The sequence below is a fragment of the Schistocerca piceifrons genome, chromosome 4 (assembly GCF_021461385.2).
Source record: "Schistocerca piceifrons isolate TAMUIC-IGC-003096 chromosome 4, iqSchPice1.1, whole genome shotgun sequence".
NCBI classification, from domain to species: domain Eukaryota; kingdom Metazoa; phylum Arthropoda; class Insecta; order Orthoptera; family Acrididae; genus Schistocerca; species Schistocerca piceifrons.
The window spans coordinates 765,196,680-765,485,037 of NC_060141.1; the positions used below are offsets into that span (position 1 = coordinate 765,196,680).

General features: G+C 44.5%; 1 protein-coding gene and 1 pseudogene across 1 annotated transcript; one reads left to right on the forward strand and one right to left on the reverse strand.

Annotated features, from left to right (window-relative positions):
- Positions 1 to 95,044: 95,044 nt before the first annotated feature.
- On the reverse strand, positions 95,045 to 216,709 carry LOC124796159 (serine/threonine-protein phosphatase 6 regulatory ankyrin repeat subunit C-like). The gene is made up of 5 exons (XM_047260250.1): positions 216,428 to 216,709; positions 215,868 to 216,364; positions 202,881 to 203,399; positions 124,318 to 125,166; positions 95,045 to 95,588 (listed from the first exon to the last, which is right to left on the reverse strand). The coding sequence occupies exons 1-5, from the start codon at positions 216,707 to 216,709 to the stop codon at positions 95,045 to 95,047; spliced, it is 2,691 nt and encodes an 896-aa protein (XP_047116206.1).
- On the forward strand, positions 181,155 to 181,272 carry LOC124796485 (annotated as a pseudogene).
- Positions 216,710 to 288,358: the final 71,649 nt, after the last annotated feature.

Here is a 288,358-nt window from a genome sequence, read left to right on the forward strand (position 1 = left end):
GTCACCTTATGTTTCACCACTTGTGAGTCAGAATCTTACAACGAACCTTTCACTGAATGGGAATTTCTTTCTGCTCTATCTTCTTCTCATGATACGGCCCCTGGCCCAGATTCCATTCATAACCAGCTGCTTCAACATCTCAGTGCTCCACAACGGCACCATCTTCTTCGGGTGTTTAACCGTATCTGGCTCCAGGGTGACTTCCCTTCTCAGTGGAGGGATAGCATTGTGGTTCCTGTCCTTAAGCCTGGTCAGAACCCCCTATCTGTTGACAGCTATCGGCCGATTAGTTTGACCAATGTTGGTTGTAAGTTACTTGAACGGCTGGTAGCCCGTCGGCTCACTTGGGTCCTCGAATCTCGGGATCTATTGTCCCCTTACCAGTGTGGCTTTCGAGAGGGACGATCTCCAATCGATCATTTGCTTCGCTTGGAATCCGCAGTTCGGCAGGCTTTTTCCCAGCGCCGCCATTTGGTTGCAGTGTTTTTTGACCTTCGCAAGGCCTATGACACGGCCTGGCGCCATCACATCTTACTAACCCTTCATCAGTGGGGTCTTCGGGGCCCACTCCCGATTTTTATCCGCCAGTTCCTGATCCATCGGTCGTTCAGAGTTCGAGTTGGTACTGCTTTTAGTTCTCCACGGACCCAGGAGACGGGCATCCCACAGGGTTCTGTCTTGAGTGTCCTTCTTTTCCTCATTGCTATCGATGGACTTGTGGCCTCTGTCGGTCCCTTGGTTGCCCCTGCCCTGTATGTGGATGATTTCTGCATTTGGGTTAGTTCCTCCTCGATGCCATCTGCAGAACGGCAGCTCCGGGTGGCTATACGGCGTGCCTCTGCATGGACCCTCTCACACGGGTTTCAATTCTCTCCTTTAAAATCGCGGGTGGTCCACTTCTGTCGCCGTACTACGGTCCACCCTGATCCAGAGCTCTATCTCGCTGCACAAAGATTGCCTGTGGTTCCACAGTTTCGTTTCCTAGGTCTTCTTTTCGACAACAAGCTCACTTGGCTGCCCCATATCAGACTCCTGAAGGTAGGTTGTTTCCGTAAACTCAATGTCCTTCGCTTCCTTGCCCACTCCTCCTGGGGTGCGGACCGTTCCCTCCTCCTCCGTCTTTATCGTGCTCTAGTTCTGTCACGTTTGGACTATGGTTGTCAAGTTTATGGTTCAGCTGCTCCTTCCACGCTGCACGTGCTGGATCCAGTCCACCATCGTGGTATCCGTTTGGCCACCGGTGCCTTCCCTACTAGCCCTGTTGATAGTCTCCTGGTTGAAGCTGGGATCCCCCCCCTTTCTGTTCGGCGGTCCCAGCTTCTGGTGTCTTATGCCCTTACTATCCGTTCTTCTCCCGCTCATCCTTCCTATTCTATCCTATTCCCAGACCATGGACGTCGCCCGCCTGACTCCCGCCCTCGGGCGGGTTTACCGGTTGGGCTGCGCCTTGCGTCTCTTAACCGTGATTTTCGGCTTCCTTCTTTGTCCTGTCTTCCTCGCTCCCTCCCCTCCACCCCTCCTTGGTTAGTTCCTCGGCCTCGAATTCGGATGGATCTCCGCCGCGGTCCGAAAGATTCCATCCCCCCGGTGGTGTTCCGTTCCTTTTTCCGCCAAATTTTATGGGAGTTTCGGGATGCTGTTGTTTTTTACACTGATGGCTCTAAATCTGCAGATCATGCTGGGTATGCCTTCACGTCCTCTGTTGGAACGGAAAATCATCTGCTGCCACCTACATGTGGGGTGTTTACTGCGGAATTGATGGCAATTTCCCGGGCCCTTACCTTTATTAAACAATCCCAACACAACCGCGTTTTGTTATGTACGGACTCGATGAGTGGCCTTCTTGCTATTGACCGGTGTTTTTCGCGCCATCCCTTGGTCTCTGCCATCCATGACCATCTCGCTGATCTTCACCGTGCTGCTTGTTCCATTGACTTCTTATGGGTCCCGGGCCATGTTGGTATCCCGGGTAATGAGCTCGCTGATCGTTTGGCTGGGGGAGCAGTTACTTACCCCCCGTTTTCCGTAACCCCTCCTGCAGCGGATTTACGGCTTCACATCAAATCCCACTTTGCACAGTCATGGGCCAATTCTTGGGAGGCTACTCCACTGTCTAATAAACTTCGTGCCATTAAGGTGAATACAGGCCCATGGCGTTCTTCCTTTAGCCTCTCCCGCAAGGACTCGACCACACTGTGTCGTCTCCGCATTGGCCATACCAGGCTGACCCATGGTTTCCTTTTGCGTGATGAGCCACCCCCGCTATGTGGTTGTGGAGCCTTCCAGTCAGTGGCCCACATTTTGGTTGAATGCCCCCTTCTTTTGGCTCTGCGTGCTAAGTACAGACTCCCCCACACTTTACCTTTGATGTTGGCTGACGATTCCCGGATGGTCTCTCTGGTTCTAGGTTTCCTCCGGGAGAGTGGTTTTTATTCTCAGTTTTAAAGTTTTTAATCTCCCTCTGGTGTTGGGGCAGGGCGGTGAGTGTTTGGGTGTCTCCACTGTAGGCAGTGTTCAGAGATTCCCGATTCACCTCCCTGACTGGAATCCTCTTTTCTTTCCCTTTTACTCTGTTTTTACCCCTTCTTTTTCAGGCTTGGTTAGTTTTTCTATTCCCGTACGTACTTTCTGCATTATAGCAGTTGTACCTTTTAAGTCACAGGTGGTCTTGCCTATGCTGCTTCAGCATAGTGTTGGGTTCGTTCTCTTGCCAACTTCCCTCATTTGTTTTTACTAATGACAACGTGACTGCCCTTTTCCGTTTCCCCTTTATCCGTTTTATTTTCTGACTATACTGAGATGTCCCGTTAGCAGAATGGAGTCTATTTGAAACAAGGGACTGATGACCTTGCTGTTTGGTCCCTTTAACCTCAAACAACCAACCAACCATCGATAAATCGTAGCCGGAATGCCAACATGCAAAACAAAAACGCTACGAACGCTTGCACCAACCTAATATTAGCCTCACAAAACACAATATAACTTCCTGCCAACCTGGATTCCGTTACCAGGACTTTCAACCGCGAGCAGTTACGTAACAATGATCCTCCAATAGAGGATGAAGGTCAGCAGTCGGACAATATAATATAATGAACTCAAAAAAACCTCGTGATTCTGTAACCTCCCTCTCGCAGTCACTATTAATATACAGCCATCGCAGTTTCCAACGGGTAATTGCAGGTTGCCTATAGGCTTACAGGGGCAACAAAAATGTGATTTTCAATATTTCGTGTAATTTTTGACCGAATTTAAAAATTTCAGATGATATCATGATCTCGTTAAGATGTGAAATATTACGTCAAAAATTTAACAGAAATAAGACGAGTATTACACTTAGAAACTGTGTGTTTATCTCGAGGCAGTGTAACTAATGGCGCGCAAGTATCTGGACTGAATCGTCCAGTGTTTCATAACCAGAGCATTTAGCTACTTCCAACAAACTTTACACACAATTTCAAACCTTGCCTAAACTTTTTCTCGCTTACATATTTAAAGTAAAATGTTTAACGCATTAACTCATCTGTAAACTCAGGCGATTGAAGTTCGATTCTTTAAAGAATCATGTTTTTACTGGTATTTTACTGAGCCTCAGCTGAAAGTTTTCTTTACGGCGATCGGACATGGGTAAACGGTGATTAACACAGCGAACACGCTTCATACAGACCCTGTTACCTAAAAAAAAACTTTTCTCTTTTCTTTACGAATATTGAAGCCAGCAGTAAGTCTCCAGTTCTTCAATGTAAGCAAAAGACTAATTGAAACGATAACTATTCATACCGTTTACCTCGTTTATTGACTTCGTAACACACTTCCTAAGGATGGCTAGAACCTACCATGTTCATATCAGCAGTTAAATTCAGTTCCACTTTCATACTGAAATTTGGATTTGCTTATTGCTTTTCCAAATAAAATTACCACGCTGTAAAAGTTCATGGCAATCTTAATAATTATTCAGGTATAGCCCGCCAAAGAATGCTACTGCTTCAGAATGAGGATACTGATTTGTCCAAGTCTCCATGATTAAACCGAATGATCATTTCTAGTTGCCGTAACACTGGGCGGAAAACTTCCAAGCTCTGTACAAGGTGTCTCGAAAGGTACGCTAGAAGTTCAGTGTATTAAAACACCAAAACTAATTAAGATAGCCACACCAAGTTTGGTTTATGTGACAAACTCATGAAGTTTTGTCTGTGTGTGCGATCCAGTTTGTCATGAGTGAAGCATAATAACAGCGGCTCAAGAAAAGGCTGTGTGTAGAATGGTTTATTCAAACCAATTCGGACAGGCAAGTTCAAATGAATTTCCAAAAACGTTGTTGGAAGCACTATCCTTGCGGACGTCGATACGCCGATGGCACAGATATTTTGTGCAGACAGGAAGCGTTGATGTGAAGCATCATGCTGAACGACGTGGAACAAATGAAGCCGACAAAGGACGGATGCGGTGGGGTTTTCATCGTTCACTGCAGATGTCTCTTCGGAAATCCGGAGGGCGTTGCAGGAGCTATATCCGATCGCGCATCGTGTGCTCTGGAAACGTTTGCAGATGTACCCATACCGACTGCAATTGCTGCACACATTCAAACCAAACTACAAGTCATAACGTACGAAATTCGCGGCGAACGTTCTTCGCCGTTTAGGGGTGGATGAAAAGTTTCTAAACAATCTAGCATTTTTCGACGAAGCAACATTCCACGTGTGTGGCAAGGTAAGGAAACACAATTATCGAATCTGGGTCAGAACCAATCAGCATATTATAACGGAAGAGATACGTGACAGCTCAAAACTGAATGGGCGGTATTGTTTGATGGTTGATCGCATTAAGGGACCATTTTTTTTTTTTTTTGGTCAGGCAAAACAATTCTTCATATGTTGAAGTAGTTAGCGTTACCAAAGCTGGTTGACCACTAAGACATAGTTCTCCTCCAATAAGACGATGCACCATCACAATGGGCTCAGAATGTACGAGATGGTCTACAGTCTGCTCATCATACACTCCTGGAAATTGAAATAAGAACACCGTTAATTCATTGTCCCAGGAAGGGGAAACTTTATTGACACATTCCTGGGGTCAGATACATCACATGATCACACTGACAGAACCACAGGCACATAGACACAGGCAACAGAGCATGCACAATGTCGGCACTAGTACAGTGTATATCCACCTTTCGCAGCAATGCAGGCTGCTATTCTCCCATGGAGACGATCGTAGAGATGCTGGATGTAGTCCTGTGGAACGGCTTGCCATGCCATTTCCACCTGGCGCCTCAGTTGGACCAGCGTTCGTGCTGGACGTGCAGACCGCGTGAGACGACGCTTCATCCAGTCCCAAACATGCTCAATGGGGGACAGATCCGGAGATCTTGCTGGCCAGGGTAGTTGACTTACACCTTCTAGAGCACGTTGGGTGGCACGGGATACATGCGGACGTGCATTGTCCTGTTGGAACAGCAAGTTCCCTTGCCGGTCTAGGAATGGTAGAACGATGGGTTCGATGACGGTTTGGATGTACCGTGCACTATTCAGTGTCCCCTCGACGATCACCAGTGGTGTACGGCCAGTGTAGGAGATCGCTCCCCACACCATGATGCCGGGTGTTGGCCCTGTGTGCCTCGGTCGTATGCAGTCCTGATTGTGGCGCTCACCTGCACGGCGCCAAACACGCATACGACCATCATTGGCACCAAGGCAGAAGCGACTCTCATCGCTGAAGACGACACGTCTCCATTCGTCCCTCCATTCACGCCTGTCGCGACACTACTGGAGGCGGGCTGCACGATGTTGGGGCGTGAGCGGAAGACGGCCTAACGGTGTGCGGGACCGTAGCCCAGCTTCATGGAGACGGTTGCGAATGGTCCTCGCCGATACCCCAGGAGCAACAGTGTCCCTAATTTGCTGGGAAGTGGCGGTGCGGTCCCCTACGGCACTGCGTAGGATCCTACGGTCTTGGCGTGCATCCGTGCGTCGCTGCGGTCCGGTCCCAGGTCGACGGGCACGTGCACCTTCCGCCGACCACTGGCGACAACATCGATGTACTGTGGAGACCTCACGCCCCACGTGTTGAGCAATTCGGCGGTACGTCCACACGGCCTCCCGCATGCCCACTATATGCCCTCGCTCAAAGTCCGTCAACTGCACGTACGGTTCACGTCCACGCTGTCGCGGCATGCTACCAGTGTTAAAGACTGCGATGGAGCTCCGTATGCCACGGCAAACTGGCTGACACTGACGGCTGCGGTGCACAAATGCTGCGCAGCTAGCGCCATTCGACGGCCAACACCGCGGTTCCTGGTGTGTCCGCTGTGCCGTGCGTGTGATCATTGCTTGTACAGCCCTCTCGCAGTGTCCGGAGCAAGTATGGTGGGTCTGACACACCGGTGTCAATGTGTTCTTTTTTCCATTTCCAGGAGTGTAAGTATAATTGTGAACGCAAACGCGATGACTGGACAGCTGGTGTTGTTATGTTCTTGGAAGTATGTCTTAGTTATGTATTAGATATCTTATTACTAAGTTACGTTAAATGAAACTTTAAGGTATTCTTATGTATTGACAGCTATCAACGTTTTCCTTAATGACGTTTTAGTTTTGTACTTTTTGTTTCAAAAAATGGTTCAAATGGCTCTAAGCACTACGGGACTTAACATCTGTCATCAGTCCCCTAGACTTAGAACTACTTAAACCTAACTAACCTAAGGACATCACACACATCCATGCCCGAGGCAGGATTCGAACCTGCGACCGTAGCAGCAGCGCAGTTCTGAAGCGCCTAGAACCGCTCGGCCACAGCTTCCGGCGGATTAGGAAACGAGATGGTGAAAGTAGTGTAGTTTTGCTATTTGTGCAGAAAAATAACTTCTGAGGCCCAACGTAGAGGATATAAAATGTATACTGGCATTTAACATCAAATACAGACTGAAAAATAAGGAAGTCTTCTCTGAAATATTTGTCTAGAGTGTAACCATCTACGGATCATAAACAGTTTAAACAACAGAAGCTTTTGAAATGTTCAATAATACAGTTATTTAGGTTTTATTTTTAGGCTACCAGTTTCGACAATACATTATCTTCAGGCCTATACAATGAAGGTTATAACAATGAGTTTTCCGCAGTTACATGATTAAGAAGTGATATATTCAGATATATGATGTGTACGATCTTTTACTATGCCAATTTTGGAACCAGTGTGGACTCTCATTAGAATTAACATTTCGTGGTATGTACTTCTTACCTCCTGGTTTTTGCGTGTTTGACACAGTTGCGATACAAATTCTCACCGAGTATAACGGAGTACGTACCGTAGTAGATTGCTAATCTGGTACAGTTCATTGATCGCTGGTTACAATCTCGCGCTGTAGATCCTTTTTTCTTTCGTTCAGTTCGAAGTAACTATCTCGAAATTGTAAAATTAATCATCTTTTTTTATGAATAACGTACGTCTTCTTGTTTCTAATTTTATATTGCACACGAAATTCGTGTTTTCATTTCAAATATAAATTTTTAACCATCGATATTTTATGAAAGATTGTTAATAATGGTTGCTTAAATTAAGAAAACATAACAATTTAATTTTTAGGACAAAAATAAAGAACCAGACACTTCTACCACAGTAGTAGTCTCACACAAAGCAGAGTGGTAAGTGTCGTAGAACCGCGAAAACAATTACTTTCACAGCATCGAGCACACCAAACAAATGCCACATTTTTACATTTTCCGCTGTACCACAACAAAATTAACCCAACAGAACTGAGCTGAAACAGAGTTAACGGATTTGTCGCGAGAAATAACAAGACTGTTAAGCTTCCAGACGTACTGGAACTAACGCACGCAGCTTTTCACATGTCACTGTAGAACACTGGTGGGATATACAGCAACATGTCGCAAAAGAAGAGGAATAGAACGGCACTTCATAAAAGAAGAGGAAGAAATGCAGCGCCTGGTTGGCTTAGTGGATTCCGTTGTTGGGGGTTGGGTTGGGTTGACTTGGTGGAAGAGACCAAGCAGCGAGATCAGCGGTCTCATCAGATTAGGGAAGCATGGGGTAGGAAGTCGGCCGGGTCCTTTCAAAGGAACCGTCCCGGCATTTGCCTGAAGCGATTTAGGGAAATCACGGAAAACCTAAGTCAGGATGGCCGGACGCAGGATTGAACCGACATCCTCCCGAATGCGAGCCCAGTGTGCTAACCACTGCGCCATTCCGTTGTTGATCGACTCGTTCTCAACGTAGCAGATTACAGTTCGAGAACTGAAATGTATTTCTCGGATTCGGACAGTGAAGGAGCTAAGAGCTCACCAGACGACTGTACCTTCAGTGGCTTCAGTATTCAACAGTACGGTGATACCACTGCAGTATGCTCTTGCATCACACATTCGAAGCTCGCTCAGAAAAATATATGTAATTTATGTTAGGTGAGAACGAGAGCATTTTATGGCTCTGAGCACTATGGGACTTAACTTCTAAGGTCATCAGTCCCCTAGAACTTAGAACTACTTAATCCTAACTAACCTAAGGACATCACACACATCCATGGCCGAGGCAGGATTCGAACCAGCGACCGTAGCGGTCACGCGGTTCCAGACTGTAGCGCCTTTAACCGCTTGGCCACACCGGCCGGCGAGAGCATTTTATGCTGTCTGTCTGGTCACCTAAGAAGCGTGCGGTAGTGCTGGAGTTTCGCCGAATATTATTTCATTCTCTTCAGAAAGTAAATGACATTCGAAGCTATCTCTTCTTACGTCTGAAGTGCAACGTCTCACACCATTGCAGGTTAGTTGGACCACTTGGCCGGCCAGTGCTGTCCTCGTCGAATGCTACGGGGAAGCTGTTGTCCCGCATTATCGCTCAGTCTATGTGCATGTAACACAGCGTAAAACGTATCCATCCTTATGATCGTACTAGATTGTACTGGGCACAAACTTGGCTTCCGCCCCACGTAAAACGATATCCAGTGAGATTCAAGCGAACGTGGAAGAATACATGGTGTAATGTTTACATCAGGTTTCAAAAAATGGTTCAAATGGCTCTGAGCACTATGGGACTCAACATCTTAGGTCATAAGTCCCCTAGAACTTAGAACTACTTAAACCTAACCAACCGAAAGACATCACACACATCCATGCCCGAGGCAGGATTCGAATCTGCGACCGTAGCAGTCGCGCGGTTCCGGACTGCGCGCCTAGAACCGCTAGACCACCGCGGCCGGCACATCAGGTTTATTCTTATGATGATCCCAGTGTAGATGTGGTGTTTCCGTACCGCTGGATTAGCAAGGGTGGTCCAGTTCCATGGTCTGCTAGGTCGCCTGAGGTTACACCAAAAGACTTATTTCTAAGGTGGGAGGGGGGGGGGGGGTATGTCAAGAGCAGATTTTACCAAACAGCTGTCAACCACATCGGTGATTTAAATAACCGAATCGTTGCTGCCATTGGCACAGTTGATGGGGCTATATTGCGCTGAGTATGGATAGATCTTGAAAATGGACTGGATGTCGTGTGTGCCATCAAAGACGCACAAGTTGAAAATGATTGAATGGCATAAAAGTTTGGTGGGAGACTGTGTTACATAAGCAAAACATGGGTTGAATATACAGGGTGATTCAAAAAGAATACCACAACTTTAGGAATTTAAAACTCTGCAACGACAAAAGGCAGAGCTAAGCACTATCTGTCGGCGAATTAAGGGAGCTATAAAGTTTCATTTAGTTGTACATTTGTTCGCTTGAGGCGCTGTTGACTAGGCGTCAGCGTCAGTTGATGCTAAGATGGCGACCGCTCAACAGAAAGCTTTTTGTGTTATTGAGTACGGCAGAAGTGAATCGACGACAGTTGTTCAGCGTGCATTTCGAACAAAGTATGGTGTTAAACCTCCTGATAGGTGGTGTATTAAACGTTGGTATAAACAGTTTACGGAGAATGGGTGTTTGTGCAAAGGGAAAAGTTCTGGACGGCCGAGAACGAGTGATGAAAATGTAGCACGCATCCAGCAAGCATTTGTTCGCAGCCCAGGAAAATCGAGTCGCAGAGCTAGCAGAGAGCTGCAAATTCCACAATCAACTGTATGGAGAGTCCTACGAAAAAGGTTAGTTATGAAACCTGAACGTCAACTACCTGATGCGATGGATCGGCCGCTAAGCAGCCCGTGACATAGCACTTCATCACTGGCCTCCAAGAAGCCCCGATTTTACCCATTGCGATTTTTTCTTATGGGGGTATGTTAAGGATATGGTGTTTCGGCCACCTCTCCCAGCCACCATTGCTGATTTGAAACGAGAAATAACAGCAGCTATCCAAACTGTTACGCCTGATATGCTACAGAGAGTGCGGAACGAGTTGGAGTATCGGGTTGATATTGCTCGAGTGTCTGGAGGGGGCCATATTGAACATCTCTGAACTTGTTTTTGAGTGAAAAAAAAACCTTTTTAAATACTCTTTGTAATGATGTGTAACGGAAGGTTATATTATGTTTCTTTCATTAAATACACATATTTAAAGTTGTGGTATTCTTTTTGAATCACCCTGTATTAATTAGTTTGGATGCTAAAACAGATAAAAGTAGCGCCGCATCTTTTGAGATGCCCTGTATTTTGTCAAGATCGGCAAACTCTCTACTTTTCTACGAGCATTCCACGGGAAACCTGGCCAACTGCCCTTGACTCACATGGCGCGTAAGCAGTAGCGCTCGGGCATTGTTGAACGAAACAGTTTGACAATGCCTCGTATCGAAAAGGGCGCGCTCGGCACCAAGAGTTCTAGAGAACTAGTGATGCGTATGGGGTACGGCTGTATACTACAGTACTCCTAGCCCGCCCGGTAAGCTGTGCGGTCTAAGGCACGGCTTTCAGGGCGGGAAGGAGCGCCTGGTGAACCGGCCAGTCTGTGGATGGTTTGTAGGCGGTTTTTCATCTGCCTCGGCGAATGCGGGCTGCTTCCTCTTATTCCGCCCCGGTTACAGTATGTCGGCGATTGCTGCGAAAACAAGTTCTCCACGTACGCGTACACCACCATTACTCTACCACGCAAACATAGGGGTTACACTTGTCTGGTGTGAGACGTTCCCTGGTGTGGGGGGGGGGGGGTCCACCGGGGGCCGAACCGCACAATAACACTGAGTTCGATGTGGGGCGGTTGTAACCTCCCCCTCACTTATCGACCTTAATGACAGTGAAAAATTAAACCGCGTGTACCTAATGGAAACTTGGGAAAAGCAATCGTCACCGAAGTTAATCTGTCGGTAAAGAGGGAGGAAAGGGTTACATCTATATGAAAGGAAAAATGCAAATGAAACTGGTGGAAATTAATTTTGAAAAGGGGTAAAGTTAATAAAGAAAGTAAATGTGCGGCCGTTACGTTAACAATTAACTAGCGGTAATTAGATATTTGAGATTTGGGGGAAATTACGGTCGCCAGTCCTAAGGACAATTACTATAGTAACTGAAAAAGAAAGTTATTACACATCTAATTAGCACTAGAAGCGTGGCAACTGAAGGTTGACACGTGTAGTGTGAAAACTGAAAGTTTGTCAGAAGTAATAAATCTCGCTACACTCTGACATAATTTAGCAAAAGAATTAATAAAACCGGAAAATCGAAAGTTAATTTAGTGACTGAAGTTAATAGTGAGCTTTCTTTCTGAAGCACATCGAAATTCTTTAAAATACGGTTAGTCTTGGACTACCTCAACAATCATTTCAAAAGCAACTTGACTCTACGCAATTTAGAAATAAGAGATTTAACTTTGAACTTGAATTAAATGATTCTGAACAATTAACAATAGTAAAATTTTGTACGTGCCAAGCTGAGCTGCAGTCACAGGTAAGCTAAAATATGCTAACAAAACTCGCACTCTTAATTTGTGCTCGTGTAATCTAAATATTGTAGCCAGCTATGAATATTTTAACTGAACTTTGAAATTAAAGCAGTGAAATTGAATTATATTATTTTAATGCTGGCGTTTGAATTTCAACGACACTCAGGTTCATTTCGGAAAAGGAAGGGACCCTGCTTGGCAATGCAATTGGGACAATGAGCAACAAAGGTACATGCTAAGTGGCTGTAATCTTGTGATGCAACAATTTTAAAAGTTTGAAAAGCTGAGGTCTGCCATACAGTTCTAAAACTTTACGTGCTTCCAGTCTTCCTTGTTGGTTGATTGAAGGTTTGAAGCTGTCGATCGAGGATGTGGCGACAGTCACTCATTGTCGGCCGTCGCTGTTGCAGAAGCTGGATGTTGGCGCGCCTTCTTCTCGACACGGTCACCAGACGAAACGGGCTCTTGATGTGCGCCAGCTAATGCTTCCCGTCCGCGACACCATGTCAGAAACTATCATCGCAAGTCGAGCGCAATTACATGCTGCCAAACCCCGAAAGCGCGGCAACTCGCGGGAGCGTCACACAACACACCTGCTCCACTCGCTACTCCCGCCAGACTCCTTCTGCCCTGCCCGCGCTCCACGCGGCCGAGTTAACACTACCAAAGATCCTACACACTTTGATTCTTCACACGACCCATCGATGTAATCGTTCGATAGCAGTTTTCCCTAGGCAAGACCCAGCGTAAAAATACAAATAATATTTACGAAACAAACCAATTATACATCGACATAAGTGCATATATATATATATATATATATATATATATATATATATATATATATATATATACAAACAGTAAAACAATTACAATATATAAAGAGACAGAAATGTCATATCTTGAGGTAACAAAACAAGGAAAAAAATAATAGTACAATAGATGGAAATAGGAGGATATGCATTTCCGGCGTTACACGGTGGAGGGGTGAAGTGGACTGCGGTAGTCGTCGTGGGGTTGTGGACCACTGCGGCTGCGGCGGGGTCGGAGCCTCTCCGTCGTTTCTAGGTCCCCGGTTAACATACATACATACAGTATTGCTAACGGTGGAATCTCATACTTTTTCATTAAGAGGATATAACTTTCATTAGTAAGCATCCAATAGAAATATGGACGCATCTCTGAAGTGTAATCCTTCATTATTATGGGACACACACAAACAAACACGCTCATACACAGTAATGGCAGCTACATAAGCTATCAAATCTTTGAAAGTAGATAGGTTTTCAAATCTATCTTAGCTTTTCGACCTGACGATAGCCGAAACTTTGAAACGTTTCGCAAAGAAAACAAACCCTGCTGTCGTTCGATAAACATTTGGCCAATGGCAAGGGCTTTCTACCTCTCAATTCTGCTCAGTCGAGTAATTTTTTCCTGAGTTCGTAATGTGAACGGTGAGAAATGCAAGCTATCACGCGTAAACAGTACTAATGACGACTGTTCCGTATATATAGCAAGATGCTTTTTCATCCAACAGATGCGGCTCGAGATTGTGTTATCGAGGTTGTCGGTTGTCTGCCAGGTGAGGTGGTTTATCAGCTGCCTTGCCCTCCCCTGGCACGTTATCGCAGGGTTCACTGCGCTGGACATGTGGGTGAATGTCTAAAGATAGCGGCAGCGGCAAGCGGGGCAGGTAAGTCCCCACCGGCTGGCCTTGACACGGATGAGTGGCGGAGCCGCGGAAACCAAACAAAACACGGCGGCAGCACCTCCAGCAGGTAGCAGGCAGGGCGCACAGTGTGTTCCGACGAGCGGCTGCCGGGATGCTGCGAGGTGCATCGCCGCTCGCAACACAGGCTGTTCCGCGAGTCGGCAGCCCCTACTGTTAAGTGGCCTGTTCAAAAAAAGAGCCAGGCCTCCCTAGTTCTGAGTCGTTAAAATTCGGTTCACTTCGGTTCAATCGTGTTTTAGCGTCCGGCCGCTGCCAACCTCAGTGATGTAATACTGAACTGTGCGTAGCCGTTGTAAAGTGACTGGTGAGCTTCGCTACGTTCCTTAGTGAAGTTTTACACTGCATTATGAGTGACGAAGAGGTTCCTGGCCCATCGCGGGCAACGCCAAATACTCCATCCACTCCTCAGAGAAGAGCAAAGGGTAGCACACCACGGAGTCGAGAAAGAAAAATAATTAGTAATATCGCTAAATGCTGCGAAGAAGAGAGCAAAAATAAAAAATTTCTCCACCCTCTTTCGCAGTCAATAACACGAACAGTTGCTTATACAGGAGTGAGCGTCAGTTCCGTGAAAAGAATGCGTAGATTTTTCTAAAGACAACCTAGGAAAATCACCAGAAACTCCCGGCAAAAAAAAGGTAAATTTCAGTTCAAATTTTTCAGTTCGACATTGCTTTGAATCTGCCTTACCGTTTGTCTGAATTACTGTAGTCGTTTTGTTTGTATTGTTGGTTGGTTGGTTTTGGGGAAGGAGACCAGACAGCGTGGTCATCGGTCTCATCGGATTGGGGAAGGAAGTCGGCCGTGCCCTTTCAGAGGAACCATCCCGACATTTGCCTGGAGTGATTTAGGGAAATCACGGAAAACCTAAATCAGGATGGCCGGACGCGGGATTGAACCGTCGTCCTCCCGAATGCGAGTCCAGTGTCTTACCACTGCGCCACCTCGCTCGGTGTTGTTTGTATGGTGTGAAAGAATTTCTTGTCCTCCAATAGGCATATAAAATTGAGTCTAAAGCTGTAAATTAGTCATATCAACGCAATTCGCTGTGTAGCTGTACCGAAGGTGACAAGCACGAATCCTGTTGCACCGGCCGGCCGAAGTGGCCGTGCGGTTCGAGGTGCTGCAGTCTGGAACCGCGGGAACGCTACGGTCGTAGGTTCGAATCCTGCCTCGGGCATGGATGTGTGTGATGTCCTTAGGTTAGTTAGGTTTAACTAGTTCTAAGTTCTAGGGGACTAACGACCTCAGAAGTTGAGTCCCATAGTGCTCAGAGCCATTTTTTGTTGCACCGCAATTTTTTTTTAATATTAATAGCAAGGACTGTTATAATCATTTTTACTCATTCAGTTAAATCTGACTGCATACTATGACACCAGGGACCATAACCTACTACACTATCAGTACTCTATAAGTGTTTTAAAAAAGTAGATTCTTCACCTGGAAACGTCTCCTTGTTACTTCTAACTACACATTCTTACAGTCTGACTATCTAACCCTTTTTTTGATTCTCTCTTATTTAGGTCAAGATCTACTGGAAAAATCCAGTTGGATAATTTCGACAGGACTGTCGTAAAACAAACAATCGAAGATTTTTATATGGTACAGAAGATTGCTCCCAAACTTCGTCCTGTACAATAGACGATATCATTATTAACAGTGCCGAAACGGACAGTAGCGACGAACATGAAGCACACACAGAAGAGGAGTACAATGAAAGTGATTCTGAGTGATGTATTTGAGGGTACATTTATTGCCACAATGTAAGCTTTTTTTACTAGTTCTGTATAATGCCAAATTGTCCAAGAGAATTGTTACGAAATTAGTAGCAATAGGCAGTATCATTCAATATGAAACTTTAGATTTCACTTCATAACAGCCAACCGTCGAAATTGCAACATTGGGTTTTGCACATAAATAATTTCACGTATCCTGCAATCTTTTACTATGCCGCTGTCCGCTTTCGCGCTAGTATATGCGCAACATTAACAGTTGCTGCTGCGGCTAATAGATGGCATTGTGTATACCGCTTGGATCACAACTTTTATGTGGACGCCAGAATGTTGCCAGCACTGCGTAACGTTAGCGCGACTTATTACCCCGCCAGTATGCTGTGTGCCGGTGGGCGGAGCTTACCTCCTCTATACCCTGCGCCTCCCCTCAGAATTAGCTCTTCTCTTTGTAAACAAGCAGTACGTGGCCTGTTCAAAAATTCCGGTACATTCGTAATTTCTGGCCGTTGGTGTGCTGGAGCGAAAAGCGGTTGGCATCCCTGAACACACCTGAGTTTAATGTGTAACTGCCGGAAGTTTCATTGTTGTATGTCTGTTAGTTAGTGTTGAGTGCTGTAGTGAGTAGAACGTTGTGTCGCACAGTTTGCGAATTCGAGATGGCAGAGTTAGAGGAGCAACGCGCCTGCATAAGATTTTTATAGATGCACACCAAACGACGTGTACGGTGATGAGTGCTCAAGTCGAACCCGGTGTTACGAATCGTTCATGAGGTTTAAAAATGGCCGGACGGAAGTTAAAGATGACCCTCGTCCAGGACGCCCATCGACGTCTACTGACAACGCTCATGTCAGGAACGTCAACGAAATAGTGCGTGCCAATCGGTGACTGACTGTCCGAGAGATTGCCGAGGAATGTAACATTTAAGTTGGATCGTGTTATGAAATCCTGACACAGCATCTTCGAAAAGATCGTGTTGCCGCCAAGTTCGTACCACGGCTCACGAGTCATTACCAGAAAGGGTTCAAAATGGTTCAAATGGCTCTGAGCACTATGGGACTCAACTGCTGAGGTCATTAGTCCCCTAGAACTTAGAACTAGTTAAACCTAAGGGCATCACACACATCCATGCCCGAGGCAGGATTCGAACCTGCGACCGCAGCGGTCTCGCGGTTCCAGACTGCAGCGCCAGAACCGCGCGGCCACTTCGGCCGGCCATACCAGAAAGGGCTTCGCCTCACAACCTGTGAAGAATTTTGGATCGTGCAAATGAGAACGAGATGTTCTTTAAGAGAATCGTAACTGATGAGGAGACGTCGGTCTACGGTTACGATTTTTAGACCAAGGTCTTCACAATGGGTCGGAAAAGGTTTTCCAATACCAACGAAAACTGGTCAGTTCATGTCAAATGCCAAAGCCATGCTCACAGGGTTATTCGACTTTGAAGGATTAGTCCGTCATGAACTCCTGCCACAAGTACAAACTGTTAATCGATGGTTCTATCAGGACGTGTTGCGGCGCCTGCGGGAAAATGTGAGAGCCAAATGTCTGAAATGTGGCGAGACAATTTATGGTCACGATAACGCACCCGCACATGCATTGTTCGTGCGTGAGTATTGCACAAAAAAAGGAAATCACTGTGCTGCATCTTCCTCCGTACTCTCCAGACCTGGCCCCTGCGAACGGTTTTTTTTATTTACAAAGTTGAAAACCCTGTTGAAAGGACGAAGATTTGCAACGACAGGCGGGAAAAATGAAAATTCGCAGACGGCGCTTCGCCAGATCCAGCGAGAGGCGTACCACGGTGGGAGCGGTGTCTCAATTGTCTAAAAGAGTATTTCGAAAGAGACTATACACAATAAGTATAAGGTAAGCGTAGAAAAATTTTGTGGATAAAGTTTCGGAATTTTCTGGACAGACCTCATACGAGCAGCCACAGGCAAGTACCCATCCCCGCTCTTCTCCAAGTAGACAACTGACTCTCGACTGTTTCCAAACTCGTAAGAAGTTAAAGAAGTAGACCGACTCGCGACTCGCACGTCCCATTGGATATTTTGGGCTTACGAAGCTCCCATAACTGTGATTCTTTATATTCTGAACTATTTCGTCGAGTACTTCCCCTTTACTTCTGCCGGCAACTTGTCTTAGTATATCATTACTTGACTTCTGTTCATTTATATTTCTGTCACTTTTAGTCTTCTGTCGCTTGTGTTTATAGTTGTGTTGTTCAACTTGTTTGATGGAGCTCTCCTCGCCAATCTCTCCTATCTCCGAATATCTAATGCAACCTACATCCTTCTAAATCTGCTTACTGTATTCGCCTCTTGATCTCTTTTTAAGATTTTTATTCCCCACAATTCCCTCCAGTACTAAATTGGTGACTCCGAATGTTTCCTATTATCTGATCCCTCCTTTTAGTCACGTTGTTTCATAAAGCGCTCGTCTCCCGAATTCTCTTCAGTTCCCCCTCATTAGTTACATGATCTACTTATCTAATCTTCAGCATTCTTCTATAGTACCACATTTCAAAAACTACTATTCTCTTTTTGTCTAGACTGTTGATCATCCACGTTTTACTTCCATACGTGTCTACACTCCAGATACCTTTAGAAAAGACTTTCTAACACTTAAATCTACGCCGGCCGAAGTGGCCGTGCGGTTAAAGGCGCTGCAGTCTGGAACCGCAAGACCGCTACGGTCGCAGGTTCGAATCCTGCCTCGGGCATGGATGTTTGTGATGTCCTTAGGTTAGTTAGGTTTAACTAGTTCTAAGTTCTAGGGGACTAATGACCTCAGCAGTTGAGTCCCATAGTGCTCAGAGCCATTTGAACCATTTGAACTTAAATCTACACTGGAGAGTGAAAGAAACTGGTACACCTGCCCAACACCGAGTAGAGCCCCGGCGAACACGCAAAAGTGCCGCAACACGACGTGGCATGAGCTCGACTAATGTCTAAAGTAGTGCTGGAGGGGACTGACACCATGAATCCTGCAGGGCTGTCCATAAATCCGTAAGAGTACGAGGGGGTGGAGATCTCTTCTGAACAGCACGTTGCAAGACGTTCCAGATATGCTCAAGAATGTTCATGTCTGGGGAGTTTGGTGTCCAGCGGAAGTGTTTAAAGTCAGAATAGTGTTCCTGGAGCTACACTGTAGCATTTCTGGACTTATTGGACTTATGGGGTGTCCCATTGCCCTGCTGGAATTGCCCAAGTCCGTCGGAATGTCCAATGGACATGAATAGACGCAGGTGATCAGTAGGGCCCGAATTTATAACTACCTAGAAAACAGTGAAATATGCAAGCATTTATGACCTAAAACTTACATAAATACGACCTTAAAAATTAAAATATGACTTAATAGAAGTTTATTTAAGGCATTCTTGTTTGCTTATTTAATTTTTTATTCACCATAAAGTAATACAAAATTCACTTCTCAAAATATTGTAAGCATAGTTCTTTCATTCTGTAGGGTTTGTGGTTAACTTGCTCCTATTTTTGAATGTCTGAATGTTTTATTTTCTAAACACAAAGTACAGTGAAAAGTTCATCTATCGAAACAGTAAAACAATGTTTTTATTTCTACATAGTATTTAAAGCGTTTCATATTATTTAATACCGAATGTCAATCTTCAGTATCTCCAAAGTTGCACTGGATCACAAGGTGCATTTTCAGGTTTTCCATTGTCAAAGATCTACGGTTGCCGCTGAGGATAGTTTTGTACCTGGAAAATCTTCTCCCCACTTCACAAGACGTCACTGGAGCGTATTTGAAGGCAGCCAGTTCACTGGAGTTCAGCTTTGTTCCAGTATCTTCAAGTGTTGCGGCATTCCCTGAAAGACTGTCACTAATATTGCACAGTGTAGAATAGCCAGGATTCCGTTGGAGAACACTTTGCAATTTGGTTTTCACTTTGTCAGCCACATGACCACGAACACGACCCAACTCACTCTGCACATGTTGCACAATACTCAGGTCCTCACATAGTTAAGTGCCAACAGCTTCCAGTCGTTTTATGGCTTTTGATATCACTGAAAAATTGGCGTTGATGTATGCTAAGTTTCGAGACAATGTATCTGTAAAAACGTCTTTCACAATTTTGATAGCACTTGATTCATCGCTATCAAGCTCACAGAAGATTGTTTTTATTTGTGTGTAGTTAGTGGAGTAATACTCAGCAGCATTAAGCCAAGAACCCCATCGTGTAAGAACAGATTTAGGTGGGAGAGGCGTTGAAGGTGCTTGTTCCTCGAATTCCTGCACCTGTAGCAGAGCCTTCATATAGATTTTCTTGCCACAGGAAATTAATTTGTCCACGTCAGGGTAATTTGATTGAACCTCTTCGGCAACTCTGTGCAACGCAAGTGGCGTACACCATACTGGGGTAGAGAATCTGAAGCCCTTTGGCTGCTTTAGCCATACATGAAGCACCATCTGCTACAAGCAGAAAAACGTCTCTTTTCACACCATCCAGCCACAGTAACTTCAGAGAGTTGTCAAACAAAATAGCAGTCGTCGAAGTCTATCAAGAGCTTCACACGTTAGTAGGAACATATCTCCAGGGCCATCAACTTTTAGAACACCAACAACAACATTTGCAATATATCGCTCACTAGTATCCGTAGTTTCATCTATCGACAGCTAGATCTTTTGCTGAGCAATAGTAATTCGTATTTTGTTGAGCACATCATTGTAGCATACGGATAAATAGTTCTTTCTCTGTGTAGATTCATCTGGAACTGGATGTGTTGTGTACTTCTCCAAGAACCGTCTGAAGCATGGATTCTTCAGCTTTTCCAATGGGATATTGCAGGACACTATCATCTCACACAAATCTTTGCAGAATGATTGCATGGTTGACGATTGACTTGTCTGTTCAAATAACAGCGTTTTCCTGCTGTTATTTTCAACACTTCGTTGCACACAGCTGCTGTGTTCAGCGGTATTACAGTGTTGTTGCACATTAAAGTGCTTTTCTGCACTAAATTTAACTTCACACAGTTTACAAAATAATATTTTCCCATCAGTACTAAAGAACTTCTCTCCAAATTCTCGGATATATCCTCGCGACTTCACGCTGTCGGAGCACTTTGCTTTAGGCATGTTGAACAAGGCAAAGGCTGTATTCAAACTGGTTACTGAGAACACCTGTGCGACTGCGGGGATTTTTACGGCAGAAGCCGCCTTTGTTGGCTCTGAGAGCATATTGTCGACTCTGCACAACAATGTTTTATGTTGGCGAAACGACTGTTGTGGTACGCCGATTTTCTGCTACAGTCCTGAAATGGTTCAAATGGCTCTGAGCACTATGGGACTTAACATCTGTGGTCATCAGTCCCCTAGAACTTAGAACTACTTAAACCTAACTAACCTAAGGACATCACACACATCCATGCCCGAGGCAGGATTCGAACCTGCGGCCGTAGCAGTCGCGCGGTTCCGGACTGAGCGCCTAGAACCGCGAGACCACCCCGGTCGGCGCTACAGTCCTGAGAAATAAAGCTGTGTACTAATTTATCTGTTTACCTTTCATAATAGCATGTTAAATGTTGTCTCGTGAGCAACATATTCATTTTCTTTTTCGTGTGTCCCGTAAGATACGAGAAAAACGGTATATGCATTTTTGGCAAAAGTTGACGGAAATATGACCTATTATATTAAAACTTAACCGCAATATGACCTATCACTAAAATTTGTTGAAATATGATTTCATATGCACAATCAAAATACATTTGTCGACACTAAAATGCGTAGATTTGCGTTTAAATTGTTCTAAAATTCACTCTATAGTTCAGAAAAAAATATGACTTGTCATTAAAATCCGGGCCCTAGTGATCAGACAGGATGCTTATGTACGTGTCACCTGTCAGAGTCGTATGTAGACGTATCAGGGGTCCCATATCAATCCAACTACACATGCCCCACACCATTACAGAGCCTCCACCAGCTTGAACAGTCCCCTGCTCACATGTAGGGTCAATGGATTCATGAGGTTGTCTCCATATCCGTACACCTCCAACGCCTCGATACAATTTGAAACGAGACTCGACCAGGCAACATTTTTCCGGTCATCAACAGTCCAATGTCGGTGTTGACGGGCCCAGGCGAGGCGTAAAGCTTAGCGTCATGAAGTAATCGAGGGCGCACGAGTGGGCCTTCAGCTCCCAAACCCCTTTTCGATTACGTTTCATTGAATGGTTCGCACTCTGACACTTGTTAATGGCCCAGCACTGAAATCGGCAGCAATTTGCGGAAGCGTTGCACTTCTGTCGCCTTGAACGATTCTCTTCAGTCGTCTTTGGTTCCGTTCTTGCAGGATATTTTATCGGCCGCAGCGATCTCGGAGATTTGATGTTTTACCGGATTTCTAATGTTCACGGTACACTGGTGAAATGGTCGTACAGGAAAATACTCACTTCATCGCTGCCTCGGAGACGCTGCCTCCTATAGCTCGTGTGCCGACTGTAGCACTATGTTCAAACTCACTTAAATCTTGATAACCTGACGTTGTAGCAGCAGTAAGCGATATAACAACTGCGCCAGACAGTATATATATTACTAACATTCGCCAAATATAAATTATTAACATTCGGCAAATACGTTGCCATTTAGAGGGCACTGTACCCTGAAAAACTCTACAGACGCTTAAAGCGTAATGTTAGAAGTTTCAGAAATTCAATAGTTTAGATGCAGCAGAAATATTATAACATCAACAATGAGGATGCGATTCAATCATTGACTGAGCTACACTATTCACATAAAATTGGAAAACCCACTATATCTGGGATAATTCGTCAAGAATGCAAAGTTACCTGGATGAAATTGTCATTGTGATGCTAACACGAGATGAAGAAACGTGGATTAAAATATCTCAGGCATTTGAATAGTACGCAATGTTTCCTTATTGCACCGGAACTCCCGATGATAAACATGTTAGGATACAAAATCCATAACTTTAAAGTTCCTTATACTTCGTTTACAAAAATTTTTTCCTCTGGCGCTTCCGGCGCTATTTGACTCTGGCTATCGCTTTATCTAGCTAGACATTCGCGTTTATGGAAAAAGACAGTAACGCAAGAATTTTCAGATACTCCGTTCTACAAAAAAACTCAGTGGAAAATCTGTGGACGTATCGAAACAAAGACCTATAGCAGAAAATCGCGAGAATCGCTTCCTTACGTGAGTGTAGGTGATGAAGCACTTGGACTGGTGAAAAACTTGATGAAACCCGAGACGGAACGCAGCTGACGTATGAAAAAATTATACTTCCCTAAAGGCTAACTTTAGTACGCAAAAAAGTTCAGAATAACTTATGGTATAGCGTGTAGTAAGTGGACAATACTACATCGCCCATTAAAAGCGATTACAGTACTTCGCAACTATGTTCGAATGATAGATGTAGCCGGCCGGAGTGCCCGAGGGGTTCTAGGCGCTACAGTCTGGAACCGAGCGACCGCTACGGTCGCAGGTTCGACTCCTGCCTCGAGCATGGATGCGTGTGATGTCCTTAGGTTAGTTAGGTTTAAGTAGTTGTAAGTTCTAGGGGACTGATGACCTCAGCAGTTAAGTCCCATAGTGCTCAGAGCCATTTGAACCATTTTGAGAGATGTGTTTGAATACGAAAACATCTCACAAGTATAAATGGACAATCTACTTCAACAGCGAATAACGTTCTGGCTAAAGTTAACAACTATTTTGCTTACATAGATCGACCTGAAAATGCAGATCGTAAGACATGAAGGAAAGTGTACTTGTTTACAGAAAAAAGTTTTTCTTATCCGTGTTTTTCCATTGTTCTTAGTCATTTCCCTCACAGAAGATCAAAACCAATTCTTCCGAGGCTCACCGTCTCAAAATTTTGTTTTTATGCATTTCCGATCCTGTATTTCAAAATACTTTTTTTTTCAATTTGTCGATTAGTAGTTCAGTGTCAGTACTCTCGGCTTCAGTTCTACTCATTTTTCGCGACGCCCAGTAATGAAAAATAACACAAATACATAGAAAATTCGTCTGGTCATCACGGAAACACGCTATCAATTGAACAGCCCAAGGGCGCCACCTATCTTTCTAATAGCGCGTCAGTAAGCGTGTGTATGAGTCTTAGACTTTTTTTCCGCGAATGCTCGTGTCAGAATCAAACATGTACATGAAGATACATTTTACACAGTTACGATTAAATTACTTTTGACCAAAACTTGGCCGCTTCCAGTGCATTTTCTGCTGCTTGTTGAAGATCACCTTTTGTACAGGAGACTGGGCACAATCAACACCGAATCACGTGCCGAACTGTCTGTTCTTCTTCACAGTCACACCGAATATCATTTGGATCAGTGTATCCCCACCTTGCCAAGTTAACGTTTGATCTTCCAACTCCGGATCTCAGTCTCTTCAGGGATTTCCAAGTTGTCCATTCCCGTCCTGGCCTGGAGGTAAGTCTTCAACAACTCTTTTCCAACCAGGGCGAAGGTAGGTCGTAGCCCTCCATAGTTGCAACCTAGCTTTTTCAGCAGTGGTTCTAAGTTCCTTTGATGTCCTAAGGAAACTCTGCCTTAACTTCAGTCTTTGCGAATGCGGTTCATGCCCATATAGGGGACGGTAATTTCCCGTTCCACTGCCTTTCTTTCCTTGTTCGCAGCTATCTCTCTTCGAACAGGTGGTGGTGCTATTCCTGCGAGGTGTAAAGCCATTCGACTGGAGTGGATTTCAAGCAGCCTGTTATAATTCTGCAGGTTTCGTTGAACGCTACATCCACCTGTTTGGCATGAGTTGAATTACACCAAAGAGGACAGGTAAACTGCCGCAGAATAGCACAGGGCCATTGCAGATGTTAGGATTGTTTCAGGTTGACTACCCCACTGTGATCCGGCCAGTTTCCTGGTGGAAACTTTAGACTTTCATTCCATGTAGTACTTTTTGAAAGTGAGAGATCTGTCAAGACCCTCGACCACACCATTTTCAACTTGCGAGTGGTTTCCTTGTTTCTCAAATGAAAAGCACACACTTGGGTCTTTGAAGGATTTGGTTTAAGCTGGTTTGTGTTGTAGTATCTGGATAGATCTTCAAGGGCATTCGTGACGTTGTTCTCCACTGATTCAAAATCTGTGCTCTGGGTCGCTAGAGCGAGGTCGTCAGCATATAAGAAGCCCCCGGTGTTTGGGGCTATAGGTTGGCCGTTCGTGTATATATTACACGGAATTGGAGACAAAACACTTCCTTGCGGGAGGCCATTCTTCTGTAGTCTCCACCGACTACGTTGTCCTTGAAAGTCGACGAAGAACTTGCGATTCTGCAGAAGGGAGGCGATGAGTCTGGTTAGACCTAAATCTTTTGTCAGACTCTAGACCTTGACTAGTAGTAGCTGGTGATTGACCGTATCATACGCCGCTGATAAGTCGACAATTGCCACTCCTGTCACCTTCCGAGCTTCAAAGCCATCCTCTATAAACTGTGTGCTGCGTTAACGTGCGCTCATATGAACGCTTGTAAGTAGCACGTTATATTTGCGAACGTTCAATTCGAAAACGCGCCTCAGATTTCTGTCATCTTAAATAAGCCTAAGACGCCCGTTACATTGCGTAACTCAGCTGAGAGTCATTCTTAGCTTGCTGGAGCGCGAATGTAGGGCTCATTTGATCTCGCTCTCCCTCTCTCTCTCTCTCTCTCTCTCTCTCTCTCTCTCCCCAAAATCGATGACGCGAGTCCATAGCCACGGGGACAAATAGTTAGGAGCGGTCTTTGGTGTTTCAGTCGCCTGAGTTTAAGATCGGCGCGTAACCACATGGCTTGCTATACATAAGCTGCAATGTCAAAAAATAAATAAATAAATAAAAACCGTTTTTGGGACATGGAATAGTACTACCGACGAAACTTCCTGGCAGATTAAAACCGTGTGCCCGACCGAGACTCGAACTCGGGACCTTTGCCTTTCGCGGGCAAGTGCTCTACCAACTGAGCTACCAAAGCACGACTCACGGCCGGTACTCACAGCTGTACTTCTGCCAGTACCTCGTCTCCTACCTTCCAAACTTTACAGAAGCTCTCCTGCGAACCATGCAGAACTGCCTATCAGCGCACACTCCGCTGCAGAGTGAAAATCTCATTCTGGAAACATCCCCCAGGCTGTGGCTAAGCCATGTCTCCGCAATATCCTTTCTTTCAGGAGTGCTAGTTCTTGCAAGGTTCGCAGGAGAGCTTCTGTAAAGTTTGGAAGGTAGGAGACGAGGTACTGGCAGAAGTAAAGCTGTGAGTAGCGGGCGTCAGTCGTGCTTCGGTAGCTCAGTTGGTAGAGCACTTGCCTGCGAGAGGCAAAGGTCCCGAGTTCGAGTCTCGGTCGGGCGCACAGTTTTAATCTGCCAGGAAGTTTCATATCAGCGCACACTCCGCTGCAGAGTGAAAATCTCATTCTGAGTACTACCGACGTTTTTGTGCCAAAACCACTCACTGTTCCTTTAATGCAGAACTGGTCATTAAAACAAAATGAAGGTGGCCTGCAACAAACGTCAAACTGGCATGAAATGGACTATATGCCAGCACAAAGCAGGTAAGAGTGACGTCATATACATGCTCTATATAATGAAAGATTACGCAGATTTCTTTTCCAGAAATCACATTTGGATGCTTATTTGCGAGGTTTTGTGCTCTGATGATTTTTAATGTTTATTTTTGAATTTAGAGGATTTCTTGCCAATTGTTTTCTGGTCTGTGAGAGTTTCTTAGTAGCCATATTTTCTGTCTTTATCACAGGTATCACTCCATCATCTGTTTTTCTTTTCCTTGGTGGTGTGAATCGTTTTAGGTTGCTTGATATACTTTGTGTTAAAGTTACTCCATTCATATTATATGTGTGAAGATAAATTTGCAAGGAAGTTACCTGACTTTAGGATCAGTTTTTGGTGTGTGATGTGTTCAGTTTGGGTTTTTGGACGGACATATTTTTACTAGAAAGAGGTGATGATCCGAGTCTACAATTTAGTTTTTGGACTTTAACATTCACGATTTTTCTTTGGTTCTGCTTGGTGGTCGCCACATAATCAGTTTGAAATTCTCCTTGGTGTTGGTTTGAAGATAACCACGTTCTTTTACTCTCAGACAGCGCCGGTGAGTGAGTTGACATTACTTTTAGATGACATATTTGGCAAGAGTCCCTTAATCTTTCTCCATTTCTATTTGTCTTTTATGTGCTGGATATATTCTACTATTCTCCAAAATTCGTTATTTTTTTAATTTGTGCACTGAGGTTCAAAAATGGCTCTGAGCACTATGGCACTTAACATCTGAGGTCATCAGTCCCCTAGAACTTAGAACTATTTAAACCTAACTAACCTAAGGACATCACACACATCCATGCCCGAGGCAGGATTCGAACCTGCGACCGTAGCGGTCGCACGGTTCCAGACTGAAGCGCCTAGACCCGCTCGGCTACAACGGCCGGCTGTGCACTGAGGTCACCCAGCAACAGTTGACGCTATTTATTTTCGCTCGGCATTTAAAAAGACAAATCTGATATAATGTTTTACCTACAATATTTTCTTAAAATTTTGTACATGGCTGGAGCAGCAACCGTAGGATAAAATGTTCTTGTAGAAATAGTGAACCGCCAATCAGTTGCAAAGTGGGTTCATTGAAACCCCTTTACCATGGTTTCAAGTTTTATAAAAACGGCTTCTTCAGAAGGAAATATTGACAGCCTAAAGAAGTTAACAGTAAAAAATATGTGCAATTATGTCTCGTTACGAATACAAAAAATGGCTCTGAGCACTATGGGACTTAACATCTGAGGTCATCAGTCCCCTAGAACTTAGAACTACTTAAACCTAACTAACCTATGGACAGCACACACATCCATGCCCGAGGCAGGATTCGAACCTGCGACCGTAGCGTTACGAATACAAAAAAAATTATTTGTACTTACTGGACTATATGTTGAGGCAGAGGTACTTCAAAATAGAGCCTAAAGCTGTCAGTCAAATATAAAATTTCACCTCCATAATAATTAAAACATGGATAACATCGCTGTTTTCATTTGGTATTTTCACTCTCTTGCCAGAAGCTTTCCTTAGCCCAAGCGTTGCGTACGTGACGCTAGTGCACTAGCTGTACGTTGGTGTGGGAATACCAAATGAAAACAATCATGTTTTGCATGTTTTATTATGTAGGTGAAATGTTATATTTGACGCTTTTCGGCTGTTTGGCTATATTTTAACGTTCCTCTGTCACAACATGCAATCTAGTAAGCCACAATAATTTTTTGTATTCGTAACGAACACTGTTAGCTTGTCAGTATTTCCTTCTGAAGAAGACGTTTTTATAAACGTTGAAAGCATGTTAAAGGGGTTTTAATAAATCTTCCATTTTGCAACTGACTGGCTGTTTTTCTACAAGACGTAATACAATATTGTTATAGGTATGTCCTGAACTACTATATTCTTTACATATATTCTTCTAAAATTATACAATACTACAAACAGTCATGAGCCATTGTACGGCTGAGTCGGAGAGTCTACGTCCTTCAGTTCACCCTCATAGCCATGCTCTTGAAACACAAGTAAATGGTCAATTGATTGGACTCTACCGTGGCCACATTCAGGGCTGTCTGGTAGTCCTCGTCTGTCCATCTGTTACTTACTTTTACCAACAATCTGACTGACACAGTTCAAAACTGTCCACAATTTCCTGGCGAGGTTGAATCTATCGATCTTCTTGCAGACGTCGTTCACCAAATTTCGGTTCTTATGTCCACTTACAGCCCATACTTCTTTGCAAACTGTTTTAGAGTCCAAGCCTTGCCTCTCTTCGCCGATTTTCCACAAAGGTGACCTAGATGTAAGTCTGTTTGTAGGTACTAGGTCATGGTGTGTAGGGAGTTCTAGATAAACTAGCATTTTTCTGTGTGTTCTTGTGGCTAACTGTGATGGCTTAATTTGAGGTGGGCTCTATGTCTGCTAGGAGGGAGGGCCAGGCACATGTGGTAGCGCAGTCTTCCAGAGACCATCCGCGTTGCCTTCTTCAGTTGGGCGTGTGCATTTCTCATCTAGACTGGCTAACAGTATTCAGCCACGCTGAAGACAAGCGCTACTGTTCGTGTCCTCAATGTGCCCACGTAGTTCCATTGTTCCCGACAAGATGGCATTACTGGATTTTAGTTTCTGTTTTGCATCTTGCAAATGTCAGCTATGCGTTAAAGTGCGATCTAATTTGATTCCCAAGTATTTGGGCTTATTTTCATGTCTGATGCGATAGCAATTCATAGAGAGTTATACACCACTGGCTATTAAAATTGCTACACCACGAAGATAACGTGCAACAGACGCGAAATTTAATCGACAGGAAGAAAATGCTGTGATATGCAAATGATTAGCTTTTCAGAGCATTAACACAAGGTTGGCGCCGGTGGCGACACCAACAACCTGCTGGCATGAGGAAAGTTTCCAACCGATTTCTCATACACAAACAGCAGTTGACCGGCGTTGCCTGCTGAAACATTGTAATGCTTCGTGTAAGGAGGAGAAATGCGTACCATGACGTTTCCGCATGGCTGTAACGGATCCTGCAGCCACGTCTCGATCCCTGAGTCAACAGATGGGGACGTTTGCAAGACAACAACCATCTGCACGAACAGTTCGACGACGTTTGCAGCAGCATGGACTATCAGCTCGGAGACCATGGCTACGGTTACCCTTGACGCTGCATCACAGACAGGAGCGCCTGCGATGGTGTACTCGACAACGAACCTGAGTGCACGAATGGCAAAACGTCATTTTTTCGGAAGAATCCAAGTTCTGTTTACAACATCACGATGGTCGCATCCGTGTTTGGCCACATCGCGGTGAACGCACATTGAAAGCGTGTATTCGTCATCGCCATACTGGCATATCACCCGGCGGGATGGTATGGGGTGCCATTTGTTATACGTGTCGGTCGCGTCTTCTTCGCATTGACGGCACTTTGAACAGTGGACGTTACATTTCAGATATGTTACGACCCGTGGCTCTACCCTTCATTCGATCCCTGCGAAACCCTACTTTTCAGCAGGATAATGCACGAGCGCATGTTATAGGTCCTGTACGGGTCTTTCTGGATACAGAAAACGTTCGACTGTTGCCCTGCCCAGCACATTCTCCAGATCTCTCACCAACTAAAAAAGTGTGGTCAATGGTGGCCGAGCAACTGGCTCGTCAGAATACGCCATTCACTACTCTTGATGAACTGTGGTATCGTATTGAAGCTGCATGGGCAGCTGTACCTGTAGACGCTATCCGAGCTCTGTTTGACTCAATACCCAGGCCTATTAAGGCCGTTATTAAGGCCAGAGTTGGTTGTTCTGGGTACTGATTTCTCACGCTCTATGCACCCAAATGCGTAAAAATGTAATCACATGTCAGTTCTAGTATAATATATTTGTCCAATGAATACCCGTTTATCATCTGCATTTCTTCTTGGTCTAGCAATTTTAATGGCCAGTAGTGTAGTGTATTTCTTACTGCTTCGAGAGATTATCTACTTTTTGTTGCCGCAATTGTGCTGTGAGAACATGTGGATTGATTAATGTACATACTTTGTTTGAGCGAAAAGAGTGAAATTTAGCACTGAAATTATTCTTGATCACAGACACTGTATCTCACTGGAGTTGGATGTCATTGGCACACCTTTATCCATTCAATAATTTCCTAATTTAAAATGGTTTGTGTTTGTAATTGAAGACTTCGAACCGTACATCTGTTTATTTGACAATGAATGTGGCCCCTATGTGAGGGATGTTGCAACTACCCTCCTCCAACCCCTTCCGTACTTTCTATTAGTATTATGTAATAGACGGTCCGGTCACATTAATGTGAACACCGCCTATATTCGACGTCATGTGGCAACACGAATAGTAGAGGGTGTATGAAACGTGTTCGGAGGAGACAGAAAACAGAGCATTCGTCGTCATAATGCGGAAACAGAGCGATTTATCTGACGTCCGAAGGGGCACGATCATCGGCTGTCGGGCTAAGGGTGGAAGCATTTTCGAAACGGCTAAGTTTGCAAACTGTTGACGTGCCGCCGTCGTTAAAAGTACACCGAGTTTGGTAAAATGGTGTTATCCGAAACCGGCACCGAGATAGCTGTGGTGCACCACGGGCCATGGGTGACAGGGGTGGACAATGGCTGTGGAGACGCGTACGGGCGAGTAGGTGTGCGTCTGAAACTTCTTGGCAGATTGAAACTGTGTGCCGGACCGAGACTCGAACTCGGGACCTTTGCCTTTCGCGGGCAAGTGCTCTACCAACTGAGCTACCGAAGCACGACTCACGACCCGTCCTCACAGCTTTACTTCCGCCAGTACCTCGTCTCCTACCTTCCAAACTACACTCCTGGAAATGTAAAAAAGAACACATTGACACCGGTGTGTCAGACCCACCATACTTGCTCCGGACACTGCGAGAGGGCTGTACAAGCAATGATCACACGCACGGCACAGCGGACACACCAGGAACCGCGGTGTTGGCCGTCGAATGGCGCTAGCTGCGCAGCATTTGTGCACCGCCACCGTCAGTGTCAGCCAGTTTGCCGTGGCATACGGAGCTCCATCGCAGTCTTTAACACTGGTAGCATGCCGCGACAGCGTGGACGTGAGCCGTATGTGCAGTTGACGGACTTTGAGCGAGGGTGTATAGTGGGCATGCGGGAGGCCGGGTGGACGTACCGCCGAATTGCTCAACACGTGGGGCGTGAGGCCTCCACAGTACATCGATGTTGTCGCCAGTGGTCGGCGGAAGGTGCACGTGCCCGTCGACCTGGGACCGGACCGCAGCGACGCACGGATGCACGCCAAGACCGTAGGATCCTACGCAGTGCCGTAGGGGACCGCACCGCCACTTCCCAGCAAATTCGGGACACTGTTGCTCCTGGGGTATCGGCGAGGACCATTCGCAACCGTCTCCATGAAGCTGGGCTACGGTCCCGCACACCGTTAGGCCGTCTTCCGCTCACGCCCCAACATCGTGCAGCCCGCCTCCAGTGGTGTCGCGACAGGCGTGAATGGAGGGACGAATGGAGACGTGTCGTCTTCAGCGATGAGAGTCGCTTCTGCCTTGGTGCCAGTGATGGTCGTATGCGTGTTTGGCGCCGTGCAGGTGAGCGCCACAATCAGGACTGCATACGACCGAGGCACACAGGGCCAACACCCGGCATCATGGTGTGGGGAGCGATCTCCTACACTGGCCGTACACCACTGGTGATCGTCGAGGGGACACTGAATAGTGTACGGTACATCCAAACCGTCATCGAAGCCATCGTTCTACCATTCCTAGACCGGCAAGGGAACTTGCTGTTCCAACAGGACAATGCACGTCCGCATGTATCCCGTGTCACCCAACGTGCTCTAGAAGGTGTAAGTCAACTACCCTGGCCAGCAAGATCTCCGGATCTGTCCCCCATTGAGCATGTTTGGGACTGGATGAAGCGTCGTCTCACGCGGTCTGCACGTCCAGCACGAACGCTGGTCCAACTGAGGCGCCAGGTGGAAATGGCATGGCAAGCCGTTCCACAGGACTACATCCAGCATCTCTACGATCGTCTCCATGGGAGAATAGCAGCCTGCATTGCTGCGAAAGGTGGATATACACTGTACTAGTGCCGACATTGTGCATGCTCTGTTGCCTGTGTCTATGTGCCTGTGGTTCTGTCAGTGTGATCATGTGATGTATCTGACCCCAGGAATGTGTCAATAAAGTTTCCCCTTCCTGGGACAATGAATTCACGGTGTTCTTATTTCAATTTCCAGGAGTGTATACAGAAGCTCTCCTGCAAACCTTGCAGGACTAGCACTCCTGAAAGAAACGATATTGCGGAGACATGGCTTAGCCACAGTCTGGGCGATGTTTTCAGAATGAGATTTTCACTCTGCAGCGGAGATTGCGCTGATATGGAATTTCCTGGCAGATTAAAACTGTGTGCCGGACCGAGAGTCGAACTCGGGACCTTTGCCTTTCGCGCGCAATTGCTCTACCATCTGCAGGGTGAAAATCAAACTCTGGAAACATCCCCCAGGCTGTGGCTAAGCCATGTCTCCGCAGTATTCCTTGTTTTGGGATCGCTAGTCCTGCAATATTCGCAGGAGAGCTTCTGTAAAGTTTGGAAGGTAGGAGACGAGGTAATGGCAGAAGTAAAGCTGTGAGGAAGGGGCGTGAGTCATGCCTGGGTAGCTCAGATGGTAGAGCACTTGCCCGCGAAAGGCAAAGGTCCCGAGTTCGAGTCTCGGTCAGGCATACAGTTTTAATCAGCGCACACTCCGCTGCAGTGTGAAAGTCTCATTCTAGATATGCGTCTGTTGAGTGAGTGACCGCCCCGATGAACCAGGGGTCTCCTCAGCGGCGGTTCAGCGCACTCGCCTGCGTATGGGCCTTTGCAGCAGGTGTCTGGTTCAGGCACCCATGCTGACTGCTGATAATGGCGACGAAGGTCGGAATTTGCCCGCCAGTACCCCAGCTGGACGTCCACTGAGCGGTGACAGGCGTCCTTCTCTGATGAACCAGGTTGTATGCTCCATCTGATAGATGACCGTTGGATCGTCGTAAAGGTCCTGGCCGAAGGATGGAGCGTTATGATTTGGGGGATGTTTTCTTGGCATTCCCAGGGTGATCTCATGATTCCGGCGCAATGGATGAACGCAAGTATGCATCTGTACTTGGGCACCATGTCCTTTTCTACACTCATGCTCATATATTAAGGATAATGCTGATACATGGTGAAACAACTCTCTGGTGGGCGGTTTGCGGCTTTAAATCATCTCGGGGTATGACAATGGGTATCCGGACATTTGCCACGCCGGACATTTGCCACGATTTTACCTGCTCCGAGGGTTGGGTCCCTCGTCTCCCCCTCCTCCTCTCCCGCCCACCCAGTTTGCTTTCGAAGTTCCTAACGTGACTATGAGTTTGGACGTTATTACAACGAGCAAGGGCAGGCCTCCAGCTCATTAGAAAGGTTATGCGTATCTTAAACAGAGGGAATCTAAAGAAGGTGTTGTTACATGGATGTGCTTACACCGAAAAGCGGATCATTGCAAGGGAAAGCTGCTTTCGAGGAACGTATTAGAACATCTCTGTGGACCACCTGGCGACGCGGCTCTGAAAGTGAGAAAGCAAATGGAAAGGGCGAAGGTCTCGAGAAGAAACTACACAGTTATCGGAGATATACGCGGATGAAATGGGAAATCTACATAATGAAGTTTATGACTTTGTTACAGTGATGCCTAATTCAAAATCTGTGAAGAGATCCACGCGTCGTCGATGGAGTCAAGCGCGGGGGAACCAACAACTGCCTAAGAACTCTTACATCTACATCTACATGATTACTCTGCAATTCACATTTAAGTGCTTGGCAGAGGGTTCATCGAACCACAATCATACTATCTCCCTACCATTCCACTTCCGAACAGCGCACGGGAAAAACGAACACCTAAACCTTTCTGTTCGAGCTCTGATTTCTCTTATTTTATTTTGATGATCATTCCTACCTATGTAGGTTGGGCTCAACAAAATATTTTCGCATTCGGAAGAGAAAGTTGGTGACTGAAATTTCGTAAATAGAACTCGCCGCGACGAAAAACGTCTTTGCTTTAATGACTTCCATTCCAAATCGCGTATCATATCTGCCACACTCTCTCCCCTATTACGTGATAACACAAAACGAGCTGCCCTTTTTTGCACCCTTTCGATGTCCTCCGTCAATCCCACGTGGTAAGGATCCCACACCGCGCAGCAATATTCTAACAGAGGACGAACGAGTGTAGTGTAAGCTGTCTCTTTAGTGGACTTGTTGCATCTTCTAAGTGTCCTGCCAATGAAACGCAATCTTTGGCTCACCTTCCCCACAATATTATCTATGTGGTCTCTCCCAACTGAAGTTGTTCGTAATTTTTACACCCAGGTACGTAGTTGAATTGACAGCCTTGAGAATTGTACTATTTATCGAGTAATCGAATTCCAACGAATTTCTTTTGGAACTCATGTGGATCACCTCACACTTTTCGTTATTTAGCGTCAACCGCCACCTGCCACACAATACAGCAATCTTTTCTAAATCGCTTTGCAACTGATACTGGTCTTCGGATGACCTTTTTTTTTTGTCATCAGTCTACTGACTGGTTTGATGCGGCCCGCCACAAATTCCTTTCCTGTGCTAACCTCTTCATCTCAGAGTAGCACTTGCAACCTACGTCCTCAATTATTTGCTTGACGTATTCCAATCTCTGTCTTCCTCTACAGTTTTTGCCCTCTACAGCTCCCTCTAGTACCATGGAAGTCATTCCCTCATGTCTTAGCAGATGTCCTATCATCCTGTCCCTTCTCCTTATCAGTGTTTTCCACATATTCCTTTCCTCTCCGATTCTGCGTAGAACCTCCTCATTCCTTACCTTATCAGTCCACCTAATTTTCAACATTCGTCTATAGCACCACATCTCAAATGCTTCGATTCTCTTCTGTTTCGGTTTTCCCACAGTCCATGTTTCACTACCATACAATGCTGTACTTCAGACGTACATCCTCAGAAATTTCTTCCTCAAATTAAGGCCGGTATTTGATATTAGTAGACTTCTCTTGGCCAGAAATGCCTTTTTTGCCATAGCGAGTCTGCTTTTGATGTCCTCCTTGCTCCGTCCGTCATTAGTTATTTTACTGCCTAGGTAGCAGAATTCCTTAACTTCATTGACTTCGTGACCATCAATCCTGCTGTTAAGTTTCTCGCTGTTCTCATTTCTACTACTTTTCATTACATTCGTCTTTCTCCGATTCACTTTCAAACCATACTGTGTACTCATCAGACTGTTCATTCCGTTCAGCAGATCATTTAATTCTTCTTCACTTTCACTCAGGATAACAATGTCATCAGCGAATCGTATCACTGATATTCTTTCACCTTACATTTTAATTCCACTCCTGAACCTTTCTTTTATTTCCATCATTGCTTCCTCGATGTACAAATTGAAGAGTAGGAACGAAAGGCTACAGCCTTGTCTTACACCCTTCTTAATACGAGCACTCCGTTCTTGATCGTCCATTCTTATTATTCCCTCATGCTTGTTGTACATATTGTATATGACCCGCCTCTCCCTGCCGGCCGCGGTGGTCTCGCGGTTCTAGGCGCGCAGTCCGGAACCGCGCGGTTGCTACGGTTGCAGGTTCGAATCCTGCCTCGGGCATGGATGTGTGTGATGTCCTTAGGTTAGTCAGGTTTAAGTAGTTCTAAGTTCTAGGGGACTGATGACCACAGCTGTTAAGTCCCATAGTGCTCAGAGCCATTTTGAACAGTCTCTCCCTATAGCTTACCCCTACTTTTTTCAGAATCTCGAACAGCTTGCACCATTTTATATTGTCGAACGCTTTTTCCGGGTCGACAAATCCTATGAAAGTGTCTTGATTTTTCTTTAGCCTTGCTTCCATTATTAGCCGTAACGTCAGAATTGCCTCTCTCGTCCCTTTACTTTTCCTAAAGCCAAACTGATCGCCACCTAGCGCGTTCTCAATTTTCTTTTCCATTCTTCTGTATATTATTCTTGTAAGCAGCTTCGATACATGAGCTGTTAAGCTGATTGTGCGATAATTCTCGCACTTGTCAGCTCTTGCCATCTTCGGAATTGTGTGGATGATGCTTTTCCGAAAGTCAGATGGTATATCGCCAGACTCATATATTCTACACACCAACGTGAATAGTCGTTTTGTTGCCATTTCCCCCAATGATTTTAGAAATTCTGATGGAATGTTATCTATCCCTTCTGCCTTATTTGACCGTAAGTCCTCCAAAGCTCTTTTAAATTCCGATTCTAATACTGGATCCCCTATCTCTTCTAAATCGACTCCTGTTTCTTCTTCTATCACATCAGACAAATCTTCACCCTCATAGAGGCTTTCAATGTATTCTTTCCACCTATCTGCTCTCTCCTCTGCATTTAACAGTGGAATTCCCGTTGCACTCTTAACCGTTGCTTTTAGTGTCACCAAAGGTTGTTTTGACTTTCCTGTATGCTGAGTCTGTCCTTCCGACAATCATATCTTTTTCGATGTCTTCACATTTTTCCTGCAGCCATTTCGTCTTAGCTTCCCTGCACTTCCTATTTATTTCATTCCTCAGCGACTTGTATTTCTGTATTCCTGATTTTCCCGGAACATGTTTGTACTTCCTCCTTTCATCAATCAACTGAAGTATTTCTTCTGTTACTCATGGTTTCTTCGCAGCTACCTTCTTTGTACCTATGTTTTCCTTCCCAACTTCTGTGATGGCCCTTTTTAGAGATGTCCATTCCTCTTTAACTGTACTGCCTACTGCGCTATTCCCTATTGCTGTATCTATAGCGTTAGAGAACTTCAAACATATCTCGTCATTCCTTAGTACTTCCGTATCCCACTTTTTTGCGTATTGATTCTTCCTGACTAATGTCTTGAACTTCAGCCTACTCTTCATCACTACTATATTGTGATCTGAGTCTATATCTGCTCCTGGGTACGCCTTACAATCCAGTATCTGATTTCGGAATCTCTGTCTGACCATGATGTAATCTAATTGAAATCTTCCCGTATCTCCCGGCCTTTTCCAAGTATACCTCCTCCTCTTGTGATTCTTGAACAGGGTATTCGCTATTACTAGCTGAAACTTGTTACAGAACTCAATTAGTCTTTCTCCTCTTTCATTCCTTGTCCCAAGCCCATATTCTCCTGTAACCTTTTCTTCTACTCCTTCCACTACAACTGCATTCCTGTCGCCCATGACTATTAGATTTTCGTCCCCCTTTACATACTGCATTACCCTTTCAATATCCTCATACACTTTCTCTATCTGTTCATCTTCAGCTTGCGACGTCGGCATGTATACCTGAACTATCGTTGTCGGTGTTGGTCTGCTGTCGATTCTGATTAGAACAACCCAGTCACTGAACTGTTCACAGTAACACACCCTCTGCCCTACCTTCCTATTCATAACGAATCCTACACCTGTTATACCATTTTCTGCTGCTGTTGATACTACCCTATACTCATCTGACCAGAAATCCTTGTCTTCCTTCCACTTCACTTCACTGGCCCCTACTATATCTAGATTGAGCCTTTGCATTTCCCTTTTCAGATTTTCTAGTTTCCCTACCACGTTCAAGCTTCTGACATTCAACGCCCCGACTCGTAGAACGTTATCCTTTCGCTGATTATTCAATCTTTTTCTCATGGTAACCTCCCCCTTGGCAGTACCCTCCCGGAGATCCGAATGGGGGACTACTCCGGAATCTTTTGCCAATGGTGAGATCATCATGACACTTCTTCAATTACAGGCCACATGTCCTGTGGATACACGTTACGTGTCTTTAATGCAGTGGTTTCCATTGCTTTCTGCACCCTTATGTTGTTGATAATTGCTGATTCTTCCGCCTTTAGGGGCAATTTCCCACCCCTAGGACAAGAGAGTGCCCTGAACCTCTATCCGCTCCTCGGCCCTCTTTGACAAGGCCGTTGGCAGAATGAGGCTGACTTCTTATGCCGGAAGTCTTCGGCCGCCAGTGCTGATAATTTAGGCAGTGGCGGGGATCGAACCCGGGACCGAAGACGTTTTGATTATGAATCAAAGACGCTACCCCTAGACCACGGATGACCTTACTAGACGGAAAATTGCAGGATCATCTGCGAACAAGCGAAGAGAACTGCTCAGATTGTCACCCAGGTCATTTATATAGATCAGGAACAGCAGAGGTACCAGGACGCTTCCCTGGGGAACACCTGATATCACTTCAGTTTTACTCGACGATTTGCCGTCCATTACTACGAACTGCGACCATCCTGACAAAAAATCACGAATCCAGTCGCACAACTGAGACGATATCCCATAGGCCCGCAGCTTGATTAGAAGTCGCTTGTGAGGAACAGTGTCTAAAGCTTTCCGGAAATATAGAAATACGGAATCAACTTGAGATCCCCTGTCGATAGCGGCCATTACTTCGTGCGAATAAAGAGCTAGCTGCGTTGCACAAGAACGATGTTTTCAGAAACCATGCTGATTACGTATCAATAGATCGTTCTCTTCGAGGTGATTCATAATGTTTGAATACATTATATGCTCCAAAACCCTACTGCAAACCGACGTCAATGATATAGGTCTGTAGTTCGATGGATTACTCCTACTACCCTTCTTAAACACTGGTGCGACCTGCGCAATTTTCCAATCTGTAGGTACAGATCTATCGGTGAGCGAGCGGTTGTATATGATTGATAAGTAGGGAGCTATTGTATCAGCGTAATCTGAAAGGAACCTAATCGGTATACAATCTGGACCTGAAGACTTTCTCGTATCAAGCGATTTGAGTTGCTTCGCAACCCCTGAGGTATCTACTTCTAAGAAACTCATGCTAGCAGCTGTTCGTGTTTCGAATTCTGGAATATTCCATTCGTCTTCCCTGGTGAAGGAATTTCGAAAAATTGCGTTCAATAACTCCGCTTTAGCGGCACAGTCGTCGGTAACAGTACCATCGGCACTGCGCAGCGAAGGTATTGACTGCGTCTTGCCGCTTGTGTACTTTACATACGACCAGAATTTCTTCGGATTTTCTACCAAATTTCGAGACAGAGTTTCGTTGTGGAACCTATTAAAGGCATCTCGCATTGAAGTCCGTGCCAAATTTCGCGCGTCTGTAAATTTTAGCCAATCTTCGGGATTTCGCGTTCTTCTGAACTTCGCATGCTTTTTCCGTTGCCTTCGCAACAGCGTTCGGACCTGTTTTGTGTACCATGGGGGTCAGTTCCATCTCTTACCAGTTTATGAGGTATGAATCTCTCAATTGCTGTTGCTACTATATTTTTGAATTTGAGCCACATCTCGTCTACATTTGCATAGTCAGTTCGGAAGGAATGGAAATTGTCTCTTAGGAAGGCTTCTAGTGACACTTTATCCGCTTTTTTATATAAAATTATTTTGCGTTTGTTTCTGGTGGATTTGAAAGAAACGGTATTGAGCCTAGCTACAACGACCTTGTGATCACTAATCCCTGTATCAGTCATCATGCTCTCTATTATCTCTGGATTGTTTGTGGCTAAGAGGTCAAGTGTGTTTTCGCAACCATTTACAATTCGCGTGGGTTCGTGGACTAACTGCTCGAAATAATTTTCGGAGAAAGCATTTAGGACAATCTCGGAAGATGTTTTCTGCCAACCACCGGTTTTGAACAAGTATTTTTGCCAACATATCGAGGGAAGGTTGAAGTCCCCACAACTATAACCGTATGAGTAGGGTATTTACTTGTTACGAGACTCAAATTTTCTCTGAACTGTTCAGCAACTCTACCATCGGAGTCTGTTGGTCGGTTGAAGGAGAAAATTATTAACTTAGTTCGGCTGTTAAGTATAACCTCCACCCATACCAATTCGCACGGAGTGTCTACTTCGACTTCACCACAAGATAAACCACTACTGACAGATACAAACACTCCACCACCAATTCTGCCGAATCTATCTTTCCTGAACACCGTCTGAGACTTCGCAAAAATTTCTGCAGAACTTATTTCAGGCTTTAGCCAGCTTTCTGCACCTATAACGATTTCAGCTTCTGTGCTTTCTATTAGCGCTTGAAGCTCAGGGACTTTCCCAGCACAACTACAACAATTTACAACTACAATTCCGACTGTTCCTTGATCCAAGCACGTCCTGTATTTGCCAAGAACCCTTTGAGATTGCAGCCCACCCCGTACTTTCCCGGGGCCTTCTAACCTAAAAAACCGCCCAGTCCACGCCACAAATTGATCTTCATGAAGATCTATTAAAAATGGGAGATGGCAGTAGTTTTCTTCTGGAAGACGATAGATTAGGGGAGAGAAGAAAAGAAAGTTTAAAAACATGTTCTCATTTTTTTATGGGTGGAACGTTTAAGAGCTGCAGCAAGCAGTTTACGCAGAACCACACCATGCACGTAGACTTAGGAGGCCCGATTAAAGAAACAAACATTCTTCCTACTGTATTCGCACTGCTCCCTAATAAGAAGAAAGACACATATGTTCGTCTGTTTCGTTTGATAAAACAGGCAGCCTCTGAGTGGTGTCCTAAACAAGTAAAGGTGGACTTTGAGGCAGCTGCAATATCGGCCATTCGTCAAGTTTTCCCCACAACTGAAATAAATGGATTCTATTTCCATATGAAGAAGAGTTTATGGAGAAGAACTCGAGTTCTCGGTCTAACTGAGGAGTACCGCCAGAGCGAGGATTTGAGACTTCACGTCAGCATGTGTGCAGCGCTGGCAGTCGTAAACCCGGAGGAAGTAAGCAATGGATGGATTGAGATTCATGCGGAAGCTCCTGATAACGGAAGGGTCTCTCAATTTTTTGACTACTTTGTGGATAACTGGCTAGAGAATGAGGATATCGCAATACAAATGTGGGACTGTTACGGGAAAAGGCACCGAACGACGAATGCTGTTGAAGGGTGTCACAACAAAATAAGTAGTATTATTGGAAACCCTCACCCTAGAATCAACTATTTGGTGGAGTGCTTGAAAAAGGAAGCAGAGCTCACAAACTGCATGTACATGAATTTGGAAATGAATCTTGAAGGTAAGAAGAGGAAGAAGAAGTACTTGAAGCTGAACGACAGGGTAGAGAGAATAGTAAAGAATTATGAAGAGACTGGCAACATTAGACCGTGCTTGAAAGCCATTGCCCATATTCAGAAACTGGACTAAAATACGTTAAAAATAATGTATTAAAAACTATGAAGACCACTGAGTCCTCGCAGATTATTGAGTTAAAATTATTAAAACACTGAAGCAGCATTATCGGAGCTAATATTAAGTTGTAATTGTAAATAGAGTGTACATTAGTTCAGCGTGTTTAGGCTGATTTTACACACGCCAGAATGGTAAATGGTCATCTATCATTTTGACGGTCCAAAGCCTGTGCAAAGTGTGATGGGAATCAGCCTTTAATGTCAAAATTAAAAAGTGTTTCAAGCCTCACAAAAGTATCCCTATTGTTGTCACGTTAAGATAACCCTTTTCTACCTTCCAATATTATGGCCATACTATTAAATAATTGTGAGTTCTAAAATAATTTTCTGAAGCTTCAGAGTCGCAATTATCACCTAAAATATCATGGTTTGTTAAACTGATAGTATACGCTTTTGTAAAGAAAATGGGAACTGAATCTTTGAATTGCACCTAAAATTGACATCCCAAAACTGATCTGATCCTAAGGTTGACAATTTTGGCACCTCAAATATTTTTTATTTAAGTTTAGCTGCAAACATTTATAGAAGATGTCAATCTACTTAAGTACATTTAGATATATTCCTTTAAAAATTAAAATTTCTTACTAAATTGTTGATTATCATAATACAGGCCAGTAAAAGCAAGGAGCTTACTACTGAAAATTAATTGTTAGTAAAGAACATCACAAACAAATGCATTAGACCTACTTTTCATATACATTAGAGACTTTTTGGAAAGATATTTGATCATTTCCTCTGTCACTGACAGTGTAATTTGAGTTGCTTTGCAACACCAGGGATATCTACTTCTAAATTATGTTTGCAGCTGTTCTCATTTCGAATTCTGGAATATTTACTTCGTCTTCTTTGGTGAAGGAATTTCGGAAAATGCATTTAGTAACTCCACTTTAGTGGCACTGTCATCAGTAACATTACCGTCGCTGTCGCGCAGTAAAGGTACTTACTGAGCTTTTCCGTTGGTATACTTACCATGGGACCAGAATCTCTCTGGATTTTCCGCCACATTTCCCGCACCAAACTTCGAGCCTCAGAAAAATTTCTCCAATCTTGGAGATTTTGCGTTCGTCTAAATTATACGTGCTTTTTGCGGTGCTCCTGCAGCAGCTTTCTGTCGTGTTTTGTGTACCATGGGGGAATCAGTTCCATCTCTTATTAATTTATTTGGTATGAATATCTCGAGTGCTATTGATACTATTTCTTTGAACTCAAGCAACATATGGTCTTCATTTACATAGTTTGGAAGGATTGGAGACTATCTCATCTGCTTTTATAAATAGATATATTTCGCGTTTAGTTTTGGTGAATTTCTTGGTTACGGAAGTGAGCCTCGCTACGACTTAGTGTTCACTAATCCTTGTATCCGTCGTGATGCTCAGGATTATTTGTGGCTAAGAGGTCAAGTATGTTTTCGTAACCATTTACAATTTGAATGGCCTCGTCAACTAACTGTTAAAAATAATTTTAAAAAAAGCATTTAGAACAATTACAGAAGTTGTTTTCTATTTACAGTAGGGTATGAAAATTTATTTTTGGAAACATTCGGAAGGTAGATTGAAGTCACTGCCATTATTGCATGAGTAGGGTACCTATTTGTGATGAGACTCAAGTTTTCTTTGAACTTTTCAGCAACTGTTTCATCTGAGACAGGGTGTCGGTAAAGGGAGCCAGTTAATAATTTATTCCGGTTGCCGAATATAACCTTGCCCATGCTAAGTCACAGGAACTATCTACTTCAGTGTCGATTGTGAGCTTGAACACACATTACATTATTTTTCCTTAAGTTGCCCTTCTTGGTTCTGTTGTAGTGCAAAAATTACAATTACGGCTTTTCCCTCCAGAACCTAGGATGCTTTCTCTGTGACCCTGTCAATACCAGAGCTAAACAATGTATAACAATAACGTACGTTACAAGCGTAGCATTCTGTATTACTTCATTTCCTTATTTCTAACATTTTAAAACTGTACGCTGACAGTAGATGACATGTCAACCATAGATGTTCTTATCTATATTTAGTGAACATGTTTTCAGTTATGTTTTGAACATTGTCCTGCTACACTTTATTAACTAATGTTTTTAGAGAGTAAATTAATATGGAGTATGTCGTTCTTCTTTTCAAACATTCATATACCCATTTATTCTTTCCTTATTGTCTTTTGGGTATGCAGTTGTAGTAATTAAAGTAGGCACAAATGCAGTGATCAAAAAGAAATGATTAGTGTACATTCGCATGCTCGTTACATCGTTCCTTTCTTGTTGCTACCATGGCGATGGACTGTTTCTATCGCAGTCAGTAAGCGTGAAAGGAAGCTACCGTACAGACAGAGGGATCTATATTTATACTTGGCAGAACTAATTACATACTGACAAAATCGTCGGTATTGCTTTCGTTTCCCAAAAGTTATAAATATTTCGATTTCGGAAAAGAAGCTCTGTATTTCACCAAGATGAAGAAGGTCCCTTACGTACTGGTCGTATCGAGTAAGATGTGGATACGGCGGTTTGAAAGCGGAGAGAAGAAGTACGAGGAAGGGCGTCCCTTACCTGAGGGATCGCTACTCAAGCTACCTGTCGAAGGGGCAAGTGTGGCAAATGTCCGGCGTGGCAAATGTCCGGCATTCATGACAATGCCGTGCATTTGACCTGCGGTCGTCGCACGGTGGCGCTGGCAGCAGTCCACATACGCAGAGGCGTGTTGGTGCATGTCACAGTACGGTGCAGCGAGTAAGTGTGCAAACGTTTTCAGACGTGCTAATGGTGACTGTGTGTTGAAAATGGCTCAAAGAACACATATTGATGACGTTATGAGGGGTAGAACACTAGGGCGACTGGAGGCTGGTCAAACAGCCTCCGCAGCATGGGCCCTTCGTGTGCCACAAAGTGTAATCTCAAGATTGTGGCACCGATTCCAGCAGACAGGAAACGTGTTCAAATGTGTGTGAAATCTTATGGGACTTAACTGCTAAGGTCATCAGTCCCTAAGCTTACACACTACTTAACCTAAATTATCCTAAGGACAAGCATACACACCCATGCCCGATGGAGGACTCGAACCTCCGCAGGGATTAGTCGCACAGTCCATGACTGCAGCGCCCCAGACCGCTCGGCTAGTTCCGCGCGGCCAGGAAACGTGTGCAGGCGCTACAGTACGGGACGTTCACAGTGTATAACACCACAAGAAGACCGATATCTCACCATCAATGCCCGCAGACGGCCACGGAGTACTGCAGGTAGCCTTGCTCGGGACCTGACAGCAGCCACTGGAACAGTTGTCTCCAGACACACAGTCCGCAGACGACTGAACAGACATGGTTTACTCGCCCGGAGACCTGCAAGGTGCATTCCACTGACCCCTGGTCATAGCAGAGCCCGTTAAGCCTGGTGTCAAGAACACAGTACATGGTCATTGAAACAGTGGTCCCAGGTTATGTTCACGGACGAGTCCAGGTATAGTCTGAACAATGATTCTCGCCGGGTTTTCATGTGGCGTGAACCAGGAACCAGATACCAACCCCTTAATGTCCTTGAAAGGGATCTGTCTGGAGGTCATGGTTTGATGGTGTGGGGTGGGATTATGATTGGTGCACGTACACCCCTGCATGTCTTTGACACAGGAACTGTAACAAGTCAGGTGTATCGGGACGTCATTTTGCACCAGTATGTCCGCCTTTTCAGGGGTTGCAGCGTGTCCCATCTTCCTTCTGATAGATGATAATGCACGGTCCCACCGAGCTACCATCGTGGAGGAGTACCTTGAAACAGAAGATATCAGGTGAATGGAGCGGCCTGCCTATTCTCCAGACCTAAACCCCATCAAGTACGTCTGGGATGCTCTTGGTAGACGTATCGCTGCACGTCTTCAAACCCCAGCGACACTTCAGGAGCTCCGACAGGCACTGGTGCAAGAATGGGAGGCTATACCCAGTAGCTGCTCGACCACCTGATCCAGAGTTGTGCGGCCTGTGTACGTGGGCATGGTGACCATATCCCATATTGATGTCGGGGTACATGCGCAGGAAACAGTGGCGTTTTGTAGCATGTGTGTTTCGGGACTGTTTTCTCAACTTATCACCAATACCGTGGACTTACAGATCTGTGTCGTGTGTGTTCCCTATGTGCCTATGCTATTAGCGCCAGTTTTGTGTAGTGCAACGTTGTGTGGCACCACATTCCGCAATTACCGTTAATTTATGAGCACGAGTGTACGTACAAATGGTTCAAATGGCTCTCAGCACTATGGGACTTTACTTCTAAGGTCATCAGTCCCCTAGAACTTAGAACTACTTAAACCTAACCAACCTAAGGACATCACACATATCCATGCCCGAGGCAGGATTCGAACCTGCGACCGTAGCGGTCGCGCGGTTCCAGACTGTAGCGCCTAGATCCGCTCGGCCACTCCGGCGGGCAGTGTACATACAGTTTGTTTTTCCTCACCGCAATGGCAACTACCAGCAGGACAATGCAACGCGTCACACGGCTCGCAGCGTGCGTGCGTATTTCGAAGAGCACAGGATGAGTTTATCGTACTCCCCTGGCCACCAAACTCGCCGGATTTAAGTTCAATAGAGAATCTGTGATACCGCCTCTATCGGGCTGTTCGCGCCTTGGATCCACAACCGAGGAACCTAGCTTACCTGGCCAGTGCTCTGGAGTCTGCATGGTTCCACATCTCTGTCGATACATCCTGGAACTTCACTGACTCTCTTCCTGAACCTCTCGCAGCAAAAGGTGGTTATTTACGATTTTGGGGGTGGTAACATTAATGAGACTGGACAGTGTAACAGCCTTAATCATGTTAATTGTGATTAAGCAAGAGTTTGGTGGTAATTGCGCTGCCCAGTAGGAAATGAGAGCTGAAACCTAGCTTACGGTCAGGACAAGAAAGCTGCTATCTGGTTGGCAGTTTAGTGGGACATGACGGGACAGGGGAGCGGAGAGAGTACTGGCGCTTAGCGACGGTAGCAGCATCAGTTTTTCGAACGTTGCTACGTGTGAGTACTTTTGAATCACTAGTTTAATAAATCATGACTGTGAAACAATAACACTTAAACAGTTAAACACTGCACCAGTTACGTATTTACACATGCTTACGATAGCGCATTTAGAGAATTTATTTTCACTGTCAAATGCAGATATTTACATTATTATGTGTGATGAGAATGCGAACACGCTGAGCTACCGTGCCGGTAGTCTCTGGACCTTTGACTTTCGCGGGCAAGTGCTCTACCATCTGAGCTACCCAAGCACGACTCACGCCCCGTCCTCACAGTTTTACTTCTGCCAGTACCTCGTCTCCTACCTTCCAGACATTACAGAAGCTCTCTTGCGAAACCTTGCAGGACTAGCACTCCCGAAAGAAAGGTTTGGAAGGTAGGAGACGAGGTACTGGCAGAAGTAAAACTGTGAGGACGGGGCGTGAGTCGTGCTTGGGTAGCTCAGATGGTAGAGCACTTGCCCGCGAAAGGCAAAGGTCCCGAGTTCGAGTCTCGGTCCGGCACACAGTTTTAATCTGTCAGAAAGTTTCATTATGTGTGATGTTTGGATGTGCGGAAAAACACTCATGCAAACTTCACACGTAATATTTACGTAGATATTTGCACTCGGCATTGAGAATAAATGCTCGAAACACGTTGTGCCAAGCGCGAAAAAATACGAAACTGGAGCAGTGTTTCATTACTTAAATCATCAGAAAAACATGTTGGCTGTGTTGTCTGGAACACACTGTTTGGAATTTTGAAGTTACCAGAAGTAAAACACAGGGAGGGAAAGTTTGTGTACAACTGTTAGAGAAACCACAAAGAACAATTATACGTTGAGACTTCAGAAAGCAAACTGCAGATGTAAGAAGTAAGGAACATGAGCGACTAACGTCCCGTCGGGTTACACAAGTCGCCCTACGCTGAGATCATTGCGCAACAGTAGTAGTGCATTCTCTGAAGAGAGTACGTGTTCGGATTTCCTGCACATGCAGTTCTGCCATAGTGAGGGTAGAAGTTGCAACGCATCGTGTGAGACTGGAAAAAATGCACCAAAGTCGAAATACGCTTGACAGTACACGATACTGTCGGTATGTAGACCAAACGCAAGCTCGCGCCCAGCTGTAGTGGAACGGTGTCAGTAATACGACCAAGGCCACACGTACGTAGTTGGTGGTAATCCACCAACAGTATCCACATCTTACACCATGCGATTCCACTTTCTTAGAGAAGTATCTGGCTTATTCCTTAGAGGCTTATATATAAAAATCCTGAAAGAATACAGAGTAGATAGGAAGACACTAACCATAATTCAACAACGCTAACAAACGCGACATCTGAAGTGTAGTTCTGTGGAGAGCTCTCAGAACAACTGGAAATCAGGAGTCAGGCAGGGCGACGGCCTCTCACCATTGCTGTTCAACATAGTACTGGACAAAATAGTGAAGGAATGGAAAAAGACACAGAAAGCAGTCCTGTTAGGAAAAGTAATAGTGAAGTGCCTAGCGTTCGCAGACGATTTAGCCATCGTTACGGTGCGAGAAACAGAGACAATAAGAGCCATAAAGGAACTACACGAAATCGCAGCCAAGACCGGACTTCAGATATCGCACGAGAAAACACAGTTCATGAGCACACAACAACACCCATCACTACACACAAAATATGGGACAATACACAGAACAGAAAATTTCAAGTACCTAGAAGAAATTATACAGATTCCAGGAAGAACTAAGGTATCTAAGGAAGAGAAACGAGCGAAACTAGACAAGGCCTACAAATTGACTTGGAATCACTACAATAAGAAAGCTATCTCACGAAAGGCCAAGCTGCGACACTACAAGACGGTGGTGCTACCAGAAGCACTATACGTAGCCGAGACCACAGTAGTACAAGGACAGACACGAATCAAACAGATAGAGAAGACGGGACGAAAAATACTCAGGAAAATATTCGGGACGACGCAAAAAGACAGGGTATGGATAAAGATGCCAGCTGAAGAACTATAAGAAGACACAGAGAAAATAACAGACCAAATCAGGAAACGGAGACTACAGTTTTACGGACACCTGACCTCGGCAGAATAGCACCTCATAGGACAATGAGACAGATCTTGGAATTGGTTAGCACAAGGAAAAACAACAAATCGGTGAATGAAGTAAGAAATGACATGGAACAACTCAACATCACACAGTAAACAATACAAAAAAACACTACTTAGGAACCTGATCAGATGAAACAAAATGCAAGAGACACCACACAACAAACAAACACAATGGATCGAACAGAAACGACAAGAACACTGCCAGAGGATGAAGGAACACTGGGCGAACAGGAAAAAGAGAAGCTGAAGAGGACACAGGGCGTAAGGTGGACCGAAGAACGGAAGCAGAAACACAGCACACGAATGAGGGAAGTTTGGGCAAAACGTAAAGAGTAGGGTGACCAGATGCAATTGTTTAAAAAGGAGGACAAACAACTTCAAACAGGAGGACAAAGGAAGAAAAAAGAGGACATATCAAATGGGTCAACTGCAGGTGAGGAGAACACCCGTCAGCTTTGGACAAGTCACGTGACTGCCGGGAATTACCGGTAAAACTAGTAGTTAATTGTTACTGGTGGTGATTCCCAGATCAATATATTTTTATCTTAAATTAAAAACATTGATTGTGGTGACAGCGTGGCATCAATTTATAGACATAACATACATACATTCCTTAACAATTATTGATACTTCTCGGATTAACCAATTTTTTGCGGAAGTTTAGGCTTACTTAACAGATAATTGGAAAATGATACACATGAAAATTCTTTTAAATCATATCGGACCTTCAACAGACCTTTCACTGATTCAAGGTTTAATCTGTTTTTCTCACCAGTCCATTGTGTGCTGATTAGAGAAAATACTCTTTCGGCATAAGCATTATGCCCTGAAATACTGAAAAATATTCAGCAAGTTTCAGCAACTCTGAGTGACAGTCAACTGACTTACTGTCACAAAAAAACTTTGCCCATTTTTTACTACAAGATAAAGTCCTAAATTCTGGATCACCATTATTCCTTTTTAGAAATTGCCTGAAATTGCAGAACTGATCAAAACATTTCAAAGGCCTTACATTTCTCCTGCAAACACACAAGGCTTTTCTCAACATCACTGTAGCAAAAATCATTTGTAAGTGACATCCATCTAAAACATGAGAAGTCCTCAAACTTTCAGAGCCATCGTTTCAAATATTCATGGCATGATTGATAAAGTAAAATAGCTTCCTCCATAAAAATTTGACTTCTTTCTCGAAGCCTTCCTCTGTTGCAATTTTCAGGATCTGCTTGACCTCAAGACAAATGAATTTTCCAGTTAATCGGTCTTCAAGCACCTTACACACTGACTACAAAATGTCCATGACATCAACCACAGAGTTGTCCTCCTTTCCTAATTTCAGAATGCTTGTACTGAACAAAGACATCAATGAATGCAAATACCATAAGCAAGCTTCACTCAACCTGTTCTCAAAAACTGAAACAAAACCTCTGGTGGTTTGCTTTCAGAGAGAAAGTAAGCTTTAAGAGCAGCATACATTTTCAGTACCCTTTCAATGGCCGGAAAAAGAGACAGCCACCTAGTATTCACATGAGACAGGACTTGCTTGTAATTAACTTCAACAAATTCACGGAAATATCGCAACGGTTCTGTTCTAACTGTGTAAATAGAAAAATAATTATGTATTTTTACAAAACAGACTCTAAATGAATAGAAAGACAATCAGCTCCATGCTGAATTGTATTGTGTGAAATGTGAGCTGGACATCCCACTCCAATTACACGCTCATTTTTCAGATATGTCTTTAATCTGCTGTGTATATTATTGCCTTCCTTGCGGTTAATACCACCAAAGTTTGTGTTTGTATTATCACCAGTAAATGACACACACTTATTAACAATACCCAAACGCTGTAAAGTTTCTGTAATGTACTCAGCAACTGTCTCAGATGTTTCATCTGGAGTAGATTTTAGCTCGATTACTTTTGTTTTTAAACCATCCTCTTTGTACTCAAAATATTGTATAACGATCGGAAACATTTTTATATTGCCATGGTTACTTCCATCAGTAGAGACACTAAAACAAGATATACCACTCAAATCTTCCATTGTTACAGTTGTAGTGACCTATTTCTGACAATCTATCCCTACAAGTGTACAGTGCTTCATAAACATTCCGTGAAGTGTTCATTAACGTGCAGTAATATAGTTATTCTTTGACTTAGCTTTAGTTAGCTATTCTGTGCTGTTCATGTCTACATGATTCATTCATGTGTGTAGTGTTAAGTTATTGCTAAATGTATGTGGGAATAAAGGAATTGCTTTCTGCAACACCCACATTTGGTGACACCCGACGAACTACGAAACATCCGCGTCGGCTTCAGCGTTTAACGAAGTTCCGCAACGCTCACGTTTGTAACTTCCGCGCCAGCCGCGTCGCGCACGTTTCAGCACGATAATGACCGATTCGCCAGTCTCAATTCAACCTGAAGCCAGCAGTGCAATTAACAGGGTGACGATAAAACCTCCACCATTCTGGCTACATAATCCTCTGTTGTGGTTTGCCCAGTTAGAAAGCCAGTTCGTCCTCGCACAAACATCGGCGGACGAAACTAAGTACAGCTATGTGGTTGCAGCACTTACAGAAGATCTAGCATCAGAAGTACAAGATATCCTAGCCGCACCACCGGATACCGACCGTTATGCATCCATTAAAAACGCATTAATAACGCGTTTTTCACAATCAGAGGCAAAACGGCTAGAGAAGCTACTGCGCACTGAAGAACTCGGAGATCGCACTCCATCACAACTCTTACGACGTTTGCTCACACTGGCAAGTAACACTGTAACTGATGATGTGCTGCGAAATATATGGTTGTCTCTGTTGCCGTCAGATACTCAAAAAGTTCTCACGGTATGTGCAGGCGATTTAAACTCACTGGCACAAACGGCCGACAGGTTAACTGAAATGTATCCCACATCCAGTGTCTCAACATTAACGCCACAACAAGAAAATTCGCCCACAGTGACGCTAGTCTCCCTACAATCACAACTGGCAGAGTTGACCGCACGGGTGGCTGCATTACAAACAACGCACAACCGCCAACGGCCACGCCGCCGACGGTCACGAACTCGCAGTCGATCACCATCACTACAGAACTTATGCTGGTACCACAAGACATTTGGTAATGATGCACGAAAGTGTACGCCACCTTGCAAGTGGAAACACGAAGCAGACACCGTAGCAGCGATAACTTCCAGTGCAAACACTCGCCGACTTTTTGTGACAGATCGCGAAACAAAACTACAGTTTCTTGTCGATACAGGCGCAGAAGTGTCCGTATATCCAGCAAACCGCCTGTCACGCCGGAGCTGCGACGACTGTTATCTATACGCCGCCAATGACTCCAAAATTAGAACATACGGTCGAGTAACTTTATTCCTTAACTTGGCGCTACGCCGTGTGTTTGAATGGCAATTTACAGTGGCAGATATATCACAGCCTATTATCGGAGCAGATTTTTTTGTCCTTCTACGACTTACTGCCAGATCTGCGACGCCAGCGACTGATAGATTTGACTACTAGTCTGCATACAACGGGAAAAGTCCATTGTATCACACCACTAGAGGTTCGCACAGTCACAGGCGACTCACCATGTATACGATTACTGAAAGGATACCCCGACATCACACAGCAATCGCCTACTCTCCCACCAGTCAAGCATACAACCGTCCACCACATTTTGACCACGCCAGGGCCACCAACTCACGCTCGGCCTAGACGTTTAACAGCCGAAAAGCTAAAAGTGGTAAAGCAGGAATTTCGCAGCATGCTGTCACAAGGAATCTGCAGAGTTTCTTGTAGTAGTTGGGCATCCCCAATTCACATCGTGCCTAAAAAGAAGAATGGGTGGCGCCCCTGCGGTGACTATCGCCAACTCAATGCAAGGACCATTCCAGACCAGTACCCAGTTCCACATATAGAAGACTTTTCTGCAAATGTTCACGGCAAGACTATATTTTCTACCATTGATCTAGTTCGAGCTTACTATCAGATCCCTATAGCTGCAGAAGACATTCCTAAAACAGCGGTGACAACACCATTCGGTCTATTTGAATTCACCCGAATGCCATTCGGACTATGTAATGCCGCCCAGACCTTCCGACGTTTTATGGATGAGGTTACAAGAGATTTAGATTTTTGTTACGTGTATATAGACGATTTATTGGTGATGTCTGCATCGGAAGAGGAGCACTTACAGCATTTGGCACAAGTGTTTGACCGCCTACGAACACATGGACTAGTAATTAATCCTTCCAAGTGTGTTTTTGGTGAGAAAGAGGTCCACTTTCTAGGATATTTGGTGAATGCACAGGGTATTCGACCGCCACATAGTAAAGTAGAGGCCATAAACAAATACCCCCGCCCTGTCGCAGTCAGAGAATTACGACGATTCATTGGAGTAGTGAATTTCTACCAACGCTTCATTCGCAATCGTGCACTGATAACTGCACCATTGAATGAACTACTTAAAGGCGCACCTAAACCTAACCACAGTGTGCATTGGACTATCGAGGCAGACACTGCGTTTCACGCTATAAAAAAAAGCTATAGCAGAGGCCGCGCAATTAGCATACCCGGTCGCGCATGCTCCACTCGCTCTCATGGTTGATGCTTCGTCCACTGCCATTGGTGTCGTACTTCAGCAACAAATTGATCAGTTATGGCAGCCCATTGCATTTTATAGTCATAAGTTGTCACCATCTCAGCCACGTTGGGCAACATATGACCGTGAGCTGTACGCAGCTTATGCGGCAGTAAAAAAATTCAGACACGCATTAGAAGGGCGACAGTTCACGATTTACACAGATCATAAACCGCTTACCTATGCCTTTAAGGTAAAGCCAGAGAAAGCATCGCCCAGGCAGCTGCGACACTTAGATTATATCAGCCAGTTCACGACCAGCATTGTGTATGTGGAAGGGAAGCTAAATGTTCCAGCTGAGGCACTTTCTCGCATAGAAGCAGTGTCCACAGTAGCAGATGACATTGCACAGGTGGAAGCAGTGACAAAGGCCACTGATTACGACGCCCTCGCGCATGCGCAACAATGTGATGGTGAGTTGCGTGATCTATTGCAACAAGAGAAAGCATTGAAGCTACAGCTCGTGACATTTCCTGAAGCAAGCATTGAGTTGTACTGTGACGTAGCAAGAGGAAAGATACGTCCATTTGTGCCACAGCAATTCAGAACACAGGCAATTGCATCAATGCACAATCTGCCACACCCAGGAGTAAGAGCCACACTCAGATCGGTCATACAAAAATTTGTATGGCCATGTATGCATACAGACTGTAAAACATTTGTGAAGCAATGCTTGGCGTGCCAGAGGTATAAAATCACACAGCACGTCAGGGCACCATTAGGCTCATTTCTTCCACCAAATCAGCGTTTTTACCATGTGCATGTTGACATCATCGGCCCACTCTCGACATCGGAAGGCTACAGTTATTGCCTCACGGTGATTGACAGATTTACTAGGTGGCCTGAGGCATTTCCAATGAAGGACATCACTGCAGAAACTATAGCTCAAACATTTTTTCGTGGTTGGATTGCCCGTTTGGGAGTTCCACTGAGAATTACAACTGATCAAGGACGACAATTTGAAGCCTACGTTTTCAAAGCATTGGCTACGTTATTAGGTATGAAACGCATACGCACCACGACATACCACCTCGCATCAAATGGCATGGTTGAGCGTCTTCATCGACATTTAAAGGCAGCACTGAGATGTCACGCAACACCGAATTGGACAGAGACACTACCTATCGTACTTTTGGGTCTACGAACGTCATTCAAAAGTGATCTGAAAGCAACAGTAGCAGAACTGGTGTATGGACAAACGTTACGCCTACCTGGAGAATTTCTGCACAGCATGGCAGATGATACAATCACAGCCTCAGAATTCGCCACAAGATTAAGAGAGCATATACGCCAATTGAGACCAACAATGCCCAGAAAGCAGTTTGGAAGACACTCGTTCGGTTTTGCGGAGCTAGATAAGTGCACGCATGTATTCTTACGCAATGATACTGTGCGTAAACCACTGCAGCCACCATATGACGGACCATATCTGGTAGTCAGTAGGGATACCAATACTTTCCGCATAATGATTAACGGTACACCCACCACAGTTGCAGTGGACCGTATCAAGCCTGCATTTCTGGACGCAACACACACCACAGCTACCACTGAACACAAACCAGAGAAGACAGGAGAAGCTACAAGATGTGTTCCTATACCCCATGAACACCACAACACTCAGCAAACATCAGTCACTGCAACACCAAGACCGACGTAGAGGACTTCTACACCACTCCCTGACACAACCACTTACGCACCGCCCGGTTTCAAGAAAGAAGTAGTTACAAGAGCTGGATGGCGTGTGAAATTCAGTCTGCGGTATCGTTAGCATTAAAGGGGGGAGTCATGTAGTGACCTATTTCTGACAATCGATCCCAACAATTGTACAGTGCTTCATAAACATTCCGTGATGTGTTAATTTACGTGCAGTGATATAGTTATTCTTTGACTTAGCTTTTGTTAGTTATTCCGTGCTGTTCATGTCTAGACAATTCATTCATGTGTGTAGTGTTAAGTTATTGCTAAATGTATGTGGGAATAAAGGAATTGCTATCTCCAACACCCACACAGTCAAGGCATGCGGAGCAATCACATTATTTACAATACTTTGAGTTTTTGTTCTGGCTGAGAAAATCTTTTTAGCAGCATCCGAGTCAAAATAAATTGCTTCATTTAATTTTGGCGTAGAATCAATTGAGCTGTAGCTGAAATGATGCCTAACATTATGTAAAGCTAATGCTCCTTCTTCAGCAAGAACTCTGTGGCTTATAGCAGTAATAGATTGTTGTTGCTGAAATAATGTCTCTATCCTAGACACCTAGACATTGAACTGGAAGCCTGAAGGTTTTTTTGTGCTTCTAAGTGACAATGTGATGTTCAAGATCTTGGCCACCTGTGCAAGAAATTTAACATTTCAGTGACAAAGCAACATGCATTTCGTTTTATAGCGTTCAGGCAGCCAATAAGTTTGCTTGTTTCTGCCAGGAATTTAAACTAGTTGTCAATTGTTACTGATGGTCAGTTGGTGATTAACTGAGCAATATAAAAAAAAACTAAAAACATTGATTATGGTGACAGTGTGGCGTCAATTGTTTCGTTATGTCAACAACACGGTATTGTTTACAAAGCGAAAAACGTAAAACCAATCACCTCCCTTCATTCGACGCACAGCTACCAACATCTACAATTCAAGCAGCAGATGACGACATATAAACTGCACTTTAACTTCAGAATACAAATAAATTCAATGACTATGAAACAATGAAATAAAACCATGACAGCTAATCTGTCGAGTTATTTATTACCTTCATTGGCCACTGAGACGTACGTTCCAGCTCCACATACCTTATATTCCACTTCAAATTCATTTCTCCCTTTCTTGAAAGCCGGATATTTGCAGGAGAGGACATCAGAAAATGTACACTTTCGTTTAGGCATAGCCAAATATTTTACGTAACTCACTCGGTTAAAAATTACACTCACAAATCACACTGCACTACAGGAAGCCAAGCCAATACAAAGCGAAGATACGAAACCAAAATTTTAAATAATCGATATTTGCATTCGCTTATAGGTCGATCAACGATAACATCGACGATCCTTGCGCCACCTACTAACACCACTTTCGTACGTGTTTATCACGAAGGCTGTGCCAATAGTTAAAGTATTTAAGTAAAGAGCAACAGAACGGGACAAGTTGTAAATTTAACTGTATTACGCTCAACTTTGCGAAAAAGCCGGACACTGTAAAAATCCCCCCGGACCCCGGACAAAGGGCTAAAAAGGAGGACATGTCCGGATTAATCCGGACGTCTGGTCACTCTAGTAAAGAGAAAACAACAGGGAAATGGACATGAAGTTTAGTCTAAATGCGCTCTTCAAGGGCATAACACATATATAAAACCGACAATCCTTGTTCAACGTCTTAAAAGACGTCTTAAAAAAATCAGGGACTCGACCCAAAAACACTATGATTAATCGGACAGACATTATCTGATAACGAAAGTTAAATTCACGGGTGAACTCTCTGATGCCATCATGGTCAAAGCTGGATTGCGCCAAGGCGACGGATTATCCCTACTATTATTCAACCTAGACCTGGACAAAGTAATGAAGGAATGGGAAAAAGAACTGAAAACTCAAGGATACTGGAAACGAACACTACTGCGAAGATGCCAGGACGAAGTAAAAATATCAAACCCAGCTTTCGCAGACAAAGGAGCGACAGCAACCAAACAAATATAGGTACTAAAAGAATGAGCAGAAAAAGTTGGGCTGCAAATCTCTTTCGAGAAGTCTGAATTTTTCTGCTCAAACCAAACATAACAAAATTAGACACAAAATACGACAAAATAAACAGAGTTGCACACTTCAAGTATTTATGTGAAGTCCTTAAACATACAGGAGGAGAAAAATCGCACAGAAGACTCGACTACAAAACATGAAGAGAGCGTTCGACAAGACACAGCACGTAAGTAATAAAAAATGCATGTCCATTCACACAGAAGTCAGACACTACAACACAGTAATCAAGCCTGAAAGACTGTATGCAAGTGAGACGCTAACACTCCATATGAAAAGTGGCATGGAAAGCATACTGAAGGAAGAAAGGAAAATCGTAGGGAAAATTCTCGGCCTAAAGCTGGTAGAAGAGGGACACAGATTACACTCTAGGAACACTACAGAGAAGAAGTCAAAAATAGCAGCAGATGTCAGAAAAGGAAGGTTGAAGTTCTATGGTTACACTATCAGGCTATGACCAAAACGACTCACCAAGAGAATTCTAATTTGTGTACAATCATCAGCGTCAAATCAATAATACCATGGATCGCACAAGCCAAACTGGACCTAGAAGTAGCAAAACTCGATCCAACAGAAACTGAAGACAGAAATGTATACAGGGACAAGATACACAAGTGGAATGTGAGGTCAGAGAATTTTCAAATGTGTGTGAAATCTTATGGGATTTAACTGCTGAGGTTATCAGTCCCTGAGCTTACACACTACTTAACCTAAATTATCCTAAGGACAGACAGATACACCCATGCCCGAGGGAGGACTCGAACCTCCGCCAGGACCAGCCGCACAGTCCATGACTGCAGCGCCTGAGACCGCTCGGCTAATCCCGCGCGGCTAGATCAGAGAATGAAGTCCCAAAGAAACCAGGGAGAAAGTGGACTGAAGATAGAGACTCCATGGAGAAAAAATGAGAGAATCGTGGAAGATCAGAAAGAACGCTCAAATGAGGCAGAATGCTTTGCGTTATCGTACAGGGTCTCGGCGCAGATAATATATATCCAACCCATCGCACAACCACCACCCTGGAGGAAAATAGGATCTAGCGTACCATTAAATACTCTGATATATGCTGATGACCAGATAAATCTACAGGGAACAGAAAATAACTTACAGAGAGCAGTATACAGATTGACCCAAAACATAATGAATTACAACTTAACTAAATCCGCAAATAAGGCAAAGAGGATGGCTTTCAAAGGAACGAATCCAGTCAGATGGAAAATAATAAATGAGAAAATTTTAGAGCAAGTATTACACTTAAGTTATCTAGGATGTGATATTAGTTTTAACTACGACAACAGCACTGAGAAGAACGTTAATAAATATTAACAGTCGGTAGAACTTTGGGAAGAAAAACACGAAAAGGACCACAAATGAAATTCTATAAAGTTATGGCTGCTCCTACTCTTGTATATGGTTCCCAATCATGGACAGTAATTAAAAAAAAAAAATCACTGATGCAAGTAGCAGAGATGAAGTTCATGAGATATGTTAGAGGCTATAATAAAATGGATAAAATAAGGAATGAAACAATAAGATCAGATTTAAATATCTTTTCTATTAATGACAAGATAGAAGACAATAGAATTAAACGGAAAGATCATGTAGACAGAATGACGGAAAGCAGAGTGCTAAAAAAGATAAAGAATTATCGGCCTACTTGGAAGAGAGACCTAGAATGACCTCATAAGAGATGGATGGTTGAATCGATGGATGATAGAGACCGGGACAGATCTAATGATGATGATTGTAATGAAAGAACTCCTGGGAGAGTGCAGGGGGTAGACACTTTCCAACGATGAGGACGTTCGCCCTGTGGTCCTCGAATGAATCCGTGACCAAGAAGCGGATTTCTGTCGTCGACGAACAGAGCGATTGGTAGAACGCTCCAGTCGTTGATCACAGACACTCGCTGACTGTTGAAAAATAGTGTTGTATGTCTGTATTACTTTCATGTGTAGCACAGCACTCAGTAAAAGTCACTTGGCCTGCCGTAATGATGTGTAACTGACTTCATGAAGTCCCCTCGTAACAATCTAGCGGAATTAAAGGAAAACTGTAATTCAAAACAGAAAGAGACCAGGTTGCAGCCTACCGCTGGTGCAAAGACTTTGGCTTGAAAATGGAACTGTAAAATATTGTTTATGGAAAGCATCACATTTACGACGTCAAGCCTATTATGAGGAAATAATTTAGTTAGCAAGATGAAAAAAATGAAAATCGTGAGTTGTAGCAGCGGGTGTTTCGATGCTGGGAAAAGAACTGTTTAGTGACGTTAGCAGCCCGGAGCCCTGATGACGCTTACGCTGATGCTAGAGGGGCGTTTTTTTAACGCAGCTTTTATGCGATAAATAACGCAAGAAATATGAACCCAGTGTTGTTGTGTATGACGCAGCTACACGGTAGGGAAATTAACGCACACTGTCGAAGGACAGCCACATCCTCAAGGTCGTACAGCAGACGGATGTGACTGGACCCATTTTCTTGCGTCAGGAGTCTCAAGTGGTAGCGGCTACGCATGCGTTGAATAAGGCCTCTTTCACATTATACGGTTCTGATCGTGCGGCGAAAAACCGCACGAGTTTCAACCGTGACTGTGTGGTTTTCACATTGCACGGTTTTTTGACCACTTGTAGATATCTATTGAATTTGTTCAATGTGCGTGTGAAGATGAACCGTAAAAGAAGTTTTGCTATGCGGTTGTTTCATCGTCGTTGCCGAGAAAGAGTTAAACATTGCCTTTTGTAGGTGGGCCCCATTAACCAGAGAAGAGAGGAAGTAGGTTTATTTTATACACACCATGAAGATTTGAGGAACGACGGCAATAAATTCTTTAACTATATCCAAATGTCTATTATCTTCTTTGACCAATTACATAGAGAACTTAAGGATGTGTTACAACGACAAAACATAATTCCGCAATTGCATACAACCTGTTCCAATGCTGGCTATCACTTTAAGGTAGGTTAATACACGAAAATCAATTCCATATATGGGTACTTATTAATTTGTTTTTACATTTCGAATCCACGCAAATCTTGAGGTAGAAAAGTCAGTATCAATATCAACAGTTGAATCTAGGTAGCAGGACTGACTGTATTGTCACCTTGTGGCGATAGGCTCTCAGCGAAAATGTTGTAGAACTGCGTTGTTGATGGTAAGCCTTCATGACTGCTAGTGGAAGGCGAGGAGTGTGGTGATGGCACTTTATTTCTTTGTTGCTAAGAACAGCGATCTTGAGAAGTTCGTAATTGTTGAGTCGGAAAAAAAGTCGTATTTGGGGTAACTGAACGAGGATGAATCAGAAACCCGTGGTAAGTGGACATGGAAGCTGCATTTTCCCTAGGTGAATAAGAATAAGCTTGAAACTGATTATGATAGGGCCTGCGATGTGTGTGATGGGTAAATGAAGGAGGTTGAGCTGTTAATTTCTTTTTCCTTTCGTATATATTCTCTGTAACTTTGAGAACTCCCATCTACAACAGCAGATAATCCTGTTCATCAAATTTTTCCAGATGAGGCTTGAGACTAAGTAAAAGTGACATTCTACACCCACACTCCGCAAGCCACCTGACGGTGTGTGGCGGAGGGTACCTTGAGTACTTCTATCGGTTCTCCCTTCTATTCCAGTCTCGTATTGTTCGTGGAAAGAAAGATTGTCGGTATGCCTCTGTGTGGGCTCTAATCTCTCTGATTTTATCCTCATGGTCTCTTCGCGAGATATACGTAGGAGGAAGCAATATACTGCTTGACTCCTCGGTGAAGGTATGTTCTCGAAACTTCAACAAAAGCTCATACCGAGATACTGAGCGTCTCTCTTGCAGAGTCTTCCACTGGAGTTTATCTATCATCTACGTAACGCTTTGGCGATTAGTAAATGATCCTGTAACGAAGCGCGCTGCTCTGCTCTTCGTTGGATCTTCTCTACCTCTTCTATCAACCCTATCTGGTACGGATCCCACACCGGTGAGCATTATTCGAGCAGTGGGCGAACAAGTGTACTGTAATCTACTCCTTTTGTTTTCGGACTGCATTTCCTTAGGATTCTTCCAATGAATCTCAGTCTGGCATTTGCTTTACCGACGATTAATTTTATATGGTCATTCCATTTTAAATCACTCCTAATGCCTACTCCCAGGTAATTTATGGAATTAACTGCTTCCAGTTGCTGACCTGCTATATTGTAGCTAAATGATAAAGGATCTTTCTCTCTATGTATTCGCAGTACATTACCTTGTCTACATTGAGACTCAATTGCCATTCCCTGCATCATGCGTCAATTCGTTGCAGATCCTCCTGCATTTCAGTACAATTTTCCATTGTTACAACCTCTCGATAAATTACATCATCCGCAAATAGCCTCGGTGAACTTCCCATGTTATACACATTTTGCTGCATCGTTTGTCTTGTTCTAGAGCCTTTAATATTTTCATTTCGATTTCATCAGGTTTTCTTTGTTTTGTGTTTGTATGACGGGCGCGTTTGGATGACAGTAGTGTGGCTGATGTATCAAATGGCTCAAAAAACATTCTCAATATTTTCAGCGCAGACCTGAGATTTTATATCTTCTTCCAGTCTGGCAGCGTGTTCCGATTGAAATCTTTTCTCTGTCTCTCGAGCATCATACAGTTTTTTGTAGAAACTGCAGCTGATCAGAATATGCATACTTTTACACTTTCTTTGATACTGAGCCACTTTTTTTGGTAGCTTCAATTTTTATGTTTGACTTTATAAAGGAGTCTCGTAGACTGGCCCACCTCCGTATTACCTTTTTGCCTGCAACAAAAGAAAACAATACTCTGAGGAAAAAAAAATAATTTTGTGTGCAAGAAAGCAAAACTGTAACAAAAAATTTCCTCTGTAAACTAAACGTTATAGGTTTCCTTTTCCTTTCCCTTCAGGTATCTGGCAAGCGGTTTTTTCCTTCACTGGCTTACATTTCCAGTACAGAAGTCTACAGAAAGTAAAGTAGTTAATGATGTATGCACAGGAATTTGGTCATCACTGAGGGAAGAACTTATACAAAAAGCGACCAAAGAGGTATGGGAATCAATTGCGGCTGCATCTGAACGTAATGCTTATTTCCCCCACTGCTTGGGAGCGGTGGATGGGAAACATACCATACTACCCCATTTAATAGCTGATCGATGAATTTTAAAGAATGCTTTTCTGTAGTTTTAATAGCTGTATTGAATTACAACTACAGATTCATTTGTGTCCACATAGGAAGTTATGGCAAAAACTCTGTCTCTTCAGTGTTCAGACAGTCCAGTTTACAGAAGTCTTTTGTACGTGACAGAGATGGATTTGTAGTTGGGCACACCACATCCATCACTGGTTTGGAAGACTTGCCCCCAAGATGCTAACATAAGAGGAGGACTGACAGCCAACGCCCTAAGGAATACGGTTTATACATATTTCACGACACATGCTCGAAACGAGTCATGGCAGTTGTCAAAAATATAAGCTTTATACTTATAGAATTTATAACGTTAAGTAAATGCTGTTTAAAACTTATTTATAACGCATGAAGTTTAGTGTTAAATAAATACTTACAAAACGCATTTTTATCTTCGGCTTCCATGACATCGAAATCTTCCTTCAGTGCAATTCAAACTTCCCGCCACGTCGTCTTTGTAGCAATACGATCTTTATACCCGTCCAGAGTTTTGCCCCGCAGACAAGGTCTTAATTCCACGAAGGTTGTCAAAACTTCAGCATCAGTTTCATCCATTCTTGGACTCTTTACTGTAAACAAGAATAAACACAAATAAATAACAAGACACTGCAACGAACTTGTCGGCGCCGTACGACTCAAAACCGTCCTGTGAGAAAGCATGTATTTAGTGATGTAGGCCACTGATGTCGAACTTGCTGTAAGGCGACGGTCGAGTGTAGTAACAAGACACGGCTGCAATAGGACACGGCAGCGACGTTTAACTGTCACCGTATAATGTGAAAGATTTCTACACACCTACAGCCATACGGTTTTTTGCCGGACGGTCAACACCGTATAAGTGAAAGAGTCCTAAGCCGAGTGGGCGGTTCCACGATTGTTGAGAGCTCTCCTACATTCACCTTAGTACACGTGGTTGGCCCGATACTCAACAGTGGAGTTGTTGGTAGTGAAATGCTTACAATGGAGGTTAAAAAGAACAAATTGTTATACGATGTTCGCGACGCAAATCATAAAAATCTTATAAGGAACAAGATGCATGGACAAGTGTATATGAAACAGTTATCGGAGATCGATGGGGAAATATGGAAGCAGAAGAAGGACATGAAATAGGTCAACCTTTGTAGTATTATTTATTTATAGTTCCTGAAATAGTACATAGCAATAACGATTTCATAAGCACATTAATGCTACCTAGATTCGTTAAATACTAAGTGGCTATCATGAAATGCATTTGACAAGAAACTAGTTGAATAATGAAAGCAATATAAACTGTTTTGAAATTGTTAGTTACCTTTCATTTTGTCCAGAAACTAATTCAGTTCCAGTATCTATATGTAGTCATTCTGCCACGGAAGTGAACCTTGCCATGAAGTATGCCGCAGAAATTTCTAGTACATTGATTCCCATTGGAATTCCCCTAGTTCTGGGAGTCGGTACACTTTATAAAAAAAGACGTTAGTGTGTCTATGAAGTCGATTCCATCCCGTTTTCTGACCAAGTTGTGTAACAAACAACACGTTTTGATTACAGAATTTGTAAACAGCATGAACGTTAAGAGGACAGTGAAAAATGCAACTCTAATTGCTTAGTGTTCTAAATGCACATTCGACAAATCTTCGGACTGTGATGAGCCGATTACGGAATTTTTTCTTCGTCTGTTAAAAGTTTTCTTCGATAAGGCAACATTACATTTTGACATAGAGCAAAACCTTCTTCAGCTAGAGAGATGGACGGAGTGAGTTTTGATTCATTTTTTTGGAAATTTGTGGTAAGGTCGTATGGGACCAAACTGCTGAGGTCATTGGTCCCTAAGCTTAAGCTATATTTAATTTAACTTAAACTAACTTACGCTAAGGACGACACACACACACACACACACACACACACACACACACACACACACATATATATATATATATATATATATATATATATATATATATATATATATACCCGAGGTAGGACTCGAACCTCCGACGGAGGCAGCCGCGCGGACCGTCACAAGACGCTCTGGACCGCGCGGCTACCTCGCGTGGCTTTGGATTCATTCTGAAGTTCAGATGGTTCAAATGGCTCTGAGCACTATGGGACTTAACTTCTGAGGTCATCAGTCCCCTAGAACTTAGAACTACTTAAACCTAACTAACCTAAGGGCATCACACATATCCATGCCCGAGGCAGGATTCGAAACTGCGACCGTAGCAGTCGCGCGGTTCCTGACTGTGGCGCCTAGAACCGCTCGGCCACACCAGCCGGCCATTCTGAAGTGGTTGTGGTAAATGTAAATTGGGGCTGCCTGAATGGATTATCTGCCCTATGTAACTACCTTATAGTACATTTAAATCACCATATCTTCCAAACGCACCGACGTCAATGTATGCGAAACAATAATCAGCATCCAATGTAGGTCTTATTACTATATACAATTACGTTTTGTTATTAAAAAGTCGCTTCCACTGTGTGACGGCTGAATTTTTATTTTTCAGCCGTTCTGGTATATTTATGCACTTTCCTTTCCGAGGTCGAGCTGCAGTTGCTAGACGTATTCACCCCCACTTGTTTTTTTTTCTGTTTCCGTCTTCTGGCAACCAATAACGAAATAATCGCTTTTGATATTATGCTCAGTTTTGTGGCTGAACTTGTCAGTTATCAACACGCGTACTCCAGTCTGCGTACAATGGACCGAGCTACAGTGGAAGCTACGTTAACAATACTAGGGCTGCCATATCTAGGTGGGACCTTGTCGGGACACACTGATATGGGGCTGTAGAAATGAAACAAAAATTTTATTTACTGTAATTACTTTTTATTTAGAAAACAATTACATGGAACTTGTGGCAGTAGTAGTTTTGGTAGCCACATTTTTCGAAAGGTTTCACCTTTTTTCAGCAAGTCTTTTTTGCCTTTTACATATTTATAAAACTCTTTGCAAGTCAGCTTGTAATTAAACTGCCACTGTAAGATTGATTCCACAGCCCCTGGTAGCAGTCGATTTCTTTCGTCAGTCCACTGGGCCGACATCAGCAAAAATACTCCTCCCACAACTGCGTTGTGTGCGCGTAAAGAAAACAAATACCCGCATCATTTTAGCAGTTGGCATTTGCGATCAGGTTTTCCGTTTCCATGAGAAAGTAAATCCCTTATTTTGCCTTGGTGATCGTTCCTCCCTATGTAGGACGGTGTCAACAAAACATTTTCACATTCGGAGGAGAAAGTTGGTGATTGGAATTTCGTGAGAAGATTCCGTCGCAACGAAAAACGCCTTTCTTTTAATGATGTCCAGCCCACATCCTGTATCATTTCTGTGACACTCTCTCCCATAATTCGCGATAATACAATACGTGCTGCCCTTCTTTGAAGTTTTTCGATGTACTCCGTCAGTCCTATCTCGTAAGGATCCCACACCGCGCAGCAGTATTCTAAAAGAGGACGGACATTTGTAGTGTAGGCAGTCTCCTTAGTAGGTCTGTTACATTTTCTAAGTGTCCTGCCAATAAAACGCAGCCTTTGGTTAGCCTTCGCCACAACATTTTCTATGTGTTCCGTCCAATTTAAGTTGTTCGTTACTGTAATACCTAGGTATTTAGTTGAATTGACGGCTTTTAGATGAGACTGATTTATCGTGTAACCGACGTTTAACGAGTTCCTTTTAGCTCTCATGTGGATGACCTCACACTTTTCGTTATTTAGGGTCAACTGCCACTTTTCGCACCATTCAGATATCTTTTCTAAATCGTTTTGCTGTTTGTTTTGGTCTTCTGCTGATTTTATTAGTCGATAAACGACAGCGTCATCTGCAAACAACCGAAGACAGCTGCTCAGATTGTATCCAAAATCGTTTGTATAGATATATAGATAAGGAACGCCAGAAATCACTTCTGTTTTACTCTATGACTTTCCGTCAATTACTACGAACTGTGACCTCTCTGACAGGAAATCACAAATCCAGTCACATAACTGAGACGGTATTCCATAAGCACGCAATTTCACTACGAGCCGCTTGTGTGGTACAGTGTTAAAAACCTTCCGGAAATCCAGAAACACGGAATCGATCTGAAATCCCTTGTCAATAGCACTCAACACTTCATGTGAATAGATAGTTGTGTTTCACTGGAACGGTGTTTTCTAAACCCATGTTGATTGTGTCAATAGACCGTTTCCTTCGAGGTAATTCATAATCTTCGAACACGATATACACTCCTGGAAATTGAAATAAGAACACCGTGAATTCATTGTCCCAGGAAGGGGAAACTTTATTGACACATTCCTGGGGTCAGATACATCACATGATCACACTGACAGAACCACAGGCACATAGACACAGGCAACAGAGCATGCACAATGTCGGCACTAATACAGTGTATATCCACCTTTCGCAGCAATGCAGGCTGCTATTCTCCCATGGAGACGATCGTAGAGATGCTGGATGTAGTCCTGTGGAACGGCTTGCCATGCCATTTCCACCTGGCGCCTCAGTTGGACCAGTGTTCGTGCTGGACGTGCAGACCGCGTGAGACGACGCTTCATCCAGTCCCAAACATGCTCAAGGGGGGACAGATCCGGAGATCTTGCTGGCCAGGGTAGTTGACTTACACCTTGTAGAGCACGTTGGGTGGCACGGGATACATGCGGACGTGCATTGTCCTGTTGGAACAGCAAGTTCCCTTGCCGGTCTAGGAATGGTAGAACGATGGCTTCGATGACGGTTTGGATGTACCGTGCACTATTCAGTGTCCCCTCGACGATCACCAGTGGTGTACGGCCAGTGTAGGAGATCGCTCCCCACACCATGATGCCGGGTGTTGGCCCTGTGTGCCTCGGTCGTATGCAGTCCTGATTGTGGCGCTCACCTGCACGGCGCCAAACACGCATACGACCATCATTGGCACCAAGGCAGAAGCGACTCTCATCGCTGAAGACGACACGTCTCCATTCGTCCCTCCATTCACGCCTGTCGCGACACCACTGGAGGCGGGCTGCACGATGTTGGGGCGTGAGCGGAAGACGGCCTAACGGTGTGCGGGACCGTAGCCCAGCTTCATGGAGACGGTTGCGAATGGTCCTCGCCGATACCCCAGGAGCAACAGTGTCCCTAATTTGCTGGGAAGTGGCGGTGCGGTCCCCTACGGCACTGCGTAGGATCCTACGGTCTTGGCGTGCATCCGTGCGTCGCTGCGGTCCGGTCCCAGGTCGACGGGCACGTGCACCTTCCGCCGACCACTGGCGACAACATCGATGTACTGTGGAGACAACACGCCCCACGTGTTGAGCAATTCGGCGGTACGTCCACCCGGCCTCCCGCATGCCCACTATACGCCCTCGCTCAAAGTCCGTCAACTGCACATACGGTTCACGTCCACGCTGTCGCGGCATGCTACCAGTGTTAAAGACTGCGATGGAGCTCCGTATGCCACGGCAAACTGGCTGACACTGACGGCGGCGGTGCACAAATGCTGCGCAGCTAGCGCCATTCGACGGCCAACACCGCGGTTCCTGGTGTGTCCGCTGTGCCGTGCGTGTGATCATTGCTTGTACAGCCCTCTCGCAGTGTCCGGAGCAAGTATGGTGGGTCTGACACACCGGTGTCAATGTGTTCTTTTTTCCATTTCCAGGAGTGTATGTTCTAAAATCCTGCTGCATATCGACGTTAACGATATGGGCCTGTAATTTAGTGAATTGCTCCTACTACCTTTCCTGACTATTGGTGTGACCTGTGCAACTTTCCAGTTTTTGGGTACGAATGTTCCGTCGAGCGAACGGTTGTATATGATTGTTAAGTATGGAGCTAATGCATCAACATACTCCCAAAGGAACCTAATTGGTATACAGTCTGAGCCAGAAGACTTGCTTTCATTAAGTGATTTAAGTTGCTTCACTACTCCGAGGATATTTACTTCTACGTTACTCATGTTGGCAGCTGTTCTCGATTCGTATTCTGGAATATTTACGTCGTCTTCTTTTGTGAAGGCATTTCGGAAGGCTGTGTTTAGTAACTCTGCTTTGGCAGCACTGTCTTCGATAGTATCTCCGTTGCTGTCGTGCAGAGAAGGCGTTGCTTGTTTCACATACGACCAGAATCTCTTTGGATTTTCTACCAGGTTTCGAGACAAAGTTTTATTGTGGAAACTGTTATAGGCATCTCGCATTGAAGTCCGCACCAAATTTCGAGCTTCTGTAAAAGATCGCCAATCTTGGGGATTTCATGCCTGTTTAAATTTGGCATGTTTGTTTCGTTGTTTCTGCAACAGTGTTCTAACCCGTTTTGTGTACCAAGGAGGATCAGCTCCGTCGTTTATTAGTTTATTTGGTATAAACCTCTCAATTGCTGCCGATACTATTTCTTTTAATTTAAGCCACATCTGGTCTACACTTATGTTATTAATTTGGAATGAGTGGAGATTGTCTCTCAGGAAGGCGTCAAGTGAATTTTTATCTGTTTTGTTTTTAATAAATGTATTTTTCGCTTATTTTTCGAGTATTTGGGGATTACAGTATTCAATCTCGCTACGACAACCCTGTCTTTACTAATCCCTAATTGGTTTTGATTTTTTTTTTTTGTCATCAGTCTCCTGACTGGTTTGATGCGGCCCGCCACGAATTCCTTTCCTGTGCTAACCTCTTCATCTCAGAGTAGCACTTGCAACCTACGTCCTCAATTATTTGCTTGACGTATTCCAATCTCTGTCTTCCTCTACAGTTTTTGCCCTCTACAGCTCCCTCTAGTACCATGGAAGTCATTCCCTCATGACTTAGCAGATGTCCTATCATCCTGTCCCTTCTCCTTATCAGTGTTTTCCACATATTCCTTTCCTCTCCGATTCTGCGTAGAACCTCCTCATTCCTTACCTTATCAGTCCACCTAATTTTCAACATTTGTCTATAGCACCACATCTCAAATGCTTCGATTCTCTTCTGTCCACGCCCGGGTTCCCGGGTTCGATTCCCGGCGGGGTCAGGGATTTTCTCTGCCTCGTGATGGCTGGGTGTTGTGTGATGTCCTTAGGTTAGTTAGGTTTAAGTAGTTCTAAGTTCTAGGGGACTGATGACCATATATGTTAAGTCCCATAGTGCTCAGAGCCATTTTCTCTTCTGTTCCGGGTTTCCCACAGTCCATGTTTCACTACCATACAATGCTGTACTCCAGACGTACATCCTCAGAAATTTCTTCCTCAAATTAAGGCCGGTATTTGATATTAGTAGACTTCTCTTGGCCAGAAATGCCTTTTTTGCCATAGCGAGTCTGCTTTTGATGTCCTCCTTGCTCCGTCCGTCATTGGTTATTTTACTGCCTAGGTAGCAGAATTCCTTAACTTCATTGACTTCGTGACCATCAATCCTGATGTTAAGTTTCTCGCTGTTCTCATTTCTACTACTTCTCATTACCTTCGTCTTTCTCCGATTTACTCTCAAACCGTACTGTGTACTCATTAGACTGTTCATTCCGTTCAGCAGATCATTTAATTCTTCTTCACTTTCACTCAGGATAACGATGGCATCAGCGAATCGCATCACTGATATCCTTTCACCTTGGATTTTAATTCCACTCCTGAACCTTTCTTTTAATTCCACTCCTGAATCTTTCTTTTATTTCCATCATTGCTTCCTCGATGTACAGATTGAAGTGTAGGGGCGAAAGGCTACAGCCTTGTCTTACACCCTTCTTAATACGAGCACTTCGTTCTTGATCGTCCACTCTTATTATTCCCTCTTGGTTGTTGTGCATATTGTATATGACCCGTCTCTCCCTATAGCTTACCCCTACTTTTTTCAGAATCTCGAACAGCTTGCACCATTTTATATTGTCGAACACTTTTTCCAGGTCGACAAATCCTATGAATGTGTCCTGATTTTTCTTTAGCCTTACTTCCATTATTAGCCGTAACGTCAGAATTGCCTCTCTCGTCCGTTTACTTTTCCTAAAGCCAAACTGATCGTCACCTAGCGCACTCTCAATTTTCTTTTCCATTCTTCTGTATATTATTCTTGTAAGCAGCTTCGATGCATGAGCTGTTAAGCTGATTGTGCGATAATTCTCGCACTTGTCGGCTCTTGCCGCCTTCGGAATTGTGTGGATGATGCTTTTCCGAAAGTCAGATGGTATATCGCCAGACTCATATATTCTGCACACCAACGTGAATAGTCGTTTTGTTGCCACTTCCCCCAATGATTTTAAAAATTCTGATGGAATGTTATCTATCCCTTCTGCCTTATTTGACCATAAGTCCTCAAAAAGCTCTTTCAAATTCCGATTCTAATACTGGATCCCCTATCTCTTCTAAATCGACTCTTGTTTCTTCTTCTATCACATCAGACAAATCTTCACCCTCATAGAGGCTTTCGATGTATTCTTTCCACCTATCTGCTCTCTCCTCTGCATTTAACAGTGGAATTCCCGTTGCACTCTTAATGTTACCACCGTTGCTTTTAGTGTCACCAAAGGTTGTTTTGACTTTCCTGTATGCTGAGTCTGTCCTTCCGACGATCATATCTTTTTCGATGTCTTCACATTTTTCCTGCAGCCATTTCGTCTTAGCTTCCCTGCACTTCCTATTTATTTCATTCCTCAGCGACTGGTATTTCTGTATTCCTGATTTTCCCGGAACATGTTTGTACTTCCTCCTTTCATCAATCAACTGAAGTATTTCTTCTGTTACCCATGGTTTCTTCGCAGCTACCTTCTTTGTACCTATGTTTTCCTTCCCAACTTCTGTGATGGCCCTTTTTAGAGATGTCCATTCCTCTTCAACTGTACTGCCTACTGCGCTATTCCTTATTGCTGTATCTATAGTGTTAGAGAACTTCAAACGTGTCTCGTCATTCCTTAGTACTTCCGTATCCCACTTCTTTGCGTATTGATACTCGTTATTAACTCAGGATTATTTGTTGCTAAAGGATCAAGTGTGTTTTCACAACCGTTTACTATTCGCATGGGCTCATGAACTAACTCGAAACAATTTTCAGAGAATGCGTTCAGCACAAATTCGGATGATATTTTATGCGTACCTCCGGAATTAAACATGTATTTTCGCCAACATATCGAGGGCAAATTAAAGTCACCACCAACTATTATCGTATCAGTAAGGTACGTGTTTGATATGAGACTCAAGTTTTCTTTGAACCTTTCAGGAACTGTATCATCTGAATTGGAAAGTCGGTAAAATGATCCAATTATTATTTTATTCTGGTTGCCAACAATGACCTCTGCCCATACTAACTCACAGGAAGTAGCTACTTCAATTTCGCGACAAGTTAAACTAGTTCTGACAGCAACAAGCACGCCACCCCCAACCGTGTTTAGCCTATCCTTTCGGAACGCAGTGATGTTCTTCGCAAAAATTTCGTCTGTCTTCCTTTCATTCAGACATCTTTGAGTGTCGATTAATCTAATTTCAACTATAGAGACTTCATTTTTCTCCATGCTTTTTGAATTTTTTGCAAACAGAGGCAAGTTTGACGGAAGAAACATGAAGTAAATTTTACTAATCTGACAACTGAAAAAATCTGAAATTATCTTAGGTCGCCTGTCATCGGTGTCAAAAACTTGTTTTAATGGAATCCAAAGCTTGAGAATTCTCTCAACTGCAGGCATTAACGACATGCGTCTTGTCTTTGAGTGAGGTAGAAGAGTCTCATGATTGAAATCAACGTATAAGCAGAACTCTTTCAACTTCTCAGACCTTACCGTGTATATTAAAAAGTAATCAGATATTTTCATGACGACTATTTCAATGTCAATAGTTTAAAAAAAAGACTCCGGCAGCGTTTTATTTAGGACTGTGGAGAATATGAGCGGGACATCCAATTCCTTCTACATTTTTCCCTAGTTCTTTAATTTGATAAAACACGTTCCGCTGGCCGCGTCGATGAAGCCCTCCGAAGTCGGTACTGATATTGTCTCCACAAAAAAGCGATTAATTTGCAGTTGTCTTGAAATGTCTAGACAAAACTTTGCCGTTGTCTCTGATGTTTCGTTGGTCAGCGAATCAAACTTCAACAAATTCTGCTGCATTCCGTTAATTTCAGTAAAGTATTGAAGAACTAAAGAAACATCTATTCAGCCTTGTCGTTCGATGCGTGTGTGCTCATGCCATAAAATGAAACTTCTTGCAGTTGTTTTATGCTGTTTAGACAGAGTATGGTAAATATATTTTTAACAATTGCTGTTGTTTTGCTCCTTCCTGTAGACTCCTTTGCGGATACCGGATACATTGTGGCAATGAGTTCCACAGTACAGTCAAGACAACTGAAAGATTAATGAGGCTTGACAACTTTGTAAGCTGCTGTTAGTTCTGCAGCAGCAACGAGCAGTTCATCGTGGCTACCTTCTTTAATCACGACTGCAGAAACAGGCTTTGGTGTCGATGCTACCGCGAATCTATTTATATGATTCTTCATACAAATGTGATGCCTCGCATCTGCCTTACCTCCGTGAGTTGCTGAGATGAAATAGCTACAAATCTCACACAACGCTTCCTGATCCGTACAACCTTTCTTGACTCAAGGCCACCCTTTTTTGTAATCATTCGAAAAGTGACAATTTCTCTTTCCGTCCTTACGCATTTTCGTAAGCTGTGATAAGAAGGGCCGGCTTCTGTGGCCGAGCGGTTCTAGGCGCTACAGTCCGGAACCCCGCTGCTGCTACGGTCGCAGGTTCGGATCCTGCCTCGGGCATGGATGTGCGTGATGTCCAGAGGTTAGTTAGGTTTAAGTAGTTCTAAGTCTAGGCGACCGATGACCTCAGATGTTAAGTCCCATAGTGCTTAGAGGCATGTGAACCATTTTTTTTTTGTGGTATGAAGAGTTAATTAGACAGCAAACAGTCGACAATAATACTTTAGTAATCGAAGTAGATGTCACTCTACACTTCACGCCCTCTATACACGCAGTAAATACTTCAAACATTAGTAACTTGCACTCGTTGTTTACAAAGAATCGTCTTATCAGATCGCTACTCAAATGGGAACTTCCTGATTCTTCCGCGTGGCACTGTTGAAATAGTTCCAGCCCCGTACTGCTGCAGAAGTCTGGTATTTTATCGAAAGATGGCGCCAGATCAAGAAGGTGGCTGCATCGTCAACGTATGACACGCAACATGCAACGCTATCTGTGAGAAGACCTCGTCACCATAAACTTGTTGACATAAGTAAAGTTGAGGCTGCATTTACATGTTGCGCTATTAGATGGAGTTACTTCCGTACTTGAGCAAAAGTCGTGAGTATACTTTGCAAACTCGGGACAAAATTGGGTCTTGTCGGGATGTCGTTACAAAAAGGTCCATACCAGTGATGGTCCCGATATATCGGGTTGCATGGCGACCCTAAAAAATACATCGTGCTGCAGGCGTGCTCCCAAACATGCGTCTTTTACCGCATAAAACATCGCGTTATTTAACGCATGGTGAAGCCAGGTGTTTGCGGCAAGTAAACTTTGCTGTGATTTCTGTAAAATCGTTGCGTTAAAAAACATCTGTGAAGCCTTAGCCTTCGTCGGCACACGCGACGTGGCTAGTAGCGTTGATGTCCACGCCGACTGAATGTCCCACGTCGCAAGTTACAGCGCCGCCGGCGAACTGTACGAAACGGCTGAAAGTTCTATTTGGTTTGCAAATAATACAGTTTGTTCACAAAAATGGACGCGCATAGAATTCCTGCGTTAGCTCTATCAAAATGAACATTTCCTTTCGTAACCATATGCTAGTCATATTCTTCTGTCAGTGGTATACAAGGGTCACTCCAAAAGAAATGCACACTATTTTTGTAAAAATACAGTTTTCATTCTGCATCTGTGAAAGTTTTCCAGTGTGTAGATACATCCTTCCCGCTTGTTTTCAAACTTAGTTCAACCTGTTCCCGTGAGTGGCACCGTCACAGCATGTCTTCAAGATGGGTGCTACACTTGACGTTCGTCAGAAGCAACGTGCTGTCATAGAATTCCTGTGCTGTGAAAACGAGACAGTGGGAAACAACCACAAGAGGTTGAAAAAGGTGTGTGGAGATGCTGCTGTCGATTGCAGTACAGTTAGTCGGTGGGCAAGCAGGTTACGTGATGAAAGCGGGCACGGCAATATAGAGGATTGTCCTCGCAGCGGCAGGCCTCGTACTGCACACACTCCAGACAGTGTGCAGAGAGTTAACGAATTGGTGACTGCTGACAGACGCATCACAGTGAACGAATTGTCACGCTACGTTGCGATAGGAGAAGGAATTGTTTGCAGAATACTGGAAGTGTTGGCGTTAAAAAAGGTTTGTGCCAGGTGGGTTCCCAGGATGTTGACAGTGGCTCAGAAAGAAACAAGAAAAACGGTATGCAGCGAACTTTTGGAACATTACGACAATGGTGCAGATGAATGTCTTGGAAGAATTGTGACAGGTAATGAAACCATCATTTTTCAACAGAGACGAGAGGCAATCAATGGGGTGGCATCACGCAAATTCACCAAAGAAAAGAAAAATTCAAAACCACACCTTCTGATGGAAAAGTTATGGCTACGGTTTTTTTTCGATTCCGAAGGGCTCCTGCTTGTGGACATCATACCAAGTGGAACCACCATAAATTCTGATGCATATGTGACGACACTGAAGAAACTTCAAGCTCGACTGAGTCGTGTTCGACGACATCGGCAAAAGCAGGATGTTTTGCTGTTGCACGACAATGCACGGCCATATGTCAGTCAAAAAACCACGGAAGCAATCACAAAACTGGGATGGACAACACTGAAAAACCCGCCTTACAGTCTTGACCTGGTTCCATGTGACTATCATCTCTTTGGAAACTGAAAGACTCTCTTCGTTGAACAAGGTTTGAAGATGATGACTCCCTTGTTCACTCTGCCAAACAGTTGCTCCAACAGGTTGGCCCAGAATTTTACCGTGCGGGTATACAGGCGCTGGTTCCAACATGGCGTAAGGCAGTTGAGAGGGATGGTAATTATGTGGAGAAATACAAATCTCCTTCATCATAACCAACATGGATTCCGCAAACAGAGATCATGTGAAACTCAGCTCGCCCTATTTGCCCAAGAAATTCACAGTGCCGTAGACACTGGCGAGCAGATTGATGCCGTATTCCTGGACTTCAGGAAGGCATTTGATACGGTTCCGCACTTACGTTTAGTGAGAAAAATACGAGCTTACGGAATATCGGACCAGGTTTGTGATTGGATTCAGGATTTCCTAGAAGAAAGAACACAACATGTCATTCTTAACGGTTCAAAATCTGCAGATGTAGAGGTAATTTCGGGAGTACCGCAGGGAAGCGTGATAGGACCTTTATTGTTTACAATATACATAAATGACTTAGTTGACAACATCGGTAGCTCCGTGAGGCTATTTGCAGATGACACGGTTGTCTACAAGAAAGTAGCAACATCAGAAGACTCGTACGTACTCCAGGAGGACCTGCAGAGGATTAATGCATGGTGCGACAGCTGGCAGCTTTCCCTAAACGTAGATAAATGTAATATAATGTGCATACATAGGGGCAGAAATCCATTCCAGTACGATTATGCCATAGGTGGTAAATCATTGGAAGCGGTAACGACCGTAAAATACTTAGGAGTTACTATCCGGAGCGATCTGAAGTGGAATGATCACATAAAACAAATAGTGGGAAAAGCAGGCGCCAGGTTGAGATTCATAGGAAGAATTCTAAGAAAATGTGACTCATCGACGAAAGAAGTAGCTTACAAAACGCTTGTTCGTCCGATTCTTGAGTATTGCTCATCAGTATGGGACCCTTACCAGGTTGGATTAATAGAAGAGATAGACATGATCCAGCGAAAAGCAGCGCGATTCGTCATGGGGACATTTAGTCAGCGCGAGAGCGTTACGGAGATGCTGAACAAGCTCCAGTGGCGGACACTTCAAGAAAGGCGTTACGCAATACGGAGAGGTTTATTATCGAAATTACGAGAGAGCACATTCCGGGAAGAGATGGGCAACATATTACTACCGCCCACATATATCTCGCGTAATGATCACAACGAAAAGATCCGAGAAATTAGAGCAAATACGGAGACTTACAAGCAGTCGTTCTTCCCACGCACAATTCGTGAATGGAACAGGGAAGGGGGGATCAGATAGTGGTACAATAAGTACCCTCCGCCACACACCGTAAGGTGGCTCGCGGAGTATAGATGTAGATGTAGATGTAGTAGAAATGAAAATATTGTTCCTAAAGGATGTATCTACACGCTGTAAAACTTCCAAACATGTAGAATAAAAGATGGATTAAAAAAATAGTGCATTTTTTTGGAGTGACCCTCGTAAATAAAAACACAGAGCATTTTGCAAAAAAAAAAAAAAAAAGTGGTTTTATTCATTTGCGGCGCTTTTCGCCTTATTTAAAGGCATCTTCAGACGGTCGAACTGTGGGTAAATAATCATCTCATCAAATGAGGAGTCAAACGTATAAAATTACAAAAAAATGGCTTTGAGCACTATGGGACTTAGCATCTGAGGTCATCAGTCCCCTAGAACTTAGAACTAGTTAAACCTAACTAACCTAAGGACATCACACACATCCATGCCCGAGGCAGGATTCGACCTGCGACCGTAACGGTCTTGCGGTTCCAGACTGCAGCGCCTAGAACCGCACGGCCACTTCGGCCGGCCTATAAAATTACACCCAGGCAAAAATGCGCCAAGTCCATGTATAAGGCTTAAATACGGACAAAGCCGACTGTCACAATTTATACCTGGTTACTGCCTGTCTGTACATTAATATCCGTGAACGTGTAATCAGACAAAAATGAACGGTACGTGTCCATCCAGGAAAGGCGTCAGCTTATAGAAGTTCACCAAATCAAACAAGCAGAGAGTGCACTTATATTTCCGTAACATCGAATGTTACAAAAATTATTTGTATTAATTTCATACGAAACTGCGAAGGTAGGTGGGGGGGTTACAGTAGGACACGAACTCGCATCCGATCTGTTGTCGGTCCCATAGCGCGGTGCCTCAAAAAACTACGCTCCGCTAAAATTCAGCTTCAATCGGCCTCGTTATCTGCACGTTAATCACCGAAATGCTATTGACATTTAATTAGATAATAAATCCTTACAAGAGCGACACGTTGTCGTTGATCTTAAATGAGCCGTTGCCTTAAAACAGTTTACTCTCATTACACCCGTCGTTTTATTACAACAAATCGTACCAGTAACGATTCGTTCTAGAGACATTCAACGCGCTGGTGCTTAGAAACAGCATATATTCACTGCGTGGAACGTATAATAATAAAACCCGTCGGATACATACGGCAGCTGAACACTACAGAGTATGGCGTCTTGCTTTCCGCCTGTGACGTAGGGAGCATTCTTGCTTGCTATTGGTTCTACTTTACGTGGCACGTTGCCGAAGTTACGCGAATGCGTGGTCTCTGTTCTTTCGGACACGTACGGAAGAACAGGCAGCAAGCATTCATGTAATTTGAGTGGCTTATCTGGGCAAAGAATCCACTATGTTCAGTGCGGATGCAGAAATACGTGCGACCTCCTGCGGGAATGTCAGGGAGCGAATATGGAGTATAATGGGCAGGGACTGCGTATAGGTGGCGCTCGGTGAGTGTGTGGGTTAGAGAGCCTATAAAACAAATGTCATTCGCCCATGTATGTATAGGCTTAATAAATATGTGAAGCAGATACCAGGAAAACAGTCACAAAAGCAATACGAAGAGAACGTAAACAACATGAAGACAAAAAAATTGCAGGTCATAGAAAATGATTTACAGAAAAACAATTCCCGAAATTTCTACAGAGTATTCAAACAAAAATTAACAAAGTACTCTCCTCCATCACTCCAGTTCAAAATGACCATGGGGAAATTGCTCATACCAACACCGAAAACTGTGAAATTCTTGCAAAATACTTTTCTAAATTACTGAATTGTGAAAAGCCTGCAGAAAAATTTGAGTTCCATCGTACACAACGAAACCCAGACTCAAAGCCACCAAGTTTACAAGAGATTAAAGAGATAATTCAGTCACTGAAAAATAACAAAGCATCAGGAGAAGACCAAATCATCGCAGAATTATGGAAAAATGCAGGAGAAAATCTTATTGCAAAACTCAAAGAAATTATACATGAAATCTGGAAAACCGAAAAAATCCCCACAGATTGGAGGACTGCAATCATACATCCTCTGTACAAAAAAGGATGTAAAACAGACCCCAACAACTATCGTGGAATCTCTTTATTGTCAATAACATACAAAATTCTGTCTAGAGCCCTACTAAACCGCGCAGAACCTCAGCTGGACTCAAAACTAGGCGAATACCAAGGTGGGTTCAGAAAAGGTCGATCTTGCGTAGAACAAATCCTTAACTTGAAAAACTCAATGAAATATTTACATAGTACTTCAAACAAAAGTTATGTCATCACGTTTGTCGACTTTAAAAAAGCATATGACAGTAATAAATCGAGAATCCCTTTTTGAAGTATTAGCAGAATTTGGACTAGATCAAAAGACAACAAACATCATAAAAGAAACACTCACGGAGACCAAATCCAAAGTAAAATTTATGGGAGAATTGAGCACAGAATTTGAAATAGACACAGGAGTACGACAAGGGGATGTACTGTCCCCAGTGCTCTTCAATTGTGCTCTTGAAAAAGTTGTTAGAGAATGGAAAAGAGCAGGTGCACCAGCACACAGACTGGGACCAAGACATAAGGGCATAGAATTACACTGTTTAGCATTTGCTGATGACATGGCACTGATCGCACAAGACATTACTGATGCACAGAAACAGCTAGAATTATTACAAGAACAGGCAGCTAAAATAGGATTACAAATTTCATTGAAAAAACAAAATTTATGACTGACGTGAAAGATGCACCTTCTGATCTCAAAATTGGTAATAACTACATCTCTCGAGTAAAAGAATTTAAATATTTAGGTGAATGGATTGCAGAAAATTGTAATGAAAAGAAATCTGTCAGATCAAGAGTCCAGAAAATGGAGACGGCGTTTCAGTTAACAAAAAACATTTACAACAAAAAGAGTCTCTCGTGGAACTGCAAAATACGACACTACACAACAGTAATTAGACCCGAATCTCTCTACGCATCTGAGACACTAAACCTTCAACACAGAACACTAAAAGAGGAATTAGAAGTGAAAGAACGTAAGATAATGAGGAAAATCCTAGGACCAAGAACTAAAGATGGGATACAATATCCAAAACCCAAAGCAGAAATATATAAAAATATCTCCAAAATAACAGACACAATGCGCATGAGAAGAATCCAATTCATGGGGCACTTAGAAAGAATGGACTCAAACAGGTTAACGCACAAAATCCATACTTTTTAAAGAACAAAACTACAAGAGCGAACTGGTACAAACAGACGGAAAAAGACCTGAGAGAATTAGGGTCTCCAAATCTACATGATAGAAATGAAATCAGAAAAATCACAAACACACGGGGTTTTGAGGAAAAAGAGAGAAAAACTAACCGACATACATGGTCTACGCAACGAAAGCTAGCCCATTCGTTGTTTATGAAGGAATACTGGGCGAAAAGTAAGGCCAACAAATGTTGATTACGCGTGGTCCTAAGTGATCCATCCGCGAAGAAGAAGAAGAATGTGAAGCAGTGTGTATGTCTGCCGAATTTCAACAGCTGTATTTTATGATGCTATAAAAACATTGACAACTGATTAATGAGAAAAAGAAGTTTCATTTAATGTGTCTCAGAGTACATGATGCTATTTCAGATTTTTCCGTGCGGGTATTTATCGCTGAAATTGGTAAAGTCTTGTCTCTTTCCGTCCCCACATAATGCATTTTAAGTGTGTGTCGATCTTATAATATTTTCTTACGCTAGCAAAACATGTCATTCTGTACACACTTTTAGGAACTCAATACCACAGAAAATCGGAAAAATATCAATACGTAGGTACTCTACTGAAACAGCAGAAAGTAATTCGAAGTAGGCAACTGAGTATCCACACGATAAATACAATTTACAGGAATGTGAGTAGCCAAGACTACAGAGACAAGTGCGAGTCGCCAGTCCGAAGTACGTAGACTTAGTGTTCCATATGCATGTTACAACACATCGTGTAGCATGAATTGTCACTCTAAAACCATTAAAAGTCTAGAAAATAACGTTTAAAAATACCTGGATTAAGCAGGATTCGAACTCACGACCTTTGGACTGCAAATTCAAAACTGTACTCCTGTGCTAGTATATCACACGACGTGATTACACTGTAGAGTTTGTATAGTGTCGTGGAAGGGATGTATCAGTAAAAATGTTATTCTGTAATTTTTTAATTTCGTTTTGTAGGCATTATAAGCACATAGAAAGAAATTGATTGTTCGATACACAAAGACACCAACCGAGCTTTCTAACAGTTTCTTCATTTCTTCGGAAAATGAGCATCATATATCCATGTTCACTTCGGTTTTTACACCCAACAGCGGAGCAACCTGGCAGGTCCTCTTGACTGTCCTTGATGATTTTGAATTTCAAATTATCAGTGACGCTCAGTAAATCACTTGAAATAAAAATTTTACCTCTAAAACTGCTGTGAAGTTCTAGAAGTATCGTCATAGATCCGATCAACAGAGTGACTGTAAGGTAATTTGCGTAAATAGAACCGACAGAGAGCATGCAAAAGTCCTTCGATATTACCGTATTAACAACCTGTACATAATTGTGCAATGGAATTGGCGTTCGAAGCGTTGAAGAGAACCAATGGTACAGAATCACACACAGTACTTATTTATACTCGTATCAAGTCGGCGTCAGTTTGGTAAAAACATGGCGTCCTCGGCTCTTAGCCAATCAGCGACGCTATCACTATTGGCCACTCTCTCTCTCTACGCAGGCCCTCTAGTGTGGGTAAGCCGTGAGACTTGCCGAGATAGTGTCGATGGCGCAGTGGTTAACTGTACCTGCCTAGTAAGCAGGAGTCCACGGGATCGAAGCCCAGTCCGGTATACATTTTTACTCGCCGCCGCTGATTCCGCGTAATGTCCCGATGCAGCTGAGAGCAGTGTTTCCTTTCCTTGTTCCCCTCTCCACCTTCAATTTACATATAATGTTGCCGAAATATTGCACAACTTCTTTTGTTTTGCACGTGATGAAATAACCTCTCAGCGAGAAACAGCAGGAAGTGACGTCACAAAACTCGTGGAGCGCCACGTCACCGTTAGCAAAGTCGTTCCTCGTGCCGACAGCTTTAGAACGTGGAGCCTACGGATGTAAACAGACTAGGGCGTATGGCGAGGCGAGGCGAGGCGAGGCGCTTCGGTGGCCAGTGGCCACAATGTGTGCGCGGACCCAGCTGGAGAGCGCATCGGCGGTCAAGGGCAGCATCGAATGGTCTGGGGGGTCAGTTAGCGGCACCAGCACGGCACAAAGGCAGCCCCACCTGGCTGGCTGGCCACTGGTCCCGCGCCCTATATTGCCGCAGTGGCCGCGTTGCCACACCGCGATCTGAGGCTTCCGACTCCCATACATCACAGACAATGCACGACCGCGGGGTCCGAGATTGCTGTTACACCGTGTACTAATCCGCTTGTGCTGGGATGTCGTTGCATTTCGTTTCACGTGAAGTATGTAACATCCACGAAATTAATTTTAGCTACAGTGCGACGAGAGGAAATTATGGAAATTATGTCTCCAACAGTTATAAACATTACCTACCTGATATATAGAAAAAGAGTGAAATAAAACAAAACGATGTTAAAATACGGACGCAACACGCAAATCAAACTGAGGTCTGTTAAGAAATTATTATTTGTTAATTATTACGTGAGAATAGAGTTCATTATTATTATTATAAATATCGGTGATTATTTATTTGTAACTTTATTTCCTCTCTCAATAAGCCTTATCTGTGTTAATTATTTCTTTCCGCTGCAAGGAGCGCAGCCATTGATGATAGCGTTCTGTATCGCATTTTTATCTGTATCAAAGGCTTGCTTGATGAAAATTAGTCTAAATAGTGCAAAATATGAAAGTAAAGTTTAATCGGCATTTATTCAAGTACTTATCCTGTTAAAAGGAAATTTGCTCTAACAATAGAAAGTCTGTCAATTGTCTACCGCCATCTTAACAATTATCTCAGCGACAAATTCCAATTACGCTACGCAACTCCGCAGACAAATGCCGAAGGTAATAAAAATGTGTAAAAATAAATGTCACCGTGGTCCCGAACCCATTTTAATGGAAATAATTCGAATCAGTTCGTTCTTTAAAAACAGTGCTCATAGCACGATACATATAACAAACTTTTTCTTGGTGATGTATGGAGCCGAAATTAATTACCCACGAGTTGCGAAGAATACTGTTTCAGGTAACATACGTCAGTGTTGTGCGCGGCTGATATTCGGTGGTTTTAATGATCATTTTGCTGCTTCCATAATAATCAGTAGTTGTATGTTGTATGAACTGTGATTTAGTGACACTTACACGACTTACAGACAACAGTTTAACACAACGTTAACTTGGATTTCTTTAGCAACTTGACCAAATCTTTACCCGGGAGTAAAAATTATTTTGTAATTACTCACTGTAATGAAATAACATTATCATTTTCATTTACAAATTAGTTAAATACCAAACGACTGAATAACACAGCGCACGCCAAAGTACAATCAAGTAGTACTGACGTGACAACTACTTTACCAGCGCATTTAACTTGGAGACTATTGTTTAGCCACGTGGTCCAACTAACCAGCAGTGATCTGAGCAGCTGCAGTTACGATGTAAAAAGAAATGAGCAGAGAAACAATGTAGCTTAGAACGAAATCTAAAATTTTAAAAATAGTAAAATAATGTTCGGGAAATGGCGAACAACACAGCATGCTTCTTAGAGGACCAGACGGAAGGCGTGACTTGCTCTCGTTCTGGACTATCATAGTACTGTTATTAGAAACAACGGTGATGGAAAATCTTAACTTACTACAGTGTAGTACTTCTACGCGAGACGTGTGCGACCCTGGCCGAGTGGTTCTAGGCGCTTAAGTCCGGAACCGCGCGACTGCTACGGTCGCAGGTTCGAATCCTGCCCCGGGCTTGGATGTGTGTCATGTCCTTAGGTTAGTTAGGTTTAAGTAGCTACAAGTTCTAGGGGACTGATGACCTGAGATGTTGAGTCCCATAGTGCTCAGAGCCATTTTGAACCATTTTTTTGAACCATGTGTGCGACGCAAAAGTGTTCTCCAGGGATTTTACGGTACTGAAGCCACTGAAGGTGCTAACTTACAGTCAGTCGTCTGATAATCTCTCAGTTCCTTCTGAAGTGTTGGGAGAAGAGCCACCACCGTGTAGCTAGAGGAGGCCGAAATGCACGCGTTTAAGCTCACGCAAACTGGCGTGAGGTCTGGAACAGGACAATGTAATTAATATAGTCAATAAGGTACGTTGTTGCTGGAATACTTAACTTTAATCCATAATTGGTGTACATCGCTCTTGACGGTACATGTTTTACAATCTCAATATTAACTGGTAATGGCGCCTTGCTAGGTCGTTGCAAATGACGTAGCTGAAGGCTATGCTAACTATCGTCTCGGCAAATGAGAGCAACGTCGGCTGTACAACTGGGGCGAGTGCTAGGACGTCTCTCTAGACCTGCCGTGTGACGGCGCTCGGTCTGCAATCACTGACAGTGGCAACACGCGGGTCCGACGTATACTAGCGGACCGCGGCCGATTTAAAGGCTACCACCTAGCAAGTGTGGTGTCTGGCGGTGACACCACACCTTCCATATACGAATCAGAGAAAAGCATTTCGGTACTCAAACTTTCATCTGCTACACTGATAACTGATCGATCAACAACAGAATGCACGAATCCAACCAAACGCGACATTTACTCCTTTTATGAGGTGCCGTTACGTATTCCGCCAGCGTTCGACAGTGACGCGAGCCAAAGCTTTGTGCATCAGCTCCAGACCGTCTGGCAGCTTTAATGTGTTGTTACTTCTCGCTACAAATCCCTTAACTTAGCTCAAAGTCAGTACCGTTGGGTTCATGTTGCAGGGGTACGGTGGCAACCGCACAAACGTAGCTTTTTTAATCGTGTGCTCAATGCTGTGAAAATTAATGTTCTCTATATTTCCACCAGGCTTATCACTCTGGCTCGTGTGAGACCACATCTGTACTATGAAACGCTGGACACAGTCCAGATAAAGAGTATTCGGTTTTCATTTTTGTCCTAAAATTTAATTTGTAATGTTTTCTTAATATTAACTGTAGTAAATGCAGTTCCTCAGAAAAGTTCAAAAGTGATTTTCTCTGAAAGTGTTGAAAACGCTAAGAACGAACTGTTTCTCGCCACTTTTTGACAGTCTTCCATGCGCGCGTTTCACTACGGAACAGGAAGCAGCTCAGAAATTATCGCATTAACAACGCGACAATCAGACCACAACAGTATAGAGACTGCGAGTGGACATGATTTTTGAAATAAAAATTGCTTTGCTGCAATATGATTAGGAAAAACGTTGATGGTAGTCGAACATTAGAATATCTTAAAGTTTCAGTTACCTTAAGAAATGCACTCCGTCTTCAGGCCACGAGTGGCGCACCGGGAACATCCGACCGCCGTGTCATCCTCAGAGGAGGATGCGGATAGAAGGGGGGGTGTGGTCAGCACAACGCTCTCTCGGTCGTTATGATGGTATTCTTGACCGAATCCGCTACTATTCTGTCGAGGAGCTCCTCAACTGGCATCACGAGGCTGAGTGCACCCCGGAAAATGGCAACAGCGCATTGCGGCTGGGTGGTCACCCATCCAAGTGCCGGCCACGCCCAATAGCGCTTTACTTCGGGGATCTCATGGGAACCAGTGTATCCACTGCGGCAAGGCCGTTGCCCCTTACCTTAAAGTAATGAGATATTTGAAACATAAGCAGGAGCCACTTCCACCAGTTTACATGTCGTACGGCTGCTGACCAATCATCGCAGTTGTGTTTGTTTATATCAGGTTTATTCTTATGGTGAACAAAGTCTACAGAGGAGGTTCAGTGACGAGAAGCGATAGCAACGCGATACTTCTTTCATTTACATGGCGGGAGTTGCTGCCCAACTAAGGAGTTCTACAATCGAGCCCCTGCTCACACTCAAATATATGCCGGTTACAGTATAAAATATACACTACTGTCATTAAAATGGACACTCGTTGCTCTGAAGAGTTGTGCAGAAGTCACTCCGATCGTGCGCTGATTATGCCGTGTGAGTATTGGCTATGATTGCAATACCACATAACATTCAAATGTCATGCATTTTGCCGGCCGGTGTGGCCGTGCGGTTCTAGGCGCTTCAGTCTGGAACCACGTGACCGCTACGGTCGCAGGTTCGAATCCTACCTCCGGCATGGATGTATGTGCTGTCCTTAGGTTAGTTAGGTTTAAGTAGTTCTAAGTTCTAGGGGACTGATGACCACAGATGTTAAGTCCCATAGTGCTCAGAGCCATTTGAACCATTTGAACCATTTTTTGTCATGCATTTTGAGCAGCTTCCTCCCCTAGAATCTGACTATCAGAATAAAAAATTACATATAATTCACATCCACAATGTGTTTTATTGATTTCTCGGAAGAAGGGATTGCATTTAAAGTTCCCATTTGCTGGTGTTCGTCTTACCGGCACTACACAATCTTATCAGTTCTAGCGTGGATCTGCAATTTTTGGTCACATCATTGCTAAACCACTAACTCAGATGCGGACTTTCGTCTCTTAAATTCTCTGATGTGTGTGGTGTTGTTCACGTCTGTATGACTTATTTCCTACTGTGCAGGGTTTGTTGGTAAACGTATGAGAAGAATGGTTTTTAAACTGATACATTATGCAATTTATTGACTTTAATTTGAAATTAATGGCTTCTGATATACAGTTTAACATTGATGGTTAAAGACTCGAAGTGCACTCTGACTTCAAAGTAAATCAAACACTCACAAAAAACCATCTGACTATATAGCTACAAGGGCAGCTGTCAGTGTGAAGTCAGTTCCGGCGAGATAGTGCACCAGCACTTTCACCTGAAGATGGCGGCCAGATGGACCGCGGAAATATTGTGTCATGAAGACGTTATGATCCGGCTGCATACCCGAGAAGAATATTATCAATTATTACGCCGGGAAAGCCTTCGTAGTCACATCAAAAGCCTCTACGGGGAGGAGATGGTCGAACTTGTGAAGAAGTTTGATAAACTTCGTAAGAAGAAAAGCAAGTTGCTGAGTGCTCTCGCCTTTTTGCTGAGATGCCGCGATGGAAGAGTAATACCTAAGTTCGCTAGATTTGTGCATTTTATTGATACGAAAACGGCCAACAACATCAAGAAGCGTGCCAGTTTCGCCTTAGTCAAGGAGCGCATTCGCTTCACTCTAAGACAACTGGATCTCATATCCAAGGATTTACTTTTCGTGCACTTGGAGTTATCGTCACTGCTGTCGGATGCATCATGGGAATGGGTCGATAGTAGTTCTTGGGCACTATCAGATTGGACGCATATAAGCGCCGTCAGGAAGCAGTCTTCGAAGTTTCAACGGCTTTGTTCTCAACCCATTATATCTGATGACGACACCCGTCGACGGACAGTGATTAACCTCACGAGTAAAGAACTGGACGACGCCACGCTGTCAGTGTTGGAGAAAGGCCTGAATTTTGCCCCTACACCGAGGAATGTGCCTATCACCGAATTCATCTGCGCAGTCGAACAAGCAGTGTCCAGCTTTTCGCAGGACCAAGCTGAAGAGATTAGGCAAGAGGTCGCACGTACACTGCGGCGGGCGCCGCCTCCACGGAGTAACATCTCTCTCGAAAGGGCAGCCGTCCGGTCCATTAGAGAAGACTAAGATCTGATAGTTCTACCAGCGGACAAAGGCAACGCAACGGTTCTTCTGTCACGTGACGACTATCTGGGAAAGATGGATCTCTTACTTGAGGACTCAGCATACACAACATAAGCAGGACGACCCAACTGAACGGATAAAACGGAAGATGCTTTCACTGCTGAAGAAGAGTTCTTTACCTGACGACGTTCTCAAAAAACTTCGTCCTGGTGCTGCTGTGCCATCGAGATTACACGGTCTACCCAAGATTCGTAAGAAAGGGGTCCCGCTTCGTCCGATCGTGAGTAATTTGGGTGCTCCTACCTACAATCTAGCCAAGTATTTAGCATCTGTTCTTGGCCCTCACGTCGGCAAATGCGAACATCACATTCCCAATTCCTTGGTGTTTATTCAGAGATTGAAGTCCTTGTCTCTTAGTCCCTGTGATTTGCTTGTGAGCTTTGATGTCGTGTCGCTTTTTACCCGAGTTCCTCTGGAAGAATCCTTGTAACTAATTGGTGAGAAACTGGATAAGGAAACAATCAGGCTTTGTCGCCACGTTCTGACAGACATCGACGTACTTTTTATTCAATGACATATTTTGAACAGACTGACGGAGTGGCTATGGGGAGCCCATTGTCCCCAATAGTCGCCAATCTTTTTATGGAAGATTTTGAAGACATGGCGCTGAAGACGGCGTCCTTAAAACCAACTTGTTTCTGGAGGTACGTTGACGATACGTTTATGGTGTGGCCTCATGGGAGAGAAGCTCTTGACCGCCTCTTAGATCATTTTAATTCCCTGCATCCTAGCATCAAGGTTACCATGGAGGTGGAAAGTGATGGAAAGCTTCCGTTTCTGGATGTTCTGGTGTACAGAAAGGATGATGGGACACTGGGACACAGTGTTTATCGAAAGCCTACGCACACGGACCGTTACCTGCATGCTTCTAGCTGTCATCCATCGTTCCAGCGTACGGGGGGTCCTGCGGACTTTGGCGAGAAGAGCTTATGCCATTTCAGATGGAGAAAGCATGACAAGAATTGGACCATCTTAAGGTTGTGTTCAAGCAGAATGGCTATACAGATAAACAGATCCGTCGTGCTTTCCAGTTTGGACCTTCGCCTGAACCACCAGAAGATACCTGCAAATCGGTGGCTTTTCTGCCTTTTGCTGGGAGCATTTCCTCGAAGATAGGAAGAATTCTGAAAAGATATATCAAAAGTATTTTTCGTCCGCCAGCCAAGATTAGAGCGCTTCTTGGCTCTGTTAAGGATGACTTGGGCTTGAGGAAGCCCAGTGTGTACAAGATCCCTTGCCACTGTGGGAAGACTTATATTGATCAGACAATCCGGACCATTCAGTACCGATGTGTTGAGCACCAGCAGCACACACAGCTGCTTCAACCTGATAAATCTGCAGTGGCGGAGCACACTCTCACCGAGGGACACAGAATGCTCTATGACGAGACACAAATGGTTGCCCCTGCATCTCGCTATTGGGACTGTTTTAAAAGAATCCATAGAGATTCGTTTATCTGACAATCTTAATAATAGAGACAAGGGTTATCTTTTAAGTAAGACTTGGGACCCGGTGTTATCTGACATTAAAAAACGGTCAGTTTCGATCGTCGGAATAAAAATTTTTAATTTTTTTTTAAATTTTTGACAGCGATATCTCGATTTCGCCTGTTCCCACCACTGGCGGCGCGGTATGTATACTGCGCTAGAGTGCAGTTACGGCACCTTCTCGCGCACGCGTTGTGGGTCTTCTGCGGCCTATATAGGGGCCGCCGCTTGCGCTGTGAAGTCAGTTCCGGCGAGATCGTGCACCAGCACTCTCACCTGAAGATGGCGACCAGTTTGACCGCGGAAATATTGTGTCATGAAGACGTTATGATCCGGCTGCATACCCGAGAAGAATATCAGTGTGAAAACAGTTGGACACAAATGAAACTAATGCGCTACTCAGAGATGAAAATGCATGTGACGAACTGCAGTTGAATTCAAGTCATTAGCACATGAAAGTCTGAATCTGGATTGTAAACTAGAATAAGTGACGCTTATTTAGCGCTGCTCGTCCAGTGAAACTGCCTAATTGCTGCTGGTCCGTCTCACCGCGTTATCTGTTGAGAAACAGAAGCGTCAGATGGCTGCAAGTTGTGAAGTGTTAGGCCACCTGACGTGAGCGTACTGTATCTCGCAAGGGCTGCGCAGGATGACGAGCTAAGGCAGGTGTTGCGAAGCGGTGCTCCTCGGACGAGGTCAGCAGTAAGAGTCCTACTCGACGGCGACGGTAGTGACCTCTCTGAAGTTCTGAGTTGCACCTTTTCGGTTCGGTTTACGGCAGGCGAGGTGCTTCGTATGTGGGGGGAGGGGGGGGTCGACTTAAGCGAATCAGAATTGCAGAATTATTGTTACTTCTATAAACTACTTTTCTACATTGTGGTTAATCACGGAAATGTCCTCTTGACCCCCTCTTCGTGGTCTCCAGCCAGGAGCGGAGTTCGTTCCAAGTTCTAACATTTACTTTCCTCCCTACTGCCAGTCTTCTGTCTCCCGTATCTCTATCAATCTACCCCACAGCTTGTTGCTGTTAATGAATGGGAAGTGGAAAAAAACCATTGATTTCGGGTTCTTTTTCAGGTGGCTAAAAGTGTAATAAATCTTATGTTTTGGTGGCAGCCTGCTGTCTCAAGAAGAGTCGACTGTATGCGTGAGACAGTTTTCAGGCTTGGGTAATTCCTTACAGTGAACTGGGGAAGCCAGCTTTGCTTTCGATCGAAGTGGTCCCGCTAATCTTTCCAGGTGCGCATTGTGTCGGAAGGTACTGGAATGGCCCAGGGGATATTAGCACCCATGGCCGCACAGTCTAGCTATAATTTTAGACATTAATTTTTTACGTTTCTGGCTTTACAGCCCCCATAGCAATTAGCTCTTCTGAGAGCAGTTGAGAAGGCAAGACGATGTAAAGTGGTGAGAGGTACAGGTGAGGGATGGTTTATTCGCTAAATTGTGGTCCTTCCCCGCGATTGGCTGCTGCGTTCGGAAGTAGAGCGCCAAAATGATAAACTTCTGTTGTTAATGTTAGAAAAACTGAACAGTGAATTTACTTGCATTTAATATGAAAGCATATCAGTAGCTATCATTGCATTATTTCAAACGTGTTGATTACGAGCAGAATAATTAACTGCCAACCGAAAAGGCAGACGAAGCACTTCAGAGATCGCGTCACGCCGAACTTTGATGGCGGGCAAAGTGGTTCGGCAGTAAGATCGTAACTCGGTCGGCTGTTTGAGGTCAGACGTCTGCCGCGGTCGGCACTGTTTAATAACTTTATTAGCAATTGGGTCATGCAACTGAGAACTAGTTTGATAGTAATTGCGCAAGCCCACAGTTCATTTTGTTGTTTATTCTCTGTGAATGTGTTAACAATGGAAATTATTTGTGATTCATGGAGTGGACTGTAATTGTGCGGTTTTTCGTGTTCTGCTAATAAATTGCAAATAGCATCCTGTTTAAACGAAGCAATTGAAAATTTAACTATTTATGGTATACCAGTTCTTCGCTTACAGTCTATTACAGCCTCAAGGTAAAACACGGCATACGTACTCTTCTCCACAGGGGCCAACAACTGTAGAAGAGAGCAAGTTCGTGAACATTATTCAGAACTTATGCATCCCACTCAGGACGGTGGAGGCAATAAGATACCTTGCGTGTACCGCAGAGTTAGTACAAGTGAGATCACTGACATCCTCCGCGGTAACAATAGTTACCAAGGAAATTTTCAAGAGAAGGGATTTATCACATGTAAATCCCTTCAGCTATATTCCTCCCTCTTTCACTTGCCATAAATTCACAGACTGCTACTAATTACAACTTCAAGTGAACACTGGGGCGGAATAATGCTGACAGATTTCTACGTGGAGTTACTATTAGGAAAAATCTGAACTCCACAATATGTAGCCGCATTGCGAAATCTAACTGGTTTCCTTGTAATATTTCGGTTTAGATCTGTAGTTGCCATAATTATAAATGCAACGGAATCTGGTCGTTTGCGGATAGTTGTGTTGCGTGCGAAGTACGAACTTCATCCGGAAAGTAGGGTTACAAGAATCTTTTTGAAGTACAAAAAATAATTTTAGTAAAGTTTAAAAGTTTATATCCATTCTCGTATAAGTATTGCATATTTTTCCACATAATCAGCATTTACCTCAATCCATTTTCTCATCCGTGGGACGAGTTTTGAGTCCTGTGTCACAGACATCTCCCCCGCATTTTTCAGCCAGTTCTTTACTTCGATTTTCAGCTCGTCGTCGTCAGGAAAGTGTTTTCCACGAAGGCATTCCTTCATTTTAGTGAACAGACGATGGTCACTAGGTGTGAGATCGGGTATGCGGGAGATCGTTTTAAGCGTCCCAACCAAACTAAGTCGACAAGTCTTGGGGAGCATGAGCGGGTTGCTGACGCGTTTTGTCATGGACAACTCCCGCTGTCAGCATCCCGCGACGTTTGTTTTGCATGGCTCCGCGAAGTTTCGTCATGGTCTCGCAATGTTTTTGCAGCATTTATTGTTTCACTTCTTTCCAAAAACTCTACGAGCAGAACACTTTTCTGTCCCAAAACACTGACACCATGTTTTTCCTCGCTGTTTGCCAAGTTTTGAATTTTTTGGCTGGAGAATGACGGCGCCACTGCATTGTTTGTCGTTTGCTCTGGAATATGGTTATGAGCCCAACATATATCTCCTGCCACTATAGAGTTGCGAAAAGCCTTGCCTTCAGTCTCAAAACGGTCAAGAAATTCGCGACGCATTCGGGAGGACGACAGTTCAAACAAGCGTCTGACCATCCCGATTTAGGTTTTCCGTGATTTCCCTAAATCGCTTCAGGCAAATGCCGGAACTGTTCCTTTGAGAGGGCACAACCGACTTCCTTCCACATCCTTCACTAATCCGTTGATACCGATGACCTCACTGTTTGGCAACCAACCAAATTCGCGAGCGGAAGTGACTTCATTTTATGTGCTTCGGTAAGTATCTTGGCAACCATCGCGCACACAGTTTGCGATAATTTAGTCTATCAGTTACCATTTCATGAACAACAGTTCGTGAAATGTTTGGACGGACTGCATGCAGCTCGTCAATTGTCGAACGGCGATCAGAGAGCAGATGTTCAATTTTTTGCACCATATCAGTTGCAAGAGACGGACTTCGTCATCTGTCTTCATCGTGAATTTCTGTCCTTCCAGAATTTGAATTACATACCCATTTCGTCACATGCTTCCTTGACATTAGGTACATCTCCTCTATAAAGAAATAATTTCGCGATGAATCGCACCGGCGTTCCTGCGCTTAGGACAACAGTGAGTCGTTAACGAACTCAACCACGCGGTATGTGCCCGTCCGCGAGAATACTGTGCCGCTACGCAAGGCACACACGCTGCTGCATCACTAGACGTCACAGTTCCACGTTCCAGTACACAGCGGAGCGTGGAATGAAGAATCTGCCATGTCCGATTTGGAGAGGAACATGGCCAATGAGGTGCGACATCGTTCTACAGTTTGCGCAAACTACGTTTACTCTCCGTGCAGTAATTGATGGGAGCGACCGTTACTGGGAAATGCTTTTATTGTCGCTCCCATCAACCACCCCGCTGAGTGTCAACTTAGTTTGCACGAATACTACATCACAAGCAGAACATAGCAGCCGCCATATTGTGTGGCGTTAAACATGGTAGCTGGTGGGTGTCCTGAGTACATGCTATGAATATAAGCTGTTTCAAAGCATCAGCAAATTACTCACTTGCAAACGCATCTTTTTAGCTATGGCTTGCTACGAAGTGTCAGGGAAAAACATACCGGTAGGTAACGGCTTTCTGGAGTTGATGTTTTTAGTGATGAAATGTTTGTGCTACGAAAGTACACCATTTCGATGCTGCAGCACAATCTTTCTAAAGCGTGTCCTTTTAATACAACTTACCAAATTAAATATCAAACAATGACATTTGTAGATACTGTCTTTCAGATAGTGTGTAATATCCGGAGACGCAGTTGCTGTGCCGAAGCTGTGGTGCAGAGAGGTAGCAGGTTCGTTTTCTGAAGTATTCTGGATTATTCTTATTCATGTAGAAGTATTTTCATAAACATGTTTATAATAAATGAATTTGCTGCAATTCTTGCTGGAAAAGCCAATGACTGGAATGTTTCCCCAGAAATCTTAACACAACTGCCAGTCAGTCCGAAAATAAACAAGTTACACACTGGAAGGTTTTGCTATTACGAAACTTTCTGTAAAATATATATATACCTTTCTGCGTGGCCAAATAGAGAATGAGCAAACTGGTAACTGTGGGAACAGATTGAGCTGTGAAGGAGTTAAGACTAAGTTCGAACTGCTGCAGGTTTTTTTGTGGTTTTAGGGCGCACAACTACAATGGTCATTAGCGCCCAGACTAAGTTAGGAATGCACTGCGAGGCACAAGGTTAAAACAGCAACTAAAAGGGACAGCACTATAAAAGACGTATTAACAGGCATAAGATTAAAAAAACAGCGTAATCAAATGTCCTTAGACAGGTTTGTCAAATGGATAAAACGAGGGACGCGAGCAGCTGCTCCTGGGTTATCCGCTAAAATTGCATCCAGACTACATGGCAGGCCAAGATCAACACGCAGTTTATTAAAATTCGGACAGGACGTTAAAATGTGGCGTACCGTCAGCAATTGCCCACATGGGCAGAACGGCGCCAGTGCAGCCATCAGCGAGTTGCTGCAGGATTTGTCAGGAGACAATACACCACGAGTAAGTGCCACTTTAATTTCCAGCTGGTTTCTTCGAGCGTCCTGTGCAACCCTGGAAAGAACTTTCGGTACAGCAGTTTTGAGCCAGGTAAGTCCGTTTCGTTGTAATTTTCGAGGCAGACGACTACATAGTCCTTTGTGGGTACAATACTGGCCGCTACGGCACTGTCAATGGTAATTCATGTTCCAGCTATTGTAGGTTGGCACTAGGATCATTAGTACTGACAAGACAGTGGAATTAGAAGCGAAATATAAATTTAAATTCCTTAACTTTTGCTGCATGTATCTACATTTAACCGTGTTCAGTAGTAATGTCTTTTTGCCGCTGAAGAATAAGTTTTTTTTTTAACAGTGTTAGTTCCTTTGAGGAAGTTATGTGCTTGATCAGGTCCAGAGGAACAGTGGTTGAGTTTCACTGCTCACTTAGCACTACGACGACTGTGTTGCTGTGTGTATCTGCCCTTACCTACGTTCTCATAAGCCACTAACTGCTAAAACTTAGTGCCAAGCTGTCAATGAGGTGCTTCATTTCCGTGTTAACATTTTAAGCTCACTGCAAAAATTTTTAGAACTACAAATTAAGAAAATTTATTCTGTCAACTGTAACCAAAAACACTGATTTAACAAGGAGTTTGACCAACGTTTGACGACACTTCCTGGCAGGAGAGCTTCTGTAAAGTTTGGAAGGTAGGAGACGAGGTACTGGCAGAAGTAAAGCTGTGAGGACGGGGTGTGAGTCGTGCTTGGGTAGCTCAGTTGGTAGAGCACTTGCCTGCGAAAGGCAAAGGTCCCGAGTTCGAGTCTTGGTCCGGCACAGAGATTTAACCTACCAGGAAGTTTCATATCAGCGCACACTCCGCTGCAGTGAGAAAATCTCATTCTGACAACGTTGGATGTTCTCCAATGGTATAAATAATAAAGTCGAAATTTGTCATTTTATTACATCACTGCCTAAAACAACAAAATCTGTAGTACATAATATTTTTGTGTAGTGCATAACAAGTTATTTTGTACTCTGGCAAATGCTATCGAATAAATGTTGTTAAGATGCTCATATGATGTTAAAGGAATAAAATGTGTCATTTAAGAATGGCTGTTCATTAAGGCTCAATTCCCTTGTCCTGATCACCCTTTCATTACGACATGTCTGAAGCTATAGCAGTAGAGTCTGCCATTGTCACACTGTTCAGGAAGAACACTTTCAGCTGCTACAGAGTGTATCCAAGCGATTAAGTTGAATATTTCTGAAATGTGATAGAAGGCACTTTCGAAGAAATGCGATTGACACTGTCTGCTGCCAAACAAGATTCGGGGAGTGAAGTAGTGATGCAATGTGGCAGATCAGAAGAACACAGAAGCGATGTTTTATGCTTTTATTTCAACTGGAGACATTCTCATGCAGGCTGGCAATGTTATCTGTGCGACTTGGGTGAATTCAGTCTGGAAGATTCACAGATACACAGTACATCTTTTTAGCAATTTAAAACAATCGACAGAAAGAAACGTTTTTGCAAATTCTTTGTTCCAGCAGAGTTCACCAATGAAACCGCAACTGGGTTTAAAAATTCAAAGTCATTCATTTTGGGCTACAGAATTGCTAGGGATTATCAGTTTTCTTCCTCATAGAAGGATAAATGGTACATGTTGGGAGGACGGCTAATCACTTGCAGGTGGAGAGGATGCACTCCAGGAGGCACTTGTCCTTTTTGCTGTCGTACGAAGTCTCGCCGCAAACTCTTCGTTCCCGGGCGTTTCGGACGTGCTGGCACCCACCTTCTGCTCTAAGTGTGCCTCCCCTGGCAGTGCAGAGCGGCACAACGCAGCCAGCGGCCTCTACTCCGTGTCTCGGTCCTCCGCCGCCATCGCCGCCGCCGTCGCCGCGTCGGCAGAGTAGCAGCGCACGACGTCGGCCACGGCGGCCGCGTTGTAGCGCAGCGCGCACGTCAGCGGCGTCAGGCCCTCCGCGTCCACCGCGTCCGCGCGGGCGCCGCGGCGCAGCAGCTCCAGCACGGCGGGGGCGCCGGCGCGCGTCGCGGCCACGTGCGCCGCGGTGCGCCCGAAGTGGTCGGCGCGCTGGCGGAAGCCGGCCAGGCGCACCAGCGCCGCCGCCGTCTGCTCGTCGTCGGCGAGCAGCGCCCACGTGAGCGCGTCGCGGCCCGCGGCGTCGGCCGCCCACGCGGGGCAGCCCGCCCCCAACAGCCGCGCCGCCGCCCCCGGCATCCCGGCGCGAGCCGCCCAGTGCAGCGGCGTCAGCCCCGCCGCGTCGGCGGCCGGCTCCAGGCAGCACGGCGCCTCCAGCAGCAGCGCCGCCGTGGACTCGTTGCGCGCCTCCAGCGCCCGCATCAGCGGCGTCATGCCTCTCTCGTCGCGGGGCCACCTGGGTGCAGACGCGGGCGATTAAGGGGACATTGTACGTGGAATTCGTTGAAACTTGACATTTTTCTCTTTTCTACTCCACAATGTACTTTGGACTTTCCTGAACATTTTGGTTGTGAGTGTGTGGGTTTTATTTTTATCAAGTTGCGCAATTGATTGATCCAACAAGTACCCTTTGGCTCCTGCAAGAAACAGTTTCCACCTCACACTACTACAGAAGTCAGACAGACACTCCTAATGTACCAACAAGAACTGATTGTAAAACATTCAGCAACAAATATCTTCTGGAGTCGTCTGCTGTAAGTGAAAGACACAAATGTTCTATATATTCTTACATAACTAGTGGGATACTTGGGTACAGGAGTATTGCTAGTTAGTGTAAGAAAAACATTAAACGAACGAAAAATAATTATTACAAAAAATTGAAAGAAATCAAGTTATACTTTTTCTTATAAAATAATAAATTTTCCAGGTTCTTTTCGGAACAGTAGATTGCATCTTATGGATAGGAATGCTATTAATTTACGAAGTATGTAAAGGTTCTTTTCTCTCTTTTCTTTAAGAATGTTATTAATTCGGCAGAATGGCTGAGAGCCCGGCCTACACAACTTTAATAACTCTTATAGGTACGGTCAAGGCTGTAGCGTGAGAAATGTAGTGGAGTGTACTGTTATGGACGACAGATGGGGCTCGCCTATGCTGTAGCGCACAATACCGTGAGCTGCAACGACTGCTGCCCGCGTCGCTCGCTGCTGACGAATAACTATCTTTTTCTATGTAGATTGACCTTCGCCAGTCAAACTCTCCCTACGCTTTGATGAAGTCAAGGACTCCTATCCGCCCCTAGGCTAACTATTGGCGTGGTACACCAGTCAGATAACTGGTCCACCTCTTTGCCACTCAATACTCGCTCGTAGGCGTTTAACTAGTACTCTGTCCGTGTTCACATTGTACAATAAGTGTGGCAGCCAACACAGTTAACAACACTTAACCGCGGGCGACTCAATGTAGTGTCACTCCGAATCGCTAAAGACAGAGGTGCTCTCCCAGTCAAGTACTGAGTAGAGACTGTTGCTGGCTCTCTGCGTACACATACGAGCACACTCACTCTCGTTACGTGTTCCTGCTCCAAGAGTGACAATGGAACGGCCCCTTTTTCTGGAAAAAGTTGCAAGGGTATACCATTCGCTGTCTTCCCTCACTCCTCTGGCTATTTGAATCAGAAATATTCTGCCAATAAGCGTTGCTCTTTTAAATGGGAGAATGACGTTTCGTTTAAGTCTACCAATGCAGAAATATGTATCATCTCCATTAGGCGTATACTGTCCTGTGAACTGCATAACTACACAGTCTGTCCATTAAAAAATGGATCTTCTGGATGCTCCCACACAATGTCGCGAAATTTGCTTTTAAGTCTAACACGGGGGTCGTTATACCTTTGCTCTGGCAAAAGCTGTCCTCTTGCAATTTACTTATTAGATTTGCATATGGCTTTCATGGATTCATGCAAAATTGACTACCTGATCGAGTTTGGTTTAGAATGAAGCGTCTTGATGTGCAGAATACGATTGTGAGGACGCAATATGTAAGAAATGAAGGTCACAAGACCACGCAACCTTACGTGGTATATAATGCATTAAAATCAGACAATTGTGAGACTTTCAAATAATATTTTGAATTTTGACCTATGTCAAATTTCGTGGCTATGCATATACTGCCACAGTTGAGCAGTCATATCTTGGGAACTACACAGCCTAGAAGGCTGTGAATTGCTTTGTTTTGTGCCTACTGCTACGTCTCAGAAGTTGGCATTATGAATAAACCTGAGAACCAAGCTGGGTAACGATACTGTGATGGCAAGCCAATAAAATGTGCTGGAAGACTAACGGCCAAAGTAATTGATGAATTGCAGCAATATTATGGGAAGGCCATTAGATATAAGTGACAATTTAGAGAAGAAGAAAGGAACTGTGTGGAGCACTTTGTTTCATCGAATATTCACCGATCAAAGGCCATGTCATGCTTTGTGTCCACCTCCAAACACCTGGTGTAAATATAGGCAAGCTGAATATTGTAGCACCCTACATGAAATTACACAAACATTCTCTTCCTTTCCCAGTAATGGAGGCAATCAAAGAAAGTAGTGTTTACATGGAAAGACCCAGAATGTGAACGACTCCTTCAATAATGTTGTGTGGTGCTGTGAAAATGTATTTGTTGTCCTTATGACTAGTTAGGCGTGTCTGATGCTGTAATAACTTTTAATCGTGGGAACTTTGAGAGACTTAGGGTTCTGGAGAAGATAAGGGTAACATCTGCACAGAACACAGTTGAAGGACTGCAGGAACTGGATGAGCTTCGTGTACTTGAAGGAGAGTTACCTGCTCAGCAATTGACAAAAGAAGCAGGAAAGAAAAGGAGGAGGCAAGCACTGGGCTGTTCTGACACTGAAGAAGAAACTATGGGCCAGGGCAACACTAGTGCATAAAAGACGCAGAAATGTAAGTCTGTATAAGAATTTGAAATAAAGTTTTAAACCTCAATATCTCTGAACTACATGTTTTGCAATAAACGACACGTTTTCTAAAAAAGTACTGATGGTTAGAGACATGAAATTTTCACACCATGCCAAGTGTGAGATCAACACATACGGAAGTAGAATAATTAAAATATCCTGAGTTTTGTTTTTAGGTAAATTTACAAAATTGTCAAAATTGGGTGTTTGAAAAAAGATAACATGTCCCACAACACAATGTTAGTAATAATTCTAGTTCCGTGTATCTAGAAACGTGCATTCAACAATTATGAAAAATTTTAAGTTGGTGTCTTAAAATGTTTACAAGATAATAGGTCACAAAATTCGATAATTTAACATTGGCGGCATAGGTCATACAATGCCCCATTAACTGCACTTGGCAACAGTTGCTCTATCAAAATACAGGGATTAGACAAAAATGTCTACACCGCAAAAAATGCACGCTTGTATATAAATGCAGATGCTCGTGAAGACTGCACGTTTCCTGTTACTTGACCACAAACAGCACGTCTGCTACGTCGTCAGTACATTGAAAATGCCAGTCAGGGTCGGAACAGTGTTCTGACTGGTTGTCGGTTGGTACTTTAGCGCGTAAAACTGCTAAGTTCAGTACTAAATGAAAACCTGATAAGAAAAAGGCAAAAACCCAATCAAGCAACTTTAGAAGAGGAGCAGCTAAGGACAAAACATCCTTAGGGAAAATTTCTCAGAACACCATTGAGATGGCGGAGGTACGCACGGGGAAGGTTGGGGGGGGGGGGGAGGTGGGCGGGCGGAGAGGACATCAGATTTGCTTCGCCATGACGCTGCAGCCAATAAAACTTGAGACGCGATCGACAGAACGGACGTCATCCACTAAAACATCTGACAAAGGAGATGGCAAATATAGATGTAAACTCGAACAGTTAAAGAATAGGCACTGTATCATAGTGGTCACCATCAAGAGCTGAGAGCAGTAGGCATGGAGTGGGTCAGCGTCGCCGATTAATATATGGCGGTGACTAAAACGACATTGCACTACACGCACCTGGGCCGAGAGGACGTCAATCACACTACTGGGAGAGGTTTAATGTCCAGGAGTGTTTCCCTGGAGGTAAGACCATTACGCACTCCAAAGTGATACTACATGCTGACAGCGACACGAAGGTCATCTGAGGGAATAGAATGACTGGCAGGCCGAGGAAGGAGAGCTTCAGCCATTGTAGCAGTATCAGCAGCCTCGTTCCCTAGCATGCCGATATGACCGAGAGTGCACAGTAACATCACATTGGCTTCCCCCCAGCAAGTAAGTGGGGGCATTCTTTGATCCATTGTACTACATGCAGACAATACAGTGCGCAAAGGCTCTGAAGAGCGCAGAGAATCTGAGCAGGTAATTTAGAAGCCTGTGTTGCTGGATGTACTGGGTGGCCTGACAAACTGTGTGGAGTTCCATGATCAAATTCGAGCACCGGTCAAGAAACAGACATCAGAAACGATCAAGTACAAAGGCACACCCGAAACTACGGTTGGTCTTGGAACCATCGGTGCAGACGAAAACAGTCTCCAAGATGTGTGTGGAAGGTGATAAACACTGCCATACACCAGACAAGGAGTAGTATCCTTAGGAAGCGTATGGAGTCTGAAATGAACACACCTCGGCACGAAGCGAGGGTTGTGAGGACCTTGCACCTATGGGGGAACGTGGCAGCGTGGGTAAAGCAAAGGTATCTAAGCAGCAAATGAAGGCGAACTCTGGGAGGCAACAGAAGACAGGCACAGGCACAGCCTGTACTCACTGTCTATGGAATAAAAAAAAAAAAAAAAAAAAAAAAAAAAAAAAAAAAAAAAAAAAAAAAAATGGAGCATGCAATGGAAGCCCAGGCACAGAAGATGACCCACCTAACGACTGAGCAGAATATTCCGCCATTAGGACAACGTTAAGTCAGCAGCTTCAGCCTAAAAATTCAACAGAACTATTATAAAAGGTACCTGTGGCTAAATGTATGCTGCAATGGTGGATGCTGTTGAGACAACTTAAGATAGATGGATATGTGGATGAATATACGAGGGCTATCAACAAAGTACATTACGTTTTCGTTTGTGTCCGTTAGGGGCGGGGCTAGCGCGGCCATCTTGGTGTCATGGCATTCCGCCGCTCAGTCGGCATCCTGCCGTGCAAGTGAGAGATTCGTGCTGTACTCCATTGAGTTACTGTGACAGTTTGAAATGTCAGCGTTAATTGAAAATGCCGCGAAGTGTGAAGTGCGTGCTGTAACAAGGTTTCTGACTGCAAAAAACTGTACACCGATAGAAATCTATCGGCAGCTTTGTGAAGTGTACGGGGACAAAATAATCACTGAAGGTGGAGTGCGTCAATGGGTCATAAAATTTAAAAATGGCCGAACTAACGTTCACGACGAAGAGCGATGCCGCGGTCCGTGAAAACCGTAATTTCACAATAACGGAACACAAAATGAGTTTTCCACAAATTTCACGAAGTTTGTTGCACGAAATCATTACCGAAAAGCTTGGCTACCACAAGTTTTGTGCAAGATGGATACCAAAAATCTCTACAGAGATTCACAAAAATCAGCGAATGGCTGCAGCGTTAACGTTGTTGGACGCTTACGAGAAAGATGGTGACTCATTACTCGATCGCACCGTTACTGGTGACGAAACATGGGTTAAGTATGTGAACTGCGAGACGAAATTGCAGTCAATGCAGTGGGGGCACACAAATTCCCCAAAAACCCAAGAAATGCATGCAGATAATGTCGGCAAGGAAGGTGATGGCGACTGTTTTGTGGATTTCCTGGAAAGAGGCACTACAATAAACTCTCAAAGGTATTACCAAACTCTGCACAACCTCAGAACAGCAATACAAAACAAGCGCAGGGGAAAGTTGGGCTCAAAGATCTTGCTGATTCACGACAACACATGGGCCCACACGGTAAATGCCACTCGTGAAGTTCTCGAATCTTAAGTGGGAGTTGTTTCCTCATCCGCCATACAGTCCCGACCAGGCACCGAGCGACTTCCACTTATTCCCAGCAATGAAGAAGTGGTTGGCTATGCAGCGTTTTGATGACGACGCACAGCTTCAAGAAGAGGTAACCACATGGTTGAAGGCGCAGGCAGGCCGAATTTTACGACGAAGGAATTTCCAAGCTCGTCCATCGCTACGATAAGTGCCTTAATTTAAATGGCAACTATGTAGAAAAGTAGTATTTAAGTGTGGCTTTCATCTGTATATAATAAAAAAAATTTCCAATACTTTATTTTTAATTCCAAAACGTAATGTACTTTGTGGATAGCCCTCATACAATACCTCCATAATCCAGTTTTGAACAAGGTGATGAGATGAACTGCAGAGCAATGCCTACAGAACCCACACTGGGCGTTAGTGAGGAGACAGACCCTAGCCACCACACCAGCCGTCATCATCTTACATTTCATCACCTTGCAGACGCTACTGATGAGGGAAACTAGGAGGTAGCTGGAATGAAGACGTTTGTCCTTGCCGGACTTAGATAAGGAAACGAGAACAGCCTTACGCCAGCAACTGGAATGTGTGCCATCCGTTCAAATGAGATATGTATGGAGGAGAAAATGTAGGCCCTCAGGAGGTAGGTGATGCAACATCAGAATGTTGAAGGTGTCCAGTCCTGGAGCAGATGACTGGGATGATGAGAGTGCATGTTTAACCTCCCTCAAAGTAAAAGCACTATTTCAACATTAATTCTGGGACGAGATCGTTATAGTCCTTGCCTCTGTCGGCCATGTCACAGAGAGGAAGGCAGGATGGTAGTGGTTAGTGGTTTGAACTCTAAATGCCTGCAAAATATTGGCCAAAGGTATTTTATATACGAAGAGGGTCTACAATGGCATTCACTACTGTCAGACCAAGAATTCGGGAATGAACCACAGTCCCTGAAAGCCGACAGATTACCCGAAACGACAGAAGCGTAAAATTGTTAAAAGAGGTTTGAAAAGAAAGACTTTTTTGCTATCCCTGAAAACGCGGTGACATTCACGTAGCAATTTATAACAAACAGTTCGTCAGCATGGGATGGCATTTTAAAAATGCGGAGAGCTCGTCTCCATGTGCAGATTGTGGCATGAAACATTCCATGGCAGTAGGGGTAACACTAAGGTATTCCACTTGGTAAAGAGTGCAGCAGAGATAGTGTTCATCGATAGAGGGCAATGAGGAGTAGAACCGCCAGTCAGCTTTGGAATGCTGCCAGGTGGTTGGATGTACAGATGGGATAGGCGTTAGATACAGGGGAAATGGTCACTGGAATGTTCGTTGGAGACAACACATGACTCTAGACAATGAGCAGGCTGATCGGAGCAGATGGAAATGTCTAAGTGGGAAAAAGAAATGGGTGGAATTGGAAATAAATGTGGGTGTGCCCACATTGAAACATTAGATTGAGCTGGTTGACATCTACTAGGAGAGAGCCTCTCTACCAGGGGGAGGGGGGGTGGAGAGGCCCAAAGGAGATGGTGGGCATTGAAGTCGCCAAGATGCAAAAAGGGAGGATGTTTAGCAATAAGCTGCAAAATGTCTGCCCTGGTGACAAACATTGCAAAGAGAATGTGAAACCATGAAAGGAAAGACAGCAACAGCTTGAATCTGGGTGTGCAAGGAAATGGTGTGACTGTAGATGTGTCTAATGAGCAATGCGATTCCCCATGAACTGGAGTCCCCACACAGTGGAAAATTAAAACGGAAGTGTGGGAGATGAAAGTGACCACGAAGGCATAATTTTGTTCCCCAGAGGCAGAAAACAACTGGACAGTACGATCACAAGAGGAGCTGTTACTCAACCCTATTTGATGCCATAAATTGGAGAATAACCGTATCCACTTATAGACTGGAGACTGGTCAAATAAGAAGGCAGTCACTGCAGTGACTGCTGAGTGCCAGAATTCGAACGTGCAAAACGACGAGTTTCAGAGGCTGGAGGCTCCTGGTCAATGGACTGGTGGTTGGCAGTACATCACAGTGAAAGAGGTTGGTCAGAATAGGGTATTGCGTGTTGATGCGACTTATGAATGCTGAGAAGATCATTTGCCAGTGACTGCTTAGAACCTTGGCGTTTGTCAGGTGCAGACCCAGGCATTGGCTAGCTAGATGTGCACAGTCATCGTGGGATTTTGGATTTCTGTGCTTCGGTTTGCGAGCATGCCATTTCACTGGCGCAGGCGAAGTTTTGTTAGTGCAGTGTGCTCTCGTTGCAGGTGAAGAAGGTGTGACCTTTGAGCTGGACAATTTCAAAACTATGGCACTAAATGTGAAGTCAAGTATGCACAACCATGTCCTTCATAGGTCGGGGTGTAACGAGGATTCCACTAATTGCTGGAGGTGGTGTACAAGGCTTCCAGCTAGCCAAACTTTTCTGAGCAATGTGAGGAGGAAACTTTTCCTTCACGCAAATCTCCAACAGCTCTCTCACTGAGGTAGATTGGACAATCACTGGAGGAAGCAGCGTAAAAGAGCAAATGGTGAAAAAATTATAATTGTGTTTATGGCTAATTTTAGCGCCGAGGATTTAAGGTTAACTAAGGGGCTGTTCGCTGACATGGATATCCTGGAGGGGGACCAATTGGACACTCCCTAATGAGCGTACCTGCCGCAGGTTATGCTTTTGGCTGCATTTTCGAAAGATTTACTACTGTGGTTGTAGCACTGACATTTATGGCAACACCTAGGATTTGGGATCTATGTTCTGAAAGTAGTAACTTCGTAGTCAGCCTTAATTTTTGGTAGAAGTACCTCACAAATTTAAGAAATAGGTTGCAGGTTGACCCTAATCCTTTATCAACCCTTTTCTCGAGACTGAACTGCAGTCAGTCACTATCTGGTCAGTGAGATGGGCTGTTATTTCAGCCTGTCATTCCATCAAACAGCCCAATGTATATGACACCGTAGAAGGAATTTAGAGTTTTGTGTGCGCCTCTACTTTTACAAGACAGCTGTGGAGACTTCTTGTGTTCCGGCATAATGACAAGCGGCGGCACGACGAAGAACGGACGAGCAAATAAGGCTTTGAAATGTCAGCTAATAGTACACTGACTAGAACGACAGCAAGACAGGAGCGGCCTCTACACGAAGCTAATATACGTGCGGCGCCGCCAAGCTGCGGCCGGAGTAGACGGCGAGACAATAAGGAAAAGACGCTACAGCAGTGAACTGTTTTGCTTGTATTTAAATTTTATGTACCGAAGGACATTGATTATTTGCTTGTCGCCGTTTGCCTGTGACATCTTCGTGAATACGCGAAGTTATGTATTACCAATTTAACTTACTGTAATAAACTCCATCAATACTATTTGCTCGTATTGTCTAGCGATCCGAGAAAGCAGCTTCCTAGGAACCCTATATTAGCCAAGTGGGAAGGATACTACATGTTCCATTAAGCAGTTTGAAAAACAAGGCCCCATTATGCAACCAGGACTTCATTGGACCGGCAATGGCGTCTACACCCTTCTAATTAACAAATGGATTAACTGTCATGAAACTGTGACTATCTTCTGTGTGTGACACCACGAGGTATTGGGGACAGCCAGGAGAGACGTCGATTCTTTCATGTCAACCTGTTTACGTTTTTGAGATTAATCATCATGCAGAAATCCCCACGACTGCCAGCTTCTCTGATGGCGCGCACCTTTCTGCTTGGGCCCCCTCTCAGGGCGGTGGGGGTCAGGCTCACCTGCCTTAGGTGACTGTCCACACCCTAGGACACAACTCCCGGACTCCAGACAGAGGGACCAATCGACATAGAGGAAGGTACCATCTCCCTGGGCCTGGCCTTTACCAGGGGTCATGTACAAATCCTAACTGTCGACCTGGGGCTGGGGATTAAGCATTACTCAGTCACCTTTTACACGTCAAACGTGTGGGCTGGTCTTTAGGAACGCACAGGGAGGAAGATGAAAGGAAAGAGATACCTCTAACGCGAAAATGAAGTGTAAGAAAAATATAGGGAAAGAAAGATGGGTGGACAGGACGGATCCACACAGTTTTACCAAGAACTGTTTCCCAAAGAAGCCATACAACTCAATCCCCAAGGGATGGGAAAATAGGAGGATAGACATGCAGCACAGAAAGGGAAGTAACGCTGCAAAATCTGGGGCCAATGGTAGCCAAGCATGTACTCACCAAAGAGTGGTAAACCCCTGATGAGGAGATAAGGGGGGGGGGGGCAGAGGGCACGTTAGGGAGCTGCTTGGCGTACGATGTTAACAGATGGTCAGTGTTTATGAGCTTGAAATCAGGTTGGGAAGCTGCAGAAAAAGCTTTGGAAGACATAGGAATGAAAATAGAAACCGACTCCATGTGCCTAGGAGGATATGGGGAAGAAAGTATAGACTGATAGACAAAACTTTTATAGCTTTCACTATATAGGGTGAAGAGCATCTAGTGACAGCAATTCGTTTTTGGCAATATTCCATGAAGGGTTTTTTTTTTTTTGTGGTTTTAGGGCGCACAACTTCAGTGGTCATTAGCGCCCTGACTACTCTAAGAATGCACCGCGAGGCACAAGTTGACCACAACAACTAAAAGGGAAAACACGATAAAAGACAGACTGACAGGCATAGGATTAAAAAACAGCATCATCAAATGTCCTTAGCGAGGTTTGTCAAATTGATAAAACGAAGAACACGAGCAGCTGCTCGTGGGTCATCCGCTAAAATGGCATCGAAAGTATCTGGCAGGTTAAGATCGAGGCGCAGTGTGTTAAGATCTGGACAGGACATTAAAATGTGTCGAACCGTCAGCAAGTGCCCACATGGGCAGAACGGCGCCGGCGCAGCCGTCAGCAGATGGCGATGGCTGAACCGGCAGTGTCCAATTCTTAACCGGGCTAAAACGACCTCCTCCCGCCGAGAAGGGCGTGAGGAGGACGCCCAAGCCACGGGAAGAGGTTTTAAGGCCCGAAGCTTGTTGTCGGTAAGTGCAGCCCAATCGGCATGCCACAGAGATAAGATGCGCCGACAAATCACCCTGCTAAAATCGGACGAAGGGACGCAACAAGAAGCTGTCCGAGGCTGGAGGACTGCAGCCTTGGCCGCGGCATCTGCAGCTTCGTTCCCAGGGATACCGACATGGCCAGGAACCCACATAAAGCTAACTGGAGAACTGACGTCCACCAGCTGCTGAAGAGAGCGTTGGATCCGGTGTAGGAAAGGGTGAACCGGGTACGGATTACTGAGGCTCTGGATGGCGCTCAGGGAATCTGAGCAGATGACATAAGCAGAATGTCGGTGGCGGCAGATGTAAAGAACAGCCTGGTAGAGGGCAAAGAGCTCAGCTGTGAAGACCGAACAATGGCCATGGAGCCGGTATTTGAAACTTTGTGCCTCGACAATAAAGGAACACCCGACCCCTTCATTGGTCTTAGAGCCATCTGTATAAATGAAAGTCATGTCGATGAACTTCGAACGAAGTTCCAAAAAACGGGAGTGGTAAACCGAACCGGGGGTGACCTCTTTTGGGAGCGAGCTGAGGTCAAGGTGAACGCGGACCTGAGCCTGGAGCCAAGGTGGCGTGCGGCTCTCGCCCACTCGAAAGGTTGCAGGAAGTGAAAAATTAAGGCGTTGAAGGAGGCAACGGAAGCGAACTCCAGGGGGTAGCAGGGCAGAGACATACAACCTGTATTGACGGTCAAGAGTGTCGTCAAAAAAGGAACGATAAGACGGATGGTCGGGCATTGACAGTAGCCGACAGGCATACCGACAAAGCAGTATATCGCGCCGGTAGGTGAGTGGCAATTAGCCAGCGTCAGCATGAAGACTCTCTACGGGACTGGTATAAAATGCTCCGATCGCAAGTCGTAAACCCCGATGTTGTATGGAGTTGAGGCGGCGTAAGATGGATGGCCGTGCAGAGGAGTATACGAAGCTCCCATAATCCAGCTTGGAGCGGACGATCGACCGATATAGACGAAGTAGGACGGTTCGATCCGCTCCCCACGACAGACCACTGAGAACACGGAGGACATTTAAAGAACGGGTACAACGGGCGGCCAAATATGACACATGTGGAGATCAACTAAGTTTCCTGTCAAATGTAAGGCCTAAAAATTTGGTTGTCTCCACGATTGGGAGAGCAACGGGACCGAGTCTTAAGGACGGTGGGAGAAACTCTTTGTAGCGCCAGAAGTTAATACAGACCGTCTTCTCGGCAGAAAAACGGAAGCCATTGGCGACACTCCAGGAGTAAAGACGGTCAAGAGAACGCTGAAGACAGCGCTCCAGGACACGTGTACACTGCGCGCTGCAATAGATGGTAAAATCGTCCACGAAAAGGGAGCCTGATACATCAGCTGGGAGGCAATCCATTATTGGATTGATCGCGATGGCGAAGAGAGCGACGCTCAAAACTGAGCCCTGTGGCACCTCATTCTCCTGGCGAAAGGTGTCGGACAGGACAGAACCCACACGTACCCTGAACTGTCGATCGAGTAAAAAGGAACGAATAAAAAGAGGGAGACGACCGCGAAGGCCCCATGTATGCATGGTGCGGAGAATGCCCGCCCTCCAACAGGTGTCGTAAGCCTTCTCCAAATCAAAGAACACAGCCGCGGTCGGGCGCTTCCGCAAGAAGTTATTCATAATGAAGGTCGACAAGGTAACCAGATGGTCAACAGCAGAGCGGCGCCTACGAAATCCACATTGTACATTGGTAAGTAGGCGCCGAGACTCGAGCAGCCAAATCAATCGAGAGTTAACCATTCGCTCCATCACTTTACAGACACAGCTGGTAAGCGAGATAGGTCGATAACTGGAAGGCAAGTGCTTGTCCTTCCCTGGCTTAGGAATCGGGACAACAATAGACTCGCGCCAGCATGCGGGAACATGTCCCTCAATCCAGATGCGATTGTATGTACGAAGAAGAAAACCTTTACCCGCAGGAGAAAGGTTCTTCAGCATCTGAATATGAATAGAATCTGGCCCTGGAGCAGAGGACCGTGATCGGCTAAGTGCGTTTTCGAGTTCCCGCATGGTGAATGGGGCATTATAACTTTCACAATTCGAGGAGCGGAAGTTAGGTGGCCTAGCCTCCTCTGCCTGTTTGCGGGGGAGGAAGGCAGGGTGGTAATGAGCGGAGCTCGAAACCTCTGCGAAAAAGCGGCCGAAGGCATTGGAGACAGCCTCAGGGGCCACAAGGACGTCATTCGCGACCTTCAAGCCAGAAACTGGTGAGTGGACCTTAGTGCCAGATATCCGGCGCAGGCTACCCCAGACAACAAAAGGAGGAGTAAAACTGTTGAAGGTGCTTGTGAAAGCAGCCCAGCTGGCTTTCTTGCTTTCTTTGATAATACGACGACACTGAGCACGTAATCGTTTATAATTGATACAATTCGCCACTGTAGGGTGGCGTTTAAATGTGCGTAAAGCACGTCGACGAGCACGTAAAGCGTCTCTACATGCTGCGGTCCACCAGGGGACCGGTACGCGACGTGGAGAAGGAGGGTGAGGGATGGAATATTCAGCAGCAGCGAGAATGACTTCCGTGAGGTGTGCGACCTGACGATCGCAGCTTGGAAAGGTTTGATCCTGAAAGGTCGCCCTGGAAGAGAAGAGCCCCCAGTCTGCCTTGGAGATGGTCCAATTAGAGAAGCACGGAGAGGGGGTATGCTGCAGGAGATGGATAACACACGGGAAGTGGTCGCTCGAATATGTATCAAAGTGCATACCACTCAAACCGGCGTGCAAGTTGGGGAGTACATATAGAGAGGTCTAAATGGGAATAGGTGTGAGATGTGTCCGAAAGAAAAGTAGGGGCGCCAGTATTGAGGCAGACAAGATCGAGCTGGTTGAAAAGGTCTGCTAACAAGGAGCCCCTCGGGCAGGATGCTGGAGAGCCCCAAAGGGGATGGTGGGCATTGAAGTCTCCAGTTAACAAAAATGGTGCAGGTAGCTGAGTAATAAGTTGCATCACGTCTGCCCTGGTAACGGCAGATGACGATGGAGTGTAAACGGTACAAAAGGAAAACGTAAAAGTGGGGAGAGTAATGCGGATGGCAACTGCCTGCAGGCCGGTGTGCAACGTGATGGGATCGTAGTAAATATCATCCCGGACCAGCAACATAACCCCTCCATGAGCTGGGATACCTACCACAGGGGGTAGGTCAAAACGCACAGAGGTGTAGTGTGCCAAGGCAATTTGATCGCAAGGGCGTAGCTTCGTTTCCTGGAGGGCTACGACGAGCGGACGGTGTAAGCGGAGCAGCAACTTCAAGTCCTCTCGGTTGGAGCGAATGCCGCGAATATTCCAGTGAATAAGTGCCATCGTAAGAAAAGGAAGATGAGAGAAGTGGTCACCTCGAAGGCCGCTTGGGGCCTGGCTTCGAGCGAGCACTGCCGCCGCTATCAGTAGGCGGACAGTCATCGTCCATTGGGTCTATAGGGTCCTCGGCCATCTCAGGAGGATGGCCGGGAGGGGGAGCTTCCTCCGCCAGTGAACGGCCAGATGTACGGCTACCAGCGGTGCGGCCAGGCGATACGGATGACGGCCTGGGGCGGCAACCGCTGGGTGGCGCAGGAGAAGAAATGCGCCGTGGCGGAGAAGGAGAACTGTGCTTCCTATGCGCCTTTTTGGAAGGACGTGTAGTGGAAGGACCGGTCGAAGGCTGGGAGGTCGAGGTACGGAGGAAGTCTGCACGGGATGGTTCCTTCTTGAAGGCCCGTGCATCTGACTTCGGTGTCTTCGTCTTAGCAGAAGCTGAGGAAGGTGCTCGTGTCTGTGGGGTGATGGGCGGAAGAGGAGACGTCGACCGCGCGATCTTAGCACTGGCCGAACGGACAACCGTGGTGCTGAAGGTCAGATCGCATGTCTGGGTTGCTACCTCCCGGGTAGTCCGAGGAGAGGCGAGGACAGTACTGTATTTCCCCACTGGGAGCAGCGTGGGCTTCCTACTAGCCAATAGCTTGCGAGCAGCCGAGGTGGACACTTTCTCTTTGACCCGAATTTCTTGGATACAGCGTTCTTCCTTATAGACAGGACAGTCGCGGGAGGATGCGGCATGGTCACCCTGACAGTTCACACAACGAGGAGACGGAGGTGGACAGTCACCCTCATGGGCATCCCTGTCACAAGTGACACATTTAGCCGCATTGGAACAAGACTGTCGAGTGTGATTGAAACGCTGACACTGGTAGCAGCGCGTAGGTGTCGGGACATAGGGGCGAACAGAAATAACCTCGTAGCCCGCCTTGATGCGCGATGGCAGCTTAACACTATTGAAGGTCAAGAAAATTGTCCGGGTCGGTACAAGGTCATTGTTGACCTTTTTCATGAGCCTATGGACAGCCGTCACGCCCTGCTCAGCGAGGAATGATTGAAGCTCCTCGTCAGTCAATCCGTCGAGGGAGCTAGTATAGACTACACCACGAGACGAATTCAAAGTTCGGTGGGCCTCCACCCGGACAGGGAACGTGTACAGGAGGGTGGCCCGAAGCAGTTTTTGTGCCTGAAAGGCACTCTCAGTTTCTAGTAATAAGGTGCCGTTACGCAACCTGGTACAAGATTTGACAGATCCGGCTATGGCATCTACGCCCTTCTGAATAACGAAAGGGTTGACAGAGGAAAAATCCTTTCCGTCCTCAGATCGAGAAACTACGAGGAACTGTGGGGCAGGCGGTAGTACTTTTGTCACTGTTGGCTGGTCACGTTTCCGTTTTTGGGTCGAAGTCGAAAGAGATGGAGTAGAATCCATTGCGGAGGAATCCCCCATGATTGCCAGCGTCTCCGATGGCGCGCTCCTTCCTTGTGGGGACCCTCTCAGAGGGCACTCCCGCCTTAGGTGAATGTTTACACCTCAGGTCACACCTCCCGAGAAACAGACGGAGGGACCAATCGGCATGGTCAGAAGGTATCAGCTCAGGCAATCACCCCTCCCCGGGACTGGCCTTTACCAGGGGGTACGCGCGTGCCTTACATGTCTACCCAGGGCGGGGACTTACGCGTTACCCCGTCACCGGCTACGCGTGCGAACGCGTGGGTCGGCCTTCAGGCACGCACAGGGAGGAAGGAAGAAAAGAAAAAAGAAGAGAGAGTGGGAGAAAGAGGACAGACTGTCTCAAACGCCGAGGCGGAGACCAGAGAAGGCAAGGAGAAGAAGGCAATGAGAAGGCAAGGAGAAAAGGGCAATGAGAAGGCAAGGAGAAAAGGGCAATGAGAAGGCAAGGAGAAAAGGGCAATGAGAAGGCAAGGAGAAAAGGGCAATGAGAAGGCAAGGAGAAAAGGGCAATGAGAAGGCAAGGAGAAAAGGGCAATGAGAAGGCAAGGAGAAAAGGGCAATGAGAAGGCAAGGAGAAGTCAAGGGAAAGAGGAAGGAAGACAGTGAGGTGGAGAAGAGCAAAGAAAGGAACCAACAAAAGGAAGGAAGAAACGAGAAGTGAAAAACCAAAAAGACCACGATGATAGGTCGTGGAACCGTCCGTCTCCGGACGCAGGCACTAACTACCCCCGTGAGGGGGATGGACTCCTTTTAGTCGCCTCTTACGACAGGCAGGAATGCCGCGGGCCTATTCTAATCCCCGGACCCGCAGGGGGTCCATGAAGGGTGACAGTCACTTACATATGATTAACGAAATTCGTTATCAGTGCATCATGCTGGTGACACTGTACTGAACGTACCATGCAAATTTTACTATGGGGTGACGGCACTATAATCCTTCTGACAGGAAGATGGGAAGTTTTATTTCAGACAATCTCCTTTATTTCTACTCCATGTGCGACACCAGTTTTTTGTGTGTGTGTGTGTGTGTGTGTGTGTGTGTGTGTGTGTGTGTGTGTGTGTGTGTGTGTGTGTGTGTGTGTGTGTTTTTTTTAAAATAGAATGTAATGCATCACAGTGGCAGAGGAAGTAAAAAACAGTACAAGTGGGAACAACTGTTTGGTTTTTCAACTGATAACGAAATTTCCCCCCACCCAAAAACTGTTACTCCGAGCTCGACAACGACGAGTCTTGTGTGAGGAAGACTTCAGACTTTCTAAAATCTCTCTCTTCCATCCGAATTACTTTAGGAGTGCCGGAGGTTTTTTGATTAGGGAGATGACAAAACAAAGGATAGGTAAGGATGTAACCACTGGCGCGCCCGAATTCTAACGGAAATTGCGCCCCACCACTCTGCAGATCCTGTTTTGGAATGGAGACATGCAAGGAGGAAAAAAATACTTGTGTTCCTCATTGCTCTCGATTGGTGTTTCGAATCCACCAGTCATCTTGTCCCTCAACCTGCAGCCAAGCGCCATTCTGGAAAAACTGAAGGAGAGGAGAGAGACGGACGCAGATTTGTATGCCTTCTGAGCACCACACGTTTGAAAATCTACCTAGTTTTTTCTCCTCCTTTGGATGCGAAAGTAACATCTACGAAGGGGTGGGTATGGCAGACGAGAGAGGTGTAGATTCAAATGAAGATTGAAAAATTTACGTCGTATGGGAAAGACTATAATTGATCACTTTCAAATTTATCGAGTTTTGCTTTCCCCACTCTTAAGGACCGCAGAATAACCTGACTTGCGCGAGTGATTGTCTAACAGAAGCCAAGTGCACAGAGTGTGCAGCAACAACAGACTGCCGACAGGTGGCCAAGCCAGCCGACACTGCCTGAAGTGACAGTAGTTGGTGCGCATGCCCCTTTACTAGTGGATGGAGTTTTCCTTAGCTCTCCGGAAACTGGTATTTAGGTCATGTTAGGTTGTGTTCTGTCTTTTCGTGTTTGCTCACTTGTCTTAAATCTGATAGGATTGGCGTTCTAAAGGGTCTTCAATGATGGTGGCTTTACCAAAAGCATCAGCATTATGTCTGTTCCCAACACGCTGTATTCTTTGTTCGCTGTCACCAGTGCACCATTCTTGGTGCCGCCATTTCCCCCCTCCTACACCTGTGTAACGACATTGTCATTTCCTTGCCACATGAGATTAATCCCACATGTTTGCACAATTAATATACTAGAGAGACTACAACTTGCTGTTTAGCACTTCACTAATCATTCAGTGTCCAAGATCTTGTACTGGAGTTTCATAATTTGTCTACTACTTAACCATGTCTTATGAAATGCAGACGATTTTTGATGCTAAAGCAACCAGACATTGTCCTCCTAGCCACCTCCTGCCCTCTGCACGCAAGAAGTTTCTGATGTTCAAGAATTTTATGATTACTACCTGGCCACCATTGAATCACCCAGCCTAGTTTCTGAAGTGGCAGAGAAGGAAGCTGGGTTGGAGGTGCGTACAGCAGTTAACATTCTATTTAGCCTATTCCTTAGGCAACTGTTTTAAACCCATTAGATGTTACACGTAATTACTTCGAGTTTAGTTTCCTATTAGGACTAATGTTTAGGGAAGAGCGTCGAGTGCAGATAGGTTGGATGAACTAGAAGTTTTCGTTCGCTGTGTTATGTGACAGGAGAATGAACATTAAAAGTCAAGAAACTGCGTGTACCAGCAGTGAGAAATGCAATGCTGTATGGTTCCAGGATGGGCACCAACTAAAGGACGTTGTAGGGCAGTGGAAGTGGCTGAGGTCAGAATGCTAAGAATGCTTTATGGCGTCACCAGAGCCAATAATATCAGAATAACGGGATAATAGAGTCCAAGGCATAGTTTTCAAACAGTTAAGAGAGAAGACTGCAACGATACGAACACGTCACGACGATGGACCACACCTTTATTGGCAACAGAATGGTAGAAATGATAGTGGAAAGCAACTGACTGGGTGATAGACAAAACCGATGGACTTTACACGAGGACTTGACAGACTGGGAAGGAAGTGTGGCACTAAGTAAAATGAACACTGGGTGGGGTTGGTTGGTTTAAAAAAGGGGGGAAGGGACCAAACAGAGGTCATCGGTCCCTTTTACCGAAGGAAACAATGCCACAAGGGTGACACGAAGACAGACTTACGACACAAAACAGAATGAAAGGAAAAGCCACATCGACTGAAGGGCAACAAAAAATGGACAAAACAGGACAACAAAACCACAAAGAAGCAAGAAACAGGAGGTTCCAACAATAAAGCATGTTACCATGGCTGTCCGACCTTGAGGATAAAGAGGAAAAACCAGCCACTCTCCAACACATTAAAACCTCCACCCTGAAAGCACTAGGGTGGAGGACACACAAGGACAAAGGACATGTGCTAAAACTTGAGCAAATGATAAAACTCATCTTCATGAATGAAACTTAAAACTAAAGCTGCTGTTGAGACATTATCACCCAACACTGAAGGTAATGCGCTGGCAAAGTTAAAAGTCCGCTGCAGAACGGCTGAAAGTTAGCAGCCCAGCAAGAGATGGACGACCATCATTCATGAGCCACAACGAAAACAAGGTGGGTCATCACGATGGAGGAGGTAACCACGCGTCAACCACCTATTGCCAATGCAGAGCCAACAGAACCGTAGAGTCCCTGTGAGAGGCATGCACAAAGGTCTTCCACACACTCACAGTTTCCTTAATGTAATGCAGTTTGTTGTGCATACTGAGGTTATGCCATTCTGTCTCCCAAAGCCACAAAACCTTGTGGCATAATACTGAACGCAGGTCAGTTTCGGAGAAGCCAATCTCCATAAGCGGTTTCTGCATAGCCTGTTTGGCCAACCAGTAAGCAAGTTGGTTGCCTGGGATTCTGACATGACCTGGAATCCCAACAAACACTATTGAACGAGTGGACTGTTCCAGGGCGTAGATGGACTCCTGGATGGCCGTTACCAAAAGATGATGAGAGTAGCACTGGTAGATAGCTTGTAGGCTGCTCAAGGAGTCAGTACACAGGAGAAATGATTGGTCTGGACATGAGCATATGTGCTCGAGAACACGAGATTTGGCAGTCAGCTCTGCAGTGAAAACACTGGAGCCATCTGGCAAGGAGTGCTGTTTCTATGTCCTCCATGAACACAGGCAAAGCCAACGTGACCAACAGCTATCGAGCCATAGTGTAAACCAATTCATGGTGCCGGTACATGTCGAGGATCGAGAGGAAGTGAAAGCGGAGAGTCACAGGGTTAACTGAGTCCTTAGGGCCATGTGAAAGGTCTAGGTGAAGCCACAGCCTAGGTGTACTACATGGTGGTGGTCGTGAATGAACCTCACATGTAGGTAGTAAAGGCAAGTACTCCAGTTCTGAGAGAAGGGATCGCACACGCACTGCAATTTTAAGCTCTGACCTGGGCCACCGAGGAGAGATGAATGTCCGTGGATGGGAAAAGGAAATGGTAATTCAGATACACAGGAGAACTACAGATGTGTGCAACGCAAATGGAGAGCTATTGCACACACTGAACCTGCAATGGTGGGACTCTGGATTCCACCATTAGGCTGGTCACTGGACTCTTCCTAAAAGCTTCTGTCGCCAGGCGAACACCGAAGTTCGGCACTGGGACGAGTGTACACATTGCTGAGGGTGGTGCCAAATCATAAGCCACACTCCAGTAGTCAAGGTGGGGTTGAACAGGGTCTCTGCAGAGCTGCAACAGCGTAGAGCGGTCTGCACCACAGTTGGTGTTTTTCAGGCAGTGGAGGGCATTGAGGTGCTGCCAGCACTTCCACTTAAGCCTATGGAGGCCAGGAAGCCACTTCCATCTGGCATCAATAAACAGTCCTAAGAACCGATATGTCTCCACTACATTGAATAGATCATCATGAAGGTAAAGTTCTGGAAGAATGGTACGACTTTGCAGCCGAAAACCGGAAACCGTGGGCTAGAGCCCATGACTGCGCCTTGTTGATGGCTCCCTGTAGGCGCCGCTCAGTAAGACTGGTGGAGAAGTACGAAATGCAGAAGTTGTCTGCATACAGAGAAGGTGAGATGGATGGCCCTACAGCTGCTGCTAGACCATTAATGGCCACTAAAAATAGAGATACATTCAATATATAGCCCAGAGGGACCCCATTCTCCTGGATATGGGGCGAACTATGGGAGCCTACGATTTGGACACGGAAAGCACAAAGCAACAGGAAATTGTGGATAAAAATCAGAAGCGGGCCTCTGAGACCCCACTCGTATAATGTGGCAAGGATATGATGTCACAGGTCGTGTATAATGCTTTTTGTAAATTAAAAAAGACGGCAACCAGTTGTTGGCATATGGAAAAGGCTGTTCGGATGGAAACTAGGTTATCAGTGGTAGAGCGACCCTGGCGGACGCCACCCTGACATGGAGCCAGTAGGCCACGTGAATCCAGGATCAAACAACTGCTGACACACCATACATTCTAGCAGCTTGCTAAGAACGTTAGTGAGGCCGATGGGCCGATAGCTATCCACATCAAGTGGGTTTTTACTGGATTTAAGCACCGGAATGATCGTGCTTTCCCGCCATTGTGATGGCAAGACGCCATCGCACCAGATCCGGTTGAAGATGATAGGAGATGTCGCTTGTATTCGGATGAGAGATGTTTAATCATCTGACTGTGGATCCGATCTGGCCCAGGAGCTGTGTCAGGGCAATGTGCAAGGGCACTGAGAAGCTCCCACCCAGTAAATGGGGCATTATAGTGTTCACTGTGGCGTGTAGCGAACAAGAGGACTTCCATCTGCCGTTTGGGGGTGCGAAAGGCGCCCGGCAATGTGCCCGGCAATGTGCCCGGCAATGTGCCCGGCAATGTGCCCGGCAATGTGCCCGGCAATGTGCCCGGCAATGTGCCCGGCAATGTGCCCGGCAATGTGCCCGGCAATGTGCCCGGCAATGTGCCCGGCAATGTGCCCGGCAATGTGCCCGGCAATGTGCCCGGCAATGTGCCCGGCAATGTGCCCGGCAATGTGCCCGGCAATGTGCCCGGCAATGTGCCCGGCAATGTGCCCGGCAATGTGCCCGGCAATGTGCCCGGCAATCGCATTTGCGTCGGTGGATAACACGCCATTGACGTTAATGCCATTGAGACCTGTTGGAGTCTGGTACCCAAAAGACGTTTGATCTTCGCCCCAACTTGGTAAGGTGACATGGTACCCAATGGTCGAGATGTATCTCTACCAACACTCCTGTTTCCGTGTTTTTATAAGCTGGCGAACACAGGCACGGAGCCGCTTAAAGGCTATGAGGTACTCCAGGGAAGGATGCCGCTTATGCCTCTGTAGAGCTTGCTGACAATCCTTAATTGCCTCAGTGACTTCCGGCAACCACCAAGAGAGCGCGTTTTACGCCGCAGTAGCGATTGTTGTCACCTGCTCAACCATTACATCCATGTTAGAGTGTGGGGGAGAGTCAATGGTGACTACAGAGATGAATGTTTCCCAGTCTGCCTTGTTTAAAGCAAACCGGGACAGGCGTCCGTGTGCCTGACGCCAGGGCATTGACAGGATAATGGGGATGTGGTCACTACCACACAGGTCGTCATGTGCTCTCCAGTGGATAGATGGGAGAAGTCCTGGTCTGCAGATGGATAAATCAATGCTCAAGTATTTGTGAGACACTGAAATGTGTGGCAGCCCCAGTATTTAAGAGGCAGAGGTCGAACAAACCAAGTTTAGACATCTCTGCCACGGCCAGAAAGCACAGTGCCACCCCATAAGGGGTTATGGGCGTTAAAATGTCCCAGAAGTAGGAAAGGTTTAGAGAGATGATCAATCAGTCCAGCTAGTACAATCAGGGATACTGCATCATCTGGAGTAAGATACATAATGCAGTCTTATTTCCTGCATCGTCCTCATTCTGACAGCCACAGCTTTAAGAGGGGTTTGAAGGGGCACAGTTTCACTTGTGACTGAATTTAGGACATAAACGTGAATTCCACATGACACTATTATAGTCGCTACAGCTCCTGTAGTATTCCTTACAACCACGGAAGGCAGGGGTATACATTGCCAGGTACCAGGTTTCCTGCAGGGCAATGCAGGAAACTTAACTGCTGTAGCTCAGTCAGGCGGTGGAAAAAGCCGCCCCAATTCCACTATATGATGTCATCGTGAGACTGGGAAGGCATGGAACATTGAATGAGGCAGTTTACACCTCACGGTCACCTGCAGTCACTGACGTTTTGCGTGAGCAGTTTATATCCATTGTGTCCGAGGTTCTGGCGAGATCTAGGTCCTCATTGGACACTAGAATCTCCATCTTATCCCAGACACACTGCTAGTAGTCAGTGGAGGAGTGGGGCAGGTGTAGCCTTCTGGTTCTGAGAGCTGACGAATTCGTGGAACTGATGTGGCTACAGCAGTTCACGTAGTGTTGGAGTATGAGGTGCTCATAGCCACAGGATGTAGGCGCTCATGTTGTCTCTTATCCTCAGTGTAGGTCTTGTATTGCAGGATTTTCCTCTTTCTGTAAAATCCTGCAGTCTGCAAGCAAGGTTAATGATGGTCTCTGCAGCTGAAACAGATGGGAGTTGGGGCACATGGCTTATTGGAATGTGATGGATGGCTACAAATTCGACATGTGAGGCTGGAAGTACAGTGGGAAAACATATGGCCGAACTTCCAGCTCTTAAAGCACCGCATTGGGGGAGAGATATATGGCTTGATATCTCAGCGGTCGACCATCACTTTGACCTTCACGGGTAAGGCCAAGATAAAGGCACCGGTGGCAACCTGATTATCCCTTGGACGATATGAACACCTCGCCACACTAAATTGACTCTCAGCTCTTCGTCTGACTGCAGAAGAAGGTACCTGTCTGAGATACTACCCTGGATTATATTTAACCTCTTATGTGGCCTGATGATAACAAAGATACCAACTGGTTACAAGCGAGTTAAGTCTGACTGGGCAGAGGATGCTGCTTTATCAAGACTGATCCAGATCGCATTTTGGATGAGCCCTCCACCTCCCCAAATGTGTCCTCTAAATGCTCTACAAAGAACTGTGGCTTCATCGAAACAAAGGAGTCCCCATCAGTTCTCGTACATACAGGTGCCACCTGGCAGGATACTCACTGCTGGGAGTCCCAATGCCCCAGAGAGATGGGCATCTACTCCTTGGCATACATGGGGGGTCTATGGCGCAGGCATCAGCAGAGTGATCCCTGTGTTGTCAGTGGGCTACAACCAATAGGGTACATGGCGGCCTCACTAATACAGTGACTACCATGCTGGATATGTGGTGCAAAGAAGTCCATGGCCATCATCTGCGCAAAAAGCAACACTGCATAGTGCATGTTTGAAAACGCACCCAGGAAGGGGTCCTCGCCCAAGAGATGGAGTGCAGTGTGACGACGAAAACGTGGGCTGAAGATCTCTAAGCATGATGGACACGATGCACCATGTAAGGCGCACTTTCTCAATTGGCTCAATCTTCGGGAAAATTTTGAAAAATGGAGGTCAAACCCTAAAGGGCGACTCCTTTTAGTCGCCTCTTACGACAGGCAGGAATACCCCGGGCTTATTCTAATACCCGGACCGCAGGAGGGTGAACACTAGGCGAGAATGTCAATCCCACACGACTGCAAAACGAAGAATTAATAGACAATTGTTCTCTTAATTAAGTTTACTAGTGGTGTTTTGAAGTCCTTCCAGATTCTATGTGGTATTACATAACTCTAAAGCCAGTTAAACATGTAGGGACACAAAGGTCCCATTCCATACAGTTTGCGTTTCCTACACTGGATGTCTGCAGAGGCTGCACGCCATTACAAAGCCTATAAATCGGCCTCAGATGTAAGTAAATATCTGTACTGCAAATGGCTGCTTTGGGTGTGATAGAACGCTGCAAGATTATGCAATTAAAAGTAAGGTTCATCTGTGAACTGAGGTGTCAGTTCCTATGTAGTTACCTTTATGAATACTAATTTTAAATGTCAGGAAATTGTCAGTACAGTAGCCTTTTAATATTCAGTTTTAACGTAAAATATAGTGGACTTAGCAACCCTATCAGATCCAGGGCAGCGACTTCTAAAACTGAGGCTACATTGACCTTTGGTTGTTTTGCATTGATATCTACAGCGTTCATTACCTTCAGGGCCTTTTGTAAGTAAAAACATCCTTACTGAGGACAATCACACTACATTTTATAGAAAATAGAACATTAGAGAACTCCTATTGTTTTGTTTCACGTTATGGCTACCTACGTCTTCTCGACGAAAAAATTCGTCCTCAACTACGAAATTTCCCAGATGATTTTGTACAGCATATTATGTAGTGATGACAGAAGATCAAATGATACATAGTACTCTGCAGAATAATAATACAGAAACTCTTTAGGCATGTGCTAGTACTTCACAGGATATTACAGAACCTGAATTAAGTGCAAAAGAGGAAGGGGGCAGATACTGAAATGTACAAACTTATCCCTTTGGGTGTGTGCTAGTACTGTAGTTCACAGAATATGGATGGAAAGTCGTGCAGTTCACTTTCTTTCTAGTTATTATGGAAATAAAGTATGCAGTGTGTTCAGAACACAGAAAGATGGAACAAAGATTGGTGTGGTGGCACAGTTTTAGAAAATTATGATGAACAATTGGTTGAGGTACATAAAGCTGAAATCGTGTGGTCTTTATGAAACATAAAGTCAAAGTATCGATACAGACTGTTTTATGCAGCGATGGAAACGATCCTCCTGAATTTCATACTGTGACATAAAACACTTCCTGTGCGATTTCAAACATAGAACTACACTGACTACTCACACTTTGAAAGTGAATGTCCAAAACACTGGGAAGGCCCAAAAAGGATCAAAGTTCTCAACTCTAAGGAGACGAAAGACAGGATTTTTGTTACCAAACTATGTACGTTTCCAGAATAAAGGATCTCTCTAGCTACTAGCTAATTTGTCAACTCGAGAGGCAGATGTGAACTTCGCTGATCTACGAAGTTGGAGTCTAGACGTTAATGGAAGTGCTGAGAGCGAAATTTTTGTGTGTGAAATAAATTTTTCTAAGTATCACCAGAAGCCAAAATCCTAGCTATTTGATTGTTTTGGAACATCAGTCCATTAATCTAATTCGCATGTACAGTTCAGGATTTACAGGACCTCTGCATATTTTATGAACTGTAATGACTTTGTATCATTGTTTTGAATAAAATGATTACTAATTCGGTAAGAGTTCAACTGGTGGTGGTGGTTTTCAGTATGCAGAGTGGTTTGATACTGCTCATGCTACTCGACCCGAAGGACTACTTCCTACACTGTTCTGAATCTGCTTACTGTATTCATCTCGTGGTTTCTTCCTACTATTTTTACTTCCCATACTTCTGCCCAATAATACTAACAGGTAAATGGGTGACACCTTGATGTCCCGGAGTGTCCTATCAACTGGTCTTTTCTTTGAGCGAAGTTGCATCATAAATTTCATTTCTTCCCTATTCTATTCAGTACCTCATTAGTTACACAACATACCCATCTAATCATCAGCATTATTCTGCAGCACCACATTTCAAAAGAAATGAATGTAACTATCCTCTGTCTGGAGTGTGGGACTACAGCTGGTCAATTTTTAATACAATACCAATCGCCATTATTTCAGTTTTATTTATAGGCTACCAGTTTCAACAAAACAATGTCATCTTCAGGCCTATACAATGGTTAGAACAGAGCAATAAGTACATATTAAAATACAGAGCATATTGTCTAAAAGATGCAAATGTTAACATTTTACATAATTAAAAGAACTCAGTCTTAATTAAAATTACATGATACAACATAATATGTATTAACAAATCATTCAGGCATACTGTGATACCATCAGTAACCTTAAGGAAGTATTCATAAAACAGAAGTGTCAAAGGAATGCAACTATCAGTCCTGTATATCCATTGTAAATATATGTGGTTATACTCTGTTTTTGTCAAAAAGTAAAAAGTAGGTAAAGGGACCACTAATCATATGTACATCTACATCTACATTGATACTCCGCAAGCCACCCAACGGTGTGTGGCGGAGGGCACTTTACGTGCCACTGTCATTACCTCCCTTTCCTGTTCCAGTCGCGTATGGTTCGCGGGAAGAACGACTGTCTGAAAGCCTCCGTGCGCGCTCTAATCTCTCTAATTTTACATTCGTGATCTCCTCGGGAAGTATAAGTAGGGGGAAGCAACATATTCGATACCTCATCCAGAAACGCACCCTCTCGAAACCTGGCGAGCAAGCTACACCGCGATGCAGAGCGCCTCTCTTGCAGAGTCTGCCACTTGAGTTTATTAAACATCTCCGTAACGCTATCACGGTTACCAAATAACCCAGTGACGAAACGCGCCGCTCTTCTTTGGATCTTCTCTATCTCCTCCGTCAACCCGACCTGGTACGGATCCCACACTGATGAGCAATACTCAAGTATAGGTCGAACGAGTGTTTTGTAAGCCACCTCCTTTGTTGATGGACTACATTTTCTAAGCACTCTCCCAATGAATCTCAACCTGGTACCCGCCTTACCGACAATTAATTTTATATGATCATTCCACTTCAAATTGTTCCGTACGCATACTCCCAGATATTTTACAGAAGTAACTGCTACCAGTGTTTGTTCCGCTATCATATAATCATACAATAAAGGATCCTTCTTTCTATGTATTCGCAATACATTACATTTGTCTATGTTAAGGGTCAGTTGCCACTCCCTGCACCAAGTGCCTATTCGCTGCAGATCTTCCTGCATTTCGCTACAATTTTCTAATGCTGCAACTTCTCTGTATACTACAGCATCATCCACGAAAAGCCGCATGGAACTTCCGACACTACTAGGTCATTTATATATATTGTGAAAAGCAATGGTCCCATAACACTCCCCTGTGGCACGCCAGAGGTTACTTTAACGTCTGTAGACGTCTCTCCATTGATAACAACATGCTGTGTTCTGTTTGCTAAAAACAGTAGGCATCAAGATCATATCAGGTTAAATAAAGGGGGTACACTATAAGCAATGGTACTCTAATAGCTGTGCTCAATGGTTGCTTGACAACCTACAAGGAGGAACTAGAACACTTGATGAATAAGCAAACATAAAAATATGAAAGTAAAAAATAAGTTAAAATGTGTCCACCCATATAATAAGACCATGGATACCACACCGAAAAGTGGATATTGTGTATGTTAACCTTTTCAAAAAGCACACTTTTCAACAATAAGACAAGGTTTTCATGTTTTTAATTGTAAGAACACTACTTGGAAGATGGGAAAGCAACATCAGTTATTCCTAACATACTTCTGCGGAGTATCTATGGAACGAAGATAACAGTTGTCTCGTTAAATGAAGCTGTGAAAATATACTACTTGACCAAGTTACTACAAATTTTAAATATCGAATAGTGTTTAACCAAACCAGACGGTGACTGTTCCATATAGATTGTAGCAGAAACGCAAAAACCAGAAGGTAGGAAGTACATAACATGAAATGTTAAATGAGAGTCCACATTGGGTACAAAATTGGCATCGTAAAAGGATGTACACACAATATAATATGTCAATATATCACTTCTTAATCATGTAATCACGGAAAAGTCATTGTTCTGACCTTCATTGTATAGACCTGAAGATAACAATGTTCTGTATAAACTGGGAACCTAAAAATAAAACGTAAATAATTGGCATTGTATTATTGGGCATTTCAAAATGTTTGTTGTTTAAATCGTTTATGATCCATAGATGGTTGCACTCTAGACAAATACATTCAGAGAACACTGCCCAATTTTTCAGTCTGTATTTGATGTTAAATCCCAGTCTACATTTTATATCTTCTACGTTTCGCCTCAGTTTTCTGCACAAATAGCAAAACTATACTACTTTCAACATCGCTTCAGCCCGGAACTGCACTGCCGCTACAGTCGCAGTTTCGAATCCTGCCTCGGGCATGGATGTGTGTGATGTCCTTAGGTTATTTAGGTTTAAGTAGTTCTAAGTCTAGGGGACTGACGACCTCAGATGTTATGTCCCATAGTGCTCAGAACCATTTGAAAGATTTTTTCCCAAATCCAATCTCCTGACTGTCACCAGATGTAATTGGACAACAATTATCCTTATTTTGCTTTTGTTGATGTTAATTGTAACTCCTCCTCTCAAGCCACTATTCCATTCCATTCAACTGCTCTTTTAAGTCCTTTGATGACTGACAGAATTACGAAGTTATCAGTAAACCTCAGTTTTTATTCTTGCTCTTGGACGAATTCCTACTTTGGTTTCTTTCAACGCTTGTTCAACTTACAGACTGAATAAAGTCACGAATAGGCTACAACCCTGTGTCACTCCCTTAAAAACTGAACTCCAATTACTGTAAATAAAGGGTTAAATAATGGAAGATGCCAAGTGTATACCGCCCACCGCCGGCGCCTACCTGGGCGGCCCGAGGCGCAGCAGGTGCTCCACGATGTCCGGCGCGCCGTTGGCGGCCGCCCAGTGCAGCTCCGTGCTGCCGGTGTCGTCTACGCGCGGCGTGTAGGCCGCCGCAGGCAGCATCATCCTCGCCGCCTCCAGCCGCGACCGCCGCAGCGCGCAGTTCAGCGCCGTGCGGCCGAGGCCGTCCGCGGCGCCTGCCGCGGCGGCCGCCCCGTGCGCCGACAGCAGCAGCCTCAGCGCGCCGGTGGCGCCCGCGGCCGCCGCCACGTGCAGAGCCGTCTGCCCCGCCGCGTCGGTGGCCGCGGCGTCGGCCCCAGCGCCCAGTAGGGCGCCGCACTGCGCCGCATCGTCCCACCTGGCCGCCTTCATCAGCGGCGTCTGGCCATCCAGGTCGCGGCAGTCGACCTGAGCGCCCGCCTCCACCAGCAGCCGAGTCGCAGACAACTTGCGTGTCACCACCGCGTAGTGCAGCGCTGTGAAGCCGTTCCGGTCTACTGCCTCTAGGTCCAGTCCCGTAGCACAGCGCCTGCCTAGGACTAGCAGGCTCCCGAGGATAGCCTCGTTGCCCACACCGACCGCCCAGTGCAAGGAGGTTTTGCCGCCGGCGCCGCAGTCGTTCGGGCCGTCCTCCGACTCTACGAACCGGCGAATCGTCTCGCGGTCGTCGATAGCCGCAGCAGCTATGAGCGGGGGTGCGTGCTGCGCCATTCCTGCCGGAACGGCCTCCATGAGCGAGGCAATAGCCGCCTCCACTTTCGCCTCTCTGGCATCCAGAACCCCACAGTCCGAGGGAAATGGCAGTGTCTCCACGCATCCGATCATCATCGCCACAGTATGTCTGCTGCAGCTGTAACAGTGTGGTCGCACTATAAATTCCATTTACTTCGCACTCGACCCATCATTTATGAAACTAATTTTTTATTTGAGAAACCAAAAACGCTGAATATTCTCCAGGCTCTACAATCTAAATCGTGCCAGTAGCTCCTTAACACCTGCAATTCTTCCAATTTCTGAATTTTTAAGAACTTGTACACAGCTTGAGCAGCTACCATAGAATGGTTTGTTGGTTCAGGACATAAAGGGACCAAACCACAGAGTCATCACTGTTTCTCCTGATGCTACTAAGGTTCAAGGTACAAAAACACTAACACCACACCTAAAAAGGAAACCAGTTGAATGAACAAAAAACAGGAAAAACATACATCACAAGGAAAAGTAGAAGAAAGTATTAAAACCATAGATCAGAAGGTCTGGGCTGGCTCATCACAATAATAAAAAGGGGATGAGCCAGCCACTATGCAACACATTAAAATGTCCATCCACACAAGACAAGGTGTGATGAACACATGTAGGGAAAAGAAGACCACCAAGACAAACACTTGCAAAGAAAGTGCGACAGAGCTATGTAAGGTGGCAATGGCCTTGCACCTTACACGAGTCCATTTAACGTGACACTATAGGTTTTGTTGGAGTAATACTCCAAATTACGGTGTAGGAAGTCTATGTGGAAACGCATCGGGACGCGAAAATTCCGCGATATTGTAATTGTAAGATTTTGCGGAAAGGCAGTACACGAGACAGAGCTCGGCTACATCCCCATCTAGCCGCTGAAGGCCACAGCCTGACGGTATGAATGGTGAACTGGGGGATTTCTGTAATCCGTTCAGAGAGGCCACAGCGTCCACCAACCTCTGAGGGAAGTGCTGCTGCAGGTGTTCAAGTGTTTACCAAAACAGAGCAGTGGAGTGGAGTTGAGTGGATAGCTGGATGGGCTTTCCTGTGCATGCTCTCGCCTATGTCCCACTAATGTTATGCCTTCGAGTAACTCAAGTGGGGCAGGCCAGGAGTTCCAAATAAACTTTCAATGCAAGAATCTGTGTTCGCTACGACAGGGCATCTTGAGTGGTCTCTTGGGAGAAAACTTCCAGTAAACGTGTTATTGCCCACAGCTGTGGTTCTTCCCAGCCAGCGAGGGCGGAGTTTGCTTGTGAAATTTTGTAGAAATAAAAATTGTGGAAAAGAGTTCTATTCCCAGGCCATACATTGGTCAGCACTGGCAAACTCTGTATTTTGAGAGCTTCTAGTGATGTGATTCGCTCGGTAAAAGGTGAAGAGCGATCTTGCTGGACTCTCTGTCGAGGTCTTCCATTCTGGGGTCTTGTACTGAGAGAGGACATTAGCCAAGTCGTCTCCCATCTTGGTCTTTCGTTCTGAGTGGACTTTAGCCGTGGCAGCTCTTTGGTGCCAGTAAGATCATTGCAAATAGAGAAGTTTATGGACAGCGGTCTGCTGTCCAAGTAGTGTAGGACTGTACTTTCGGAGACGCCACACGCCAAGCGCATAACCACGCCACCGCCGTCGGAGACCGCTGCTGCAACAGGAACATTATGGTGACATGGCTCCCGCTACAGCCTGTGTTAGGAGTAACGTTAAATAGTTAGATCACGTGCAATTGCTGTTTCCACAGAGGTTTCACAGTATTTTGGGGTGTAGTGGTTCTTCGTATTTTACGTTTTGTGTCGATGTCAGTCGGTCAGCCAAGTTATAAGAGATCGCGTTTTGGACTAATTTTAACACAGTTCACTGCCAATGTCAGGAGGATAATTTGTAAATTGTTCATTGTGTTTTATTCAGCAATGATCTGAAGGTTCTAATAAAATTGTGATTCAGTAGAGCCTTTACTTTCAGCAGTTGATCCTGAATACACCCTTTTACTTTATTTTATTTTTGTGTATGTGTGATGTCATTCAACACTGTAAGTGTTCGTGATCGTTCATGTTTGGAAGTAAAAACTGGTGTGATGCTACCACTGCAGATTAATTTGGGGTGACAGGGCCACATTTAAATCTAGCGTTATCCATTTTTGCGTACAGTTCCACTCCCAATTTCTCTGCAAGTTGTTTGTCAGGGGAGAACATGCGCAAAAATCGGACAAGCAATGGGTGAGGTGTTACAGTTAAAATGGAGGGAGGGTGGCAGCCTCAAAAAGAAGGCTAAATGCCCAACCTTAGATGGTATTATAAAAACTCCTCATGAATAAAATGTAAAACTAAATCTGCTGTTGCGACATTGTCGCCCAACACCAAATGTAGGGTGCTGGGAATGTTAAAAGACCGCCGTTGAGCGGCGGAAAGTGGGCAGTCCAGCAAGATGTGGATGATAGTCATGTGAGCCACAGTGACACCGATGGGTCCTCGCATCGGAGGAGAAAGCCATGACTTAGCCACATATGGCCAATGGAGAGCCAGCAGATAACAGTCCCTGCAAGAGATCTGCATGGGTCTTTCACACATTCGTATACTCTTTAAGGGCATGCAGTATGTTGTGCGTACTGAGATTATGCCATTCCGTCTCCCAAAGCTCAAAAACATTACAACTATATAATGACTGCAGGTCAGTTACAGCAATGCCCATCTCTAGAAGCTGTTTCTGTGTAGCCTGTTTGGCCAGCCTGTCAGGAAGTTCGTTTCCTGGGATTCTGACATGGCCTGGGGTCCACACTAACACTGCAGAACGACTGGACCGTTCCAGGGCATAGATTGGCTCCTGGATGATCGCTACCAAAGGATGGCAGGGGTAGCACTGGTAGATAGCCTGTAGGCTGCTCAAAGAGTAACTACATAGAAGAAACGACTCATCAGGGCATGAGTGGATGTGCTCAGTAGCACAAGATGTAGCCAACAGCTCTGCAGTGGAAACACTGCAGCCATATGGCAGAGAGTGCTGTTCAATATGTCCTCCATGAACATACGCGAAGCCAAAGTGACCATCAGCAATTGAGCCGTCAGTGTTAACCACTTCACAATCCCAGTACATGCCAAGAATCGATCCATACGTGAATGGACCTCGAGTATAGGTGGTAAAGGTAAGGACTCCACTTCAGATGAGACCTGATGCAAACTGCAATCTGTAGCCCTGAACTGGGCCTCCGATGCAGGAGATGAACTGCCATGGATAGGAAAAGGCAACAGTAATTCAGATGCACAGGAGAATTACGAATGTGTACAATGTAATTGGTGAGCAGTTGTGCATGCCTAACTTTCAATGGAGGGACTCCAGCTTCCACGAGGACGCTGGTCTCTGGACTCATCCTAAAAGCTCCTGTTGCCAATCTAACGCCACAGTTGTGCAATGGGTCGAGTAAACGCAATACTGAGGGCGCCACCGAACCATAAACCGGACTCCCATAGTCAAGGTGGCATTGAACTAGGCTTCTGTAGAGCTGCAGCAGCGTAGAGCGATCTGCACCCCATTTGGTGTTGCTCAGGCATTGGAGGGCATTGAAGTGCTGCCAGCACTTCTGCTTCAGCTGCTGAAGATGAGGACGCCACATCATTTGGTCGTAGAAAACCAGTCGTAAGTATCGATATGATGACCCCATGACGGCACATTGTGGATGGTGCGACTTGGCAACACTAGTTCTGGAGGAGCAGTACGAAAGGCAGAAGTCTTATGTTTACAGATAAGGTGAGACCTACAGCCCGATCATGGTTTCTACCACAGAAACAATCGTTCTAGTGACCTGCCCAAGTACCACAACGATGGTACTATGTGGGTGAGATTTAACAGTGACAGCAGAGGTGAAAGCTTTCCAGTCTGCCCTGTCTAAAGCCCATCTTGGTAGACGTCTGGGACAGTGGCGCTGGGGGAGTGACACCAAGATGGGAAAGTGACCACTATCACTAGTCATCATGGGCTGTCCAGTGGACAGATGGGAGAAGTTATTGGACTGCAGAGGGATAAACCAATGGCCAAGTGAGTGTCATGAGCCACACTGAAGTGTGTGGGGCCTCTAGTATTTAAGAGGCAGAGGTCGAGTTGAGAGTTTCGACATCTCTGCCTCAGCCAGTAAGCACAGTGCCACCCCACAAGGGGTTATGGGCGTCAAGATCTGCCAAAAGTAGGAAAGGTTTAGGGAGTTGATCAGTGCAGCCAATGTGTTCAGGGGTACTACACCATTTGGATGAAGATATACATTGCAGACAGTTATTTCCTGTGTCGTCCATATTCCGACAGCCACAGCTTCAAGAGGGGTTTGAAAGGGCACAGATTTACTGCATACTGAGTCCAGGACAGAGAAACTCCACCTGACACTATTAAGGTCGCTACAGGTCTTGTAATATCCCTACAGCCATGAAGGGCAGGGGTTCACATTGCTGGGAACCAGGTTTCCTGGAGCACAATGCAGGAAGCAGGTGTAAAACTTAACAGTCGCAGTAGTTCACCCAGGTGGTGGAAAAAACGCAGCAACTCCACCAGAGGATGAAATTATCATGAGGCTGGGAAGACAGGTAGCATGCAAGGAGGTATGTTACACCTCAGGGTCACTGCTGCCACCGATTGAATAGTTTTATCTATTCCTATTGTGGATGAGGCATCAGTGAGATTCAGGTCCTCAATGGACCTTATCTCTACCTCATTCACAGGTGCAGAATTGGCAGGGAGTGATGGTGTTGGGGCCACTGGAGGGTCCTTTTTCTTAGCATACTTCTTTGTTTGCTTGTCCCTTCTCTTCTCTTCACAGGCTTACTGGGATGAATTCTCTGAAGTAGCTTCAGGTATGGACGAAGACTTTGCCCAGCAGCTTTTGGCTTCTTTAGCTACTGGCGAGTGTCTGCTGTGGCATTAGTGGAGACATTGGGGGAGTGTGTCCCAAACGACCCCTTCTGCATGAGGAGCTGGAGGAGGCTGTTGCTTATCAGGCTGGGGGAGGGGGGGGGGCTTGCTTCCAAAGTAGGTGCTTTGGGAGGAACAGAAGTAGCTTCTCCCTCTAACACCAAACGGAAGACGTAATCTGGAGGCCCAAAGGGCTCACTGGTCGTGGCATTGAGTTTGGTATGACTGGTACTTGTGATGGCGCTGGTAATTTAGCTGCAGCTTATGTGTACATCAAGCAAACTGTGTGTAACTCAAATTTACATCTAGCCTCTTTGTAAGTCAACAAGTCCAGGGTCTTATTCCAATATTTTCCACTCTTTTTCGAATAATGTGCAGTCTGGCGAGCAGGAGGAGTGCTGCTGCCCGCACTTGATACAAGTGGGAGGAGGTTCACAGGGAGTATCTGGATGCAGTGGATGTCCACAGTTTCGACATGTGGCGTTGGAAGTGCAGCAGGAAGAAATGTGCCCGAACTTCCACACTTTAAGCACCGCATAGGGGATGGACATATGGTTTAATGTCACAGTGGTAAACCATCACCTTGACCTTTTCAGGCAATGAATCACCCCCAAAGGCCAATCTTAAGGCACTGTTAGCAACCATGTCGTCTTTAGGTCCCCTGTAAAAGCGCCAGATGAAATGAACACCCCGCCATTCTAGTTTGGCGTGGAGCTCGTCAGACGACGATATATCAGGCGATAGCTGTAGACGGGAGCGTAACGGATTAAAATAGGGGCACTCAATTAAAAGGTGTCTTACCGTCCACAGCTGAGAGCAGTGGGGACAGAGTGGGGGAGGATCGCCGCTTAAAAGATGTCTATGGCTAAAAAGACAGTGCCCTATCCGGAGTCTAGTTAAAATTACCTCCTCCCGACGACACGTTCGGGAGGAAGAGGTCCAAGCACAAGGAAGAGCTTTCACGTCCCGCAATTTATTATGGGTAAGTGTCGACCAATGCGTGTGCCATAAATGAACAACACGTCGACATAAAACGCTCCGTAGATCGGCGAAGGGAATCGATTGAATAGCTGGCCGAGGAAGAGAGACTGCAGCCTTGGCTGCAATATCGGCCGCCTCATTTCCAGATACCAACGTGTCCCGGGAGCCAGAGGAACGCCACTGTGACGCCCCCAGGTGGAGCAAGCGCAGACAGTCCTGAATCCGGTGGACCAGAGGGTGCACAGGATAAAGAGCTTGGAGACTGAGGAGAGAGCTGAGAGAATCTGAGCAGATAATGTACTGTATCCGCTGATGGCGGCGGACGTAGTGGACAGCCTGGAGAACAGCGTAAAGCACCACAGTATAAACCGAACACTGGTCAGGAAGCCGAAAGTGATTTGGGGTGTCGCCAACAATATAGGCACTCCCTACACCTAACGATGTTTTCGAGCCGTCGGTGTAAATAAATGTGGCGTCCGTCATTTGTGCACAGAGCAGCAAATGCCCAACGATAAACAAGTGAAGGGGTACCATCCTTGGGAAATCGACAAAGGTCACGGAGCAGGCAGATCCGGGGATGGAGCCAAGGTGGTGCTGTACAAGTTGTCAAGAAGGTTTTAGGAAAGCGGAAGGAAAGAGAATGGAGCAGTTGACGGAAGCAGATTCCTGGTGGTAGTAGGGAGGAGGGGCGGCCCGCATACCCTACATCAAAGGAGGCGTAGAAAAAAATGTCATGGGCTGGATTAGCAGGCAGGGAAGACAGATGGCTAACATAACGACTCAGGACAGCTCGCTGATTGGACAGCGGAGGTTCAGCAGTCTCAGCATAAAGGCTTTCCACAGGGCTGGTGTAAAAAGCTCCAGACACTAAACGTAATCCACGGTGGTGGATAGAGTCGAGACGCCGAAGAATAGACGGCCGAGCAGAGGAGTAGACTATGGAAGCATAGTCCAATTTCGAGCGCACTAAGGCGCTATAGAGGCGGAGAAGGACCGCTCGGTCCTCTCCCCAGGAGGTACCATTCAGGACACGGAGGGTGTTGAGGGATCGCAGACTGCGAGCCGAAAGATAGGAAACGTGGGAGGACCAGCACAGTTTTCTGTCAAACATAAGACCCAAGAATTTAGTGACGTCTGAAAACGGAAGGTTGACAGGACCTAGATGTAAGGAGGGCGGAAGAAACTCCTTACGTCGCCAAAAATTAAAACAAACGGTCTTACTGGGAGAAATATGGAAGCCGGTTTCGATGCTCCAAGAGTGGAGGCGATCGAGACATCCTTGAAGACGTCGTTCAAGAAGGCTGGTCCGTTGAGAGCTGTAGTAGATCGCAAAATCGTCCACAAAGAGGGAGCCCGAGACATCAGGAAGGAGACAATCCATAATTGGATTGATGGCAATGGCAAACAGTACAACACTCAGCACGGAGCCCTGGGGTACCCCGTTTTCTTGGGAGAAAGTACGGGAAAGAGTAGTGTTCAGCCGCACCCTAAATGTGCGCTCTGCCATAAATTCGCGAAGAAAAAGGGGCAGCCGACCTCGAAAGCCCCAAGAGAACAGTGTGCGGAGGATGGCTGTCCTCCAACAGGTATCGTATGCTCTCTACAGATCAAAAAATATTGCTACTGTTTGGCGTTTCCGGAGAAAATTGTTCATGATATAAGTGGAGAGAGCAACAAGATGGTCAACTGCAGAACGATGCTTTCGGAAAACGCATTGGACAGGTGTTAAAAGACTGAGGGATTCCAGCCACCACGCTAAACTGTAATTCACCATACGCTCCAAAACCTTACAGACACTACTCGTGAGAGAAATGGGGCGATAGCTAGAGGGGAGATGTTTGTCCTTTCCAGGTTTCGGAACAGGAACGACGATAGCTTCCCGCCATCGTGTGGGAAAAGTACTGTCGGTCCAAATTCGATTATAAAGGCAAAGGAGGTAACGCAGACTATGGGTTGATAAATGCAGCAACATTTGGACGTGGATACTATCCGGTCCTGGGGCGGAGGAGCGAGAAGAAGAGAGTGCATGTTGGAGTTCCCACATGGAGAAGACAGTATTGTAGCTTTCGCGATTTTGAGAGGAGAAAACAAGAGGTCGCACTTCCGCTGCACGTTTCTTCGGGAGAAACGCTGGCGGGTAATATGAAGAGCTCGAAATCTCAGCAAAGTGCTGACCCTACGAGTTAGAAATTGCGATGGGGTCCACTAATGTATCATGCGCGACAGTGAGCCCAGAGACCGGGGAGAAACTAGGCGCGCCTGAGAACCGTCGAAGCCGACTCCAAACTTCCGAGGAGGGAGTGAAGTTGTTAAATGAGCTAATGAAGAATTTCCAGCTTGCCTTCTTGCTATCGTGGATGACACGACGGCATCGCGCACGGAACTGCTTATAGCGGATACAGTTGGCCAAAGTAGGATGGTGGCGGAAAACGCGGAGAGCACGTCGCCGCTCACATATTGCATCACGGCATGCCTCGTTCCACCAAGGAACTGGGGGACGCCGGGGCAATTCGGAGGTGCGTGGTATTGAACGTTCCGCAGCTGTAAGAATAACGTCGGTAATGTGTGACCTCATCGTCGACGCTAGGAAAGTGACGGTCATCGAATGTCGCTAGAGACGAAAAAATGTCCAATCAGCTTGGGCAAACTTCCAGCGTCGCGGGCGCGTGTATGGCAGTTGAGGCTGTAGTCTAAGGACACACGGAAAGTGGTCACTCGAGTGTGTATCATCAAGGGCGAACCATTCGAAGCGCCGAGCTAGCAGAACAGTACCGACCGCAGGGTCCAAATGAGATAAATTTGTCGTGGAGGCAGACAAAAATGTAGGGACCCCAGTGTTGAGGCAAACTAGATACGCTTGGTGGAAGACGTCTAGCAATAATGAGCCACGTGGACAAGGGTGTGGAGATCCCCAAAGTGGGTGGTGAGCATTGAAGTCCCCAACCAGCAATTGGGGGGGGGGGGGGGGGTGGAAGCTGACCAAGAAGATGAAGGAGATCAGTTCGTGCCATTGGTGTGGACGATGGAATGTGTATAGTACGAAGAGAGAACATATATCCAGAAAGGGAAAGACGGACGGCGACAGCTTGGAAGTAAGTGTTTAAATGGATTGGGTGATAATGGAGAGTTTCATGGAGAAGAATCATGAGTTCTCCATGTGCTGGAGTGCCTTCAACAGAGGGGAGATCATATCGGATGGACTGAAAATGAGGGAGAACAAAGCGGTCATGGGGACGCAGCTTTGTTTCCTGAAGACAGAAGATGACCGGCGAGTAGGATCGTAAGAGGATCGACAGTTCATCCCGATTGGCTCGAATACCGCGGATATTCCAGTGGATAATGGACATAGGGTGAACAGAAAATGGAGGAATGTGACCAAGGTTGCTGTCAACAACTGCTCAGAGGCTTGCGACCGACAGCATGGAATGGCATTCAGCCGAAGGCAGAAGATCCTGATCCATAGGTTGTTCAGGAGCAGCTCCTGCCACCAGCGATCGGCCGGTTGATCGGCCGCCAGCAGTGCGCCTCGGCGACACACAAGACGGCCGAGGGCCATTTCCGCCAGGTGGTGCTGTAGATGGGACACGCTTTGGCAGTGAAGGAGAGGAACTGGGTTTCTTTGTAGCCTTCTTGGAAGTATGATGTTTAGATGGAGGAACTGAGGGTTGGGAAGTTGCGGTACGTATAAAATCTTCACGAGTATGCTCTTTTTTCGAAGTCTTGGTGTCTGACTTTTGGGCTCGAGATTTAGCAGAACCCGACGAAGGGTGAGCCAGAGAGTGGGCAGGCGAAAGTGGTGAGGTTGAACGGGCGATCTTTGCGCTGGCCGATCTGACGACCGTGGCACTAAAGGTGAGGTCGCAAGTCTGCGTGGCTGCCTCCTTTGTTGGCCAAGGAGAAGCAAGGACAGTGCTGTATTTTCCTGTCTGAGGCACAGTGGGCTGTCGACTGGCGAATAATTTTCGAGCAGCAAAGGTCGACACCTTTTCCTTCTCTCTGATTTCCTGAATGAGTTTTTCGTCCTTAAAAACAGGGCAATCTCGAGAGGAAGCAGCGTGGTCACCCATACAGTTGATGCAGCGAGGGGATGGAGGTGGACAAGCACCCTCATGGGCATTCTTACCACACGTAACACATTTGGCCGTATTGGAACAGGACTGGCTGGTGTGATTGAACCGCCGACACCGATAGCAACGCATAGGTTTGGGACGTAAGGGCGAACGGAAATTCTCATAGGCTGCTTTGATTTTCGATGGGAGTTGAACTTTGTCAAATGTCAAGAAGACAGCGTGGGTTGGAATGATGATCGTGTCAACCGTTTTCATAACTCTGAACAGCCGTTACGCCCTGGTCAGACAGGTAGTGCTGAATTTCTTCGTCAGACAATCCATCGAGGGAGCGTGTATAAACGACTCCACGCGAGGAATTTAAAGTGCGGTGCACTTCAACCCGGACAGGGAAGGTGTGGAGCAGAGAAGTACGCAGCAATTTTTGTGCCTGGAGGGCACTGACTGTTTCTAACAACAGGGTGCCATTCCGTAATCGAACAACACTTTACAGGACCGGCAATTTCGTCGACACCTTTCTGAATAATGAAAGGGTTGACCGTGGAGAAGTCGTGACCTTCGTCAGACCGAGAAACAACAAGGAACTGTGGCAACGATGGAAGAACTGACTGTGGCTGAGACTCAGTGAACTTACGTTTGTGAGCAGACAAAGTGGAAGGTGAGGAAACCATTGCGGAAGAATCCCCCATGATTACCGGCGTCTCCGATGGCGCGCTCCTCCCTTGTGGGGGCCCTCTCTGAGGGCACTCCCGCCTTAGGTGATTGTTCACACCTCAGGTCACACCTCCCGACAAACGGACGGAGGGACCAATCGGCACTTTCGGAAGGTATCAGCTCGGGTAATCACCCCTCCCTGGGCCTGGCCGTTACCAGAGGGTCTACCCGGGGCGGGGAATTACGCGTTACCCCGTCACCGGCTACGCATGGAAATGCGTGGGTCGGCCTTCAGACACGCACAGGGAGGAAAAAAGAGAAAGGGAAAGAAGAGAGGTCTCAAACGCCGCAGCGGAGAAGAGGGCAAAGAGGGCAAAGAGAAGAGGAAAGGAAAAGAGAAGGACAGGGGAAGGACGAAGGCTTTCAAGTGTAGAAAGCAAGGAATTTGTAACAGTTTCGAGCGTCCGTCTCCAGACATAGGCACAAACCATACTCCCAGAGGGGGAGAAAGGGAAGGAAAGAGCCAGAGGTGAGGGGGGGGGGGGCGAAGATGGGGTACAGGGAAGGATGCGGAAAGGGAGGGTATGCAGCCCGGAAAGGAAGGAGGGCCACATTAGCTCGGGGTGCTCGCTACGCACGTGTCCACAAAAGAGTTGTGGACCCCCTGGGGGGACTGGCTACTGTGTTTGATATTGGGCTCAGAGAAATCAAGTACTGCCATGGGGGCGAAAGAGGGCAGGGGACAACAGTAGAAGGTAACAACTGGGAAGTGTCCTCAGCCAAATTATTGAATTGCAGGTGAAGATAGAAAGCTATGACGAGAGGTTCAGGAGATCGAATCTAAGGGCACTATGGATAACTCATGAACCAAGCAAGGCGTCCTTCCCCATAAGGTCCGCACTTCTGTAGAATTTGTGAAGAGCAGGTCAAACCATTAAATGGTACCTGAAATTATATGGTCAAAAAGTGAGGTACTCCTTTTAGTCGCCTCTTACGACAGGCAGGGATCCGTCTGGCCTATTTTAACTCCCAGACCAGCAGGGAGACAGCAACCATAAAACGAAATCATCTTGTAGAAACAGTAAACAGCCAAACAGTTGTAAATTTGAATGATCGTTAAACCCCTTTACTCTGGTTTCAACGTTTATAAAGTCGTTTTCAGAAGAATTTAGACAACTGGATTACATGCTGTGGCGAAGGTACGTTTAAATATAGCCTAAAGTCTTCTGTCTAATACAAAATGTCTCCTCCAAAACCAAACATGCACAGCATGGTGGTTGTAATATATTTCCTCACCAGTTGACACCCTGTGGGATAGTGTATCACGATGCCATAAGGCACCTTTATGATCGTTTGCATACGAGAATACATACCTGCATTGCTGCCATCGGGGGTACACACTACTGATGTGACTGTTTGGGTATCAGTTCCTTTGACATGTGATTGACTTCGTCTCAGTTCGTTACAGACTCAATCATGAACTATCGATCACATCGCTTGCCAATAAAATGGCCTTGTGGGTGTTACGTTTTTATTCTGACAATGTAGCGTGTGCTCACAGGCATCCACACAGAGGGAGGTCCCACCTGGAATCTGGGTACAATCTTTCTATTTTAAGTCTGCAACCTTTTGAGCCCATTGTCACTCAAAGTTAAGAGAATAATGAGCATGAAGGATTTGTGTTGACGAGTGCTGATGAACGGAGTGTTACCATTAACACTGTAGAACACTGCTAGAAAATGAAACAACTATTTGCTGATCCTGTGTACCGCTGATGAACAGAATCTTTCATAACTGAAAAAGAGCTGTGACTCCAGAATGGATAGCTTTATCACCAAGAATCTAATGCCATGTACACCTGTTACATCCAGAATGTATTGCCTACACGAGATACATGAAGTGTGTCCATTGATACCGATACTGAAAGGAATTAATTCACTAATTTACAGTGAAGTGGCAATAGGCATGGAACAGTTCTCTACATACACAGTTGGCAGCAGTATTACGTAAATAGGGTATTTAAGGGCAGTGCATTGCTGGAGCTGTTATTTGTACTCAGGTGATTTATGTGAAAAGGTTTCCGACTTGAGCTTGGCCGCACGATGGAAATTTACAGACGTTCAACGCAGAACGGTAGTCTGACCCAGGTGTGGCAGATTCCATTTCTGAAATCGTCAGGGAATTCAATATTCCGAGAGCCAGAGTGTGCCAAGAACACCAGATTCAGCCATTTCATCTCCCCATAGACAATGCAGTGGCTGAAGTTGTCAGTGGTAACAGACAAGCAGCACTGCTTGAGAATTGTAGAAATCAATGAGGGACGTGCGACGAACGTATTCATTGCGACAGTGCGTCGAAATTTGGCTTTACTGTGCTGTGGCACCAGACAACTGACGTGCGTGCCTCTGTTTCAGGGCGCAAAAGCAACTAAGGTCATATACACATGTCAGAACCGTAGAACAAGAAGAAAGTTAAAACCGACTACATGTTAATCCCAAGCAACAGAAGAATACCGTTAAAAACAGGGACATGGAGAAAGGTCTATAAAATACGCCAGAAACTGAGGTCCTGGACTAAAGATTAAATGTCCTTCACCATATTGCCAAGATGGATGAAAAGTGAAACAATGTAGACATCCCGCACGTCGTTCACTAAATCAGTTGACTCAGACGGCAATCATAACGTAAGAGGTTAACAAAGGGCATTCCGTCAGGAAATGCCGCACTGACGAAGGTTCAATGCAATGAGCACAAAGTGGTGGGGGAGCACCACTGAACCATCGGCAATGGCTAAGAAGACAGTGCCCAATATGCAACCTAGTTAAGATCATCTCATGGCAGGAGGGCTTGGAGGAGGTCGTCCAAGGTGCTGGGAGGGGCTTAACAACTCTGAGCTTGTTCCCAGGAAGGAAGGGCCAGCAGTGATGCCAAAGTGACAACATCTCCTGACACTTGGCAACACAGATTGTAAGAGGGAATGTAAGAACTAGTGTGCCAAGGTAAGAGGACTGCAGCCTTGGTAACAGTCACCAGCCTTGATGACTGGCAGACCAATGTGACCAGGAACCTACATAATCATCACATTGGCTCCAAGAGTGAGCAAGTGACAGCTTTCCCTGACCTGTTACATTAATGGTGGTTGGTTTAAAAGAGGGGGCAGGAGGAGGAAGGGACCAAACTGTGACGCCATTGGTCCCTTTTCCCAGTCAAATAATTACACAAGGGAAAGAAAAAAAAGAGGCATACAGTACAATAACAGGAGAAAGAACCAGAAGAATGACAGGACAACCAACACTGCTATGGACAAAACATGAAAAGGAAACCAAAGAAGCAAGAAACAGGTAGAAGGGGTGAAACCAAGACAAATGATCGTGGCTGGCCGGCCACAAGAATAAAAAGGAAAAGCCACCTATTCTGCGACACAATAAAACACCCACCCTAAAGGCATTACAGTGGAGAACACAAAGGGACAAAGGACATGAGCAAAAACTTATATAGAATGAAAACCCACTGTCACGTATAAAACTTGAAACTTAACTAGACTAGACAATAAGGCGTTGTCATCTAAAATTAACTGCAGCAAGTACAGTAACTTAAGAGTGTCACAAGGCAAAGACGACCAGCTCAACAAGATATGGGCCACTGTCAGCTGGGCACCACACCGACACTGAGGTGGGTCGTCATGGCACAGGAGGTCCCTGCACGAGGCCTGAGTGCATCTTCCACACATTCGCAGTCTCCTTAATGGCACACAGTTTGTTGCGCATACTGCAGTTATGCTATTCCATCTATCAAAGCCACAAAACCCTGCAGCATAGTACTGAACGCAGGTCAGGTCAGTTGCACAGAAGCCTATCTCTGTGTAGTGTGTTTGGCCAGCAAGTTCGTTTCCTAGGATTCAGATATGACTTGGGGTCCACACAAACCACTGAACGACTGGACTGTTCCATGGCAGAGATGGACTCCTGGATGGTCGCTACCAAAGGATGAAAAGGTTAGCACTGGTCGATAGCTTGTAGGCTGCTCAATGAGTCAGTACACAGAAGAAACGACACCTCAGGGCATGAATGGATGTGCTCAAGAGCACAAGATATAGCCACCAGCTCTGCAGTCAAAACACTGCAGCGATCAGGCAAGGAATGCTGTTTAATATGTCCTTGTTAGACCTACAGGAATCCGACGTGAGCATCAGCCATCAAGCTGTTGGTGTAAACCACTTCATGGCCGGGGTACATGTCAAGAATCGAGAGGAAGTGTCAGCAGAGAGCCGCAGGGTTAACCGAGTCCTTAGGGCCATATGATAGGGCCAGGGGAAGCTGCAGCCTAGGTGCATACCATGGAGGTATACGTGAATGAACCTCTAGTACAGATGGTAAATACAAGGACGCCAGTTCGGAAACAAGGGATCGGAAATGAACTGCAATTGGAAGCCCTGACCTGGGCCTCCAATGTGGGAGATGAACCACTGTGGGTGGGAAAAGGAGACCGATTCGGATGCGCAAGAGAAGTATGTGTACATCATAACTAGCGAACAGTTGTGTGTGCCTAACCTGCAATGGAGCAACTCCAGCCTCCACATGGATGCTGGTCACCACACTCGTCCTAAAAGCTGTCACTAGGCGAACGCCACAGTGGTGCACTGGGTCAAGTAAACGCAACGCTGAGAGCGTCGCCGAACCATAAACCAGACTTCATTGTCAAGGTGGGATTGAACAAGGGCTCTGTAGAGCTGCAGCAGCTTAGAGCTATCTGCACCCCAGTTGGTGTTGCTCAGGCAGCAGAGGACATTGAGGTGCTGCCAGCACTTCCACTTAAACTGATGAAGATTAGAAAGCCAAGTCAATCGAGCATCAAAAATCAGTTCTAAGAATCGATATGTCTGCACTACAGTGAGTGGATCGTCATTAAGGTAAAGTTCTGGTTCTGGATGAACGGTACTACGCCGACAGAAGTGCATAACACGACTTTACTGCCAAAAACTGGAAACAGTGGGCTAGAGCCCATGACTGCGCCTTGTGGATGGCTCCCTATAGACGGCGCTCAGCAACACCTATAGTGGTGGAGCAGTACGAAATGCAGAAGTCATCCACATACAGAAAAGGTGAGAGACTGCCCTACTGCTGCTAGATCATTAATGACCACTAAAAGTAGACAGAGCCCTGCGGTACTCCATTCTCCTGCATATGGGAGGAACTATGTGCAGCACCAACTTTGACACAAAGCACGGAGCGACAGTAAATCTTTGACGGAAATCGGCAGCAGGCCTTTGACAGCCCACTTGCACAGTGCGGCCAGGTAGTGTCATATGCTTTTCGTAAATAAAAAAGACAGCAACCAGGTGAGCTGTGGTAAAAAAAGCTGTTTTGAAGAGCGCACCGCAGCATGTAGTGTGAAGCAGTTGCCCTCCGTTTCTGGTGGTGGCGCCGCTGTGACAGTCACAGCTTTGGTGTCTCCCTCTGGTGGAAAAGGGGAAAAAGGAAAGGTTGTAGTCTGCTCGAGTTTGCTCAGGCAATGGTCGTTGGTGGTTGGATCGATCGGTTGGTTGGTCGGTCGCACACTGAGACAAGATGACTTGTCCGTCTTGAGCGTCGGTGCATGTGAGGTCGCCATGTGAGTCCAGTGAGCTGGGGCGTATAGTGAGGGGTAGTGACTTCGCAGTCGACACGAGAGCAACAGGAGTCAACCCACGACATCAGTCTGGCCGGTGCGAGCTGCGACGCTGTGACACAGGAGATTGGCGCGCCTTCCTGTGTCCGTTGAAGTGGCTGGCAGCTGACGGTTCGGGAGAGCGATTTGGGGGTGCTGCGCCAGGTCTTCTCGAGAAATCGCAGTTTATTAGAAGTAAACGTGATTGGTGATAGGTGTTTGATTTACTCTTGTTAAATTCTACTTGTTTTCTTGGTGAGGTCACCAGCCGTTTTGCTTTGGGGTGGTCCCACCATTATTTTCCGTTTGCCCACCCACGGGAAGGTGGTTGTTTATAAATTGGGTGGTCTGTTTTTCCCTTGTGGAGTAGGGGCGGGTTAGAGCAGCCTGTGGTTCGGGTGTTCGGTAATCTCCCTATCAATCTACCATACGTTAGTAGCTGCCTCTGTCATGTTTGTCAGATTCCGTGAGTTAACGAATTTATTGCTTGGAGTGTAACAGCCTAATACCTGAAATATGTTTTGATCTTTGGAAACATATTATTGCCTATGATGTTGAGAGGCGGTATCTGTGTAGTGTAGATCTTAACTATTGTTTGGCCAACCTTGTAGAATTTTATATAAGATTGCATTTTATGGGCTTTTATTTAAATGATCATTTTAGTATATAAAGTTGCCACCCTTTCACCGTAAGACTTTTCTTAGAAGTTAAAATCAAGTTGCACCTTCGGTGGCAAGGTTAATATTTTAAGTGTTAGTGTTTTGTACCATTTCCATCCCTCCTACAGGGGGGTGCATAGTTTGTGTGCTTGTGTAAATTGGTAAAACTCTTAGTTTAAAGTTATGTGATGTGTTGCAGATTTGCACCAGTGTAGTCTTTCAGAGGCGGTTGTGAGCAGTCCTAACTATGGCCATGTCAAAAGGGAGTGGCAAGGTTCTCTGCCCGAAAGCGCATACAGTCAAAACCTGTTTCTTCTGCCTCTGAATAAATTGTAACTTTGGTATTTAGAGGTGCTTTCTGATTATAATTTTAAATGTTTCCTTTAAAGAATGCTTTTAGGCACTATTAAAGTGAATAAAATTCCCATTTGTTAAAAGGAATTTGGTTATGATTTCATCAGTTACTCCCTGGCAACTACTACCATGCTTACATAGTGTGATTAAATGTGTTGATGCTCTTGATGAACTGCTAGTAAATAAAATAAATTCTTCAGAATATTCTTTGAAAATAAATCACCAGTCACCATGTGTACCAGGTGTTGGCATCTGGAAAATGCTGTTCGGATGGCAGACTCGAGGGAAACTGGATTATCAGTGGTAGAGCGATCCTGGATGAAGCCACCCTGACGGACCCAGTAGGCCACGTGATTCCAGGATCCAACCCAACTGCTGACACCATACGTTCCAGCAGCTTACAAAGAACGTTGGCTGAAGGGCCGGTAGCTATCCATATCAAGCTGATTTTTACCGGGTTTGAGCACTGGAATGATGCTCTCCCGCCATTGCAATGGGAAGACGCCATCGCACCAGATCTCGTTGAAGATTACCAGGAGATGTCTGTTTAGTCAGACGAGATTTTTAATCGTCTGACTGTGGAAACAATCTGGTCCAGGAACTGTCGCAGCCATGGGAAATGACACTGAAGAGCTCCCACTCTGTAAATGAGGCATTATAGGATTCAATGTGTAGTGAACGAAAGGACTTTTCTTTCAATCCGCCGTTTGGTAATGCTTGGTGGTAGTTCTCAGACGCAGAGGCTCGAGCATAATGCTCAGTGAAGTGCTCAGCAATCGCGTTTGTGTCAGTAGATAACACGTCATTGATGTTAATGCCATGGACACCTGTTGGGGTCTGGGACCCAAAAGGACGTTTGAGCTTTGTCCAGACTTGGGAAGGTGACATACGACATCCAATGGTCAGAACGTATCTCTACCAACACTACTGCTTCTGTGTTTTGATGAGCTGGCCAACGCAGGCACGGAGCCATTTAAAGACTGTGAGGTACTCCAGGGAAGGGTGCCGCGTATGCTACTGTAGAGCTCGCCGACTCTTATTGCTACAGTGACATCTGGCGACCATCAAGGGACTGTCTTTCACTGGGGCTCCCTAAAGAGCGAGGGATCATGTTTTGGGCCACAGAAACGATTGTTGTTGTCAGCTGCTCAACCATCGCATCAATATTACTGTGTGGGGGAGATTCAGTGGTGACAGCAAATGTGAAGGTTTCCTGGCCCTCCTTGTTTAAAGCTCATCTGGGCAGGCATCCTTGGGCCTGATGCCACGGCAGTGACAGGAAGATGGGGAAGTGGTCACTACCACACAAGTCATGTGCTCTCCAGTGGATAGATGGGAGGAGTCCTGGGGGGCAAATTGGTATATCAATGGTCAAATAGCTACCGTGAGTCACATTGAAATGTGTTAAGAGGCAGAGGTCGAACTGAGACAGTGAAGTTTCATCTCTGCTTCGGCCAGTAAGCATAGTACCACCCCACAAGGTGTTATGGGCATTAAAATATCCCAAAAGTAGGGAAGGTTTAGGGAGTTGATCAATCAGTTGTTAATATATTGAGGGGTACTGCACCATCTGGAGGAAGATATACATTGCAGACTTATTTCCTGTGTCGTCGTCATTGTGACAGCCACAGCTTCAAGAGGGGTTTGAAGGGGCACAGTTTCACTACAGAATGAGTTTAGGACATAAATGCAAACTACACCTGACACTATCACAGTCGCTATAATTTCTGTAGTGTTCCTTATAGCCGTGGACGACAGGGATCCGCATTGCTGGGAACCAGGTATCCTGGAGGACAATGCAGAAGGCAGGAGTAAAGCTTAACAGTTGCAGTAGCTCAGTGGAATAAACCGCCACAATTCCCCTGAAGGATGATATCATGAGACTGGGAAGGCATGGAACATTCTATAAGGCAGTTAACACCTCAGGGTCACCTGCTGCCACCAACGTTTTGCCTGAGCAATCTATATCCCTTGTGTCCAAGGGTCCAGCGAGATCTAGGTCTTCAGCAGATGCCAGAATCTCCACCTAATCCGCAGACACAAAGCTTGTAGGTAGCGGTGGTGTGGTTACCACCACAATTCCCTTGAGACCATTTTGGATATCTCTCGCTGCTCCTTGGGTTTCCCTGGCTGGAAGAACTTCACTGATTCAGTCTGCAGAACTAAGAATGAGGGTTAAGCCCTACGACTAGTTGTTTTTGGCTTCTTCAGCCACTGGAGGGTGTCCTCTTTCCCACTAGCAGAAACCTGCGAAGGGAGTGACCCGAGAGACCCCTTCATAGCGAGAGGACTAAGAAGACTTGTGCATCTGCAGCTCAGAAGTAGGGACCGAAATCCCCAGTGGGGGGCAGGTTCTCTCACTGAGTAGGTGGTGCTAAGACAATGTCATACGTACAGGACATAGGCATTCAAATTTCCTCTTAGCCTCAGCATAGATCAGCCGGTCCAAGGTCGTTTACTCCATGGCTTTCCTTTATGGAGAATCCTGCAGTCAGGCGAGCAAGGCGAATGGTACTGTCCACAGTTGACAGATGGGAGGCAGGGCATATTGAGTATTGGGATTTGATGGGCATCCAGTCTCGACATGTGATGCTGGAAGTATAGCAGCAAGACATATGGCCAAACTTCCAGCATTTGAAGCACAACATAGGAGAGGGATATAGTTCATTAATCACAATGGCCAGCTGCTGTGGTGGAGCTGTTCTAGGCGCTTCAATTTGGAAACGCACTGCTGCTACAGTCACAGGTTCTAATTCTGCGTAAGGCATGGATGTGTGTGATGTCCTTAGATTAGTTAGATTTAAGTAGTTCTAGGTCTAGGGGACTGATAACCTCAGATGTTAAGTCCCATAGTGCTTAGAGCCATTTGAACCAGTTGAACTTCAGTGGTAGACCATCACCTTCACCCCAGGTGATGTATCACCCTTGAAGGCAAAGATAAAGGCACCGGTGGTAACCTGATCATCCCTGTCCCCAGTGGACCCACCACACTAAATGGACACTTCGCCACACTAAACTGGCGTGCAGCTCAATGTCTGACTGAAAAAGAAGGTCCCTGTCAAACATGATACCCTGGACCATATTTAAGTTCTTATAGGGCGTGATGGAAAGAAACACCCCCAGCTTGTCACAGGCGACTAGTGCCCGAGACTTGACAGGGGGATGCTGTCTTTTCAGGACCGACTGTGACTGCATTTTTAACAAGCCCCCACCTCCTCAAACTTGTCCTCTAAATGCTCCACAAAATACTTATGTTTCATTGACAAAGATTCATCAACTCTCATAGATACCAGGTACCAGGGTGAATAAGTTTTGCTGCCAGCCTGGAGTCCCTCCGATGGTGTGGACGGGTGGGGAGGATGGACGATTTGGGGGCTTAATTCTTAGCATTGAAGTTAGATCTTGACCGCTTAGAGACTGGTGGTGTGACAACCAGTAAGAGATGACTTACTGTGCTTCATGGAGTGTCAATCGCTCTGATGCCACTCACTCCAAGATCCCTCCCCAGAGACTCCACCCAGCCACAGCAAAAGCCACCTGGCAGGATGGCCATTGCTGGGAGTCCTGATGCCCAGGGTAATGGGCATCTACTGATTGGCGTATGTGGGGAGTTAATGGCACAGGCATCAGCAGAGCGATCCCTGTGTTGTCATGGGGCTACAATCAACAGGGTACACGGCAGCCCCACAACAGAATGGCTACTGTGCTCGAAATCAGGTGCAAATGAACTAAGAAGTTCATCATCGACAGTGCAGGAAGTGATACTGCACTGAGGATGGAGGAAATGCACTAGGAGGGTGACCTCAGCAAACAGCTGGAGAATGAAGTGGAAATCCGCATCGACGAACGATGCGAGAGTTATCAGCACATGATGGGCACTATGCACCATGTAAGGCACACTTCCGCAATTTGCTCGCTCTTTGGAAAAATTGGATGTCAACCCTACAGGGGACCATCATATAATGGCCCAAATGTGTGATTCCTTTTAGTTGCCTCTTACAACAGGCAGGAATAACTAGGGCCTATTCTAACCCCAGGACACCCCTAAATGTGTGGGACAGAAGGCATAAAAAATTAAGCTTCCGCATACATAGTCTTTAGGTGTCGATTGGGGGCAGCCCAGCAAATGGGATTGTGCTACAACATTGAGAAGCTGATTGCCTGAAGTTCTGGATTGGGGTGTACTGTCAGCAAAAGGTTGATTACAGGGCTCAACGTGGTGCAGGACGAAACAGGGGGGGTGGCATCTGTTCAACTTTGCGTCTGCCAGAGAAACAGAGGGGTAGGTAGAAGATGATGCAGTCACAAAGTTTGTAGCAAGGTGTTCTACTAGGACCAATGGATCAGTGCACAGAGCATCTTTGAGGCTTAGACGCTCAGGAGTTGTCTGTTGCCGGTAGTGCAGAAGGCTACAGAGTTCTGACCAAACCAGCGATGAAGAGGTATACGTTCTCAGGGAGGAAACAGTGCTCCCAGCATTATTCTTTACTCCACTTAATAAACTAAGGAGCCTTAGCACAGAGAGACTTAAAAGTGAGGAGGTTGGTCTGTGAAGTGTGTAAGTGTGTCTAATAGCCGCAGCGTCCTTCCGTGGTCCTTGACAGTGGCTGCAACATCTTTGGTCCTCCACAGTACTGGCAAACGACGAGGGGGTATCTGTGGGTACAGGGACAGCAGTACCAGCTGAATGAAGAAGACCGCAGAGATGCCTTGCATGACTACTACAATGGAATTCGAGGTGTTAAAGTGGACAGCAGACATATGTGAAGGCGAATTGGCCATGCAGAATGCAAAACATGGGGGCCTGTCTGCCTGGCAGCAGCAGGGGAACGATAGTGTCACTGGAACGTGGTCACTGTCACAAAGGTCATCATGAGATGACCAATGTAGGGAAGCTACAAGGGCAGGGGACGATTATGAGATCGATAGCAGGGAAGGTGCCATGAGTGGCACTGAATTTGGTAGGGAACCATCATTTAGGAGACAAATCGAGGTCAGTGATAAGTTGGAGTCCGCAAGGAGGAGAAATGGGGTGGGAGGTGCTGGATTAAGGTAGACAGTGCAACAAGTGGCTTACCTGGAGAGAGGTAGACATTGCTAATGGTGATTGCCAGAGTCCTTAGCACTCTAACCTTTATCTCTTCCAAAGTGGTATGTAGGGGATCCAGTCACTAATGACATCAGAGCGAACCAAAGTGCAGACCCACCAGATGCTACCATGGGGCCAGCTTGGTTCTGATAATGCCTGATAACCATGAAAAGCTGGAGAGTGGTTATATCAGAAATGAGTTTCTTGAACGAGACAGAATACAGAATAAAAGACAAGATGTTGCATTTCCAGTAGGTGACTATAGTATCTGTTGCAATTCCACTGGGTGATCATGTGGCTTTAGTCCAAGGTAGACATGAAGCCAAGGAGGTCAGTTCACTTTGTTAGAAGTTGTCTCTGACAAGACTCAGGTTGAGAGGGGGGAAATGGCACCTCCGGGGGTGCCTTGTCTTTGGATTTATGTTTTTGTTCTCTTTCTCATGTGGAGAAGGGCAGGGCACAGGGAGAGTACAGGCTTCTGCAAGATTGGGAACCGAAAGAGCGGGCGACCTTTGGGCTCACAGATGGTGCACCTCATGGCCGAGTGGTGGTAAGTCTTCTGGCCTGAGAGATGCCGGGGAGAGAGGTCCTGAGACGAAGCCCAATCCCTGGCAGATGCCAAAGAAGGGGGCACTTCTTCGGCTGGCGAGGGGAGTGGCTCCCTGACAGAAGGTTGTGGGAACTGCAGGTGAGGGGGGAGAGGAGAGTGGAATGAGGCTGCGTTAAGGACGAGGGATAGTGATTCGTTTGTGGAGCACTCAACTGCATGGTTGTCAGCTCCTGTATGAAGCCCTAAGGACGAAGGAGGAAAGGATGCAATAGAGGCAAAAATTACTCCCTGGACCATATTCAGACAATGGTGAGGAATGAGACACCAGGACATTGTCAAGACGATCACAGGCACCAAGAGCTGCGGATTGGGTTGCAGAAGCTTTGGTTAACAGGGAGCCCGACTGCATCTTGCTAACAGACTCCATCAAACTTTTCCTCGATATTTTCCACGAAAAACAACGGCTTTGTGACCGTGAATGTGTCCCCATACGTCCTAGTACAAACGAGGCAATGTGGAAAGTGTTTCAGCCCAAGACAGCGAGCCTGGCCGCCCTCCTATGGTGTAGCTATGGAAGGGAAGGTTTCTGGGTCATGCAAAGCACCATTCAAGGATCCTTCACCATTCAAAGAGAAGGCCAGATTTTTGCAGCTTGATACGCTTCATGTGCCAAGCATCCACCCTGATACCACCCACTCCAACCAGGTGCTCTCCCCATGGGCGCCACCCAGCCACAGCAAGGGCCGTCTGACACTGCGGCCGTTGCCAGGTGTTCCGATGCTCCAAGAAGATGAGCAACAACTCCTTGGCATACATGGGGAGGAAACAGCTCAGGTATCAATAGTGTTGTCCTGTTTCAGGGGGTTCAGCCATATGGGTACACAACAGCCCCACCACGCAGAGTGGCTACACATTCTTGTGACCTAGCAGGGTGGAAGTGGGCTACAGTGGGGTAGGGAGAGGGGGAGGAAGGTGGAGAGGAAACCACACCGTAGATGCTAGGGAGAGAGTCCTTCCTAATACGGCTCACACTAAAAAGAGGAAGTTTGAAGTGAAGGTCAGACCTCAAGTGGGGACCTAAACGCCAGAACGGTGAAAACAGGCAAAAGAATATTGTAACCAATACAGGAAACCAGGTGGATAGCCAGGTCGACATAAATCAGAACACCGAGAGAGGGGAAGGGTGTGGCAATGGGGGAGGAGAGGGGATAGGGAGGGAGGGCAGGGTGAAGGAAATGCAGCCAGGGAATGAGCAATGGGCCGCAATAGCTTGGGGCCCTGTGTGTGACATGCACGAACTCACGAGAGAGCCGTGAGCCCCCTGGGGGTGTGTAAAAGCACTCTTGAAACAGAGCCTGAAGAGATTTAAATCTACCAGCTTTGGACGTGAAGTTGGCCAAATATTTAACTCAGAATCGCAACAAAACTAAGTTTACGAGCTGGAAAGCCCGTTCCGACACCAAAGTCACTGCTCATGGCACGTTCGTGAAAAGTAAAATCACAGAAAATTATAAACAATTAAAATGGCACGAATGCTTTTGAAATTTAGTCAAATCTTAACACTGCCGAAAGACATATGCAAAAGGAAACAAGCTCATTCGCGATCTCAAATGTCACAGTCTGACGAGTTGCAGAACGTTAACGTAAATAGTTCTAGTACGAAATTACTGCAGGCTTCAAATTGAAAATTCCCTTTGTGTCTAGTTCAAGGACCAATGATAACACATACTTCATTCTTCACGATAAAGGATGACAGCCAAAAACAGTTGCAGGATAAAAATGTATTAAAATTTCTTGACCAAGGTTTCGGTACATATAAATATACCTTCATCAGAAGTAAAAAATCTGAAATTACATCATGTAATGGAGATTAATAAAACAATTTTGCCAAAGGCGTCGTCAATAATTGAGACATCTCCATTTGTACAACATGACTATGGGCACAGGGTCAAAGCTTTCACACTCTTGTCTCGATAGTTCATAGGCGAAGTAATGGTGCTAAACTGTTCACTTTGACCCTGTGCCCATAGTCATGTTGTACAAATGGAGTTGTCTCAATTATTGACGACGCCTTTGGCAAAATTGTTTTATTAATCTCCATTACATGATGTAGTTTCATATTTTTTGCTTCTGATGAAGGTATATTTGTATGTACCGAAACCTTGGTCAAGAAATTTTAATAAATTTTTATCCTGCAACTGTGTTTGGATGTCATCCTTTATCGTTAAGAAATTCAACAGATGCTGTTGCAGCCATGTTTAAAATCTTGAAATACTTCATTCTGATTTATCAGAGGCAATAGTAATGTTGGACGCCACATTTCGGCCACATTTCACGAAATACAACATTCAAACAAGTGAAATTACTTAGTAACATCACTGCACAGACATATGCCGAAGCACAACCCCAAAAGACACCTTCAGATAAGCATAACAGAAAACGAATTAAAAAGTTAGCATACAGTAGTGAACGGAAAGAAAATGATTAATAACAATTGATTCTTGACTCGTTACTATAGAAAGTTTCTGAAGAAGTTTTATGAAGTTAATAACGAAATTTCGTCGAAATTATTGTAACTGCTTTGAGAGTACGGAAGAAGAGCTTCCTGGCGATGTGAAACTACTAAGTTGCTTACGTGTGCGTCACGGATGACGTCGGTCGGCGTCGGCAGCTACGTAGCTAAATTTTACCAGATCCATCAATGATGCCGTTATGTCCCCTTCCAGCGTGTTTAATCGATTTGGCGGGATAATGTACCTCCGTCAACTCCCGCTGGATACGGGCTGGTCGCAAGCAATTACTATTGTAACTAAGTTCGTATACGAACGATATTTTTACCACAGTACATAGATATTAACGCCAGATTCAAAGACTGAACAAACTCATGCCAACTCACGGATTATGAAATTCCACTTTGCCACACTTTTCTCATTCGCGGAATTACTGTGTTCCGAATAATTTTTACACACATATAACTCTTTGTAGGCACCGTCTTAACGCGCGTTGCCTGAACTAGCTACTAAAGTCTTAATTTTTACGACTCATATAGTCTCCGCATTTCATTTTACCTATTGCATTTCGTGAAGTTACTACAAATATTTCCTTATTAAAAATGTTGCATACAAAGAATCAAACAAGTTTTTAAATATGTAGTGGAGGAAATGGACAGTTATACTTTATACTACCAGTAAAGAGCAAAGCACAAACTAGCAAAATTTGTGTGATGGTCTAATTGCAGTTAACTCCGACGACAAGCGCCATTTGCTCTGAAGCGTGACCTTTGCAAATAGCTGCAACTTTTAACTTCGGTTTTTACTGGGATGGTCTCTTGGAGTTGAGTGACTCCTGATCATATTTTGTCCTTCACATTTCTTCCTCCCCGCAAAGGACTAGCAACTTATCACAGCGACTGATCGCAAGCAATACTGCTGTGAGGGGTCGCTCTCTACTTCGGCACACAAGCCACTTTCAAAACAATTCTAACCGATACTGCAAACGCTATGTCGAGAAATTCTACGGAGAAAGTCTGTTTAGCTGCAGTGGAAGTTTGTGATTATCTCCACGAATAGCGGTGAAAAATTGAAAAACTGGTATTTTAATTTATTAAAATTCTTTTGAAACGCTTTTCTTGGGAACTACTTGCTACTTTACAAACTATAAAACAGTTTTCACTCACGCCAAGGCTTGTGTACATATTTTAAGTGTGCTAATACAATTCGTTTTTCGTTAATTAGTCCTCAGTTCCTCCATTAGTCATACAACTGGTGCTGCGAACTGTGTGTATAGCAATTCTGTCAATAGCAGCACTGCTGGTTACCATAACTGGTAAAATGATTAACGAAGATTTGGATTACATCAATGACAAGGGGGCTTTAATGTAGCTGTACGCTAGATTTGCCCTGAAGATTTAAATTAAAATGGCCACTTAATATTACAATATGACATTCTATTTAGAAATTAAACACCTTAATAAGACATGTTTCAGATGGAGCCCAGTGTATTGTGGCTGCTGCTACTACCAGCTTACCATGAGGTCTACAGCGTAAGCTTCAAGATGCTGATTACTGAGAAAACATAGGATGTATTTTGTATTACTTCGTGACAAATAGCATCTCTAGCCTCAACGGAACTTCTCAGAGTGGTTCCGCATCCACGATTATGAATTATGTGAAGTTATTATACGTGGACAAAGCGAAACTAAAAACTACGCATTGTTGGTTAGAGAAACTAACAGCAGCCAAGAAGCCACACTCCTGTACATCACATGTAATTCATCAAACTGCGTGACAATTCCAAGCGATCACCGATCCCTGTGATTAGCAAATTTCCCCACACGGACTGGTCGCTAGACCCGGCGACAAATCGCTGCTATCTGTCGCTTGTGTGTGGGGCTCTTAAAACTAGTGTTAGCACGTTGTTTACCAATGATCAAAGGTGCGATTTTCCTGGCTGTGGCCGTCAGTATTTTATTTTGCTATAATCTCGCCTTTATGCAGCTTGATACACTTTAAGTAGCATATGGTAGTAAAGTGGAGTGAGGTACAAGCGACAGATGGTACAGTATGTACCAGTCCCGTGGGAGAGTCCGCCAGTTGTACTGAACTTACTCCCGATTGGTCAGCACATTCGGTTGCTGGGCGTCAAAGCGCTTAACTTGTCTTAATTATTTATACACTTTTCATTGCATGTAACCCAGCTTTTATTATGACAATCTCAAAGTTACCCTATGAGTCTTATTTTTGTTTATTAAATTTCACTAGTTTCGCGAAACGTAATAGTAACGATATTACAACCGAAGTGCTTCGGACACCTTCGGGTCGCTTTGGCGCGCCTGGGAGACAAAGTACTTCGGCAGTCGGCTGCGCTAGTCACACTGTTTTGGGCGTTCTGGAGGGACGGACATGTACTCTGTATGGGAAGTGCACAGAAAGTTACCGTACAATTAAGGAAGCTATGTCGAGTGTTCTAAAACGCTGTAAAATGCGTAAATATTTAGATAATAACCAAACATGTTATATTAATGAGAAGTCTCGGCTAACATCATTGTCAGTACTACAGATCTTGCCCTCTGTAGATACAGAGACTAACCTGGGCAAATGGCATCCCATAAAAAGGACAATCACAGGTTCAAGTTAACAGTAGTAGCCTCCGCCGAAGACCCACGACCGACGAGCTGTCTTCTGCGCTGGGGGACAACTTTAAAAGACGACAGCTTGGTGTAAGGAACGGTTAGAGACATATGCAATCTCTCCAGCTTCTACATCGGACTTCCAATGATACGCGCAATTTATAAAGGACGCGGACTGAATGTGACTGTGCGTTTCTGCCACATTTTTTTCGCCCACATTACATTTTTACTTTAACTCGTACTTGCTGTCAGTAGGACAAGGCTATTCAGTAGCAGCAAGGTAGGGGAGAGTTCCGTGCGTTTTGTGCAGCAGATGGTTTCAGAGCGTGGGAATGCGCCCGCTACCATGTTTGAGTACCTCACTGCCGGGAATCACATACTGCACGTGGCGCGAATCAGTGCATTGTTTTTAGTTAATATTTATTATTTAAACACTGCTATGCTCCTGCAGCCATACCGTCTCAACATTAGTTGCTCTGCTGAAAGTTTAATAATTGTATGAAGTCGTTGAGTAAGAGCGTAAATGAGAAGAACATTTTAACCTCCTCGTTAATGCTGGAAGGCGATGGACCAGTCAAAACCGCGCTCTGAAGCAGAAGGCGCAAGACTGCTACTGTAACTCACTGCACGTCTTCCATGCGTCAGGAATGTGAAGCGGAATGCGATGCCGATCATTATTCGTTGCAGCTAACAATGCCTTGGGAAACTATGTTTAACAACTCACTGGAAGTTTCACGTCAGTATAGACAAATGCAACATGCGCTGTGGACTGTATAGTGTAACGAGTTACCAAAATCATTTCTCGTGCTGAACAGTGCCTTGGAGAAGGGTCTTGTGAAGTTTTTGAACCTCTTAACACTGAATCAGACTGTCCTGTTGTGATGCTCTCAGACAGCTTCCGCTTTAGACTTACCTGCATTTATTTGTTACAAGTAAACGTTAATGAATAAAAATCAAGTGGTGATCTATGATTTGACAACATTTCGTAACACTGGGTTTTCTTCCATACCCTGAATTCACTTTATTACAGGTGGTTGGTTGCACGTCGAGTCCTGCGCCTGTACGGAGAAGCCAATCGGGACGAGATTTACGAGACAACTTCAGAAGTCACGCGGTAAGCAAACCTACACCAGTGATTTAAGGAAAGTGGAAAGACATACCCTCACAAACTGTAGTACTGACAGAACCTGGCATTTCTGCCTGCAAGTGAGTAGGGCATTTTATGAAACCCATCGCGTATCGGATAGGTAGGCGAACATATAATAATCCACTGTCGTTATTTTAATTTTTTTTGAAAGCGTTAGGCAAAGATTGTTGAAGTCTGCCTAACTGAAGTAGTCATCTTCACTGCAGTTCATGGCCCCTTTCACACAGCGCTCGGTGCTTATTCGTGTAGGACAGATGGGGGGGGGGGCAGACAGTATTACCATGAACACTCCACATACCGCTTACTTCACTGGTAATTTTGTCCTGCCACTGACACTTCACTATCAATCGTGTTGGCTCCTAATGCAGATACATGTTACTTCTGCTTTTAAGCTAGCGTGTAATGTAGATATTGGTTTAGTTCTGAATATCAAAGACGGGCAGAGCGAAGCAGTTTATGAGTGTCAACCTGCTATTTTCTACGCAGCCGCTGTCGCCCATGTATGTTGTAACGACTCCAGCCATTAAGTTCCATGCAGAATGAGGAACCCATTGAGATGATGCTAACTACTCAAAGGAATTGCTATTACAACTTCAGTGTTACTTTATTTTTTTTAACAAATATTCGATGCCACGTCACACCTTAAATAATTTACGTTCTTCACATGCAGGTTTAGATACATACAACCGACAGCTGACCGTTTTATTTCAGCCTGCAATGAACAAGTTTGGGCATTATTTTACTTGTCAGTGAAACTAGCTCGTGTCTAGGAAGGGAACGTTACTTTTCTCTGTACCTCCACATGGCATCCTGTATTTATTCTCGGCTTCGGGTAACTCAGGATTTCGGGTAGCAAAAAACTTTTACAGCTTTAAGCGGGAAATGGCAGTCTAAACAATTCGTACAGACTGCAGACCCATATAGCACCAAGTTAACTTTAAGGTGCCAGACATTTACTAAACTAGAAAATATTCCAGGGCATCCGTGCATCTAATAATTCAACTGCAACTGCTCCTTGGGTTCTCACGGAAACCGAAAAATCCCTCAATTCTACATTATTGGGCGAGCCCTGAGCCTAGGCGTCGACTTCATTGACTTATCTATGTATGGTCCTAGAAATAGATTTGTTACAGGCAGTCTTAGAGGTCGGTGGTACAAGCAGATTAACACTTACGGACGAAAATTCAGCTCGCGTAAATCCGTATCTTCCAATTTTCGAACCACGTCATTACAAAACAAGGGCAGAATTTATTTGAACTGAGAGACCATGTGGAATAAAACCTACCCAACAGGCTCATTGAAAAAAATCTATCGATATGTTCACAGCTCGTCTAAAAACAAAATTAGCATTCAAAACAGTGTAAATGGTATCTTCTAGTAGGCTAACCGTGAGCTTCCTTCCTATGCAAATATAAGGTGTCCACTCGTCCTGTCAAGTATTTCCAAACTGTCCTGTTCCGAACATTTTTTGGGGTTGCTCAAATACCCCACTTTTTGTGATTCCGGACACATTGTAATACCACTGTTTCAAATTTTATTGCACCGTATGCAGTTCAGCAGGTTTTAAATAAAGTGGAAGTGCTCGATTCATCTCTATACCGATCGATATGTCTCATCACCTGGGTCTGAAGTTGGGTCCTCTTGTCAGGCATTGTCATCCTGAAAATAACGTAACGGTAAAAATGCTCTAATTGGTTAATTTATCAGGAGAAATTTCAAATTTAGTTCATAATTACGTGCTGGAGATTTTGAAGAAAGATAAGTGACAGAAAGGTCATTACAGTTTCTGCAGACAACAGCAACACAAATTTTCTTGCTACAAACTGCAACAGAAGACCATCATCTAGGTGTTGGCTGCCCTGTGCGTACAGTCTACACTTTAATACAAAGTGGCTCATTTTTTATCCGACTGCCAATTGCAAACAATATATATATATATATATATATATATATATATATATATAATCTCTTCAGTCACTTTTTCAGTTTCCTGAAATTTAATACGAACCTGTGCTTTTGCACCAGAAGACAAAATTGCTATACCTGCTACCAGCATTGGAAACAATGAGGTATTTCCTGCTTTGAAATCTTATTTCCCTCCATAAGTGTCCTGTTACTAAATGTTTCTTATACTGTCTACTTTACATTTTTCTTCCCAGCCAGCTAAAACCTTTCTTCACAACAATTACATGTACTGCGAAACTACAGTGGTGGCAGTGTATCAATAAATACACTGTTTGGCACATTACAATAAATACATTTGTTTTACATGGCCAACTGATAAAGCAGGAAGGGTGAAATTACTATCTAAGAATTTCATAGCTAAGCGGTCAGCAATGACTTACATTGAGTATACTGACAAATAGTGTATCATTTCTCACGTTTTACAACAGTAGGATGGGCCATCTTTGAAAAAGAGCAGCTACAATGAAAGGATATTCAAGACTTGTGCTTTTGTTGAAAAGCATGGTACTACATTTTCCTGTTTAAGACTTATGAATTTTCATGTGTACAGAAATCCATAAAACGTGAAGGAAATACTGAAAGCGTTAGTGAAAAACGATGTAAAATGTTGGCCTAGTGAACTTTAATAGTAAAAGCATTAACATGAAAAAACATTCATTTCGTGTGAGTGTTTTGCAATTCCTGGGTCAATTACTGCTGTGGAACGTGTGAACGCTGGTCAGATGAAAAAAGAGAATGAAAGTTCAGTGGTCGTTGCCAAAACAATTAACTTCCTGATAAAATACATAAAAGTGAAAAGTACGGTGCCAGTACAGCAGAATAATTCTGAAGTCATCTACGCTATGCTAACGCAAGTATTTGGCTGTAACACTGCTAGAGACTACGGCAGGTGTGCGGAGTCTTACAAATTAACAATTCAGCACAGAAACATTTAGCATAAAAATATGAGGCCCTACACGCAGAATGAATAACAGAATAAAATCTTTGACTTGGGAAAGAATTAGAGATCCAAAGTCACGTGGCGAAGTGGGAAGAGAGCGAAACAATTTCAAATCCTTTCTAAACTCGCATGTTTTACGTCGAATGTTTAATAAACAATGATTTTTAAAGTAATCCCAAGTCTGGAGCTGTTTTATACAGGGGAGTTAGATTCCTTAAAGACTCGTGGTTTATTGGTTGTCCCAACAACATAAAACATTTACACATCTGAGGTTCTGGAAGTGTATACATTCTTAGAGGATAAGAGCTAGGCTAATAGGGTAAGTAACTCAGCATAACAGAGCATGTTTGAAGGAAGGTGCTTCCAATACCAGAGCAACAAAAAAGACATCCAAATACAAATTCAGTGGATAACAGAAGAGAAATTACATAATTACCTCCAATGATTGACAAGTTTTCACATTATCAGCTTTACAGAGTGTCTGAACTGCCTATAGGCACTTCATGCGGAACAGTGCGTCCGACCTTTACCGGTTTGACTGTTTTATGGTAAAGCGATAGGAATAAGCTTAACATATTGCCTGGAAGCAGCGGGAAATTTGAAGAAATGACTCCAATTTCTTAATTTCAAATGAAAACGTGGGGGAAAAAGTGGCACCGTTGTGAAGACGTCTCAATAATGACCAATTTTTTTTATAGACAAACTTTAGTCTTTTGCTTCGTTTCGACGACTTCAGAAAACAAAGGTACCACAACATGCCTCCCAGCGAAACCGAGTGGGGTTTGTTGTCGCATCTTACCGATTGCTGCTTGATCGAACACACATCCAGATGACGTGCTTAAATTACGTGACAAATTATAAAAAATTCGTGCCACCACAACGAACATGTTTTGCTGTAGATCTTTAACGCCTATTATTGCTGTATTTTTAAATACGGCGTGTACTCCGTGGTTATTTTCCCTGCAGGAGTCTACACAACTGCAGCACATCAGCTTCTGCACTGGGTGTTTGTTTATCTCTTGTTACCTTCCACCCTCATGGTGAGCTGTCAACACAGCTCTCCAGATCTCTGGCACTGCACCTACCGTTAACAACAGACTCCGAACTGATCTTCCCCGAGGTCGGCTTTTACCAGTTTTTACATTCGTCTGTAAAGAATTCGTGCCAGTATTTTGCAGCCGTGACTTATTAAACTGCTAGTTCGGTAACTTTCACATCTGTCGACACCTGCTTTCTTTGGGGTCGGAATTATTATATTCTTGAAGTCTGAGGGGATTTCGCCTGCCTCATACTTCTTGCTCACCAGATGGTAGAGTTTTGTCAGGGCTGGCTATCAGTAGTTCTAATGGAATGTTGTCCACTCCCAGGGCCTTGTTTCGACTTAGATGTTTCAGTGGTGTCACATTCTTCACGCTTATCTCCCATTTCATCATGTTATCCTCTTTCGTTTCCATAATAACGTCGCCCTTGTGTAGACCTTCTATATACTCCTTTCACCTTTCCGCTTTCACTTCTTCCCTTAGGACTGGTTTTACCTCTGAGTCCTTGATATTCATACAGGTGGTTCTCTCTTCTCCAAATGTGTAGGCAGTATTTATCTTCCCCTGGTGACGCATGCTTTTACATCCTTACATTTGTCCTCTAGCCATCCTTGATTATCCATTTCGCACTTCCTGTCGATCTCATTTTCGAAACTTTTATTCCTTTTCGCCTCCGTTTACCGCATTTTTATATTTTCTCCTTCAGTTAAATGCAGTAGATCTTTTGTTACCCATGGATTTCTACTAGCCCTCGTCTCTCTACCTACTTGTTACTCTGCTGCCTTTACTATTTCATCTCTCAAAGCTACCCGTTCTTTTACTGTTTCTCTTTCCCCTGTTCTTGTCAATTCCCTAATGCTCTCTGAAACACTACAACCTCTGATTCTTTCAGTTTATCCAGGTCCCATCTCCTTAAATTCCTGCCTTTTTGCAGTTTCTTCAGTGTTAGTCTACAGTTCATAACTAGTTAATTATGGTCAGAGTCCACATCTGCACCTGGAAATGGCTTACAATTTAAAATCTGGTTCATAATCTGTCGTGCCATTACATAACCTGAAACCTTCCAGTGTCTCCAGGTCTATTCCAGGTATCCAACCTTCTTTCATGATTCTTAAACGAAGTGTTAGGTATGATTAAGATATGCTCTGTGCAAAATTTTAGCAGGCGGCTTCCTCTCATTCCTTAGCCTCAGTCCATATACTCCCACTACTTTCCTTCTTATCCTTTTCCTACTATCGAATTCCAGTCGCCCATGACAAATTGTCTCCTTTAACTATCCGAATTATTTATTTTATCGCATCATACATTTCTTCAATCTCTTCATTTGCAGAGCTAGTTGGCATATAAACTCGTACTACTGTGGTATGCCTGGGCTTCGTGCATATCGGCTACAATAATGCGTTCACTATGCTGTTCGTAGTAGCTTATCTGCGCACCTATTTTTTATTGTTTATCTTACTCCTGCATTACCCCTATTTGATTTTGTATTTATAACCCTGTATTTACCTGACTAGAAGTCTTGTTCCTCCTGCCACCAAACTTCACTAATTCCCACTATAACCTATCCATTTTCCTTTTTAAATTTCGTAACCTACCTACACGATTAAGGGGGTCGGCCATTCCACGCTGTGATACGTAGAACGCTTGTTATCCGAAGTGGGACCTGTTTTACCTCCGGAATATTTTATCCAAGACGATGCCATTAACCATACAGGAAAGCTGCACGTTTTCGCGAAAAACTACGACTAGTTTCCCCTTGCTTTCAGCAGTTCAGTACCAGCAGACTAAGGCCGTTTTGGTTGATACTACCTGATTCGTTCTGCGACGGCTTCATACTATAGCCTGATATCGGATTAGCTCTCAACTGTAGCAACGTAAGTCACAACTCGTTTGATCTTTTTATAGTGACGTTACGATAGCCGTGCTGGTTTGGGAGGGGGAACCGTACAGCAAGGTCATCGGTCCCTTCGGGTTGGGGAAGGAAGTCGGCCGTGCCCTTTCAAAGGAGCTACACCCGCATTTGCATGAAGCGATTTTGGGGAAAATCACAGGAAACCTAAATCAGGATGGCCGGACGCGGGTTTGAACCGTCGTCCTCCCGAATGCAAGTCCCGTGTGCTAACCACTGCGCCACCAAGCTCGGTGATAGCCAAGTCAAACTGCATCTAAGTGAGTGTAGGAGCTGACTGACCCTTGTCTCAGATCAATCTTGCTGTTCAGCCTCACAACAGTATCAGATGGTAGTGTCAAGTTACACCCTTTTATCATCTTGTCAGCGTCTGGTACTGTGTGCTTCGCATGGCGCTATCACCACGAGTCACTGAGCGTTCTGCGAATACAAAAGCTCCGAAGATAGCATAAAGCGCTGAAACATTTATCGTTGAAAGATAAAAATTGTGTTCGGCAACATAAAATTGTCTATTTATGAAAAAATAAGACCTAGAATATCCCAGAGAGAATAGTGAAGGTCAGCTAGCTACAGTGTTTAAGAGGCTAAAGACTGAGGGTATTTGGTGAAACTGCCTGCCCGGTAACTATCTTCTCTTGGCCTTGCGCAAATTTACTCTTTGTATCATGCACAAGCTACCCTTTACATTCATACAAACTTTTTATGAAGCATTTGAGAAGACTAATCATTTCTAGGCCTGTTTACATTTGTTAAAATTGAACGTTTCATTTTCAGTCTATTCTTCATGAAAATTAATATCGCAGAATCGTGTATTGTTACGCGGAACAGCTTGGAGGCCCTAAACAAGAGCAATGCGGACAATCCATTGATTAAGATGAATTAACAGAAATGTTAGGTAAGCGTTGTGGGTCACTAACGTGTCCTGCCCAATTACTTACATTATACTCTTACTACGAGAGAATGTCTTTCTGGCGATAAGGATGTCAAAAGCGTTTAATTCAAGACACGACAGCACTGATCAGTTACGCTACCTAACAGTATGGAAACTATAGCATAGTCACGTATTAAAACTAAATTATCGGTGCCCCCAATCGTATAAGACAGTTTTGGGCTGATATGTCCCTGTTGTATATCCCTTCAAATATTAAAAATGTGAGAATGTTCGACCACAGTATCTAAACACGTTTTCACCGGGAATCCAAGTATAAGAACGGAAAGTGGACTGTGTAAAACCACTCATATCTAAACTACTACCTTGCAACCTATCCCACAGATGAGTTAACCTTAAGATTTTTTTTTTAAATTTGTTACATTCACTCTATGCCACCTCTCAAACTGCCACCTTCCTTACTAGAACAGTTCAGATCCCCTATCCGACCAGGGAGATTTATGTTTCCTGTGGTTTCTCTAGATCTTTTGAAGATAAATACCGTGATCGGTCCTTTGAGAAAAGGTGCACCTTTTCTTCCCCGTCCGAGCTTCTGATGTGCCTCTAACGATCTTGTCCAAGGGGCGTCTTGCCACCTTAACCCAGACCCCAGCCTGTGCAGGAGACCACCTTCAACATTCGTCAAGGAGAAGCGCCGACGGTGATGTTAGTCAAGGCAGAGACTCCGTATCACAATCTTCAGCCCTAGGCGTCAAACGAATTACATAGGAGGTAAAAATATTCAATATCCAGAACAAATTAACTTTCCTCAATTGATCAGCTATCCTCATTTCTGTTATATTCAGCTGTCGCAAAGAGGGAAGATTAATATTTAGCTTTCCGTGGACGAGATCATAGCCCGAACACAAGCTCTAAATAGGCAGGTATGGCCAAGATTATCCTGAGCTCCCGTTTAGGGAAATCACAGAAAGCTGTATGTGGATGACCAGACGATGATAACAGCTGCTATGCAGTTACAATATTACGTTAGAGAACAAATATTTTTTTTTCCATTTCTGAAGAGAGATCGGGCTACGCAGTTCCACTCACGCGCGTCGAATGCAACAGTGAAATCACGGGACAAACGTTTCTTGAAACACTCTACACAAAAAGATTTTTCCATCTCGTGGACTTACGGCCAATCTGACTGCACAGTTATTTCGATCGATTGCGCTGACAAAGTACCCCCCACTGAATTAAAGGACAACAAAGAAATCACTTCAGTGCGTGAATAACCCGAGTAAAGGAATTTTTTTTCGTAACCCGCGAAACGACCGCAGTTAAACTTCTAATGAGTGCTTTCCCTGTGAATAGTTTCTGAATTAGTATGTCATAATGCACGGAGGTCTCTTAGTTTTCGAATTCCGTAAACTCTGTCTCCAAAATGCTAGCTTTTAATATTACCTATGCAGCTACGTACGTCCTCTGACTTGGTCACGCCGGTCACTGGGGCAACACACGGCGTAATCTTGCACGGGCACGAAGCAACAGCACACGCCACAGGCACAGCACGCCTATCAACAGTTATCGCTGGAAACTTCGGCTCATCTCCGTCAGATGGCGAATCCATAGCGGCTACGAGCTGTTTCGTTCATCTTTCTGCAATTATTGATCTCTTTTGCAGTATTACTTTTTGCTCTTTGCATAATGTATAGGTCTTCAATTTAGGGCATTATGGTGGAAACTTTTATTACACATAATGAATGTCAGTCATTAAACGTACGTTTAAAGGGTCCTACACTCCCATCGACCGACCGACCGACAAATTGGACATGTGTAGGCGCATTTTGACCGATCGACCGACGGACATTCCATGTCGGGATGTCAGGCAGATGGGGCAACCCGACAGCCGCCCCCTCCTCCCCCCCCCTTCCCCCCCCCCCCCCGCACCCCCTATTCCATCCAATAAAGTGTGCCACAAAAATTCGTCCTCCGTCACTGCGCGTGGAATTAAATGCTGTTCTAATATGTATATGGTAGACTGCAAGGCGGACTAAACGGAGTTCGGGAGAAATTTAAAGAATGCAGATGTTTGAGATACGTCATCCGAGGAATATGACAATATAGATGCAAGAAATGAAGCACTTTTTTAACGAATCCATAATGGTTTGCCGCCCGGAGTGGCCGAGCGGTTCTAGGCGCTACAGTCTGGAGCCGCGCGACCGCTACGGTCGCAGGTTCGAATCCTGCCTCGGGCATGGATGTGTATGATGTCCTTAGGTTAGTTAGGTTTAAGTAGTTCTAAGGTCTAGGGTACTGATGACCTCTGAAGTTAAGTCCCATAGTGCTCAGAGCCATTTGAACCATAATGGTTTCATGTGGCACATAAAGAGAATAATAGTTCGTCGACCTGTACTTCTGATTCAAATGACTCTGAGCACTATGGAACTTAACTTCTGCGGTCATCAGTCCCCTAGAACCTAGAACTACTTAAACTTAACTAGCCTAAGGACATCACACACATCCATGCCCGAGGCAGGATCGAACCTGCGACCGTAGCGGTCGCGCGGTTGCAGACTGTAGCGCCGAGAACCGCTCGGCCACCCCGGCCGGCTATACTTCTGGTGTTGTGTTTTATTTCCAATAGTTATCGGAAATGAAATCTAAAAACCGAAATAAGTGAAAAAAAAGTTCAGGCTATATGCAAATCCCGTGCTATGAAGAGCAAAGTGTAGGATTTTCTTTTAGAATTTTAACAGGTGCTAAATGCTCCGCTTCTGACGTATCTGTTGTTGTATTTATTAGTTAGTATGTGCCACCACCATGTGTAATCTTTCTTCTTCGAATTTGAAATGTGTTTTTTTGAGTTACAGATAAATTTTTATGCTATGGTACATACATATATAAATTAATAATGTTGAAATGAACCTTTCTGTTTTATTTATTTTGCTGTGCTATGATATATTTCCTCAAGCAAGTACAAATTACGTTGCAGGTTTCAGAAATCATTTTAGTTAATATTTGTGGGGATGCAACAACACTGAATTTGAGGTCCCCTTAGCTACTGTCAGTGGTGAGGAATCTTAATGTAGCTAACAGCCTCGCCTCGTAGCTTACAGCCTGTCTCATGACTTTTCTTTATTGCTAAGAATGGTTTGATGGTGTTCAGCAGCTCCGGAATGCATCATTCATCTATCCTTAGATAATTACGAAAATCATCGGCTTACGGCTCCTTAGGTAACAGAGCGTGGGTGAGAATTTATTTTCTTGCATTAGCCACTTCTGTGCCGACAGCTTTCTCTCGGCATTGTTTGGCATTCTTACACGGAAACCAGCCAAGACAAACCACTGTTTTTGTTTCTCTGTAAAACCAAGCGGAATCTCGTGGAACAAAAACTCGATGGACTTAAACAACTCAGAGCTGCAGCGTGGCGCTGTAACCGCCGATTGCAGTCGGTCGGGACGTGTGTGGGCTGCCACGGAATTGGTCGGTCGGTCGATCGTCCGGCAAAGTGGTGCGTGTGTAGGGGCCTTAAAAATGGGCGATGAACTTTGTTTATCACCCAGACTTCGAGGAGTAATGAAATTTGTAAGATTTCTGGAATGAGACCACTCAACGGAGGGAAAAACTGTCTGACGTCTTTGAGCCAGAACTTGCGCTAGAGTGCTTCACAAAATACACGCTTTTGCTTTACAGTGTAGAAGCTGAACTATATCAACTGATACATAAAGGCAAAAAATTGTTATGCTTATTGTATGGTGTTCCAATATGAACACTGTTAGTTGCAATCTGAGTTTTACTCCGTTAAAGCACAGCCTCTGGGGGAATTACTCTCGTCACAAACGTCCATTTGACTGCGCTCTCCTTTTCCTGCCACTTATAAAAATCTCAGCTCCACCTTTAATCCACAACAATTAAACCACGATTACTAATACGTTAGCTATGTCTATTTGTTCTCTTCTGAATTAACTTTTCAGAATTTCCACTTCCCTCTGCCCCTCCACGATCAGGTGGAGAGTCACCTCCGTATACCAGCAAGCCGTCGCAGATGTACGGTTTGATCAATTTTGATGTGCCATTGAAGGGCATCTTGCAGTGATGTCAGTGCAGCAGCTTTACGCTAAAAATGCCAGAGACATGAACACTGACGGCTTGTATGGTTTACTTCCAATTTACATTCTAGGTTATTATTTCACAAATACAGAAATAGGCATTGATTTCTTTGGCCAATTTATTATTTTAGCTGATACGAACGGCTTTTATTTGAAGGAAAACGCTACACTTTCTACAGCAAATGAAGACATTATTACTTATCCTCTTTTTATTCTCCCAGTTCTTCGAGGTACAAAAATGCTGGCCCAATCAACCATTGAACAGGTGTGAGCAGGGCCAGTGTTCGAGTTGTGGATGACAACGATTAAGTTTCCAGAATCCACAAAACATACTCTTTCACGCATCTTACCGAACTTTATTAGACATTAGTAAACAGGATTGCTGTTGTTTTAGATAAAACTGTTGCGTAACTTGTATATGTTGAGTAAATGTGTATTTCATTCTTGAGGTGCGGATTTTGCTCGACGGTTTGAAAAGTCAGTTTATCATAATAATATAGGAATGAAAAAAGAACATCTAGACTATTAAGAAAAATCAGCATTAATAGTAGATACGAGATACGAAACTAGCCTTGATAGACACAGGAAGCTGATACCCAATTTTTTTTCTTAACAGGATGTCACCGCGTCGCAAATAAATTAAAAATAAGATATTGTTGTGTTTTTCAGTTGGATGGCTGGTCTGATGCATATCTTAACACTTGGCTATTCTGTGCAACGTTCTCCATCTGCGCATATCTTCTGCAACCTACATCAATTTGAACTTGCTTACTGTACTCAAGATACGGTCTCCACCATCAATCCTGCCGCCCACACTTCCTTCCATTATGAAACTGGGTATTTCTTGATACGCCATGATATGTCTTATCATCCGGTTCCATCTTATACTCAAACTGCATCATAAATATCTTGTTTTGCCAGTTCGATTCAACAGCTCCTCATCAATTATTCGATGTAGTCATTTTGATCCTCAGCATTCTTCTATAGAAAAAGCTTCTGATCTTTTCTTGTCTCCGCTGTTTATTGTCCATGTCCATCCTGCGGTCATAGACAGTTAGTTTGCTGCCCAAAATGCAGAATTCATCTACTGCTCTTAGTGTGTCATTTCCTCATCTTCTTGTATCAGATCACCTGACCTAATACAACCACATTCCATTAACCTTGTTTCACTTTTGTGATATTAGTCTTATACCTTTCCACTGATTTTTCAACTCAACTGCCGCCTCTAACAGAATTGCAATGTTGCCGTCAAACCTCAGAGTTTTCATTCTTCTCCCTGAACTTGAACTGCCTCTCCAAATTTCTCCCTGGTTTCTTTTACTGCCTGCTCAATGGAAAAATGGAATGACATCGAGGAGCGGCTACAACGCTGTCTCTCTCCCTTCTCAACTGCTGGTTTCCTTTGACGTCCTGGCACTTTTGTTAACTGCCATTTGGTTTCTGTAAAAGTTGTAGGTAACTTTTTTATCTTTGTATTTTATTCCTGCTACCTTAAAAATTTCGAGGAATGTGTTTCAAGTAATACTGACAGAAGCTTTCTGTAAATCTACAGATACTATAAATGTGCGTTTGCCTTTCTTCTTCTCAAGGTCAATACTGCCTCGCGTATTCTACGTTTCTTCACCGAACTCAGCATCTATCAGTTTTTACATTCTTTTGTAAATAGCATGTGTAAGTATAAAGTGATAGTTCGGTAATATTCACACCTGCTGGCACACACCTTCCGTGGAAAATGAATTACTATATTCTTCTTATAGTCCATATCTACATCTACATCTACATTTATACTCCGCAAGCCACCCAACGGTGTGTGGCGGAGGATACTTTGCGTGCCACTGTCATTACCTCCCTTTTCTGTTCCAGTCGCGTATGGTTCGCGGGAGGAACGACTGCCGGAAAGCCTCCGTCCGCGCTCGAATATCTCTAATTTTTCATTCGTGATCTCCTCGGGAGGTATAAGTAGGGGGAAGCAAAAGATTCGATACCTCATCCAGAAACGCACCCTCTCGAAACCTGGACAGCAAGCTACACCGCGATGCACAGCGCCTCTCTTGCAGAGTCTGCCACTTGAGTTTGCTAAACATCTCCGTAACGCTATCACGCCTACCAAATAACCATGTGATGAAACGTACTGCTCTTCTTTGGATCCTCTCTATCTCCTCCGTCAGCCCGACCTGGTACGGATCCCACACTGATGAGCAGTACTCAAGTATAGATCGAACGAGTGTTTTGTAAGCCACCTCCTTTGTTGATGGACTACATTTTCTAAGGACGCTCCCAATGAATCTCAACCAGGTACCCGCCTTACCAACAATTAATTTTATATGATCATTCCACTTCAAATCGTTCCGCACCCATACTCCCAGATATTTTACAGAAGTAACTGCTACCAGTGTTTGTTCCGCTATCATATAATCATACAATAAAGGATCCTTCTTTCTATGTATTCGCAATACATTACATTTGTCTATGTTAAGGGTCAGTTGCCACTCCCTGCACCAAGAGCCTATCCTCTGCAGATCTTCCTGCATTTCGCTACAATTTTCTAATGCTGCAAGTTCTCTGTATACTACAGCATCACCCGTGAAAAGCCGCATGGAACTTCCGACACTATCTACTAGGTCATTTATATATATTGTGAAAAGCAATGGTGCCATAACACTCCCCTGTGGCACGCCAGAGGTTACTTTAACGTCTGTAGACGTCTCTCCATTGATAACAACATGCTGTGTTCTGTTTGCTAAAAACTCTTCAATCCAGCCACACAGCTGGTCTCATATTCCGTAGGCTCTTACTTTGTTTATCAGGCGACAGTGCGGAACTGTATCGAACGCCTTCCGGAAGTCAAGGAAAATGGCATCTAACTGGGAGCCTGTATCTAATATTTTCTGGGTCTCATAAACAAATAAAGCGAATTGGGTCTCACACGATCGCTGTTTCCGGAATCCATGTTGATTCCTACAGAGTAGATTCTGGGTTTCCAGAAACGACATGATACGCGAGCAAAAAGCATGTTCTAAAGTCCTACAACAGATCGACGTCAGAGATATAGGTCTATAGTTTTTCGCATCTGCTCGACGACCTTTCTTGAAGACTGGGACTACCTGTGCTCTTTTCCAATCATTTGTAACCTTCCGTTCCTCTAGAGACTTGCGGTACACGGCTGTTACAAGCGGGGCAAGTTCTTTCGCGTACTCTGTGTAGAATCGAATTGGAATCCCGTCAGGTCCAGTGGACTTTCCTCTGTTGAGTGATTCCAGTTGTGTAGTCTGAGGGTATTTGGTCTGCCTCATACAGCTTACATATCACGAGCAATAATTCTGGAGCGATTGGCTCTCGCAAGGATCTCAATAACTCTGAGGAAATTCGATCACAGTACCAGTGCCAGTATGCATATGAATGTCTGAGAGTTTTGTATGCTAACACACCAAGGGTATTAGTAACTTTATTGGACCACCATGTTTCACACTCCAGCTGCCCTGTAGCTTAATATGAAATGTAAGAATCCGTTGAATGGACACATTGCAAAAAGTGATCCTGCAGTCAAAATTGAGAAAAGGATCGCTGTAGCTCCCAATAAATACTTTGTCAGTTATAGAGTAATGAATAAATGGACAACATGCACAACAGGAAATTCTGAGGTCATTAGGTCAGAATGTGTGAGTGCATATCTATTTCACGTATTGACCAGCTTGCATGCATACCAAGAAAACAATTGCACACTGTTGCTATCGAACCCACAACTTCTCACCAACCATATGTGAGCTTTGTGAACGACAATGACGAATATGATGACGATGACAGACTATGGGAAGATATAAGAACCGGCGAAGCAGAATCTGGAGAGACTCAGTGCATACAATGCAAAGCAATTAATGATGAAGGTCTGAAATTCGATATGTTCAACCTGTGGACGTACTTTAGGTACGGATGGACGCGGAAACTAAGGAAATGAAATCGGGAGATCGAAGAATAGCTTCATCACAAGAGTGAGTAAATGAAATCCGGTGCTGCTATTTATGAATATGGAAGATAGGCAACGAATTTCATATGGAGAAGTGTACAGTGATGGCAGATAGGCAACTCATGCTATTCACTCTGTTTCAAGGGGAATAATTTTGATTTAAGTCATCTGTCACATCGAAAAGACAAGTCTCAAAACTCAAAGAAAAACATGAGTCATGAATACTTAATGTTCATAGATCATCAAGCCCAGTTCAAGAACAGATAACAATCTTATCACATCCAGTGTCAGGTTACATGGCTGGTACCATGTTACACACTTGGACGTCTTGGTCCCCTCCACCTCTCCTCTCCCTGGGGAACCAACAGGAATGGATCAAGGTCACCCAGGGAACACCTCACAGCCCTTAGGCATCTTCGTTAGTTATATTCGAGGACATGACATAACTTGATAACGATCATGTGATATAAAATTGATGGGAAACCCCTTCCAATCTTTCTCAGCCAGTGGGAGTAGGCAATGAAATGGTGGAAACCCAATGGAGCAATGGAAATCGACCTCTCTCATCCCTCCTGTTATTATACTGTGAATCCAGCAGTCTGAGCTCCCATCATTCAAGGTCTGTTCTTTGTACTGACAGGATGATGAAGTGCCAGCAGTATCAGCTGCAGGGACCAGCCAATACCCGCAACAGAAGGGCACTAAGGCTGTTAGATCTGAAAGTAAGTATCTAATATTAATAATAATTTAACTGTAGCTATAGTTATTAACAAATATGTATTCAAATATATACTTATGGTTCACTATTGTTCTAGCAGCGCAGCGCGTCCCTGAATCGGAGGTAGCGGAACTGTTCGGTGGGAACACACACGTACTGGCACAGCAGCAGCCCACAGATGGGCTCCCTGACTTATCAGACCTGGTGTCGGGCAACTGTACTGTACCACTACACCAGACTCCGTTGCAGCTGCAGCAACATCTGCCACATCTCGCAGAACTGCAGGGAAGTCCACCATCAAGGGTACTACTGTTGACCATCACGTATAGTGTTACTGTGTGTGGATCTAGACAAGTAAATTTGGGCCTGAATCTGGCTAATGATTTTGCTATGGTAACTGAAGCTGAAAAGATGCAATGAGTTGATCTCAAAGTTCAATATTCATGGTACAAATGGGAATATATGAACAGCATGATGGGATGTATAAAGAACAAGATGATGGACGAGTATGATCGTTCCCACACATCGACTGACAATCAAGATGATGGACGAGTATGTGCACAGTGGTGGAACTGCAGCTGTAACTTCACATAACTAGCCCTGTTAGTAGCAGATATAACCCCACCTCAATAAGATAAGAAATTGAGAAAAAAATTTAATAGTCTTATGAATTATGATTTTTAATGTGAAGGAACTCAGTGGTAACACTGTCGCTACTCAGAAGTTCATGTTCTGGGGAATTCCAATCGAGCACACAAATGGCAGCTGTTTGCGTAGATTGATATAGATATAGTTTTTATATGCTTTCCGTTATGTTATATTATGTTGTTAAGGTCAGTAGCAGTGATTTTAATAGTTAGTGCCTCCTATAGTGACGTCAACACACTAACGGAAAAATGCAATTACGTATCTTATCCTGTCTAGTAATAGCAAAGATTGAAACCCAGAAACTAATCGAAATTAATCTGAAATTATTTTGTATAAATACATTTGTAAGAGGTAGCGTTCTAGAACTGTTCCTACAACAGAAATAATTTGATTTTGGTACTCGTAACCTTTTAGGGTAGCCAGGAATCACTACTACAAATCCGCATATCAGACCACTCTTTAACAAAAAAAAAAAAAGTCACAGACCTTAAATCCACTCACTTCTCTATTGTGCTTTTAGTAAAATCACATAAAAGGTTGATATATTTTGCTACCTTCTTCTTTATGCACATCTCCCTCACAAAAAATCCAGTGTTTCAAATGTATGAATTTTGACAGTCCTTCTTATTTTCTGTACTTTGCAATAGATAACTCACTGTTACACCCTTTTAAACATATAGCCCTAATTATTTTTATGACTTAAACGATCTTGAAGTGAAAATTCTTTAACTTTTAAATACTTTGGATGACCTACTTTGCGTTCATTTGTCACTCAAAAATCTCTGACTTTGACAGTTCTTTTCTACTTGTAATATTCCACAGTTTAAGGTCTCACCTGTTTTTTATCAGAATGAATGATTTCTCTCAAATAGCAATTATTAGTAACTTCATGCTAAATGAGAATGTGAGGACTAGGTTTTGACTTTTAAACAAAATAACATTTTATTTCCTTCTCTTTATCAATTACGCACAGAGAAAAACGCCAAGAAGTGATCGAGTGACAAACAAAACGAAATCCGCACTCTAAGTGAAATGAACAACCGAACAAAATCCTTGGTGCTGCCATCGGTTTTTTAATCAATTTAAAACACAAATTGCAAAATTCTCAGCCATCTTTTCGAGGCCACATTACTAGTATAGCAGGATTACTTCTGGCGTACATAACGACCTTTTCAAATCTGGTGTCAGGTTACACATCTGCTATCAGGTTATACATTTGGTTGGCTTATATTCAAGGTTACCTTCACTCCCTCCTCCCTCCCCACCCCCAGGAAACCAGTGGCAATTGATTAAAGTCAGCCAGCAGAACCCTCAATCAGTCATAGGTAATTGTGTGATGGTGGTCATGAGACTAAAAAATTGTGGGAAACCCCTCCCTACGTCTCTCAGCCAATGGGAACGCAATGAAATGGTGGGAAGCCCAAAGGGCCACTGGGGATGAAGCACCGCTCCTCCTCCTCCTCGTCCCGCTTATCAGCTTTTATAACTGGGGCACTTGGTTAGGAGGGATTCACTCTGGGGCTGGGGAGCATAGGGAGTGGATCGGGATGTGTCCGTTTGTTAGTAACAAATTACATTGAGTCACATCATCGTTGTAGTAGCACTCCATCCCCATCCTGATCCTTTTTATCTGGGGCACCTGAAAGAAGACCGGGTGGAGAGGCTGTAGGCTGTGTCTATTTGTTTATAACATAATACCTTAAATCACATCCCTTGAGGTCTGTTTGATAACAATGCAGTTGTCTTAAGTAAGACAGGTGCAGGTGGACGCTATGCAACGCCAGACAATCAGCCAGAAGTACCAAAATACACACCACTGGCCATTAAAATTGCTACACCAAGAAGAAATGCAGATGATAAACGGGTATTCATTGAACACATATATTATACTAGAACTGACATGTGATTACATTTTCACGCAATTTGGGTGCATAGATCCTGAGAAATCAGTAACCAGAACAACCACCTCTGGCCGTAATAACGGCCTTGATACGCCTGGGCATTGAGTCAACCACAGCTTGGATGGCGTTTACAGGTACAGCTGCCCATGCAGCTTCAACACGATACCACAGTTCATCAAGAGTAGTGACTGGCGTATTGTGATGAGCCAGTTGCTCGGCCACCATTGACCAGACGTTTTCAGTTGGTGAGAGATCTGGAGAATGTGCTGGCCAGGGCAGCAGTCGAACATTTTCTGTATCCAGAAAGGCCCGTACAGGACCTGCAACATGCGGTCCTGCATTATCCTGCTGAAATGTAGGGTTTCGCAGGGATCGAATGAAGGGTAGAGCCACGGGTTGTAACACATCTGAAATTTAACGTCCACTGTTCAAAGTGCCGTCAATACGAACAAGAGGTGACCGAGATGTATAAGGAATGGCACCCCATACCATCACGCCAGGTGATACGCCAGTATGGCGATGACGAATACACGCTTCCAATGCGCGTTCATCGCGATGTCGCCAAACATGGATGCGACCATCATGATACTGTAAACAGAACCTGGATTCATCCGAAAAAATGACGTTTTGCCATTCGTGCACCCAGGATCGTTGTCGAGTACACCATCACAGGCGCTCCTGTCTGACGCAGCGTCAAGGGTAACCGCAGCCATGGTCTCCAAGCTGATTGTCCATGATGCTGCAAACGTCGTCGAACTGTTCGTGCAGATGGTTGTTGTTTCGCAAACGTCCCCATCTGTTGACTCAGGGATCGAGACGTAGCTGCACGATCCGTTACAGCCATGCGGATAAGATGCCTGTTATCTCGACTGCTAGTGATACGAGGCCGTTGGGATCCAGCACGGCGTTCCGTATCACCCTCTTGAACCCACCGATTCCATATTCTGCTAACAGTCATTGGATCTCTACCAACGCGAGCAGCAATGTCGCGATACGATAAACGGCAATCGCGATAGGCTACAATCCGACCTTTATCAAAGTCGAAAACGTGATGGTACGCATTTCTCCTCCTTACACGGGGCATCACAACAACGTTTCACCAGGCAACGCCGGTCAACTGCTATTTGTGTATGAGAAATCGGTTGGAAACTTTCCTCATGTCAGCACGTTGTAGGTGTGGCCATCGGTGCCAGCCTTGTGTGAATGCTCTGAAAAGCTAATCATTTGCATATGACAGCATCTTCTTGCTGTCGGTTAAATTTCGCGACTGTAGCACTTCACATTCATGGTATAGCAATTTTAATGGTCAGTAGTGTATCCTTACTACGGGTATCGGCCCAGGTGTAATACAGGCAACAGCAGTATGGCTGAGGTGTCCAGCAGCTTCCTGCGTGTGTGTGTGTTACCCAGGAATGCTGACAGTGTGTGGCGTCACCCGAGTGGTGGTTCGTGATGCAACTGCCTCTGTCGCCCATGACTCCAGTCCTAGTGGCCAGCTCTGGCCTGGCTACAAGTGTGGTAGCTTGGCTTCCACCCCCTCCCCCTCCCCCCTCCACTTCTGTCCAGTAGGCGGTGGGTAGGTGACATTACCTACTGCTCCACGATGATGGTGGGCTAGCTGCTGCCCAGGCCGATGCAGGGCTGGCAACACGGTAGCAGCTCCAGCTACCGTGGTTTCAGGGTGGACTGCCCTATCGCAGAGTCCAGCTGTGGTCGACAAACATGATTCTGCCACCGTATCATGACAGACGTATCTTGGACCACTACCACTCATTTCCATTGGTATCCCACTAGTAAGCAGAGTGAGTAAAAAACGACTATCTACATAACTCCGTAAGAGCCCTAAGTTCTCTCGTCTAATTTTCGAGGTCCTTGGGCGGAATGTACGTTGGCGGCAGTAGAATCGTTCTGCAATCAGCTTCGAAGATGCATCCTTCTACACTTTTTCAGTTTCAAGCAACGTTTTACAAAAATTGTAAAAATTTTGAACACACTGTAATGTTGTTGCTTTAATTTGCTATGAAAGCGGTGCTGATAGACAATAAAAGCGGGTTAAAAGCTGTGAGCTGTCTGGGGAAGTTAACCTTGCATTACTGAGCGACTGTTTCACCAGGTATCCAGTCTAGCTTACCAAATTCCCAACCAGACTAACATTAATTATAATCTTTTAATAGTCATACGACAACCGGTGATATATATATATATATATATATATATATATATATATATATATATATATATATATATATATATATATATAAGAGAATTTAAATAAAAAGAAATAAATCAGTTTATATTTGGAAATTTATTTTAACATTGATCATTGAAATTTCAGCATATTAAACGTGAGTCATAACTAAGCTGGTGCCTTATTTAGGACTGTGAAAATGTGAGTTTGTAATCCTACGGAACACATCAAATAGGGAGCCAAGATTGGGAGACTACATACAACTCTGCATTCATAAAATAACACACGAAGAACGTTGAAACATATCCAAGAGGAAATTAACCACAACCAACCGATTCAATTTTCAAAAAAAAATGGTTCAAATGGCTCTGAGCACTATGGGACTCAACTGCTGAGGTCATTAGTCCCCTAGAACTTAGAACTAGTTAAACCTAACTAACCTAAGGACATCACAAACATCCATGCCGGAGGCAGGATTCGAACCTGCGACCGTAGCGGTCTTGCGGTTCCAGACTGCAGCGCCTTTAACTGCACGGCCACTTCGGCCGGCTTCAATTTTCACCCAAAGAAGTTATGTTCGTAGCGGAATCCTGTCTGTCATGAAATTACCACACTAAATTCATACTAACTCTCTGTGAAATCTTCCCTAAACAATAGCTGAGGGCTACTTTGATGATTACACCACAAGCTTCACGTGGTCAACTTGGTTTACACAAAGAGTGTAACTCCACAATAATTTTGATAGTTAAAATAAATTAGATCGAAGAGCAATTTACAAAAGAAAAACCTCGAACTGGTTACTATCGTCTTACTATTAACCTGATGGGTCAAACAATTGTATAAGCACATGGTACTGGTCTCACAAAGTACAGCCCACGTGGGTTGAACATAAAGAGAAGTTGCTATATTGAAAAATATCGTCAAGACGAGACGTTATAATCTCACGCACATTCGCATTTAAGATTGATGATCTTAGTTAGAGTTACTGATCAACACGTGGTTCCACTTTACTCACAAAGTAGTGACAAAGCAACTACTGGAAGATATTCTGAACTTCACACTCGAAATACACTGCGTTGCAATTTAAGATAACATTAGATATTTTAGAGGTAAACCTGAAATAAAGGTGGTTAAATTTTCAGTTAGGCTGAACTTAAGAAATCCATTGTCCTACGGACTTAGCAGACACGTGCTTAGCCGGAGATCTTACCACTTCAGACGCTCGCCGCGGACAGACTGACCTGGGCCCCTACCTGAGGGGTGCCTCACAAATACAAGCGGAAGTGACCAGAGAGGCAGCTTCCTACACCAACATGACAAGGGACGGACAGGACCATACTAAGCATAGAAACCTCTTTGCTTCTAGAAAGCGTAGCTACCTGTTCCGACGTTGGTGCTACTGTTCTCTAGCAGACAGGCTTGTCTGCTACCATAAAGCATGCAACTAGAAATACGTTTGCTCATTCATTCTTTCACACAGAAGGGAAGGGGATGACAGTATCTTATCATATACAGTATATAAAAGAAAGCGGATGTAGGTTCTGTGTGAGACTGTGTGACATGAATTACATATAAACTGTGTTTTAAAGTGTAGTAGTGTGACAGATCGTTCTTGTTTATGTGTAAAAGTAACACATTTCACTGCTCAGTCTCCTCCCAGATAGTCAGAAACACCACAGTAAATTTAGAAGAGGAATTTATGTCGTAAATGACAACAGATTTAAGAACTTAACATGAAAGGAATCCAACAGAGACCTTTCAACACACCCATTGGCAGTTGCTATGGCCTGATATTGGGGCCTCTAATTCCAAACTACCAATTATTTACTGAAAATATTTTGGTCTCGTTTGGAGTTTGATTAAAGTAGTCTGGTCCCGAGAGACCAGCGAACCTCGAAGCTTTCGACATTTGGAGGCCCCCATGACGAGAGGTCAACCCCGCCGGCCTCCCGTCACTCGCCACTGCAGGGGTTGTCTCTCTACGTCTACGTCTACATCATACTCCGCAAACACCTAATGGTATGTGGCGGAGGGTACTTTCGGTACGACTATTGATCCCTCCAACCCTGTTCCACTCGCAAATATTGCGTGGGAAGAATGATTGTCGGTAAGCCTCTGTATTATGTCCATTATAATTATCCGGGCTGTTATGTCGTGGTCGGTTGATGAATTTTGTCTCAATTCCCCAAGCCTCTGTATTGGCTCTAATTTTCGAATTTTCTTCTCGTGATCAATACGCGAAATGTATGTGGGGTTAAGTAATATGTTGTCCGACTCCCCCTGAAAAGTGCTGTCCCTAAATTTCAATAGTAACTCTCTCCGTGATGCACAACGTCTCTCTTGTAACGTCTGACAGTGGAGTTTGTTTAGCATCTCCGTAACGCTCTCTCACCAGCTAAAGTACCCCGTGACGAAACACGCCGCTCTTCGTTGGATCTTCTTCTAGACCAGTCCTACCTGATAGGGATCGCAGATACTCAAGAATCGGGCAAACAAGCACCTTATAAGCCACTTCTTTCGTAGATGAGCTACATTTCCTTAAGATTCTTCCGATGAATCTGAGTCTGGTGTCTGCTTTCCCACTATCTGTTTTATATGGTCATTCCACTTAAGGTCGCTCTGGATAGTTACGCCTAGGTGTTTTACGACAGAGGCTGTCTCCAGCTGTTTGTCGTCAATAGTGTAGCTGTACAGTAGTGAATTTCTTTTCCTATGTTTGCGCCGTATGCTACATTTATTTACGTTCAGGGTCAACTGCCAGAGCCTGCACCATTCATCAATTCTCTGCAGATCGTTCTGCAAATTCTTACTATCTTCTGGCGTTGCTACTTTGGTACAGACAACTGCACCATCTGCGAATAGCCTTAATGAGGATCCGACGCTTTCTACTAGATCATTTATATATATTGTAAACAACAGCGGTCCTGTCACACTTCCCTGAGGTGCCCCGGGTATTACCTTTACGTCTGTCGATTTTGTTCCGTTAAGAGCGACGTGTTGAGTTCTGTCCGCAAGAAAGTCTTGAATCCAATCGCAGGTCTACTCCGATACTGCGTATGCTCGTGTTTTCTTCATTAAACGCCAATGCGGCACGGTGTCAAGTGCCATACTGAAGTCGAGGAACACGGCGTCAGTCTGGACGCCGTTGTCCACTGCGCTGTGGACCTCACGGAGGAACAGAGCGAGCTTAGTTTCGCAGGATCTCTGTTTGCGGAATCCATGTTGATTTTTATAGATGTTCATTTTCCAAGAACGTCATAATTCCTGAGCGTAAAAGATGTTCCACAACACTACAACAGACTGACGTCAAAGATATAGGTCTATAATTGTGTGGATCTATCTTATGGTCTTTCTTAAAAACGAGAATGACCTGCGCTTTTTTGCAGTCTTTAGGTACCTCCCGTTGCTCAAGCGGTCTACGATAAATTACTGCTAGAAGGGGAGTAAGCTCTTTCGCATAATCTTCGTAGAATCTTATAGGTACCTCATCTGGTCCTGACGCCTTTCAACTACTGAGCGATTGCAGCTGCTTTTCAGATCCGCGATTGGTTATCTCAATATCGGCCATTTGGACGTCTGCACGACGATTCAAAGGAGGGACAGTGTTACGATATTCCGCGGTGAAACAACTTCGGAAGACTGAATTCAGTATTTCGGCATTCTCTCTTTTATCTTCCGTTTCGGTGCCAGTGTGGTCGCTGAGAGAATGAATAGACGATGTTGAGCCACTTACTGATTTTACATACGACCAAAACCTCTTAGGGTTTTTACTCAGGTCGGTTGAAAACGTCTTACTTTCAAAATCACTGAACGCTTCTCTCATTGCTCTCCTTACGATCATTTTCGCTGCGTTCAGCTTTCGTTTGTCAGCTAGGTTTTTACTTCTCTTGAATCTGAGATGAATTGCTCTTTGTTTAAGTAGCAGTTTTCTCACATGGCTATTAAACCAAGGTGGATCTTTCCCATCCTTTAAAACTTTACTCGGAGCATACTTGTGTAGGGCATATTGAACGATGGCTTTGAATTTTTTCCATTTGTTACCCACATCTTCTTCCTCAACACCGTATATTTGATGCTGACTGCGGAGGTATTCTGAAATTTGTACCCAGTCATCCTTGCTGAGCAAATACATCTTCCTGCTTTTCTCAATATTCCTTGTAGGACACGTTGTCATAGATGCTGTCACAGCCTTATGAACACAGATACCTTCCTCTACTTTAACTGATTCGATAAGTTCAGGTCTGTTTGTTGCTAGGACGTCTAAGACGTTACTCTCTCGAACTGTTTCTCGATCTGTTCAAGGCAATTTTCGGACAAAACATCCAGAACAATGCCACACGAATCCATGTCTCTGTCACCAGTTTTGATGGTATAACACTCGCAATAGTAATTTAAGTCACCCCCTATTACAACGGCATGATCAGAAAAATTACTAATGATATTCTGCAAATTCTGTCTGAAGCGCTTTACAACTACAGAAGATCCTCACCCAGGTGCCAGCACGTTGCAGTGTATGATCATACCACTGGGCCATCCGGACGTAGTGGTTGTAGCAACTTCATGGACTACCCCAGCACGCCTCCCCTCAGACTCAAATTCTCAACTTATCCACACACAACTGATGTAGCGCCTCTTGTCCATTATCCTCATTACTTGCGGCGTTTCGCCGATTCCCGTTAAGAGTTGGTGTGCATTCACACTCAAGAGATCACTGGTCGTCCTCACCTTAATTATGGACACCTGGTGTCTGTTCCTTCAGACATGTCCGAAGAGACATATTTTGATCGGGCAGCCATTATGAATAAGACACAAAGGAATTACAGATGTGAAGAACACACAACAGCCCATCCGCCGTTGGCGCACACTTAAGACACCAACGACAAAAAACCTAATATAGGTGAATCACTAAAAATTTTGCGTAAGTACAGAAAGGTAAAAATCATGGATTGATGAAAGAAGTTGAAAATTACTTCCATGTAAAAGACCACTCAGACAGAGTTTCAAGTGAACAAAAAGACCTACGAAATTGAAAATTTCTAGATAACTCTTTAACAGTTCTACGAGAATGCACTCTGGAACTGCTGTACTCGTTACGAAATATAACTAATGCCAAAGATAAAGCACGTTTTAATTGATTCTCGTACTTCTCAGTACCATTTCATTAGAGTATTGCGATCGATTTTATGAGTAAGGTCTTTGTAACAACTGTTCAAAAATGATGTGCTCCCACAATAACACAACAAATCCAGAATGAGATTTTCTCTTTAGCGGAGTGTGCGCTGATATGAAGCTTCCTGGCACACAGTTTTAAACTTGGAAGAGCACTTGCCCGCGAAAGGCAGAGGTGCCGAGCTCGAGTCTCGGTCCGGCACACAGTTTTAATCTGCCAACACAACAAATATTTACAAGTTATTTTCAAGAACTTACATACAATCATATTTACATCAATGACGAACAATAATCACATATAATTTAGAACGAAGACATATATAGCTTAATCAACAAATTTCTGTAAAATAATTACGATCTTTCTAGTGTAAGCACGATAAACACATAGACCTTATATATAAGAGCACTGCAACAACTGCTCAAAAGTAACATGCTCCTAAAATATCGAAAACCTATTTACAATTTATTTTGTGACAATTACATGCAGTCATAGGACCAATGGTGTACATTTCACAATAAACCATTACAGAATAATCCATAAAGTTAGTTATAATCTACCTAGTATATCTTGAGATATGATTTGTTCCTACTTTAAAATCGTAAGTGATACTAATACATCCAATGTATAATGATCCTGTTTCAGACACTTGACAAAGGCCTAAGGCCGAAACTGTACAATCGTAATCAAATAAAGAGAATAGCAGCTGAAGGCATCATGAAATTATTAAAAAAAATAAATACATATTTTGTTTCCAGAATGAGATTTTCACTCTGCAGCGGAGTGTGCGCTGATATGAAACTTCCTGGCAGATTAAAACTGTGTGCCCGACCGAGACTCGAACTCGGGACCTTTGCCTTGCGCGGGCAAGTCTACGTTTGGCACAGCTGCCTGGATTAAGAACTTACGAGTATTAACAATGTTCCAAACTTATGTCTTACAGAGGTTTGTTCCCTGTAACGCTGCCGCGCTGGGTAGCCGCGCGGTCCATGCCGCCTCACCACGTTTCTCGCGGATCCCCCCGTCGGAGGTTCGAGTCCTCCCTCGGGCATGGGTGTGTGTGTTGTCCATAGCGCAAGTTACTTTAAGTTAGATTAAGTAGTGTGTAGGCTTAGGGACCGATGACCTCAGCAGTTTGGTCCCATAAATTTCCACAAATTTCCAATTTTCCTGTAACACTACGAAGAGGAAACAGAATGATTAGGTCGCAATTTGGAAAAATAATTATGGTCAGTAGTCATAACCATCACAATACAGAATGGAAGACACAAATGTAAAGAGGTTAAAAGGCAAAACGAGTGTGAAAATACCCACGAATGAAAAGAGTACGCCTATTTAACTTAGAGTAACAATATATATCCTTTGTGCCTTGTTCATTTATTTTGATTATACTCATATGGGTAATTAATTTGTCTTAAAGGTGTTTGCTCACTGATAAAAGGAAGGCTGGACCATTAGACGTAATATTACATAAGAAACCAATCGCACGAGCAATCTTTTGAACATTGGCTAAGCAGTGAATGTGGCAACAGCCTTACCACAGTGGATACACCGGTTCCCGTGAGATCTCCGAAGTTAAGCGCTGTCTGGCGTGGTCGGCACTTGGATGGGTGACCATCCAGGCCGCCATGCGCTGTTGCCATTTGTCGGGGTACACTCAGCCTCGTGATGTCAATTGAGGAGCTATTCGACCGAATAGTAGCGGCTTTGGTCAAGAATACCATCATAACGTCTGGGAGAAAGATGTGCTGACCCCACGCCCCTGCTATCCGCATCCTCCTCTGAAGATGACACGGCGGTCGGATGGTCCCGGTAGGCCTGAAGACGGAGTGCTACGCAGTGAATGGATCAAATGATTCTAATCACGGTGTATCACGAGCATCATGGGACGATTTATTTGTTTCCTTTCACTGACTGACTTTTTTCCACTGTGTCATTTATGAGGGGGGGAGGGGGGGCAGCTGTTATTCAATTAGCAGGGTAAAACTGCTAGCACTGTAGGTGGTGGGTAGTTAGTCTGTTGAACAATAACACTATTAATAATCTTACATGCTGTGTGAGAATACCATATTAATGTAAACATGTGCACATGTTATGCACGCTCATGTTCAGGAAAAACAGAACACCTTGAACGACTAGAGACAGGAAGTACATATTCACAGGACATGTACGTTAGTATTTTCTGCAGAAGCGATTACCATTTCAGTCACCTCGGTCCAGCCCATGTTTTGTTGCCTAGTAGGCACAGTGTCCGCCATAGGCCTGATAACTTGTCCCAAGTGTGATGGCATTGACACGTGTGTGTAAGGCGCAAATGGCGTCCTGTGGTGTCGACAGTCGACATCCATGCTGCATTCACCTGGTTCCAAAGTTCACCTGTGGTGGTTGATACTGGATCACAGCGCTGCATCTGTCGTTTCACCACATCCCACACATTTTCGACTGACATCACGTCCGGTGATCTGTCGGGCCAGGGCAAATGGCTGACATCCTGTGACACCAAGAAGGCACTTGATGGTGCAGCAACATGTGGTCGTGCATTTCCTTGCTGGAGTGTTGTGCGGCAAGGGTATGGCTACAGGTCGCAGGATGTTGTTCATGTGGATCACGCTGGTCATAATGCTCTGGACACGCACCAACTGTAATTTGTGGTTGTACCTAATACCACCCCACACCAAACGGCCTCGAGCTGGCGCTGTATGTCTTGCGTGTACGCAGTCACTGTGATGTCGCTCCTCCTGTCTGTGGCGAACCAAAATGCAGCTTTCAGTTTCAAACAAACAGAACCTGGATTCGTCCGAAATCACTATCTGACGCCATACCTGCCCCAGTGACGTCATTCCATACACCACTAGCATGTTTCTGTACATTCGTCAAAGGTAGGTGGAGATGTGGACGATATGCACATAACCCATGCCATAATAAACGACTACGGACTATCACGCTGATGTGTACGATGTGTTACACCGTTCCACTGTCGTACCAGAGCTGAGGAGGATGCAGATGTGTCCCGCAGTGCCATTCGTCTGAGGTGTCGATCTTCTCGGGGGATGGCTGGGTGGTGCGACATGAGCCATCTCGTTGTGTTTTATGGCCTTCCGTGAACCATTCTGCACACACCCGCTGTGCTACCAAAGCACATCATACCACACTAGCAACCCGGATGGATGCATCACATTCTCTCATGGCAATAATGAGCCCTCTTTGGAGTCACTGATCTGACGGTACAGTTCGCTCTTACGTCTGGTGGCATCCTGCATGTCTGCTCAAGATACACTGGTCCATCACCGTCGGTTTATAGAGACAGTGGGAGCCACAGCCACATTTTACAGGTAGATGGAGTTGCGCCACCATATCGATGTTGACCTTGAACCCGCGGACCGACATGGTACAAATGCTAATAATTTCCTCAGAACATACTAATGTACATGTCCTGTGAATATGAACGCCTATCTCTAACTGTTCAAGGCATTCTGTTTTTTTCTGAACATGAGTGTATAATTAAGCGCTATGGGATAGGTTTAGTGCTTAATACTAGGTGTGGTAATGTTGCATTTTTGTTTACCCCAAGGGCACTGTCAACAGTAACTATGCGAGTCCAGTTCTGTCTAGTTCGCGACTTTCTACGTTAGTAATCTGCAGCGATGTGCGGATGAGGGAGCCCAAATGAGAGCGAGGGTTTTAAGGTGTCAGGCAAATCCAACACCTTCCATGAAAACCCTGACATGATAAGCAAATCCAGTAGTATGTCACATAGCTCGGAATAAATCGTGACATTAAATTACCAAAGTAATACGAGTAACGAGTGAGCAAATGGAATACCACAGACTAACACAAGAATGCCTAAATGCATGTCATACCTTCCCCCCATGAGACAGACGCAGTTCCGAGGGCAGAAACGAGAAGCCGAGAGCAGAACCGTGTTAAGCGAGAAGGCCCTACGATAAGGGACGGACACCCACGTCGCCAGCTAACCGCTACGACTACACCACCCGCAAGTTTTTAGCGTGAGACTTTTTCGCGTCTCTGTTACGTTAGGACCACCCCCCAGCCCATGTTAAAAGATAGAGCCCTCCAGAAGAACAGTATAGATCTTACGATAACGCTAAAAGGACCACACCAGCTGCAAGTTTTAGCGTGAGACTTTTTCGCGTCTCTGTTACGTTACAAACTTTAAGCCGGCCGCGGTGTTCTAGCGGTTCTAGGCGCTCAGTCCAGAACCGCGCGACTGCTACGGTTGCAGGTTCGAATCCTGCCTCGGGCATGGATGTGTGTGATGTCCTTAGGTTAGTTAGGTTTAAGTAGTTCTAAGTTCTAGGGGACTGATGACCACAGATGTTAAGTCCCATAGTTCTCAGAGCCATTTGAACCATTTTTTTGCAAACTTTAAAAACATTGCCCCACCACGAAAAGTATAACGTTTCTCATTGGATAGACAGAATTTTTGTAGGCGGAGCTTAAGGTTAACATTGAGACCCTGATTGGTCAGATGAAAACACAGCCAGATAGCTTTTTTAAACCAACTTCGGTAAATTGTAGTAATGAGAAGTTAGGGGAGTTGCTTCCGAGAGGGCGAGCTGGACAGAGCTGCGCCGGCCGCCGCCCCCTGACGAACACTGACAAGGTAATGAACGCACGCGATGCCGCATTTTTGAGCGCATGAGCCTTCAGTCAGAACTGCAGAAGTCTCATCTGTTACACCCCTTTTTGCGTAATACTAGTGTCGATCGTCAATTAAAGCTCATGGTGTTCACATTTGCCACTTGAAGTAAAAATCAGAAACGCAATGATTTTTCTGTTATATAATTACTGAGAGCCACATCAGCCATTGTAATTTACGACAAGTTAGATAAGTAATTAAAGATAATTGAGGGTCACTGTAGACCATTTTGATAGTTTTCTCTTTTGTGAAACTTAATTTAAACCTAGATTATAGATGTGATATGGCATACGTCATCCTTCGATCCATTGTAGAACTTGGAAACCCATTCAGGGAATATTCGTTCACATTTTTGTGGAACGCAGTTGGTTTTTACCATCCTGTATTAAAACATTTCCTTTTATCAATAGTGCAGTTTATAAACAATGTTTTGTGAGTAGAATAAAATTTCCAATGGTAAACGTTATTTTACCAGCTAACTGCAAATAGTAAAGCCTTGAACCCCTTCCACTAAATTTAGTTAGTATTAAGATTCTTTTACAGGGAGTGCAGTGGAGCTGACGCTGAAATCATTTGGTTATATCATCGCTAGTCTCACTGAACTCTTCTGAATTCTACATGTCATGTGTGGTCTGACGTCTCCTTACCAGCAACAGGTCCCAGGTTCAAACTAGTCAATTCCCTGAAAAACACGCTCAGAGCGTCGTTGCGCGAAAGTGGTAGGGAGACACGACATAGAACAAACAGACACCACGCAGCATGTTTAGAGGGTGAGTTGCGCTAGGGCTGCACTAGTAACCAGGCTGCGCCTGTGTGTGTGGCGACTGTGCTAATGTGGGTCGTGTATCCCGTGACGGACAAAGGAAGGGACTCTTTCCCTTCCTGCTCCCAGGTATGGTTCCCAGGTATGCTAGAGCCACGGGAGCCAGCGACATGTTCAGTGAGATGCGCTCATCATCCAGAAAAGATGTTATCCAGAAAAGATGTTAACGCTGTTGGGTTGATGGGGAGAGAGTCAGACAGATAATCCATGCCGCCCTGTCTGTGCTGCCAAGAATGGAGTGGCTTGATGTACTGAATGGCAACATGATGCTGGAAATGTACCCCTTCTTTCTCCCCAGGGGAGAACACAATCAGCCAGCCTTTCAGGGCTGTGCTTCTGATGTTACACACATCCACATTTCCGTCTCCAAGAGACCACACTCGCGTGTCACAATCAGATCGGCAAACTCCATTGCATTCCACACCTTTATATAAGAGTGCACTTCTTGTGGACCCTGCTGCAATTAGTTCATCAGGTTTTTGCTCTTGCATGAGCCTTCAGCAACTCTCTGCTTCAGTACAAACGAATTGACACCACAAGACCACCATGCCTCATTGGTTCGTTGTTTCATTTGGGGGAGGAGACCAAACAGTTAAGTCATCAGTCCAATCGGATTAGGGAGGGATGGAGAAGGAAGTCAGCCGTTACCTTTCAAAGCAACCATCTCGGTGTTTGCCTGAAGAGATTTTAGGGGAATCACGGAAAACACAAATTAGGATGATAGGACGCGTGTTTGAACCATCTTCCCCCCGAATGCGAATCCGGGGATCACTGGGCCACCTCGTTCGGTCATCCTGGTGTCATAAGCACCGCACACTCTCCACTGGTGCACCACACCCCGTGTGCAGACACACCCACTACACCACGCCCACGTCGTGATCCACGTGCAGTGACTCGTGCCCTAATATGCAGCCGTGTGACAGTGATACGCCCCTCTGTCTCTCGTGTGACGCTCTCGAAAGGAAGATGTAGGTCAGAGTATACACTCATTGTGGCCATGGGCAAAGCTCTTCACTGTTGTGCAGGATTACGTCTTCTTAGTAACTCGTTGCTCACTATGGTAATTTTTTGGTTCATTCCATAGACATCCAACCTTATTGTCTAGCACACGAGTGAAGTGGTTGTCCATACACATGTTTTATATTTCACAATATGGTAAAGTGTCAAGTCGCTGCCACATATCTTTCACTGCTCAGATTTTATTGAACGTTAGTACGTTCTCCAAGGAAGTTCCACAAGTAAAATACATTTTTGTAGACTCAAAAAGTGGTTCAAAAGGCTCTGAGCACTATGGGACTTAACTTCTAAGGTCATCAGTCCCCTAGGACTTAGAACTACTTAAACCTAACTAACCTAACGACATCACATACATCCATGCCCGGGGCAGGATTCGAACCTGAGACCGTAGCGGTCGCGCGGTTCCAGACTGTAGCGTCTAGAACATCTCGGCCACCCCGGCTGGCCTTTTGTAGACTGTTTCCCTTCTACATCTCACCTGCGAAGTACTACCCCGACTTCATAGCGCCTGTTATCAAAACCTCAAAACAACCGCAGAATGTCAAGGTGCTGGCTGCTTCTCAGTGTTTTACCACAGTAGACAAATGCCGAAGTTATTCCGACTTTCAGAATGGCTCATTCTACAGCTTTTACGTATCAGCTTGTACCTTTAACAATTTTTGTAACACAATTATGTTTTCGTTTGAGAACTAGAAAAGGAGACAGGCGATAAATTTGAGACGTGCCTTCACATCAGCACGATGTAAATCAAGTGTCTGATAAGAAACGGGGAATTTCGCTGTGGAATCAGCGATGAAGAGAATACGTGGTAAATGTTAGTTAAAGCGGAATGACAGGGCACGTGTTAAGTCACCAGGAAAAAAATTCCTCGATACTAGAGCAAGCAGTAGAGAGCAAAAGCTCTATGGTGGGTCCGAATTGGGTGTGTGTATCACATAACTATAAACTTTAGTGTAGGTGAGGAGCTTGGCAGAGCGGTAGAAGTTGTAGCGGTCTGCAGCAAATCGTTCAGAAGACGGGAGGAAGAAACTCCTCATTAGAGGGCTGTGCATATGTAGTTGTTGATGTGGCCTTCAGTAAGTGATTGTTCCTGAGCTTGGGTTCTGCTAGTTTTTCCGCACTTCTATAAATAATTCGTGTCAGTATTTTTCAACCATCATTTATTGGACCGATAATTCGATAATATTATCATCTCTCAGCAACTGTCACCTTAGCAATTAGAATTATTACGTTCTTCTTGACGTCTGAGGGTATTTAGCCAACATTATATATCTTGCATACTATGTGAAATAGTTTTGTCATGGTATTTTCTCCCAAAGATCTCAATGATTTCGAGGGAATATCGTCTACTCCAAATGCCTTGTTTCGACTTATGTGGTCCAGTGCTATGTCGAAATCTTCTCACAATATCATACCTCTCACCTCGTCACAATGCGTCTCCCCTTTGTGTAATATTGTCTTCAGGTTCATTTCCGTTGTACAGCACTTCTACATATTCCTTCCAACGTTCGATTTTCTCTCTTTTTGCGTAGTACTGGCTTGCTGTCTGAGCTCTTGAGCTTTTCTTTTCTCCAAGGTCTCCTCAATTTTCTTGTAGGCGGTATATTTCCCATAGTCATGAATGCTCCCACAACTTAGTTTTCCTTGCCCTTCCCATTTAGCCATTTTGGATTCTCTGTCAGTCCCAATTTTTAGGAGAGTAAGTTCTGTTTTGTCTGCTTTATTTCACGCATTTTTATATTTTCTCCTTTCGTAAATTAAATTCAGTATCTTTTTTGGTATCCAAGGATATTCTTTATTGTCACTAAACTACTGTCAGTGTTAAGCCCTTCAGCAATAATTCCTAACCAAAGGGAGTTACTTCCTACAGAAAGTTACATTCAGATAACAGGACTATAGATAGATAAACAATTTACGTGCCGCCTAACATGGGGCGCGTGTGTAGTGTGTTGGTCCCTGAGGTGTCGAGGCAATGAACACGTATTATAGCAAAGAATAAGTATGGGTTATAGTGACACAATAAAGGGCTGCCGATGAGTTGTGTCTGGCAAATGAGCTTCTCACTTTGCAGTACACTTAACTCAGAAACACACCTACTGAAAAGTAGGGCTGTCCAAACAGTTATGGTGTTCAATTCGTAGTTACTGAACCTGAAAATTAGCTCTGACCCTTATTTACAGGAATGTGAATAACACTCATCGGCCTACTCGTTCGGCCAATTCGTCGGCCGGCTGTCGTCTGTGTGGCTTTGAAACGTAAAGTACCGGACGCTCCAGAAACAGTTTTGAAGCAGAAACACTGGTCTTCCTGCCGCTAGCTTGATATGTGGCAACATCCCAGAATATGCTTGACAACACTGGAACTGTCGATTTACTTCCTGGAGTGGCAGCGAATTATCGTACTATATTCACTTGATTTTTCTCGTAATTTTGATGAAGTATTCTGAACAATTCTCACTTACGCAGTGACATAGGAAATTTAGTGTTCTGGAGTCCAGGAAGTTCGTTCCAAGTAGAAACTGCAACTGATATCATCTTCTACGTTGAAAATTTTCCATCTTAGCCGTCACTGGAGTAAAGAGGGAGCAATGTTTAGTACTAGAGATGGGCAAACTGAAACAAGTAACTGTTTCGAAACAAATGAAACAGTACAATGTAATGTTTCGATACGCTGTTTCGAAACAGTGAAACAGTTTGTGTTTTGTAATTTAATAAACCTACACATTTTATCATCTTGAATGTCTACTGTATAAGTATGTCCATATAAACACGAATGAGGTGCGAGAGCGCTAATCATATCGCAGAAAGTATGAAACCATCACTTAGGCGTCTTGGCAGTTTCGTATTTCATGCAGCAAATGCGCTGCTTTCGTGTCGTGTGACTTTCATACTTTTCTATTGGCTGAGGACAGCCATAGCTGAAGACAGAAGAACCACCACGAACGGAACTGGAGGTGGGAGCAAACTGCAGAAACAACGGATATGCTACTGGAATTCCCACATTCCGTTAGTACGGGTAATATACCCATCCTGCTAATTGCCATGCACACAAAGGGAATCATTGAGGATAACAGGCACAGTGACTATAGACTCACAAATAACGCCAAATAATTCGGATAAATAACAAAATATAACAGAAAAAAATTTTGTCTTTGAAGGTGTTTCGAACCGTTACTATAAATTCACCATGCTTCCTAGTCCTTCCCGTTCACCATTACACTATCAGTGATATGTCAAACAGATTGCCTGCAATTATACCTACATCAGATTTATGTATATGTCTACTTTTTTTATTCAAAATGTTGTAGGCTTACTTACGTTTCTTAATATGATTACTGTACATGAACAGAGAAGCGTATGTTATAAAAAAGTGTAATTTAACTGAATGATTTTCACATACTTATTATTTTGAATGTGAATAGTATGCGTTGTTTTACTGTTTGGTTAGTGTTTATAAAGCAGACGTTACGCCATTTCGGGATAGGACAGTCAGCTAGAAACGAAGCTTTATTTTCGGATATCTTAAGCTTCATGCTATTGCTTGTCAAAAAGATTTCGACACTCTTGAAAACTGTTTCACGAAGTGGTATATTGTGTTTCAGTACCTGTGCCGAGCCCGAATCTCGTCCGACACAGAGCGGAATGAAACATCACTGTTTCGATACAATTAGTCCGTTCCAAGGACAGGTGGACTGAAACAGCCTTATTCTGAAACAACGATACAGTTTCTGTGTCTGGCTCGAGATCGAATCTGGTCCGGTTATCCGAGACAGGGGCGGAATGAAACACCACTGTTTCGAAACAGTGAACCACAGCCGTTCCGAAACACTGAAACAGTTCCACGTATCGATACACTGTATCGAAACATAGAAACAGTGGCCAAGTCTATTTAGTACATTTGTCTGCTAGCTGAGTGGTAGCCGGCATGGCAGCTCATCATGTTCGGTCATGGGTCTGGCCACTATCTGCAATAATAATAGTAAAAAAAGGAGATGGAATAAGCGAGGTGTCATGCGACATCCGCACGGAACTGTTAAGGAATAATGATGAAAAACAGATAAATAAAATTTAAAAAAAGCGTAAAGTGCCTGCCTTTCGAAGGAAAGATTGCGTTATCCGTCTGTTCCAGTAACACTGAAGTCAAGATTTTTACTTCTTTTGTGAAAAAGCCAATCTCAGGCAGATGACAATTAGCAAGGAAATCTTAAGAAGACTTCTGCTTGATACGTTTACCGGCTACCTTGATTCTGTAGATCTATAGGTGGAAACCTTGCGGAGTTCCAAACTTGTTAACGCCTATTTTTTCTGCCTCTGCTCACATAATTTTAAGTTTCTTGTGAATACAGAATTGCATAGACTAAACTGTGGCGCTCAACAATTTGTCACCTGGATTTCGTTGTGCGTCTGGCATTGTTGCTACATTTTCACACTTTCGTAGGGTAGTCCTGTAACGCTACTGCAAGAAGTTGTGGACTGCACGCATACACAGACCGATCTGAGACCAAAAGTATGTACAATGTTGCTAATTCATGATGATTTTGGCATGCTCGTCTTATGGATATTTCGTTTCATTCAAAAGACTTTCGTCATAAAATTAGCGTATGTTGTAATTCATTTGTACTAGAACAGTATTATCAGCATTATAATCTCTGATGTCTAGATAAGTCTGCCAGCGTTCATGTGGGTTTTCAACTTCAAGCCCGTACAGAGCTGTTAATTTGAAGTTGAAAATGTCGTCAAACCACACCCGACGCCCGTTATCTTGATGGTCGCTCCATAGGCAGCGCAACAGGAAAAGATTCAAGTGTGCAACATAGCAGAGTTGTGGCGGGCGTTATCGTGCAGTAGCAACGCCTTCTGCAGTCTTCTTGATCTTTCGCTTTTAACATACAGAGACCGTCAGGCGTCTCAATTGTTGACAACAAACGCTATTGGAAGTAACTGGCAGAAACAACTCTTTCATTGTGCCAGGAGATGCATATCATCCAGTACCTTCTTTCAATGGATTCAGAATGAAGGCATCATGTCTTTTCACCAGTAAGGACATTTGATAGGTGTTCTGGATGAGACAGATGGTAAAATTTAAGAAAAATGATTTGGACGAGAGTACGCAGTATCCTGTGGTCTTGTTTGTGAACTCCAGTGAGTGAAATCACCATCTAGTCTTTCTGTTTTATGTTCACCTTGTTACCCTAAGCTGCTTGAGACATATGTTGGAATGGTCCCTATGAAAAGGACATGACCAGTTTTCTCCTCCAACCTTCCTGTCCCATCTCCAATGACCTCTTGGTCCTAGAGATGCTAAATCCTGACATTTACACTTTCAGATTTTCTATGAGTTATGAAACTTATCCGTTGGATATGAGGAATAAATCACATCAAACCGATCATCCTTGAAACAGCAAAATGTTACGCAGAGCTTCCACCGCCTAACGCTCTCCACCTGCATTCCTTATCAATATCTACAGTTGACTAAATATCACAGATGTTACACTTTTCTCATGTGGCATTTGTTTTTCTAGCCCTTTAACCGCACTCTTCATAATGAACAAATGTGCGCCATACAGTATATCACCGCAAGTGAAACACTAGAACCTTAAATAAAAACATTGGCCCTGAGCGAGCATGACTGGAGATCTGAATGTTCCATAAAAACTTAATTATGTATATAGACAGATAATCCGTCGTAGGAATTGAGAATCTCGACGATTTTGGACTGCTATCGTCATGGTTACTAACAAGAAATCTGTAACGGGAATTCCAAGCCTTTCAAGAACGTTTTAATTTTAAGTTCGAAGCCGGATAACAAAAAATAAATATATTTTTCGTGTGCTATAATTACAAAGTAAGTCTTCCGATTTTCTCCTTCACGAGAAGTACACTGTAGGTTTTAATGAATGAGTTCTCCAGTATCAAAATATGTGACAGAAATGGCCATAACTTTTGACTGCATGGACTTAGAAGCTTCAATGTTTCATACGACAAAGGGACCGTAGACTTTAAAATGTGACAGTATTGGGACAAGGGTGGTTCCATGACAAAGTACTGTTATCCAAGATGGCGGCGATGACGTCACCCAAGATGCCTGATTTTGGTGGGAAGTTTGAATTTATGAGGGAAAATAGGTCATTGTGCTACCTCCACTAACCTAACCCCCCTTCCCCCCCTCCCCAGAAAATGGCAGGAAGTTCAAATTCCATCAGGACAATGCAACCTCTGGTAACCTAAGAAAATGGTGCGACAGAAAGGTCACTTGGCCTACCTCCACTAACCTAAGTCACCTGACCACACCCTCTTCCTAAGAATTGGCGCCAAGTTTGAATTTTGGTGGTAAAGAAAGGTCACTTGGGCCATCTCGTCTAACCTAAGAAAATGGCGCGAAACAAAGGGCAATTGGGCTACCTCTACAAACCAAAGTCTCCTGACTGCCACCTTCTCCTATGGATTGGCAGGCATAGGACTCGACCTGTACTGGACATAAGTCTTTATTTTCAGTCTTTATTTAAACAATTAGAGGCAGTACCACTATCCAGTGTGTTCACCACGAGATCTGGACTAAAACTGGCCTAGTACACAATAGTGCCACCAGAGGACACTCACCTCCGTGATATAATACAAGATGGCTGTTGTGATATCAGCTGATGATGTGAGTACAGTTATCCAAGATGGCGGGAAACAGTGTGTTCACCATGAGGTCTGGACCTAGTACACAGTACCACCACTAGAGAGTGCTGTTGTCCATTCCTTGATGTAACCCAAGATGGAGGGAGGAAATGGCGGGAAACAGTGTGGTTGTTATGGGGTCTGGAGTCCAACTGACCTAGTACACAGTACCGCCACCAGAGGGCGCTGTCGTCCATTCCGTAATGTAACACAAGATGGCGGTCTGGGGTGGGGGGAAAATGGCGGGAAAACGAATCTGCCTGTGCTGGATATACGTCTTTATTTTGCAGGCGGTGTCCCCACCACGAGATCTCAACTCCAACTGACCTAGTACACAGTACTGCCACCAGAGGGTGCTGTCATCCCTCCTGTGACGTAATCCAAGGGGAAAATGGCGCGAAAATGACTCGGACAGCGCTGGGCTCCTAGAGAAAGTAAGAAAGGAGTGTACTTTATTTATTTTGCAACAATTTATTTAGGGAAGGATTTTAAGAGATAGTATATTTATCACACTGATACAAAACACATGCTCTGACATGCTGGGGGTCATGCCACACAGCCCACAGACCTGTAAACTACTCCTAAATAACACTCTGCAGACACATAAGCAACCCCTAAATTACCAAGATAATTTCAGCACAGGCATGCAAACTCCTCCTAAATCTTGCACTACACAGACATGTAGACATGCTCAGTACTCGTAAACTGTCCATTAGCGCATAGCACAGCCTACAGACCTGCTCGCAAAATAATGAAACAGACAGATGCAGGCACCGCCCGCCGCCCCCTGTCTACTGGACCTCACACACTCCCAGAAATCAAGATGCACCAACAGCTCCCACGAAGTGACACTGCCACCAGATGCCAACAAACCCGAAACTTTAGCTGGAGTGTGCTCTAGACCACTGAGTAACTTACACCATCTGCAAAGACCTTTACATGAGAACTAGAAACAAAGAGAGGAAATAGATATTATAGTAGTCTTCTTGTGGTTGATTCAGATTAAATCGGTAACGGTGCTGCAGGGCGGGTTGGTCAATGATAGTGTAATGAGGCTCTTTCACTCTCTAATTTACCCTAAGACAGTGAGAATGCTCTGTGACTCCCATACGCAGAGAGATAGATCGTAAATTAAGCACTATACTCGAGGTATTAGAAATATGTAGAGCACTGTCTGATATACTTTGATGGTGTATGGTCCATCTTTGCAACCATGACACCATGCAATGCGGTACAGGTAAGCCGAACAACATGCCAAATGGACCACTCAGGATTGGCATCGCATTCTCTTCACCAATGACTGTGGCATTGCTTTCAACCTCACAATCGTCAGAGACGTGTTTGGACTCAATCCGGGGAGGCGGGGGCGGGGGAGGGGGAGGGGCGGAGTGAGGGGGAGGGGGAGAGCGAGAGGAGGAACTTATACTCGCTCAACTCCGACGTTCCCAGCAGACTTTGATGCTAATACACTCCTTTTTGATGTACAACATACAGTATCGCTTGTGTGACGTTTATTTACAAGTATGTTAATGTTCTGACGATTGACCACACTGTTCCAGTAATATTACGAATTAGACATTTCACAGTAGAACGTCTTTCTTGAAATAAAACTTGAAGCTACGATATATTGCCGTTCCACAAGCGAACCACTTTTATGCACAAGTATATGACGATCGCTAGCTACCCTCCAATGTAAATATCGCTGAACTATGCATATTGTCGAAATCCTACGCCCATTAGAATTAAATACTGTCTGCCCGAGAAGTAAATAAGTATTGCCCAAATCAAGAAACCTACTGGTGTAAAAGTAATGAAAAATTATGTTTTAAATAATTGTTTCTACAAATTAAAAACATTAGAGTTTGAAAATAGTCATAGAACATCTGAAAACGCTTCAGTTATTATAGTGTTACAGGAGTGTAAGTATACTATCGACGAAAGAGTTGCTGGGAGAGGGGAGTGATGAGATTGGGGGCGGGGATGCAGGATGCAGTCGGCTCGGACAAATACTAGCAGCACATTAAAAAACATTTAGAAACGAATGAACTATACAGGGTGATTCAAAAAGAATACCACAACTTTAGGGATTTAAAACTCTGCAACGACAAAATGCAGAGCTAAGCACTATCTGTCGGCGAACTAAGGGAGCTATAAAGTTTCATTTAGTTGTACATTTGTTCGCCATTTCAGCCAATAAAGTTTTTGGTCCCTTTTTCTTCGAAGGTGCTACTGTAACTGGACTACAGTATCTGGAGATGTTAGAGTATTGGCTGTTCCCTCAGCTCGAACAAGAAGCATAATAATTCATATTTCAGCAGGATGGAGCGCCACCACATTGGCACTTATCTGTCCGTAACTACCTGAACGTCAACTACCCGAGGCGATGGATCGGCCGCCAGGCAGCCCGTGACAGAGCACTTCATCACTGGCCTCCAACAAGCCCTGATCTTACCCCCTGCGATTTTTTCTTATGGGGGTATGTTAAGGATATGGTGTTTCGGCCACCTCTCCCAGCCACCATTGATGATTTGAAACGAGAAATAACAGCAGCTATCCAAACTGTTACGCCTGATATGCTACAGAGAGTGTGGAACGAGTTGGAATAACGGGTTGATATTGCTCGTGTGTCTGGAGGGGGCCATATTGAACATCTCTGAACTAATTTTTGAGTGAAAAAAAACCTTTTTTAATACTCTTTGTAATGATGTATAACAGAAGGTTATATTATGTTTCTTTCATTAAATACACATTTTTAAAGTTGTGGTATTCTTTTTGAATCACCCTGTAGAATACGCTGTCATCGCATACTCCTTCCACAGTATACAAACCCCTGCCCGTCGTTCCGTATTGGGACTGAGTAGCACCCTGATGACCAGATTGGGTGATATTTTGCCATTTTGGCTACTAATGATAGAATTTTGACCAAATTTTTTAAAGAAATGTAATCATCACTGTTGGGCAATATTTTTGTCGATGAACACGATATTTTGGCAATACAGAGAAATCGTAATATATTTTTATGCCGTGACTTTAATTTAATGTTATTTGTAGCTATGTTACCACTCCACTGCCCTGTGAAATACTGAAATAGTGCAACCCCGAAGTTCTACCAGTCCCAAAATAACTATTTCAGCTAACATTGTACTGCTACAGATAGGAAATTAGGCTATTGTAGCAGCGTGTTTCCTAATTTTTAACTTACCATAACACTAGTTCCTCTTTGTTCCTCATTTTTGTTACAAACTTAGCAGTAGTTAGAAACTACCACAAAGTAGAACAAAAGCCATAAACGACAGCTCTTATATTAAATTCAACTTCAAATAAGAAGTGAACTGATTAAAAAGAAAAAAAAACGCAGTGAGCTCAAGTAAAGCCAACAATGTGCAGTAGTTGGTCTCCCATAAAGTATGGATGGGCGATAGCTGAGAGTCCTGTCATTATATCGTTAATACACATTTATCGATGGCCTTTGTTGACAATCTTGCTTATACCTTTTCCATCGTGTGCTTGAAAATCAAATACTTTTCAATTTCAACATACATCAACTAGGTCATGTATGATTTCAAACGGGGTCTGAATTCCCTTGACACCCCCTCCCCCCTCCGGCTACGTACTGGCGCTGTTGCACCTTATAGAGGGTACATGGTGATTATAAACTTTCACCACTCGAGCCAGTGTAGTTGGAAAACTATTTACTGTATGGGTATCAAACTTCATTAGTGTGATCTTCAGACTGTGTGCTGCAGGATTTACATTGTTAATAGTGATAGTGTCATGACTTGCCGTTAGTTGCCAGCAATGGTAATGGTGCGGCGATGTCACAAGCATCAGAGGACATTTCAGTTTCAGTCTGTCACCATGGGTCTGGACATGGTAAGAAGGGCTTTACTCATATAGCTATTTTATTGAAACATCAATAGCGCTGCTGCTCTTTGGAGTATAGCTGAATTAAAGGAGTATGGTGTTGTCGTCTTTCTGCTCTGGGGTTGAACAACCCTATTCGAAAATTCGAATTAACTGGTGATTTACTAATTGCTCCTTGGAGAGGCTGACAGCAACCGCACGACACATTGATGAAATACTGTGGCGATGGATGAGAATGCTGGACACAATGTGTGGTCTTTGGGCGGTGCCCGAGCTGTGTCACTACAGCTGAACATTCCATGGTCCATTATCTGGAAAGTGCTGCGAACAACTGTGAAATGGTATCTCTAGTGAAGTTCCAGGCTGTCATTGATGCAGATCGTCGTCCATTGAGAATTGTTTACAATCTGGAAGGTAAACACAGCATACATTTAACAAATGTTACCCTGTCACATAGAAATTAAAATGTGTTGTTTCTACCAAGTTTCGCTGTCCTACATTCACTCGTTTTTCACAGAGGTCCTCTTAAGCAGCAGAAGTTTACCCTGCAGATTGACGCACATGAGTTAAAAATTTACTAGCTCAAATGCATTTTTTATTGTATTGCTCTATACAATGGTTACTGTGGTCGTGGACCTGTGATGCCAGAGATAACAATTTTGTTTGCTTGTGAGCTGTTCACAGGCACTGTATTCTCGCACTATAATTCTTGAAAACAGTGATACAGATGTAACGTTGTCGAAGTCACGAGTCATTGTAGATAGGAATGGCATTAGATAGGTTTAACAAGCGGTTGAGAGAGTAGTAGTAGTAGTAGTAGTAGTAGTAGTAGTAGTAGCAGCAGCAGCAGCAGCAGCAGTTCCCCCTGGGAAAACTAATCTTGAAAGGTGTATACAGCATGTTGTAGAATAGATGTATGTAGTCAGCACTTTGTATGATTGTGATGATAGAGAATGGGAGTAGTGTTGGTTAACCTCACCTTTGTCCTTCACCAATATTTCACATTGCACACTGTGAGGCACTACTTTAAGTACTTTGTCTTTCTCATACGAGTCATACTTCTGTAGGAAAGATGGTTAAGACTGAGATAGTGATCTGCTCCTTATGTAAAACAATAATGGAGACTGGTGTAGAAATGATTGTACCTAAAATGGATACGTATTTTCTAAAATGTAGTAGGAATGATTGTCTGTAGAACTGTTATGACAGTTGTGATGTTGCTGGGAGAATGAAACAAGTGTTAGCAGTCGAGATGGACTTACAGAAGCCCTCCTTGCTGCCGTCGCTGCCTCAGTTACAGACAGCTGCGCTGAGGTGCCATCCCTTCTTCTGGCGACACCAGCCCATTTGTCAGAGGGGACGCATCACACTAAATATGGCACTGAGAGTCACTGAGACCTGCCTTGCTACTGTCATGAACATCATGCCAGGTACGCTGATAGCTGAGCAGCTGGGCCTACCTGCTCTGAGGGGACGTCAAGGCTCAAGTGTTCACCTACCTAAGTGATGTAGAAGGAAGGCGACACACCCCTCACAGTTCTTGGAGAAAGTTAGCTCAAAGACACACTGACCCCTGCATGGGGCTATCATGCAGGGTGGCGCCAACGACCTCACACAACCACTGCCTGTTGCAGGTGCCATGATCTCCAATAGTAGTCTGTCATTAAAAGAAAATAGACTACCTGCATGTTTGTCTGGTATCATGCATTACCATGCTGCGCCATTTGCCTGCACACATATCACGAAGCCGTATGGACTGAGCACCAACTCCCAATGCGTTCATAATCTTATAAGACGAGACAGACAAGTTGGCATATTTCCCACTACCAACTGATTTTACCTGTGACATCTCATGCACTATATCGAGCTGGAACGCACCTACTGCATGTCAACCTCACGCTACATGACTCCCTAATGAGACAGACCCCTGGACACACACTCCATATGATTGGTCCTGTGATAGAGAATGTAGTGTACTACCCATGCAACAAGAGCGATAAAATGTAGCGACGTGCTGAAGGCATCCCTGTAGATCTATGAATCAGTTGAAGGGGAGTGGGGAGTGGCGACTGGGACTGCCACTGGAAAACATTATCTCGTCAATGAGAAATGTTAATGCAATTTCCCTTCTCAGTAGCACCTCCGAGTGTTTTGGACGCACGTTGTTCTCCATGAATGCCCTAGAACATGACCTGTGATCTTGTGCTATGTGCCTAGTAATGAGTGAAATGAAAGTGTTCACAACTGCAACTGCCAAAATGACTTTTCTTTTGGCAGTAAACCACTATATTTTGTGTGTATGGCAGTGAAGGCTCACATTTATTTGATCAATGCACTATTGGTAAACAAATTTTGATATTTAATTATTAATGATGATTGTTTAGTGTTGACTTTTATCTAATAATGTTCTTAGAATGTTTTTTATACTGTTTATTTTGTTAACTATATTATTGGAACTACTACTCCAGCGTGATCCTCTTTTGAAATACACTATGTGATCACAAGTATCCGGACACCCCCAAAGAAATACGTTTTTCATATTAGGTGCATTGTGCTACCACCTGCTGGCAAGTACTCCATATCAACGCCCTTGGTAGTCATTAGAGAGAACAGAATTCGGCGCTGTGCGGAATTCAAGGGCTTCGAACGTGGTCAGGTGACAGGCTGTCACTTGTGTCATATGTCTGTACGCGAGATTTCCACACTCCTAAACATCCCTAGGTCCACTGTTTCCGATGTGATAGTGAATTGGAAACGTACAGGGACATGTACAGCACAAAAGCGCACAGGCAGACCTCGTCTGTTGACTGACAGAGACCGCCGACAGTTGGAGAGGGTCGTAATGTGTAATAGGCAGACATCTATCCAGACCATCACAGAGGAATTCCAAACTGCGTCAGGATCCACTGCAAGTACTATGATAGATAGGCGGGAGGTGAGAAAACTTTGATTCCATGGTCGAGCGCCTGCTCATAAGCCACACATCACGCCAGTAATTGCCCAACGAACCTCGCTCGGTGTAAGGAGCGTAAACATTGGACAGATTGAACAGTGGAAAAACATTTTGCCGAGTGACGAATCGCGATACACAATGTGGCGATCCGATGGCAGGGTGTGAGTATTGCGAATGCCCGGTGAACGTCATCTGCTAGAGTGTGTAGTGCCGACAGTAAAATTCGGAGGCGGTGGTGTTATGGTGTGGTCGTGTTTTTCATGGAGGTGGCTTGCACACCATGTTTTGCGTGGCACTATCACAGTACAGTTTTTAAGTACCTTCTTGTTTCCCACTGTTGAAGAGCAATTCGGGGATGGTGATTGCATCTTTGAACACGATCGAGTACTTGTTCGTAATACATGGGCTGTGGCGGAGTGGTTACACGACAATAACATCCCTATAAAGGACTGGCCTGAACAGAGTTCTTACCTGAATCGTATATAACACGTTTGGGATGTTTTGGACCGCCGACTTCGTGCCAGGCCTCACCGACCGACATCGATACCTCTCCTGAGTGCAGCACTCCGTGAAGAATGGGTTGCCATTCCCTAAGAAAGTTTCCAGCACCTGATTGAACGTGTGCCTGCGAGAGTGGAAGCTGTCATCGAGGTAAGGGTGGGCCAACACCATATTGAATTCCAGCATTACCGAAGGAGGGGCCACGAACTTATTAATCATTTTCAGCCAGGTGTCCGGATACTTTTGATCACGCAGCGTATGTATTAGATGTCAAGTTATTGTTACCTATCAGCGATAATTTATGTGTATAAACAAGTAGATCTTTTTGATTGTATTTGAAATGATCCAAAGAGAATTTATGTTTCTGTACGTTAACGATATTCCTTCCATAACAGAGACGGATTGTTTTTAGAACCTTGTTGGTACCCGTATGCTAAATCAGTGTACAGATTTTATCACGTTGTGTTCCATCTATTGCAATATTAATAAGAATTCCTGAATTTGATCAGTTACGTTAGTTAGATGACGTTTGAAGGACATTTACCGAATTTTATCCAAATGTTATAAACGTGGTTGAAGTATAAAAATCTTACAAATTACAAATACAAAATATTCACAACACACAGACTGCTGCACACATCATGATGCGAGATTCAGCACCAGACCAGGCTGTAGCATCCCGCGCAAGACTGGCGGATACACAACATCAGGCATAAGGCTCAGATATGGCCACTGGGACAACCTCATGGCGTTCAGTGTGTTAAACTGAGGTTACAGTCTACTAAATGTGCGTCACTACAAACGAACAATGCCGTTATCGATTTTCTAAACATTATTTATTTATGTGGTAAGTTTTTATGCGACCAAACTGCTGAGGTCATCAATCCCTGGGTTTATACACTACTTACACTACTTAATCTTACGCCGCCCCCCCCCCCCCCACACACACACGGGAGGACTCGAACTGGGGGAGGGAGAGCCTCGCGAACCGTGGCAAGGCGCCTGAGACCGTGCGGCTACTCGGAGTGGCAAACATTATTTAGTTATAATTTTAATGGCCACATTGCCTGTGTTGATGAAATAACTGAATTTATTAACGTCCTTCAAGCATGCATGCGTCACTGAAGGAGATTGTAACGAAATAAATGCAGTTACTGCATCAAAACAGACAATGTCGCCATCAATAATAAATCACACCTGGGGGGGGGGGGGCTAAAATGACGATACAAACAAACAACAATGGTCTCCCAATGCTTAGTCTCACGAAAGTGCCAGCCTTTGGGTTGCGACTGGTGACATGTGAAAGTTTGCACCAGTAGTGATCTTGACAAATGGGAAATCCAGGTTAGAGTCCCAATCTGGCACCAATTTTCATTTATCACAAGTAGCTGATGCGAATACACTGAGAGAAAATAATCACAGCACCAATGAGTAATGAAATTTCTGGAATAAATTTGTATAGGTACCATACTTAGGTGATTAACTTTGCAGGATCACAGGTTAATGTAAGCGAGAGATAAGCCATTGCAAATGTGAAATGCTCGTACATTAAATACCGGCGTCAGCTCTGGAATGTTGGAAGCAAGCATCCAAACGTGCATGTATTATGCTGTACAGGTGCCGCTTGTCAGTTTATGGATGGAGTTCTGTGCCTGTTGCCCTTGGTCGGTCAATGGAGGGACATTTAATGCTGTTTGTGGATGACGTTGAAGGTGTCGTCCGACCATGTCATATATGTACTCGATTGGAGGCAACATGTCGACAATATGTAGAGCACATGCTGCGTCAATATAGAGGTATGTGTGCGAGCGCTATCCTGTTGGAAAATACTCCTGGAGTGTTGTTCATAAATGGTCGCACAAAAGGTGGGAATCACCAGATTGATGTACAAATTTTCAGTCACGCTGCGTGGAATGACCACGGGAATGCTCCTGCTGTATTACGAAAATGTATCCCAGAGCATAACTCCAAGTGTAGGTCCTGTGTGTCTAGCATGCAGAGAAGTTCTTTACAGGCCCTGACCCGTCCCATTCAACACACGGCTATCACTGGTGCTGAGACAGAACCAGATGTTTCAGAAATCAGTTAGTGAAAAGACAAGTTCTCTTCAGGTATCTTCTTTGGTTGTGGATTCAGGTATCTCAGAGTGTGATAGTGTAACTCGTGGATGTACTGAACCCATTCTATGTCAGCTTGGTTATATGAAGAACTCAGCTGTAAACAAATGTGAGGACGAAACGGGAGATCACAAACACTAAAATCATTCGTATGCTTTTATTTGAGCCCGACACACTTGCATGCAGCTAGGTACAGGTATCTGCACGACTTAATGAATTCAGTCTAACAGATTCACAGATGTAGATAGAAGGTAGGTATTTTAATATATATTTTTAGTAATTTAAAATGACAGATGGGAGGAAAGTTAAAACATTTTGCAAGTTGTTACAGTAGATTTGTCCAATAGAGCAGCAACTTCTTTATCACCTGTGTATTCAATTTGTCTAGTCGTCTGTTTTAAATTACTCATGGAATCACTAGCAATTTTCAATTTTCTTTTCTATAAATAAAACAAATGGTGCATGGTGGGAGGAATAGACAGCTGACCAATTGTTTAAGCAGAGCTGCAGAGGATGCATTCTGGAAGGTGCTTGTCCTTTATTTGTCCCTTGCCACTTTTAACATGCTGTCACCTATCTTCTAGCTTGTCACCTGCACCAAATGTTCCTTCCCTGGCAGCGCAGGTCTGTCGGCACGACGCAGCCCGCACTACTCCGTGTGGTGCAGCGGCTCCTCCTCGGCCGAGTAGCAGCGCAGGACGTCCACGACGGCGTCCGCCTTGTAGTAGACGGCGCACGCCAGCGGGGTCCAGCCCAGGAAGTCCCTGACGTCGGTGTCGGCGCCGTGCTGCAGCAGGTTGAGCGCGACGGCGGCGTGGCCTCGCGTCGCAGCCAGGTGCAGCGCCGTCTTGCCGAAGTTGTCGGCGCGCTGGCGGAAGCCGTCGTGGCCGAGCACGGCCGCCACCGTCTCCTCGTCGTCGCTGAGCAGCGCCAGCATGAGCGCGTCGCGGCCCTTGTGATCGGGCGCCCACGCCGAGCCGCCCTCCTGCAGCAGGCGCTTCAGCAGCCGCGGCAGGCCGGCGCGCGCCGCCCAGTGCAGCGCCGTCATGCCCACGCGGTCGGCGGCCCGCTTGTGGCGGCTCGGCGCGTCCAGCAGCAGCGTGGCCGTCGCCTCGTTGCGGGCCTGCAGCGCCCGCAGCAGAGGCGTCATGCCCGCTATGTCTTGGTGCCACCTGCACGTCGGGATGGGTGACATTACTACTAATCACAATTACTTTGGTCATAGGTTATAGATATACCTACACTGATGAGCCAAAAACTGGTACACCTGCCTAATAGCGTGTAGGGCTCCTGCGAGCTCTCAGAACTGCCCCAACACGACGTGGCACGGACTCGACTAGAGTCTGAAGTAGTGCTGGAAGGAACTGACACCGTGAATCTTGCCGGGCTGTCCATAAATTGGAGTACGAGCAGGTGGAGATCTCTTCTGAACAGCAGGTTGCTGGGCATCCCAGATATGCTCAATAATGTTCACATCTGGGAGCTTGATGGCCAGCAGAAGTGTTTAAACTGCGAAGAGTTTTCTTGGAGCCACTCTGTAGCAATTCTGGATGCATGGGTGTCGCACTGTCCTGCTGCAATTGCCCGGGTCTGTCGGAATGCACAGTGGATATAAATGGATGTAAGTGATCAGACAGGACGCTTAAGTTCGTGTCACCCATCAAAGTCGTATCTAGACGTACCATGGGTCCCGTATCACTCCAACTGCACGCGCCCCACACCATTACAGTACCTCCACCAGCTTGAACAGCCCCTGATGGCATGCAGGGTCCACGGATTCACGAGGTGGTCTCCATATCCCTACACGTCCATCCACTCGATACAATTTGAAACGAGACTTGTCCAGCCAGGCAACATGTTTCCAGTCATGAACAGTCCAGTGTTGGTGTCACCTGGCCCAGGCGAGACGTAAAACTGTCGTGCAGTCAGCAACGGCACTCCAGGGGGCCTTCGGCTCCAAAGGCCCATATCCACTTTTCGTTGAACGTTTCGCACGCTGACACTTGTTGGTGGCTCAGTGTTGAAATCTACAGCAATTTGCGGAAGGGTTGCGCTTCTGCCACGTTGAATGATTCTCTTTAGTCGTTGTTGGTCTTGTTCTCGCGCGATCTTCTTCCGGCTACAGCTATGTCGGAGATTTGAGGTTTTACCAGATCCCTGATATTCACGGTACACACTTGAAGTGGTCGTATGGGAGAATCCCCACTTCATCACTACGTCGAAGATGCTGTGCCCGCTAGTGCGCCGACTACAACACCACGTTGAAACTCAAATGCTGATAGCAGCCTTGTAACAGCAGTAACCGATCTAACTGTGCCAGACACTTGTTGTCTTATACAGCCATCCCGACTGCAGCGCCGTATTCTGCCTGTTTACACCATCTCTATATTTAAATACAGATGCCTATACCAGTTTCTTTGGCACTTCAGTGTATTATTATACTTACAGAAAGTATTTCGATTTTTCATTTTTGTTTCAAAGCAGAAGTCGACCTTCTCTATAGCTCGATTACAGAAACAAGTTTCACTGTCCCCATGTATTCTTCGTGCATGACTGGCCCAAGTTTGAAATTTTGACTGTGTTCTCTTTACAGTTGTGCTATCATTGGCAATCTAAAGATAACCTTCTTAAAAAGTGTGACGAAATCCTGTGTTGTCTGTCAGTTCAGAAATAGATTACGTAAGAAGTGAGTTCTTATATGAGCATGTTTGAGCTTTCATCAGACCTCGCTAATTCTGCCTCAGTTCACATCATAGCCGCCAATCGGTACGAGGTGCACGAACCTGTGAGTTGTCAGCACTGCATGGAAACAAGAAAATTCCTCTTTCATGTTTCCTCGCCAGTCTTCCAAGACTGAGTTGAAAATTATATAAATCAGCGTTGCACAGTTCACCTCTCATGTGAGTTTTGTGCTTGTAAACGTATTCATTGCAATACCTATCCTAAAAAGAACTTTTCTAGCTTTGCTATGAAATATTAAATAGATATATGTTTCTGCTAAAAATAAGAGGTAGTTAAGTACTTCATAAAAACCGAACAATCATCGTCTGTTACAAAAAAGACAAATATAAGCATGGTATTATCGCTATATTTTTTGTAGAACAAATCTTTTTACCACACAATAATTGTAAGTAAGTTTTTTTACATGTAAAATGAAGACATAACAATAAATTCAATCACTTATTGGAGAAGGAATTCTATACAGTTATTATAGATCTAGAAAACGCTTATGACAGTGTACTACAGCAGCTAATCTGGAACTCTAGAAGACAAATGTCACAAACATATCTTGCTCAGGACACTTATAATTGTGCCAGAATGCCAGTAAGAGATGGTGGAGGGCAACGGATTATATACCACCTAAGGCAACGCTGCATGAAGCGTCACTGTAGAGCCCATATATTTTGAGATTGATCACTAGTATGTTAAAAAAAGGTATTGGTCAACAGGTTCTTCATTGTACGATGTTTGCAGATGTTATAGCGTCTACAAGCTGGAAACCAGATTGGAAATATGGAGAACAGTACTGGAAGACAGAGGGATGAATATAAAAATAAAACAGTACATGTGCATTGAAGGAAAAGGAGGAGAAACAACACAGTGGCAGGACAACTCTTGACAAGAGTCAATAACTTTGATTATTTACAATCAATAGTGTCTAGTGATGGCAATTCAGATATAGCAGTAGCCCATAGTATGTAGCCTAGATAGGTTAGATGAACTGCAAAAGAATGCCAGGTACATGTGCAATAAAAGACTAAACCTAAAAATTACAGGAACTGTGTTTAATTCAGTAGTGAAATATGCAATGCTGTATAGTCCCAAGACATGGGCATCAACTAAGGGACTTTGTAAGATAATTGATATGCCTGGGATCAAAGTGATAAGAAGAATGTGGCATCAACAGAGTCAAAAGTATCAGAAGAGTGAGAGTAACAAGCAGTGCTAATGGGTCAGAATTGTCAAAGAAGAATCAAGATAAAAGACTGGAACAATATGGACACGTCACGAGAAGAAACGACACGTTTGTTAGCAAGATAATGGTAGAAATGGTAGTGGAATGTGACAGAGGAAGAGGAAGATAGAGAAGAAGATGGACTGACTGTATATGTGAGGATACTATGGAATGGATGGAGATGTTTGTATGGGTGCAGGACAGCATAGTCCTCAGCGCCCGCACGAAAACATTGTCGGTAAAATACATAAACAAGAAGATAAAACAACACAGAAACAAAGATAACAAAAATTAGCAAACTATATGCATAATCACACAGAAGCACGGAAAGTTCTGTGTCGATATTAAAACATTAATCACAGCGGATGTAAGTGGCATAAGGAGCTGAAAAACAGAGGAGATGGATGTGGCTGTGGAAGAAAAGAGGAGGAGCCAGCCATTTGACAACACACTCAACCTGTAGCCTAAAAGTTTAGGTCAGAGCCCAGACACATCATAAAACTTTAAAACCTAGAACTGAAATATTTTCTTCTGCCCTTGCATCACATTATAAAATGCACTGTGCTAAAATATTGCGGATAGAGATGTGTACACGACAAGCATTACAAAATGGGTGCTACTCTCGCCGGACTAAAAAACTGTGTGTGCCCAAGTCTAAGACGCGTGAGGGTCGCTTCATCCCGCGTGAATGGACAGTCGAATAGTTGACTTCACCAACTGCAGCTTATTGTCTGTCACTACCAGCCATTCCTCATGCCACAACTGCATCCTCTTCCTGTGTAGTGCAGAAATGACAGCCTGCAAGGGAATAGTATTCTGTGCCACGTCCTGTCCTCTGCAGGCCTCCTTGGCAGCCCCACCACCTTTGGAGCAAGTACAGTAGGTCATATATATCAGCTGTACCAACTCCTCAGTAGGATACAGATTGTGTAACAAGTGTAAGGCACTAAGGGAATCGGTGCACATGAGAAACCGTTTGCCCTGAACACGACGCATCTGCTCCAGCTCTGCTGCGAAAATGGTATAATCGTCAGGAAGGCTAATCCTGGTAACCTGGTCAGGTCACACTAGAGAGCAGCCAAGGGAATGCCCTTATTTGGAGCCATCAGTGTGATCTACTGTGAGGCCATGATGAACATCTAAAATGATAAAAAAACAAAGACTGGAACGTAAAATCTGCCGTACTATCTTTCTTAAAATTAGTGAAGTCTAAAGTAAGTCTGGGTCGCTGGAAGAGCCAAGGTGGAAATCTGCTCCAACCTCGACGTAAAACACTAAGACCAGCAGCAACTGTCTCTACAAGGCAATCCTGCGAACCAATCCCATAGGGTATCGTTTGTTGTTGCTTCTTATGAAAAACCGTGGCAATGGAAGCCGAGCAACAATATGGTGTGCAGGTGTAATTGGTGTCAACAGTGTTTTATGCGCCTGTCGCCTGATGTGAAATGGTGGTTCACCAGCATCTGCACAGAACCTGAGTATGGAGGTTGTTCTGAATGACCCAGTGGCCAAACGAATCCTTTCCTTTTGTACCACGTCCAAGATTTTCAAATAAGAGGGTCTCTCAGACCCATACACTGTGCACCCATAATCGAGCCACGATCACACAAAGGCCCTGTAAAACCAGAGCACACAATTCCTGTCTGCTGCCCATGTATTATGGCTAAGATATTTTAAAATACTTAGCCTTATGTGAGCGTTTCTTCAGGTTCTTAAGATGTGGTAACCATGTAAGCTTAGAGTAAAATATGAAGCCGAGTAACCTCACTGAGTCTTTAAAAGTAAGGTATGTGTCCCTCTTCCTCAACTCAGGAATGTTTGAAATGGAATGAGAATGATTAAAATGATCACACACAGACTTATCGGTAGAAAATTTAAAACCACTCTTCTGCACCCATTCATCCAAACGTCGAAGAGTTAGTTGCAACTGACGTTGTTGTTGCGAGGCTTGAAGAAGAGCAAAACAGAGAAGTCATCCACAAACGAACACTGGACAGAATTTTACACTATGGACTATTAATAGCTATGGCAAAGACAGTCACCCTTAAAACGCTACTTTGAGGGACACATTTCTCCTGGTCAAAGCGATCAGACAGGACGCCACCGACTCGGCATCTAAAATATCGTGGAGAGAGGAAGGACTCAATAAAAATGGGAAGACAACGACGAAGACCCCATTCGCGAAGCTGCTCCAGGACAACATGCCTCCAAATGGCATCGTATGCGTTCCCAATGTCAAAAAATACACCTGGAAGGTGATGCCAGTGCAGGAAGACCTGTTGTATAACCACCACCAGTAGGGTCGGGTCATCAAATGTGGAGGATACCTTCTGAACCCACACTGAAAGCGACTAAGGAGTCGCCTGGATTCTAAGACAAGGCAGTGGTTGACCATCCGCTCCAAGGTCTTTGCCACACAGATAGTGAGGGCAACACTACGGTAACTACTCGAGAATGTACGGTATTTGCCTCACGCCACTAGTTGGGAAAGTGACATGACGTCCAAATGGCATTAAAAAGTGCGAGAAGGATATCTCTGTTCCGCCTTGTGAGGTGCCACAGCATACTGTAATGGATTTTGTAATGACCAGGGGATGTATCACGAGCAGCACACAATGTGGAATCCAGCTCCCACCTGGATAATGTGCAGTTGTAATCGTCAGCAGAGGTAGACAGGAAGTCCTAACTACAGCTTTAGCAAACACACTATGGCGCTGGAAACCTGGATCCTGACTGGCAGTTGCAATAACAGTGACAAGATAGGCCGCCATAGTCTGTGCAGTGTCCCATGGATTAGTTTGGAGAGCGCTGCTTCCCATTTCTGCAGCCACAGGGCTCCTCGCAGCTCTCCCACAAATTCTCCTGATGGTCTCGCATACAACAGAGATATCTGTGGATCGATTAACGGTGTTCAGAAACTGTTGCCACGATCTCTTATTGCTCACTCGAATAATCTGGCGACACTTTGCTCTCGCCACCTGAAAGGTCACAAGATTCTCTGCAGTTGGCTGACACTTGAACCTATGCAGAGCTGCACGCCTAGTCTTGATTGCAGAGTGGCATTCATCCCTCCACCAAGGGTCAGGTTGCCTCTTCTGCTGTTCCATGGACTGTGGAATGGATGTTGCAGCTTCGTGGTGGATCAATTCAGTAATATGATCCACCTATGCTTCGACATTGGCAAATATTCAGACTGGGCCAACTGACTAGAAAGTTCCCAGTCTGCTCTACCGTGCACCCATCGCTGTGGTTTCCATTCGGGTTCCACTCCAAGCAGGCGAATCCAGATTGGGGAGCGATCACTTATGTGCAAATCATCGACCACCTCCAATTGAGTAGTGTGAGTAAGAGCTGGAGAGAAAAATGACAGATCTGTCGTGTCACCGCCAGACACCACACTTGCTAGGTGGTAGCCTTTAAATCGGCCGCGGTCCATTAGTATACGTCGGACCCGCGTGTCGCCACTATCAGTGATTGCAGACCGAGCGCCACCACACGGCAGGTCTAGAGAGACTTACTAGCACTCGCCCCAGTTGTATAGACGACTTTGCTAGCGACTAAACGGACGAAGACTCTCTCATTTGCTGAGAATATAGATAGCATAGCCTTCAGCTAAGTCAATGGCTACGACCTAGCAAGGAGCCATTAACAGTATATTGCATGTATCTAAAGAGTCTAACTTGTATCGCCAAGAGCGATGTACACCAATGATGGATTAAAGTTAAGTATTCCAGCAGCTACATACTTTTCTTTATAGCATTCATTACGTATCCTGTTTCAGACCTCACGCCATTCTGCGTGAGTTTAAGCGCGTGCCTTTCGGTTACCCGTCACTGTGGACTGGCTGTCTTGTCAGTCCACAACAAGATCAATGGCAGAGAACGACCCATTTGCTGTGCAGAAATGTGTGTTTCGTCCCGCATATAGCAAGTATGTGCATGACGACATGAGAAGCCTCTCAATTGCTCTACCACTGACGAAGGTACTTGTAGTGCCCCAAAGCAGATTGTGTTCATTAAAATCACCTCAGAGGATGAAGGGGCGGGGGAGCTGTGTAATAAGGTCGGTTAGGGCCTCCACATTGAGCCCATCATGTGGTGGCAAGTAAAGGTAATAAATTGTCAACAGAGGACACACGTGAACTGATATGGCAACTGCTTGTAAAGTCCGTGTAAGGGAGAGGTGAGGAGTGACAGTTGGTACTGACGAAAATACCTACACCTCCTCTAGCTCTCTGTCCGCTCAGTTCATTCTTTTTGTGTAGGTCATAATCTCGTAGCTCAGGGGTGTACGATTGATGGAAATTAGTCTCCTGGAGACACAAACACAGTGGTCTACCCTGAGGTAAGAGAGAGTTCCTGCACATGCGCCCTGAACCCGTGCAAGTTCCACAATAGGATGGGAACCATTTCATCAATGTGGTTTTAATTTACCCCTATCTTTGCACTGCAGAGGAGAAGCACTTGGAAAGCGAGGGGGAATGAAGGAGGTGCCTGGATTCAAGGCATCTAACTCCATGATGTCTTCCTTGTCAGTCAGACAGGAAAGAATGACATCTGATGGTGCTCAGGACAGCTGATCCGAAAATTGTGAACCTTTCCTGCACCGTGTGCCTTTGTGGACAAGGAGCAAAGTGGGCATTGAGAGGCACTTTGCTTTTCTTGTGCCTTCTGGAGCCTCACTGCAGTACTACAGTTTGTCTTTACTGGTGCTGCTGCCTGGATTGCTTTGTCCTAACTATTTTCCTGGGTATGTACATGTGCAAGTACAAAAGCTTGTGGATACATGCACACTGGATGTCGTCTGTATCTAAGTGACCACCTTGGGAATAGGTTTCTGCACCATGGAAGAATATGATGTGGCGCCTTATATTCTTTTTTTGGATTTAACCTAGGGGATCCACTTGGTCACTTATTTCCTGTATTTTGCGTTCCTCAGCGAAAACTCAGGGCAGTCTTGGCTCCAGAAAGGGTGGTTCCAGAGCAGTTGATGCGTATTTCTGGAGATGGGCAGTCAGTCCCAGCTTCATGAGCGTCTTTTCTGCAGTTCCCGTGGATCGCTTCACCTCCACAATTCGTGATTGTATGACCGAAATGCTGGCATTTATATCAGCGCATAGCGTTTGGAATGTAAGGCCGAGCATAAGGCAAAGGAATCCTTCTATATGTTCAGGCAGCATCAGACAATTGAATGTGACTATGAAAGTGGTAGACTCAAGTTGCTCCATTATTGGTACAGTAGTTCTATTCTTAGTTATAGCAACTGCATTTATAGGATACGTTTTACCTTGAGGTCAAGTATAATTTTGAGGTGCGTCAGTAATTACTAATTTATTATCAGCAATTCCATACTTAGGAACAGATTTAGTTCAATGGAGGTGCGCATGTTCTTTTGCTTTCGCCTTTTTCCTACATTTGTAGCAGGGTCGACTTGGTTACAATTGGATATGGCATGGTTAGTGTGAACGGGTGGCCAGATGCCATTCTTGCCACCAACCTCTACCCCTGGGACAGAAGCAGTATACCCCAGCTGTCTGCACCTAGTGTAATTCATGAAATAGTGTGAACGTGTTTCAAATGTCTTCCAGTCGTGTAACTGAGGCGGGACGTCGGGACCAGGCTGGTATTCACCTAGGGAGATGTGGAAAACCGCCTAGAAACCACATCCAGGCTGGCCAGCACACCGACCCTCATCGTTAATCCGCCAGGCGGATTCGAACTGGGGCCGGCGCGCCTACCCGAGTCCAGGAAGCAGCGCATTAGCGCTCTCGGCTACCCTGGTGAGGTGAAGTGTGCATCTCAACAATCATATCATATTCACCAAGTTCCTGCGATTTCTGAAGAAGTTCCACCTGATCTGACCTGTCAGTTTCGACCAACAATAAGGCATTACGCAGTCATTTTATAGATTTTAAGGTCCCAGCTAGGTATTCCAAACCCTTAAGGATATAGAAAGGGAACACTTCCTCAAATGTCCATCTTACTCTTTGTTACCAGAAACATCGTGATTCCTGACTCCATGAGCCCTGTTACTGAAGTCCAAAATATTCTTATTACCAGGAGGAGTAGCCCCCCTCGTTCTTTTTGACGAATGGGTGTGGATACTATGAGGCAGTAGACCGTATCCCTGGGATTCAAGGGTCCCATATTGTTCCCACGACTAGCTAGGGCAATAAGGGTCCACTCAGAGCCCCACGTGCATGAGGAAGCCTTATACAACTGACAAGGGAACCTCCCCATCGCACCCCCCCCCCTCAGATTTAGTTATAAGTTGGCACGCTGGATAGGCCTTGAAAAATTGAACACAGATCAATCGAGAAAACAGGAAGAAGTTGTGTGGAACTATGAAAAAAATAAGCAAAATATAAAAACTGAGTAGTCCATGCACAAGATAGGCAACATCAAGAATAGTCTAAGTTCAGGAGTGCCATGGTCCTGTGGTTAGCGTGAGCAGCTGCGGAACGAGAGATTCTTGGTTCAAGTCTTCCCTCTAGTGAAACGTTTACTTTCTTTATTTTCGCAAAGTTATGATCTGTCTGTTCGTTCATTAATGTCTCTGTTCACTGCAATAAGTTTAGTGTGTGTTTAGTGACCGCACCGCAAAGCCGTGCGATTAGTAGATGAAAGGACGTACCTCTCCAATGGGAATCGAAAACGTTTTATCGCAAGGTCATAGGTCAACCTCCACAGAAAAACACGTATGATATATTGTATATGACACTGGTGACGGCATGTGCGTCACATGACAGGAATATGTTGTCGACCCACCTAACTTGTAGAGTTGGCGAATGAGTAAAAAGATTCTTCTACCTTGCTCGATTTAGGTTTTCTTGTGGATGTGATAATCACTCCCAAAAAAGTGATGAAAACATAAGAGATTGTCACATAAACTGCAACAAATGAATGGAACAGTTTCACAGTCTCACAGTCTTCCCTGTGCTCTACCAAAACATATGTTTTTAACGTTTTCAAATTTTTCTGTGTATAGACCGTCAAATCCTGCATATGTCCAGGAAAATCTGAACATGTCCTGGGATTGTGGAGAGTGAAGTTGATTATGTGTGAGTGCTTGAACTTTGATAATTGACACACGATCACGTAAACAATACTGCTCTGTGTACCTGCGCAGCTTCGCAAAATAATTGTCTGAAAATAAAAAATTAAACTTTTCACGCGAGGGAAGACTTGAACCAAGGATCTCTCGTTCCGCAGCTGCTCACGCTAACCACGGAACCACGGCGCTCCTGAGCTCTCACTATTCTTGATGTTGCCTATCTTCGCATGGACTACTCAGTTAGTATATTTTGCTTATTTTTTCATAGTTCCACACAACTTCTTCCTGTTTTCACGATTGATCTGTGTTCAGTTTTTCAAGGCCTATCCACTGTGCCAACTTATAACTAAATCTGAGGGGGTGCGATGGGGAGGTTCCCCTGTGAGGTGCAGCATGTCCCCAGAGGTTACCCACTGAAGACTGTTCCACCGCCGGCCGAAGTGGCCGTGCGGTTAAAGGCGCTGCAGTCTGGAACCGCAAGACCGCTACGGTCGCAGGTTCGAATCCTGCCTCGGGCATGGATGTTTCTGATGTCCTTAGGTTAGTTAGGTTTAACTAGTTCTAAGTTCTAGGGGACTAATGACCTCAGCAGTTGAGTCCCATAGTGCTCAGAGCCACTGTTCCACCTCAGCAGCTACGCACCCTATCAGCGAGCAGCAGATCTTGAGATAGAGAATATTTTTTTATGGAGGTTTATTTTGTCCTCGCGATCTGGCTGGTCAAACCAAAAACCTCTTTCCCTGTGACACACAATGTTCCACCGACATGCCACAGTGATCGCTGAAGCATGCCCAAGAGCTTAGTACTGGCGGCACTTAGCAATCCCCAGCTCAAGAACCCCGTTGTCGCCAGGTTCGTAAGCAGAATATGAATGCTGAGCTCCTGAGGGCGATACGATGGAGAGCCGTTTGAGGGAAAGAAATATGGTTCTGTGGAAAATGGAGAAGGGTTTCCAAGGACAAGGACCGCCACACAACTGGGAAAAGAAAGTACCGGGCGATCAAAAAGTCAGTATAAATTTGAACATTTAATAAACCATGGAATAATGCAGATAGAGAGGTAAAAATTGACACACATGCTTGGAATGACATGGGGTTTTATTAGAACAAAAAAAGTTCACAAAATGTCCGACAGATGGCGCTGGACAGCAAAATGTCAGTGACTGTGCATGACAATCGTGTATCAAAGGAGCTGTAATGAGAGAGTGAATCAGATGCGCCAGCACTCGCAGCATGTTGATGTCACCTGAAAAGGCGCTTTTAGTGAAGCTGTATTATCAGAATGGGGAACGTGCTAGTTCAGCGTTGCGATCCTATCGCCATAGGAAGGGGATTCGAATGGGTAAAGGTCTGTTGACAAATGCAGCTGTGGCGAGAATGATTTCGAAGTTCTAAGCCACTCGTTCAGACGATAGACCACATAGTGGCCATCCAAGCACAAGGCGTAATGCTGCTGAGACAGTTCAGGAAGAAATGGAGACTGTAGCGGGTTCGTCTATGCACGGGGAAGTCAGCGCTCGTGCAGTCGCACGTCGCACCGGCATTCCATACACTACTGTTTGGTTGGCACTGAGGCGTACTCTCCGAAGCTATCTGTACAAAATCCATCGGCATCATGAACCGTTACCTGGCGATTTAGTGAAGCGGAGGGCATTTGAGGTGTGGGCGTTTCAAAAGATGGCGGAAAAGACGATTGGTTGAGTAACGTGTTGTAGACCGATGAAGCTCATTTCACGCTGCGAGGATCTGTCAACGCCCACAACTGCAGAATTTGGGCTACCGAAAATCCTAGAACTGTCGTGGAAACTCCATTGCACGACGAGAAAGTCACGATATGGGTAGGATTTACCACATCTACCGTTATCGGAACTTCTTTCTTCGAGGAAATGCGTGATTCTGGTTTTGTAACTGCTACCATGATGGGTGAGAGGTACGTCGACATGTTACAGAATTGCATCATCACCAGCCTGACTGACAAACACCTGCTGGAATGTACGATGTTTATGCAGGATGGCGCTCCACCCCATATTGCTAGACGCGTGTAACATCTCTTGCGCGCGTCGTTTGGTGACGATTGTGTGCTCAGCTGCCACTTTCGTCATGCCTCGCCTCCCAGATCCCCAGACCTCGGTCCGTGCGATTATTGGCTTTGGGGTTACGTGAAGTCGCAAGCGTAACGTGATCGACCGACATCTCTATGGATGCTGAAAGACAACATCTGACATCAATGCCTCACCATAACTCCGGACATGCTTCACAGTGCTGTTCACAACACTATTCCTTGACTACAGCTTTTGTTGTGCAATGACGGTGGACATATTGGGGATTTCCTGTAAAGAACATCATCTTTGCTGTGTCTTACTTTGTTATGCTAATTATTGCTATTCTGATCAGATGAAGCGCCGTCTGTCGGACATTTTTTGAACTTTTGCATTTTTTTGGTTCTAATAAAACCCCATGTCATTCCAAGCACGTGTGTCAATTTGTACCTCTCTCTATCTACATTATTCCGTGATTTATTCAGTTTTCAAATTTATACTGACTTTTGGCACACCTGGTAGATACGATTGAATGGTTTGAATAGTGCAATAGGGCAAGAAATTGACTCTTGGATTATAATCGCCCGTCCCTACCTCGGCGGCCCGAAGCTGAGCAGGCGCTCCACGATATCCGCCGTGCCGTTGGCCGCCGCCCAGTGCAGCTCGGTGCGGCCGGTGTTGTCCACGCGCGGGGTGTAGGCGGCCGTGGGCAGCAGCAGCCGCGCCGCGTCCAGCCGCGAGTGCCGCAGCGCGTAGTTGAGCGCCGTGCGGCCCGCCTTGTCGGCCGCGTCCGCCTTCGCGCCGCGCTCCAGTAGCAGCCGCACAATGTCGGCGGTGCCCGCGGCCGCCGCCAACTGGAGCGCCGTCCTGCCGGCTCTGTCGGCGACGGCCGCGGCGGCCCCCGCCGCCAGCAGCGCGCGGCACTGTGCCACGTCGTCCCACCTGGCCGCCTTCATCAGCGGCGTCTGGCCGTCGATGTCGCGGCAGTCGACGGTGGCCCCCGCCTGCAGCAGCAGGTGCGTCGCGAACGAGTTGCGCGTCACCGCCGCGTAGTGCAGCGGCGTGAAGCCGTTCACGTCGGCCGCGTCCAGCTGCAGCCGCGGGCCGCCCACGCCGCCGCTGCACCTGCCGAAGGCCAGCAGGCTCTGCAAGACCGCCCCCTCCTCCACGAGGACGGCCCAGTGCAGGGGCGTCTTGCCGCCGCCGTCGGGGACGTTCGGGCCGTCCTCCGACTCCACGAGCCGGCGCATCGCCTCGCGGTCGTCCGTCGTCACGGCGCGTACCAGCGGCGGCGCGTGCTCCATCAGCGGTGCCGGGACGGAGTCCGTCGCCGACCTGATAGCCGCCACCAGCGCTGCCAACGCCTCAGCCAGAGCCTCGCTGCTCGAGGAGACCGGCGGCTCCCCACTGGACGGAACCGTCACCAGGGAACCCATGTTGCCACTGCAATAGTGCAGCTGTCCTTTAGACTTCTCCAGCTTCTCAGAAGCAAACCTAGGATTTCTAAGCTAATTTATTCAAACTACTGTACATTTTGGAAACTAGAAACACCAACGGATATTCACATGTCTAGATGAGTATAATCACTTCACTATTCCTTTAAACAAGTACTTTTCTTCCAATTTCTGAACTGCTTTCTGCTCTTCATAGCACAGGGATGAGAACAGAACACCTGGGGGTGACGTTGTCTACACAAGACTGTATCGTGTTTCATAAGCATTTTCAGATAGGCAACTATTTCAGCAGTTTAACTGGTTGACTAATGGGCTTGAACAATGTAAACCTACTAACACATGAACTGTATTCATTGTTCCTAATATGGACAACGATCAGCTATATAATGGAACGACAATAAAATTTTATGCAAGACCTGTACTCTAACCCGAATTTTCTGCTTATCATTTACTTTCAATTAAAATGTTTCCCTGTAAGAGAATGGACATAATGGATATACAATTGCAGGCTGTAGACATATAGTTTACAACCTGGAAGTTTGGATCTGGCTATGATACATGTTCACATAGCCTTACAGCAAGGCGACTGCTCATTCTAAGTGGAAAATCCAGGTTGTGTCCCAACCTGGCACAAAGTTTCTTTGTCATTCCATTATATGGCTGATACTTGTCCCTATTCGCAACTGAAAATACATTTCATGTATTTCTTAACAGCTGTAGCCGCCACAGTGTCTGTTCCAGCAGACATGGATGCATGTCTGAAGGAACATTGCATTGTATTTCTGAACAACCCAAGCTCTACAGTATCATATAAGCCTACTAAATCGCTTAGCCTCTTCAGATCCCTGATACTTAAGAAATATTATCCCTCATATACTCCACTGATGCGTAGATAGTAAACCTCCAATTCTTTAAAGAATGTGTAAGGTGGCAGCTTGAATGAATGTTAATTATGCACCTTACACGAGAATTTGTACATCATAAAAAGTAGATGGATATGTCACATGACATACTTCGGTGATAGTGAGCAGATTTGCCTATCAAAATGTACAGCATGCAATGCAAAAAGTTATGACACTCCATTCGACAGTATTAACACACCGAATCCCAATTCTGCATGTAAATGAGCAAAAGGTGAAAAAAGTTGGAAGAAACGCTTTAGTTTCGGACAGACTCGAGTTGCACAGCCACAGCTCACACACAACGAAAGGTTTCTAACAGGGTTCAGTGACCTGTGGCAAAGGAGACAATGAACTGCACCAAGCAATACATCAAAGGGGTCAGGTAATGGCCCACAGCTGCCAGCAATGGAGAAATTCTTTAGAAAACTGTGTTGGGGAATTTCCAGATGGATACAAAGAGGGTGAAGACAGTTAAGAAAGAGTCACATTTACTGATCACATAAAAGTGCTCTCGTGATGTATGCATCAGGAACGGGCACAAAATGTCTGATTGGCTGCAATAAACAAGGAGTAGAAGTGGGGAGAGTTCGAGTTTAAAGGTATGCACTTTGCGATTGGCAGGGGTAGTTTCCACAAGATGAAAGGAACGCTCCCATTGGTCTGAAAAGGTCGTGATGCGAAGCACGAAAAGACACAGGTGGGAGTCGGGGCGGGGGGCAGTGCAGTTATTGTTACGAAAGACAGAATCCCAAAAACTTTGGGGATTTTCCTCTGAGCCAACGTCAAGTGTAGAACAGGGCGCATCACTCACTGTAGGACGCGAAAAAGAGGAATTTTGTGTGAACACTGCGTTCACTTTGGCAGACATTCAGCTAGAAATTAGCTGAAGATTCGCTGAGCTCCAATAGCGGAGAAACGAAACAGCCACGTAGTTAATTGTTCTTGCGAGAACCGAGAGGGTGTTGAAGTATAAACGCTGCTCCATCTATGCACATGTATATCGCCGTATTTTCCAGACTAGGGATGAGTGCATGTTTTCGCGCCTAACGAGAAACGTAGGGCAGTTTCAGGTGATAAAATTAGTAAAGGTTTTGATTAGCTTTTTATAGGATTTTCAGAGGGCGAGAGCAGCCATGCAGCCAATAACACATCGTAGCTAAAGGTAAATGCCGCTGGCAGAAGCATAAAATGATTGGATCACCAGGTTGCATCCACTGTGAACATGAGCAACCTTGAGTAATCTTTTGCATATCTTGTCACAAAAACTAACCATTCTCTGTAGATTTAATTCTCATCCTAAATAGTACCAAACAGAGCCGTAATTGGATGAATTGACGTAAAATTGACCACCTCAGTGTTTCCCTCTCTAGACGTACGAAAAATCCTTTAGAGAACCTTCTATTTAAATTTGATATTGTTGTGTTCAATATTATTTCTGCTAACCAGAACGTAATACATAATATTAGAAACTGTCATGTCACAATCTATGTAAACCAGTGTGCTTCATAGACAACAATACAGAAATTAAATTTTGTACAGCTAAACGTTAATGTGCTCTGTCGTAGAATAAGGGTCTACTCCTAACCCCAGTAATTTATTCTAGTGGCGCTAACACACTCACAGGGTGGTTATGCTGTTGTCTGACGAATGTGAGAAGGAGTGGAGTGTCAGAAATCCATCTCATACACAAATAGGCTTCAAACTTTGGATTGCAAATGGATTAGTATGTTAAACATTTGATGTTAAACAAGAAAAAATTTAGGAACGGTTAGAAATTATGTTTCGAAGTTTGTTGGAACATGTTAAGTGCTCCTTATGAAATACTAGTTGAGTACTGTCTGGGTACCTTGCGCTCAGTTTTAAACAAAAACTTAGTGTTTCACAGATCTCAATGTTTATATAATATTTCCTGAACAATGTGCCATACAGTGAATTTTGCAGGTACATTTAGTTGCATGTGTGGACACTTGCTGCGAGTGTTGCAAATAGAGTTAGTAAGTAAGAAAGTGTAAGAAAGTGTAAGTAAGACTGAAACATCGTGCCTGATGCAGTAGTTTTATAGCATGAACAGCAAAAATGTAGTAAGCAATGAACTTTTTCCTTCCATCATCTTTGTAGAGGGTGGCAGTGTGAGAAATTGTAAAGGTTTGAAATTGTGAAAAGTTTGTTGCATGTCACTAAGTGGTCTCATTCTCAAATACTTGATGAATGAAATCTAGGTATTTGTAAATGGTTGTTATGCTACCTCTACATGCACATTTTCTAGCTAATATCTGTCTTACTGCGCTAAATGTTTAAAATAAAATTATACCTCTGCATGAGCAGAAGATGACAGCATTTCAAGCTTTTAAAGTCAGTGAACAATTACATTAAATCATGAAAATTTAATTTCTGTTACCCTAGAAAAATATCAGATAGGCAACCTGCAACATACTATCAACCACAAGCCAGATTAGCTGCATGTAATGTAGATTATACTGTGTGTGTATTAACCTCTAAATGTTTGTGCATAAAGTTAAAAGGATTATGTGGAAATTACAGCCTATGTATAGTTCTTAAGATGGCGAATTTGCGCAAAACTTCATTCTGACTAACACTGTCTGAATGGAGTAGTAGGTTCGTTGTAATTTACATTTGATAGCTTGTATCTTCTTGGATATAGGTTAAAAGCCTACAACTTAATCTATGTGAAGAGGTCGAACAGAAACAATCCATAAATTCAATATTCATTCACAAACACATTTATGGGATGGATGTATTAATGAATGATCAAAACTTGTAATAATTATCTCTATCTAAATTTGCATGAAGATTAAATGGAAAAGAGTGTCTCACCTTTCAGTTAAATGACTTCTTTTCCACGTAAAAATTTAGTCTCTCCAAATGTTCAACGATAACTGACAGCTATTTAATACTGTAACTGTGGATCGGAACAGCCACTTTAAGTTATTGACTGAAAACGTAGATGTCCACAAATTCATTACTATTCTTTCTGAATTCCGCAAGCGCGAAATAAAATTGACCTACACTGCCAGTGCTGCGAATTATGCTCTGCAGACATGCTGGCCCCTTCGTGAAGATAGAGTCGCCAGCACCTTTGCAAGACATGGCTGCCTTACTGTGTTACTACGCCAAGTCAATCAGAACACCAAGGCGTCCCAACCTAAATTCGATGCAGACTCTCATGTTGTACCAGAATGTGCCTCTCTTGCAACACTTATACCCTCCGTATGCCTTGCTATGAAAACGTGCCAGTCGCCAATCGCAAAATTACGAACCACTGCGGTCCAGTCACGCGAGTTTCCTCCAGCCGAGAATCCTGCCAAGAATAATGCGTTCCTTCCAACCTCCAATGAGATGAAACTCTCCCCTACTAACAAAAACATTCATTTCAATGTTGCAACCTGATGTCACACATCTTGACGCCAACTGCATGTTCGCCCACCAATGTTCATAGCCTCGTAACTGGGTTTGAGAAATTCAGTGAGGACCATTATGAGACCAAAATGTTTCCTGTGTCCTGAGCTTCCTACAAACGGCAGATATTAATCTTAAAAAGAAGTTGGGAAACGTACCTGACTCTTGCACAGGGTGCCATACCTTCGTCCTTGGCCAGACCATAGCCACAAGGAATAGTGTGGGAGGACGAAGCTTGCCGCCCCCTGCAGGTTCCGGGCTGACCTCACTTCCAAGAACCTTACACTGCCCAGACCGCAATACATGTCCAACCGTCACCTGACCAGCTTGGGTCAAGCATTTCCTGTTGCTGTCTCAAGTCGACTGCTTGCACATTCACATGCACCCCAGAATCATTTGAATACATTAAAAACCGTCAACAACTTGATAAAGAGACACGAAAATGATACAATGCACCCCACTGCCAGTCATGTTTTATGATACAAATAGCTTTTTATACCGTTTTACCTGTTATCAGCCTCGGAAAGATAAATATACTCTAGCTAGCTGTTACCCATTGCCTCACTCGCATAGCAGTAGTTTTGTTATGAGGAGTCAGTTGGATGGATGATTATAGGAACCAAACTAATAGGCCATCAGTCCCTTTTTCCTCTAACAGACAGGTCTAATACGACTAGATCAGAGATAGCCTACTGCACAAAACCCAGGAGAAGAAAACCCCAAGTTCTACCAAATGTTAATGAAGCTGAGATAAGGGACAAAAAGGAGAAAGGGAGATAAAGAAAGGCAGGCAGACAGGCAAACTACTCCATCTACAGAGCATCCAGAAGCTTCTGAAAGTAGAGTGAAATGAGGAGAAATACATTCCCCAGCCCCCACCACTTACCAGATGTACTCCATTCAGAGATTGCCGTGGAAGGATTAGCAACACGGACAGGGCAAGAGCAGTACAGAGAGACAAAAGATGAACAAGTCTAACAGACCATATGAGTGGGGGAAGAAGAGTAAAAGATCAGGTAGCGCGAGAAATGGGGTGCGTGCAACTGCTCGTACTACTACTTGGCCTCTTGGTAATTTACTTTGCCCGAAGTGCTTTCGGCAGTTGACACACATGGAGCATTCACATGTACTTCTCGTACATAATCTCTTCTCTAACTCAAAGACATGCCTGAACTTCATAACGTTAAACACCACATGGAAAAGGGGAGGGACACACACAGTTTCACATGCATTGGTATACCATCACCTTGATATTTTCAGGCAATGAATCACCTTCAGAGGCCAAGATGAATGCACTGGTAGCAACCCCAGTGTCCTTTGACCCCCTATGTACATGACTGACAAAGTGTACATCCTGCCACTCCAAGTTGGTGTGTAGCTGATCAGACTGTAAGAGGAGGTCTCTATGGAAAATGACGCTCTGGAACCATATAAGGACTTTTATGATGATAACCACCACCAGTGTCACCTAGCTTGTTTCATCTGAGCAGTACCCATGATGGGTCAAAGGATGCTGTCTTGATCAAAACTGATCAATTCTTCATGTTAGATATGGCCACAACTTCCCTAATCTTGTCTAAGGTCTCCACAAAGAATGAGGGCTTTGTGGCCAGGAAGGAATACCCATCAGTCCTTGTGTAAACTATGTATTGAGGGGGGGGGAGGGCTATTTCCCTGCTTGCCACTTAGCCCTTCTGGAGATTATTGAACATTGGCGGCAGGTAAAACGAACAATGAGGACCATGTTTTTGTTCAATGAAAAGTTGTAGTAAATGCTGGAAATGGAAACTCTAGTTCCAATCAAACCTGGTCCAAGCAGGGTTTACACCAAGAAAAGGGATATTGTAAGCGTAAGCTTGCTGCACAGACAGCAAGTAACGCTGAAAGGGCTGGGGCCCATGGTAGCCAAGCATAAACTCACAAAGGAGTTGTGAGCCCCCTGGGAGGGTGCAAAATTCTTGTCATTTCTCAATTTTTTTCAGTTAAAGTAGCGCCAGTGACAACTGTTTAGTCTGTTCGTTGCTTTCAATGTGCATGTCATGTCTGGATACATAATTTATGCGAGAATTGCCTGAAGTATACTAATATTAATATTTTATGTATTATAACCTAAAACAGCAAGTTACAAAATTATTTACACAATGCCGTTCTAAACTGCAGGATTATCTTGGTATCTGAATTAAAGAATAGAAATTCTGGGAACGATAAACTGTAATTAATTTTCTAAACATCTGTAAGTGCTAGATATTAGGAATCTATTATCCTAACTTGTAAAGTGGGTGCATAAATTGTATTGCTCTTAGAAACTATGTCTCTGAGGTTTAAGATATCTTCTAATCTAAGGAAAATTCCGTATTTTACTTCTATCGTTACTTGTAGGCATTGCAATATGATTTTTTCCTCTTTTCTCTAACCCTGCACACTTTGAATGACTTCATATTTTGCATTTCATGCAGGATGTTCCTTTCTTCCACTCGATATTCTTCGCACAACTCTGTCTCCAAAACACTTCCTTTTGACAGCTGGAGTGTAGTTCTAGATTTCTTATGTTTCGTTTTACACTGTGCGTGCCTCAGCTCACAGGCTCCTTGGCCAGATCTTTGAAGTTTTGTTTCGAGCTTACATCATTTCTCTCGGATTCGGTGATATTTCATAGATGGACACTTTCAGCACACTTGCTCGCCGTAGCTTTTTCTCCATTTTCAAGCATGAGAAATTCATAAAGAAAACCCCTAAGACGAAGGAAATTGCGGTGGTACCCACACCACCACTACCTACAAGCTCTGTGTCTGAGGATGGGGTGGAGATTTTGTCGTCTGCTGAGGACCTAGATCTCGTCATACCCTCACACACAATGGATACAGAATTCTCAGGCAATAAGTCGGTGGCAGCAGGTGACTCTTAGGTGTAAACTATCTCACTGAATGTTCCATGCCTTCCCAGTCTCACTGTGACATCATCCTCCAGTGGAATTGTGGCACTTTTTTCCACTGCCTGGCTGAGCTACAGAACTGTTAAGCTTTACACCAGCTATCTGTGTTGCCCTCCAGGAAACCTGGTTCCCAGAAATGTGGGCCCCTGCCTTCCGTGGCTATACAGGATATTAAAGGAACCGTAGTGACTATAAGCAAGTTTCAGGTAGAGTTTGCGTTTATGTCCTAAACTCAGTCTGTAGTGACACTGTGCCCCTTCAAACACCTCTTGAAGCTGTGGCTGTCAGAAAAACGATGACACAGGAAATAACTGTTTGCAATGTATCTCATCCTCCAGATAGTGCAGTACCTCTGAATGTACTGGCTGCACTGATTGATCAACTCCTCAAACCTTTCCTACTTTTGGGAGATTTTAACGCTCATAACCCCTTATGGGGTTGCACTATGCTTACTACCAGAGGCAAAGATGTCGAAACTTAACTGTTTCAGTTCGTCCTCTGCCTCTTAAATATTGGGGCCGCCATGCATATCAGTGCAGCTCATGGTAGTTACTCGGCCACTGATTTATCAATTTGCAGCCCATCTATCCACTGCAGAGCACATGACGACCTGTGTGGTAGTGATCACTTACCCATCTTCCTGTCACTGCCCCAGCGTTAGGCCCATGGACGTCTGCCCAGATGGGCTTTAAACAAGGCGAACTGGGAAACTTTCACCTCTGTTGTCACCATTGAATCTCCCCCACACAGTAACATCGATATGATGGTTGAGCAAGTGACAACAATTGTTTCTGCGGCAGAAAATGAGATCCCTCCCTCTTTGGGGTGCCTGAGGAGTAGGGCAGTCCCTTGGTGGTCGCTGGAAGTCGCTGAAGCAATTAAAGAGCGTCGGCGAACTCTACAGCGGCATAAGCGGCACCCTTCCCTGGAGCACCTCAGCCTTTAAACGGCTCTGTGCCTGCGTTCGCCAACTTATCAAAGGATGGAAGCAGGAGTGTTGAGAAAGGTATGTCTCGACCATTGGGTGCCATACGTCAGCTTCCCAAGTCCGGACAAAGATCAAACGTCTTTGCGGGTACCAGATCCCAACAGGTGTTTCTGGTGTTACCATAAGTGGCGTTTTATCTACCGACGCAAACGCGATTGCCGAGCACTTTGCTCAAGCCTCTGCATCAGGGAATTATCCCCCAGCTTTTCGCACTCTCAAACAGCGGCCGGAAGGGAACGTCCTCTCATTCACTACACGCCACAGTGAATCGTACAACGACCTATTTACAGACCGGGAGCTCCTCAGTGCCGTTGTACATTGCTCCAACACAGCTCCTGGGCCTGATCGCATCCACAGCCAGATGATTAAACATCTCTCATCTGAATACAAGCGACATCTCCTCGTCCTCTTCAACCGGGTCTGGTGCGATGGCGTCTTTCCATCGCAATGGAGGGAGAGCACCATCATTCCGGTCCTTAAACCTGGTAATAACCCACTTTATGTGGATAGCTATCTTCCCATGAGCTTCACCAATGTTCTTTGTAAGCTGTTGGAACGTATGGTATGTCGGTGGTTGGGTTGGGTCAGGTCCTGGAGTCACGTGGCCTACTGGCTCCATGTCAGGGTGGCTTCCGCCAGGGTCGCTCTGCCACTTGTAATCTTGTGACCATCGAGTCTGCCATCCGAGCAGCCATTTCCAGACGGCAACATCTGTTTGCCATCTTTTTTGACTTACGTAAAGCATACGAAACCACCTGGAGATGTTATATCCTTGCCACATTGTAGGAGTTTGGTCTCTGGGGACCACTCCCGATTTTTATCCAAAACTTCCTGTCGCTCCGTACTTTCCACGTCCAAGTTGGTGCCTCCCATAGTTCCACCCATATCCAGGAGAATGGAGTTTCGCAGTTCTCTGTATTGAGTGTGTCTCTTTTTTAGTGGCCATTAAGGGTGTAGCAGCAGCAGTTGGGCCCTCCGTCTCACCTCTGTATGCAGACGACTTCTGCATTTTGTACTGCTACTCCAGTACTATTGTTGCTGAGTGTTGCCTACAGGGAGCTATCCACAAGGCACAGTCATGGGCTCTAGCCCACAGCTTCAAGTTTTCAGCCCCAAAGTCGTGTGTTGTGCACTTTTGTAGGTGTCGTACCATTCTTATGGACCAGGACTTTACCTTCATGACGATCCACTCACTGTACTGGAGTCATATAGATTGTTGTTTTCGATGCTCGATTGACTTCCTCATCTTCGTCAGCTTAAGCGCAAGTGCTGGCAGCACCTCAATGCCCTATGTTGACTGAAAACCACCAATTGGGGTGCAGATCGCTCTACGCTTATGTACCTCTACAGAACCCTTGTCCAGTTCCGCATTTACTATGGGAGTGTTGTTTATGGTTCGGCAGCGCCATCAGCGTTGCATTTACTCGACTCTGTGCACCACTGTGGGGTTCGACTAGCGACAGGAGCATTTAGGACGAGTCTGGTGACCATCGTACTGGTGGAGGTTGGGGTCCCTCCATTGCAAATCAGACGTGCACAACTGCTTGCCAGTTACGTTGCACACATTCGTAGTTCTCCTCAGCATCCGAATTATCGTTTCCTTTTCCCGCCTACGGCAGTCCACCCCCTGCATTGGTGGCCCAGGCTGGGACTAACGATTGTCGTTCGCGTGCGGTCCCTTCTGTCCGAACTGGAGTCCTTCCCTTCACCATCTCTACTTGCGGTCCGATCACGTACGCCTCCGTGGTGTACACCGTGGCTGCAGCTTTGTCTTGATCTTTCACGTGGCCCTAAGGACTCCGTTAACCCTGTGACTCTTTGCTGTCACTTCCTCTCGAGTCTTGATGTGTTCCAGGGCTCTGACGCGGCTTACACCGTCGGCTCGATGGCTGATGGTCACGTTGTCTTTGCGTATGCTCACGGAGGACATACTGAACAGCACTCCTTGCCAGATGTTTTCACTGCCGAGCTGGCGGCCAAATCTCGTGCTCTTGAGCACATCCGCTCATGTCCTGGCGTGTCATTTCTGCTGTGTACTGACTCATTGAGCAGCCTACAAGCTATCGAGCAGTGCTACCACCGCCATCCGCTGGTAGCGTCCAGCCAGGAGTCCTTCTATACCCTGGAATGGTCCCATCATTCAGTGGTGTTTGTGTGGACCCCAGAACACGTTGGAATCCCAGACAACGAACCTGCCGACAGTCTGGCCAAACAGGCGACTCGGAAACTGCTTCTGGAGATGGCCATCTCCGATGCTGACCTGCGTTCTGTCTTACACTGCAGGGTTTCCGGCTTTGGGAGATGGAATGGCATAACAGTAAACAACAAACTGCAATCATTAAGGAGACGATGAATGTGTGGAACTCTTCCATGTGGTACTCTCTCAGGAAATCAGTTGTCTGCTGCTGGCTCAGCATTAACCATACATGGCTAACACATGGTCACCTACTCTGTCACAAGGACCCATCTCCTTGTTGCTATGGCTCCAAAATGACAATTGTCCACCTCTTGCTTGACTGCCCACTTTTAGCCACTCTTCGGCGGACTTTTAACTTTCCCAGCACCCTGCCTTCGGTGTTGCGCGATGATGCCTCAGCAGCAGCTTTAGTTTTAAGTTCTAGCCATTAGAGTTTGTTTTACACTACTATGTAGGTTTTAGCGCACGTCCTTTGTCTCTTTGTGTCCTCCACCCTAGTGCTTTTAGGGTGGAAGTTTTAATGTGTTGCAGAGTGTCTGGCTTCTCCTTTTTATTCTTGTGGTCAGCCAGCCACTGTAATTTGCTTTCTTGTTTTACTTTCTGTTTCTAGCATGTCTGTTGTTTTCTTGTCCTCTTTTGTTCCTTTTAGGGTTCATTGCCTCTCCTCGTTCTTGTGGTTTTTCCTTTCTTTCCGTTTTGTGTTATATGTCTCGTCCGTTTTATTCTTACACTTGTGGCATTATTTTATTAGGAAGAAGGGACCTACAGGGAGGTTTAGTCTTCTGGCTCTGAGAGATGACTGGGGTTGGAGGAGCTGATGGTGCCAGAACTGTTGTAGTGGCGGCATAAGACGATGTCTTACACACAGGATGCTGGCGTTCAAACTTTCTCTTAGCCTCAGTGTAGGTCAGTCGGTACAGGCTCTTGTGTTCCATTATTTTCATTTCTTTCTGGAGAATCTTGCAGTCTGACGAGCAAGGCGAGTTGTGCTCTCCACAGTTGACACAGATGGGAGGCGGGGCATGTGGAGTATTGTGATGCGATGGGCATCCGCAATCTCGACATGTGATGCTGGAAGTACAAGGGAAAGACATATGGCCAAATTTCCAGCACTTAAAGCACCGCATTGTGGGAGGGATATAGGGCTTTACATCACAGTGGTAGACCATCACCTTAACCTTGTCGGGCAATGTATCACCCACGAAGGCCAAGATGAAGGCACTGGTGGCAACCTGATTATCCCTCCGACCCCAGTGGACATGCTGGACGAAATGTACACCTTGCTGTTCTAAACTGGCGCTCTCCAAAAGAAGGTCCCTGTGAAGTATGATACCCTGGACCATATATAAGCTCTTACGGGACGTGATGGTTGCAGAAACATCACCAGCTTGTCACAAGTGAGTAACGCCCATGAGTGGGCAGAGGATGCTGTTTTGTTCAAGACTGACCCAGATCTCATTTTTGACAAGCCCTCCACCTCCCCAAACTGGTCCTCTAAATGCTCAACAAAAAACTGAGGCTCGTTATGAAAGATACCCATTGGCTCTCGAACCTACAAGATATCGGGGCAAATAAGATCTGCTGCCATCCTTAGCCTGACGTTCCTCCCATCATGTCGCCAGGGTGGAATTGAATTGAGCTCGTGAACACTTAGAGACTGCTGGTGTTTCACAACCAGTAAGAGATGATGGACTACACTTCATCGCGTGTCATCCGCCCTGATGCCACCAACTCCAACCAGGGGCCCTCCCCATGGGCGCCAGCCACCTGCAGCAAAGGCCACCTGGCAGGATGGCCATTGCCAGGAGTCCTGATGCCCCAGGGAGATGGGCATAGACGCCTTGGCATATGTGGGGAGTTAACGGTGCAGACATCAGCAGAACGATCCCTGTGTGATCAGGGGGCTACAACCAACAGGGTATATGGGGGCCCCACCCCAACGGACTGGCTACCGTTCTGGATATTGGGTGAAAAGACGTCGATGGTCATCGTCGACATAGAAAGTGACACTGCATAGTGCTTGGTGGAAAAGGCACTGAGAAACGTGTCCTCGCCCAAGAGATGGAAAATGGGCAGTACTGCAATGCGATGACGAGAAAGTGCGCTAAAGATCTCAATCCATGATGGACACAATGCATTAAGCAAGGCGTCTTTCCCCAATTGGCTCGCTCTTCAGGAAAATTTTGGAGAATGGAGGTGAAACCCTACAGGGGACCATCACATAAAGACCGAAACATCTGGAACTCCTTTTAATCGTCTCATAGGGCAGAGAAATACCTCTGTCCTATTTTTACTCCTGGACCTGCAGGGGGACATAATTTGTAAGTGCTTCCAGAAGACACACTTAAGAAACCCTATCAGAGAAAATAGCAGAACGACCAAGGACATTCTCTTGCTGGGACCCATCTGTATAAACAAAGATCAAAATGTGGTACATACTTAAAATGGACGAAAAAGTTGTAAAATCATAATCTGTAGTACAAATTTTCTTGTACTGTGCCAAGCTTAAATCCACTTTGGGTCTCTGAAGACACTGAGGCGGCAATGCGTTCCATCCCTGGCTGTGTATTTCGATGCCTGATAGATCCAGGACCATCCATAGCATCTATCCCAAATGGCCTGATCGCATGGGGCTGATATTCCTGAAAAGCCATTGAAAGGTGGGTGGGACCACTGAACTAAATGTCAATGACTAAGGTGATGCCAAGATTCTCAGCGCCTGTCGAGTCAAAAGGTCGAATCCAGAATGGTTGTTTGGCAGCCTCTACACAGACTTGGTATTGGGCTGGTCCGAAAGGCTCCAGTCGATATCCGAATGTCCTCATGGTGGACAGCATTTAACATCTTGAGGTAGAATGGACAGACCTATCCATAGATCACACTTCTATAATCTAAACGGAACAAATGCCCTACAGAAGTGCAGGAGGCAGGACCTGACAGCTCTCCACGTTTCTCGGTTAAGGAATTTCAAAACAGTCAAATAATAAACCCATAACGCTCACACTTTCTTGAAAACGTAAAATATTGTCCCCTCCCCTCCCTCTGCCCCCCCCCCCCCCCTGTGGGTACTGGTTGGTTAAAACTTCCGAGCAGCGTTAAAACTGACACATGTAGTCTTCTTGGGTTGTCCTGGCCCAGTTTCCAGCCTCCTAATGGTCAGCTGTAGCTGCCTCAACGTCGTCATAAGATCAGAAGAAGAGTAGAATATTGCAAAGTAATCAATAACAAAGAGCGTTTGTCAGGACTCCTGACTGTGGAGGAAATGTCACTGATAGCGATGGCAAACGATGTGACACTGAAGACACTGCCCTGGGGGCCCCATTCTCCTGAACATAGCACAGCATCGCCAATGCGATATTGGAAACGCCAGTCCTAGAGAAAGGATTGGATAAGAAGCAGCTGGCGGCGACGTAGTCCCCATTCATGAAGTTGGCGAAGAATGTTGTAACTCAAGGTAGTGTCATCTGCTTTTTCGAGGTCAAAAAACACACAAACCAAATGGTTTCTGTGTAAGAAGCACTCCTGTATCGCCGCCTCCAGTACAAGTTGTCAAGGGTGAAAGAGTAGCGCCTGAAACCGCACTAGGAGAGACTCAGGTGACCTCACGATTCGAGCACCCAGACGAGGCGGCGGTTGACCATGTGTCCAATAGTCTTACCCATACAACTAGTAAGGACGAGACTCAGGTAACTGTTAGGTGTGCTACAGTCCTTTCCCAGTTTCCAGAAGAGAATAGAGGACACAGATCACGAAGCATCGCGCAATGGATGTCATCGGGTCCTGGAGTAGTGTCTCTGCCTGCAGACAAAGCCGATTCCAGTTCCCACATGGAGAACGGAAGGTTGTAGACTTCCTCATAATGCGAGAAGAAATTTAGCTTCCTCATGTCCGCAGCTTTACTGAACACCTGAGAAGCGCGAGCTGGATGACGTAGTAACAGTAAAGAAATGTTCATATAAACCTGAGCCCTGTCTTCTGGCATGTCCACCAAGGCTGCAGTACTTTACAAGGCCATAAGGGAGCGTGTACTACCCTTGCCTGAAAGCCGTCTTATTGATTCCCAAACTTTCGCAGTGGAAGTGGGCCGATTAATGGAAGTCGTGAATTCCATCCAGGAAGCCTTCTTCTGTTATTTTATCACTCGCCTCGCATATGCTCACGCAGGTATGAAGAGTGTTTGCAGTTGGACTGTGTTTGAAGTTCCGCAGAGCTGTTTGCCTGGCCCTGACTGCCAATCGACAGTCATCATTCCACCAAGGGTGCAGGCTGTCTTCTGAGGTGGTTTCTAGACCTTGGGATGGATTCTGCAACAGGCCGTTTGATCTCACAAGTGATACGGGCTACCGCCACCTGTGCACGTTCCTGTCGACTATACTGTAACCAATTTACCCTTTGTATCATCCACCTACGTTGTCACCTGTTGGCCACCATCCTAGCAAACAGATCCACACTGGTAAGTGGTCACTAGAATGTAAATCTGGAGCCAATTCCCACTGAACTGAGTCTGTAATAGCTGAGGAAAGAAAACAAAGGTCAATGGCTGAAAAAGAGCCTAAGGCTGTGGAAAAGTGTGTCATCTGACCCACGTTCAGACGGCAGATATCCAACCCCTGGATCAAGTGGTAGCTGAGCCCCACAGCTCATTATGTGCATTGAATTCCCCCGCAAGGAGGGATGGGGGTGGGAGTACCCGGATGAGTTCTCCCAGAGAGTCTGTATCGAAAGCACCATTAGGGGGAAGGTAATATTAAAGGGCGCCACTGCTTTCACAGCAATTGCTGGCACTGTTATGGTAAGAGGGACAGGAGAGGAGTTGGTTGTTCTTTTCTTTCCCGCTCAGAGGCCGTGATTTACCAGAGGTCGGGGGAACGTTAACCGGTTCCTTGCTCTCCAGTTCCTCTGATTGGAAGTCCATATACTCAAGTCTGCAAGAGCATAGTCCTCATCAGAAAGGGAGATAGCTCACCGATCAGTAGGTTTAACTACCGCTTTCTTGGACTTTGAACTACTTTTCGAATACCTTTTTTTTTGTAGTGATGGGAGGAGGTGGTTGCCTGGATTCTGGGGATGGCGTAGTTGGCTTCTGATGTTGGGTAGTGGTAGGTGGCTTAGGTGGTAAGCCTATTGCTCATGACTTTCGAACGACTTCAGTATCAAGTGGCGCGTTTTCCCCCACAGGTACATCGACAAGTGCATGTGCTCATACTTGAATCTGTGGACTGAATTTGTGTGGAGGCACACACATAGCGATTGCCGTCTTAAGGCCTGATGCAAAAAAGTAGCAAAACTCTGTGGTTGCAGAGCTTTGAAAGCTTTTGTAGCTTCACCATAAGGTATGTGTCTACTGACTTTCAGCTCCTGAATTTTGCTTTCCTCTTTGTAAACCTCACACTTTCTGCTTCACACTAGGTTGTCCCCAGAGCAGTTTAAACATTTCAGACGAAGTGTACAACAATTGCCAGAGTCATGAGCTGAGACTCCACAATTACCACATATAGCCTTCCCATAACATCCTATAGTGGTTTCGCCAAATCTCTGATGTTTGTAGCATCACAATGGATTAGGAAGAAATGGGCGAACATTTAGAAAGATATAGCCTGCAAGGATATGGTCTGGTAATTCCGGAGTACTAAATGTGAGAAGAAATGTTGCCGATTTTTCCAATTTGCCATTTGCTCTCCTCATATCGTTCGGCACTTCCGCAACGCCCATATTATCTATTCTTAACAGAACACCACAGGGTCCACCTCAATTATATCAGAGCAGGTAACCACATCCTTACTAAAGTTAGGGGGGTTTGCAACCCAGACTCGACTGGGTAGTCATCTAAGGCCTTATATCCCAGGAGCTTGGATATTTTGGTTGACTTAGCAGTTTCGTCTAGAAGTGCTCCATTACAAGGTCATTTGAGACATTTTAGAGTCCCCATCAATTCCTTCCAACGCCTTGTGAATATAGAAAGGCTATACCTTCTCAAACGTCTCCTGTTCACTTGATTACAATAAAGTGTTATGCCACACTAATACCCTGTTACTTTGATTCTGAGACTTCATTTTGGGAGGACTGACCAACCGAGCTCTCTCTGATTGGGTGTAGGTACTACCTGATGGTACACCTGTCCCGTCAGATGTAGTAGTCTGACGGGACCATCTCATAGGGATCCCATGAGACACTAGGGAAACAACAGTCGACCCAGGCAGAGCTCTTATACAACTGAGGGGCAGTAGGTGCTCCAGAGGTTGCCTGCTAGAGACTATTTTACCTCAGCAGCCATCCTTGTGGATGGTTTTTTTTATTTTTTTATAGAGGTGTGTACCTTCCTCGTGGTCCAGGCAGTGAAGGCAAGACCCCCATTTTCCAAAACACACAAACATTCCACCGCCGTGCTGCACAGTGATCACTGAAGCAAGCCCAGAGCTTACAGTGGCAGAGGACTTGTGTCGCTTACCAGTCCCCAGCTGAGGAACCCCTGAATCGCCAAGCCCGTACTCAGCCAACGAATGCTGAGACCCTGAGAGGTCCCAGTTGACAGAAGGGAAGACAGCTCAAAAGAGGGAATCTTGAGAAGGTCCATAAAATATGCCATAGAGACAATGGAGGTCCTGAACTAAAGATTAAATGTCCTTCGCCATATTGCTAAGATGTATAAAAAGTAAAACGTGATCAACAGTCCATGCATTGTTCGCTAAAACGACCGATAAATCAGACAGCAAACATAAATGAGAACATAAGTGATTTAAAAAATGGCATTCCGTCAGGAAACTGCGAACCGCCTAGGGTTCAGGGCAATGAGCACAAAGTGGAGGAGGGTCACCTCTTAACAAATGGCGATGGTTAAAAAGACAGTACCCAATACGCAACCTCAGTAAAATGATCTCGCAGTAAGAGGGCCAAGAAGAGGTCGTCCAAGCCTCTGGTAAAGGTTTAGTTCCCCTAGAGCTTTTCCCGTGAAGGAAAGGCCAGTATTGATGCCACCTGTTGACAGACGGCAACACAGAGATCAGAGGGAGTGGAAGAGCTAGCGGGCTGATGTTTGAGAATTGCAGCCTTGGCAGCAGCGTAAGTGGCCACATTCCCCACCAGACTGACGTGACCAGACCCCACAAAAACTTCACAGATGCTCCATCAAGAGTGAGCAAGTGACAGCTTTCCTGGGCCCGTTGCACTAACAGATGGACAGTGTACAGCACACAGAGGCTTTGAAAGGCGTTGAGAGTGTCTGACCAGATGACTAAATTGAAAAGCTTGTTTCGGCGGATGTATTGCGTGGCTTTATACAGACAGGACAAAGAGCTCCACTGAAAATACAGAGCAGTTTTCCAGAAGCTGATACCGAAAATCGTCGGTGCCATTGAAAATGGCACACCCGACACCACAGTCAGTCCGACAGCCACCAGTGTACACATAGGTACTATCACGAAGTTCCATGCGAAGGTCAAGAAATTTATGGCAGTAGAGCGAGGCTAGAGTTGTCCTTAGGGAGTGAATGAAGTCCAAGATGAACACATGCTGCTGCATAAAGACAAGATGGTAACGGGCTCACACCCATCAGGAAAGTGACAGGTAGTATGAAGTTAAGCTGATGGAGCAATAGCAAGAAGCAAACTCCAGGAGGTAACAGAACACGGACATGCCCCATGCTGGTGTTCAAAGGAGTTATCGAAGGAGGAGTCACAGGATTGGTAGCTATGCAAGGCAGACAAATGGCATGCGTGCCCACTGAGGAGAACACCATGATAATATGACATCAGTAGTTCGACAACTTCTGCATACAGACAGTCAACTGGGATAGCGTAAAAGGCGTCAGTGGCCAAAAGGAGCCACGATGGTGGCTTGTATTGAGAAGGTGTAAGATCGATGGACGTGCAGATACATAAACGAAACACCTGTAGTCTAGTTTTGAACAGAGACGGACCAGTAAAACCTGTAGGAGGGTGGTCTGATCTGCTCCCCAGAAGTACCGCTGAGGGCACGTAGGACACTGACGAAACATGCACAGTGGGTGGCCAGGCATGGGCCACAGAAGTATCGTAGCTTTAATGAACGGAAGAGCAACAGGCCCAAGACGTAAAGACACTGGAGAAACTAACTGTGCCGCAAGAAATTCACACAAACGGTTCTGTCAGTGGAAAAACGAAAGCCATTGTCGATGCTCCACGAGTAAAGACGATCGATACAACGCTGAAGACGCCACTCAAGGTGAACAGCAATATAGGGCAATATCGTGAACGAAAATGGAGCCGAAGACGCCTGGCAGGAGAGAGGCCATAATCGGGTTAATGGATGGTAAAGGAGGACGACGCTCAGAATGGAACCCAGAGGCACACCGTTTTCATGGATAAAGGCGTCCGACAAGGCAGAACCGACATATACACTACTGGCCATTAAAATTCCTACACCAAGAAGAAATGCAGATGATAAACGCGTGTTCATTGGACAAATATATTATACTAGAACTGACATGTGATTGCATTTCCACGCAATTTGGGTGCATAGATCCTGAGAAATCAGTACCCAGAACAAACACCTCTGGTCGTAATAACGGCCTTGATACGCCTGGGCTTTGAGGCAAACAGAGCTTGGATGGCGTGTACAGGTACAGCTGCCCATGTAGCTTCAACACGATACCACAGATTATCAAGAGTAGTGACTGGCGTATTGTGACGAGCCAGTTGCTTGGCTTCCATTCCACATTGACCAGACGTTTTCAGTTGGTGAGAGACCTGTAGAGTGTGCTGGCCAGGGTAGCAGTCGAACATTTTCTGTATCCAGAAAGGCCCGTACAGGACCTGCAACATGTGGTCGTGCATTATCCTGCTAAAATGTATGGTTTCGCAGGGATCGAATGAAGGGTAGAGCCACGGGTCGTAACACATCTGAAATGTAGCGTCCACTGTTCAAAGTTCCGTCAATGTGAACAAGAGGTGACCGAGACGTGTAACCAATGGCACCCCGTACCATCACGCCGGGTGATGCGCCAGTATGACGATGACGAATACACGCTTCCAATGTGCGTTCACCGCGATGTCGCCAAACACGGATGCGACCATCATGATGCTGTGAACACAACCTAGATTCACCCGAAAAAATGACGTTTTGCCATTCGTGTACCCAGGTTCGTCGGTGAGTACACCAGCGCAGGCGCTCCTGTCTGTGATGCAGCGTCAAGGGTAACCGCAGCAATGGTCTCCGAGCTGATAGTCCATGTTGGTGCAAACGTCGTCGAACTGTTCGTGCAGATGGTTGTTGTCTTGTAAACGTCCCCATCCGTTTACTCAGGGATCGAGACGTGGCTGCACGATCCGTTACAGCCATGCGGATAAGACGCCTGTCATATCGATTGCTAGTGATACGAGGCCGTTGGGATCCAGCATGGCGTTCCGTATTACCCTCCTGAACACACCGATTCCATATTCTGCTAACAGTAATTGGATCTCGATGAACGCGAGCAGCAATGTCGCGATACGATAAACCGCAATCGCGATAGGCTGCAATCCGACCTTTATCAAAGTCGGAAACGTGATGATAGGCATTTTTCCTCCTTTCACGAGGCATCACAACAACGTTTCACCAGGCAACGCCGGTCAACTGCTGTTTGTGTATGAGAAATCGGTTGGAAACTTTCCACATGTCAGCACGTTGTAGGTGTCGTCACCGGCGCCAACCTTGTGTGAATGCTCTGGAAAGCTAATCATTTGCATATCACGGGATCTTCTTCCTGTCGGTTAAATTTCACGTCTGTGGCCCGTCATCTTCGTGGTGCAGCAATTTTAATGGCCAGTAGTATATCTTGAAAACTCTTTCAAAAACTCCTGAAGGAAACAGGGCATGCTTCATCGGAAGCCTCACGTGTAGAGAGCACGGTGGATACCAGTCGTCCAGCACTCTGGGATTTCCACAGAAAACCATTGATGCCATTGGTTGACAAAGTGACGAGATGGTCAACTACAGAACAACGCGCTCGAAATTCACACTGTGCAGTGGTTAGTAAATTGCGAGACCCAGTCCATCATACCAGCCGGGAATGAATCATACACTCCATCATCTTGTAAACACAGCTGATGGGAGAAAAGATGCAGTAGCTAGAAGGAAGATGTTTGTGCTGAAACGTCTCTGTGGAGTCGTTTCATAGACGCTTGTCTCACTGGATTCTGTGCATCCTATTCTGTCCACCGTCTGATTGCGGTTTCATTTACTAGCTCTCCCAGAAAGATTGAGCAGTCAAAGTAAGGCTTATTAAATGATATCTTTGATTTTTTTCTGTGTTCCATACGAAATCATGAACTGTATTTATTACGTTTTTTCCTTCATCCTACCCTATGTGTGCGTAAATATGACAGTGTTTTTATGAGTAGTTTCAGATTTCTTTTGTGGGGAACGCTGAGTTGGTTGTAGTCTGCTAGGAGCAGGTGATAGTTGCTCCTCGTTTGGAGGGTTGTACGGGATGACCAACTTAGGATCCCAATACCTGGACGGAGAGGTTTACTCCTTTTCGTCAGGTTGGTTTGTTTGTTTGTTTGTCTGTGTGTCTGTCAAGTTGGTCGCGGAAGTCTACCCCTCTGGTAGCTTCCGTTGCACCGGTAGTTAGGCGAAGCTCGGAGGAGAAAGGACACACTGCAGCTAGCGGTGGGTAAGTACAGTTCGTAGCTGCTAAAGAGGGTTTTCTGCCTTGCCGAGTTAATTTTATTTCGTGACAGCAAAACTGTTCTGCTATTGCACCATTAAAATCTCTTACAATTGCGCCCGGTTTAATGTCTAATTTCCGAACAGTTAACTCATAATCAGATTTACCACGTGCTGAAGTTTGACCGTTCGTAAGCTGCAGGCGCAGATTTCATGTCGTATATCTACTGTACAAACCTTGCGAATCGGATAAACCTCTTTCCAAGGTAGTGGATGAGCATAATGGTGATAGGTATCTCTCTGAACTATTTCTGTCGTGGGTATGTAGATGGAATGATTGAATTGTTGTGTTCCACTTCCCTTTTGTGTTTTTTCCTTTTTAATTGCGCTATTCTGCCATTTTTTGGCGAATTATTTAGTTAAATTTTCATTCAGGCACCAGTCATGTGTATTCATAGGGTGTGCATCAAATTCAGTAATGAAATAAATGTGCTACGTAGAAGATACACTATGCGTCCTTTATCTTTCTCGTTGATGCCAGTTTTCAAATTAATTTTCTATTTTGATTTTTTAAATTATTCTGCTTGCTTCTAATGAACAAAAATGGGAGGAAAAATCAGTTTAATTGAACAAGTTCATTGAGTCTTATAACGAAATTCTTAATTAATTGAACTGATAATTTCCAGTTCGGTCTTTTCTTTATTGTTAGGAAGAGCTTGGGCTGGTGGCGACCCTGTAATTTTTAAATTTATAACTGTCCATGTGAGGTGGCTTAACCAGAAATTACGCACAAGGGTTACACCTCCATTATTCTTGGTACATAACGTATGTCGAGCCTTGGCTAGGATACATACTTTACAGTGCTTACTGGGCTTAGGTATGGGAATGACAGTGGCGTCACACAAGCCTCTGGGAAATGTGCTCTCTGTCCAGATGCGATTGTGCATATGAAGGAGAAAGTGCTTGCCTGCAAGACAAAGATTCTGCAACATCTGAATGTGAACATCGTCTGGCCCTAGGCGAAGAGGATCGGCATGAATTGAGTGCGTGGTCTAGTTCCCTCATAGTAAAGGTGGCACTCTAACATTCACGATTCTGAGAGAAGAAGGGTATCGTTCGAGCCGCCTCCACTAGTTTCCGATGGAGGAATGTGGGGTGATAGTGGGTGGAGCTCGAAATCTCCGCAAAATAACGGCCCAAGTTGTTGGATATAGCAACAGAGTGCGCATGACAATCTGCTACGGTCAGACCGGAAATTGGGGAATGGGTATTGGTCCCAGAGAGCCGTGAGAGGTTGGCCCATACGATGGAAGGGGGAGAGAGAGAGAGAGAGAGAGAGAGAGAGAGAGAGAGAGAGAGAGAGAGAGAGAGGAACTGTTAAAAGAACTAGTGAATGAAATCTAGTTAGTTTTTTGCTATCCCACAGAAAGTGACGACACGGTCCATGCAACTGTTTATAATGAATGCTGTTTGCCATCGTAGGATAATGATTAAAAGAATGGAGAGAACGACTACGTGCATGAATTGCGTCGCGGCACGCCTCGGTCCACCAAGGGACTGGGAAACGGCGCGATAAAGAGGAAGTGTTGTTCGTAAAACGTCGTCAAGGAGGAGTAAAGCCTGCAGTCAGCCTCAGAAGGCTGCCAACTGGGTTTACATGTAGGTGGGGTAGGAGTCAGCAAACGGATAGCAAATGGGAAATGGCCTTTCGAGTATGTGTCAGACGGAGAATATATGAGCAGACTCCATCCAACACCCTGTCATAGGTAGCATGATTCTTAAAACAACCCCAGTATCCAGAGGCCATGATGGAGCCAAGGAAGTAGGTTATGCCATAAGGTCACCAGCTGCCACTAACTGAGGGGTTATGGAACCAATACATCTGAAGTTCCGGGATCCCTTGTGTTGGGTGAACTGGGTCCTCAGAGGCCGCCCCTATTTCCGCCTGGGCAACAGGAGTGGAACATGCAGATCTGGTGGCGTAGGCGCCAACAGAATTTCCTTCTTAGGAGACTATTTTATCTTTTCTCTTATTAGAAGATTTCGATGAATGCAAAGACCTCTCTGAATCAGGTAAGGATGATGATCGCAAAGCCCTGCGACCAGCAGCCTGTGGCTCCTTCAACCACTGGCCAGTGTCCGGCTGTAGAGCGTCTGAAACCTTTGAAGAAAATGTTCTCAGGGACCCCCTCCCTGGAGAGAGAAGTTGATTTGGCTCTGACAGAGGTGAGGACCAGTGTTCCTGGTGGGTGGGAAGTCAACAATCCTGAAGTAGGTGTGGGGAATGTGGCAAGAGCCGCCCCCCCCCCCCCCCCAACTATCAGGGGGCAGGCATGGGTGAGCGCCCACACTAAGCGGTTTAACAGGCAGGAGTACAATCTTCAAAATAGGCAACATTATCATAGCTGTAGCATAGCATATGGCACTGTTATACATGCTGGGTGCAACTGTTCATATTTCTTCTTGGTCTCTTCATTAGCTAGTTTGTACAAAGTATTGTATTCTTGTATTTTCTTCTCTCTGGAAAGTAGTGCAATTTGGTAAGCAGGGAGAATGTTGCTTTCCACAGCTGACACAGATTGGGGAGGGGCACAAGTAGTGTTCACATGCAGACTCCGCAGCAGCTACCTGGCCAGTAATATGTTGCTCGGAGTCACTGTGTCCCAGTCGCAATGGGCACATACTCTTTGACATACATGGGGAGTTTTCAGCTTACTGCGAGTCCCGAGTGGTCGGGAGGCTACCACTATGCTGGTACTTGACGACCCCCTCGCCTCCCCCCCCCCCCCCCACACACACACACACACACACACACACACACACACACACACACACACACACACAGACTACCAAGAAGGGTTTAGGAGGATTACCACATTTAAGGGAAGGGAAGGATGTAGAAGTGGGAACTTGAGTCCCAGTCATGAACCAGGTCTAAGCAGGGTCTATATCAGTGAAACCATCCGATGGAGAGGCAGAGGGGGAAAGTGATAGTGGAAGTATAAGCCTGCAGAGGCTGAGACTCTGTGGTAGCCAATCACGTTATCACAAAAGAATTGTGAGACCTACGGAGGGGAGGGGTGTCAGCTAACACACACAATTGACCACTTCTATATTACATGGTTTTCCTAGCACTTGCAATAAACATGTAAGTGAAGTTAAGTGAAAGTCGTAAACTGTTCAATAAATAACTACACATGTATGAAAATGTGACGTATTCATGCTGTATCCATTTGCTGCGTAGTTGGAGAATACAATGTACCGGCAAACATTTGCGTAAAGACGGAGATAAAAGGCGTCAGAAGTCAAACAGAATGTGTACAGATGGGCGACTTTCTGGGATGATATCTACTGTGCAATGGTAATTCGGAGGTTCATTGTGAAAATGGCTACTCACTGTGAAATATTAACTTCTGTAGTTTCAAATATAATGAAAATTTGTTTAATACTCTACTGCTAATTACTGTTGGAACTCAGAGAGGTGTAAGAAGCTATCTTTCAGTTTGTCTCTAAGCCTGCCACTGCTAGTCATTGTGCATTCCGGTAAGCAAGGCAACTGTCGTCGAAATTACGAGCGTTGGGATCCTCCGCACGTCCGGCCCTTTGTTGACGCCCTTGCACCTGCCCTGCAGGGGCGGCCACGTCGCGCCCTAAGCCCCAGGTCCCCTGCAAGCAAATTCGCCTTACGTACCTCCTACTAACCCAAGGCGGCCAAATCGCTCGCCTACATCCGCGTGACGTTAAGGTGGGTATAGCTGTCAACCACTACTTCGCCACTAGTTGCGTGTAACCAGTGGCCGGTCGAAGATGCTACGAAAACCGAAAAGAATGATTATCGGCGACCGCCGCAGGAAAGAAATTTGAAACGAAAAATCTCACCTGTTACGTCATTATTGCCGCAATTTTCCAACAGCGCCTAGGATGCTTGGCAACCGAACTTTATCACTGAACCTCATAGTTATTCAGGGATAGGTTGGCATAAACGTTTGTTACTTATAAGAAAATATAGGAGGGTTATTAACTACTGTTGGATGTGATTCAGTTGTTACTTTTGATTGAACGAATGAGCAGCGCGAGGGGTTACCTGAAGATTTTTTGGTGATGCTCTGCTGAATTTAATTATGACGATGATTAGTTCGCGAGTTATATTTCATTTATTCTGTGGGAGTTTATTATTCCTTGACCTTTGAGAATTTTTCTCTCGCGTTGTTAGAATAGAAAGGTTTTACAATTAACTTGTAGTAACTTGTCAAAGTAAACCTGAAGTCAGAGCCTTAGCAAAAATCTTTTATGTACAGGGGATTATATTTTTGTAGTTTAACCCCTGGTTTGTCTGGGTTCCCCCCGAGGCCGCAATTAAAGCTATTATCTCACTTGTTCCAAGTTAAATGGGACGGTGCACAGAACAATTCCCGAGGAAACTAAGTTCGCCTGATAAGAAAATCGCCACACTGTTCATTGTCGAACGCCTGTGTACGGTCCCAAGGAGTGATTTTTGTTGCATGCGACCGTGCAGGTCGCTAGTACGACACGGAAATCCAAGTCGTCTAAATCTCAAACCATTTAACTACACCAGAAGTTTAGAGGAAGTGGGAGGCTCACTGAAAAGATCACACGCAGTATCACGTTAAAAACAGCCTGTGCAAAAACAAAACTAACGTTTAAAACCATATGTGAGGAATCTTCTAGTACTCTCATCCATAGGGAACTTTCTTCCTGGAGGATCTAATATTCTGTATGTGGAAATCTGATCCTAAGCTTTACTGCTAACCCAGATATTTAGTATTAACACCTCTAGACACTTCGACAGATATATCAGGTCTTAAACTCGTAAAGTGACAATAACACTACAAACCAAGGCAGTATATAGTATGAGGGCATTCAACGCCCTTTCGGTCAGGAGGATAGCCAGACGGGGTGTTGCGAGTTTTGAACGCTTTTGCAGATTGGGTAAGACTATAATCAAAAACATTAGCAACAACTGCAGTCCTACAGTGCAAAGCTACGCAACAAACAAACGTGGTACTTGCAGGAAGCCAGAAAACGTCACACTACAATGTAGCGAGACACGGGAATTGTTTCAAAGCTTACAGCAAAATGTAGAACATCTGCAGTCTCAGACAGTTATGTAAGTCATCATATTAGACGAAAAGAGATGCTAATATGTTAACTAATTCACAAAATCATAACATCATCAATTTTAAGGAAGAGTGTGAATAGAGCAACGACAGAAAAGGGCGAATATAAACCCATTGGGTGCCCTAAGTGAAACTACTGAAGCATCTCAAATGATTGTGTTTGACGGTCAACAACGCAGGTGAAGCACGTGTCGCGCTGGACTGTGCAGCTTCCTAATAGACTAGGCATCAGTGCAGGTTGTTTACGAGTAGTGCACACTTTGTATTTGCATTCAGAGACCGAGGTCGGCGTGCAGTGAAAGACCTAACAGAGTTCCAAAGACGACAGATTGTGGGGGCCCGATTAGCTGGAGCATCAGTAACCAATACAGCCAACCTTATGAACGTTTCAAGAGCAACTGTTTCAACAGTCATGACAGCCTACAGAAAACATGGAAAGACATCACCGTGTACACTTAATAGTGGGCCCAAATCAAAACTAAACGACAGAGATCGTCGTATGCTAACACGAATGGTGTCAAAACAACACAAAACTACGGCGGCTAAAGTGACTGCAGAGCTCAATAGCCATCTTCGTTACCCAGTATTTGTACACTGTCCGCCGAGAACACAGAAAAGCGAATATTCATGGACTAGCTGCTATACCGAAACCATTAGTGACGACAACCAACGCAAAGAAGCGTAAAATATGGTGTCAGGAGCATAAATCCTGGATGACGTAAGTGCAAACACGTCATATGGTCCGACGAGTCAACGTTTTCGTTATTTCCAACGTCGGGTCGGGTTATCCCTGGAGAACGCGAAAAGAAGCCTACAATCCTGATTGCTTTATCCCAAGCGTTATGCTTGGAGATGGAAGTGTGAGGGTGTGGGCAGCTCTATCATGCTATTCCGTTGGCCCCATCATTACTCTCAAACACCGTGCTACAGCCGATGAATATGTGAACATTTCAGGTGATCAGGTGCACCCCATTATTCAAATGTTGTTCCCAACAATGATGCCATATTTCAGGACGATAATGCACCCATTCACACAGCCAGGACAGGCTGGAACAGGCAAGTGAACTGCAACGTCTTCCCTGCCCAGTACAGTCCACGGACCCGAACATTATCAGACCCTTGTGGGCGGTATTGGAGCGCAGACTCCCTCGCCACTACAGGAGGTTTTTTTTATGGGATTTAACTGCTAAGGTCATCAGTCCCTAAGCTTACACACTACTTAACCTAAATTATCCTAAGGACAAAAACACACACACACACACACACACACACACACACACACACACACACACACACACACACACGAGGGAGGACTCGAACCTCCGCCGGGACTAGCCGCACAGTCCATGACTGCAGCGCCTTAAACCACTCGCCACTACAGGAGTTAGAAGAGGTCCTGATCGAAGAGTGGCATAACATTACACTGGAGACTGTACAATCATGGGGGTCCAACCTTTTATTAGTAAACCATTCCCAAGTAAGTACAAGCGTTCACATTGTCTTGCCTGTTCCCTGTATATTAGCAACTATAAAAGCGAACCTTACATTGCATGGGAGCAACTGGAAATGTGAGATTACGACTTCAATTCAAAATTAAAAATAAAAAGATGGGGAAAAACAGTACCATTGAAAAGTGTTCCAATAATGACCTTTTCTCTATAAACTTTAGCGTTTTGTGTCTTTTCGATGATTTCACCAGAAAACTGACTAAGCATCGCAACCTGCGTGAGTCTTAACTGATGAGAGTGGAAATTGGTTTCGCAGATTACCGACTGCTGCTTGTCCGAACACATTCCATATACCGATTACGAGCTTTAATTGCTTGACTATATAAAATTCGTGCCACCATAACAACTTTATTTTTCTGCAGTTAGTGCACATTTATTATTACTGTTCTTTTCAATACACTGAGCATTCCGTGATTACTTTCCCAACAGCATTTTACACAGCTGCATCAAACCAATGATACGAAATGTGGGTCTGCTACTGTGGATGTTTGCCTAGTTCGCTTTATACTCCACCCTCATGGTATCAACACTGCCCCTGTTATTAACTATTAGCCAGTTATGTACTGGTACCTCCAGAGCTGCTAAGTGTGTCTCTCATAATTCTACACGAAGACCAAAATCACAATTCCGAAAGACAGGCCGGATTTGCGAGAATGGTTGATGAACTGTATATGAGTTCTCACGCTGATAGTGATCTCTATTAAGTTTGGAGATTAAACCTAACAAAACAGGCGTGTCTCACTTTCCGTTATTTTCTGGCAAGCAACCTAAGTCTGCTCAAATCTGCAATATCTTCCTACTAGAACCTGACATCGGACTGGCGTTCAGCTGTTACAACGTAAGGCACATATGCAACGCTATTTCATAGACATTTTTATAACGTGGTGCCTAAGCGAGAGCCATGTCAAGTTACATCTAAATGACAGTGAAGATGAATCTGGTGAAAATTTCCGCCTTACCAGTTTCACAAAACAGCAAAGGAGTGTGTGGTGACGTCACTGGCTAAAGAGGAGTCACAGTATCACGATCTTCAAATATGCGTTTGAAATTAAATGCACAGCAGCGCAATAATACACAAGTTCAAAATCTAAAACGTATTTCCTTCCTTCACATATCCTCTTATCTCAGACTGTATTGTCGGAATAAAGGGAGATTGGTATTTGGCGTCCAGTGGACTACCTGAACTCAAAGGAATGACGAAGTTTGTCCTGGGATTCGTCTTAATTCGATTCAGTAAAACCACGGGAAGCTGTTATCTGGATGGCCCGACAGTGACTTGGCCACTGCTGTGCAGTTATCAATTTGTTTCGTTAGCAGAGGAGTCTCTCACGTCACAGGATAAATATTTTGAAGACCACTCATCTTTAAACATAGGTTTTGCATCGAGTGAACGTATGGCCAGTTTCACTCCACAATTATTTCGATCGCTTGCTTAGATGACGCATTAAAAGCCTAAGCCCACCACCAGAAGCAGAGTTCCTAAAACCGCTTTTCCGAAACTCGCTCATCGAAGACGTAGGACATACTCCAGAATTCGAATCAAGAACAGCTGCCAACGTAGCTTAGAAACAGTTATCCTCGGGGTAGCGAAGCAATTTCAGTTAATGAAATTACGTCTTCCGCTCGAGATTACACGCCAGTTAGGCTCCTTCCACAGTTTAGCTCCATACTTAGTGGTCGTGCGAAACCCTCGCTTGATGAAAGATCCGCATTAGCCTAAAGACTGGAAAGTTGCATACGTCACACAATACACTACAAAGGAAACAGAAGTAATACATTAAATTACATATCGGTATCACTGACGTCGATGCAGCAGGGTTTTGCAACACTGTGTTCGAACATAATAAATTATAAATAAGAAATCGAAGCAGTGACTGAATTCGACAGAGGGGTGTCAAACTGATTCCATATTTCTAGATTTTAGAAGGCTTTTGACACAGTTCCTCGCAACTGGTTTCTAATCAAATAGCATCCAAATGGAGTATGGTTGGTATTACACTATCAAATTTTATTGATAAAAGTGGTTTGTCAAACCTATTTGACGTAGTGTAATCGGAAATTTTTGTTAAGTGATGCCCTTCGTCGATTTATTTGGCCAAATCTAGCCTTAGATTTCATCCAAGAAAGCGATCGTCTTCTGTTTACCGCAAGAGGTTCAAATGGCTCTGAGCACTATGCGACTTAACTTCTGAGGTCATCAGTCGCCTAGAACTTAGAACTAATTAAACCTAACTAACCTAAGGACATCACACACATCCATGTCCGAGGCAGGATTCGAACCTGTGACCGTAGCGGTCGCTCGGTCCCAGACTGTAGCGCCTAGAACCGCACGGCCACTCCGGCCGGCTTACCGCAAGTGGCTGGCATGTATAAATACACTGCGAAACTATTGTATTGTCTGTATAGAGTGGAGAAGCAGCACATTCAAAATGCAAAGGAGGTCGTATTTCGGACCTTACTGTGCCACTACAAATATGGAAAGAAGTTTTGCAATCTGGGATGAAAACACGTTTCCTGTATTAGGCAGGGAGATGGAAACCCACTATTTCTTCGAACCTAATTGGAATAGTCCGCATTGACATTTGTATAAAAAGTCAAACTAGAAAAAAGTAAGGCAAGATCATTGTCACCAATGATATTTCTTTGTTCACTGAAAAAGGATTTAAAGAACTGTTGTTTTTCAATGGCGGAGAATTAGCACAATACGATTCATTGATGATACAGCAGAGGTAGCTGTAATTGAATAAGAATTGAGTTTTGTGCTAAAGGTAATGTAATATGTGCTGGTTCTTCACAGGCGGGCATACTAGAGAACTAAAAGTTGCAGCTGGGAAACAAACTTGACAGATACATACAAGGCATAGGACAAGACCAAAATTTCTTCTATAACATTAAATAACAGCTAATAGCCAAGAATGTAAAAATCGTGCCTAGTTTTGAATGTATTAAAATGAGTCAAACCCGTTAATAAATTCGCGAAACGAACTACAATCGCGTAAGGCATCAGAAAGTGCTTGGCTAGCACGCGGATATACTAGCAATCAGTTCCTTTCAAACTGACCGAGTCACAATCTTTTTCTCATGTTAGACGCCTTTCGATGATACGATTACGACTCAGTTACTGTGAACTGTATACATTACACTGCGCTCGTTTTATTGTTATTTGCAAACTTTAACAGGCGTGGGGGGGGGGGGGGTACGTTTGTTTAATTATAGATCGTAATTGTGTTTAAAAACTCACTGCATCGTTTAGTTCCTCTGAACTATGAAAATAACAGGGTTAAAAATAGTAGTTTCTCAGTTGATATGATGCGGTTCTTCTGTTACCACATGCCAGTCATTTTGAAGAGACTATAACGAAATATTTGAAGACATAATACTCCTTTTGCGCCACACGAAAGACCTTTACCAAAGAAATATGAATATCCGATGAGATTTCTTTGGCAAAGAATTTTGGTAAGAGTAATATCTGTCTACGATCTCAGTTTTACGACTGGATTCGTGATTTCCAGTCAGAAAAGTCACAGGTCGTAGTACTTGACGGAAAGTCGTGGTGTGAAACAGTAGTGAACCTCTGCCGCTCCCGAAGGAAGTGTTACAGGCCATCTGTGTTTCCTTATCAGAAGATGAATTGCAAAATGATTTGGACAAAATTTCATGTATAAGAGGCGAAAAGTGACAATGGAATCTACATAATGAAAAGTGTGAAGTCACCCACATGTGTACTACGACTCAAATTTCGGTTACATGACAAATTACAGATCTAAAAGCTGCCATTTCAACTGAATTTTTGGGAATAATTACGAAAAACAGACTGGAATGACCATAAAGATAATTTTGTGGGGCGTTGTTTTGGCAGACCACTTAGAAGATGCAACAGGCCGCCTACACTACGCTTGTCCGTACTATTCTGGATTATTGCTGGACGGTGTATGATCCTTAACAGATAGGATTGACGGAGGAGATCGAAAAAGCTCTAAGAACTGCATCTCATTTTCTATTATCGTGAAATATGGGAGTGTGTGTCACAGCTATGATATGCGAGTTGGGCTGGCAATCATTGAAACAACGTCGTCTTCATTGCGGTTAAATCTTTCCACGAAATTTCAGTCATGTCTGAATGCGAGAATATCTGTTGACTTCTACGTACATGGGGCGAAATAACTAGTGTGATATAATCATAATCAGAACTCGCACGGAGTGTTTGTTATTCATACGTGCTATTCGCGACTGTAACCGTAAGGAAACTGTCTGAAGGCGGTTCGATGAACTCTGCCACGCACTTAAGTGTGAATTGCAGAATGGAAATAGATGTAGAACGGCTGGCAACATGTTTAACGCAGTATTCAACACGGGAATTATTGTACTTATGTGGTGTCCGGTTATGAAGAAATGTTAAACACGAGTAGTCGGTTTTGACCAGTGACGTAGGAAACTTTGAACAAACGCCGTCAACAGTATAGAGACTATAAGGTGATATTAGAGATTGTTTGAAAAAGACTAGGCTACAGATCAGTCCACCACTGCTAGGGTTTTTTTTCCATCATTACATTCATTGACTTCAACTTTACAACCTAACCTTCGGCTAAGCTACCGAGCAGTCTGTTACCACGACCACCTTTTCCTTATTTTCCTTTCTTTCATATTCGTTGGCTTCGCCAACTCAACAAAACTGAATACATGCACGGAAAGGTGACGTGACAGCAGCCATTACCATTACGTCACTGGCCAAAGCATGACCGACGACCTCGCAGTTTGGTCCCCTCCCCCAAAATCAAACAAACCAGCCGTCCAAAAGCGACGAATCTAATCGAACATTCCTATCGACACACCTTGCCCAACTACTGTTGCCTTTCTGTATCGTTACGTGAAATTACTTCGTGCTTTCCTGCCGAGCACGGTAGAGACTGCAAAATACGGATATGTTGTGCCGCTGCAGGGGCGTTGCACGTCCCGCACCTATGGTATTTAACAAGACATACTGCAGGCTTCGCCGTTACCTTTGCAGGTCCTCTGCGACGCCACGGTCAAACCGGCGACAAACGGCGCAACGCGGTACAGTCACAAGGCGACAGCAAGCAGCCCCCCGCCGGCACAACACGGCTATCACCAGTTATCGCTGGAAACTTTGGCCCATCTCCGTCAGATGGCGCGTCCACGGCGTTCACAAAGTGTTTAGTTTCTCTTTCGGCAATTACTTGTCTCGATTGGAGGGTTACTTTATGCTCTTAACAGGATGTATAGGTATTTCAGTTAGGGCATTATGGTGGAAATATTTATTGCGGACAGTAAATGTCAGACAGGAAAGGTATGTTGAAAAAATTGTTGGTGAACTTTATTTTTCAGATTTAACAGCTATAGGCACCCACACACGCAACAAATTACCGGACGAACGACTGACCAATTTCATGGGAGCCTACATCCGACCGACCAACCGACCAATTTCATGGCAGCCTACACACGTCCGGACCGACTAAACACAGCGATGACAGCGCCGCCCTGTTGTTGAGATTTGTTTATCTTTGAGTTCAGAGAGTTTATGCTCGACGGGATACCACTTGGTGTTAGACAGAAACAAAAACAGGAATGTGCCTTGCCTGTTTTAGAGGCAAGAAAAAAAAAGAAGGCCGAGTGTAAGCTGTGGGCAAAGAAGTGTCTAATGCAAGGAAAGAAATTAGCCGCGTTCTGTTATTTAAGCTGCTGGAAGGCGATGATTTTCGTAATTATCTAAGAATGGGCGAATCGTGCATTTCGGAGTTGGTGAACATTATCAAACCATTCTTAACGAAAAAGAATGCGGTCGTGAGAGAGGCTGTAAGTTGCGAGGAGATACTGTTAGCTTCATTACGATTTCCAGCCATTGGCAGAAGTTAAGATAACCTCAGATTCAGTGCAGTTTTATCCCTACAATTCTTAGCTACAGTAATTCCTTAAATCTGCGACGACATTATAGTTGACTGAGGAAACATCATGGCACAGCAAAATAAATAAAACAAAAGACGTTTGTACAAACGTTATTAATTTACGTATGTACGTAGCATAAAAGGTGGCCTGTAAGATTAAGAAACTCGTATCGTATTCGAAGAAGAGAGACTACATGCGGTGTACATCATCTAATAAATGCAACAACAGGTACTTAAGAAATGAACATTTAGCAACTGTTAGAACTGAAAAAAAGGAGGCCCCCACACTTTGCTCTTCATACCAACCAGAGGACTTCGATATACGTTGAAAGTCCTTGAGGCCGGCCGCTGTGACTGAGCGGTTCTAGGCGTTACAGTCCGGAACCGCGCTGCTGCTACAGTCGCAGGTTCGAATCCTGCCTCGGGCATGGATGTCCTTACGTTAGTTAGGTTTAAGTAGTTCTAAGACTAGGGGACTGATGACCTAAGATGTTACGTCCCATGGTGCTTAGAGCCATTTGAACCATTTTGAAGTCCTTGACACTTACGACAATAGGCAAGTATATTTTATGAATGTCCATTGAATCTTGATATTTCGGTCTTTAGATTTCATTTCCGATAAGTATCGGAAATAAAACCTAGAAAAAGAGATACCGAAGGTAGATGGACTTTCATCCTCTCTATGTGCCACACGAAACTGTATTGCTATACTCCTCGCAAGACGTGTCTCCATGGTCTTTAAATTTCTGAAGAAACTCTGTCCCTAAGGTTTCGTCCGCTTCGCACCCTGTCATGTGTATTAGAAAAGCACATTGTAATCCTATGCACTGTGACAAAAGACGATCTGTTGTTAGGCGGCTGACAGACAGCGCTACACATGGCACAGTTGGTTGGGTGGAGTATTGGGTGGTTCGGCTAACATCCCGCCAAACATCCTTACAAGGAAATTTGGTTGGTCGGTCGGTCGGTCAAAACACATACATACGTAAATTTGACGGTCGGTCGGTCGTTTAGTCGTGCACTCAAAGGTGCGTTTACACTAGTGCGCCTTGTGGCTAGTCGCCTTTCAAATGGCTCTAAGCACTAAGGGACTTAACATCTGAGGTCATCAGTCCGCTATTTAAACCTAACTAACCTAAGGACATCACACATGTCCATGCCCGAGGCAGGATTTGAACCTACGACAGTAGCAGCAGCGCGGTTCCGGACTGAAGCGCCTAGAACCGCTTGGCCACAGCGGCCGGTGCCTAGTCGCCGTGCGGCTAACACACACAATACAGCCATCTGTCCAGTCTTTCCAAAACACAGGATAATGCCTCCCTAGACCGAACATGTTTGTAATGGAGTATCGCAGATAAATGATTGAGTTCTCTGATTGCACACCCAGTGCTGAGTCATCATACACTGTTGTAATTGAGAGAAGAGCAGCACGGGTAATGTTTGATGAGGTACGAGTTGGATACCGCTCGGTGATCATCTGCTGATTGATACAGGCTTCAGCGTGGTCCATTTCATCCTATTCGTGCTTAGTAAACTACGCTTTAACATTTCTTTTCAATTTCTAATAACACACACCAGTCATTGGTTGCTACAGCTGCTAGTATACCGATATTTAAACGTTTTGAACCCATAGATGTTAAATTGTACGTCGAAGTGAAAAGAATTAAAGCGCTAGGTGGAACTCGTAGCCTCTCATCTACAATATCTGCAGTGGCATCAGAATTTTTGGGGATGGCTCGTATGTTGGCAACCAGTACTGGCCTGTACCATGTAGAGTAGGACCACCTGCACACCTCTGCAAGTCAGGAAGGGGTTGGATGTACTCATCACTGAGTGTATAGACAACGGCACATCACTGTCCTGCTACGGCAGGGCCGGCCAAACGCTGCACAGTGTGCAGACGTGCGGAAGTGCTGCACATGTGAGCACGTGTGAGACAGCGACATCTGTTATTAGACATGTGTCCTAAATGAACGGCGCGGCTCCACTTCCTTGTTTATGTGGTGCAAGCAAGAGCGCAACATACCCAGTCTCGTTTACCCCTGGTAACCGTAACCTTAACGGAGAAGTACTGAGAAATGCCAGGTACTGTGAAAAAGCTAAGGACGGGAGATCTATGTTCTCAGTCGTTTAAAAATGACTGGGAACTGCAATTCTTTTTTGTATCCGTTGGTGAAAACACAATGTTTGCTGTGCCGCCGACTAATAGGCAGCCAGCGTAAGTTTTCAATTGAAAGACACTACAATAAATATCACAAAGACGAATGTAGTGTACTCAACAGTGAAGAACGGCAAGCAAAATTAAATGTCCTTAAGAAAATGGATGAGACACATCAACTCGATTATCAATTCTCATGACCAGTGATAAACGTGTTTGGATTTATTCCTTTCATAATTAAAAATTATTGTTTACTAACTGTGCATTATTGCCTCATTCTGCTCAATGTTACATTATTATCAGGAAAGTTGGTCATTAAATCGATTGTTCCAGTGTATACTTACATTTAGGGATTCTTTTTTTTTTATGTGTGAAGGGCTACGCTCAGCTGAAGTCGATAAAACATAACATTCATCTAATTGTCGGTTATTATGCAGATTTCAGACGTAACTGATGAAAGATATAGCAATAATGGTATTGAAATAACAGGTGATCATCGAGAGGTCTGCGGTTATTCTGTTCAGAGGTCAGTGAGACATAAGTTATGTGGGTGTAACTGAGGGCACCGAGAATTAGTTATAGGAAGCCTTGCCTTAGTTTAATGTTATTTCAAATCATGAATAAGGTTCGTTGATTGTCGGTAAGTGCTCTCTTTCTTAAATACTATATCAAAAACATTACGCGTATATACGTGCCGTCAGTCAAGCTGCCTTAAAAAAAAAAAAAAAAAAAAAAAAAAAAAAAAAAAACACGGTTGTTAACTGGGGGTTAAACTGTCAACATAAAAGTTGACGTCTCAATGGGTAGACTGTGACAGTATTTTAAATGTTTAATACCCGAAATACCTTCCCATGGTTGGCTTGCAAGCTGTGGAAAGAGCACTAGAATGCGCCGGTACAGAGTATCCCAGCAAGTGGATAAAGCGACATCTGCGCGTAGAAACATGCACTACATGAACGCTGACGGCTGCGGCGTGCACGCTGTGACCCGGAAGTTGCACATGTGCAGGAGCACCGCACGCGTGCAGAATTTCTGGCCGGTCCTGTGCTACAGCATGCTGACCAGGTGCGCTACAGGATCCCATAATGTCAGTGCCAAAGCTTCTCCTGACACATCAGATGTCACTGCAGGCCCCAACAAGCTGGTGGTCATTGCTGCTGCTGGTCTGGACACGTCAGAGATCCCCGCTGAACAAAGAAAAAGAAGAAGCAATAAGCATCGGCACAGACAAAGAAAATGGAATTGAACAAACAAAAAAATGTAACTGCAGTGAAGCTAAATGTATCTATGTTTATACTTGCTTTTACAGTTCTTCCTTTTCTGCTGCTGTGATGTGCCACACAATCTCCACTGCTGCTGGTGACTCCTCATGGTTCTTTTCCTTCCAGAGACTGACTGAGACTTGCCAGCTACCACATCTGCCCTATATTCCCAGCCTAGTGGTTACATGACCAGATGTAGTGTTCCTGCACTCCTGTTGGTCCCCACTAGTTGTCAGGTGGTAGTGGAGGGGTTGGCAAAACCTGTTTCGAGAGACCTCTTGTCGTAGTTTTGTGAACTTCTTCACTCGATCTGGGTTGTTGCACAAATTCGTCTCTTAGTCATACTTACAGGGCATTTCAAAGAAGATATACAGTTGCAGCACAAGGAGTAAGCTCTATGAATTGCGAAATGCATCTTCACCGCATCCTGCTGCATTACCAGTATTTGATGAAAAGTATTCTTCTTACGCCCATCCATTAGCTTTTCTTTTCAATCCTCGTGTAGGGAGCTATGGACGCAGTCCTCAGCTGCATGCCTACAGGTAGTACACTTATTAAAATCGTCCCTGCTCGTCACCAGCATCTCCTCAACTGTACACATGGATGCTTGCGCCAGAGCAGAAGAGCACCTCGCCTCTTGTGTTACAGAAGACTGATTGAACTTTTCTTGAATGCTCTACAGTACCAGCATAATCATTTATCAGCATACATTGCTCAGCTTCATCCTGCTGCATCTTCATTATTTCATGAAATGTATTCGTCTTCTTCATATGTTTGTCCAACATCATCGCTTTCCAAGAAATGGACACAAGTCTTACCTGCATGATTACAGATAATACAGATGTTAAACTCTTCCTTGTCTGACATAGATATCTCGTCCACCAAACAAATTGTGCAAAATAAAGACTTACGCCCATCCTACCTGGCAGCTCAGCTCAGACTGAAGATCCCTCGCAAGTGGAAGAGGAGAGGAGGAGTGGGATAGGTGGGAGGAGTTGGGGGGGGGGGGGGTAGGTGGGGAGGACCAAAAGCGCCCTCTGGTGGTGATGTTGTGAACTAGGTCAGTTAGTTTCCGAACCTCAAGATGAACCCACAAAATTTGATATTCCTGCCAATAAATTTGAATTTCCCGCCGTTTCCAGGGGTGAAGGTGGTGGTGGGGAGGGGAGGGAAGGGAAGAGAGGTAGCGCAATTGCTCTGTTTTCCTACTAAAAGTTTTATTTCCTGGCATTTTTTCTGCGTGGTGTTTGTCGGAAACCGTGTGATGTCATCAAGGGCTGGGAGTAATAAATTGATCAATGAGTAATTAATCTGATATCAATTTGATATCAAAAGTTCATAGCCCTGTTGTCCTACTGTTGTTGTTGACTATGGACCCGGCTGCAGTGGTGTTTGAGGGTGAAGCGAGTACATTGTCGATGAACTAGGCTGGTGTATGAATGCGTCATAATTGCGTGAGGTCACAGAGCAGATGCAGGTGCAAGTCCATATCTGCTTAGGGCCTTCATCTCACCTGCAAAGAAAGAAAATAATATGACAAGTATCATGCATAAATTATATTTGCAGGCCTCTATAGTAGTATGAGGAGCTGATATGAAGAAGTGTGTGTCAATACTAGGATACAACTGAACTTGCATATGAGGTGCTCATATACTCGGCCCCCTTTTATGTACCATATTAACTTATGCGCAATGGAGAAATGAACGCTAAGATAATTTAAACAGGTTTTTCTTCTTAGTACATAAGTGTATCAGCCCATATCACATAAAAATACACAACGATTACTAGTTTCAGCGAAATTCAATCGACATTTTCAGATGATTTGTACTGAAAAAATTTTTACAAGACCGATCAGTTTCGGCGACTTGACTGTTGTGCATTGTATTCTCCTGTTGTATAACGAGAGAAGAAATTATGGAATATCATGTCTACAAGTTGTGTCCAATTAATGTGAACAGTCGATGAAATGGACTGGACCTGTAAAAACTTTTTCTATACAAATGATCTGAAGGCGGTGATTTAATTTCGGTGAAACTGGTAATTATTGTGTATTTTTATGCGATCTGGGCTAATAATTTTATGGAAATGAGCGTTACGGGCCAGGTCCGGCGGCCTTGGAGCAGGTCTTATTACATTCGGCGCCACATTGGGAGACCTGCGCGCCGGATGGGGATGAAATGATGGTCAAGACAACAAAACACCCAGTTCCTGAGCGGAGAAAATCCCCGACTCAGCCAGGAATCGAACCCGGGCCCGAAGGACGGTAATCCATCACGCTGACCACTCAGCTATCGGGGCGGACTCATAAACTTATGCAATAAGGAGAACAATCGTCGTTAGATTCTAGCATCACCTTTAATACAGCTGACGATTCAGGCAGTCAAGCTAAGACAACTAATAAAGTGACCCTGTAGAAGAGTTGTAAATAGGGTTACACATATGCTATAATTCAATAAGTGACTAATCAATCTCTATGCTCAATTGTTATAATGGGCAAGAAATGAAATTTGTCGTCTGATAACTAAATGATAAACAATTTATTTTATGTAATATCAATGTAAATATGTGAACCACTGAACAGTGCTTTAATAGAACGAGGGCACAAAATAATGGTGTTGAGAATAAGTACTTCACAAATTTTTAAAGGGGGCAACTGCTCTGAAGTAATGAATACGGTAATCTATTATGAATGAGTCAATCAACAGAGATAACTCTGACGGTGCGACAGAATGCCGATCACAAATGAGAACATCACATGCAAAATTGTGGGTACTGCAGCGCCAACACGAGATCATATGCTGCTAAGGGCGTCAAAGAAGAATTAGAGATCCCTGTTAGCCCAGTGCTGAAAATAAGCTACTACCAAGATCTCAGCCAGTGCGTAGACAGCAAACAGCAGTCGGATGGAGTAGCCGCTCACCTTACTGCTGGTCTCTCTGATGATCGAGGACCGCGGATGAAACGCTGTGAGATAAATTCTGGAAAGAATCTAAACTTATATCCGCATCACCGAGACAGCCTTACTTCTAAGTCTGGCAAGAGTATCTCCAGGAGGAGACATTATCGATACATCTGTTCTCCCTGGCGGTCCGGTCGAGACTCCCGCTATCTCATGCATGATGCACCGACACTGAAAACTAATGTTTCGCAACCACACCACACTCGAATGTTTCCAATCGTAGGAGGCTGTGTTCAGAGTACTCCGCAAAGACCCACCAAGCTGGATAGCAACATTTTGGACACATCGTGTTCGTTGCGGCCAATTTTCAGGAGGGCTCTCTGACATCACATCGCGTCTTATTGAGTTGTCTAAACAACTCCCTGCATTTCGCGCGACGCTTGAAACCAGCCGTGAAAACCGCCGCCAAAAACGAACAAACTACCGCCCGGACGCTAGGCGCTGGTGTATCGGGCGTCCCATGTCTCAGATGTCAGATTCTGGGACCCACTGAAAACAGTATTAACCCCTGGCGTCGGCCAAACGAAGTCAGACGACAAACATCAATAAAACGTTAATACTGGCACCAGAAAGTTGGCGCTCGCAGTAGCTTCATGCTTAATACAATGGCCAAGAGCCGTAGCAGTTCGGCCACCGCGAGAAGCCGCCACACGCTATTGTCCACTCTCCCCCCCCCCCCCCTCCTCACCCATAGTCACAGGAAAGCCGGCCCGACCCGGCCACACGTTTTTCTGACACACTCAACACAAGTGGCCCTCGTCCAGCCCCATCTCACCCACACAATGCCAGAAGAGCAAGCAATGTCCCAAAGCCGCTTGAAGCATCATGAATAAGGATCAGGGTCCTCATTACTGGTTTCATTTACAAAAATGACATTTCTCTGGCTATTCCACCGAGACAGGTCAACAAAGTGATACCAGATCAAAGAAAATTGAGACAAATGAGAGGCCATAAGAGGCTTGTAACCTCTCAGTAGTTGTACTCAAGTTCTAAACTGGTGCCACCTAAACAAGTCCACGAGCCTCACATCACATTGTTGTTTTCAGTTATAGCTTTTAGTATCGCATCCTGCCAATTTATCGCAATCTAATACTCGAGTGCATTTAAAAGCGAAGGTCTGTGGTGCCTGGGAGATGGTCCAGGGCATGGTTACATTCGCAAATCTCCTGGCCTCATCACCCCATACCATAGTGATGATGGAGGATAGGACTGTTGTAAGTAGCGTGAATAAAAGGACGCTATGTGCAAGAAGCATGAAGCGCCCTTTGAATGTATCCTGATAGCTAAAAGACCCACGCGCACTTTGAATAAGAAAATGCTATTTGACACTGAAATCAATATAAAAGATAGGGTCGCCACCAACTCTAGCCACACGACAAAGAAGAGGTAGCACTGAGTCGGAAAATTACTTAATTTATTAATAAGAAAAACTCACAAAAGAACATTCATTGTAAAGTCATTGATAAAGAATGGGATGTAGTTATTAATATGATCCAGGCATTCTTCCCGTGAATCAAATATTGAGTAAAGTAAATAGGTCGTGAACACCATGCGTAAGTGCAGCCTGCAGCAAGATTCGTGAAACCACGATCTATTCCAGAGCATTTGTTTCAGATAAAAAAAGGGACACTAATCACTACACCTGTGCACATGGAAACGCTATAGGTGGGCCAACAAGGAAAACTGCAAGGTAAATGGCGAAGGTAACGGCGACGTAACATCGGTACACAAGATAAGATTGAAGGCAAAATTATTTATTCCGTAAAACATTGATGTAGTGCATCTATAGACTGCTGTTGCATGCTAACTGTGTACAATTGCTTGTGAAATACTACACGTTTCATAACAGACTCGCGTGCCCACTCGGTCCGCGGGGACAATTTCTATGGACCGTGGCCAAATTTTAATCACATGAGACAAAGAAAATTCACAAATACACAAAAATTACCAAGATCCGGAAAAGATTAGAAGCACACACGCACAGTTGTAGGCACATAAACATTCACACTGAACCGAGGGCACTTCAACATATGCGACTCCTTTGTGCCGCGTTCCTCTCACGGATCAAAGTCAAGACTGCATTGGGAATCAAGCTGAAAGTCTACAAAAGCCTTGCATTCCCTGCTGCAACCCAGCAAGTAAATCTTTATAAGACGAAATTCGAGACCAAAAGCTAAAAGCTCCCCTCTCTATGTGACAACGCGCCACGCGGTCAGTCTAACTCACCCTTTTTCGACTGGAGCACAGCTGTGTACGCTTCCCGTACCGACGGCAGACTGCCTCCCGCTTCTCCAGCCTCTTCCACGCTTCGCGTGGACCGGAAAACCCCAGGATGCCATTTCCGCCACCAACCTAACGCAGGTGGATTTCTCACGAGTAGCGGAAACCTCTTTGCCGACTTAACCACTACGAGAGTTGGCAATGAAAGGTGGCTACAGGACCCTTTCACTGTGATGGTGTTTGCAGGCTTGATTACAAACCAAGCTGGGGTGATGAATGCATCACCATCTCGTTGCATCGTGGAATAATAGTAATAGTTGGAGGCATCACGCCGAGTCCACTCACATCCATCACACCTGCATGAGAAATGAAGCTATAACAAGCACACATGAACAAGGGGAAAAAATCACCTTAAATACACACCTGTAAGATCACTGGAGTCAAATTGAGGTCCTGTGTTAGTCTCTGAAGAACCATCATTTCCATTATTACGCTTCGTCTCTGCTGATTCTGTTGGCACTGTTGATTTTGCTTCTAGCAAATCTCAAATTGGAATGACTTCTTACACCAAAAAGACTCGTCTTTATAATCGAAAACCACATTTCTTTGCTTATTTAATCCAGTAGGAAACGAGTGTTGTTATCTGTAATCGTGTGGCTGTAGGCTGGATGACGCCTGCTTATGGCTGTGCACAGGCAACACTATCCTACACTGCTTCCGGTGGTGTTATTACGTATAGGATTAAATTTCGCTGCAAGTGCACACACTGGTCCATTATGAGGATGGAACATCCTCTGTTGAAAGAAAAGAATGATTTGCCAGTGCTTTGAGAATTGCAACATGTGATGTTTGGTATGTGCAGAATGCTATCCACACACCAGGCATATCTGTTAGCTCTGTTCAAAGAATGCCACACATAATATAGTAAATTATTGTTTTGTATGGCCGTGTTGTCCGTAGTTGCTTTACAATTCTTGATGGTTTTTTAGTTCTGTCGTTGCAACTGCAAAAAGACCATGTTTTTTTTCACCAGATGCATTTCACTTTATTGAGGTAAAGCAACATCAGTGGTCTGTAAATAAGTTATTTACATTTTGTTTTGCTTTAAGATCGAAAAACAGTTCGTAATAGTATGTTGGTTTTACTTACGATGATTTACGCTTGATTTTTTGCCTACATCGGGCCGTCTGCTAGCACATCGTTGATATTTTTCTTCTTTAGGCAGTGATAGTTGTAGTCTAATTTTTAGTTGTTCTGTACAACTATGCATTTTCATTTTTTACACAGCACACTTTTTCGCACACCACTGTTTTCTGTTTGTTTTTATACTTCTAAGTACGTATTGTGTTTTGTGTTTTGTAATGTTGCCAACATAACATTGCCACTAGTTTATCTTTGATCTATACTCTTTTCTTAGTTTATTGTATGTGTGTAATTCTATTTAATTATGTTGCTGTGTATTTATATACTATGTAAGAGTAGTGAAGGAATAATGATGGAGATTTTTTTTTTGGTTGAGGAAGAGAGAAGCCTAGATGAGTATATGAGTGTATAGTAGTGTGATGGAGTGTGACATAGAGGAGAAGGTGAGAAGCAATAAGTGAAATGAAATTGGGAGGGGGGAGCTGGGTGGGAGTTTGAGAGAGGTGAAGGATGGAAAAGACTCGTTTCTTTTTCATGTAATTTCATCAATTATTTTATATAGAGTCTGGTTTCCAATATTTATTTGGTCATTGAACAACTGTTTATTTTGTGTTAATGCTTTGTGTATGTGAAAATTTTCTAAGAGAGGGAGGAGGTGTCTGTCTTTACTGATTCTTATGTGTTCATATCTTTTCAGTATAGCTTGGTCTATGGTGTTCTTGTTTCAGATGATCTGCAAATGTTGAATGGTTTGTACCATATTTAAATGCTCAGAGGTGTTCTTTATATCTTGTGCCGAATGTACTGCTAGTCATTCCAATGTATGTGTTTTCACATTCTCTGCAACTGAGCCAATAGATACCAGATTGTTGGCAGCTTTCTGGTTTTGATTTCAGTTTTGGGATGTGCTTTATTGAGTTGTTTGTTTTGTAAGAAAAGTTTGTGCCTTGTTTTTTGAATCCGTTACCTATTTTATGTGTAATTTTGTTGTGGTTGGTAATTGTATGCCATTTTTTTTGTAGTCATGCAGCTTGTGTATGTTGGAGTGGTTTGGTTAGTTTTTGTCATTATTTGTGTCTTTATTTTTGTGTTTAGTTCGTCTTTGTGTCCATTTTTAACGATATTTCTTTTATAATGTCTAGCTCTTCCTGGTAATTAGATGTGTTCAGGGAAATTCTGTTCGGTTTTTTTTTTTTTTTTTACACATATCTGTTTGCAGCCTGTATGTGAATCTGTGGGTGGTTTGAGGTTGCATTTAAGATAGTGTCACTTGCGAATTTTCTGTATATGTCAAATGTGTGTTTGTTATTTTCTTTTCTTATGCTCATGTCTAGAAAGTTGAGTGAGTTTTCTTGTTCTTCTTTTGCTGTGAACTTTATGTTTTTGTGTACAGTATTTATGTCTTTGTGTAGCTGCTGTACTCTATTTTCAGGTAATATAGTGATGCACCTTTTTCACACATTTGCTAGCAGAGAAGTCGTTGATGTAAGTATCAGGTATCAATTGGAGTCTGGTAGCTATCAGGCTACGCATCCCTCCCAGAATGACAATAATAATAATAATAATAACAATGGAAGGTAGTGAAAATAATTTGTACAATTGCAGTGAGGACCCACAGGAGCTTTGCAGAATGTCTAGTAGCATCAGGCAACCACTCACTATCCCACAGAACCTTCCAATACTCCTATTAACCTAAGACGTTAAAGTATATGATAAAAGCTGAATGATTTTTTTTCCAATTGCACTCTGTGAAGAGTGTTTATAAATCATTCTGTGGTATTTTTTACGAGCACATCAACAGCACAAGTCAGAATAATTGATTTGCACATTAAATAAGTACGAGTATAGACCACTAGATAATACGTTGCGTTAGATCACCACAAGTCAAACACACTTTAGTTCATTATTCGTATTGGCAGCAGAAACACATCTGAGCAAAGGCTCTAGATGGCAGCGCTTTCAGTCATTCCCTCTAAGTGTGGATGTAATTACACTCTATGATGTATGTGTGTGTGTGTGTGTGTGTGTGTGTGTGTGTGTGTGTGTGTGTGTGCTGCCATGTTGATGGCCCAGAGCCATGGGTAGGGTGGATGTGATTTTTTTCAGTTTGCGTGGTGCTACTCTAAAAACATACTAATGAAGGAAATTCACATTAAATTCTATGAGGCCCTTTTTATATCAAGAGTGTAATTGCTTATTTAAAGAATAATAATACGTGACAATGAAACATTAAACATTAAAACTATATGATGGTGACAGGGGCTAGCAGGCTGGTAGATGGAGTTATCGAACAACCCTGATGAATCAGCAGTGCCAGGTTGTGGTGTACATAGTTCCGCGTAGTCATCACGTACACAGCTTTCCCACTAGAGCATACTCCACTAAGCACAACAGTGCAGGCGCAGCACTCATCCGTCTCTGCACTACGAGATGGCACTGCCATAGAGACGGACCAAATTCTGCTTCCGCTGATCTGCGTATTAATTTGTAAGGCAGCCAATGAGATTGCTGCTTATATAGAGCCTTTTCTCCTCGCGGATCACACTTGCGCAGTGATACATGAACGTGTGAGGTATTATAACGAGTGTACAGACATCTGATTAGTCAGTCTGCATCAGTCTGTACCAGTCTGCATTTGTCTGTACCAGTCTACAGTCAAGTTTCAGTCTGCGCCTAATAAGATTATCATCTTCCTGTACATAGCCATGAAGATAAATGTATAGACACTTTTGTCAAGTATCAGAGGTATGTGGGAATAAGATTAACGTACCAATACCAAGGGAACTTCAGATTGTCAATTGTGAATAGCATCCAGAACCAAGTTAAGTAATTTTTATGCTGGTTATTATTTTAATAAATGTGTGTGAAAATTAATCAAGTTCTGTTTAATGTTGGTCACCGTCAATCTGCTACTCTAAGCGTGCAAGTGGCATTTCTATCATCTGACCTAACGGCGGAAGATAAACACACCACGATAAGACCACGAGACATATTGCTGACACTCGCCTACTTCGTTAGAGCGACAAGTCAAATAATCTGATGGTGTGTGTACTGAAGGTCTTACACTACACACACCACACAAGTATAGATTTTCACACAGCACCAGTGAGATACGGGCAGTATCTGCAGTGACTGCTTCACTGACTGTCTCTCTCCAACAAGCATTCAGTTAACTACATATGCTCGAAAGCAGTAAATTTCCAACAACTGATACTGCCAGAGAGAACAATCGAAATGATTTTTAAAAAATTAGACAAATGCTGAGCAATAGCATTAGGTGCTACTCTAAGTCATGTAGATAAAATGTATGCCATCTACGATCAGTAAACTTCTCGTGATTTCATCTATTCTAATTCATCCTGCTGTCCATGTGTATCGCTTTTCAATCCTAGAATCATACCACTTTACAATGCATCCAAATATTTTTATGATTCCAGATACATTTGGTATGCAACTCTCATGTATTGGGAGAGAATACCACAGCATTAAGAATCCAAATATGAAGAACTACCGTTTCCTCACACACACACACACACACACAGAGCTAGCGAGTGTATGACAGTTTCGTCATGTCACCATGTCTCTCTTGAATGCACCGCCTTTCCACTATTAAAGCATATGTGGTGTCAGTCCCTCTGTTACATCTACACTGAGGTGACAAAAGCCATGGGATAATACCGTGTTAAGTAATATTCCATAAAGTAAATGGCATGTCATCGTTGGTATATTAAGGAACTACAGACTCTGTGCTGGAATGAGGAAACATTTTGATTGTTAAACTTACTCTAAATTCATGGTGTGATGAGATTCAGGCTGTGGTGAAAATATTTAAAATCAACTGCCTTTGTTCCCACAATTACTGACACAGGAATGAAAGAACAGATGTTTCAGAACCCTTACATAAGCATTACAAGAGTATTGTTCATCACTGTCCAAAAAAATATTCGGTAGAAGTTAGTCAGGTCACTTGTACTATTAATGCAATTCTGGGCACTAATAGATTAAAATTTTGTGAAGAATAGTGCTCTGTGCCAGACTCATTGTGACGCATTTTTACTATATAAACATCTCAAGACATGTGATACTCTGAGGATCATATCTACAAACTGCAGTTGGAGAAGATGGGTGATACCTCACCACACAGCCATAGTGATTTAGGTCTGACATGAAGTTCTCACACAAGTTTATTTGAATTCTTGGATGCTAAACAGGTCGACAAATCAGGAGGACAATACTCCCACGATATGCAGTCTAGTAGAGCACCCTGCAACATAGGGAGACAGAAACTGTTTTTTGCATCTGGCATGTAGGCTCCCCCACAAAGCAGATCGCTCCAGCATAACAAGCATGCAGTGGATTGCAGGTTGCACACTCGGGGTTGGAAAACCGTTTCTTGCCACTGACATGTAGGCTGCCTTGCGAAGCAGGTAGCTGAGGCAGGTCAAAACTACTCCTACTCAACAAGCCTATCATGCAGGGTAGCCTACATGTCAGACACTGAATAATAATTTTTTGCCCTCATCTCCCTTCCTATGGAACCTAGCAGATTCGAACCCGATAGGGATGACACTTGTGAAGTGTACTATTTGTGTGCCAAATTAGATTGAACTCTGATCCAGTTCTTCTTTTAGTCTTCCTAACATTGTCAGCAAAAGTCCCACATAATTAGCTTTAGTATAAAGTCCATAAATCTCAAATACATAATTTCACTAAGCAAGAGACACTATCTTGTATTTAAGAATGAGCTGCGTAAAAATCAAACTTCTGTGTCTAGAAACATAATTTGACTGACACATAACAGACTTTTCAAATCACTCAATTTTCAAGTAAATTTCCGAAAATCTTCAATATTATTGTGTTTTTCTTTTAACAAATTCTTACAGTAACCATTGAACTATAGTAATATTGCCAGGTATTAAACATTAAAAACTCATACATAGAAATTCCATCTGTTTGTGGCTAAATCTTAACATGAACTGATTACATATTTTATTTCATTAAAATTTACAATTTTTAAATTGATTTTGTTCAGTTATTGATGTAGGATCGGGCGAGTAGCTTCTGGAGGTCTTCTCTGGTAACTGGCTGTCCTTTTAACGCCAATTTTGAACCAGCAAAAACGATGGAAAAACTGATTGTTCTGCTACTGCCATGCCCTGCCCTTGAGCCACGAACAAATAAGGAAAAAAAACCAGAACAAACATCTCTTAGAGTATCATATTTTAAATACAATAAACATTTTTTTTCATTTCTACATAGTTAGAGAACTTAGACCACTTACAGTCCAAGTGTTGAGTGACGAATATTGCTCGATGGTACAGGGTAGTAATCACTGTATCATCACAAAAGTTGTTAATTGTGGTGCCGAGTAGGTAACGACTGCATTGCCATCTTTCACAGCATAAAAAACGTCTTACTAATGGAGATTAGTTTCAGCATTCATCTCGGTACACCACACATGAAGGAAATGACCTGTTTCTGCAGCATAAATAAAACCATGTATCTTGCCATCTGCGGGGTGGCTTGTGTGCCTCAGCGATACAGGTAGCTGTACCGTAGGTGCAACCACAACAGACGGATATTTGTTGAGAGGCCAGACACATGAGTGGTTCTTGAAGAGGGCGGCAGCAGCCTTTTCAGTAGTTTCAGGGGCAACAGTCTGGCTGACTGACGGATCTGATCTTGTAACATCAACCAAAATGGCGTTTCTGTGTCGACTGCTGTGGGAGTCAGCACTGACACAAACACGGAAGGAGAGATGTTGCGATGACTGGTGGCAGGAATCCAAGATGATCTGTACATATCACATGCTGACTGACATAACACTTTATTTCTAAAAAGAAGAGAACCATAACTTAACTTGATTCCTGTGCTTCCTACACACAGGTACTTTCTTCTCTATTACTACACACAAAATGCAGGATAAGTAACGTCTTCCCATTACTCAGTACTGATGATCTCGAAATCCGCAAGCGAACTGGACTGACCAGCGATGGGCGGCTGATTACATCAGTGCTGACAGCGGGTGCTGAATTTTTTCTTCCTGGAGGTGCGGCGATGCCCGCTCTTTCCACTGGCGTGCAGGTCTACGTCCTATTGATGCTGTTTCGCGGCGTTGCGCTGGTCGGTGTGCAGTCGATGCAGTGTTGCTGTGCTGGTACTGCAAATAGCTGAAAGCAAGGGAAAACTACAACTGTAATTTTTCCCAAGGGCATGCAGCTCTGCTGTATGGCTAAATGATGATGGCGTCCTCTTGGGTAAAATATTATGTACGTAAAATATTTCTCCATCGGACTTCCAGGAAGGGACAATCAGGAGAATGTCGTCATCAGAAGAAACAGAACTGGCATCCTACAGGTCGTGGAATGTTAGATCCCTTAATTGGGCAGGTGGGTTAGAAAATGCAAAAAGGGTAATGGATAGATTAAATTTAGATATAGTGGGGATTAGTGAAGTTCGTTGGCAGGAGGAACAGGACTCCATGCCAGGTGAATACAGGGCTATAGTAAAAAAATTAAATAGTAGTAATGGAGTTGCAGGTTTAATAATGAATAAGAAAATAGGAATGCAGATAAGTTCATATAAACAGCATAGTGAATGCATTATCATAGCCCATAGCCAAGATAGATACGAAGCCTGTGCCTACTACAGTGGTACAAGTTTATATTCCAACTAGCTCCACAAATGATGAAGAAATTGAAGAAATGTATGCTGAAGTAAAGGAAATTATTCAGATAGTTAATAGAGACGAAAATTTAACTGTGACAGGGGACTGGAAGTCGATAGTACGAAAAGGACGAGAGGGGAAAATATTAGATAAATATAGGCTCGAGGAAAGTCGTGAAATAGAAAGCTGCCTGGTAGAATTTTGCACACAGCATAATTTAATCATCGTTAACACTTGGTGTGAGAATCATAAAAGAAGGCTGTGTACGTGAGAGAGACTTGGAGACACTAGAAGGATTCAGATTAATTATATAATGCTAAGACAGAGGTTTCGGAACCAGATAATCAGATTCTAAATTGCAAGACATTTCCTGGGATAGATGTGGACTCTGACTACAACCTATTGGTTACAAACTTTAGATTAAAACTGAAGAAATCGGGAAAAAAAGGGAGGAAATTAAATAGATGAGATCTGGATAAGTTGAAAGAACCAGAGGTTGCTGGGAGTTTCAAAGGGAGCAATAGGCAACGGTTGTCTATAAAATGGGGAAGGAGTATAGTAGAAGACGAATGGGTAGTTTTAAGAGATGAAATAATGAAGATGATGAAATAATGAAGTTAATATGATTCAAATAGGTAAAGAAACAAGGCCAAGTAGAAATCTTTGGATAAGACAAGCCATATTGGATTTAATTGATGAAAGGAGAAAATGTAAAAATGTAACAAATGAAGCAGGCGAAAGGGAATATAAGCGTTAAAAAATCTGATTGATAGAAAGTGCAAAATGGCTAAGCAGGAATGGCTAGAGTGTAAGGATTTAGCAGAATATTTCAATAGGAGAAAGGTAGATATCTCCTACAGAAAAATTAAAGAAGCCTTTAGGGAAAAGAGAAGCAGCTGTATGAATATCAAGAACTCAGGTGGGAAAGCAGTAGTAATAAAAGAAGGGAAAGCTGAAAGGTGGAAGGAGCATGTAGGCAGTCTCTATGCAATATTACAGAAATGGAAGAGGACGTAGATCAAGATGAGATGGAAGATATAATACTGGGAGAAGAATTTGACAGAACACTGAAAAACCTAAGTCGAAACAAGGCCCCGTGAGTAGACGATATTCCGTCCCATCAGAATTACAGATAGCCTTGGGAGAGTCATTCATGACAAAACTCTTCCAACTGGTCTGCAAGATGTATGAGACAGGCGAAATACCCTCAGACTTCAACAAGAATCTAATAACTCCAATTCCAAAGAAAGCACATGTGCGAAAAATCCCAAATTATCTGTTTAGTAAATCGTGGTTCCAAAATACTAACACGAATTCTTTACAAAAGGATGGATAAATTGGTAGAAGCCGACGTCGGGTAAGATCGGTTTGGTTTCTGGAGAAATGTAGGAGCACGCAGGAAAAAATGACCCTGTGACTTATCTTGGAAGACAGGTTAAGGAAAGGCAAACCTACGTTTACAGCATTTGTAGACTTAGAGAATGCCGACTGGAATATTCTCTTTTAAATTCTAAAGGTACCAGGGGTATAAGCGAAATGCTATTTAAAACTTGTACAGAACACAGATGGCAGTTATGAGAATCGAGAGGTGTTTGAGAAGGAAGTGAGACAGGGTTGTAGCATATTATGGGTTGTAGCCTATCCCTGATGTTACTCAATCTGTATATTGAAAAACTAGAAAAGGGAAAGCAAAGAAAAATTTTGAGTAGGAATTACAGTTCAGGGAGAAGAAATAAAGACTTTATGGTTTGTCGATGACATTGTAATTCTGTAAGAGACAGGAAACGAAAGAGTAGTTGAATGGAATGGACGATGCTTTGAAAGTAGTATAGAAGAAGAACATCAATAATAGCAAAACAAGGCTAGTGAAATGTAGTCGAATTAAATCAGGTGATAATGAGGGGATTAGATTAGGAGATGAGATACTTAAAGTAGTAAATGAGTTTTGCTGTTTGGGAAGCAAAATAACTGATGATAGTCAAAGTAGGGAAGATATAAAATGTAGACTAGCAATGGCATGAAAAACTTTTCTGAAGAAGAGAAATTTGTTAACATCGAATATGTAATTAAGTTCTACAAAATCTTTCCTGAAGTGTAGCGAAGTATGGAAGTGAAACATGGAGGATAAACAACTTACACAAAGGGAGAACAGAAGCTTTCGAAACGTGGTGCTATAGAAGAATGCTGAAGATTAGATGGGTAGATCACGTAACTAATGAAGACATACTGAATATAATTGGGGTGACAAGAAATTTGCGGCACAACGTGACCGAAAGAATGGATCGGTTGACAGGAAATAGTCTGCGATATGAACGGATCACCAGTTCAGTACTGATGTGTGGAGGGTAAAAATCGTCAAGGGAGACCAAGAGATGGATACAGTAAGTCGACTGAGAAAGATGTTGGTTGCAGCAGTTATTCGGAGATGAAGACGTTCGCACAGGGTAGAATAATATGAAGACCTGCATCAAACCAGTTTTCGGACTGAAGACCACAGCAACACAACAAATTTAAAAAAAAAATGGCTCTGAGCACTATGGGACTTAACTTCTGAGGCCATCAGTCCCCTAGAACTTAGAACTACTTAAGCCTAACTAACCTAAGGACATCACACACATCCATGCCCGTGGCAGGATTCGAACCTGCGACCACAGCGGTCGCGCGGTTCCAGACTGTAGCGCCTGGAACCGCTCAGCCACCCCGGCCGGCCTACAATTTCATCTCGCGTGGATCCAGTAACTAATGTTAAAAGATATCTTCAGTGGTTAAGGAAACGTATTCGTAGTTCCTCAACCCTCCATCTTGACAGGATACAACAAGCACGTGGGTGGAACTGGTCGAATAGATCAAGATGTGAATCAATACAGGATAAATGTCTGTAACAGCATATATAGTCCCGCGCTCTTTTCGATCGGTTGTTTTATGTCACTGTACACGATTTGTGGATACTCTGTCGCACAAATAGAAATACAATGTCTTGTGTAAATTTTCGAAAAGAAGTTAAGGCAGCATACATGCTGACGAACACGACGCCAGCGAAAGGGCCTGGACGAGGCCTGCACCCCAGTACAGATGCAGGTGAGCTCCGATTTGATGGAACGAAACAACTGATAGCGAAAACACAGGACCTAAAAGAAGACGATGGGTTGTAACGAAATATAACATCATCTCATATGTAGTGCAACAAATGTAGTATGGGACTGTGCGTTGTTTGTTTCCTGATTATCACACCAAGTAGATCTAAATTGTTTTGATTTTGATTTATTTTTTTACAGATGTTCAATTTTTTTTCTTTGAGTACAAAAATGTGAAATCCCATCACACAAATGTATGTTCTGCTTTCAGTAGCTCTTAGCATTACATGTATGGTACACTACGCGGGGTGTATCAAAAAGAATCATACGATTTGGCACGACTATATTCCTGAAACTAATAAACATATAGAATGAATTTTGTTTTTTGATGAACGTGAATCTCAAAAAGTTTTTTTTTTTCATAGCTTTTGATATGTGTTCAATATGCCCCGCTTGAGATGCATGGCATATGTCAAGGCGGTATTCAAATTGTTCCCACACTGCAGCGAGCATGTCTTGTGTCACAGATTCCACAGCTGCTGTTACGCGATGTCTCATTTCAATTATTGTTGTTGGTAGCAGATGCACATAAACAGAGTCTGTTATACACCCCCACAAGAAATAATCACATACAGTCAGGTCTGGTGACCTTGAAGGCCAGTAATGTAATGCTGAATCATTTGGTCCAGTGCGACCGATCCATCGTTCAGTAATCCTTTGATTTAAAAATTCTCTCACTTCCAGATGCCAGTGTGGCGGTGCCCCATACTGTTGGCAAATGAAGTCGTTCGAACCAGTCTCCAACTGTGGGAAAATAAGGTTCTTAAGTATATCGAGATATGTGCTTCCTGTAACAGTGTCCTCGGCAAAGGAAAATGGAGTGTATACCTTTTCCCCTGAAACTGCACGAAACACATTACATTTTGGAGAGTTCCTCTCATGTTTTACAACTTCATGTGGTTGTTCCGTACCCCATATTCTCACATTATGACAGTTCACGTTTCCATTTAAATGGAATGTTACCATGTCACTAAACAGTAAGCGTGGAAGAGAACTGTCATCCTCCATCTTGCCAAGAACGAAATTACAGAACTCCACACGTGGTTGTCTGTCACCTTCACGAAAAGCTTGCAGCAGCTGAATTTTGTATGGTTCCATGTGTAAATGTCGACGCAACACACGCCAGACAAGCATCGCGGGCATCTTGAGCTGCACGGTGAACGGATTTCTGCGGACTCCTCGTGAAACTATGGTGGATGTTTCGGACACTCGGGGACGCCCCGGCGATTTGGCTCTACGCAAACAACCTGTTTCTTGGAATTGTTCATGTCATCGTCTAATGCTCTGTGCCGTAGGAAAATCCACACCATACCTAGTTTGAAAGTCTCGGTGAACAGTTATTACTGCCCGGCACTGCGCAAGATGTAGGACAGAAAACGCTTTCTGTTGTCCCAACAACAGTTTTACTAGAACTGAAGTGGGCGCACACGGATGCTACCTCGCGGGAACCGTGTAAAACTCGAGAGTTTGCTCTTTCCAACAGTACGTCGTTCATGCACGTATCTCAAACAACATAATAGCTATCATTTTTTTTAATCGGATGATTCTTTTTGATACGTCCTATATTACACTGCTGGCCACCGTAAATGCAACACCCTGAAGGAAGCATCCGAATCAAGTGAAATTTACACCATGGGTTTGCAGCTATGAGATATGCAACTGATTAGAATTTCAGCGCAGACGCACATCACGCGCGCCTGTGGCGCCACCTCATAGCGCCATTTAAGGCTTGGCGATTTCGACGAGTGTACGTTCGGCACGTGTGTTTACCTTGTGGTTGTTTCACAAGACGATCAGTTATGCCTCGTAGACAACAGCGAACATCTTTTGATCAAGTGTCCGAGATTGTGGATTATCATACAGAGAAATCGCTAGTCGTGTTGGACGAAACCAAACAACTGTAATGCGGATATGTGACCGTTGGATGCAAGAGGGTACGACGGACCGACGTGGTCGATCGCATTCACCTCGGTGCACCACTGCACGTGCTGATAGGCAAATTGTGCGCATGGCAGTGACGGATCGCTCAGTGACATCCCGAACCATAGCACAGCACATTGCGTCTGTAACGCATCATCCAGTGTCTGCGCGTACCGTTCGACGCCGTTTACAGCAGAGTGGTCTGTCCGCAAGACGTCCATTGCTTCGTCTACCATTGACGCAGAACCACAGACGTCTCCGCCGCCAATGGTGTGATGACAGACGGATGTGGACGGCAGAATGGAATGACGTTGTCTTTACTGACGAGGCACGCTTCTGTCTGCAGCACCACGATGGTCGGATTCGAGTGTGGAGACACCGTGGAGAGAGGATGCTGGACAGCTGCATTATGCACCGCCACACTGGTCTTGCACCGGGTATTATGGTATGGGGCGGTATTGGATATTACTCTCGCACGCCTCTAGTACGCATTGCCGGTACTTTAAATAGCCGGCGCTACATATCCGAGGTGCTGGAGCCAGTTGTCCTTCCTAACCTTCAGGGCTCGGCCACAGCCATATTTCAACAGGATAATGCGCGACCACACGTGGCACGCATTGTCCAAAGGTTCTTCGTCAATAACCAGATTGAATTGCTTCCCTGGCCGGCTCGCTCTCCGGATCTTTCGCCGATAGAAAACATGTGGTCCATGGGTGCTCAACGAGTGACCCAGATTACATCCCCAGCTGCCACACCAGATGATCTTTGGCAACGTGTGGAAGCTGCTTGGGCTGCTGTACCCCAGGAACACATCCAACGTCTCTTTGACTCAATGCCGAGACGTGTGGCAGCGGTGATCTCCAACAATGGCGGCTACTCTGGCTACTGATTCTGGCAGGAACCACATGTCACAGACGTCTGTAAACGTAATCATTTGATACTTGATCAACATGTTATCTACAAAATAAATCTTGTTGTGCTTCCTCTTGTCTTTCTTGGTGTTGCATTTACGGTGGCCAGCAGTGTATATTAAAACTATAAGGGTAAAAATGGCTTCTCAGTTTAAACACTCGTTTCCATTGTGCCAACGGTGGTAAAAGTAATAAATGTTGAAAAAATTAAAAAGTAATTCAGGCAGTAATGGGCTGCATAACCCGCCCGTGCTATTAAAGAGAGTGAGCAATGATGCTGGTTAGCTACTTATCTAGGTCTCTCCCCCAGCGGAGCACGCTAGTTAAACTTTGTGGAACGGAGTCAATAAACGCTCATTTTCGGCCCAGCAATGGATCAACAGGTGGGGGTAATCGTATAGCTTCCTTAATTATGAGCAGGGATGATCAGGTATGAAATGAATTTCAAACGCACGACAGTTCCTGAGTTGTTATCACAAATTGATTTGGTTAAAAACATTCGAAGAAATTCAGTAGAAGTTACTCCACATGCGACGACAATAATAATAATAATAATCATAAGACAAGAAAAAATTGAAGTACCTTGCGGTTGGCAAAGTTCAGGAGGGGAAACACTTGATGGTAAGTTCAGCTCTGTAACACAGTAAGTTTCAGGAGACTCAAATTCACGACTCGACAGCAGCGCTCGCATTCATACTTGAAGTATAAGTGAAGTTACTGTGCAACTTCTCCAGCCCCAGTGGACAGGCACGACTTAACTGTGAAATTATTGACTTATGAGATTCAACGCGACCTGTACCGCCGGTGCTGCCCGTGTATCGCACCACAGTCGGAGTCTGAATACGCTGGCTGCTGGAGGTGACAACAGCTCGCTTAGCGCGGCCGTGTGGGAGCGGCCCCTGGCGAAGTCTCCGCCAGTAACGTTGCGACCGCAAAGCGACTCAGCTGCGTGCCAAACCGAAAGCGTCTCTACGGAGTGTAAGAAGCGAAGTGATTCTGCTCCAAAGAGAGGACAGAGTGCCCCCGCTGCGAGGAGAGCCTCAAATCATTCTACTCAGAACAAGTTGTAAGACGGGTATATTTCTATTGTCTGCTGTGAAACCACAATTTATGAAAGATGTTTATATTTTATTAATAGGATTTAAGACGTGTATATTTCTATTGTCTATTGTCAAACCACAATTTATGAAAGATGTTTATATTTTAATAAAAGGATTAAGTAGGAATAATTAATATTTGTCATGTTGGAAATAATTGTGGTAGCAGGGAATGTCTGCACCAGAAAGCATTGTTGGCGGGAGAGACCGCACATTGATATACTTTTAAAAAGGGCGGGAGAGACCGCGTATGGATACATTTTACGAAATGAGCGGGAAAGACCGCGCGTTGATACATTTTGTAACGGTAGCAGGGATTGTCTGCACCAGAAAGCATTGTTGGCGGGAGAGACCGCACTTTAGCGTTCGTAGGAAGTCAGTAGTAAGCGAGAAGTGAAGCGAGTCGGTAGCAGGTCTGAAGCGAGAGGTTGAGAGGAGTGGTGTGCCTGCCAGCCACCAGCTAAGATTTACAAGAGATTATAAACGGATGTACAGAGACATCAGCTAACTATTATCATAAGAGGAACTAATATTATTGAATTATTATTATTATTATTATTATTATTATTATTGAGGAACTCAAGACTACTGAAGATATGTTTGCGCAATGCTAGTTGTAAGATTATTGTAAAAAGTAAGTCCCATTTGAATGTTTGTAAAATCATTTCATTCAGAATATAATTAATTTTTGCCAGCAATATTGCATTAACGATTATAATCCATGCCAAAAACCATCAACGTAAAACTTTGCAAAATCTTATTCTTGTCAAGAAAAAGTTTAACTATGAATGACGTAACTCCAGTCAAATTAATTAAAGAATAACGTCAGCTTTGGTAATAAATACAGCCACTTATTATGATAGCCCACCAGCAGCTAATAGAGTATAGTAGAACAGAGTAAGTATATTAATGTCGCAGTTCAATGTAGCAGTCAGATGCCGATCCAGTAACAGTAAAAAAGGTAAGGAACAGTTTTCGGTTATTGCAGGTAACGATTGAGGGCCACGACGACGACACATTCTGTGTTTCGTCGAAATAATCACCAAATCACTTTTAATAAGTGTATGCGAAGATTGCACTTATTGTAATTGAGGAGAATTAACTTCAAAGGGAAGATTTCATTTGTTACTATTTAGCAAGAGATAGAAATCCTAAGGGAAGGTTTCATAGGTTATTGTAGAAGGGAAGGTTGCGTAACAAAAGAGATATAGAGGAGACGGGAAGGTTTCTAAGTTAAAAGTGTAGAGCGCGTCAGCTCTAAGGACGTTTCCGTGCCTCAAGCAGCAACTGTTAATCAGAAAGTGACATATCTGTTCCACCAACGAAAACACTGAGCAGACGCCGCTATAATCCCACACACACACAGGAAAAATGCGGGCCTTCCATTCAAGTGTATTCAAACCTCTCTTCCAGAAACTTCCGTCTAAAAGTCAATCCAGACAATCCAGATGTATTATATATGGCTCCCTTTGCGCACTATTTCCTACTGTGCGACCACAAAATGAGAAAAAAGAAAAGAAAAGGGAAAAATGTTGGGTTGGACGCCGAACAGGTCTCCGAAGCAGGTGACCGTCATTCCCACGCCCGCCCTCGTCTTTTAGAAAGCTTTCAAGATCGATATTATCTCCTAGAAAGTTTTGTCCTAATAATGGCTTAAAAACTGTCCATGTTATTTACCAAATCCTCCTGCTATAACAGAAAATTTTTGCGAACGTTCGTAGCGGAAAAGTCTGTCCAGGAAGCCGACAGAACACACTGCACTGCTGTCTGCGCAGTACCTCCCACCCCTAAGTGAGAGCGATGCACACCAGCGTCGGCTGGAACGATTTTTCTGTTGGTCTGTCCTCGCTGCCCTGCGGCTGGTACAGCACGCAGAAATCGTCAAAGCCTATGTCTAGTACAGGGTGATTCAAAAAGCATACCACAACTTTAAAAATGTGTATTTAATGAAAGAAACATGATATAACCTTCTGTTATACATCATTACAAAGAGTATTTAAAAAGGTTTTTTTTTTCACTCAAAAACAAGTTCAGAGATGTTCAATATGGCCCCCTCCAGACACTCGAGCAATATCAACCCGATACTCCAACTCGTTCCACACTCTCTGGAGATGTTAGAGAATTGGCTGTTCCCTCAGCTCGAACAAGAAGCACAACAATTCATATTTCAGGAGCGCCACCACATTGGCACTTATCTGTCCGTAACTACCTGAACGTCAACTACCCGAGGCGATGGATCGGCCGCCAGGCAGCCCGTGACAGAGCACTTCATCACTGGCCTCCAAGAAGCCCTGATCTTACCCCCTGCGATTTTTTCTTATGGGGGTATGTTAAGGATATGGTGTTTCGGCCACCTTTCCCAGCCACCATTGATGATTTGAAACGAGAAATAACAGCAGCTATCCAAACTGTTACGCCTGATATGCTACAGAGAGTGTGGAACGAGTTGGAGTATCGGGTTGATATTGCTCGAGTGTCTGGAGCATCTCTGAACTTGTTTTTGAGTGAAAATAAAACCTTTTTAAATACTCTTTGTAATGATGTATAACAGAAGGTTATATTATGTTTCTTTCATTAAATACACATTTTTAAAGTTGTGGTATTCTTTTTGAATCACCCTGTATACTCAGTGGAGTATCCACAAGAGTCCAGACGGAAGAAAACAAAGAAATCATCAGCGTAGCCAGAGTTGTTGTATTGCAATTGAAAATAAACCTGTGTTTCCCCACTCTCCCAGATTTCGATCCAGCACCATGTCGTCAGTCTCGTTGCCAGTCGTGTACTGTCCACGTGCATAATTGTTTCCAGCGTCCTCGTTGCCAGCGCTGCTTGGGAAGAAATACGAGGGCGCGGGCGTGCTGAAAAGTAATGCCTTCGAATTTGTGTGTGGAACCTCTGAAGGCTTCTTAAATAAAACAAAAGTATTAACATCCCACCTATTTTTACTGCATGCCTACATATCTGCAGACCTCTGCTGCTAGAGGGCTCCGGATTGTAGCGTGCTAGGTGGCGATGAGTACCGTAACCGCGTCGGTGCGTGAGAAACAGCGTGCTGCAGTCGTGTTTCGAATTCGAAGAGCTCGTCCACGCGTGTAGTAGCCTCTGCTTCAGCATGACAATGCCAGAGCACACACGAGTGCTGCGACACCGGTAACAACCCGCCGCCTTGGCTTCACTGTCATCGCATTTCCATCTGTTTTCAGAACTTAAACAACCCGTTTGAGGACTTCACTTTGACAGTGACGAAGAGGTGAAGTTGTACCTCTGTCAAGAACTATACACCTATATCTCTAACGTCGATCAGTTGTAGAATTTTGGAACACGTATTGTGTTCGAGTATAATGACTTTTCTGGAGACTAGAAATCTACTCTGTAGGAATCAGCATGGGTTTCGAAAAAGACGGTCATGTGAAACCCAGCTCGCGCTATTCGTCCACGAGACTCAGAGGGCCATAGACACGGGTTCACACGTAGATACCGTGTTTCTTGACTTCCGCAAGGCGTTCGATACAGTTCCCCACAGTCGTTTAATGAACAAAGTAAGAGCATATGGACTATCAGACCAATTGTGTGGTTGGATTGAGGAGTTCCTAGATAACAGGACGCAGCATGTCATTCTCAATGGAGAGAAGTCTTCCGAAGTAAGAGTGATTTCAGGTATGCCGCAGGGGAGTGTCATAGGACCGTTGCTATTCACAGTATACATAAATGACCTTGTGGATGACATCGGAAGTTCACTGAGGCTTTTTGCGGATGATGCTGTGGTGTATCGAGAGGTTGTAACAATGGAAAATTGTACTGAAATGCGGGAGGATCTGCAGCGAATTGACGCATGGTGCAGGGAATGGCAATTGAATCTCAATGTAGACAAGTGTAATGTGCTGCGAATACACAGAAAGATAGATCCTTTATCATTTAGCTACAAAATAGCAGGTCAGCAACTGGAAGCAGTTAATACCATAAATTATCTGGGAGTACGCATTAGGAGTGATTTAAAATGGAATGATCATATAATGTTGATCGTCGGTAAAGCAGATGCCAGACTGAGATTCATTGGAAGAATCCTAAGGAAATGCAGTCCGAAAACAAAGGAAGTAGGTTACAGTACGCTTGTTCGCCCACTGCTTGAATACTGCTCAGCAGTGTGGAATCCGTACCAGATAGGGTAGGTAGAGGAGATACAGAAGATCCAACGGAGAGCAGCGCGCTTCGTTACAGGATCATTTAGCAATCGCGAAAGCGTTACGGAGATGATAGATAAACTCCAGTGGAAGACTCTGCAGGAGAGACGCTCAGTAGCTCGGTACGGGCTTTTGTCAAAGTTTCGAGAACATACCTTCACCGAAGAGTCAAGCAGTATATTGCTCCCTCCTACGTATATCTCGCGAAGAGACCATGAGGATAAAATCAGAGAGATTAGAGCCCACACAGAGGCATACCGACAATCCTTCTTTCCACGAACAGTACGAGAATGGAATAGAAGGGAGAACCGATAGAGGTACTCAAGGTACCCTCCGCCACACACCGTCAGGTGGCTTGCGGAGTATGGATGTAGATGTAGAAAGTCAAAGTATGAGAGGTTCCACGCCCTCTTTTACATGTCGCCTCTCATTTCTATCACTTTTATTAATGTTTTATGTCATTGCACAGTGGTAACAGGTCGAATGAGGTTATTGCAATGAGAATATTTGTACTGAGAGCTCAAAATACTTTTCACTTGTCCCATTCGGAGGACGACGGTTCAATCCCGCGTCCGGCCATCCCGATTTAGGTTTTCCGTGATTTCCCTAAATCGCTCCAGGCAAATGTCGAGATGGTTCCTTTGAAAGGGCACGGCCGACTTCCTTCCCCGTCCTTCGCTAATCCGATGAGACCGATGGCCTCGTAGTTTGGTCTCTTCCCTCAAACAACCCTACCCCCCTACTTTTCACTTGATTCCTATGCATGTTGGGTTACTTCCCTGGGTGCCCAGGCGTCTTTGGAGTGTAGCGTGACCGCAATTTTTGCTTAGGTGTGCAGGGTGGAACCACTTGGAACCGAAATTGGGACATGGTCCGAAGCAGGAAACTTTCTACTTTTTCAGCCCTCCTTTTTAACGCCCTCTGGTGGCGTGATTATGGGAGAGGTGTAACATTAACAAGTGCGCGAATAAAACGGCACGGATTCCTCCAAGACCCCTCCTCTTCTCGCACCCTCCGCCCCCCCCCCCCCCCCCCTCTCAGTCCAGCAACACCTTCGATTCCACCCACCCAACGAATGAATCTGTCCGAAATTTCGACACCAGTTCAGCATTGCGGCTGATTCAAAAATATTTCTGTTTGCTGATGACACCAACTTGGTAGTGAAGGATCTTGTGTGTAATACTGAAACAGTATCAAATAATGTAGTTCATGATAGAAGTTCGTGGCTTGTGGAGAATACTTTGATGCTGAATCCCAGTAAGACTCAGTTTTTGCAGTTTCTAGTACACAAAGCAACAAGAATCGATATTTTGATCAGACAGAATGGGCATATTATAAGCGAGACGGAACAGTTCAAGTTCCTAGGCGTTCAGACAGATAGTAAGCTGTTGTGGAAAACCCATGTTCAGGATCTTGTTCAGAAACTAAATGCTGCTGTATACACCATTAGAACAGTATCTGAAATAAGTGACAGTTCAACACGAACTCATATTTTCATACGCTTATGTCATATGGTATTATTTTTGGGGTAATTCTTCTGATTCAAAAAGGGTATTTTTGGCTCAAGAATGGGCTGTTCGAGCTATATGTGGTGTAAGTTCGAGAACCTCTTGTCGAGCACTATTCAGTAGCCTGGGAATTCTGACATTGCCCTCACAGTATATATTTTCTTTAATGTCGTTTGTTGTTAGCAATATTAGCTTATTCCCAAGAGTTAGCAGCTTTCACTCAGTTAATACTAGGCAGAAATCAAATCTGCATGTGGAATGCACTTCCTTGATTCTTGTGCAGAAAGAAGTGCACTATTCTGCTGCATCCATTTTCAATAAGCTACCACAAGAACTCAAAAATCTTAGCAGTAGCCCAAACACTTTTAAGTCTAAACTGAAAAGTTTCCTCATGGCTGACTCCTTCTAATCTGTCGAGGAGCTCCTGGAAGAGCTGAAAAATTAAGCAAATTCCAGTGTTACATTGTTGATTTTCTTTATTTAAACTTACGAATTGTCGCCTGAATATGTTACTTATATTTCATTTTATCTGTTTCTACTATCGTGTTATAATTTCTTGTATTGACTTGTTCCATGTCCATGGAGACTTCTCCTTAATTTGGTCCCACGGAACAATAAATAAATAAATAAAATAAACAAATAAATTAGGTGGGGTCTGCCTAGCTTCATGTGCCAAAGATACCGAAAGCAACAAAGGTGGGTGGGTGTTGCCGAACTGGAGGTGGGGCGGCGGGATCTTAGAGGAATCCTTGTCCTCTTATTCACGCACTCGTTAATGTTACACCTCTCACGTAATCACGCCACCGGAGGGCGCTAAAGAGGAGGCCTGAAGAAGTGGAAACACAGTTTGCTAATTCGGACCATGTCCAAATTTCGGTTCCTAGAGAATCCACCCAGTGCACCACAGCAAAAATTGCGGTCACACTACACTCTAAAGACGTCAGATCACGTTCGATGGGGTTTCAATGACACGGTGTCCCTAGTGTAGGGTTGAAATGCCCAGGGGTGGCAGCAGCTCGATCGCGGCCAAGAACGTCGTCCTGATGCTCGTAGCACCGCCAAGTATCGTTTTCGATCGCGAAATGTGGAGAAACCAACGCCCCAAGGGAAGGAGAGATTTCATTGACGCTCTTTGTGCCACCCCCTGAGGCATTATCGTGTCGACACTGAGCAGTGTTGTATCTGAAATGTTTTCCTCTGCCACCCACAAGAAAACTGCACGGTTTCAACGCAGTTCTGACGTCCATCGCAGAGGCATCAGAAGATGGGGTCAAATTTGGGTAAGATGGGGTGTGGCGACCTTCCTATCGTGTGACACGTCCAAGGTGGCTTTGGGCAGAGTTACGGTAAAATCTGGTTCCAATGTACCATCATCAACCCAACTTACAACTCACATGAACTTCTGAGCTGTGGCCCATTTTTCGCATGTGTCGAAACATTGCTAACAGAAGTATCGGTGAGCCCGAGGGTGGCGTGTTTTGCAACATTACAGAGAGATTTTGTAGGTACCTTCGAGCCAAATTTCAAACTCCTTCGTGTCAATAGCACGCAGTTACGGGGTTGCGAGAAAGTGATACTTTAATTTTGTTACACACTGTAGTTTTAAAAACACACCGAATTATACTCTCAATAAACTCTGTAACTGAAGAACTGACAACATCGTCCAACGGCGTTCGCATTTTATACAAAACTCAAAGATCTAGAACCCGAACGCTGTACGTAATCTGCACAAAACACGACTCCATGTCTCATAACAGCAAAGACAGTAGAAAATCCGAGAAACTGGTTAAGGCTGTCTCTATTGTACGTTCTTTTATGTGCTCCTAAATTTAGTTACTAGATAGAAACACTCATGATAGGTTACTTGGTACATTATGCCCTGTATATTGATGTAGACTCCCTTTTACTATCAAAGTTTTCCATATGTAGCTTTTGTAAAATTGTAAGCAACAAGTATTCGATAAATTTCTTGAAAATAAATTTCGCTCTCTAGGAAAACCCTCAAACCCTCTCTCATACCTTCTTTTGGTCCGCTACTGTACCCTCTCCCCCCCCCCCCCCCTCTCTCTCTCTATGAACCTTGGACATTGCTGTTTGTGAGGAGGTTTGCGTGCCTCAGCGGTACAGATAGCCGTGTTCTAGGTGCAACCACAATGGAAGGGTTGCCGGACAAATGTTTGGTTCCTGAAGTGGAGCAGCAACCTTTTCAGTAGTTGCAGCGGCAAGAGTCTGGATGATTGACTAATCTGATCTTGTAACATCAACCAAAACGGCATTTGATGTGCTGGTACTGCGAATGGCTGAAAGCAAGTGGAAACTACAGCCGTAATTTTTCCCGAGGGCACGCAGCTCGACTGTGTGGTTAAATGCTGATGCCGTTCTCTTGGATAAAATATTTCAAAAGTAAAGTAGTCTCCCATTCGGATATCCTGGAGACAGCTACTCAGGAGAATGTCGTCATCAGAAGAATGGTGTCCTATGGGTCGTCAAATGTTAGATAGCTTAATCGGGCTGGTAGGTTACAAAATTTATAAAGGGAAATGGATAGCTCGAAGTTAGATACAATGGGAACTAGTCAAGTACGACGGTAGGAGGAACAGGACTTGTGGTCAAATGAATAAAGGGTTATAAATATATAATCAAATAGGGATAATGCAGGAGTGAGTTTAAAAATGAATAAGAAAACAGGAATGTGGGTAAGCTATTATGAACAACATAGTGAACGCATTATCGTCGCCAAGGTAGAAACGAAGCCCACGCCTACCACAGCAGTACAAGTTTGTGTGCCAACTAGCTCTGCAAATTATGAAGAGACTGAAGAAATGTGCGATGAGGTAAAAGAAATTATTCAAATAATTAAGGGAGACGAAAATTTAGTAGCCATGGGGGACTGCAATTAGATAGTAGGAAAAAGAAGAGGAGGCAAAGTAGTAGGTGAACATGAACTCGTGGAAAAGAATGAAAGAGGAAGCCGCGGTAGAATTTTGCACAGAGCATAATTTAATCATTGCTAACACTTAGTTGAAGAATCATAAAAGAAGGTTGTGTACGTGGAAGACAGAAATTTAGGAACTGTTGCAAGAGATTTCCTGGGGATGATATGGACTCTGACTACAACTCATTGGTTACAAACTCTACATTAAAACTGAAGAAATCGGGAAAGGTAGGAAATTAGAGATATGGGACCTGAATAAGCTGAAAGAACCAAAGGTTGCTGAGAGTTTCAAAGGGACCAATAGGCAAAGGGTGACTAGAAAAGGGGGAAGGAATACAGTATAAGACGAATGGGTAGCTTAAGAGATGAAATAGTGAAGGCAGCAGAGGATCAAATAGGCAAAAAGACAAGACCTAGTATCAATCTTCGAATAACGCAGGACATATTGAATTTAATTGATGAAAGGAGAAAATATAATAGTTCAGAAAATGAAGCAGGCGAAAGGGATTACAAACGTTTAAATAACCTGATTGGCAGGAAGTGCAAAATTTCTAAGCAGGAATGGCTAGAGAACAAATGTAACGATTTAGCAGCATATTTCATTAAAGGAAACATAGATATTGCCTATCGGAAAGTTATAGAGGTCTTTGGGGAAAAGAGAAGCAGCCGTATGAACACCAAGAGGTCAGATGCAAAACCAGCCCTAATAAATGAAGGAAAAGCTAAAAGGTGGAAGGAGTATGTAGAGGGTCCATACAGGGGAGATGAACTTGAAGGAAATATAGAAAGGGAAGTGGGCGTAGATGAAGATGAGATGGGAGATACGATACTGCGTGAAGAATTCGACAGAGCTCTGAAAGATCTATGTCGAAACAAGGTCCCGGGACTAGACGACATTTCGTCAGAACTATAGATAGCCTTGGGAGAGCCAGCTATGACAAAACTCTTCCATCTGGTCTGCAAGATGCATGAGACAGGCGAAATGTCCTCAGACTGCAAGAAATATGTACTAATTCTAATTCCAAAGTAAGCAGTTGCTGACAGGTGTGAAAATTTACGAACTACCAGTTTAGTTTAATAAGTAATGGTTGCAAAATACTAACACGAATTCTTTACACAGGGATGGAAAAATTGGTGGAAGCCGACGTCGGGGAAGATCAGTTTGGATTCTGGAGAAATGAAGGAACCCACGAGGCAGTGCAGACCCTACGATTTATCTTAGAAAATAGGTTAAGGAGAGGCAAACCTACGTTTAGCATTTGTAGACTTAAAGGAAGCTTTTGACAATGTTGACTGGAATACCCTGTTTCAAATTCCGAGGGCAACAGGGATAAAAAAAAAGGAGCGAAAGGCTATTTACAGTTTGTACAGAAACCAGATGGCAGTTATAAGACTCTGGTCAGAAGGGAATGAGACGGGGTTGGGCCCTATCGCCAATGCTATTCAGTCTGTACATTGAAAAACCCGTAAAGGAAACTAAGAACAAATTTTGAGTAGGAATTATAGTTCAGGGAGAAGAAATGAAGACTTTTAGGTTTACCGATGGTATTGTAATTCTGTCAGAGAGAGCAACGGACTTTGAAGAGCAGTTGAACGGAATGGGTAGTGTCTTGAAAGGAGGATATAACGTAAACATCGACAAAAGCAAAACAAAGGTAATGAAATGCAATCGAATTAAATCAGGTGATGCTAAGGGAATTGGATTAGGAAACAAGACACTCAAGTTAGTTGATGAGTGTAGTTAATTGCCGGCCGGTGTGGCTGAGTGGTTCTAGGCGCTTCAGTCTGGAACCGCGCGACCGCTACGGTCGCAGGTTCGAATCCTGCCTCGGGCATGGATGTGTGTGATGTCCTTAAGTTAGTTAGGTTTAAGTAGTTCTAAGTTCTAGGGGACTGATGACCTCAGATGTTAAGTCCCACAGTGCTCAGAGCCATTTGATTTGTAGTTTATTGGGCATCAAAACAACTGAAGAAGGCCGAAATATAGAGGATATAAAATTTAGATTTGCAATGGCAAGAAAAGCAGTTAGAAACCAAATTTGCTAACATCGCATATATATTTAAGTGTTAAGAAGACATTTCGAAAGATATTTGTATGGAGTGTAGCCATGGATGAAAGTGAAATATGGGCAATAAACAGCTTAGACGGAAAGAGAATAGAAGCTTTCGAAATGTGGTGCTATATAAGAATGTCGAAGATTAGATGGGTGTATCACATAACTAGTGAAGACATATTGAATAGAACTGAGGAGACAATTTGTGACACAACCTGGCCAAAACAAATGATCGGTTGACAGGACTCATTCTGAGACATCAAGGTGTCAGCAGCTTAGTATTGGAGGGCAACGTGGAGGGCAAAAATCGCAGTGGGAGACCAAGAGATGAAAACAGGAAGCAGATACACAAGGATGTAGGCTGCAATACGTACTGGGAGATGAAGAAGCTTGCACAGTATAGAGTAGCATGGAGAGCTGCATCAAACCAGTCTCAGGACTGAAGACCACAAGAACGCATTGCCACCATTCAGGTGGTTTTTTTTTACGAACCTAAGGAACTCTATATACGTGTTAAAATACCTACCTCTATGACACAGTGCCACTGTACTCACTTAGGATCACCTAAGTGAGTACGTGTCACGTAACTAAAATCCTTGTCCACAGCACCATATATCTAATATTTATCGATAATCCCTGTCATGTATAAGGGGTGATCAAAAAGTTTCCGTTTGAGGGCGTTGCAGCAGCTCATATGCAAGTGCGGGTCCGTTGTGGGCATATAAGTACCGACATGTAGGCAAGGGATTAGTGTAGCATTTGTGTCTTTCTGACGTGTGTGCGGTAAATGTGTGCAAACAGGATCAACGTGCTGTTACTCTTTTCTTGCCTGCTGAAGGACAAACACAGGTAAGCATGCATTGGAGAATGAAGAATGTGCATGGGGCAGCATATGTGCCGAAAACTACCATTGTGAATGGTGCGTCAAGTTCCTCCCCCATATCGTAAATGTCGTAACGCGGAAGGTACGCCCTATAGTCCATAGTACTGATCTTTCCCCATGCGATTATGATGCACACATGAACACATTGAATAACACACCTGGACGGTGTAACACAAGACCACACGATCACCTGCCAACACAATATCCATCACAACTAATCTTGCAACCAGTTCCTTCTTCGAGCAGGTTACTGCACTGGGCCTGAAACAGAGAAAACAGAAAACCAATAGCAGAAGCATTCTTGTGCATGGACAAATACGGCAAAGATGGTACATCTGTTAACAGATTTAAAAACACGCAAGTAAAAGTCGACATAGTGTTGACGTAAGCTGATATACGTACTATGTACGAAAAATGCAAGAGGGATCCACAACGCAACTTTTATCAAATTTTGATTCTGAGAGAGAATATTTTGCATTTCAGATCCACTGTTTTCGATGAAGTATGAGAAATGGCGTCTGAAAGGAAGAATTTAGGAGTAATTCTGCCGTAAACATGAATTACAACTCCAGTTTTCCTTAGCGTTAGTCTGAAACTTCGTACATGTTTCAGTTGATGCTTTCCACAGGTGTACTCCCGTACACACCTCGACGTCACACTCAGCTCAGCGAATAATACATAGATTCACCATTTGTGCGGCAACAGGGCATGGGAACCAACACGCCCTCAAAACATTAACAGCAGTTGTTGGAACGCCTGTGCAGCGGACGTCAAGCTGCACCGACTGATTACGTTGACCGAAGCAAAATACACTGGAGTCCAAAATTGAAGCAACAAACCACTATTTTCCCGTCCTGTGTCTAAATCACGGTATAATCATACAAAATGTTGTGCACGGAAGATGGCATTCCGATCAACAGACAACCACGCCAGCAATGACGTCAGGGCACTTATCAGGCGGGGAAGTTAAGATATATTGATGATCTTTACTTTATGGACCGTCTGACAGCAACTGAATAAACCACAGTTTTAGTGCCATACGCGACTCGCCTTTATTTTCTGCAAGGCATCTTCAGTGGCCTGCAATATGTACATATGTTTGCTATTTGCTTTACATTTTGGCCACTGTAACGTTAGGTTGTAAACAATTCTGGTGGTTCCAGAATGAGGTTTTCACTCTGCAGCGGAGTGTGCGCTGATATGAAACTTCCTGGCAGATTAAAACTATGTGCCGGGCCGAGACTCGAACTCGGGACCTTTGCCTTTCGCGGGCAAATGTAAAGTATGGAAGGTAGGAGACGATGTACTGGCAGAAGTAAAGCTGTGAGGGCAGGGCGTGAGTCGTGCTTGGGTAGCTCAGTTGGTAGAGCACTTGCCCGCGGAAGGCAAAGGTCCCAAGTTCGAGTCTCGACCCGGCAACCAGTTTTAATCTGTCAGGAAGTTTCAGTTCTGGTCGTTGGTATTTCCTATTAAGCAGTAATATTTTGAGCTGTACTTATAGGTTGTGTGGACGATTTCCTACATATTACGCTCCTGTTGCATTTTTGGTGTTGTTTTTGTTCTTATAAAAGCCAATTTGCGGTTTTCCCCACATTTTACAGCACTATGAGCTTGACTCTTGTTTGGATGCAATGTTTTGGTTTGTGTTGCCGACTGTCAGATGTTATTGCCAAAGATCCTATGTTGTTGGCGAACTTTCGAATGTAGTTGTTGAAGTATCTCTGATCTGTTTGTGTACGCATTTGTGTGTGTGTGTGTGTGTGTGTGTGTGTGTGTGTGTGTGTGTCGAGAAGGCGAAAGGAGGAAGAGTTTTTTTTCCTGGTTGTATGTGAGGAACGATTTTTTTAAACTTATCATTTCTTTTCATTTCTTTTATTAAGTGTAGTGGGGAGCCCGTGTTGATGTGTGTTTGTTCATTTATCATATGTTTATTTGCAGCAATGGCTTTCTGAATGTGGAAGTTTTCTTGCATTTGTATAAGATGTTTGTCATGGTTGTTTATTCTCATTATTTTCATTTCTTGTTCTATGTTTGTAGGATGGTGGTTATGGTGTTTTAAATGTTCTGCAAATGTGGAATGGTTTGTTTCGTACTTCCAAAATCTGATATGTTCTTTGAATCGTGTTTTAAAATTCCTGCATGTCATTCCTATGTATACTGCATCACAACTTTGACATTCAAGTTTATATATTCCTGATTGTTGGAATTTCTCCCTCTTGGTAGCTGGTTGGCTTAGGTGTGATTGGAGGGTTTGCCCAGACTTATATGGTATTTGGAAGCCATGTCTCTTTAGGATGTTTGCAACTCTGTGTGTTAGTTTATGTGTGTAGGTCATGGTGTACCATCTGGTTCTTTTCTGTGTGGTGTTGTCACTGAGTGTGTTTTTTGAGTGTGTTTGTAAGTTTTCAGCCTGTGAGTTCTCTTGTATTCTGGAAATGTTGTGTTTGTTTTGTATGTGTGTTTTTATTTTTTTTGATTGAGCCTGTGTACTTCATGTGTGTCATACCCATTGTTCCTAGCTATTTGTATGACGGTACTCATTTCTTTTTCATAGTTTCTCTTGTTGAGTGGGATTCTGTTTAATCTATGTAACATATGTCTTATTGCTGCAAGTTTCTGGCTGTGGGGATGGTTAGACGGGGAATGTATTATTGTGTCTGTGGCTGTTGATTTTCTAAAGATGTTCAATGTATGTCTGCTATTTTATTTTTTTATTGTAGTGTCAAGAAAATTTATTTGATTTTCTTTTCCTTTTTCAAGTGCAAATTTTATGATCTGATGAGCTTAGTTGATTTATTTGTTCACTTTTCTCATCTAGCAGACAAATAATGTCATTCACATATCTGTACCAATACATGATTTTGAAACTTTCATTAGTGGTTATCTTTTCCAATATCTTATTTTCTATATGATTTATGAAAATGTTTGCTGATGTTCCTGATATTCGGGAGCCCATGGGCAGTCCATCACTTTGTAGATAATATTCATTTT

Bases quoted from the DNA above. Each gene is read 5' to 3' on its own strand.
- LOC124796159 (XM_047260250.1), bottom strand. From the start codon at position 216,709: ATGGGTTCCCTGGTGACGGTTCCGTCCAGTGGGGAGCCGCCGGTCTCC. The intron at 203,400-215,867 runs GTAGGGACGGGC...CCCGACGTGCAG, and splicing joins CTCAGCTTCGGGCCGCCGAG to GTGGCACCAAGACATAGCGG. The intron at 125,167-202,880 runs GTAGTGCGGGCT...ACACTGTTACAG, and splicing joins GAGCCGCTGCACCACACGGA to CTGCAGCAGACATACTGTGG.